Source organism: Xyrauchen texanus, chromosome 7, assembly GCF_025860055.1.
Source record: "Xyrauchen texanus isolate HMW12.3.18 chromosome 7, RBS_HiC_50CHRs, whole genome shotgun sequence".
In the NCBI taxonomy this organism is placed as follows: Eukaryota; Metazoa; Chordata; class Actinopteri; order Cypriniformes; family Catostomidae; genus Xyrauchen; species Xyrauchen texanus.
The window spans coordinates 36,298,039-36,586,396 of record NC_068282.1 but is presented as its reverse complement, the minus strand read 5'-3'; the positions used below and the strand labels follow the sequence as shown (position 1 = coordinate 36,586,396).

General features: G+C 39.4%; 5 protein-coding genes and 1 long non-coding RNA gene across 11 annotated transcripts; 4 read left to right on the top strand and 2 right to left on the bottom strand.

Moving 5' to 3' along the window:
* Positions 1-68,476: 68,476 nt before the first annotated feature.
* On the bottom strand, positions 68,477-69,683 carry LOC127646142 (uncharacterized). The gene is made up of 3 exons (XR_007970892.1): positions 69,217-69,683; positions 68,987-69,110; positions 68,477-68,902 (listed from the first exon to the last, which is right to left on the bottom strand). It is a non-coding gene; the product is annotated as an uncharacterized LOC127646142 (long non-coding RNA).
* A 21,559-nt stretch (positions 69,684-91,242) lies between these two features.
* LOC127646752 (POU domain, class 3, transcription factor 3-B) lies at positions 91,243-94,460 on the top strand. 2 transcript variants are annotated; one of them, XM_052130614.1, is made up of 2 exons: positions 91,243-93,137; positions 93,462-94,460. In XM_052130614.1, the coding sequence occupies exons 1-2, from the start codon at positions 91,929-91,931 to the stop codon at positions 93,573-93,575; spliced, it is 1,323 nt and encodes a 440-aa protein (XP_051986574.1). In that variant the 5' UTR covers positions 91,243-91,928; the 3' UTR covers positions 93,576-94,460. The 2 variants fall into 2 exon arrangements, with proteins under 2 accessions (XP_051986574.1, XP_051986573.1); XM_052130613.1 differs by having other exon boundaries at positions 91,243-93,146.
* A 16,271-nt stretch (positions 94,461-110,731) lies between these two features.
* On the top strand, positions 110,732-140,704 carry LOC127646083 (28S ribosomal protein S9, mitochondrial-like). Its single transcript, XM_052129535.1, has 11 exons — positions 110,732-110,846; positions 111,331-111,513; positions 127,410-127,472; positions 127,565-127,595; positions 128,080-128,159; positions 134,497-134,582; positions 134,701-134,776; positions 134,909-135,077; positions 136,569-136,677; positions 137,338-137,507; positions 137,855-140,704. The coding sequence occupies exons 1-11, from the start codon at positions 110,748-110,750 to the stop codon at positions 137,944-137,946; spliced, it is 1,158 nt and encodes a 385-aa protein (XP_051985495.1). The 5' UTR covers positions 110,732-110,747; the 3' UTR covers positions 137,947-140,704.
* A 499-nt stretch (positions 140,705-141,203) lies between these two features.
* On the bottom strand, positions 141,204-198,704 carry LOC127646943 (transforming growth factor-beta receptor-associated protein 1 homolog). 3 transcript variants are annotated; one of them, XM_052130930.1, is made up of 14 exons: positions 198,593-198,704; positions 191,833-192,059; positions 174,949-175,118; positions 163,009-163,710; positions 161,590-161,784; positions 150,971-151,125; positions 150,789-150,871; positions 149,805-150,146; positions 149,421-149,478; positions 147,019-147,162; positions 146,736-146,882; positions 146,284-146,443; positions 143,698-144,134; positions 141,204-143,606 (listed from the first exon to the last, which is right to left on the bottom strand). In XM_052130930.1, exons 3-14 carry the CDS (start codon positions 174,992-174,994, stop codon positions 143,412-143,414), a joined length of 2,664 nt encoding a protein of 887 aa, XP_051986890.1. In that variant the 5' UTR covers positions 174,995-175,118; positions 191,833-192,059; positions 198,593-198,704; the 3' UTR covers positions 141,204-143,411. The 3 variants fall into 3 exon arrangements, with proteins under 3 accessions (XP_051986890.1, XP_051986891.1, XP_051986892.1); XM_052130931.1 differs by having other exon boundaries at positions 198,579-198,668; XM_052130932.1 differs by lacking the exons at positions 174,949-175,118; positions 191,833-192,059; positions 198,593-198,704 and adding an exon at positions 164,514-164,627.
* A 1,111-nt stretch (positions 198,705-199,815) lies between these two features.
* On the top strand, positions 199,816-200,600 carry LOC127647064 (diphthamide biosynthesis protein 3-like). The gene is made up of 3 exons (XM_052131140.1): positions 199,816-199,923; positions 200,276-200,350; positions 200,526-200,600. The coding sequence occupies exons 1-3, from the start codon at positions 199,816-199,818 to the stop codon at positions 200,598-200,600; spliced, it is 258 nt and encodes an 85-aa protein (XP_051987100.1).
* Positions 200,601-210,987: 10,387 nt separating this feature from the next.
* Positions 210,988-274,524, top strand: LOC127646769 (cytoplasmic protein NCK2-like). Of its 3 annotated transcripts, none has more exons than XM_052130637.1 (4): positions 210,988-211,293; positions 254,734-254,972; positions 268,884-269,602; positions 273,345-274,524. In XM_052130637.1, exons 2-4 carry the CDS (start codon positions 254,747-254,749, stop codon positions 273,537-273,539), a joined length of 1,140 nt encoding a protein of 379 aa, XP_051986597.1. In that variant the 5' UTR covers positions 210,988-211,293; positions 254,734-254,746; the 3' UTR covers positions 273,540-274,524. The 3 variants fall into 3 exon arrangements, with proteins under 3 accessions (XP_051986597.1, XP_051986595.1, XP_051986596.1); XM_052130635.1 differs by having other exon boundaries at positions 254,731-254,972; XM_052130636.1 differs by lacking the exon at positions 210,988-211,293 and adding an exon at positions 248,005-248,139 and having other exon boundaries at positions 254,731-254,972.
* The last annotated feature ends 13,834 nt before the right edge of the window (positions 274,525-288,358 follow it).

Sequence of the window (288,358 nt, the reverse complement as noted above, 5' to 3'; positions counted from 1 at the left end):
TTGGAAGAAAAAAATCAATATTGCTCTACCGAGCATGTGTAATAACTCAAATGAAAGAATTCCTGAGTTTTCTTTCATAGATGGAGCACTGTCACTGCCCCAGGCTTATAGGGGGTTATCAACTGCAGATCTGTGCCCAGCCATCACTACCCTTCGTAGTTGCAGGTTAGTATTTGTTTAGCGATCATGAAGGGCAGAGAAGCTAAATATCAGATCCATGACCTCTGACATTTGCCTCTGAAATCATTCTTCTGACCTAAACCTCTAAAGCAAGAAAGAGATGTATGTTAGAACAAGATCAGAAGAGGACAATAAGCAGTCACCCATGTTATATCAATAGTGCTCTGGTGGCAGAGTTGTGTAAATTGATCTTTTATAGTTTGTGAAGGTGCCTGTAGGAAAGCAGATAAATCAGGTAACCTGGGGCTTAGAACATCGATTAGTAGGACCTGTGACAGAGTGAAGGAGAGAGAGAGACAAAGGCCTCCAGCTCAAGGTAAGGCCCTGTGGGAGGAGAAGGCTTGAACAGGAGTTGAGTTTACATGCTATATGTCTGAGAGGGAGAGATTAACTCAAAGCTAACTCAAGCATTAACTAGGAAGTCCAGGTTTTAACTTGCATATGTTTATTTATTTTGTTGCGTTTAAAAGGCATAGATATCATCCCAGCAGGCACCGGACGTCAATATGACGTTAGATTGACATTGGACCCAAACGTTGGATTGACGTTGCATTTTGATTGAAAATGAAAATCGGGTTGACGTCAGAACCCAACATCAGATTAACGTAAACTTCCAACGTCTGTCCAACGTTGGATATTGACGTCAGACTGACGTTGGTATATGACGTCAACCTGATTTTCATTTTCAACCATAATGCAACGTCTTTCCTACGTTGAATATTGACGTCAGACTGACGTTGGTATATGACGTCAACCTGATTTTCATTTTCAACCATAATGCAACGTCTTACCTACGTTGGATATTGACGTCAGACTGACGTTGGTATATGACGTCAACCTGATTTTCATTTTCAACCATAATGCAACGTCTTACCTACGTTGGATATTGACGTCAGACTGACGTTGGTATATGACGTCAACCTGATTTTCATTTTCAACCATAATGCAACGTCTTTCCTATGTTGGATGTTGACGTCAGACTGACGTTGTTTTATGTCAACCTGATTTTCATTTTCAACCAAAATGCATTGTCTATCCAACATTGCAGGTAAACGTCAGTTTGACCTTGGGTTATGACGTCAACCCGATGTTGGGTAAACCTCCTTAACGTCGGTTTGACGTCAGACCCCAAGCTTGACATCAAACTCGCATGTTGGACCAACCTCCAACAGTGGACCGACATTGAATTGTGGTTGTAAATCAGAGTTGACGTCTTTAAATCAGCTCCAATTTTGAATTGGTCAGAAATCAAAATCATATATCTGTCAAAACACAACATTAGCTGTCAAATTCCAACTTTAAATAAATATATGGTTATTGTTGTTGGCACGGCATCGAACTTTTAACAGAGCCAGGTTTTCGTTGTAAAATAAAAATCAACATACAAAGAAACTTCATGTAACAACAAGGTTGAACAGAGGTCAAGATCCAATGCGAGCAACTTTATTTATCTTAAGAAAAGAGCAAACAGAAAAGTAACTTAGTGAAAAATCTTAGTGTAACTGAAATCCACAAATGTTTTTTTATTAAATAAATGACAAAGAAATTAAACGGATTATAAAAATAACCTTTTATTTAATTTTTTTTACATTATTTTACCAGAAGGTTTTCAACTTTAATTACTATTATACTATTATAACTATAATTAACATTATCCTTGTTCTACAATCGTTCAATTATTTTTCCTGCCACCTCCGCCCACCCTGTCTGGGGCATATTTTAGACACAAGGCAATAGCCGCTCCAATGTTCGCCTCCGTCTCCTTTGATGTTCTCTGGACACTCTCTGTAAGAAATATTTGAAAATTAAAATTACGGGGAATATGGGATATAATTCACTACAGTAAGCATTAAAAAATTAAATTGAAAACAGTCTTAAGAAATAATGTTTGGCATCTATTCTTTCTTTCTCTGCACAATGAACACGCTGATGACGTGTTTGTCTTTGCAAACAAGTTCCGTAGAGGTATGCTACTATGTGGTTACTGTGGTTTTTCTGTTGTTTTTTTTTTACCTGTGACAACATTGTACAGATGTAGCTTGGTGAAGGCAAGCTTCCCCTTCCCACCCTTCATATTAAAACTGGCCATTACTTCATTTGTCATCAACCTGTGGATACAAAAGGAAGAGGATTTAAATGTCCAAATAATTAATTATATACAACACATTATGAAACGGTTGTTATAGTTTAGTAGGATTGTCATATCTAGATGTCACACTGGTTTAACTGTTGGCCTGGTTTTGATTCCAAAGGCCAGTAAGGATTTGAACATGTAGAAAAATCATTAAATATTTAATATCATATTAGGATATTGCATATTGAATAGTAAATTGAGTATTTCATTTAATCAAATGTACAGTGTTTCTATTTTTACTGCAGGGGTTTGTTAATTTAAGACTAGTCGGTTACTTGACTAATTTGACAGTCGTTTAAACAGAAGTTATCACACACATCCCTAATTAGTAGTGTTGTCAAAAGACCCGGTACTTCGGTACCAGGTCGGTACTCATTTTTTTTTACTGTTACGGTACCAGCTTTTCTTAAAGCAACACCAAGGAACTTTTCCTCTGCGGTCGCCCTACAGGTTGGAAGCGGAATTGTCCATTATCACTGTCGTAAATAACTTAGCATACCGCAGCTTACTGTCGCACGCACGCCGCTGTTTATCCAGCACCGGCTTTGGAATGAACGATGTCCACAGACAAGGTAGAGTATGTTACATGATTTTATGATAGGATGATGTATTGCGACATCAGAAACGAAAAAATAAATAAATAATGACTATTGTAACGCTTGACCTAAAGCAAGTCAAATTTGTAGTTTTCTTATGTCTCATTAGAACTACAAAAACGCGACCCGATTTGGCAAACTTGCATAGCGTGGTTATAGCAGATATAGGACCGCAAAGCGGAGGCATAAGTGCCTTTCACTTTGTAACGACTTGATGAACCACTGAAACGATTTTGGAAACATTATTTTAAGCTAAAAAATATTCCTTGGTGTTGCTTTAAGTACCGGTGGTACCGAAGTACCGGGTTAATCCGGTTCTTGATGCGCTGTCCCAAAGGTGCACAGTTACGTCCTCTTCATATAAACACTGAGACATGGCGACCTGCGGCGCCTCTAATGCAATGGCTCTGAATCCACTTGTTGACAAGAAAGGAAGAAAGAAAAAATGGAAATATTTTGGATTAGGCTAATGTCATGTTGTCATGTCATAAGGGGCCGTTCACAGCATGTATTATATCCGTGCAAATTTGTTATTTCAAATGCATGCGTGCTCATAATAGGAGCGATTTGGCACAACGCTTCGTTTTTCCAGGCGCCTCTGTTCCCTTGCATTAGCTTTACTACTAGATATATTTAAGTAGATGAGAAATAAAAAGCTGTCCTGTACAGCTATGTACTCGCTGATCTTCGCAGTAGTGAACGCGCCAGAGAGAAATGCACTTTTCATACGGATTACATAAGCAGAGAGTAGTCTGTTTTCTTTCGTTTTGAATTGTTCTGTTTTAAAGTAGACATTTCAATACAGATATATTTCTCAGGTCTGTGAGGCAAGTACCTTATACGCTGAGTTTCGGTTCATTTATGAGACGAGCTCCAGTTCACGTGGCAGGCCTCCGTGTAGTGATTAGCCTATCTATTGTCTGCAATATTTACTTCTTATTTATTAAATCCAGGTAATTGGTTGATGAAACATTAATTAAAATTAAGATACAATTACTACAAAACGAAATTCACTTTAAAGAAAGGCTTTGTGCTTTCTGTTTGAGGTCTGTGAAAGTTGTAGTGCCGCTTCCAGAGAACTGTCACGTCCTTAACATTGTTTTTTCCTCATAAATGCGAACACGGAAAATAAAATAAAATAAATATTTTATGTTCTGGGGAGAGCCAACCCTTCTTCATCCGGTGGGTATATTACGTTTGTGCAGTGTAATTCACAGAATTATATATTGCGCTTTGGCCGCTCTGACGTAGCAGCATTCTATGTTCGATCATGAGAGAAGAGAAGTGTCACAACATACAATGTAAACAGAAAAAACAAGCAATACATTTATAAAAGATTTCTAGTGTCATAGTAATTTAAAGATGTGGTAGCATTGGATCTGGACGGGAAGCATAACTCTGGGAGTTGGAAGGGGTGTGTCGTGATTCTGCCTTCTCACATCGCGAACCAGATCGTGGATCTGAGTATCGCGATTTCAGTTTTATATCGCGTATCGTTACAGCCCTAATCAACACATTAAGTGAACAATATATTTTTACAACATTATTAATGTTTGTGAATGTTATTTAATACAAACACTTGATTGTTCATGTTTGTTCACTTCATTCATAGTGCATTAAATAATGTAAACAGATAAAACTTGATTTTAAAGAATGTATAAGTAAATTTTTTAATTAACCACAAGGAGAATAATTGCTACAGTATATAACTATTGTTAGATAGTTATCTTTTGTCTAATGTTATCTAACAAACGGAATCTTATTGTAAAGTGTTTATGATACTACAGTTTCCATCTTTGTAACCGTGATATACACTTTAATATATGTAAATTGAATCAAAATTAAGCTTTGGTACCGCAATTGGTACTGAGAACCGTGGATTTTCACTGGTATTGGTACCGACTACCGAATACTGAAATTTTGGTACCGTGTCAACTAGGGGTGGGAGAAAAAATCGATCCATCGCGATTCTCTCTCCAACGATTCTGGATCGATTCTGAGCTTAGTTTTTAACCAGATGTGCGATAACGCTGAGTTTGCTTTAGAAACACCCGTATTCTGCTTGCTTCCAATTCCTCACACACATACACCACTCGAAACTTCCGTAAAATAATCTATCATAAAGTTTGGAAAGGTTGAAGCGAATTACAAGGACATTCACAGGCTTCATTGCACAGGATACTCTGTGAGAGACTCACGCTTTGTTTGATGTTACAGTGTGCTGTCTCTCCCGTCGGTATTTTCCTTACAAATGCTCTACTGAAGTCATCATTTATGTGGTTTGGAATGCAGTGGACTTATAATATGAAAATATGAACCTCACTAACAGAAGGCTGCTTTAAATTTCAAATGCTGACGCCGCTTTGTTTGTGTAGACTGCTCGTGCATGCGGCTGTGCGACTCCGTGGTTTAATGTACTTGTGCAAAATTGTCTTTTTAAATTAAAAGGGATTAAACGGACAGGACAAACCACATTACTACTTATATTTCAAAAGCGATGCGTGCGTGAATGCAGCTTAATAGATCTCCCGCAGTCTATGTTGTCATAGTAAAAAACTACAGTAAAGATGAAGAAAATTCACTCACAGTTCTTGAATGGAAAACGTTCAGATAATCTATAGGCTACTGAAAGCACTTTTTGTTTGTTGTTTGTTATATGTTTCTATGCTCCTCTTTATTATTTGCTACTTGCTCGCGCCTTGTAATTCAGTCGCAATTTTCACCCCATGAGAACAATTACAATGCTTTACGACCATAGAACAAAAAGAGTTAAATAAACTTATCGCTTCATCTAAAACAACAACATGCTTATTAGATCCCATACCAACTAAACTATTGAAAGAAGTGTTACCTATAGTGGAAGAACCTCTTCTCAATATTATTAACTCATCTTTATCTTTAGGTCATGTTCCAAGAACATTCAAGCTGGCAGTTATAAAACCTCTTATTAAGAAACCACAATTAGACCCAAATAACCTAGCAAACTACAGACCCATTTCAAATCTTACATTTATGTCTAAAATATTAGAAAAAGTTGTGTTCAGCTCAACTCGGCTCTTTCTTGCAAGAAAACGACATCTATGAAAAGTTTCAGTCTGGATTCAGGCCACATCATAGCACTGAAACTGCGCTTGTTAGAATCAAAAATGATTTACTTTTAGCTTCTGACCAAGGCTGTATCTCAGTACTAGTTTTACTCGATCTTAGCGCATGCGTTCGACACTATAGATCACACAATACTCTTAGATCGACTACAAAATTACACTGGTGTTCAAGGACAAGCATTAAGCTGGTTCAGATCATATCTATCTGAACGCTACCATTTCGTCTACTTAAATGGAGAAAAATCGATCGTAACCTCGGCAAACTATGGAGTGCCGCGAGGGATCTGTGTTAGGCCCTTTATTATTCTCAATATATATGCTGCCACTTGGTAATATTCTAAGGAAACATGGAATTAGTTTCCATTGTTATGCTGATGACACTCAAATATATATTTCATCACGGCCAGATGAATATGCTAAATTATCCAAATTGACAGAGTGTGTTAAAGATATAAAAGATTGGATGACGCGTAATTTTCTTTTATTAAATCCAGACAAGAGAGAGGTAATACTTATCGGTTCTAAAAACCGTCCACAAAACCTTTCACAGCACAACTTTAACATAGTAGGATGTCCTGTTACTTTATCCGCTACAGTAAAAGACCTGGGTGTTACATTAGACTGCAACCTGTCTTTTGAAAAGCATATTTCATATGTTACAAAAACAGCCTATTTCCACCTTAGAAACATTGCTAAGCTACGTAATATGCTATCAGTCTCTGATGCAGAAAAGTTAGTTCATGCATTCATGACCTCGAGACTAGATTACTGTAATGCTTTATTAGCTGGTTGTCCTGCATCTTCAATAAATAAGCTACAGTTAGTCCAAAATGCAGCCGCTAGAGTTCTTACTAGATCAAGAAAATATGATCATATAACACCGATTTTATCATCACTTCATTGGTTACCTATAAAGTTCCATATTAATTACAAGGTATTGCTTTTGACCTATAAAGCTCTAAATGGTTTAGCTCCAGTCTATTTAACGGATCTTCTATCGCCTCTATAATCCATCGCGCTCTTTGAGATCACTAAATTCGAGGCTTCTGGTCATTCCTAGGATATCCAGATCCACCAAAGGAGGGAGAGCATTTTCACATTTAGCTCCAAAACTCTGGAATAGCCTTCCTGATATTGTTCGTTGCTCAGACTCGCTCTCCCAGTTTAAAACTAGACTAAAGACGCATCTTTTTAGTCAGGCATTCATATAAAATTTTTATCTTACAGTTACTGTATATTCGGCCTCTACTTCATAAACGCGAGAGGAGAACTGGACCCCACTGAGCCTGGGTTCTCCCAAGGTTTTTTTTTCTCCTGTCGGGTCATCTGATGGAGTTTTAGGACACCATCAGGTCACTTGACGGAGTTTTTCGGTTCCTTGCCACTGTTGCCTTTGGCTTGCTCAGTTTGGGGATTTTCAAATTAAATGACCCATCATACCATTGATTAGCTCTACCAAACTTGGATGTCTTTTTTCCAGTAATAAACAAACACTCTTAGGTTGTTTTGATTGATACTGTGAAGCAGCTTTGATACAATCTGTATTGTGAAAAGCGCTATATAAATATATTTGACTTGACTTGCTTGAATGTTATTAGTTTAAAATTCTTAACATACAACTGTTTTAATTATTTTTTTAAATTTGTAATTATTTTTAAAAAGTACTTAATTATGTAAACTAATGAATTAATGGGGGGGAGTAGATAAAGAATCGTTCTGGAATCGGATCGTGACTCCCAGAATCAGAATCGGAATCGGATTGTGAGGTGACCAAAGATTCACACCCCTAGTGACAACACTACTAATTAGATAGACAGACAGACAGATGGATGGATAGATAGTCAACTTCATCAACTTGTCTGTGACAACATCAAGTGCCAGATGAAATGACACATGATTCTGCCAAGAACTGCTAATTTAAAAACTTACTTCTCCATGACCCTATTAACATTGTCCTTCAAATGTATCCCGCCAACATTGGACAAGCTATTAATCTGAAATTAGAGGAACAGTATTTTAGTTTAACCACAAAAATGTATCCCCATGACTGTTGCAAGTCACACAGGGATTGAAACACTGCACATTATAAAAATTGCATTATACTGGTATGACTACATGTACATCCTTACCAGTCTCTGCTTTTCCTCCAGGCAGTTGAGGGATTTATCAAGCACATTTATCTCCTCAACAGTTGTTGCCTGTGCCGGAAGCCTTGAATCCCCATGCATTTCTAGTCCTCCCTCTCCTTCTTCATTGTCCGAATGTCTTCTCGGATTTCGACCAGCATCTCCATAACTTTTCTTTGGAATTCTAATGTATTGAAACCAATGATAATCATAATAAGACATATTATCAAGGAACAAGTTTACCACTACAATAACAACCATCAACAAATTTACATCAGCTTTTTTGTTTTGTCTAAAATATTTACCCTCCCAAAGCCTTTATACAAATGAACAGATGTTTTTGTAGTCAAAGACATCTTTATAATTTTATATGAGTCTCAGCTATGAATACAAATATTGATAGTGAATGTTAAACGAGTGAGAAATAAAGCTTGTGTATATGCACACAAGCATTCGCTAACTGGAATTTTTAATGGTAATTTTGGAAGATGGTTGTCTCCCTGACCAACAAATGTATAAGCAAGTCATTAGCACCATAAATGAGGCTAGTTCATTATATTCCAGACTCTGTGAACAAGTCTAAGCTTTCAGCAGATTAGCCTGCTGGCAACAGATTTAGTGCCCCACACAGCCAGTATGTGTGATATACCCCAAAACCATGCTTCCTGCAATAGTCGGGTGTTACTGATGTCCAGCCGCAACACAGGTTATATCAATTGGCCACTGCGGCACTGCCCCACAACCTCATTTAGATTTTTTTTTAGTAGTAGTAAAAATAATCAAGTTCAGTTAGAGCAGGGGTTTTCAACCCATAATTTTTTTGTATTTTAAAATTGGCCTGTCGATCCTTGACCCTACAGGCACATTTTACACAATAAAGTGATCTAGAATCCACAACAAAGTACAAGTATGGCCATGTAAACTTTTTTTATTTTTTATTTTGCGTGTCAAGTGGAGGGCTCCGTAAAATTAATATTAATTTCACGTGCTATTCACGCTTCCCCACAACAGCGGCCTACCAGCTGAACCGGACAGCTGACTGGCGCACGTGCAGTTCAGTCAGAAAAATGTGCGCTGAGGCGACATTCCTATCACTATAGTTATTATATTTAAGTCACTTTTAACTACATTATAAAAATTACTTTGGTAGTTAAATAGTAACTTATGCTAAGTGCCGGATTTTGTGAACTGGCGCAATTTCCACCTACTCGGTGAAAAATTCGCGCCAGTTCACAAAAATCCATTGGTTTCAAACAGAATTTAAAAAATAATAATAATAATAAACACCAATATTTAGTTATATTTTGCTTACCTCTGTTCACTCACGACCTACAGCAGTCTAGATGTCGAAAGGTGTGCAGTCAATGCCCGCGCAGTACAACGGCTGGAGTGGAAACGTAGTTCTTTCCCACCAGAGGGTAGAGCAGAGGAAATTGATGCCTAACTGCGATTGGTTAGGAATTCATTTCAAATTTCTTGGGTTACCTGCAACATTCTACTATTTTTTTGCGCACTTCAATAGGCTAAATAGGGTATATTTGTATTGTTATTCATATTATCATCATTATTTGTATACTAATAATAATTACTGCGTTTGTCTGACAGCTGCACTGTATATAAAGCACAACTTGATAAAGAAATTCTGGGTGCAATTTATATCTGTGTCTCACTCTCATCAAATCCAAATTAATTAACCCACTAAACATTGGACGTCGGATAGACGTGAAGATCATGTCTATGGTCCATGAACAGTTATGGACATCTATTCCACGTCCAAACGGTCCACTATTTGGACGTCCAACCATGACCCAACTTGGATGTCACATTGACGTTCAACATTTGACCTTTGAACTGGGTAATTTTTTTTAACGTCATTTGGACGTCTATGGTGCAGGAATTTACATGATTAATATGTAATTTTTTTTTTTATTTACAAATATCAACATTGTTTTTATCAACTTGATTAATACATATGAATACAGATTATTTATAATTATTTAAGATCATTTTCCAAAACCTCCATTTGATCGTCTCAGAAGCAGGTGATAACTGAGACGCATGCAAAGGTGCAATGCATTTCCTGTTTAAACTATAGCTTCTGAGCCAAACAAAGCTACAGGAAATTAATACACCTTCTATATCTCAAACAGTAGGGTGCTTGCAATGTCAAGATCATGGGTTCGATTCCCAGGGAAAGCAAGAACTGATAGGAATGTAAATGTGTAATGCAATGTAATCACTTTGGATAAAAGGGTCTGCCAAATGCATAAATGTAAATACATGGTACAGAAAACATGTCCTCCACCCTTTTGAAACATATGGGACTATTATGTATAAAAACGATGTCTAAAATTTGTCTTTTACAGGCAACGTATGGTTGCTTACGCATTTAGACTAAGTTGCTCCACTTTTTTGCCTACCGTTTCAACGATCATCTTAGGTATAAGATTACAATTAAGTACTGAAGTTACAGTGATGAGTGATTGACATTTTAGCACTTCAGCGCGTTTGCACGTTCATGTCAAGTGCATTTTTGAGAAACGCGTGTAAAAAGGAACAAATGTTTGTAACCTCGCACACAGAAGTCCATCTTAGCTATGAGATCCATCAGGAAAAGGCACTTGCTTAATTACATTGCGTGTTCATGCAGGGCTTCAAGTAAATAGATGAATAATGTAGCAGCGGCCAAATCAGTCAGCAGGACACCGGGATTCTTCTTGACAGACTTTGCTGTGCACAGGTCAATGCCATTTATGTTTGGGTCCAGTCGGGTTAGAAAAGAAATGCTGTCGGGTTGGGTCGGACTCGGGTCTGTCTCGGGTTTGGTTTTTCTTTAAAAAATATTTATGCACGTCAGGTTCGGGTAAGAAGTGATTTGGGTCGGCTACAGATTTTAGGATCCAAGAAGACCTCTACACCATACCTCACACCTATTTCAGTGTTTGACGTAAATATGACGTTGTCTTGAGACGTTGGGCTGACGTTTTATTTTGGTTAGTAAATCCCCAACCTTAAACCAACTAAATATCACCGTTTAATGATGTTAGAATTTTACGTTGTGTGCGTTACCATTATGACGCTAAAGAGACATTGGTTTTGGTCACCATACCGCATGACTAAATGTCAGTGTTTGACGTAAATACGATGTTGTCTTGAGACGTTGGCTTGACGTTGTATGTTGGTTTGTTAACACCACAACCTAAAACCAACAAAATATCAACGTCTAATGATGTTAGAATATGATGTTGTGTGGACGTTAACATTATGACGTCAAGGTGATGTTGGGGTTTGGTCACCATACCTCACTGTCATGTTGACTAAATATGTCAGATGTTGTGATTGACGTAAATATGACGCGTTTGTCAGCAGACGTCTGAGCGTTTGAGCGCTTGTTATTTTGGTTAGTAAATACCACAACCTAAAACCAACAAAATATCAACGTCTAATGATGTTAGAATTTGACGTTGTGTGGACGTTAATATTATGACGTCACAGAGACGTTGGATTTTGGTAACTTTACAACACAACCTAAGAACAACAAAATATCAACGTCTAATGATGTTAGAATTTGACGTTGTGTGGACGTTAACATTATGACGTCAATGTGATGTTGGGGTTTGGTCACCATACCTCACGACTAAATGTCAGTGTTTGACGTAAATATGACGTTGTCAGGAGACGTTAGCTTGACGTTGTATTTTGGTTAGTAAATACCACAACCTAAAACCAACAAAATTTCAACGTCTAATGATGTTAGAATTTGACGTTGTGTGGACGTTAATATTATGACGTCACAAAGACGTTGGATTTTGGTAACTTTACAACACAACCTAAAAACAACAAAATATCAACGTCAGCTGACGTCGGTATTGGACGTCAATTTAACGTTTGCATTAGACGTTGAGGTGATGTTTGATTTTGGTCACCCGACGTCGCAACCAAAATTCAACCAAATATCAACGTCATATGACGTTGTGTGCCTGCTGGGATTTCTGCAATATAGTTGTACTGGTTTGGTAAAAAAAAAAAGAAAAATTCCAAATTTTATTGTGCATGATTTATTAATGTATGAAATCTTTTCACATTTCTGGGTTTGTAATGCAAATGTAAATGATTGCAGTGTAAACGTCTATAGCGGTGAATGGGAGACCACAGCACAAACTTTGCTTACCCGTTTACTCCAGCAGCAAAATAAAAAATCCACTTCTGTATTATGTTTTACAACTTTCCACATGAAAATCTGTTTTATGAGCAGTGCATTACAAAATTTTCTTTCCCTCCCTCAGCAGCTGTATTAGAAACACCATTGCAGCTGTGTAACAAGTATTTTTAAACTAATTTCAGAGAAGTACTGTTATTTAATTAATTATCTAAATTTCAGGGGTTCGCTGTCTTTTCTTTGTGGTCCGTTCAGCATAACGTGGCGGCTAATCGCAGCCCATTCGGCACATTTTGCAGCCGACCCACTGGCCTGCCCGGCTCTCCCAATGGCCAGTCCGCCCCTGATCGGCCCCAAAGTGCGTCGGCCCACCAGGAAAATGCCTGGTATGCCAGATTACCAGTCCAGCCCTGGCGATGTGTATGAATAATTACCAGAGCTCATGAAAATGTATTTAATTAAATAAATATTTAATTTATAAACTAGGGTGTTCTGGGTGGTTGCTGGGGCATGCTCTGCAGTTGTCAAGGTGTGGTTTAGCGCACTGCTACAGTTTATGGTTGCCAGAGCAAAAAACACCTCTGATATTTGAGAAAAGGACAATGAAAATTGGCGAGTGGAATTTGCATGCCACTTCCCCGGAAAGGAGCTGGCTTGCAACCACTCATTCAGATTTGTTCTTCAGAGCCGAGCAGTGTCTTTGTACTCCACAGCGTTTTCATTCACCTCAAAAGAGCATTTTAAGCTGTTGGATATACGCTGCATTGCAGCGGGTTCTCCCCCTATTGCACGAATAAGTGCAGATAACGCCCCTGGGTGCTTCAACAGACACACCAAGAGTATGCATCTAAAAGAGAAATATTCCTCTAACAGTGATCACTGACGTAAAGCATCTTTTTAAAGATGCCTTTCCATCTGTGTGTAGTTCCTGGATGAGGTCGATATCTGTTCTGATGGCCACGATTGCTGCCTCATGTGTATGGGCCGTAGCCACGCAGAGACAGCGTTTGTGGATGGTTCATGTTCTCACTGCGAGAACATGACCATGGAAACCAAAGCGCTGGGGGCGATTTGGGGACCCCAATGGGAGTGGTTTCACCAGGTGAACCCCCACCGACCTCCCATTCCCCAGTACACTCCTTTTCCCAAGTCGAGTTCTGGGATGAGACAGGTAGCTCGCTCCAGGGTGAGTTTAAAGTCTCTTTTGGGGCTCGAGAGCAGGATGAGCTCTCGATCGCAGCATCAGAGAGTGGGCTGGCATGGTCACAGCGCGGCAGAGTCGGCTGGGTTCCCACCTTCAGGTGTGGTCGCCCAGTCTGAGACCCAGTCTGCTTGCCTGGGCTACCACGAATATCTGGCTTGAGTGGAACCCTGCCCTGAGCCCTCATGGCTTGATGACTGGTTCCTGGGCTCAGAGCGCCACTCACAGCCGTGCCCTGCCCCGGTTCCATTCTTCCTCGAAGTGCATGAGGAGCTCACATAGTTATGGCAGGAACTTTATACTGCCCGGATACCGGCTTCTGAGCTTCTCCGCTCTCACTACCCTCGACGGTGGGACTGCCAGTGGGTACACGGAGATTCCTCATGTGGATAAGTTGGTTTCGGTGCACTTGCCGCCACCTGGTGGAATCGCTCGAGACTCCCGTCCAAGTCTACATCCTGCTTGATACTAAGGTTTACAGTTCCACTGGACAGGCCACCTCTGCCCTGCATCCCATGGCCCTCCTGCAAATCCACCAGGCCAAGGCATTGAGAGAGCTATACGAGGGTAGTCCTGACCCAAGGTAATGCAGGAGCTGCGCTCGGCAACCGACTTCGCCCTACGGGTGATGAAGGTCACAGCGCGGGCTCTCAGGCAGGTAATGTCCACCACGGTGCTCCCAGAGCGCCACCTTTGGCTTAACCTGGTCAAGATGAAGGACACCAACAAGGTTTGTTTCCTTGATGCCTCCATCTCCCAGGCTGGCCTGTTCGGCAACACCGTCAAGGACTTTGCTCAGCAGTTCTCAATGGTCTAGAAGCAGACGAAGGCTTTCCAGCATATTCTGCCCCAGCATGGTTCAAGGTCTCGCATCCCATCTGATTGTCGCCGAGGGTATCCTCCTGCAGCAGCAATACTGGCCAACAGCTCAGCCCCGGTGTAGAGCCCTCTGCAGGAAGTCGACGCCCATCCCACAATCCAGAGCCAAGATCCTCAGGAAGGCTTTGAAGCTTCGAAGGGCAACCCAGGGGTGAGGAGACCTGCTCTAAGTTTGGATGTGGTGCCCACACATTCAGAGCAGTTTCTTCACTCCCTGGGTCACACACTCAGTGTTTACAGCCATTATTCACATGACCGCTGTACATTGAACATTCGCGGTTGGGCCGCTATGAATGCAGTTTTCCCACCTTCGCACACACAGCTGCAGCATACACCCACACTCAGGCAGTTGTGATGAATCACGCGGACGCACAGCCTCCTCCCCTGTTGCTGACCGGTCCTATGTTTGATACGCGGAGCAAGGTTTGTGCTTTAGCAGTTCTTTCAGCACAGCCATGGGCTCGGGACGCCAGGCTCCTCAATGTGAAAGTTCCTGCCCCTGCCTCTGCCCCGCCGCAAGGCCCTGTGTGCAGGTACGTCAAATGCGATTGTCCCCTTTGTGCCCCTCACTTGGAGGTTGGAAGCGTGGCTAGCGCTCTCCAACCATCGCGTTGGCTGTCCAGGATGATCCGACTTCGCTATGTGATTCAGTTTGCCAGGTGCCCACCCAGGTTCACTTCCGTCCGTTTCACCTAGGTAAGAGGCGAGGATGCCACTGTCCTGCATGCAGAGATTGCAGTCCATCTACATAAGGAAGCAATAGAGCCTGTCCCTCCAACCGAGATGAGGAAGGGGTTCTACAGCCCCTACTTCATCGTACCAAATAAAGGTGGTGGGTTGCGGCCAAACTTGGACCAGTGAGTGCTGAATTGGGCACTGCACAAACTCCCTTTCAGGATGCTGATGCAGAGCGCATCCTGTCGTGCATCTGACATCAAGATTGGTTTGTGGCAGTAGACCTGAAGGATATGTCTCGATTTTGCCTCGGCACATACCGTTTCTTCAGTTCGCTTTTGAGGACTGGGCATATCAGAACAAGGTCCTCCTCTTCGCTCTGTCCCTGTAACCTTGCTTCTTAACGAAAGTCACAGGGGCAGCCATTGCCCCACTAAGGGAAGTGGGCATCCGCATCTCGATGACTGGCTGAATTTAGCTCGAGATCTATTGTGTGCACACAGGGACCTGGTACTCAGACACCTCAGCCGACTGGGGATTCAGGTAAACTGGGAAAAGAGCAAGCTCTCTCCGTCGCAGAGCATCTCTTTTCTTGGATGGAGTTGTACTCGGTCGCTATGGTAATGGAGTTGTACTTGGTCGCTATGGTAGCGCACCTCACAAACGAGTGGACGGACCTTGCATTTCTGTGGGCAGGTGTCCCCTTACAGCAAGTGTCTAGGCGCGTCGTCATCATGACAGATGCTTCAAAGTTAGACAGTGGCACCATTTGCAATGGGCATGCAGCCTCAGGTTCCTGGACAGAACCTCAACTACGTTGGCAAATCAACTGCCTCGAGTTGCTGGCAGTATTGCTGACCCTGCGGAGGCTTCAGCCATTGATCCAGGGCAAGCATGTGTTGGTCCGGATGGACAACACGGTGACAATAGCATACATAAACCGCCAAGGCTCATGTCGCAACTCGCGCACCGTCTCTTCCTTTGGAGTCAGCAGCGACTGAAGTCCTTGTAAGCCACTCACATCCTGGGTGATCTTAAATGCAGAGCAGATGCGCTGTCATGGCAAGTGATACTCCACCCCCAGGTGGTTCAGCTGATTTGGAGTCGATTCGGTGAAGCACAGGTAGACCTGTTCGCTTCCAGGGAATCCTCCCACTTCATGCTCTGATACTCTCTGACCAAGGCACAGATGCACTGACACAGAGCTGGCCCTGAAACCTGTGCAAATATGCATTTCCCCCAGTGAGCCTGCTTGCCTGCTTGCACAGACTTTTCACAGACAAAGTCAGGGAGGAGGTGTTGGTGGCACCATACTGGCCCACTCAGACTTGGTTCTCGGAGCTCACGCTCCTCGCAACAGCCCCTCCCTGGCGAGTTCCTCTGAGGAAGGACTTCCTTTCTCACTGATGGGGCACTATCTTTTATCCCCACCCAGACCTCTGGAATCTCCATGTCTGGCCCCTGGACAGGATGAGGAAAACCTAAATGGACTACCACCAGCTTTTTCCCCCATGTGAGTTCCCAGACCGGTGAACACTGAATGTCTTTCCTCCTCAGCCCTGCAGCAGGCGAAATTCGATGCCAGTCCCAGTACTTGTGCTGGTATGCTCTGTACTTGGGTAGGTGCTCCATGTGAGAGGTTGTCTGTTGTAACCCCATGTGATGTATTTTCCACGGTATGGTTTGACTGATGGCAAAATTACATCTTCCCTCATGCAGAGCCTCCTCTTTTCCCAGCCGCCACGTTTGTAGAGATCCTCCCCTCAAGGTAGGGCCTATTGTGGGACTTGCTTCCAGATGTGTACTACCAGTTGGTAAGTCCACGTGATGTACTTTCTGTCAGGACCCGGTCTCGAACCCAGGTCTCCGGTGTGAGAAACAGTCACTTAGCAAACTGAGCCACTAGTGATTGCAGAACCCAGAAGATGAGGCAGACACAGCAATACTGTAGACGTTGTTTTAATAATGTAAAAAGAAGAAAAAATCTTCAGGCAAAAAAATATAAATCCACAACGTCAAAAGTCATTCCAGGAAAAAAGGTAATACACCAAGTCAAAAGGTAAATCCACAAGGTAAGAAGGTACAGCAGAAAAAAGGCCTCAAAAGATAATCCAAAAAATAAATGAGTACAAAAACATTCAAACACAGAGCAAAGAACTAAAGAAAACTAAGGGTTTAAATATATACAAGGGAAATTAGGCACAGGTGCAAGTAATAACTGGATCAGACAAAAGGCATGATGGGGGCCTCTAGTGGCCAAAACCAGAAAAAACCCTGGCCAAATGCTGACATTTTCCACATGTTAACCTCCCCTTCAGGCAGGATGTGGTCTCCGTGGTATTGTTTCCTCTTGGGGAAAAAGAACACCTTCTCCAACACAAATACATCTGGCCGCAGCTGAATGATTTAAAAAAATAATAATTTAAAAGAGAGTGGGAGAAAAAGATAAGAAAAGGCAGAAGTGGCTGGTGCGGCCTTTTCCCATTGTAAGTACGTCCTGCCCCCCCATTTCTGGGAACGAGGGTCCTTGCAACATTTGTGGATTGCTACTAGGCATGCAGTGGCCTCCTTCACCTGCAGCCATTCCACATAACACAGCTGGTTGTGGCATTTTGTATAGGATCCCCTAGTGTCACTACATCGACACAACGTTGAGTGAGTGACAGATAGGGAACGTCTTGGTTACTGTTGTAACCTCTGTTCCCTGATGTAGGGAATGAGATTTTGTGTCCTTCCAGCCACAACACTGAACTACCCATAATGCCCATAATACCCATATGTCCAGAGGAGTGATATGCAAATTCCACTCACCAATTTTCATTGGCCTTTTCTCAAAAATCAGAGGTGTTTGGGGCTCCCAAGTGTGACCCCTAGTGTCACTACATTGACACAACGTCTTGTTCCCTCCATCAGGAAACAGAGGTTACAACAGTAACCAAGACGTTCTCAGTTTCAGATGCCATTGTAGACATTTTTTATTCACAGTTATGATTATTTTAATCAATGAGTGAAAGTGTCAAATAACAGGATGTTTACTGAGATTAAACGAGTAGTATTCGGCTGGTCATGTGATTCTTATATGGCAGCCCCCATGTGTCGACCTTCTCCATGTACAATAAACAAGCTTTTATAAGTTTAATGATATGACCGGAGTCTTCATTTAATTGTGAGTGGTCATGATTTCCGACATAAACTTAAAAACATAAGTTCATGTCTTTAAGGATTTAAACTTTTTTAATCAGGAAAAATTACTGAATGCTCCTTTAAATTGACATGCCCCCATCTCAGAATATTTGCACTTCAAAACAATCTCACTGGATTTATGACATTGTGGTGGTGTTCATGTACACTTACAGTATCTCATAAATATGATAATTCTGACGTAACTAGAACGATTCATTACAGGGATAGTTCACTCAAAAATGAAAATTCTCCCATAATTTTCGCATCCTCATCCCATCTCAGATATATGTATGACTTTCTTTTTTCAGCAGAACACCCAAAAATAATAATAATAATAATTCTTTAGAAGAATATCTGTTCTGTGGGTCCTTTCTATGTAATTGAATGGTGGCCAGAAATTTGAAGCTCCAAAAAGCAAATTAAGGGTGCATAAAAATAATATATAATACTCCAGTGGATCGTCTTCTGAAGCGATCCAGTTGCTTTTGGGTGATTCTCACCAGCTTGCCTTCATTCCTGTGCTAACCAACTGGCCCCCATCTTCACTCAGATCTTCAATAGATCACTGGAGCAGTGTGAAGTCCCATGCTGCTTCAAATGCTCAGTTATTATCCCCTGTCCCTAAAAAACCTAAAATAACAGGACTTAATGACTACAGACCTGTCGCCCTGACATCTGTGGTCATGAAGTCATTTGAGAGACTGGTGTTGGCCCACCTGAAGGACATCACTGGACCCTTTCTGGACCCCCTTCAATTTGCTTATCGAGCAAACAGGTCTGTGGATGATGCAGTCAACATGGGTTTGCATCATATCCTGCAAAATCTGGACAGACCGGGGACATACGTAAGGATCCTTTTTGTGGACTTCAACTCGGCTTTCAACACAATCATACCAGATATTCTCCGGACTAAGTTAAACCAACTCCCTGTTCCCACCTCTACCTGTCAGTGGATTACCAGCTTTCTGACGGACAGGCAGCAGCTTGTGAGGCAGGGAAAATTCACTTCCACCACCTGTACCATCAGCACGGATGCCCCCCAGGGATGTGTGCTCTCCCCACTACTCTTCTCCCTGTACACCAATGACTGCACCACCAAGGACCCCTCTGTCAGGCTCCTGAAGTTTGCAGAGGACACCACTGTCATCGGCCTCATCCGAGATGATGATGAGATGATGATGCATATAGAAAGGAGGTTGAAAGGCTGGCTTTCTGGTGCAGTCAAAACAACCTGGAGCTGAACACGCTCAAAACAGTGGAGATGATTGTGGACTTTAGGAGGAACACCCCAACATTGTCCCCCCTCACCATTCTTAACAGCACTGTGGCAGCAGTGGAGTCATTCAGGTTCCTGGGCACTACCATCTCACAGGACCTGAAGTGGGAGAAACACATTGACTCCATTGTGAAAAAGGCCCAGCAGAGGTTGTACTTCCTTCGCCAGCTGAGGAAGTTCAACCTGCCACCAGTTCTACTCAGCAGTCATTGAGTCTGTCCTCTGCACTTCAATAACTGTCTGGTTTGGTGCAGCTACGAAATCAGACATCAGAAGACTACAAAGGACAGTTCGGTCTGCTGAGAGGATTATTGGTTGCCCCCTGCCCCCTCTTCAAGAACTATACACTTCCAGAGTGAGGAAAAAGGCTGGTAAAATCACTCTGGACCCCACTCACCCTGCCCACTACCTTTTTGAACTGTTGCCTTCTGGCCGGCGCTTCAGAGCTCTGAACACCAGAACCGTCAGACACAGGAACAGTTTTTTCCCTCAGGCCATCCATCTAATGAACAATTAAATTGCCCCATTGAGCAATAATTATGTGCAATACACAGTTTAATTTTAATTTTAATTTATATTATCCAACATATCCACTTCTGCCATTGCTCTGTACATAATATACAGGTTTTTGTTCTTTATATAACAAGATTGTATTAGATTTGCACTACGTGTGTGTATGTGGGTATGTATGAAGGTGAGTGTATGTATGTATATGTATAATTATTTATTTTGTGTTCTTTTTTGTTTTTAATTACCTATGTCTTGCTGCTGTTTTTGGTATTGTTTGTATTGTTGTTGACTGGAAGCTCCTGTCACCTAGACAAATTCCTTGTATGTGTAAGCATACTTGGCAATAAAAAAGATTCTGATTCTGATTCTGATAACAGACCAAAATATAACTCCTTTTTCACTGTACATCTTGACAGCAATCAAGCTTGAAATCATGATTGTGCCTTAAGATTGCTATGACAACATGTACAGTGAAAAAGGAGTTATAATGGATTGCTTCAGAAGGCATAAATTAAACACTAGAGTCATATGGATTACTTTTATGCTGCCTTTATCTCCTTTTTTGGAGCTTCAAAGTTCTGGTTGCCATTCACTTGCATTTTATGAGCCTAGAGAGCTGAAATGTTCTTCTAAAACTAGGATGAGTAAATGAAGAGCACTGCCTATCAAATAAGCTGTTCCATAATTTATGCAATTTACTTGTACTTTTGATACTTAAGTACATTTTAAATCAGTTACTATAATACTTTTACCTAATTATTTTTCTCATGAGCAACTTTTACTTTTACTTCATTAAATTTTCATTAAGGTATCTTTACTTTTACTTAAGTATGATGAATTAATACAACACTGGCCAAAACAGTGCCGACCTGCCGAGGCATGGACTCCACAAGACCCATTGTGGTATCTGGCACCATATCATTAGCAGCAGATCCTTTAGTCCTGTGAGTTGCGAGGTAGAGCCGCTGTGGATTGGACTTGTTGGTCCAGTCCATCCCACAGAAGCTCAACGGGATTGAGATCTGGGGAATTTGGAGGCAAGGGCAATGCCTTGAACTCTTCATCATGTTCCTCAATCCAGTCCCAAACAATGTGTACAGTGTGGCAGGGTGCATTATCCTGCTGAAAGAGGGCACTGCCATCAGGGAATACCAATGCCAAGAAGGGGTGTACCTGGTCTGCAACGATTTTTAGGTAGGTGGCACATGTCAAATTGATTTCCACGTGAATGGCCAGACCCAGGGTTTCCCAGCAGAACATTGCCCAGAGCCTCAAACCACCTCCACTGGCTTGTATTCTTCCCACAGTGCATCCTGGTGCCATCACTTCCCCTGGTTAATGGCACACATATACATGTACATGGCCATCCACATGATGTAAAAGAAAACGGGACTTCAGTGGAAGAAGGACCAGAAGACCTTCTTCCACTGCTCCAAGGTCCAGTTCCGATGCTCACGTGCCCATTATAGGCGCTTTATGGGTTCTCTGCTTCTATGCAGCCCCATACGCTGTAAGGTGCGATCCACTGTGTGTTGTGACACATTCCACCCATAATTTGGCCCTTGTCAAAGTCGCTCAGGTCTATACTTATGCCCATTTTTCCTGCATTCAACACACTGACTACGAGAACTGATTGTTCGCTTACCATCTAATCTACGCAGAACTTGACATATGGCCTTGATAGTAGAAGATCAACGTTATTCGCTTCACCTGTGAGTGGTCATAATGTTTTGGCTCATCAGTGTACAAAGTAAAATGCATTATCACAGTCTGTGAAAATGGTCTATTAACTTGCTTCACTTCTGTGATTTCTGTCTTTTGCAGTTGACGTCAACAAGTCAACAAGTTTTAACTCTTCCCATTAAACCACCTGGATCCTTTTTTGTTATGGAATCCTCTTTTCTTTTTATCTTTTTTTCTTTGAATATCCTGTTTCACTTGGAAATATGTCACAAAATTAACCCTAAAATACATTTGTGACTTTACCCCCTAAATTGCTTATGTTGGTTGAAGACCAAGGTGAAATCTAGATGCTTATTATTAATAAAAACTACTTATTTGTATTATTAATTGTAATAATAATTGTATTAATATTTGTAATGATTAAATGGATTATATATCTTTTATTTAATTCTGAAGAGTTTCACTGTCATGTTTAAATGTGTTCTTGTTCATGTTTTCTGGTATTTTATTTTATAAATTTGTTCACTTACTTCCAGTACGACTAGTCATGTGATTATCCTGTTTCCCTCTTGTTCATGTGCCTTGTTCTCATTGATTTATAGTCTTGTTATCTTGTTATTGGTTTAGTCTTGTTATTGGTTCATGTTTCATTGTCTTGTTATTAGTTTTGTATTTTCATTGGATGTCTTGTTGACTTGTTTACCTAGTATTTGTATTTATAGCCCTCATGTTCTCTAGTCCTTTGTCAAGTATTGTTGGTGTAACATTGTGTCATTGTTCTTTTTATTAGTCAACTCTAGTTACAGTTTTTTTGGATTGCTTAAGCACGATTTTCAAAACAGAGCCTGTGTTTTCAAAACACTACACGCAATTAGCAAAACACTACAGATCCTTTGCATAATTAAAGAGCAACATGCAGGTTGAATTTATAACTGAATTAATACTTTATATTGTCTGCAGAGGTCTTTTAAAAACACATATGTAGAAATTACTAATGAAATCTCATTTGATGTAGAGATTTTGATGAAAATGTGCTAGGCTCTGGAATACGCCTCATATGACGTAGGGCGAGGCAAATAAAAGAGCTCGCTGTCAGCTCTCTCATTGTTGGGTGTTGATGTAGTTAGAGCAGTAGTGAGAGACAGAAAGTTTTAGATCGAGTTTTAGAAAAGCCATAATGGTAAATTATTGTGTTTGTGCTGGTTGCACGAATTCCAGCCTGTCAGAACATCGTGTCCATCATTTTCCTTCTAGGAAAAACAAGGCTTTTCGGTCTTGGGTGCGTTTTGTGCAGGTGAAGAGAGCAGACTTCACTGCCACGTCTGTTACCACACACTCGGTTGTTTGTGGCGCACATTTCACTCCGGAGAATTATCAACCTGGAGATTTGTTGGAGTCTCGGATGGGATTTCGGAGTAAGGACCATGCACGTGAGGCTGATTACTGATGCTGTTCCCTCGGTGCACTCGATGGAATCAAGTCCACCGTCAAAGTTTACACCGGATTTTGGCGCGGGCGGGACTGGAGGACCAAGTGCTAACGTTAGCAGACATTCTGTGCAACGAAAACGAGCACTTAGCAGAGTAAGTCTTACTTTTAATTATTTTAACTCTTAATTTGTGTAATTTCGTAATAATAATAGTATAATATTTTTATATAATAATATATTTTTTATAATATTAAATATTTATTTAGTATAATAATACAGAGAGAGGGAGAGAGACTGAGCTTTAGGACAGGTTGTCGTAACGTAATTGTCTGCCTTCTGAAATTAACTTAGTAGTTTGCACAATGCCATCATAGGCATGTTCGTCCACACCGGAGAACTCGGTTTCTTCATTCGCATCCATTGTAACCTGAGCTTGAGCTTGACCAGACTCCCTCGGCCATCGTCACTTCCGGTTAGTGCTTTATAGATGCGGAAGTTATTTTATCACAATTTATCTCAAAATATCGTTAATGGCTAAATATATATTACTCCAGTTCAGAAAATCTAGTTGTTTTATCATCAACATACACTATGCTATATAGGGGTGTCCAACCTGCATGTTGCTCTTTAAACACTCTTGTAAAAACTATACACTTCTGTTTAAAAACCACACTTTGTTACCATATGAAACACACACGTTTCACATTACTATACTCTGTTTGCACGATTTACACTCTGCTGTGATAAACCTAAAACACTTTTAGCACTTCTACTTCCCTATGATTAGAGTAGGCTACCATCAACAAAGTACAAATATAATGTAAATTCACCAAACACTACACAAGACCAATGTTGCAGACTGAAGAAACTCATTTATTTCTCAACACGCCCAAAATGTTGACATGGAGATTCCTAATACTGTAACAAAATGTCACTTTATGTATTGTACTGTAAGTTTACTGTAAAAAAAAAAAAAAAAAAACCTAGACGTTGTCTCTTCGCCTAGCTGGATCTGGCCAGAGAATTTCATCAACATCGCAGGCAATGTTGTCATTAGCAAGACACCTTGGAAAGAAACGTCTTGAATGACGAATCCATCCTTGCATTGCTGCTACCTCCATCTGGTCACAGGCCTCCTCCATGGCTTGGATGAGGGGTACCTCAGCCTGGAGACGGAGATCATATACCTTCCACCGCCATGCCGAGAAAAACTGTTCTATAGGGTTGAGGAATGGAGAGTATGGTGGAAGATATAGGACGGTGAAATGTGGATGTTGCTGAAACCAGTTCTGAACCAGAGCAGAGCGGTGGAAAGACACATTGTCCCAGACAACAATGTATTGCATATGATCGATTTGATTTGCTGCTGTTATGTTGTGCAATTGGTCCAAGAATGTAAGTATGAGTGCTGTGTTGTAAGGGCCCATATGGGCATGGCGGTGGAGGACCCCATTCTGTGTAATGGCTGCACAGAGTGTTATATTACCCCCACATTGCCCTGGGACATTGACTATAGCCCTGTGGCCAATGATGTTTCTTCCCCTCCTTCGTGTTCTCGTCAGGTTGAACCCAGCCTCATCTACGTAAATGAACTCTTGCTGGATCTCCTCTCCATCCATTCGTAAAACTCTCTGAAGAACAGTGTCAGGCAAAATTGTGTACTTCAGTGTAGATCTAGTATACACATTAAAGTACAGTAAAAGATTATGAGACAGTATGCAAGATCACACTGCTAAAGTGAATACATACCTCTGCATAATCATGCCGCAGTCGTTTTACCCTTTCGGAATTGCGCTCGAAAGGCACTCGATAAATTTGCTTCATTTGAATATGTTTTTTTTTTTTAGGATGCGTGCCAGTGTTGATGTTGAGACCTGATGGATATCGTTGAAACTGGCGTGGTTATTGACAATGTTAGCTTGGAGCTGATTGTGTTATAGCATTGTTTGCCAAAACCATGTTTACTATCTCCCTCTCTTGCTGTTCTGTGAACATAGGAGGCCTTCCCCCTTGTCGTTCCTGAACCTCAATCCTATGTAGAAAAAAAAACAGTATACAATAGTACAGTAATTTCACAGGAAAAGGTAACAGAAGTGCTGATAGTGCATCGAAAACAGTACTGTAAGCAGTTACTGAAACCGTGCAATTGTTTTTGATATGATGATATTTTTACAATACCTAATTTCCACTCGAAATGTTCTTATCACACTTGCCACTGTGTATCGGATTAGATTTGGCTGTACTCGCAGTCCAGCCTCCCTCAGCGTCAGGCCGTGGTTGACAACGTGGTCAACCAGTGTTGCGCGGATCTCATTTCTCAGATTCGGTCCTCTTTGAGCACCTTCTTGTCTTCCTCTACCTCTTCCTCTACCTCTTCCTCCACCTCTACCTCTACCTCCAGCATGGCCTCCATCTCTTCCTCTGTTGATTCCTCCTCTGTTGATTCCTCTTCCTCCCCTTCCTCGTTCTCCTCGTTTTCCTCCTCGTCTTACTCTTTCTCTGACTCTTTCCATTGTGCTTGAAGACCGATGAACTCACCTGCTGCTTTTTATAGTGCTTATACACCTGATTGGTGTGTCTACAATTAAGCAAACAAGTGTTTGCACACCTGATGACTGTGTTGAACCAATTGGTTGGACGGTGCAGTAATTTGACAGTCAGTGCTTTGGTATTGCAAGGAAGTGACTTCATGATAGAGTTTTTTGTGTAATGTATGTTGTGTGTTTAGTGTTTTGATAATCACTGTGTGTAGAGTTTTGCAACAAGTGTGAGGTTGACAATGTGCTTATAGTTGTGCAAATATGGGCTGATGTTATGCTTCTTGAGTGTAAGGTTTTGCTAATAGTGTACTACTTTTAATTTTAGTGAGTAAGCAATCCAAAAAAACTGTAAGTTAAGTCAAGTCATTGTTTATAGTCAAGTTTACTTTCTGTTTTATATTCTGTTTTGTTTTCATTTTGGATTCACATTTTTGGATTCAATAAAATAACTGCACTTGGGTTCCCACACATCATTGTCTTATCCTTGTTTGTTCCTGTCTGCCTGTCCTGCCTTGTCCAAACGTTACATTCACTCACAGTATTAAAAAAGTCTGTAAAACAGAAATATGGAACTTGTTTGGTTGTAACTTATAAAAAGGTCTCAACAAACCTACCTATATACATTTTTACACTTAAGTACAATGGTCTAGGATCAGATGACAACTTACTATATTTGCATACACATAAACATGAACATGGTATTTAACATTCAACATTTAATTGCATAAGATATTGGAAATTAAAACAATCAACAAATGTAATACCAGTGTTAAGTGCACTAAATACCACAGTAAAAACAAGAGTCATCTACGACCCACATATCCATGCTAGGGGTAGTGATGCAAACTTTCTTATAATATGAAAAATATTCTATTTTATAAAAATTTTAAATAGTCAGACACCTTAATTGATGAATACCTGGAGTGTCAGAAGAAAAGACCAAATAATAAAAATGTGGGTTAAAATGGGTTGGGAATGCTTTTCCATGTTGACATTAAAGCATTGAAGCTGTGTGTGTGTGTGTGTGTGTGTGTGTGTGTGTGTGTGTGTGTGTGTGTGTGTGTGTGTGTGTGTGTGTGTGTGTGTGTGTGTGTGTGTGAATATAATCAGATATGTTCATCAGCTTTGCAGGCATGGAGAACACACACACCTACAATCTGGAAACACTCAATGAACCTCTGCATATCAGAGCTTCAGGCATCAACACCTTAAACAAAAAAGATATTTTTAGCATAAAATTAAAATCAAATGATAATGGTTCAGATTTTTTTCACATGTGTATCTTCTCCTCTCTCTCCATTTCACTACTCTACTTTCCTCATAATCTCTCTCTTTTCACTACTATGAAGAGAAGACTCTCTCCTTGCCTTTGCTGTTCTGTTTGTGTGCCCTGAAGTTTGTGCGTGGGAGTATCTTGTATATTCAGTTTTACAGTTATTCGTCAGTGCAGAAAGAGAGTCCATGTGTGTGATAACAGCGTGGTTGTCTAAGGCTTTGTTTGCGACTGTTTGTTTGCCTGTCCGCACAAGTTTCATTGCAGCATTGAATCGTTCTTTTAAACCGATGTTTCGAGTCAACACAGATCCACAAGTTATTCAATCAATAAACCTTTCTCACATACATGCCTGACACTGAGACTCACAATTAGCAGAGAACTGGGAGTAATATGATCCTAGAACTAGTTATCTTTGTCTGCTTTTGCTAATGCTTCTTTGCAATTGTAACCGGTCTACTCCTAACCGCTGTTAACCGTTCTGCGTTGTGTATGAAAAAGAGGTCGGACAACTGCCGCTTCTGATTAACCAAAGGATGTTTATTGGTCTGTTTCACTCTTTCCTCAGCTTGCATGTGGTAACTGTTTAAAACATCAAAAGTTCAGTTCGTTTAAACCTCCTCTCCCCAGCATGCATAAAGTGAATTCGCGAGATAATACATATATAAATATTCACATATATATGTATCAAAAGTATCATCAACAATCAATATGAATGAATAACAAACATTTAAATAAAATGTATAACAATTAAGAAAATACACATTAACATTAATTAATAATTAATTGAATTATCACATGCTATCACACACTGTGATCTCTACAGACAGCATGAACACATTTCAATAAATCATCCATTGTGAAAATATATCAAAATACATTTACATGAATGGATAGGATTAAAGAGAAATACCTGTGTAAAACATCAAAAGTTCAGTACATCTTCAGGATGTAAACGCATCGTTTATACCTCCTGCATGATATAAAACTCATTAGCTGGTCTGCAATTATTCAAGGTGCACCAACTCGTGTTACATGGCCCACTGAACTCGATATAATTACACATTTATGCCATCCAAATATAAAACTAATATTCAAGCGTAATATAACCCTTTTACAACACTTGTTGTACAAACTTATTTTAATACTTCAATGAACTTTAACAACTATTTATATGAAGAGACGGGAAAACACTTACCTCTCCCCAGCATGCATAAATTGAACTGGCGAGAGAAGCGTGCAGATCCAAAAATGTCGTCTACCAGCACCAAGACAAAACAAAAGTCCCAAAAACAGTTCTTTGTCAAAATAACAAGATTGCATAAACAAAACAAGAAAATAATCTCCAAAATATCAGAGGGATTTTAGTGAATCAAATTATTCATATTATGAATATTACAATCCCGTTACACAATGAACTGCTTCGACCAGCTTGCAACCGTCAAGTCTACAGTAAGAAAGCCCTATCTTTCGGATATGTCTGAAATGCAAGATTCTTTAAGAACAAATAAAACAAACTGAATACATGCTTATGACATTTTGCATAAACATTTTGCATAAAAAAACATTTTGCATAAAAAAATGCAAAAACTTTTCAGTCGAGACATGTTGATGCAAATTATAATTATGTTCTGATATTTAAGTTGTTATGTGCTGGTTTTTTATTATAGTTTCCTGTGTATTACTGTCTGTATTGGGTGCTTTAGGTACAAAACTATAATGTAGGAATTTAGGAAACGTATCCAATACCTAATCAATATTTTGGTCACACTTCATATTAGGTGCCCTTAACTACTATGTACTAACATTAAATACATTCAAGACTATGTATTTACTGTGAAACTACATGTTGTTCTGCAAAATTCCGACATATATTGCTACTGAGGTTGAGGTATGGGTATGTTTGGGATTAGGGGTTAGAGTTTGGTTTTGGGATAGCGGTTGGGTTAGAGGTAAAGTTATCAGTGTAACTACAAACATAATTAAATGTAAGTACTTTAAATGTAATTACATGCAACAACATGAATGTACATATTAAGTACATTGTATCATATGGTTATGTACAAAGTAGTTAAAGCCACCTAATATAAAGTGGGTCCAATAATTCCAAGTGGTATTTAGGACTGAACGATTAATCGTAATAGAATCTAAATCACGATATGACATACAGTAGTGAGATTATCAAACTGCAAGGGCTGCGATTTAATTAATTAAATAAATTGTCTGCTAGAACTGCTCGATGCACTTACTGTATGTGTGCAGCTCTGTTCTCTGTAGTGTTATACATACTCGTTAAAGTGCTCTAGATTCAATAATTGCACTTTTGTGTAATTCCAAATTTTCGAAATCTAAAGTATCCTCATAACACCGCCGCATGCAGGTAAAGAAATGATTACATACCATAAATGTGGTACTGTTATATATTAATAATAATAATAATAATAGTTTGGTATATTGTACAAAAATATATTTCCATAATAAATTCTTAACTTAATAATAACTTATAACTGGGTTCCAAACAATAATGATGAAGTGTGGGCTGAGACAAAAACAGGTATACAGTGAACAGATACAATGTGAAGGTGATGTGAATCTGTTTCCCCCTCTCTATACATATTCTTTTTTGTATTCATTTTGTCTTTTTATTTATTTATTTATTTATTTACTATTAAGTGTGAACACACTTTCTTGAACAGTATTTCTATTGGCATGTTTGCACATGACTTCATTTTGTCAAAAGAAAAAACGTACTCGTTTTTTTATTATTTAATGTTATTAATCATGTCACAGTTCAAATCGCAATTGCAGTATTTTTAAAAAAGAACTGCAATAACATTTTTTTGTCCAGATCATTCAGCCATATCTTATTCAACCTGCAGAATCACTGAATGAAACAATGATGACGTAAACACCATAATTTATATAACTCAATAGAAAAAGAAAAGAAAATCTTTAGTATGTGTCTATGAATGTGTTTTAGTGTGTACACTCTAATGCCTGGAGGTTCAAATCACATTACAGCGATGTCATTATGATGTGATTGGTAAGGGGTTATGGTTAGGTTTGAGTTAGGGGTTATACTTATAAAAACTTAGCAAAACCCATATGTTTTTTTTTCTCCATGGTACACTACAGTGATTTTCCTATTACAATCATGGTTAGGTTCTGAGTTGGGGTAAAAAGTTGGACTTTATGGTTAGATTTAGGTTTGTTAAGGAGCTAAACCTAGGAAAACTCGTAAGAATGTTTGTTCAAACCCCAGATATTTCTCTTCCTTTCGTGGTACACAACAGTGATTTTCCTATTAAAATCATGTTTAGGTTAAGAATTTGGGTAAGGGTTTAAATTTAAGAAACAAATTAATAATGTTTGTGTATTTTTCTCTATAGGAGTAAAAGTTGTATGTTTTCGTATCAGCCAACTTCACGATCTCATACTAATTATCACAACTTGTCATGAGACCGGGATGGGATTGTTCATCTGCTACATGGTGACACACAGACTAGACAGCTCTCCCTCTCTCTCTTTTCCTGATGGAAATGACTAGGCTCTGTAAACATTACCTCATAGCTCCCTGGTGCTCCTGTGGGAACCAAGCCCTCTTCTAATAGAGAAATAAAGGGACATCCACCCTAGCCCTGCCCTCAGCAAACCGCCATACAATCCACAACAATGGGGTCGGGGGGTCCTAATTCCCTGGCAACGATATAAATTGTGCCACTTCTGGGAGCCGTGAAGGAAACAAATAGCGCCCCATCCCCCCACAAGAAAATAAATTCAAATAATTAAATAGGAGAAAGATGGCAAAAAAGTCATGAAAGGGCCGGCTGGGTGCTGAGTGTGGAGGGCCAGAGGTCTTTTGTTTGCCCAGGCAGAGGGAAAAGGGTGAGAGAACACAAAGGGCAGGTCAGACTCTGAGTTTGGGGTCAGCTTATCCCGAATAGGAGGCTGCACTTGTGCCGCACTCTTTCAGAAGGGAATCTCACTCAAGTCAGAACTGTCTGGCAGATGGTTGCTTTAACACTCACTCTGAGTTTACAAGTTTCAACCCTGAGTGCTCTTATGCAAAGGTGTGAACACAGGAAGGAATTGTTTAGATGTGGATGGAGATATCTGTCTGCTTTCATTAATACAAATTTGATTAGTTTAATTGTGGAACAGAAGCAAGCTTTTGCAGTCAAAGCATTGCAGATAATTTGATTAAGAGAAGCAGTAGCCCTCAATCGGTGAGCTTAAAGTGTGTGTGTGTGTGTGTGTGTGTGTGTGTGTGTGTGTGTGTGTGTGTGTGTGTGTGTGTGTGTGTGTGTGTGATGAGAGAGAGAGAGAGAGAGAGAGAGAGAGAGAGAGAGAAAGAAAGAAAGAAAGAAAGAAAGAAAGAAAGAAAGAAAGAAAGGGAGAGTGTGCAGATAATTGGACCGCTGTCTTATCTAGTGGCTCTGACACAGTGGAGAGAGGGTCAATAGCAGGGGACCGAGGAAGAGAATAGTTGCTCAACAGTTACCAATCATTTCAAAACCCACTAAAAGAGAGGCACAGAAGAAAAGCATTGTGGGCCGGCTTTCTCTGAGGGTTCAGCCCTGCTGAGGTTCAAAGGGCCGATGGCCCCACAGGCATGATCTTCTGCCATAGGATGGAATAATAGAGCTCAGAGGCCATGGCCCTGCAAAATTAGAGCTATTTCCACACACATATACACACATACTGCTAAATTTAAGAAATGGGATGGGAAAAAAATAACTTGACTGAACATGATCATCTAATAACGTTAAAACTTTACAGTCTATTTGCAAGATATAAGTGTAATTTCCTTAGCAGCAATAAGCATCTTCTTTGCAGTAAGTGTTAGATGTTATTTGCACAGCTGTGCAAATAGGGGCAGATACTATTTACACACCTAATTAAATATTAATGTACAGTATAGGGGCATAACTTCAGCGTGCTGATTGTGATTATTTAGTCCAACAGACAACCTACACCAACCCCTACACCTAACCCTAACCTTTCCTTACAAAAATAAACAATGGATTAACTACAGTGACCATAGTACCTCAATGGAATTGTGTAGTAAAATCATTAGAACCACAAAATTAAACATAGTTACTTTATTAACACCATATTACTGTAGTACCAACACCATGGTTAATTGCATTGAAAATATGGCTTCTGCCAAAAAACATGGTTACTACAATTTTGAAAAAATAAAGGGTAACTTTTGTCCAATACTGCCAAATAGTGGGCATTGTACCTTACATGTTATAAATGCTTAATTAATACACTTAATCATACCTATAGTCATCAAAAACATAAAATGTCTTTATTTTGCTAAATTGTGACATAAATCATACATTTACTATTAAAGAGGGACTATTAAAAGGAGGGATTATTTTATTATATTTAATATATATTGCTACAGTTCATTTGTGTTTATATTAATTCATGTTTTGACTCACTTGTGTTATCACTTTCCATGTGACGTTAATGTCAAAAGAACAGTTTTACCAAGTCATAGTTGCCTAATGTCCTCTGCAAAAAACGTGCAACGTCTTCATGCTCATTCACAGCATATATCATATAATAAAGCCTGATGACCATTAAACCATATTGAACTTACATATACAGGTTTCTGATGTTGGCAACTGCTTAATAAAGGCTTCACAGGTGTCCACTTTATATTAAGGTACATTCATATGTTACTATTGTTGAATAAGTGTTATTAAGCATTTATAACTAGTTAGGCAAATTGCTCACTGTTTGGCAGGTATTCCATGATGGTTACCCTTTTTATATATGTTGTTTTATCTGCATATATATGATTTATAATGCATTAATAAATTAATAATTTGTCATTAACAAACTCCTTTATAATCCCTTACTAAGAAATCATTAATGTGTAAGGTTACCATTATGTACTGATTCACATACACTTGGTCATGTCTTGATCAACATGAAATCCTTGCATAATATTAAGCGTGCTTTAAATTAAACATATCTTGACTCAAACCTTGCACTGTCATGCTGCCTTTTTTTCTCCTCCCTTGGTCAAAAGGATGTTTCCCTCTCAGCAGCAGTTGTGGTCACAGATTCTGTGGAATGCAATTAGGAAGCTTAAATGAACTGGTAATAGAGAACCTGGTCTCCAAATCATGGTTGCTGTGGCAACAGCTGCACACAACACCGCCTCCAGTAGTTTTGTCACTTTATCTGCTAAATGCACAATTGAGCCCTAAACCAGCACTCTGCTGGGAAGAAACAGCTGTGTCTCTCTCTTTTCTCTCTCTAAAACTTGCTCTCTCTTTTATTGAAGACAATCATCAAACACATTTACGCTTCCCCTCAGTAATGCCGGGGATGAGTGGGGGTCGTATGTGATGCCTATAAAAACCATAAGAGTGTGTGTGTGTGTGTGTGTGTGTGTGTGTGTGTGTGTGTGTGTGTGTGCGCTTTGGTCGGATTTGAACCTTCAGTCAGAGAGAGACAGGTTTATTGGAGATGGAAACCCCTGCACTTTCAGGAAACTGTTGGTGCTATTGTTACATTATGCCAGATCTGCTAAATATTGGGAACTGCATTTGCAAAGTGAAATGTTTACAACACTAATTCAAATTCAGACTAGAAGAAGAATTGTCTCCAAGATCCATAACTTTCCTACAGTATATATTTCCAGATCACAAAAGTAAACTGAATCAGTGAATATAACATTGAATTTTTCTTTTTCAGCAAACTCTTTGCATTTAAACAGCATCGGCTGGGCCATTGCTCCAAGCTGTTTATAATGTACAAACAATCTTCAACACACCACCTCCTTCGATAAACACACACACAATCACATGAGGTGTAAATGAACCGAATGGAGACAAATTGCTGTAGGCTGCAAGCAGGCAAGATTGGTTTGACCTGCTGACTTGCTGCATGCAGGTATTGGCGGCTCTGTGTGGGCCGAGCACTTATCCTCTCTTTCCAATGTCAGGAGGGCCACATGGGCCTCACCACTGACCTGCAGCTGCATGTGCGCTGTCTGTTTTATCCAGGTGCACTGTGTATGGCCACATATACAGTATACTCACATAAACAAACACACATGGAAACATGCACACCCACATAGTCACATGTGCACATACATGTACAAGCTATTGCAAAAGCACACAAATACACTAATGCAAGATGCAATCGTGAACGCAGGTGGCGAGAAAACCCACAACTGTACCACTACCAAGATATGATCAGGTATCCAGCACATTATGCGTATGGTCCACAAATGTTTGCTCAGATTCGTTGTTTAATAGAAGCCCTGCGTGACTCAGGGACTGAACAGCTTTCCTCCAAAATGCCCTTTGACTACAGGGAAAATACATAATAAAATGCACACGTGTGACTGAATGGACTTTTTTTCTTTTCTTTCATATGTTGCCCGAGAAAAGAGAAGGAGATGAGAAAGAAAACATGGCACGCAGGACTATATAAAACAACCTGATTTTATATATGGTATTCAGGGAGGCAAATGCAACTCTCGACTATCACCTGGTCCTCTTTAGGTGTAAGCTAACAGATTTCTGTCCATGCCTGTGATGTTTCAGGAAGGAGGAGAGGGATTGAGAATGTGCAACATGTCACGCTCTTAACTGCACTCTCACAGACAAATTGTTAAAGCAAAGAAAAAAACGTATGATAGGAAAACAACACCTGTTATTGGTGCGAGAGAGAGAGAGAGATAGAGAGAACCGCGGCAACCGCGTTCCAGAATACAAGCGGCATTGCCCGATCTCCGCAAAATCTTTACTTGTACCAGTCAGTTGTTATGGACTTACCCCCTAATGGTGTCCAACACAGGTCGTCTGCATGGGGGCTTGTTTAACAGGATGAGAGAGCAGTAAGCACACCCAGAGGAGGGATACGGCAGCCAGGCTGGTGCCTGAGACTTGGCCAGAGTTCCTGGCTCTTAGACTGGAGCTAGCTCCTGCAGCAGGTGGCTGCCTACCTGTCCGCAGAAAAAAAGAGACAGAAAACAGGTTCTCACGCCAGGCTCTGGTGGAGCCAGGATTGTCTGCCAAGGTCTTCTGTCAGACTGATCTGGTTTAGAGAGAGAGAGTGTGCATTGAACTGCTTCATTACCACGGCAACAGCCAGATTCAAAAGTAGTGCCTGCCAAGAGGCCCCATTCAGCCATCCCACAATAAACCACAATTCAGTGAGCACATTCCTCCAGAACAGGAAATGCAGATATGTTTTACTTTAGTGGTTTTTGATGCAGCTCAAACCAGTATTTTACAGAATCAGCACAAACAATCTAAACCTTTTTTTTAATCGAGGTACTTTTATTTGATTCTGAGTCCCACTGAGTTCCAGCAGTGTCTTATGGAGTTCATGGCCCAGGATTGGCAGCACTAACTGCAGCCTAGTGTTAGGGATGCTACTTTGAATCTGTAGCTTGCCAAGCTACAAACTTCTCATTATTTAAAGTAGTTAAGCTACGGACAACCTACCCTTTCGATAAAACAAAATCAGCTTATTACACTGAAGCTACAAACAGGTGCTCTATGTTATTACTATGTTAATATAATGTAAAAAACATCATCCTAAAGAAATGGTAAGGTGGCATTGATCTTGCACTATGATGAATGCATCAAACTAGAGAATATACTGTACATTTATAGAAAATGCTAATAAAACAGAAAAAAATTATACAACTGAAACAAAATGATTTTTTTTTTTTTTTTTTTTACTTTTTCACTACAAAAACAAACACATAAAATACTGTTTAGAGACCCCTGGAAACATTTTGAATCACCAACACCCTCATGACAACTTGTAATATGTAATAAGAGATGGTGGGTAACACTTTATTTTAATGTGACCTTGTTACACATATTACATGTATTTACTATTGTAATAACAGTGAATTAAGCTTAATTACAAGAAACTATCCCTAACCCAAACCCTTACCCTAAACTTACACCTATAGTAAGTACATGTTGTTAAATAGTAATAATCATTAATTACTTTTGTAATTACACTGTAACAAGGACACATTCAAATAAAATCTAACCAGATGCAGTAATCATAAGATATTGTATGACTTTTTTCCCAAGCAATCAACAAAAGAATTTCAAATCGATGCAATAGGCAAGGCTAGGCAAGGCAAGTTTATTTATATAGCACATTTCATACACAATGGTAATTCAAAGTGCTTTACATAGAAGAGATTAAAATAAGAATAACAAAAAAAATAAGAATAATTGAAACAGTTTAGAATATATAATAAAATAAAATACAGTACAAACAGTCGGACACACAGTGACACAGTGCTCATTCAGTAAATGCACAGCTAAACATATGTGTTTTGAGTCTGGATTTGAATGTGACTACTGTAGAAGCACATCTGATCTCTTCTGGAAGCTGGTTCCAGCTGCGGCTGGCATAATAGCTAAAAGCAGACTCTCCTTGCTTAGAGTGAACCCTTGGTATTTATAGCTGATGTGATCCTAATGATCTGAATGATCTGTTGGGTTTATATTCAGTGAGCATATCTGCAATATATTGAGGTCCTAGCCCATTGAGTGATTTATATACCAGTAATAATATTTTAAAATCAATCCTAAATGTAACTGGGAGCCAGTGTAAAGACCTGAGGACTGGTGTGATATGTTCATATTTTCTGGTTCTGCTCAGAATCCTGGCAGCAGCGTTCTGTATGAGCTGCAACTGCCTTATGGTCTTTTTGGGAAGGCCAGTGAGGAGTCCATTACAATAACCCACCCTGCTGGTGATGAAAGCATCCACAAGTTTCTCTAGGTCTTGACTGGAAACAAAGCATCTAAATCTTGCAATATTTTTCAGATGATAGTATGCTGATTTAGTTATTGCTTTGACATGACTACTGAAACTAAGATCTGACTCTAGAGACACACCAAGATTCCGGAATTGATTTTTAGTTGTTTGACCCCTAGCGTCAAGGTATGCATTCACCTAGAGAACTTCATCTTTGTTTCCAAATGCAATGACTTCAGTTTTGTCTTTGTTTAACTGAAGTTTTGGCACATCAAACTGTTTACTTCATCAATGCATTGGCACAGGGAGTCAATGGGGCTGTAATCGTTAGGTGATAGGGCTAAGTAGATCTGTGTGTCGTTTGCATAGCTGTGGTAAGCAATTTGGTTCTTTCTCATTATTTGGCTCATTGGGAGCATATACAGGTTGAACAGGAGTGGCGCAAGAATTGAGCCTTGAGGGACTCCGCATGTCATGGACGTCCACTCAGACTTATGGTCTCCTATACTCACATAATAACCTCTCCCTTCTAAGTATGACCTGAACCATTTTAGGACCATCCCAGAAAGCCCCACCCAGTTTTCCAGCCTGTCAATAAGTGTGTTGTGATAGACAATGTCAAATGCAGCACTGAGGTCGAGTAGTACCAGTACTGATAATTTGCCTGTATCAGTATTTAAGCGAATATCGTTTATTATCTTTATGAGCGCTGTCTCTGTGCTGTGATGCGATCGGAAACCAGATTGAAAATTGTCAAAGTATCCATTTGAGTTCAGGAATTTGTTCAGCTGATTGAAGACAACTTTTTCAATGATCTTGCCTATGAAAGGAAGATTTGAGATTCTATATTATATTAAGCGGTCTATAGTTGCTTAATATGGTCTTATCCAGATTGCTCTTTTTCAAGAGGGGCTTGACAACTGCAGTTTTCAGGGAGTTTGGAAAACTCCCAGAGAGAAGTGAGGAGTTTATCACTTCTAGGAGATCTGCTTCTAAACAGTTGAACACACTTTTGAAAAAAGATGTGGGTAGTGCATCAAGGGCGCAGGTTGATGTTTTTAGGTGCTGTACGGGTTCTTCCAAAATTTTGTAAATAATGATAAGTAAAATGCGTTGAGCACTTTTTAACACACTACCCAGATATTCGAAAGACGGGTAATTCCCAAATTATATTTGCTTACATTGTTAGACATCTTTAAAAAGAGCAGCTAAACCCCCACCTCTTCTACCTTCTCTGCAGACACTCAAAAAATGTAAAGTTAGGACGGGATGTTTCATTAAGACTGTTGCACTACAGCTGTCTTCTAGCCAAGTTTCAGCTTTTGAGCACTGTGCTGATTTGCTTAAGTTAAAATTAGTTGATAAAAGAAGATAAAATATAAAAATATAAAAGTGATAGAGCAAAGCACGGAGCAGTAAGCAAGAGCATCCGAACAGTAGCTGAGCAGGAAGTTATGGCACCAAATTTCTCTGATCGCTCCATATCTTTCTCCAATGCAGCTCTATGCATGTGCAAATTGTGGTACTACTTTTCCACCATAAAATGTGACAAAAAAAAGGAAAGCTAAAATACTACTTGTTAAAAAAAAATCTTCACAAAAATCTACACTATTTATAAAACAGATAAGGTACTGACATGTATAGTGAACTGAAAAATAAATGTTTAGTAACACTTCCCAGCATTAGCCTACAGAAGCCTGCTTTCAAGGTGTCAACCTGCAGGAATCAGCACAATAATAAAACAAGATGTAATGAGGTTCTTAATATGGGCGAGGAGGGCAGGAACCAGCTCAACATAAAACTTTAATCAAACAGAACGCAAACATAACATAAACTGCAAAACAAACAAAGACGCACGCACACAACTTTGTGTGTCTCTCTCTCTCTCTCTCTCTCTCTCTCTCTCCTAACTGGCATCTCCGGCTCAACCTTATCCCCTTCCCGGCTTATTATGCAGCACCGGCCGTGCATCCTAATGCCTGGCCATGCCCTTCTCCTCGTTACACTACTCCACCACCCAATTCATGCTGGGGAAAACTTTGGCTTGACATATTCCCCTCCCTTCCTGGTAGGGAGATGTTGCCCTTCCAGCTGTCCTACTGCCGGAAGTTCTTTCCCACCTCTTTGTGAGAGATGAGGCGAGGGAGTGGGAAAAAGCAAGGGGTGGAGACAGAGAGAGAGAATAGAGAGAGTGAGATAAATAGTGACTCGCCAGTCCCCGGACATGCTGTTGCCTGGTCCTTAGCCAGTCCTCCGCCCCTGGCGGACGACAGCCACACCTCCCCTGTTGGATGAAAGCCAGTCCTCCTTGTCTCCTGGCATATGGCCACAGCTCCTTCGCATCCTGCCGGACAGAAGCAGTTCCTCCGACTCCCAGCAGATGGCAGCGACTCCGCCGCTTCCCAGAAGACAGCACCAGTGTAACAAGGTTCTTAAGATGGGCATGGAGGAGGCGGGAACCAGCTGAACAGTCAACGTAAAACTTTAATCAAACAGAACGCAAACATAACATAAACTGCAAAACAAGCAAAGATGCACACACACAATGCTTTGTGTGTGTCTCTCTCTCTCTCTCTCTCTCTCTCTCCCTTACTGAGTCATACCAGTGTATTAGGACATTTCAGCGTCGGTCGTGTGTCCACATGGCCCGGCCATGCCTTCCTCCTCATCACACAAGAATGCAGATATTTTAATTGAACTGACAATTTCAACTGACAAAGAACATGTACCTAAATATACACTGAGAACCTTATTAGGAACAATTTACCACCTTAACCTCCTTAAATTATAGAGAGAGGTGGTCCCTGTGTCCATGGCGATGGTAGTTCTGGGGAGGGCAAGATGCTCAGGCTGAAGGTGAAGTTCAAAGCCGATCCATTCACCCCGGTCCTTTGTGGAGACCATCTCTCACTGTCCCAGCTCACAGGGGGTGGCTAAATTGCAAAAAGAATTTGCAGACATGTTCTCTCCTTTTCCCGGTCGTACTAACCTCATACAACACCATATCGAGACCCCACTGGAATGGTAGTGTGTAATCGGCCATTCAACTTGCCAGAACATAAAAAAAGTGATTTGGGATGAATCGGAGGCAATGCTTGAGATGGGGGTAATAGAAGAATTGCACATTGATTGGGCCAGCCCTGTTGTTCTTGTACCAAAGAGTGACGGGTCAGTCTGGTTCTGTGTAGATTACCGGAAAGTCAACACGGTATCTAAATTTGACATTTACCCAATGCCCCGAATTGACGAACTGCTCGATCGGTTGGGTGCGGCTCAATTTTATTCAACACTGGATTTAAAAAAGGGATGTAGGCAGATCCCTTTAACTCCATTATCCTGAGAGAAAACTGCATTTTCCACACCATTCGGATTACACCAATTCGTCACTCACAATTTGGTTTGTTCTTGGCTCCTGCTACGTTCCAGCACCTCATGGATAAGATTCTCCGACTGCACACTGCATTTGCTGCTGCCTATTTAGAAGACATCATCATATACAGTAACGACTGGCAGAGGCATATGCAGCATCCGAGAGCTGTCCTGAGGTCGCTGAGGCAGGCGGGGCTCGTGGCAAACCCAAAAAATTGTGCAATTGGATGGGTGGAAGTACGGTATCTGGGATTCCACTTGGGTCATGGGCAGGTACAGCCTCAAATTGATAAGACCGTGGCGATAGCAGCCTGCCCATGTACCAAGACCAAAAGGAGTTTATGGGGCTGGCTGGCTACTACTGAAAGTTTGTGCCTGGTCACAGCCCCTTGACTGATCTCACTAAAAAGGGGCACAAGATCCTGTCCAGTGGACGGAGGCAACAGGTTTTTAAGAGAGTGAAATCTGTGGTGGACTGCTTCTACATGCTCCTAACTTCTCTCGCCACTTCATTTTGCAGACGGATGCATCAGAAAGGGGGTTGGCCATGCTCTCGCAGGAGGTTGAGGGGTGGAGCGGCCCGTACTGTACATTAGTCGCAAGCTCTCTTTGAGGATGATCGAGAGTACAGCATGATCGAGAAAGAGTACCTTGCCCTGTGGGCAGTCCTAACCCTCTGCTATTACCTATAGGGGCGGGCCATCCTCTGCTCGGATCACGCCCTGCTTCAGTGGCTCCACCGCATGAAGGATACCAACGCGTGGATCACTCGTTGGTACCTGGCACTTCAGGCCTTCAAATTTAAGTTTGTCCAAAGGCCAGGGCCACATATGGTTGTGGCTGATTTCCTCTCCAGGAATGGGGAGGGGTTAGCAGGCTGGACAGGGCCTGAGTCGGACGGTGGGGGTATGTGGAGCGGGGCATGGTCATGTGTCTATCACTGGGGAGAGAGGAAGCGGTAAGGACCATCACCTGGTGATTTTTAACACTAAACGCGATCACTGAAATGAGACACAGGCGTTTAGTGTTAAAAATGGGCTTTAAATGGTCACCGACAGACAGACAGAGAGAGACAGACCAGAGATGATATGTGTGTTCTATAAATACTTTGTAGTGAAGCTGAAAAGCCAATACTTTTTTTGTGAAGCTGAAAAGCCAATACTTTGTTGTGAAGCTGAAGACAACTGCATTAAAAATGGACTTACATGGACTGTGAAACCGGCTCCCTTGTCCTTCCTATTCAACCCCCTCTACAATCACATTTAAGGAGACTTCATGCAGTAAATAGCAAAAGTAGCACTGCCACATACACAAAATGCCTTGGCCTTATCAAAATATGAAATCAGGGATTCACCACTCCTACAATATAGCACCAACCTAATGACAGCATAAACAGACAGCTGTCCACCACTGTCTCTCTCTCTTTCCCTTCCCCTTTCTCTATCCTTCTCTTTCCATATTCAGACTTCACACTTTTTTCCTCACACCAGGATGGGCTGTTAGAGACAGAACTATTGTACTTATGACTAAGATACAGTAAGTAAGTCCATAAATATTCCTCTCTGTGTGCTTCTGTGAGTCAATGAGAGTGATTAGAATGGTTTGGGGATGCTATAATTTCCTTGTACTCATAACTTTCACTATCAACAATATAGAGACTGGAAGAGGATAAGATGGGAGAGTGGAGGGTAAGAGTCACATGCAGATGTGACTCTTGAGATGAGAGATGAGAGTGAGAGATCAGGCACTCTCCACTGTGGCCAGGGGCTGGTAAATAATGAATGTGTGGCAGACACAGTGCCAGTTTGAAATGTAAATGTGACGCCTGTGTGTGTATGTATGTGTCACAGTTGAAACTAAAACGAAGATGGCCATAGAGTCAAAAAAGCATTTGCCGGAGACATGAAAACAGGCTAAAACCAGAGATTTATTCTCTGAGAGATTTCAACTTTGCTTTAACATAATGCATGTTTATAGGATATGTCACCAAAACTTCTATATTTCAGACAATACAACCCAAATAGTTCTTCTGTGCTTCTATGATATGCAGATTAATGATCCCCCAGCATAGACACTTCTGAAGGAAAGTATGTCTGAGGGGACGCACTGCAGTTTGTCTTTACCATGACCCATGATTTTACAGAAATAATTTTATTAATTAATCTCATGTGGCATACAATAAAAAAGTAGTAACCTGCAATTGTTATCTCTACAATCTATTTCTACTTGATCTAACCAGGGTCAAATATTCATGGGGGCTCTGGGCAAAAATGTCACTAAAAGTCAAAATGCAAGGGTTTTTATTTGTACCAATTTATTTTTTTTCTTAAAATTTGATTCTAGGCCTAGTTAATTATTAAATATAACTATTCAGATGGATTTGTTTCGAAGGCTAATAAAAGATTGCAGTGGGTTTATTTATCATGTTTATATATATATATATATATATATATATATATATATATATATATACACACACACACACACACACTGGGGAAATAGGTATTGAATGAATCAAAAAGAAATTCAGAAAATATATTTTTAAGAAGGCTATTCACATGAAATTTTCACCAGACATCAGTATTAACTCAAGAAATCTGCAAATGTAAAGAATTCACAACATTAAAGCTCATAAATAAAGTTATGTGTAATAAAGTGGAATAACACAGGAAAAAAGTATTGAAGATGCTAAGAAAAAGCCGTTCTCCAAGGCAAGGGAATGCAAGGAACCAGTTGAAATCTGTAAGCAGTTAGAAAGTAATTTTACCTCCTATCTGTGCAAATGATTATCAGCTGGGTTAGTAAATTGATGGTCTATAAAAAGGCTTTTCGTTACCAAGGTGTCACACAAAAAACATCTCATGATGGGTAAAAGCAAAGAGCTCTCCCAAGACCTTCGCAACCTTATTGTTGCAAAACATATAGATGGAATCGGATACAGACATATTTCAAAACTTCTGAATCTTCCAGTAAGCAACATGGGGGCCATTATCCGCAAGTGGAAGCAACATCACTCTTTCATCAACCGGGCACGCACAGGAGCTCCTCGCAAGATTTCTGACCAGTGAGTCAGAAGAGTATCCAAGAGCCAAGGACCACTCGGAAAGAGCTCCAGAAACACTTGGAGGCAGCAGGTACCATCGTCACAGAGAAAAATAGGCAATGCACTCCACTGCCATGGCCTCTATGCACGCTCACCCAGCAAGACTCCATTACTAAAGAAAAGGCATGTCAAAGCTTGTGTAAAGTTTGCTACAACTCATTTGGACAAGCCTATGAAATACTGGAAGAGCGTAGCCTGGTCAGACGAGAGCACAATTGAACTTTTTGGCTGTCATACAACACACCATGTTTGGAGAAGAAATGGCACTGCACATCACCCTAAAAACATTATACCAACAGTGAAGTTTGGAGGTGGAATCATCATGGTATGGGGCTGTTTTTTTGGGGGGATTTCTTGAGTTAATACCAAAGTCTTGTGAAAATTTCATGTGAATAGCCTCATTGGAAATATATTTTAATTAAATGTTGACGCTTTCAATACTTATTTCCCCAACTGTTTATATATATATATATATATATATATATATATATATATATATATATATATATACATATTTTGTTTTTGTGATAATTATTCTCCCATACACGTATGATCTCTCAATGCCTTGATAGCTATGTGTCTTAATCTTTCTAATCACCAGCTCAACACTTGTAAAAACAGTAAACAAATGGAACAAATCACGCAGTGCCAAATCACGTTACAACCTATGTTGTTCAGTCTTTCACTTGTTTTAAGATGCTCTAATAGCTTTTAATTTGTCGATATTTATCTGTTGCATTAACAACATGATACTGAAAGTTAATTGGCTTGAAATGTTTGACTGAATGTGTGTAGGTGAGAAACAGATCAATGTTTAAATCATTTTTTACTATAAATTTTCCTCCTTGTTTGACTGATTGTGTGTAGGTGTGTAGGTGGCTATATGCATGAAGAATGCAAATGGATAAAAACAAAAACAAAAAGAAGAAGAATTTGAAAGTGATTGAAAGTAATACTTAAATATTGATCTATTTTTCACCCACACCTATCATATTGATTCTGAAGATATGGTTTTAACCATTGGAGTCATTTGGATTATTTTTATCCTGCCTTTATAAGCTTTTGGAGCATAGAAATTTTGGTACCTATTCACTTGCATTGTGAGGACCTATGGAGTGGAAATATTCTTCTAAAAATCTTTACTTGTGTTCAGCAGAAGAAAGAAAATAATACACATCTGGGATGGCATGAGGGTGGGTAAACGATGAGAGAATTTTACATTTTTGGCCGGACTATTCCTTTAAGGACCAAGCATAAGCCTCTGCGGCCAACATTATGGGAAGTTAAAATCTCCCATCATACTATTTTGCTTTGGTTCAAGTGTGTTAACCTATTCCTGTGGTGCGAATGGAAGTATGTGTGGCATCAGCAGTATGGAAAACCCGAATTCCCATCCCACGTTGAAAATAGGAAGTAATCACATTCGCAAAATGAATGATGACTGTGATTCTAAGGATTTATTTTCCCTCTAAGATTGGATTTTTACTCCACTAACGAATAGGATTAGGGTTGGGGATTGAGTTAATAAAATATGTATTTCTTTTCAAAATATTACATCCTTAGATTACATTATCAATTTACCTACCTTACAGCCTAAAACAACTAGCTTTTGTCGCCCCTTTGTGGGTGTTATGATTTGTGGAAGTAGGAGAAGGCAGACGGGAGTGTGGATCCAAAAGCGGGCTTTATTGGGACAAAGAATAGAATAAACAAAACACAAGAACAAAAGAAAGTCCACGATGGGAAAAAGGCAAACTAATACAAGAGGAAACGGAGGGCGGGAAATGACAGGGTAACCTTGGACGGACAGCTAACGGGGTAACCATGAACGGGCTGACAGACAGGCAGGGAACACGAAGCGCGAGTCAGACAATACACAAGCGGAGACATGGAACATCAACGATCGACAGGGGAAGGAGAAAACAGCAGGGTTTAAAAGGACAGACACGGTGATAACAAAATGAACAGGTGTGGACAATAAAGCTGTGACGGGGCCGGAAAAGACGGGAAGAAGGGAAGTGTAGTTTTTGACAGAGACAGTGAAACATGGGCGGACAACCAGGAAGACATGACAGGAAGCGTGAGCGGTGAGACAGAAAACACGGAGCGGACAAGGGATCATAACAGTGGGCATTTCACCTGAAAATTGGAGATCACATGTGCCCTTACATTCAAAAACACTTCCTGCTTCAGCTGCTGGGGCAGTGCTTCGAATGTCGGTAAGCACAGACAGAATTCAGCTTAAGAGAAGTCAGCCTAATGTTTCAGAATTCACAGTGAGATCAGTCTGCTGCGGTCCTGAACAAACAAAGAAGTGGTAATCTTTCTGTGGCTAGCGCATACTTACCAACGTCTGTCTTTGAGCAATTCTGTTAAGACTTCTGGGATTACCACATGTCACATAATTAGTATACATGAGGAATGGTGATTAGGTTTAATTTGTGCCAAACACACACATTCCCTGAAAACCTTGATTTCATAGAAATAAATATGTCCAGAGAATGTCCAGAATTAGCTGTAGCAAGTTAACGACAATGATAATTGCAATGTAGCAATTTATACATTTTCACATGAGCAGGGGCGGATCTAGAAATGTTTTATGGAGTGGCTAGGTGGTGGCATGCAAACTATGAGGGGTGGCAACACCAAAGCAAGTGGCCATGCATAGTTCTACTAACAAAATGTATATCAACAGAGCACCAAGATAATGTCTATTAAACAAATCTACAAATTCTAAATGTTCCTAAGCTTCACAAATAGGATTATTAATGCTAATAATGTCCTCTAGGACTATTACCTTTGTAACAGCTGGAATAAGTAATTTGAAAGTGAAGATTAACACAAAGTTAGGTCTAAATAAAAATTAACTATACAGAAAATTGTACTGGGAGGGCAGTGTTGTAAAACACATAAATATTAATTATGCTGTGCACAGTAAAAATTATTTTAAATTACCTGTTTTGATCAATAATCATTCTTAATGACCGATTCAAGCACCTTAATATTTCACATTATATGGTGATTTTATCTCTATATCTGCCACTATAAGTCTTGGGATTTTGTTAGTCAGTAGATGAATACATAGATCAGCACTCAGATTAAGACCATGACTGATTGATCTGGTCGTAACTTTTTGCCTTTAGTTTTTAGAGGTTTTGTATTTGAATTTGCCAAAATACAATTTGAAATTTTAATAAAACAAGAATGCATCTGTACGTCAGTGGATGGGTGTTAAATGTAATTACAGATGCAGGGAGACAAGAGTAGCGGAAACACAGACACATTTATTGATATTTCTGTATATGAAAAAAACAGCTAACTCTGAGATGCAGATAGCGAAAACCACAAACTCTCAGCACCAGCAGTGGGAACCCAGAAAAAATGTCAATATGCGCCTGAGCACCGGTGAACGAGATGAAACAGCTCAACATCAGATGACACTATCGCAAAACCCAGCAATAAAACACACAGTTTATATAGGGAGGAAACACACTGCGCACCGGAGCGCCCCATCAGCTATCAGCTCACCTGGATACCGCACACCTGAGTGTGATTAATAGCGAGGGAGAGAAAGAGAAAAGACAACACACAAACACTCTCTACATACTGTGACGATTTCGGGATGAACCTGCACTTTAATTATTGTATCAATGAATGAGACTAACCAATCAGGAGACAGACAGAGGATGAAGCAACGAGTATAAAAAGGAAGTGGAAAGGAAATGAAGGGAGTTCGGTAAACGAGAAGGCAGAAGTGGAACAGTCAGCAGTCATAGCTCAAGTTATCTTTGTTCACGCTTGAATCTTCCTCTTGCTACTAAGAGTTATGTGTGGAAGGAACTTTACGGGTGAAGCTGGTTGACTCGGATCACCTGTGTGGAGCGTCTGCAGCGCACGCTGTTTCCAAGTTGGTCAACAGCGAGAGAACGAGCCAAAGAGGGTTTTCCTGCCGCGTATCTTTGGAACCTTTCTGATATCAACTGCCACGCGTTGATCATCCCTAAAGCCTTGCCGTCTCAGGTACTCACACCAAACTCAAGCCCTGAAATCCTCGACTGTGGGGTTTATTATGCCCCGGCTCTAGGGGAATACAAATCACCAAAGAGGCGCAACAAATAACCATTGGGTTGTGGAAATGGAATCCCAGAACGCAACACTCCGGTCGACAACCAAAAAAACTCACGCACAAAATTGAAGCAAAAAGTAAGAAATTTATTAAAGAATAACAAGTGAAATAAAGAGCAAATCTTCAGGGTGTCCAAAAGGCCAAAATAACAAACAAAACGAATATAGAAAGTAAAAGGGGAAAATTAATAACCTACTCAAATATCAAAAGAAAATACATTTATCTTACCTAACTCCCTGCCCAAAAAACAGAGATCAAACAATTACAAAATAAACAAGGCAGGACACCCCTACGCTCCACATTGTTAAGATGGTTTAGACCTTAGGAGAACGGTTCAAAGGTTATCACAAGATGCACGTTCACTTGAACTAAATAAAGATTCTAATACACAATTTGATCATCGGCCGGAGGAGGGATTCCGGAGCTCTCAACCCACGTACGACCGAACCAAGAATGAGCTCCAGACAAGTGCCAGCAGCGTCCTTATAAAGACCACGCCCTGACCGGACAACCAATGGCGTTCCTACACCCCGATCATTGAGCAACCTATTAGAAATCAGAAAAACAAAAAAAAAGCAAGAGAGAAAAAAGAAAAAGACAGAGCAATAGAGAAAACAATTAGCTACATAAACACAGGTCGTAACAGGTGTGCATTCACGACAGTGACTGATGAACATAACATTATACACGCCCACAACATACACCTCCACAAGACTGCACACACACACACACACACACACACACACACATACAAGCTCACTCAATCCACGCACAGTGCGTGCGCTTTTGTTTTTGTTGTTGTTTGGTTACATGATTATGTTTTTGAGAATGACGATCTGCATTTGAATGTAAATGTGCGTGCTCTTGCGGTACTAACACACACACACCCATACGAGCTCACTCAATCCAGGCACAGTGCGTGCGCTTTTGTTTTTGTTGTTGTTTGGTTACATGATTATGTTTTTGAGAATGGCGATCTGCATTTGAATGTAAATGTGCGTGCTCTTGCGTACTAATTTGCATTTGTGGACTCTTTTCGAAATCTTGGACTAATCATTAATGTGAACCTACACCACACAACCTTCATTCATTGTGAACTGTTAATATACCAAACTTCATGTGTGAAATGTTTCTACTTCTGTTTGTTTTGAAAAGACGAAGAATATAAATATTTACTTCGAACCCCTTTGGTAATGTTTTTGTATGGGTTATTATATCTTTTGTTTTGTGTGTAACTGGTGGCCTTTGAGCTATCCGGCCTAACCATTGAATGTGGTAGACTAAATCTACCTGGCACCCGAACTAATTAATTTCAAATTTAAAGAATCTTTTTACAAGGGTGTGCCACCGTTACATAAGTGGCACCCGAACAGGGACCTGAACTTTTCTTTTGTAGATGACTCAGACTCAGATATTTTTTTATACTTGTGTGGTTATATTGTTTGACTTTTGAATGTGAATTCAAATATTTTTTTTGTGAAAATGTGTGACTATTATTCTGTGAAAAAAGGTGTTCAAAGGAACTGATTTATTTTGCTTTTGGTTATTTGTTTTTTTTTCTTTTTTCCCTCATGCTAGGAAATGTGAAGGCTAGGCCTATGTTAAATCGCTGTGGGGGATATTGAACATTGTGAGGTTTTTTTTTGATAATTGTGTATTTTGTGTGACTTACATACACACCAAACCCATTGAAAGATAGTACTTTTATTCAACAGTCTATACATTGACTGATATATATATATATATATATATATATATATATATATATATATATATATATATATATATATATACATACTATACCTATGGCCACAAAACCACCCTCTCCATCCACATTGGTGGATATGGATTCTCCTCTGGACATCCCTACTCCAAGTGGACTAACAGGGCGACAGCAAAATGTGCAACAATTCAGTCAACCGCCAAGCACTTCCATGTTCTACTCTTCACCCATACTGCCCCCCAAAGCTCCACAGGAATGGAATGTCCGTTTTGCTTCTACACCACCTACTGATAACCTTCGGGTCCAAGGTCAATCCTGGGGGCTGGAACTAGATCCTATGCATCTGTGCACCTCATCTGAAACCTCTTCTCCAGAAATACAACATGGCTTACCTGGTTCCCTACCTGGTTTCTTTCCCACGCCTGGAGATTTCGTTCCTTGGGCATGTTGTGAGTACGCAAGGTATTATGGCGGACCCAAGCAAAGTTGAGGCCATACGGTCTTATCCAGTACCTACCAACCTCAAAGAGGTACAGCGGTTTCTTGGACTAGCTGGATGGTACCATCGATTTGTGTTTGTCCTCCCCCCCATCCTTAGTCATCCAAATCTGCAGTATCCTTTCACAGTATACACAGACGCTAGTGACACAGGCTTAGGAGCTGTGTTAACTCAAAGAAAGGAACAAGGAATGGAATAAGTCATAGCTTACGCAAGCAGAAGTTTAAACCCAGCAGAAACGAACTACTCAGTCACAGAAAAAGAGTGTCTGGCAGTCATCTGGGCGTTAGAGAAGTGGCAACAATACCTTGAGTACAGGATGTTCACAGTAGTGACTGATCACTCTGCCCTTCAGTGGGTAATGTCCTCGACGAAAACCACAGGTCGTCTCATCCGATGGGCCCTGCGGTTACAAAAGTTTGACTTTGTCATAGAATATAGAAAAGGAAAATTAAATGCAGCACCTGATGCCCTGTCCAGAATCACCAACTTGCCTGCATGCAATGTGTTCACCAGCCTGAAGAAGGAAGTTGACTTTCCACTTACTGCAATGGACCTATGGGTAGAACAACATAAGGATCCTGAAATCCAAAAGATTTTCAAAAGAATCGCAGAGAACAAGCACGATACACCTGAACAATTTGAGATTGTGGAAGACAAGTTGTATCTCAAGACCCAACTGGGCAAAGAACAAGTTCAGTACCGAATGTACTTGCCTAAAAGCCTTATTCCTGAAATTCTCCAGCATTACCATTCAGATCCTTTGAGTGGACATGGGGGTATCTTTAAAACTTACAAACGTCTACAGGATGTTGTCTTCTGGCCTAAAATGTGGACAAATGTCAAGAATTATGTTAAACGTTGTAAGAAGTGTCAAACCTACAAATATGATAATCGAAAACCTGCAGGCAAGTTACAACCTATCACTGTCACACGACCCATGGAAATGTTGGGAGTGGATATTATGGGACCATTGCCCAGCAGCAGCCCACACCGTCACGAATATCTTCTAGTCTGTGTAGACTATTTCTCTCGGTGGGTGGAAATGTTCCCAATGCATAAAGCAAATGCACAAACCATTGCTCTGATTCTCCGGAAAGAAATTCTTACCCGTTGGGGTGTGCCAGACTTTATCTTATCCGATCGAGGAACCCAATTCGTCTCATCACTTTTCAAGGAATTGTGTTTAAAGTGGAAATTGACGACAGCGTACCATCCACAGACAAACATGACGGTGTTAGGGGTATAACAGTTATGACCCAGACCAGATATGGAGAAAGAAAACCAGGAGTCAAGAAGTTCAATTAAAGAATCCAAAATTTACTGAAGAATAGTTTGCAGTGAAATTGGTAGAGCCAGCGGCAAAGTCTCACGAGGAGATCGAAAGCTAACTCATACCTTACACAAAATTTTACATAAATTATACCATTTGCAAGGAGTACATTCTATTATTTCACTCCTGATTGGCTACAATAACAGAGTCACAACATATAGATTGCTATGCCCTATCAACATTAATCAGCGCAATTGTCGTCCTGGGGCCCGAGATTTACGTCTGAAGTGACCTCGCAGATGATCGCGGGCGTCTTCGAGTCGGCCTGGTGTGCCTCCCTGGGTGCAAAACCTTGGTAGAAGGTCAAACGCACACACAAAACACTGACGAATAACAGTTTTTCTCTGGGCACAGGAGAGCCAGAGCACACATTATCAGGTCATTTAAGCCAAAACAAGAGAGATAAAATTTTCACTCCTCAGGCAGAGGAGAGGGGTAGAAATAACATACCTTTCTTCCCTAAAGAAATAATAAGAGAAAATCACACTTCTACTATTCAGGTAGTATTGCATAGGACTTTAAACCATATACTTAATCATAGAAAAGTAACGATCAAACACAGAACATATGTTTAACATTCTCCCTGCCCCCTCTCATCACAGCTAAGCTTATCCCCAAAGGACCTTCAGACTACGGGCAGGACAGAGAGAGAGACTCTGGAATGTTCCTTAAAAGACACTAGTTAACATTCCAACACACATATGATTCAAAGTATATTTCAGTTATGCATAAGAAAATAGAATTGATTATGTGATCATGCATATAGTTAATTCATCACTTTATTAAAGAAGTTAAGCAACAGAATATAGATAGATATTGATATAAAAGGATATATATATGTATTGATATATCTGAAGAGCCAAGGGATTTTGACCCTCACCCTTCAACGGAGAGAGTAAACCGCACATTAAAATGTATGATTGCCTCTTACCTGGAGGAAAACCACAAGAAATGGGACCAATACATACCCGAGCTTCGTTTCGCTGTCAACTCTGCCGTCCAAGAGAGTATTGGAATGTCACCGGCAGAATTACAAATGGGCCGAAAGCTCCAAGGTCTGATGGATAAACTGCTTCAGCCTCAAGGAAACAACCTCTCACCATCTGACCCATCTTACGATGTCGTAACCCACATAGCTCAGCTGAAGGAAAGAGCTAAACACTTGTATACGAATTGTATACGAGCGAAGAAACGGCAACTACGAAACTACAATAAAAACAGACGAGAAGTTCTGTTCAAGGAACAGGATCGCGTTTGACTGAGGAACTTTCCCCAATCCAGCGCTCAACACAGTTTCAGTGCTAAATTGGCACCCAAGTGGAAAGGACCATATCGTGTACTCCAGCAGATGGGTCCCATTAACTATCAAATAGTTCTGGAATCTACAGGCGAAGATGTTCGAGTTACTCATGTCTGTAATTTGAAACCATGCTATCCCACCGCTGCTGATTTAGAGTTCTATGGTAAACAAAGACTCCAGGAACTTTTTCAAGAATCCTCAGATGAAGATACAGAATTCCGGGGATTTTAAAGCATATAACTCCCACAAACCTTGAGGTCGTTTTTCCCAGCGGGGGGGAATGTGACGATTTCGGGATGAACCTGCACTTGAATTATTGTATGAATGAATGAGACTAACCAATCAGGAGACAGAAAAAGGAAGCGGAAAGGAAATGAAGGGAGTTCGGTAAACGAGAAGGCAGAAGTTTAACAGTCAGCAGTCATAGCTCAAGTTATCCTTGTTCACGCTTGAATCTTCCTCTTGCTACTAAGAGTTATGTGTGGAAGGAACTTTACGGGTGAAGCTGGTTGACTCGGATCACCTGTGTGGAGCGTCTGCAGAGCACGCTGTTTCCAAGTTGGTCAACGGCGAGAGAACGAGCCAAAGAGGGTTTTCCTGCCGCGTATCTTTGGAACCTTTCTGATATCAACTGCCACGCGTTGATCGTCCCTAAAGCCTTGCCGTCTCAGGTACTCACACCAAACTCAAGCCCTGAAATCCTTGACTGTGGGGGTGTGCATTCACGACAGTGACTGATGAACATAACATTATACACGCCCACACCATACACCTCCACACGACTGCACACACACACACACACACACATACGAGCTCACTCAATCCACGCACAGTGCGTGCACTTTTGTTTTTGTTGTTGTTTGGTTACATTATTATGTTTTTGAGAATGGCGATCTGCATTTTAATGTAAATGTGCGTGCTCTTGCGGTACTAATTTGCATTTGTGGACTCTTTTCGAAATCTTGGACTAATCATTAATGTGAACCTACACCACACAACCTTCATTCATTGTGAACTGTTAATATACCAAACTTCATGTGTGAAATGTTACTACTTCTGTTTGTTTTGAAAAGACGAAGAATATAAATATTTACTTCAAACCCCTTTGGTAATGTTTTTGTATGGGTTATTATATCTTTTGTTTTGTGTGTAACTGGTGGCCTTTGAGCTATCCGGCCTAACCATTGAATGTGGTAGACTAAATCTACCTGGCACCCGAACTAATTATTTTCAAATTTAAAGAATCTTTTTACAAGGGTGTGCCATCGTTACAATACGGCCAAGATGGTCATCACAGCGGGGGACATGAAAAAGAGCATGAGCTGCAGAAATACTGCAGACACTAAATGACACTGAAAAAGCTGCAACGAACACTTTTCATAACATTCAAAATAACAAATTCCAGCACCAGATCACCAGTCAAAACACACACAGATGAAATAGAAACTCCTAGTCAAAAACTGGAGATGTTTCTTCTGGATTATACACATACCTGGTGAAAGCTACGATATTTCAAAAAGTGGTGAGGACATGTCCCATCCATCTCAACCCATAGCTTACAGTGATCATTCAGGAAACAACTGAGAAATTCAAAATGTACCTCTTTTTTCCATGTATTTGTCAATGTGGTTATTGATGTTGAGAAAATAAGCTCATCAACCCATGAGAGCCCAAACACTGTACACATGCTGCAATAGTGGGTAGGAGATTGGTCAATGTTGTGATTGGCCACTGCTGTAAACAATCACGGGATTGGTCTCTGCTGTAATCAATCACGCTATGGGTCTGTAGTCATTTGTCCGTTTGCTGAGAGTTTAGGCAGTATGACATGAATAAATACCTATATAATGTCAACATCATTATACTTACATTTATATTTAATACATTTGGATACTTATGTTGGGGTGGCAATGCTTTTTCTTTTAGGTAGATCCGCCTCTGCATTTGAGACACTTTGTGCTGAGTTTCAGTTAGCCTATTTATACAGAGAGAAAGATACACAGTGAAACATACCATCTCTCCTTGCCTGTCCTACTTAAGTGTGTGTGCTTGTGTGTGAGTGTGCCTGTCTTAAAGCCAGTTCCTTAACATGGAAAAGGGGTGGGGGGTTAACAGGTGACAGTGGGGGGCAGGTGGCAGGCCAGGAGAGAGCATACTGGCTGCACTGTTTGAGCTCCAGAGAAATTTTGTCACTCTTGTCACTCTCTCCCAAAATCCACGAATCAAGCCCACCCCCCTCCTTGCGTCCATCTGGACCCCTGCAGGAGACCAACCATGCCATAAAGCCTGCCTGCATCCCTTCACACACACACAGAAACAAACATAGTCACTGACCACACCCACACACCAGTCATATATGCAGCTATCTTACCCTTCCTCCTGGCAGGTTACCCCCCCCAGCATAGTGTCAGTCCACTGTGTTCTCTTCCCTAGCCAGCTGGTAGCTCATCAGGAGCAGGGCGGCTCTCCGCTCCCTGCTCTCATCATTTGGTAGTTGGGAAAACAGGCTGACTGGCTGGCATATGCTGTACTACAGTGCTCTCCATCACTCAACACAGCTCACTGTCCATCAGTCATTAAACAGATCACACCATTTACCTCCACTGTGAGTGGGGAAAAAGGAGCAGTTGTCAATCAAAATAACCTTTTTAAAAGTTGAAAAGGGAGCGTAATAGGGAGTTGTTTCTGATCTCACAATGCTTTTGTCTGCTTTTAGATATGGAAGTTGCATATTAGCACTGACAGGCAGCCAGATGTCCTGTACAAAACAGAACATCCTGTACAGCCATTTCCTGTACTAGATCAGAGTCAGCTGAAGTGAAAATAATTGATTCACCCTCCCAGTTACAAAACAAAATTGTAAGACTTTACTTTAATGCTCCATTTGTTAAGTGTTACGTCCCAGGGCGTATTTCTTTATTATTTATTTCTTAATTGGCATCTGTGGATGTAGTGGTTGATGTATATTGATTATACATGTTTGTATATTTTCTGTCTTCCTTGTTTTTCCTTGTGTTCTCTCTCTGTCATTTTCCCAACCAGATTAATTGACATCAGCTGCCAATGATTAAGGTCAAGTGCTGAGCTTCTCTGATTGGTGGACAACATGAGAACATGTGGATAAAGCTGAGGTGGAAAGTCATGTAAGAGAGACTCTTTCCTCCTACCCCAGCATGTGTAGCTCTGGTGTTTAGTTGCTGATGTTAATAAGAACTTGAAGTTGCATTCAATGGTAAACAGTTACTTTTCTTTAAACAATGTGAGTATACAGTCCTTTTTTGGGTGTGTGCTTATTTCTACCCATTAACATTTATGGAAGCAGTAGAGAGATGGACACTATTTATGTTGTTAACCCTGTTTTCTCCTGTTTATGGCTAGATAGGGAGTGAGACTAGATTTATGTTGTTCATTTTCTATTTCTTTATTTGTAAGGGTAAGTAGTTTGCGCCTCCCAACAGCTAGAATCCTTTAGTTTATTATTTTGGCATGGTCCTCTCTTGAGGTCTTAATGATTCATTTTGTATTTATAAATAAACTTGTAACTATTATTGTAACCTGTTGTGGTTGTTATTGGCTGGGACAGGAGTGAAGACCTCCATATACGTTTCATTTAATTAGTTTTTTTCTTTATCATTTGTTAGTGTTCTTCCCCACCCCTAGACAGGGAGGAAACATAACATAAGGGTTTATAAAGGGGTTAATTAATGACTAATAAGTCATTTACAAATGCATTATAAATAATTAATATGCAGTTAGAACAACATTTTCATGCAATACTTGCCAAATAGTGAGCATTTTAACTTGCATGTTATAAATGTTAACACTTTTATTCAAAGCATCTTACAGTGCTTTACAGCCAAGGTATACATATTATCAGTTTGTGTGTTCCCTTTAAATGCTTAAAACACACACACACATATATATATATAATGTACCTTAATGTAGTAATAAGTATAAACACAAAGTGGACTGTAGCAAAAAGAAACAATCCCTTCTTTTTATCTCACTATAATATATATATATATATATATATATATATATATATATATATATATATATATATATATGTATGTGTGTATATATATATATATATATATGTATGTGTGTATATATATATATAAATCAAAAACACAATTAAAGACTATTATAGTGAGATTAAAAGAAGGGATTGTTTCTTTTGCTACAGTCCACTTTGTGTTTATACTTATTACTACATTAAGGTACATTTTCATAGGTTAGTAATGTTGAATAAGTGTTACTCAGCATTTATAACATGTGAGGTAACATAGCTCACTATTTGACAGGTATTGCATAAAAGACACCTTTTTTCATGTTGTTATAAATGCATATCAATGATTTAAAATGCATTTGTAAATTGATAATTGGTCATTAATTAACCCTTTTATAAACACTTAACAAAGGGAACATTCATGTAAATCTTACCAAGAATTGTGAGTATATATTAAAATGCCATGGTAGTAGCAGAGGTAGTATATCATTCCAGGTGGTGATATCAGAGCAGATTATCACACCATGCCTCGCACTGTTTGTACAGTAAGCCAGTTTTACGTGGTCGTCGAATACCTTTTATCTGCATGACTGTCATCCCGTATTCCACCACAGTTGGGCCTGAGTGAGAAATCCAGTTGTAGTCGGGGGAGCCTTTCCCTAAATGAAGCCTCCAGTGGGGAGATCCCTCGCAGCAAACAGTTCCCTCTGTTTGGTGGAAGGCCTGGCTGGCGGTGTCGTATGCCCCAAGGACTGTCAGGCTATTTACATTCTTGAACTTGTCCATTCAGATGGGACTTCCAGGCAAGAACTTTCTACCTGCAGCCTGATGCTATGCACTGCAGTCTGACTGATGTAATTTTCCCAGAGCTAGGCAATAAAGGAACAAATAAACAGTCTCTGCTGCAAGACTATTACAGTATGTAAGTACCACACTACAGAGTGAAAAATTCAACATGATCTTATGATTTGGAAAGGCCTTTATAATCTATTTTAAATTAAGGAATTATATTGTTTGTGTGTGTGTCTTTTTGTTTACCCAATAAATACATTTCTTCATCATTTGCTGTCAATGGATGGCAAGCTCCAAAAAGGGCAAAAGCATAGAAGTATCATGTAAGTAGTCACTGATGACAAACACCATTGGATCTCATTTGCAGTGTTGGGGAAGCTACTTTGAAACTAGTTTTCCAAGCTAAAAGCTACTCATAACTGAAAGTAGTTAAACTACAGTCAAGCTAAAAAAAGTAGTTAGCTACTGTTACGATTGTAGGAGGAGGCAGACGAGGAGTGAGGATCTACACGTGGGTTTTTATTAAACAAAGTGGGAACAAAACAGGAACAAAGGAAATATCCATGATGGGAAAACAGAAACCAAAAACACGAAAAAATCAAGGGTACACGAACGGGGTAAACTGGGCTGAACATCGACATCCAACATCTACAAACAACGATTGACCAGGGAATGGAAAACAAACAGGGTTTAAATACACAAGTTAATGAGACTAAATGACAAACAGGTGAAAACAATGAGAGAGTGATGAGGGCCGGGAATCATGGGAATTGTAGTGCATGACAAGTAAGTAAGTAAAGTTTATTTATAAAGCGCTTTTCACAGATAAAATCACAAAGTGCTGTACAGGAGGATAAGTAAAAACAAACAGTATAAAATGTATATACATATGTAAGATTAAAGTGACAATAGTGAAAACCCATCAACCAAAAGCCTTCTTAAATAAACATGTTTTCAGAGCCTTTTTAAAAGAGGCAACAGTGTCTGCCAGACGCATGGACAGGGGAAGGGCGTTCCACAGTCTGGGAGCTACAGACTGAAATGACATGTCCCCTCGGGTCTTATAACAAGTCTTAGGGACTGCAAGCAAGTTCTGGCCAGAGGACCGGAGAGTGCGGTCAGAGGAATACAGCTTCAAAAGGTCCAGGATGTAATGTGGGGCCTGACCATTTAAGGCTCTGAAAGTCAGGACTGAAATCTTCGGGCACCTCGAAGGTCTCACAATTAACAAGTGAAACACGGGGCAGACAACAGGGGATTGTGACATAACCCCCCCTCAAAGGAGTGGCTTCCAGATGCTCCTAAGAAAACAAAAAAAGAATACCCAAAAAAACAAAAATCGTCCAAGGAGTGAGGGGGGGAGCCATGGAAGACTCAGGTGGCAGGGCCATGGGTGGCTCAGGAGGCGGAACTGTAGAAGGCCCTGGAGACGGAGCCGTGGGAGGCTCGGGAAGCGGAGCCATGGAAGGCTCAGGAGGCGGAACTGTGGGAGGCTCAGGAGGCGGAGTCATGGAAGGCTCTGGAGTCAGAGCCGAGTGAGGCTCAGGAGGCAGAGCCATGGAAGGCTCTGGAGGCAGAGCCGAGGGAGGCTCCGGAGGTGGAGCCGTGGAATACTCAGGAGGCAGAGCTGAGGGAGGCTCAGGAGGCAGAACCGTGGAAGGCAGAACCCTGGAAGGCTCAGGAGGCAGAGCCGAGGGAGGCTCCGGAGGCGGAGCCGTGGAAGGCAGAACCCTGGAAGGCTCAGGAGGCGGAGCCGAGGGAGGCTCAGGAGGCGGAGCTGAGGGAGGCTCTGGAGGCGGAGCCGAGGGAGGTGGAGCCGTAGGATGCTCTAGAGGCGGAGCCGTAGGAGGCTCGGGAGGCGGAGCCCTGGAAGGCTCAGGAGGTGGAGCTGAGGGAGGCTCAGGAGGCAGAACCGTGGAAGGCAGAACCCTGGAAGGCTCAGGAGGCAGAGCCGAGGGAGGCTCCGGAGGCAGAGCCGTGGAAGGCAGAACCCTGGAAGGCTCAGGAGGCGGAGCCGAGGGAGGCTCTGGAGGCGGAGCCGAGGGAGGTGGCGCCGTAGGATGCTCTAGAGGCTGAGCCGTAGGAGGCTCGGGAGGCGGAGCCCTGGAAGACTCAGGAGGCGGAGCTGAGGGAGGCTCAGGAGGCAGAACCGTGGAAGGCAGAACCCTGGAAGGCTCAGGAGGCAGAGCCGAGGGAGGCTCCGGAGGCGGAGCCGTGGAAGGCAGAACCCTGGAAGGCTCAGGAGGCGGAGCTGAGGGAGGCTCTGGAGGCGGAGCCGAGGGAGGTGGCGCCGTAGGATGCTCTAGAGGCGGAGACGTAGGAGGCTCTGGAGGCGGAGCCCTGGAAGGCTCGGGAGGCGGAGCCGTGGAAGACTCAGGAGGCGGAGCTAAGGGAGGCTCAGGAGGCGGAACCGTGGAAGGCAGAACCCTGGAAGGCTCAGGAGGCAGAGCCGAGGGAGGATCTGGAGGCGGAGCCGAGGGAGGTGGCACCGTAGGATGCTCTAGAGGTGGAGCCGTAGGAGGCTCTGGAGGCGGAGCCCTGGAAGGCTCGGGAGGTGGAGCCGAGGGAGGTGGCACTGTGGAAGGCTCTAGAGGCAGAGCCCTGGGAGGCTCTGGAGGGGGAGCCGTAGGAGGCTCTGGAGGTGGAGCCGAGGGAGGTGGCGCCGTAGGAGGCTCTAGAGGCGGAGCCGAGGGAGGTGGCGCCGTAGGAGGCTCTAGAGGTGGAGACTTGGAAGGCTCTGGAGACGGAGCCGAGGGAGGTTCAGGAGGCGGAGCCGTGGAAAGCTCTGGGATTGCAGCCGTGGAAGGCTCGAGGGGCAGAGCCGAGGAAGGCTGGAGAGGCGGAGCCCTGGGAGGCTCGAGAGGCGAAGCCCTGGGAGGCTCGAGAGGCAGAGCCCAGGATGGCTCTGGGATTGAAGCAGAGGAAGGCTCGAGGGGTGGAGCCGAGGAAGGCTCGAGGGGCGGAGCCGAGGCAGGCTCGGGAGGCGGAGCCCTGGGAGGCTCGAGAGGCGGAGCCCTGGGAAGCGGAGCCTTGGAAGGCTCGAGAGGCGGAGCCCTGGGAGGCTCGAGAGGCGGAGCCCTGGGAGGCTCGAGATGCGCTGGCTCTTGGACGGTCTTGGCTACTGGCGCTGGCTCTGGAATGGTCGAGGCTACTGGCGCTGGCTCTGGGACGGTCGAGGCTACTGGCGCTGGCTCACTGACGTTTGAGGCTACAGGCACTGGCTCACTGACGTTCGAGGCTACAGGCACTGGCTCACTGACCGTGGCAGGCGTTGGCTCTGGCTCACAGACCGTGGCAGGCATTGGCTCTGGCTCACAGACCGTGGCAGGCGTGAGCTGGGGAGCGGAAGCCTTTCTTCTCCTCCTCCGGGCGGACGAAGTTGGCAGCGCTGGCTCGTTGACCAAGGCAGGCGTGGGGATTGGCTCGCTGACAGGTGGGGCAGGCGTGAAAGGACGAGCCATGGACGACTGGAGGGTCACCACTGTGGGAGGAGAGACAGGGTCCTCCTCAACAACGCCCACAGTGAACGGCAAGCCGCAGGCCAGCAGAGTCTCCTCCATGAATTCGCGGAGAGTCCAGCCACGCGTCGCCGGTGGCAACCGCTCCTTGAGCGAACTATTCAGGTTGCCCCGGAAAAAGACCACCAGGGAGGAGTCCGGGATGTCCGCGACACTCTCCAGCTCGAGGAAATCGCAGATGTGATCCTCCACAGGACGGTCCTCTTGTTTGGCTGGGAATCATGGGAATTGTAGTGCATGACAATTAACAAGTGAAACATGGGGCAGACAACAGGGGATCGTGACAGCTACACTACAAGCTACTAAGAAAAAGCAGTTAATTGCATTGAAGCTATTTCATGAAGAAAATTAATTAAATAGAACAATATTACTGTAGTAAAACAATGTTTACTATATGGATACTACAATATTACTTTAGTAAAACCATGATTTCCTACCTCAGAAAAACAACTAACATGGTTACTACAGTCATTGTTACTAGAATATTAATACAGTAAAATCATGGATATTTCAGAAAGGTTTAATCAGATAGGGTGACTACATTAAATTTAACATAAATGTATGTACAGCACTAAGAATCTAGAAAACACTCAATTTTAAATAACTAAATTAAAATATAGAGGTAAACAGCAGCAAATAACTAAATGCTTTGTTTAAAATAGAGAGAGGAAAAAGCCCCTTGAAGACTGTGCAGAGCTCAAGTGAAACCTTGATGTGAACAAATTAATTTACATGAACTGTCCGAAAGAACCGACTCACTAAAATGAATTGGTTCTCAACCCTAAATATGAGAGAATCATTTAGAATATACAAGTTTTAAAATACACTATCACAAATTAGATGTTAGAGTAATTTTAACTACTTGTATTATATTTTTTGAATTGTTGTCCTTTTTGGAGCTTAATGTCCTATTTAGTTCAGTTAGAAAACTCAATGGCACAGCATGATAGGTTCAGTCTCAACACACCTCAGCATAAATAATCAGGCAATTACATATTTCAGATAAAACATACAAACAAAACCAGTATTCACCGATACAGCTTCGACTCAAGTCCAGCAGTGCAGTTGCATTGCATTCACCCTTCTCCTCCCCAACTCCACTGTGGCAGGGCGGAGGGCGGGGCTGGGTCGTGATCATACACACCCTATCCCTTATCAGGCTAATTAAGTCTCAGAGAGGGATAAGTACGGTGGCCGAGAGAGCTCAACGCGCTGCAAATGAAGAAAACACATGCAAATAGAAAAAAACACCAGCGAATTAAGAAAACATCTTCATCAATTTTACAAAACACGTGTGCTCCAAAGACTCAAACACAACCAAATACGGAACACGCTGCAAATACGGAAACGCGCTGCAATTACAGAAACGCGCTGCAAATACGGAAATGCGCTGCAATTACAGAAAGTGCTGCAAATACGGAAACGCGCTGCAACTACGGAAACGCGCTGCAACTACAGAAACGCGCTGCAAAAGTTCACAATACAACGGAAATGATTCCAGGGGACCCCAACAAGTGACGAACCCGGCTGGCTGGGACATGCTTAGACCTTAATAAGACCTCATCAGTGGTGTTGTCGTCTGTCCATGACCTGAAAAGTGAGTTTGTTTTACTTTATTTTAAAATCCTGATCGTATAATTCATTGGCCCTTTGGATATTATTAGCCTAAATAATCTGAAATACACAATTAACTGTGAAATGTTATGTTCATGTTACTGGATTACTCTAAATTAACAGGGAACAAGCCAGTAAAACTACCTATAGGTTTTATTGACACTACTAATATGAAATTAAATTAAATTATTTTTTTTTCTTATCAGTTAACAATTATTAACCTTAACTTAACTAAACTCTGATCAGAGGATACTAATACCAGTTATATAACTTTATGAAGCTAACAAAGAACGTTGAGCATACAATTTTGAGAAAATAGCCCATTTCTTATGAGTGTTGACAAGCTATATTTTCATTTCAGTGAGAATACGTGTGAATACCTTTTGTGTATGTTGAGTTTCTCAAATATCTGTGTTTTCCTTTCCAAGTCAAAATGACTGCTGTAAAAATGTCTAGGCTATATCAGTGGCATTAATTTGCTTAGTTACATGTTAATATTGTTTAGCACTAAGCAGTCACATTGTTTCTCTTCCAGGTTATGTATTGTCCATATTGTGGACTTGAATTGGTTGGATATATTGGATGCTTTTGTGGTTCCTGTGGTAGCAACATTAGATTTCTGGCACCTTTTCTACAGAATGGTAAGCTCTGCTAATACACTCAATCACTTGTTTATTTAATTATCAAGTTGAACCAAGTGATTGTATGATACACAGAACTAAACACAAATTCATTGAATCAACATAGACCTCCTAATACGGCCTGAAACTGTTAAAAGTGGTAAGCTTAAATGCCAGCCCAAGTTGTACTTTTGTTCTTTGTGCATTTTAGTACCTGGATTTGTGCAGAAATGAGCAGATTACATACGTACATTTTTCAAACTGCATCAAATAGTTTACCTGTTTATTTCTTTGTTAATGCTGAAACTATAGGGACACAGATGTTTTTTAAAAGTCTGGTTTTGACGTGTGCTTCTGCCTTGAGTAAAATAAACACATTGTCCATACCTTCTGGTTAAAGTCGGATATGCCAAACTTAACTTCTACTTTCTGCTAACAAACAAATTCAAGATAAACTGCTACGGGCACTAGCACAGTCTTGCATGATATGCTGCACAGCATGCTCGACACGGCATGGTCAAAAGGTTTGTTTGACCTTCCATTGTGCTACCTGTAACTGTATAAAAACAAAAACTCAATATAATGGCTCTAACAGAAACATTTTTATGTTTAAGATTATATTTGTGGATTCTTGCATTCCTAATGACGCTGTTCTCTTTTTCCTTCAGGCCCAGAAACAGTGTCAGCTGAACTCACAGAGGCAGACCTTATCCATAAATATTTCTCAGAGGGCCACACATATGAAGTGATCCTTGATTTTCTTGGAACAAAGCATAATATTTTCCTGAGTCTGAGCACCTTAAAGAGAAGGCTAAGGAATGCAGGCCTAACAAGGAGGACAGAGTATACTCCCATTGACACTGTGAATGCCGCTATTACACATGAACTGACAGGCTCAAGTCAGCTTTTGGGTTACAGAGCTCTGTGGCAGACATTGCGACAGAAGTATTTCCTGACAGTTAAAACGGATGATGTAATGCATACAATTCGCAGACTGGATCCATCTGGAGTTCAACTTCGCCATAGGCACAGATTTTTTCGAAAAGGATACATTACAGCAGGACCAAATCAAGTGTGGTATGTTGATGGGTATGATATGCTCAAACCATTTGGTGTTGCCATCAGTGGCTGTAGGGTTGTGGGTTTTCTAGGAAAGTGATGTGGCTCAGCAGTGGCAGCTCTAATAACGACCCAGGGATAATTGCTTACTATTACATGCAGTGTGTATCAGACTTTGGACTTCCAGCACGCCTTCGCACAGACTGTGGGACAGAAAATGGCACTATGGTAGCCATTCACTGTGCATTAAGAGCACAGCATACAGATGATTTTGCAGGAGCCCTCAGTCACATGTATGGCACCTCAACTGCAAATCAATGAATTGAAAGTTGGTGGTCCTTTTTCAGGAAGCAAAGGTACAGGCCTTTTAAGATAAATCGCAAAAACAAAAATGTAATGCTACTAATTAGTTAGGTTTTTTTGTGTGTTGTCACATGATCGAGGGTTTAAGCTGTGCCACAACATATATTATAACACTAGAATAAAATGTAATGCAAATCTTTTTCCTGATGCTATAAGGTTTTATTTACATGGATGTAAAAAAAAAAAAAAAAAAATAGGAATACAGTTTAAATAATACCATTTGTTTGAAACATTTGTTTTAGAAATCATTTCCATATAACATTTATTCAGCACTGAAGTAAAACATTGTGTATACTGTCATTTCATCATTAGGACCCAGTTCTGGATTGAGCTCTTCAGTGACCTGAGAGAGAGGCACCTTTTCAATGGCAGCCATGAGCATAAGTGCCTTCTACGGTATGTCTTCTTGAGCATCTTGCAGAAGGACTTTGATGAGGACAGAGAACTTTGGAATAACCACACCATCCGACCTGTTCGTCAGTCTCGATGTCATTCTGGTAAACAATGTATCACCTGCCTCACAGATTTGTATTTAATCCATGCAATGTGTGACCATTTTCAGTAAAAATCAGATTGCGTTTTCACATGATTAAATTGAATCATTAATTATTTCAGAAATTAAATAATTAACTATTAAATCATACTATATGATTGCCTATAGCTGACGCAGAAGTGTATAGTGGAATGTCTCTGAAATTTCTACTGGGACCCTTTCCACAAGTCCCTCACTTGACGATTATCCTATTATTTTAAATCAGAAAACAAGATTGATATTTAAAAAATAATTCTAATACTCTTAGACAAAAAAAAAACACCATTCCACAACAAAACCGAAATGTACAATGCACAAAGCAAAAAAGGTGGATTTTTCAGATAGTAGAAGCAAATATAATGACCATATTTGACCTCAGTCAACCTTTGGCTGATTTGACGTCAAATTCAAAATAAAAAATTGGGTTATAATTTATTACAGCTGGGGAACTGACTTGCATGAGCTTTTTTTCCCACCTCAGCCTTTGTAGTTTTTAATATTAAAATTTGTAATGAGTTGACTCATAGTGTTTTGATTTCTGACTGGCCTTAGGTTTGATGCAAGGGATTGTGGATTCCCAGTGTCACAGGAAGTCATTCAAGAGTTTGAGGACATTCTACCACCACCGCAGCGCAGTCGTTGTGGTGACTGTAATCTCCAAATTCGCTTTGCAGACTTAGAGAGACAGAGTGGGCTGTCTCCACCAGTCAACTGGATAAATGCTGTTGAGAATTACATAACACTCAAAAATATGTCTGGACTATAAAATCATTAGTTTCTGATTCTGTGATATGATTATTTGTGTTACACATGCACATGTTACTGATGCCATTACAGAGTTAAGTCTTCTCATAATCTACTGGGTAGCTTGATCTGCTATTTGCAAAGAACATTTATGCTTCCAGGAGGGTATTGATTCTGGAGATCCTGTGAACAGCCTTCACATACTTTAAAGCACAGTATTTGTTATATAATCCCTATTTTACTCATCTAGACAGTATAGTGTAACTAATTAACTGTTGACTGGGTAGATACTCGTGCAGAAGTCAGAAGATTTTTAAATTTTTTAAAATTTTTATTTTATAACTTTGTCATTTCTAAATGAAGTACATCCAACAGCTTTATACATTTTAAACAACTTTATTTGTTCGCTGCATGTTTACACCAGTGATTTTCTGAACATCAGTGATTGAAGCTCTGTGTATAACACAAAATCTTACGTTTTGTGCCAAGAACATGCCATGCATTTATGTACAAAAAAAAGTTTTGGTCCTTGATGAAAAATGTCACTTGTGAAAATATTAAAACTGTTATATTATTCCTCAAAACTCAGCAGTGCATCAATACAATCAAAACTATTAACCTGAGCTTTCCTTCCTTTGAGTGGCTTGAAATGTTTAACTAGTGCAGGTTAAAATGTACAAGTTATACAAACACACCTGCATTTCAAAATAGTAAAGAAAAAGATGAATAAATATTTGCAAAATAAGAAAGGCTGAAGAACAAGGTGCAGAAGTACTTCTTATGTGATAGTACCTGTCTTTCTCTGGCAGTTTCTCTACTTCCTCAAGATCTGAGGAACTGCTGTCAATGGTGATAGGTGCATATATATTGGTATATGTACTGTGGAAGAGAGGTACAAGAACAACAATAACAGAGTTAATACAGAAAGTATTCTGACACAGACATGTTTTGTTGTTTTGGCTGTAGTCCAGTACTTTAGTCTAATAGCTTTATTTCAAATCTAGTGTTCTAAAGTACAGAGCCAAAACAATTAAAAACTATGTCCTAATACTAAAGATGTGATATAAAGTTATGTCTTATAACCGACCTGTAGAAGTCACTTGACTTAAAGGGGTCATGACATGGTTTTTTTTATTGTATTATTATGTTCCCTTAGGTGCAATTATAGTATTAATATATTTTTTTTTAAGAAAAACTTTTAAAATCTAGTGATTTATGACCTTTTCCCACCCTGTTTCTCATCCTCTGATTCAAACAGTCTGTTTTGGGGGCGTTTTCCATTTAAGACTTCAGTGTTAACGCCCACTGTTATGATTGGCTAACGTCAGTGCCTATGTATCAATTATTGACGCCCCCAGCCAGAACAATATGCAAGTAAACTAAGTAAAAACACTGTGATTATTCATAATGAATGAAATTGCGCTTTAAAAAGTAGTTTAAAGTTTAAAATAGATTACTTACAGTTTGCGTCGTCGTTGTTCCCAGAATAGTCGGCACGGACTTATCTTTGAGCAACAGTTTTCTGGCAAAGCCAGCATCATATTGAGATTTGTTCTCAAAACAGTCATCCTTAAAATGTACAGAACAAACGCTTAAGTTAACACTGCCGTGACTGGAACGTCCGCAAAAAATAAACTGCATCCATTTTTCCCTGACGTCTGGATCTTTCGGCAGCTTATTCAGAGGTTTTGTTTGACCACAGCCAGGAACAGCACATCTGTGTGGCATCGTAAGTTTCCTGTGCACAAGTAGTCTCTGTCAGAGCTCGCTGTCCATCGACTGAACACTTGTGAGGCGACGGCGATACTGAAATGAGCGTAGTTGTCTTGCGCTTAAATCGTAGTTATCTTGTGCTGGAGGCGGTCATATGCAAACGCTGTTACGTCACTTCTAACCGACACGTCACTTCTAACCATGAATCCAGAACGAGCTGTATTTTGAGCTTGATTAAATAAATGATTCGTTTAGAATGGGGAGGACGTCTTAAAATATTAAACTTGCAGGACGTTTTAATGATACAAAGACCTCTTATATACCAAAAGATCAAGGCAAATTTGGTTTCTCGTGTCATGACCCCTTTAAGTTCACCCACTGAGGAGGTCGTCTGTTTGCATCTTGTTGCACTGTTGGCCTGCAGCACCAACATCACAGCACAATAAGAACTTACAGAAATACCTTGATTATTAACAAATTCCAGTGTATTATATTACAGAATATGACATACTTGCTGGGATCTCTCATATGTTGTGGCTGACCTAAAACATACAAACAATTTAGTAGAAATTTTCACTGTGTTATAGAGAACATAAAATGCTTTCTTTATAGCAATTATTTTAATAAATGCACTAAAACATACTGACATTCATATAGGTGGCACAGGGACCAAAAAATGTGTCAGCAGAAATTTAACTTACTAAGGTCTATGCTCTGGTGTACTGCTTTCGGGACCACACCAAAGCTGAGAGGTGTAAACATAAAACCCTAAAGTTATTCATAGCCTTAACACTGTCTGTATATGCTTTTCTATTTCTAATGGTTGACCATTCCAGGAGATTTTATTGCATTATAGCTGCACTGCAAAGACATCTTGAACACCTAAATCCCTGTGATGTACCTACCACTGTGTCAGAAAGAGGTGACATATTGGGTTGCACCCTAACAACTTCATCCTCATCCTCATCTTCTGAAACGGAGTCATCTTCATGACCTCACAAAAGATTTTGTGATCAATCTTTATTTCATATTACATGTCCAGTATTGTTAAATGTGTAGGCTGTAACTGTAGTTGGAATCCCACTGTCATCATTTACTCAGCCTCAAGTTGTTCCAAAACTGTATACATTTCTTTGTTCTGCTGTACACAAAGGAAGATATTTGGAATAATGTTTGTAACCAAGAAGCTCTCACCCCCCATTGACTACCATGGTAGGACAAAAAATACTATGTAGTAAATGGGGGGTGAGAGCTGCTTGGTAACAAACATTATTCCAAATATCTTCCTTTGTGTACAGCAGAACAAAGAAATGTATACAGGTTTGGAACAACTTGAGGCTGAGTAAATGACAGAATTTTAATTGGCTGAACTATCCCTTTAAAGCACTTATCACATAAAGTATTTTGTTTGTAGTTTAAATGTGCATAAAATATATATAAAACATACCACTTCAATACTTACTCTTTGACAACAAATCCTCAAGGGTACAGATCTACAATGTGATCCTTTGAAACGCCTTTCCAATGGCCTCTTTGTATTGTCCAATGGTAAAAGGAGTGTCAGTCCCAGAGATATTTTTTATCTGAGAGCTATCTGGATAAAGCAAGACATATTCTCCATCTTCCATGTCTTGATTGAAATCTTTTTGTTTTTTCACTGCAGCTGCCAAGAGTTGCTCAGATGCCCACTGGGGGTCAACATGTAGAGGTAGGTTTTTCCCTCTCATGGGCTTAAAGCCATTCCTGGTCTTGCTCCTGATCCCAACAGAAATCTAGATGATCAGTGAGAAAAGATGGAATAATGATAATTATCAACGTCAACAACGTCATTAACTTAAAAATAAATATGTGCTTACCTATACTGTTTTATTTGATTTCTTTTTACTTTTAGAATATGTCTTCCTTTCAGTTTTTATACTTCTCTGTATTTCATAAACTGGAGAACAGTTGGCTTTGATGGAATGGCACATGCATCAGTCACTGAAACACAATCAGAAAGAGAGAGAGAGAAAAAGATTGAGTCAATGTAGTTGCTATAATTTGATGGACGGAACAATAGATTGAAATCTCTGTAAGAGAACATTACCTGCTCTGGGCACAGTCATACGTGACACATGGTCATCACCTGCAGTTCTAGAGGCGTTCTCTACAAAGCTTACATCTCGCCCACAGGAACTACAAAATCTGGGCAAAGTCGCCCATTGAATGCCACAGAAAGGACAAAACATTTTTATCTGAAAAAGATGAGTGGACTGAAGTTAGCACAATGTATTCTTTTGTCCATTCTTTCAATAGTAAAAGGGTCTGAATACATTTTTAAATATTATTATTACCATCAATCTGCAATTTACTTTGACCCGGTTTTAACCATTACAGTAAGTTTTTCAATTGCTAACAAGCATTGGTCAGTACTGAAGCCACATTTTCAAAACTCTTCATATAGTCTGCATTACCAAGATCAGTCTTGCCCCAAAACTCACTCAGACCAACAAAACACTTCATATTTGTCTCAAAATAAGCTCATTCCACCAATCACTGGCAACAATTCTCATTCAGAAAACATACATGTCATTCATAACACAGTGATTGAGCCTCAATCTTGTCAGGATGGATTAAAGAAAAGACTTTGACATTTTTTTTTATTATTATTATGCTTTCCACAGTTCTTTTCCTGCTAGCTCTTGCTTTTATCTTTTCTTTGTCTCAGGGCATTCATTAATACACCCCAAAATTAACTAACCTGTTATACATCTGTGAACACCTCCAATGAATCATTAGGGAGGCCTCAGAATGACAGATGACATCTGTCCGTCTCTGAACAGGGAAGCCCAGCCTGACAGGCCAGAAAAGAAGATGTCACTCATCTAATGGAATTCCCTTAGCCAAACCCACTTGTGAGAGACCACAGTAGTCTAAACACAGTACTAAACAGCATGAAAAGAAACAATGTGCATCTCTCTTCTTTCCGGTGAAATTGAAACCTGAGCATCTCACTCACACACACTCCAAGAGCACCGCCGTGGGTAATTAGGTTCTCTATTGTGAAAGCAGGGTTTGATAACGTGCTTCTCTTTGTTCAGCAATATTTATGTCTCATCTCTGCTTAGTGCATGGTGTATTGTACACTTGAAAGGAGCCATGAAGAGCTTCAATCACACATACACACACACACACACACACACACCTTCAAAAAAATACAATCACACTCATCTCGTGAAGAGGACATTATTTGAAACTCCCTGCTGAAAAAATTATTTCAGGCCTGCAGAATAAATGAGGATGGTTGGCGAAAGGCTGCTGGTAAACTGCATGGCTTATTTTAACCTGTCTCGTTACCATAACATGTAGTCCTCATTTCCAGGTAGTAAAAAAATATTTTACTGAGTGGTACCTGCCAAAAACAAACAAACATAAAATTCATAGGTTCTCACATCTCTCTCTCTCTCTCTCTCTCTCTCTCTCTCTCTCTCTCTCTCTGATTGATGTTGTGAGGAGGCATTAACACGTCTTTCTCTGCCTGTACTGAAGTTAATGCATGGGAAAGATGGATTACACTACGTAATGGCGATGGCTTCCAGAAAGATGGCTCAGGAATCAATAATGAGTTTGTCCTCCCCTTTTTCTTCTCTGTGCTCATTGTGTGCTTTGCTGCAATTAAATAAAACCACATTTGCATATGGAAAAATAATTAAAACAAACAAACCACTAGGACTGCACCCTCTCCCATAGGAGAGGCAGCCAGAGGACCCAAAAATGAAAAATGCCCCACACTGAGGGTTGTAATTGCACCACTCAGCTCCTCGTCCATTAATCCTGTCAATTCAGCTCTTCCAAAGTTCTTCTTGTTCTCCTTTACAGCTATAGCATATTCATGAGGTATGAATGCAGATATGATGTGGGTTTTGATGAGCAAGTTTTACTTGTTAACCTACAGACCAACTTTACTCATTAAGACAAATATGAGTGATCCAATTAAGATGCGATTAAGACAAACACAAAACTTGTTTTTAAATGGTTAATATATATTTTTATACAATTCCGAGGAGTTTCATACTCACTGAAAATGTAGTAGGGTTTTTGGAGGACAATATAAAAGTATAGAGCTCTTTATGTTGCAGTCCAAAAACTACACACACACATAATGTTAGTCCACAAAATAAATTACTCAGTTGTTCTATGTTGTAGAACAAAACATTAAAGTATCTTAAAGTAATGTTTACCACAGACCTTATTTTATTCATAAATCCATAATTTTCATTTTCAAATCCCTCAGAGAATTCCACAGGGGGGTTAGAGTTTACATTGATAATGGTATAAATATCTCCCTCCCATCCACCCTGGAATCTACGCCCCTGGTTATGCCCCAGCTCTATTTGGCAACATTTAAAACATCTCATCAACTCTACCAACATAAACACATACAACTACAATGGACTAGAATAATTGTTATCTATATTGCTATATTACTCTATGTCACTATTTGTTGTTCGCGATTGTAATGTGTACTGAGAAAAGAAAAGTTCATTCAGAATTCCACAAAAAAAAAATGGTCCAGGAGCTATTACCATTGGCCTCTTGCCAGCCATCTAACCTCAGGTTGATCCATGGGGACTGTCCCTGTAATAGGTACAATATCATGCACTTTGGATAAAAGCATTGGCTGAATAACAGTTTGCTATACTTGCTATACTTATATAAATATGAACATGAACATGGTATTTCAAATATACTGTATTGAAATACATAACAGATAGAGCATAAAACATATGAGTCATATAGGACCCACATATGCATTTTAAGTGTAGTGATGCAACTTTTATAATTAATTTGAATATTCAACTAAATAGTACAATGGTCAGTTCACATGATCAAAGACACCTTAATTGAGAAATACCTGGGGTGTATTTGTATATAAACAAATCATGTCTTAAAGATGAGACGGCTGAGTCTTTTTGACCCACATATGCATTTTATGGTTAAAAGAATGGAATAGCTTTTTCTTTTCCCAAATTTGCATAAAAGCTGTTCATATGTTCGTCTGTAGACTCCTCTGTGACTATGTATCTGTGTGTATATAAAAGCAAAAAAGAAAGTGTGTGTGTGTGTGTGTGTGTGTGTGTGTGTGTGTGTGTGTGTGTGTGTGTGTGTGTGTGTGTGTGTGTGTGTGTGTGTGTGTGTGTGAGCGTGTATTTATCACTTTGTGGGGACCAAATGTCCCCATAAGGATAGTAATACCCGAAATTTTTGACCTTGTGGGGACATTTTGTCGGTCCCCATGAGGAAAACAGCTTATAAATCACACTAAATTATGTTTTTTGAAAATGTAAAAATGCAGAAAGTTTTCTGTGAGGGTTAGGTTTAGGGGTAGGGTTAGGTTTAGGGGATAGAATATAAAGTTTGTACAGTATAAAAACCATTATGTCTATGGAAAGTCCCCATAAAACATGGAAACACAACATGTGTGTGTGTGTGTGTGTGTGTGTGTGTGTGTGTGTGTGTGTGTGTGTGTGTGTGTGTGTGTGTGTGTGTGTGTGTGTGTGAGCGTGTGTGAGCGTGTATTTATCACTTTGTGGGGACCAAATGTCCCCATAAGGATAGTAAAACCCGAAATGTTTGACCTTGTGGGGACATTTTGTCGGTCCCCATGAGGAAAACAGCTTATAAATCATACTAAATTATGTTTTTTGAAAATTTCAAAATACAGAAAGTTTTCTGTGAGGGTTAGGTTTAGGCAACACATTCTCACCCCGACTCGTCACATACGGACGCTTCGGGCGGTTTCGTCACATATTGACGCCGCGCAGGGTGGTGCGATAGACTTCTATGTATCGCCGCGAACCGGAGCGTTGCAGCGCTGAAATGTCACGTCTCGGGTAAGCTCACGCCGCGAACGGGTGGAGAGTCGAGACCGCGATAAATAACAATCAAAAGGAATAGGCTACAATGGCCCTCCAACTGTTTTTTGATGTTTAAAACCCCGGACACGTCGTGAAATGACGCCGTTCTACGTATCTCCGAACCGGAGCGTGTAGCGTTGAAATGTCACGTCTCGGGTAAGCTCACGCCGCGAACGGGTCGAGAGTCGAGACCGCAATCAATAAAAATAAAAAGGAATAGGCTACAATGGCCCTCCAACTGGTTTGTTAGGTTTCAAAACCGGACGCGTCGTAAAACGGCGCCAAAGGTACACCCGGCGCGTCAATAAGCGACGCCAAGGGGTCCTGCCCGAGCGTCCGTATGTGACGAGTTGGGGTGTGAGAATGTGTTGGTTTAGGGGTTGGGTTAGGTTTAGGGGATAGAATATAAAGTTTGTACAGTATAAAAACCATTATGTCTATGGAAAGTCCCCATAAAACATGGAAACACAACAAATGTGTGTGTGTGTGTGTGTGTGTGTGTGTGTGTGTGTGTGTGTGTGTGTGTGTGTGTGTGTGTGTGTGTGTGTGTGTGTGTGTCCATTTGCATACAGTTCATGCGTTCTTGCATTTGCAATGTTGAAGTCTTTGAGAAGACTCCCTGCTGATGCTGCAGGCAAAGAGCCATTGCTCAAGATTCACAGAAGCAAGAGAGAAAACGGCTAAAAACTCAATTTCAGCTTCATTTGAAGCCTGTGGATGAAAGATAGACACTCTTCCCACATTCCTGCAGCCTCATTGAGACCCTATCAGTGCACAGAAGCATGAGCCCTGGCACAATTTGCACAATAGTGGGCAGGGTACCAGCCACAGAAACACATGTTTGTCCAGAGAGTATACCACCTCCTGGAGAAGTCATGAGAGAGCTGGCCAGGTTGGCAGCTCATCGGGCAAGGCACTCAGTCCAAAGGGGGCAACATTAGTGTAATCCTCCATGGTCATGGTATGGCGAGCCATGCCGGGTACTTCAAGAGCTGACTGTGCAGATGCCGGTGGTGGTGTAGAAACTTCTGGTTGGGAAAATATCAGATATAAGTGCATAGAAACATGAATATATTTATGTGAATCAGTTTTAATTTAAAAGGTGAGGGAATACCAAACCTTCCAGGTTATTTTGAAAGATCTTCAATTATATTTACCCACAGTTTTCTTACAGTCACTGAGGAAAACCAAGTGTAAAAGTAATACCTCACACATGGGCTTGTGTATTATTTAGGGGTTACCACACCAGACACACAGTCCTAAAGGGCGTTTCCAAGCCCCTTCAAGAACCCTGTGAGATACACAAAGTGCATTTGCATTCATCAAGGCCTGCCATGTTTTCTCTTTCTCTCCTGAAAGAGCTCAACATGATCCAGTGGGCTGTAGCCCAAGGCTAGAACAACACTGCTTAAAACGGCTGCTTCCTAAAGAGGAAATACTTCCAGGATTGCATGCTTGCTCTGATCTGTCCATCAGTCTATAGCACTGTCTATAGATGCTGCATCGTCTCCTCCTTTTAAAGATTCCCTCAGCTATCCAAGAAGAAGATTGCAAGGTGAGGTGAGCAGGATCACAGTATACCAATTCAGATCTTAACTATCTGACTCTCAATGCTTATACAAACTTTTACATTCTTGTAACAACCAAAGCTGACTGTAAATCCATACTGACAAAGCTGCCACTGTTATTGAAAGACAAATGTTTGGAATTGTTTTTTGCATGTGATTAATGCCACAACATACCGAAACATTGTTTAATGTAAGTAAAAATAGAAGAATTGAAAACTGTAAATAAAAAATCTAATTAGGAAATTAAACCGATCCCATGAGAGCTGCTCAATGCCTCGGAATTATTGCTGTCAGCTTTACATTAATGTTCCCTTTGTTAAGGGTTTATAAACAGGTTTATTAAGCCATTTACAAATGCATTATAAATCATTGATATGTAGTTATAACAAAATGCATACATAGGGAAACTGTCATACCTGCCAAAGGGGGAGCCATTTTATCTCACGTGTTATAAATGCTTAATAACATGTATTCAGCATTAACAACCTATGAAAATTTACATGAATGTAAAGTGGAAACAAATTAAGAATTTATTAAGGATTTTTTTAATGTACATTAAATTCTGTATGGTTTAATATTTTTATAATATGATACAGCATGAACGCATGAGACCTGGAATTTTTTTTTAAAGAGGACTTTAGGTAACTAGTACTATGTAATTTGAGACACAATTCAAAATAACACTATTCTTTTGACATCAAACATGACAAGGCATGTGACAACACAAGTGAGTCAAGACATCACAGTAATGTAGTAGTTTAAACACAAAGCAGACTGCAGCAAAATGATATAATCCCTCTTTTTAATCTCACTATTTTAATCTGTTTTTGCTGCCTTTTGAAATCAATCATGAATTAGGGCATTTTTTTGTTTTTGAATCAAATAAGTATGAATAAGTGTATTTATTAAGTATTCATAACATGTAAGTTTAAATGCTCACTGTTTGGATCACATGAAAGTCCCCGCTTTAATTATGTTATTATAACTGTATATCAATGATTTATAATGTATTTGTAAATTATTTATTAGTTATTAAGGAACCATTTATAAACCCTTAACAACAAAGCATTAATGTAGTGTTATCAAAGTTGGTTTTGTGCTTGCTGTATGTATCGCTAGCATCTGCAGTTGTATTAACTGAAGCTCAGCACTAGATTGTAATATGACTGTTTATAGTTGACGCCCATGAGCTTCATCTCCAATATGAGAAGCTAAACCTCTGACAATTTATGGCTGTATAGCAGACAGAAGAAAAAGAAAAAAATTATCTTGTTACATAATGGGGGATGCGGTCTCATCTCTGAAAGCAGATGGGGTATGTGAGGTACAGCGGCTCCCCTGCTGTAAATAACTTGTTGACTGCTTTGACCTCTCTTTGTGATGTTCTGGATGAGTGGACCTGCGGTAAGCATGTGCTTGGGAGAGTAAAGGAACAGTGAAGGAGGAGGTGGAGGGGTTGTTGGGAGGGCATATGGCAGCAGCTTCTTCTTTAGAACTCAGCATAGTCTACTCCGACATCCCCATCCCCCCAACACCCCTCTAACCAAGGCAGTGTTCTGTCCCGAGCTGCAGATTGTTTATGACAGCCACACTATTTCAAGTGTAGATTTGAGCTAAATTGAAATGAGCAGTAACACCTGTGCCGGTGGGGGCCTGCACTCTAGACTCCTGCAGTGGTGCAGGGAAAAAACAGCTACCTACAACCTTCAAAGCCACCGCCTTCTCCTACAATCTGCTTCCGCTCTTTCCTCCCGTTCCTTCAGCTGCCCCACAAGGCTCCTTTCCCTGGAGCTCAACTCCCTGCATTCTCTACTGAGCAGTTACAAGCTCTCAGCTTTCAGATATTTTTCACTCTGCTCATGTGGTATTAGTTACAAATGTAACAGACCCATTTCTTTAACAGGCTTGCTCTTTAAATAAAGGATGTAATTTAATAGAAAGAAAAAAAGTGATAGAGTATTAAACAACAGTTAATTCTGTTCCACAAATCTGATTAGCCATTTCCTAGAGTGCTGATGTTCAGATATTCAGTGATGGTTCACTGTTTGCATTAATCTGTTTGTCTGTGTTCACAGTGTTCCAAATAGTGGGATTTTAATTAACACAGTGACTCAAGCCTTTTGACTTTGTTGACCAAAGAGATTCGTTTTATAACATGATCATACAGGAAGTCTGCATGATGCTATGTTCCAGTACCCTGACATCGGCCCCATTCTGCAAAGTACTGACAAGCAGCATCTCCCATCATACATTTTTTCATCAGTTCAATTGGCACGCCCAATAGCGTGTTGTGTCAGCAATATGGAAGACCCATGTTTTCATTGCACAATCTGTGACGAGCATGATGCAGAGGTTTCATTTTCACTCTAAGAATAGATTTTTACTCCAGTGACGGTGGGATTTACAATCTCAAAAAAGAGATCATATTTTATTTTTATATCTAAAATATGCATTTTTCTTAACTGCACTATATCATTTACAACTAAAAACAATCCGCTGTACATCTCGCTTTTGGCGCCCCCAGAAACTGGAGATTACACATGTCCATACATTCAAAAACACTTCCCACTTTGACCATTGGGGCCAGTTCTTCGAAGCACAAACCGAGTTTAGCTCAAGAAATGTAAAGCTACTGTTTCCCGAATTTACAGGGAGATCAGACTGCGTTCTCTAAACATTGCTGCAGATTACAACATTACACCATTAAGTGGTGACGAATTAATGTCTTTTGTGTTATGAGTATATTGTTTACTTAAAAGGTCCATTCTAAAAGCACAGGTTTGTTCACAATTAAAACATTACTTCTTTGAAACCAGAGTATGAGAGCAGTGCAAAGAGCAAGCAAGCAACTGTGCTTCATGCCTTGGCTTCTTTTGGAATTATTTTCGTTTTATTCGCGTTATAAGTTAGTCAATATTATTTTCTTGTTGGTTGAACTGTTGTATGAAAGCCATATTACACTCTCAATCATGCTATTGACCTAAATGTTAACATTTCTGATATTAACTGTGGCACTCTGCATACAGCCTTGTGGGTAACACTTTACAATAAGTTTCCATTCGTTAACATTAGTTGATTCATTAGGTATCATGTAATTCAACTAAAAATGAACAGTAGATTTTTTTAGAGCATTTATTAAACTTTGTTAATGTTATTTAATAAAAAAAAAAAAAAAAAAAACATTGTTCATTGTTAGTTAATGTTAGTTCATTGAGCATTATCTAATGTTAACAAATTGTAAAGTGTTACTGACTTGTGCATACGGTCAAATCACAGCTGTTCTAATATTCAAAACAACCACACTTTCTCGTGTGATATTGCTTAAATATGACACTACAAACAAATAATATGATTCTCTTCGGTGGTTTATAGTCAGACATACTGGTGTTGAATTAAGAAAGCAGCCTTAAAGACTAAACTAGCAGTGTTTGTCAGGTAAGGTAATAACAGACAGGAAGTGACTCAATGCAGACAGTATATAGTCAGTGTCAGTCAGCCATGAGAGTGGTGAGGGTAGCATGGGGACAGACACGGGGTCAAACACTCACCACCTAATCAAGTTAATTTCCACACTGTCCTCTGTAGGGTGCTTCTCCTCAGCAAGACTGAACATAGAAACGCTTCATTAACTCACTGATCAGTGGCCTTTTCCCCTCCTCCCCCCTTGCCTGCCTCTCCCTCCTTTCTCGTTGTCTTTTTCTCTTTTTTACAAATACACACACACACATACTAGGGTGGTGTGAGGCTCTGAACTGGAAGCCATGCTTTCTAATAGCGCAACAGGAGGTGAGCAGTGTCACTCGCAGACTTTCAGCAGTGGGTTTTGGGCTAGTATCATCAGTAGGATTGTATTGGCAGACACACCTGCCAACTGTTCTGCATACAGACATCTGCTAAAACATCAGATATGAAATACATTTCCTCATAAAAATCCATGTCAGACCCTCTAAAAAGCAACCGTAGCCACTTCACACATTCCCGGCAGATTTGTGGCATCCAATGAAACGTTCCACAGCTGGGTGTAGTTATCTAAATGCCGCTGGCCTGCAGTGACTATTATGGGTCAATGAGTAGGTCTGGTCACTCGATGGCCATTGGTTAAGAGAGGTCAGATGTTTTACTTTAATGTTAACAGTGTCTGCAGCTATGTTGTCACTCAGCTGGTCACTCCTAATGATCAGGCAATCAATAGAGCCTGCAGTTCTCTGTGACCAAGCTGCCAAAAGAACAAACCCACACACACACACTTAGGGTGGAGCAGTCGGGACTCAGTAGTGTGATCGAGAAGCACAGTGCTGTCAGATGATTATCCGCAAGAGACTAGAATCAGTGGGAATTTCTCCTACTGTTGAAAGAGACATTGGAAATCTTGCCTGGATCGTTCGGCAACAATTATACATAAGTGGCTAACAAAATACCTTACTGTAAATATTAAACTGTAGTGAGGTCTATTTGCTTAGATGTTTAGCTCCCCTATGTGAGAAATGAAAGGAATTAAGAAATTTTAGCTTGTAATTTTGATTAAAATATGTCTTCAAAAACATGTCTACACTGGCACAGTAACTGTCTTTGATCATAATGCTTAAATAATGTTGATTTTGATCATTCTTCAGGAATTTATTTTTAGCTTGTTTATCAAGATTGTGGATCTTCTATCCAAAGAATAATTTAAATAATTGAACAACCAGACTGTGTGTTTGTCGGCTGATGTAGCCAAAATCTGATTTTCCAAAAGTGTTTCATGGTTTTATAGATGCAGTTAGAGAATGGCAATGTGCTGTACCTGTATGGCACCTTTCTCTGTTTGTGTGTCTGTACTGTCTCATGGTTAAGTGCACAGGAAGGCTCATTGTAGTCCACTGGACTGGCAGATAAAAGCGGATTCATTCTCTGTGTCTGGCGACACAAGAAGCTCCTCGGAGTGGCTGGCTGGCCCGCCCAATCTGCTGTCCACACTGAAAGGCCCGTTTGTTGGCTGCTCTTCAGAGACTGGGCCACTCAGAACCTGAGGATCTGGAAGTGATCCAGGGTAGACTGTACCAAGCGGTTTGTCTGAAAGAGGTGCTGAGTGGCACCATAAACAGGAGGCAGAGAGGGGACTGCTGTCACACACACACTTTATTGTTTCACATCAATCCCGGTACAGTACCCTAGAACAGTACAGACACTGACAAAAGCAAAACCTATAAACGTAAATAAACAAATACTCATTCAACATTATAAAGCACAGTAGAGTGTGGAGAACAGGTTAAATGATTTGTTCAACATACAATGTGAATTTTATGTCTTTCTGATGACAAAATGCATGTTTCAAATCCTATTATGTAACTAATATAACTAGGATATCTATCCCTTTAAACCACTATTATTGCTGTAGTTTTGCTCGTATTGTGTTTTTGTTATAGCGTTAGCAAAATACTGAGCTAAATGTAATGGCCGTCTGTCTGCAGAGCTAATGGAGCCAATGAAGGACATTTGTTACTATGCTGCCTAGCAGTTATGCACAACAGAGCACATAATTATATAAGTAAAAGAGTTTGTTGACTTTATCAAAGCACTTTCTGCTAGCTCTCCTTCTTTCCCTCTTTTTCTCCTGTTTTTTATGATTTCGTTGTAAAGGATTTAAAGGGTAACTAAACCCTAAACCAACTTTTTTTAGTTAATGATCTGTAAGAATGGGGCTTTATTAGTACTGGTCATTGATTCAAGTAATTTTTTTGACATTTGTGTATAAAGTGTTTTAATTCTACAATATATGGTGTAAAAACGTCTGAGTGCTGCCCTCTTCAGGTTGAACGGTGGCTACTGCAGTTGAATTTTCCTATTGGCTGTTTGCGGTAGTTCGTGATGTAAGCGGTGAGAGCTGACGTAAGCAGGTTCCAGCTCACCACGCCCTTGGTACAAGCTACCATGCCCATGGCAGTATAAAAACCATCTTGTTTCGTCAAAACCACTGTAGCGAGTCATGAGTTGGAATTGCGAGTATTGAAAACGATCAGGATAGAGTATTTTAGCATCTATTTAGCATAGCATTTATATAGTTATTTAGATTATTTCATGTAGCCTAGGTAGTTAATTAGCATATTTGTTAGTGTAGTATTGTTAGAAGCATAGTTAGTTAGTAGCATAGTATTGCATCAGTTAGGATAGCTTCAAGTTAGCGTAGATTATCTGTATTTAGTACAGTGGTCAGGATGGTACGTAGGTGTAGTGTTGCTGGTTGCAACAGCACTGCTGGACTGTATAGCTTTCCAGCAGACTTGGAAATTAGGCGCCAGTGGTTGCATGTCCTTGGCCTGAAAGACCGCGAGTTCCCGCCTAGAGCTGGAGGAGTGTGCAAACTGCATTTTACACGGGATTGCTTCTCCAACGCAATGGAGGTGGAAATGGACTTCTCTAAACAGCTTGCGCTGAAAAGCGATGCAGTGCCAAACGCTGCTCCTCCTACATGGACTCCACCACTGCAGCGGCGTCTTGAGGTGAGTGATCATATATATTTGAATCACAATTTATGGTTAGGCTAAAGTTAATCCTCTGGGGTCGACAAACGCACCGGCGCATTTTGCTGGATTTTTTCACATAGCGGCAAAATATGAATATGCCTACAGAGCGCGCACTATTGACATCAACTCGATAAAACTCATCAGATTCATGTACATGTCGTTTTGCGACCATGTGAGGAATAATAATAACATAATAGTAATACAATTCACCCTCCTCCACTTCAGGTGAAGGTGGGGGAGAAAAGTCCTCGACTTCAAAAGACCGCTCCGTGGCAAAGCTACTTGCGTCACTCCAGTCACTCTCCATTTTAGAGTCTGACAGCAGCTGTCAATTAATCCGTCACTACAGGTCTCAGGTGCACCCCCGCTCAGCCCCGCCCTCGGTTCGTCCCCTCTATCCCCGCTGGGGTCTGCCCACTTTTCCAGCATTTTTCAAATATTGCTAGTGGGTGGAGTCAGACTCTGAGCAGGGGTTTAGTTACCCTTTAAGAATCATGAGTTCATTTAATTTAATAACTTAGATATGTATATATATTATAATACATCTGGATATATAAAATATAATGAGATTTTATAGCAGTCCACATTTTGTGAACTTACAAGCTGCTGTGCATAAGTTTTTAAATCACAATTTTTCCCATCATCTCCCCAACACTCATAATTAATATCTACCTGTAAAAGTTTTTTTAATCTCTTTGGTTATATTGGTGCTGTTCAGTCTGAAAACTCTAATCCCATATTTACTTTCCAGCCATTTTCTGTCCTCTGATAATCTGTTTATGTGTGAGTGTGGCGTTGCGTTATGCCGGGTGCTTGAGGGGTGTGAGCTGTATTGTACAGTGGGCTCTGTGCGATTACAGGGGCTCAGTCTTGGCGGGCACTCAGAGTTGTCAAAGCCTTTGATCTGAACTGTCTTCATAATCACTTCAAAAAGTGTTCTCAGCACCGTGAGGGGTTTACAGATTTGCCCTGTACTTTTCCTGCACTCTTAAAGAGGTTGACGCTTTGTGTTTAAAGTCTGTCTGCCATGATGAGAGGTAGAGAAAAAATTAAGGGGATTGTTTTAAAAAAAAAAAGAGTCTCCCTGCATACAACTGGCACGAGTAAAATAGGATACTTTTTTTAATTATTTTTATTCTGCCCTTTCTACCATGGTCATTTGAAGCATGCATATGATCTGTCTGTCACTGTAGCACCCATTTAATTCTTCCTGATTTTACTGTCTTTCTTTCTATAAACAAAGTGAGGGACAAAAGTCAATTCCTTCCGTCTTTTGGTGTACAGAGCCCAGGCAGAGAAAAAAATTCCTCTTTTCTCTTTAACAACAGCATTTGCATATTTTTGTAGTCTCTTAAAGAAAAATAGCCAGCAGGCTAAGAGCTCCAGCAGCAGTGCAAGCTAAAAACGGAAGCTGTGTGTGTGTGTGTGTGTGTGTGTGTGTGTGTGTGTGTGTGTGTGTGTGTGTGTGTGTGTGTGTGTGTGTGTGTGTGTGTGTGTGTGTGTGTGTGTGCACGCTCACAGCGTGGCCACTTTGTCCCTCTGCAACATAGTGATTTGAGGTCCAACGTGGAGGCCCCTCTCTCTAGAGTAGGAAGGGAAGGTAAGAGGGTTGAAGCTTCTTTTCTGCAAGAAAACGAAGATAAAATCTTGTTAGAATCAGCTTGAGCGGCATCACAAATAGTCTTTCTACAAAATGCACATTATGTCTCCTGGCATCTTTTTTCTCCAGGTGTCCAGATGTTCAGCATATTTGCTAATAAACTTCACATTAAGAATTTTCTAATCAAGTTCATATTAGTATCTAATCTCATCCCTTTTGTCCATTTTTAATGAGCGACTGACCCTTGAAATGAAGCAAAATGTACTATACTGTTTAGGCAAGTAAACTGAGTTCTAGACTTTTTTTTTACATTATCATTACCTATGTGTAAAAACATAAAAAAAAAAAAAAATAAACATATTTGCAGTGATATCTGTGTACACATTCTGAAGGATGTATCCATATGATATGGCGTCCTAAATTTTGTGCACTTTCGGGTAAAAACAAATTTGTAAATTTACATTTCTTTAAATCTCCAGTTGGGATTCTGATATATAAAATGGGTAACACTTTACAATAAGGTTCTATTCGTTAACATTAGTTAATGCATTAGGTATCATGAACAAAAGATTTACTATATGTTTGTTACATAATTTATTAATCTTTGTTAATGTTAGTTAATACAAATACTATTGTTCATCGTTATTTCATGTTAGTTCATAGTGCATTAACTAATGTTAACAAATACAACTTTTGATTTAAAAATGTATTACTATATGTTGAAATTAACATTAACTAAGATTAATAAATGCTTAATTGTTCGTTTTTAGTTCATGTTAACTAATGTTTTTAACTAATGTTAACAAATGGAACTTTATTGTAAAGAATTACCATAATGTGATATGTTGAGATGTTACTATTAAGTATATTTTCATATGATTTGCTAACATTTTAAGACATGACTTTCAGATTTTGGCTATCGCTTTGCCACAATTGTCACACCACATGCTACTAAAATAAAGCTATACAGTCTCTTTGGTGATGTTTTGACAACTTATGACTCACCTACATGTATGCAAACACAACAATAACAAAGTAAATGTTATCACACATGTAGGTTTTAATCACCTCTATCCTCTCGCATCGGTTTCTGCCACGACTGTCATTATTAATGAGATTACTTTACTGATTTATACAGCATATGCTTAAGGATTCTTGTCTGCATGTATAACATGAGGTTTAGATGGGAATATGTCCAGCTCTATCACCCACTGCCAGCACATTGTATAGCCATTATCGTGCATAGCAGAATTTAGACTCATTGACCTTTCAGCCTTGCACATGAGACACATATGTTTCCTTAGTTTGGTCATTATACTGTATATAAGCACTGAAATGTGTGCATAATATGCATATTTAAATAAATGTAAGTGAGAGTGAACTGGAGGAGTTTAGATTGATATACTGCATGTTGCCTGAGTTAAGGGCAGCATTGTGCTGTCGGCATTTACAAATGCATTTTAAATAATTGATATGCAGTTATAACAGCATGCCTAAAATGTGTGACTTTCATGCAATCCCATAAAGTGTGTCATGATACCTAACAAGTTATAAATGCTTTATAACACTTATTCAGCATTGGTAACCTATGAAAATGTACCTTGAATGTACCTAGTCGAGTTTTTCTGCATTCTGACATAAATCATGAATTGGGGCATTTTATGTTTTTGATTAATATAAGTATGAATATGTTTATGCTTTATTGCTTTATTGCTTTAATGCTTTATTAAGCATTTATAACATATAAGTAAAACTGTTGTTATAACTGCATATCAATGATTTATAATGCATTTGTAATGACTTATTGGTCATTAATGAACCCCTGTAAAAAGTCTTTACAAATGGAAAATTCATTTAAATTGTTACCCATATAGAATGGAAAAAATAAAAATATAGATGTATGTAAATGTATTTCTAAATAAGTGCATTTAGTACAGCTCTTTCAGATGACATATGCAAATTATTTTCTGACAATCATGCATGCCGCAAACAAAAACAAATTATATATAGTTGCTAACACATTTGCAAAGAGACATTTGCGAGAAAGTCATACACCTTTTATCAAAGGACTTCTTACTCTCTATATATCTCAAGAAGCAGGTTACACAAAGGGTCTTTATATACCAGCTCTTTGTCTTTTAATTCTGTGACCTGTACATTATGTACCTCTGAGAACTTCAAGCAATGCCATGCAGTGAGAATAATCTTGTTCCATTTGTTATGATGAACCTTCATGTTTTATCACAACATAACTTCAAAAGTATGTTAAAATGTGACTGAGAGGCAAAACTTACAACAAAACTTTTTCCATCACTGTCCAGCAACCCACTCCAGGACCATGTCCATCATTTATGCCTGATTGGGCTGAAGGCAGCAGAGCTGAATTTGTGTTTCAACATGCTGCACTGCCATACAAATACCCACATTTCACCATGAGTCTCAAATGGCACATGCCAGCTACATTAAAACGACACATGAGGAACATTACTGCTCTTTTATTTTATTAGCAATACCTGAAAAGGCCTCGAATTGCAAGCAATATTTATTGAGCCTATTCACGCAGCTTTGCCGTGGATTTATTGTGTTGACTGTTTTGCACTCACTCACTCACAAGTCAATTGCTCTTATTTTGTGTAACTTCAGAATTCTGAAAACTTCAGTTATCAGCCAGTTTCTTATTTTAAAGTACATAGTATTTTAGATTAATCAAAAGTTTAAGGCAGGTACTAACAGACTTCACATTCTGTAAACTAATGTAAATCCTTGACCAGACAGCACTTAAGTCCATAAATATGGTTTGGTGAAACAAAACATCTATCTGTTTATACAAAAAATGCACAATGTCTGACATAAGATCTACATATGCCATCTTTATCACAGTCAGCGCCTTCAGCTACAACTCATTACATCTTCTGTATCACAGACAGACACTTTTCCTTTTCTGAGTGAAGCTGAAATGGCAGAAGACCAGTTTTTCTTACAAAATAAGCAACACAAAAAGTGGAAAGGTCACTTCCAAAGCATGGTTCCTCTGTTATTCAATTTGATTAGGATTTAAGGTGATTTGTGCTGTGTATCTCTGGGGAAATAAATGCTTTGATTAATGTAATCCTGAGCAGGGAGGTACAACAAACCGCACTCCTCAGGGAATGGTGCTGTTTGACAAACAAAAACACGCAGGGCACCACTTCAGTCCGCACACAATGGATACATTTTAAATGGTGGAGGGCAGGTTGCAGTGTTCAGTGCAACATTTCCATCAGATTAATATGTTGATGCATAATTAAAATGAAATATCAGATAATCCTAACATGTATGTATATAATGTATATAATGAAGTGTTGTGAAGTGTAGGAGTTAGATTATTGCTGTGGCCTGCAGCAATGATCAGTGCTATGTAGGATCATGTCTAAGAGTTGTATTTTTTGTACACATTGAACACACACACATACACACATATAGAGAGAGAGAGAGAGAGAGAGAGAGAGAGAGACAAGAATCCATATTAATTAACAGAACGCTGTCAAATCACATATGCTGAGATAGATACATTTGAGGATTTGTTCCTAAAGTAATAAAACCAGAAATATAATATCTTATGTGATTATATATATTTTTGTATGATTATTTTATGGTGTGTTTTACTGATTTTAGTCTATTTACATATTAAATATATATTTCTACTATATGTGTATAAACAGTAGCCCTAAATGATGCATTTACATGTCATTTAAAGCACATTATGACATTTCCATTGATTACCAATGGAAGAGAGAACAATCAATAAGGGGCTGGACGGAATGTTTACGAATAATGAAACTCGTAAAGTCTTCTCGCAAGACATAGAGCTCTGAAACATTTCTTGCCATTTCGGTCATGATCTGATTCTGCGCGCCTCCTGGGAAGGTGCTACGGGAAATTATGCACAGGGGAGCAGTGGAATAAATAAGGCGGAACGACGTGACGCACTCAATGGGCTTCCATGTATAGAGAAAGGATGTAAATAGGCTAATGCCATTGGCGATCAGAAATTATGAAATCGTGTAGTCGGTTACTCTTACTCTCTGCCAGCTATCATTAACGATTTTACATTTAGCATAACGTGTTGCTCTTTTCAAATAATATCCTAGATAGTTTACAAATGATCTTGCCAGAGTTGATCGTTTTAGCTTAATAATCAAAATTCTACAACTGAAAGCCTACTGCTGAAAGATTGACTATGTTGAGGGATTACAGTGACATTTGTTTAAGAATCACTTTTTGTTGAAATAATAATAATAATAACAATAATAATAATAATTCGTCCTTTTTTATATTAACAACTTACACATGTACCCCTCCATTTAAATATTTAATCTTCCGGAATTAAAGGAAAACATGGAACGTCTCATCCCCTCTTTGTGGGGACTCCAAAGCTCTGGCCTACAATTTAACGGTGTCAGACATGAGTTGAGGGCTTTAAAGGTTTGTTTCTTGAATGAATGACAATTCAGCCTTGTTTTAATTTTATATAAAAGGTTTTTCTTCGAAAAGATCAGTCTGCATTAAATGATCGGCTACGTTTAACAAAAGCAAAATAATAATTGTTTTAATAACCTATTTTTAAATATCCCAAACCAGTTTAAATAGGTCTATTTAATTACAATTATTTTCAGTGGGATTCCGTGATTTAAAAGTCCCTGGATAGTTGAAAACTTTAACTGGGTGATCAAATAATCACGCATTTCTCATCATAATTTATTATTTATTTTTTATTTTTTTTTCAGTTTTAATTTTGTTGTATATATATATATATATATATATATATATATATATATATATATATATATATATATATATATATATATATATGTATGTATGTATGTTTTGCATTGGTTAATGATAATGTGTCACTTCCGTGTCATTCACAAAAGTCACAAAATACTGTAATTATTTTAGCTTTTTTTTTAAATAATAAAATAAACGTTCACCTAAATGTCTGCTTATTCCAAATATAGCGTAAGTTATCTATCTTAGCATATTTATTATTTAGTCTATTTAAAAACAAAATGCAACTCCAATTTAATATAATCAGTTAAAGTCAGATTTACAGGGTTTACCTAGTATGCCTAAATTAATTTCAGTTTGAAATCTGCATTGACTATTTTTTATTTTTTTTTTATATTTCGCATTATCAGCTTGTCTGCATTGTTTCTTCGAGAAATAATTATATACATCTCATATAAATAACTGAATTGTTGGCCTACTGAGGCGATTTTTCACTTCATTTCATCAGGTATCCGTTTTCGATATCAGCACCCTATGCTTCTCTTCAAAATTAAGAATAAATCAATAATCAAGGACAATAGCCCGATTACTCACCATTAACTCTTCTAACATCGTGACTAAGCGCGACACCTGCTGGTGACAAAATAGCTTACTCTCCTTTACGTCACTGTCAAGCGTGTAAGTGTGGGATCTAACAATTATGGTCGTGCCAGTTATTTTATGTAGCCTATATACCTTTGTCAGACGATTGTATTTCTATATACATTTGAGAGTTGGTTGGTAGATGGTCTTGTCTTGACTGTGGTTCTTTCATCTCGACTCCAGTGCACAAACATAGCTAGCTTAATGCGACCAGTGTGCCCTTTTTTATTCCACTCACCATAGCAACCGAGAGAAAGGATTCAGAAATGCTTTGCCCATGAATGAAACAAACGGTCTTAGTGGGGCTGCGAGAGAGATGGCATCTTCGTCCGGGAGGGCACACAAAGTTAAACCATGAGAAATAGCGAGGGGAGAGATAGGTTTTCGTTATGTGTGAATAGTCTCTCTCTCTCTCTCTCTCTCTCTCTCTCTCTCTCTCTCTCTCTCTCTCTCTCTCTCTCTCTCTCTCTATATATATATATATATATATATATATATATATATATATATACTTTATAATGTATGAATGAACAGAGGTGCTCTCTATTTCTAAATCTTAATATATTTTGCCATTGTCTATATTTTGTTACCTTCGTGTAGTATATTTGCATTATTGCCTGGTTGTATTTAATCATATTTAATCAGACACGTGCATATTTTCATTGCTATTGGTCATGGTCAGCTAGATTAGTTTCTGCTGAGTTGCCCCGCGTGTGCAGAGCTGTCTCTCACTGGAGTCAATTGTTCAGTAACGACTAATCTCTGCCGTCATTCACACACCAATTATATACATCGCGCGCTCCGACAGAAGCCTACATAGCAAAGTTTCATCAAAGTTTGCTATCGAAGTAAAAAGATCGATTTATGTAAACGACATAATATCCACTTGTACGCGACTCCACTGAGAATTCCACCGAGGGTCTCCTGTTTGAATTTGATTGATTGCACATTTTCCACTGGACATACACTACAAAACAGCAGCTTAACCGTCTGCTTGCTATTTATAAAGCTAAACAGTCTCATTGATTTTTACGCGAAAAAAAGAAGAAAAAAAAGATTTTATATATATATATATATACAGTATAGAGTTGTAAAAATATGAGAAAATAGACATGTATGTTTAATATGTTAATACTATAATATAAAACAGTAGACATGTTATTAGAGGTTTATAAACCAGCCACAGTCGAAATACCGATTTAATTCGTTCACTTACCGTGAGATTCCATGATAACTGGAAAAATGTCTTAAATACTACATTGTTTTTCCATCAGTGACCGACTTTTCTCCCTCCGTTTGGTCCTTCCTATGATTTTCATCCCTCTGACTCAACTGAGCAGAGCTCTCCTCTCCACCGCTATTATTTTCACTAAAATATATGAAAATTTATGCAAATGGAAATCAGCACTAACTGTTCGTCTCTTGTTATACTTGGGGATTTTTCCCTCTCTACTTGCACAGAAAACAAACGATCTCCTCAGCAGGGAACACGGGGACCTTGTTATATAAACAAATAAATAATAAACACCCTACATTTCAGATAAAAAAAAACATTTAACTAAAAAGTTGGAGGCTTGAACGTTTTAAAATTGCTCTGACTTATCAGAGTGATTTAATCTCTTTCTGGCTATATCGTTTCTTATGGCCGCACGAGACGCTTTGAAAGCGAGATGTATGAAATGTATAGCAGTAATTTAGACCAAAATCGGCTGGAAATTAATGAATAGACAACCCCGTGGCGGTGGCCCTACTTTGGCATTCACTGTAAACAAATCCACGAGGTTCCCTCGGTTTTTTGAGTCTGATCCAAATGAAATCTTTAGGGATGGGGACCTATAGTCCTCTCTTGGGCTTTCTACAAAACCTGATTTAGTGTTGTTATTATTATACCCAATACACTCTTACTTGATGAAATGTCCGTAACAGTACATTTAGGATTAATTGGTGTGAAACGGTGCTTTGGATTACACTATAGCCTATATTTTGCGTATTTTCTTTGATGGACGTAACGAGTACTGTTTCTTGCAATACTCTCTGAATAGGAGAATTATCTATTGACACCAAGTATGACACCTCTCTTGTTTGTTGGAGCTAGAGAACCTTGCAGATGTACGTATGTCAGCCACTTTTTTTACTTTTATTTATAGGCTATATCTGGGTGAATCCATATGCTGGGGGTCTGAAATGGATAAACAATTCAACGCGAAATGTATTATATTTGGCCTATCGTTAAGTAATATTGGAAGTTAAATTGACAGGTCTTTCTTGCAAATCCCCAAAGGACTGCTTAGTTGTAATTGAGTTCCTTTCACTCTCTGTTTCCGCTTGGGAGCATCTAGTAGTCATTTCGTTAACTCTTGAGAGGCCAAGGTTTGGAAGTGACCAACGTCATGCACTTACGATGGTTATAACGTCGATGTACAGTGTGTAGACCGGCCTTAGCAAAATGTTTAGTTAAAAATTCTAACACACAAGCTGTAAGAGAATTACTATTTTGAACCTTTTGTCAGTCCCACTGAAATCACTGTAAACACAGTGATCCCTGCCCAAGTGCTTGTGCTTTTCAAAATAACTATTTCGACATTTTAATTATAACCAGAGCAGTTGTATTTGTTCGAGGTCACTGTTCATCCGTGTTATCTAAATTCAATGCTTGGTAATGGAACTATGCAGTTATTTTATTCTGACCCTGAGAAAAAGCCCACTATAGCCTTACAGATAACAAACAAACTGTCTTCAATAATTCACCACAATATTTCACCAAAACTATGGGAAATTGTAACCATACGTACTTATTTCGAGATGTATTATTATAGCTGATCCAAATTTATGTATTTATTTTATATTGTTTTTTGTAGAGTTTTCAGTCATTTATCTTGATTTCTTCGTTTAAATTCAAAAGCAACCAATTGGGATAGCCGGAAGGGGGGTCTAAGTGCCTGAAGCGAGTTCTCTAGACTTGTCAATCATACCACTTCTATCCAATCAACGAGAGTCATACACCCGACTTCCTCGCATTTAGGGGAAAGACGTGAACGATGTACGCAGCACAGGGTAAACACTCTTGTGTCCTCGAGCTCTGAGGGAGGGACGAAGCTAAGCTAACTGTCAGAGAGAGAGAGAGAGAGGGGAGAACAAGCGAATGAGAAAGAAGGCATGCAACTCTGCTTTGCGCTGTAATACTGGATTGTACTTCAACTGGAGCGGTTTGGCAGGTTTAAACACATCAAAACAGAACAAAGAGATAGACTTTACAGCACTATAAAAGGTTCTGGAAAATAAAATAAATAAGTGGACGGAGGAAGTGAAAATCGCTGCGGCAAAATAACAAAATAATTGAGGAAGAACCACGGTTAATATTTTTCCACTCGCTAACGGAACATATGATTGGACTTAATATTTTAAGGACAAATTACAACTTCTTCAAGCACCAGAACTTTCTTGCGGAGGCAAAGTTTTTTAAAAGATTTTGAATCCTTTATTTTTCCCTTTTCTTTATTTTTTTGCTGTTTTTAAAAAAGACATTTGTTTGAAGGACTGTTTGACTTCCGAGGGCTTTTCAACGCTGACATAAAACTGGAATTTACTGCTTTTAATCATTCATATGTTCAAAATATATGAATACACAAATTATTCAAGAGACGGATTTTGTCCTCTGGCCTACAGTATTTTTTCTCCTGGCTTTTTGTTGATGCTGTTTGACAAAACACAACCCAGACTTTTAAAGTTTGAATAATTCATGAGATATAATTTGCCTACATTAAAAAAGTTTCTGCGAAAGGGAGGGGGTGAACAGTAAACATTTTCCTAAGGTTAGCGGAATGGCCACAGCGGCTTCCAACCCTTATCTACCCAGCAATAGTATATTGTCGTCCGGCTCGATCGTGCACTCGGACTCCGGAGGTAGGATGCAGCAGGGCAGTGCTGCAGTAACCTCGGTGTCCGGTGGGTACAGAGGAGATCCAACGATTAAAATGGTACAAAGTGATTTCATGCAGGGCGCAATGGCAGCGAGCAACGGGGGACATATGCTGAGCCACGCTCACCAGTGGGTGACGTCTTTGCCTCATGCTGCAGCGGCGGCTGCTGCTGCCGCAGTGGCCGCAGCTGAAGCCGGATCGCATTGGTCCTCTAGTCCTGTTGGAATGACAGGCAGCCCACAACATCAGCAGGACGTAAAAAATAATTCGGGGAGAGACGATTTGCACTCTGGGACTGCGCTGCATCACAGGCCCCCTCATTTAGGTCCCCACCAGACTCATGCGGGAGCCTGGGGTACCACAACTGCTGCCCATATCAACTCCATAACCGGGAGCCAACAGCAGCAGCAGTCCCTCATATACTCGCAGCCTGGAGGCTTCACGGTCAACGGCATGCTCAGTCCACCAGGCGGTCAAAGCCTGGTACACCCTAGTCTAGTGCGTGGCGACACCCCGGAGCTCGATCACAGCGGCCACCACCACCACCAGCAGCAGCATCAACATCACCAGCAAGCACACCATGGAGTGAACAGCCACGACCCGCTCTCAGACGAGGACACGCCGACCTCGGACGACTTAGAGCATTTCGCCAAACAGTTCAAACAACGCCGGATCAAACTGGGCTTCACTCAAGCAGACGTGGGCTTGGCTTTAGGCACTCTATATGGGAACGTCTTCTCACAGACCACAATCTGTCGATTTGAAGCTCTCCAACTCAGCTTTAAGAACATGTGCAAACTGAAGCCGCTGCTGAACAAATGGCTGGAGGAGGCAGACTCTTCCACGGGTAGTCCTACCAGCATCGACAAGATAGCGGCTCAAGGCAGGAAACGCAAGAAGCGCACCTCCATTGAAGTGAGCGTCAAAGGTGCGTTGGAGAGTCACTTTTTGAAATGTCCAAAGCCTTCGGCCCAAGAGATAACCAGTCTAGCGGACATCCTGCAGCTGGAGAAAGAAGTGGTCAGAGTTTGGTTTTGCAATCGAAGACAGAAAGAGAAAAGGATGACGCCTCCAGGAGTGCCGCAGACGCCGGAGGATGTATATTCTCAGGTCGGCAATGTGAGTGCAGATACACCGCCCCCTTCTATGGACTGCAAACGAATGTTCAGTGAGACATAGAAACAGCATACAAGACTAAAAAATATTTTATGTATAAGACTAATCTGATAAAACACAGACTATCATCAAGATAGCAAAACATTTTGATACTGTGATTGTGAGGGAATAGGATTGAGACTGCAGATGTGTTATATATTTTCTTTACAAGAAAAAAAAAATCACCCCTCTTCCTTCCCAACCCTAAATCGCCCGATAATCTTCTTCCAGGCCCTCAAATGTGTTTACCTAAAAGGTTGTCTCTGCTTTTTCTTTCAGGGACATTTTTTAGTAGATTACTTAAAAGATGCAAGTTTAACTGGGCCGAGTGAACCGGGCGACCAGAGGGTGACAACTACAAGTTCGTTCCATCAGGTAATTTTGGCGCATTAACTTCAACTGGAAAATAAAAGAAATTAGAAATGAACAGCAAAATATTTCCCCCCTATCCTGCAACCCCAATGCCTTTTTTGAGAGAGGCACAAGACGCAGGCAATTGTGTATGTTGTTACGGGACATTAAACCCCAAACAAAGGGATGAAATTCAACTGAAACAATGCGAAGAACAGTGGCATCCACGAAGCTTCCATCCAACTTGGCAGAGAAGACTGCATGGTTTCATATTATCCAACAAATATGGAATGGATTTTTTTTTTCTGGCCTTCCAATCCCTTACAAAAACAACAAAAGACTGCCTTTGATTTCGGATCTCCAAGATCACATCTTTTACATTTTTGTTTTTGTTTTTTGTATGCAAAGAACTCAACCTTACGTGGATTTTGAGGAAACAATTCAATCAAAGATGACTTTTGAAAAGAATATTCCGCCTCTACAGCTCTTTGAAATTCTTCTGTGCGAGCATCCGTTGCCAAGTGGGCCAGAGCTGGTGCTGTGGATGTTTTCATGTGCTGCCATTTCCAAGCAGTATTCTTTGGTAGGTTTTAATAAACAAGTTTATGTAAAGCCGGCAATATAGATTCATTAGATCAGATGCTGATCGGAATTATTTACTTAATATTTTCCATTAAAATGCTTTGTTTTAATATTTTATTCAGGATACATATGAACTATTCCAAACTGTTATTTATTTCCCCCAGACTTGTGTAAAATGTTTTCGTTGTTGTCCTTATTTGTTTTGTTTAATTTTGTATTCTCATTTTTAAAAGAGCACAATTCTACACGAGCTGACTTTGACAGTAGAAAATAAGGGTATATTTTGATGTGATGATTTGATTGTCATTTAATTTCAGTAGTGATTCCGTAAGAGATGATCGAGAACAATAAATTTGTTAGAATGAAACAAAATTGTGTGTTGTGCCTAAACACGTAGCTCTTTCTAATTTACTCAAAAACAAACGGGTTTCAAAATGCACATATATACAGATAAAATACATCAGTCCTATAAATGTATTTGACACAAAAAAAAATAAGGAGAGAGAGAGAGAGAGAAATATGTGTTTATGGCAACGTTTAGGCCTTGTTTAAATGCCTTAACCACAAGGGTTTCAAGTTTTTGTGTTTTTATTAAACACGTGTTTATGGTCCTTTTGCATGTCAATGTCTTTTTAAGAAGTTTGGTCAGTTATCTGGTTTGCATGTTCAAATAAGTTCAAAAACGGATTGCCTTTGCCCCACACTCTAACAAGTTTAGTTAAGGCCTATAATTTATGACATAAGCGTTAGTAGGTGTAGGCTTGTCATCATCTGGATTTTATGTTATACTAATCATATAAGTGAAATAATAGGAATTATAGTTACCTGGGCTGGGTTTCCCAAAGGCATCAAGTGACTATTGGCGCCAATGGTTTCTACGATCTACTTAGGCTTACGGTGATTTTGGGAAACGCAGGGCTTCCTTCATAAAACGACTGATTTGTATTTTTTATTTACTTATTTATTTCTTTCTTTTGTAAGTTAGCGAAAACGCAGAGCTTTTTCTTCAACTTTTTCTTGGGATGACTATTCAGCAAAACGCACAATCCCTCTCTCTAATATTTAAATTTCGCGGATGATTTCCCATACACTAGTTGCTTAGCAACTAAATTCAGTCAGTGTTATAGAAGTATGCATCCCCTCTCTTTGTCCCCAAAAATAAAGAATGGCAGCCTGACATTCAGACTGATTTTGTAAAACCCAAGTGAAAGAACCTCAGTCATTGAGAAGTTAGCTAAATAGTATTCATAATTAAAATGTACAGAAAATTGTGAGCCACTTTTCGAACTCGTTTCAGCTCATGTTCGTGATTGCTGTGTGAATATTTAATATTTAAATCTCACATTGTAGTAGTAATTTCCAGTTGTAGCCTAATAATTGAACAGATTGTAGATTTTTTGTTTTATGTCTGATATTCTTTTTCTGCGTTAGCATGGCACATAAAGCGAGTATCGTATTTACATTTACAAAAATGTATGCAATTGTGCATGGTCAAACTATTAAACGAGACTGCGAGTTTTCTTTAAGGAGGCCGCGAATGTAGTAGGCCTAGTTCAGCAAGCAGGCAAATTAGCCTACATTAACTGCACTAAACTGAAAAGTCTGCTGTCACATGACTTTTGGCCCACGTGCTCAGATGTTTCCACTGCTGATGAAATACACACACACACACACACACACACACACACAAAACTTCGATGAACTTACTGTGAAAAATATCCAACAAATATCCAATGTCTTTCTTTGTAGTCTGATCAATGACATGAGATCGTTCTAAAAAAAAAAAAGAAGAAGGGAAATATTAAGTAGGCCTATGCCAACATTAATTACGCCTTACATTAATTTTAGAGATAATTATTTTCAAATTATTAAGCTAGTTGTAGTATTGCAAGATTTTCAATATTAAGAGGATTAATTTATTAATAATCAATCTGTGCGCATACATGTGCGATTTAGCCCAAATTACATTTATTTTTGCCAAAAGTGCATTACTATAGAGGATATGCATTGTGTGCCTGACAAACAGCCTTCCCAAGCAGACAATAGTAAAATGAATGTATTCTGTCGAAACCTGAATTTCCAGTTACGCTAAAATATTTTCAAACATAATTCATTCTTCTTCTTTTTTTTTAATGATGTAAAAAACTACCAATTCACATTGCACTACTGGAGGGACGTACCATGCTTCAATTTGATTAATGACTTAAAACAGGGCAAGTCCCTACAAATTCAGCATAGCGGCCTACCTCGACTAAACTTAAAGTGCTGCAGTAGGTCGCACGCCATGAATTTATTATTATAATTTTTTTCAGAGACTTGTTTTTTTTTTCTTTCAGTGAAGTATATTGTATATGGCCCACCACTCATCGATGGCACTAATGGTGAAATAAACACAAAGTTAACCAAATAATTATCATGGTAATTAGCGTAGGCCTATGTCGCTATTTAGCATCGAATCCTGCAATGTTTCCAGCCTACTCTCATAAAATGAAATTTTAACTTCAGCTTTCTTAAAGGCTATTCATATTTTTGGGACATTGAAATGTGTCTATAGAGTTTGAACGCTAAGTATAATTTTGAGCAGGATATCCAATCGGTAGGCACTCATAAAGTTATACGCTAAAAAGTTTACAGTGTGGTAACAAAAAGTTCTTAAAGTCTTACAAATCAGAAATCAAGACGATATTTACTGTAGGCTAATACAGAAAGAACAAGGTGTCTCCGCAAACGAACACAACGAAAAATAACATGTGTTTTGATCAAACAAGATGTCAAAAATGTAGGCTAATACTCATTTGATTACCAATGTTTTCAGCATTTGATGTGTTGCATTTTATATAGGCCTATATATATATATATATATATATATATATATATATATATATATATATATATATATATATGATAACACCTAGGCCCCAATTCGCGTTTTAACTTATTTCACCTGTTTCTTTTTGTTTCTTAAACCCTCGTGCTGTGCACATGCATTATGCTCTTAAATGGGGCATTTCTCAGCGGGGAGACGTCCTCCAGACCCTTTTTGTTAATCCATGTTCTATTGTCATTATTTTGGTGATAAGCAGCGGGTAAATTATTGTAATTTGCAACCGTGTATTGGTCTTATCCAAAATTACAGAATTCGATTAGTATGCATTTAGTATGGTTGTTTAAAAAACAAATTATTTATACATTTCTGTTTTATTTTATAATAAAATTAGCCTATACCTTTCTGAAGTTAAAAGTTTTTTATGTATTTGTTTCAATATAGCCTACAATAGTTGACCACTTCACTTCTAAAAAAAAGTTGGTGATATGCGCCATTGCTTATAGAGATCGGTCCCACGAAAGCTTAGATCCCAAGACATTTAGCTTAGTAATGTATTTGTAATTATATTGTAATTTACATATATGCCTATGTGTGCTACTAACATGGATAGCATAAAAACAGCAACATTATATTAGTAACAGCAACATTTATAGTAATAACACCATATTTTCTGTACTGTATTTGCTTAAACTATATTCATGTTTAAACGTATAAACACATACAAAAAATTCCAGAGCACATGTAATCAAACTCTGTTTCTGTACATGCAAGTACATAGACTAAGTCTTCGGCGCAGCGTGCCATAAAGTCTTCCAACTCCTTCGAAGTCCCCAGTTGTGCTGTCTGGAGGACCCGCCACTCCCATTCACGCAGGTGCTACTCCCTTCTGCAAACCAGAGATTCCATTTCCATCACATGTCTCTTAAAGTCATGTGAAACAGTAACCACCCACATGTACGCAATGCTCAGTCACACTTGGCCTTTCCTGTATAGTGTCTTTATTGTTGCTAAGTTTCAACATTTAGACCAGACATTTAGATTTCACCATAGCAGCCTATTTTATTTTTGTGTCAGTATTTTTCTGTAATAAATCAGTAGGCTACAGCATTTTAAAGAAACAATGCTGGTGTTTTCTGGCTGTTAGTAAGAATTTGTGTCTTACCCAGTCTGTTTAGACAGAGAATTGTGCAGACTTAGCTGCTGCCACTTTGGTCCCTGGTGGTGTCTAATGAGTTCTGAGAGAGACTGTCATACAGCGCTCAAAGTAATTTATGGTTTAGTTTCCCCAATACAAATAGGCTACGATGAAAGTAGCTATATTTATAACTAGCACGGATGGCAAAATGAAAAAAATAAAAATAAAAATTTTATAAAATGGTGAAAACGATCTCTCTGGATCGTATGCCCATGCGGAACGCAGCGCGCTCTCAAGAGTGAGAATAGAGCTTAATTAAATATGTATGTAGTGACGTGACGCGGGAGGTTTCCTTTCTATACAATGAGAATATCAAGGTATTGAGCTTTTTTTGAGACGGGCAGTTTAGGGAAAGGGCTATTGAACACGGGTTGAATATATTTAATTGCTTAATAGTCTTACATTCATACACCCATAACAGGATGACCCTGAATGTTACATTTGATATATGTTACATGTGTGTTGCTTTATTGAATTAAAGATTTATTTTTAGACTATTTATTTATTTAATTTCAACATTTTCAACTTTTTTTTTGAACATGACTGACTTTAACAGACATTTTTAATCTATTAATTATGAAACATTTTAATCTGATTTCACATCCTAAACACGAGTTTGTTGTTTTAACCTCAAACACACTCTCACTACTTTCCATTGGCAAAGAAGGAGCAGTTCTTCTGAAAGTTTGGTTTGTAGGCCTGCTCGATTATTCTAACTCCCTGCTTCAAAACTAAAAAGTGTGGTGTCAGAATTAATCAAGTTAAGATTACACTTGGTGACTTCTAATAATCATACACTCAAATGGTTGGTTACACTTTATTTTACAGTGTCCTTGTCACAGTGTAGTTACACATGTAAGTACTGAGTAATATTAATGAGCAAAATGTAGCCTATTTACTGTGGTTTAGGGTTGCTTGCAGGCTAATTATGCATAATTTACTGTTATAAGTCATTACATCTAATAAGCATGTATAAAAAGGACACTGTAAAAATAGTGTTACCTAATAAAACAATTATAATAGTAATAAATATACAAATTACATAATAAAATGTAGTCAAATAACATAGTCCAACATATTTCTTCACAGTATGACCGATTACACCTGAGGAGTTTTTGCTATTTCCGTAGGGCCTATACTGTGATTTACTTGTATAATATTAGGCTACAATTGAGCCAGTGTGGTCAAATGAAGAATTAATGCACGCAAATGTCCACGATTTTGGGAATATATTTTTGTGGTTTGACTGCAAAAAAACACGAAAGCATTCCCCTCTTGTGTCCTCTCTTTTTAAAGTCGTACACTCTTTAAAACATCGGGGCCGAATATTTCCATGGCCCAATAGCGCCATCTGCCGTGTTGTGTGGAGCCGTTATTTAACACACATGGTTCGAATAAATTGTTGTTTCACATAGGCTATACAAATTAAATCTTAATCGTATCTAAACTCTGTTCGTTGGTAAAATGGGGCTTAAAATTGATACGGTTAGTATAGGCTATATAACCTTCATATCTTGTTTTACTGTAGCCCAACCATTTATGACATCGCATCATGTTTCCTCCACAACTTGTTTTAAAAGATTGTCAGTCCCTAAGAAATTCTTGAGGGCGCTTTACATAAAGTAGCCAGGCTAGACCATTTGTATCTGCATTCTACAAGGAACTAAGTCACGTAAGTTTGAAACTACCTTTCTATGATTTACGTGAACAACTGTTTCCTGATAATGTTACAAAACTTATCTAACATTATCATTACATTATAAAATTGGGCAACGCTTGCTGGTGTGGGAAACAAGCGTTGCCCAATTTTATAGATTCTATAGACAATCTATACAATCTATAGATTGTTCGTGCATCTTTAAGGGAGCTGTCATGCTGCTGAACTAAGGCCAACAACTTTGTCTCCAGTTTGACCACCAAACACGACCATAATAGACCTATGAAATTAGCCTACTGTCAAACATGAAAATAGCGTGCTATCCAGGCGTTAAAAAGTAAATAAACAGTTCGAAATATAGTAATAAGAATAATTTCTCTCAGAAATGTTGATCAATTAATGATGCATGCATGATCAATGAATGTGGGCCCTAGATATGTTTTGACTTGTAGTTGCAGGCCAGCTTGTTTGGTTGAACATGCACTTAATCTGAAGTTAAGGTTAAGATGTTAACATCTGTGTTAACATTCTATCTTGTTTTTTATCTAGCTATTTTTTTTATTTAAGTGTAAAAATGTTGCAGAGACATATTTCTCGTAAAATTAATAGTATTATGAAGATAAGCCGGGGCTATATCATCCCTCTATTGCAATTAGTTAGTTATGCTTATCAAGGTCTACTGTCATGTAGGCCTACACTCAGGCTACTCAGGTTACTGTAATCTAATTACATTTTAGTCAAATAGTGTAACACATTACATTTTAAATAATTGAAATCAGAGCACAGTTACTTTAAATTAAATTACATTACTTGCGCTAAAGTAAAATGTATAATACATTTTAAATATGAATTCATACGTATGTCTGTTAGTGTTTTTGTGACAGCTTAAGTGTGTGCGACAATAAATGAGGAGGATATATAGACATTTTGAATTTAATTGGACAACCAAAAGCATTTCTAGGAAATAACTTAAAAGTAAAATAATTAGTAATGGCTCTCGTATATGTATGAATGTTTTTATGAAGTACTTAGATAACGATGCGTTTTCAGTAGAGATTAATTAAGTGTTCTTCAGGAAACCCAGTCCATTTCGGTTTCACCTGTTAATGCAGAACATGACCATGTATTCTAAGCTATTTACCGATTTATTAGGCTATACATTTTATAAAGCCCATAAAACATCTCTGAGACATACACATAAAATGTAAATGTTTCTAAATAAAATTTTAGTGAACTTTGTTTATTAGAATTTCTGGGGTTTTTATTTGTTTATTTATTATTTTCTACTGATATGATCTACGTTAAATTAATTTAATGATGAATCGAATATAATTAGATACTAGATTCTCCTGGAAATCCCTACAATAGGGTGAATTCAGATTAAATTGGCCATTTTTTGGTAAATCTTCTAGAACAGCATTATGTCTAAGTACAAACTGTATTTTTATGTGCAATTGTAATTTCTATTAATTTATTTATTTATTACTAATTGCAGTTGTAAGAAAATGTGCATGAGTGTACATGTGAGTGTGTTTGCTGGTTGTGTTTGTACATATTTATGGACATTGCATTTAAACAATACAAATGTGACATCATCAGTAAAGTATTACCGTGGCAACTGTTTAAGATAGTTTGCAGTGTTTGTATATTGAATCTAAATGACACTCCAAATCTATCTGGCCCATTTTCTCTGACATCACCTTATTCCTACAAGCAAATTTTAATAATCATTTTGCAACATCATTTCATATGAACAAAGTGATTGATTACTTAGAGAATGTCGTAACAGAATGTTGTCAGTATAATTTTAGCATGTTCTTAGTCTATACTATCTGCTAGCACCAATTATATTAATTAATTAATTGATGGCATAAAATGTTAAATCTGTTTGCTCTTTCACAAGTTTTATAAACAACCTTTATCCAAGAGCAATGGACTAGACCACGGGCCAATACGGCATTTCACCAAATTGTCCTCTGGGGTCTGGTGACATCTCCAGCCACACGCCTGCCTCTGTGTCATGGCGGTCCGCCATCAGAGGTCAACTATCCCAGCCGGCTATTCTCTTAAGCAGCAGTTACCAAAAGTGACAGCAGGTCAGAGCTTTGGCTCCTTGGAGCAGGCTTGTAGGGAGCTGATGCATCACCTCCCTGATGGATTTGTCAATAGTGCTTTGACCAGAAGGGGCAGCGGCCAGTACAAAACAAAAATATACGCACACATGTAAGCGCCATCCCATCTAGAGATTATCCCTTGGTTTGGAAAGACTACAGCAATTGATTACACCAAGTATTTGCAGAGCTTGGACAAGAAGAAAGATTAAATTACAGTATCCTCAGAGGCCTTATCAGGGGGGCAGAGTTGCTGGTGAAGGGGCTGTTGGGTTCAATGTCTCATTAACCAGGTAAGGATTTAGAGCATAGAGCATCTGGGCTGTCTTTAGCTTGGAGGATTGCAGTGTAACATTTTGTAGGTTTCAGGGTTTAATAGATTACTAATAATTAGACCCATATATCCTGGGTTAGGTATTAGTCCCTGAAGCCGATAAATAGATCACTGTCAATAGATGCCACAGCTCTTTTACTTAAACTGAGTCCAATCATTTTGCACTGGAAAATCTTAGTTGATACTGTAAATAGGCAAGGATTGTAAATGTGAGATCCATATAGCACATAACTAATAAAACAAAAAACACAGCAATTAACTTCAATCAGTGGCTACTGTCTGTGTCATTTTTTTTTTTTTGTCTCAAGACAAGTCAGTCTTGTTGTGAGAGAAAGGCCGTATTTTAAATGGCTACTTTGAGAAGTGGAGATGGGGATAAAAGGCTCAAAGGTGCTCTACAGCAGCCCTCGTTAAGACAACTCCAGGTGTGGGAGAGTTAACACCTGGTCACTCATTCACCACCAGACTGCAGAGATTCAACTAATCCACTCACTGTTGGGCAGACAACCAGTGTACACTCACTCACCAAGCTTTAAATACGAGAGTGATTAACCTTAAACATCAAAAGAGACCAGCCAGAAACGCATCTTTTAGAAAGAAGAAAATAAGAAATGGAGAAATCTTGGTTAGACATCCGTAGTGCACTCAGAACCAATGTATGTGTAGATTCTCAAGTCATTAAAGGCTTTAATCCCAGAAATAATAGTAATTAAATGGTGTAATACACAAAGGACACAATTATCTTTTTTTTTCTGTATTGGCACATATTTAATTAACAGTAATTGTTCCCCAAGCCTTGTTCAAAAGGGGTTTAGACTAGAAAATCATAATGCATCTTATTCTAATCCTATATTTGGTTTTCAAAGAGGATATCACTACAGCAACTACTTTACAATGCTACATTTTATTCTATAATAAAATATCCCGCACTCAGTTTCAGGTCAGGTTTACATCATCAGTAGATTTTCTTTTTGTGTACAGCATTGTATATGTTAATAACTGCCAGATTTATCCCTTCCTCTCACAGACCAAAGAACAAAAGTACTGATTAACATGAATTCTTGTGAAGAGTGGCGCTATCTGAGAGTGTTAGGAGCTAAATTTCCCCCCTGTGCAGAGGGCTGAGAGCAGCCGTGCGGCTCCTTGAACACAAGATGGAGTTTAATAAGTAAACAGAACAGTGAGAGGACAGAGACTCTGATCATGGGCCCATTCGCCCAACCCGGCCCCCTGCAAGCCAGACGAGCTGATTAGCTCTGCCGATTGTACCTAGTAATTGCAATGCCATGACCCCCTCCAGGCAAATATTAGATTTTAGTGGTTTAACCTTTGCAGTCTACAGTGGGTTTAAATTGCCTTTGCAGATGTTGGGGAACCCAGCGGTAGCCAGAGAGCTTGTGTCCTCTCATCAGCAGAGGGAGACGTCTCAAGACTCTGGTCCTTATTATCCCTCTCTCATGTAGAGCCACTATTTATGTCTGATTGGTACTGTCATTTCACAGAGGTTTTTCAGTGATAACATTGCTGAAATCAACTTTTTTGTTTTAAATTATTAGTGTTTATAATTATGTGCAGCACTTGCTAATGGCTCTGTGCAACTTAAAGGTTTATTAAAAAGCACTTCAAACATTCTTCATGGTGTTAACCCTCTTCTAACAGTGAAAAACAAATCTTTATCTTGTATTTGGCCAAAATGCATTTGGATTCTGCACAACAATGAATAAGTGAATAAGTAAAAAATATGTATTACAGTGCAATGACAGGGTGTTTTGTGTGGATACTAGGGTGTCACTAGGTGGTTGCTAGGGCATTATTCATGATTTCAAAATGGTTTCTTACTAGCCTACATCTGTGGGGACCTTTTCAATGGAAGTTTGGGATTTTTCAACCACCTGGCCGATATTCTGAAAATGTTGTTTTACAATTTGTATGTATTCTAATTCTCTAATTGTTTTTTTTGTTTTTTTTACTCAAAATGAAAGGGTTAAGACTCAGATTTCTTCTTTGTTTTTTTCTCAGAGCTAAAAAGAAGGTTGAAAAATCTAAGCAATGGTATAATGTTTGTGAACATTTGAACATTTAGCGGAGCATTTAAATATGAGAATTACACTGTCCTGACAACAGACCACATTTCAAATCAATGTGACATTAAAATGTGTTTTCAATGACACATGCCTCATTCATTCAATTAATAGAATCCACATGAGATCAGTAAAAGAAGATGTTTTTACCATTTGATGATGATTTAAAGTAATATATACAGTAGATACTGTGTAATTTGTCATCTTTATCAAATCTGCAACCATAGTGTTAATGCTAATGCTAACACATGGTCATAATATGCACCGGTGACCCTCTGTTTTTGTATATTATGATTAGGGCTGTCGATTTAACACGTTAATTCAGTGCGATTAATTTGACAAGAAATAACGCGTTAAAATAATTAACGCAATTAATCGCACTGTCCCCGGACCATAATAGGGAAGATTCCTGAGAAATGCAAACTTGTAGTACCACCTGTTTACAGAGGGCATTAAGTGAAATTTCAGCTGTATGAGCAACGCGCAGTTTATACAGTGAAGAAAACAACATTCAGCAGACACACAACACAAACATGCGTTACGTTCTTGCATTCAAAACACTTGAAGGAGTGAAAATGCGAACTAAGGGATCTCAAGATGTGTTTAAAGATTGAGTATTAAACTATATTTAACTTGACACAGTGACCTAAACATTTATGTTTATGACGCAACGCAAACGAGACGCTACACAAGCATGTCTGACACAGGTGTAAATTGACGGGCTCTTAAACAAGCCCTTATAATAAATCTCCAACTGATTGACAGATTCACTTGTGAAATGGATTGCTGTGAACTGAATGCCAATGATTGACTTATGATCAATAATATGGTAGTAAACAATACATTGTATTCTTAAGCCGCTTTTTGTATTGCCTTATCAATGATTAACTCTTCTGCCACAAGAATGTAATGCATTTTAATTATCTGAATATTTTTATTATATATATATATATATATATATATATATATATATATATATATATATATATAATTTTTAAATATTTAAAGATAACTATGTATAATTATATATTGATATTAATATGTATAATCTTTATATATTGAATTATTGTTATATGAGGGGCTTTCTCAGCAAATATTTGTATATGTGATTAATCGCGATTAATTAATCGGGACACCATGTAATTAATTCGATTAAATTTTTTAATTATGATACATTTTGTCAAAAGTTTTTTTATATAATTTTTTAAAGAAAGACATTGACACTATTGCAAAGATGAGTGTATAAAGGGTGGCAACACCTTATTTTTGGCCAGATTTTTTTCAAACATGGAATAGTACCACCACTGATATACAGGTTGCATACTATTTCAGATGAAATGTTATTTTAAAAAGATTGTGTTTAGTGTGTAAGACAAGCCTATAGCAATGTTCATTTGTAGAATCAAAAGGGAGGTGCTGAATATCTACGGTACTCTACCAGGTCTATTTTGAATTTTAAAATTAAATGGTTCTTTGGAATTTTCTCCAAAACAAAAAGGTCAACAAAATTTCTCTTTTGCAGTACTTTTAACCTCAAAATTGCTATGTTGGTTCAAATAAGGGGTCTAATGCTGGGCATGTATGCAATTCTGGGCCCAAACAGAGTTAAAGAGCACAAGGGGTAGCCCCTTCAGGTCAAGTCCATTAGCAGGAAATGTTTATGAGATGAGGCGGTAAGAAGTTTTTTTTTTTAAGTCATTCTCAGCTACTCCAGAGGGTCGTATTTCTCCCGTCCTGTCTGGGGTCTTGAACCTCTTCCTCCCAAGTGGCAGGCAGCTGCATCCCACGGCCCCTTTCTCCGCACTGTGTAGTAATGGCTTCCTTCCTGCGGTGAAGCCACCGGGACGCCACCTCAGACATTTACCTGGGAAAAAAAAGACACTGGTCTTTTCATCCATGGGAAGCAGGGAAGGAACCCTTCAACATGTCTCATGCTTGAAACCCAATACAGCCGCTCCACTGGTGTGTGTGTGTGTGTGTGTGTGTGTGTGTGAGGGGGGTTGAATGGGTCTACAAAGTGGTTCCATCTGAGATTGAGAGAGAAAAATAGAGAGTCTTAAGAAGTGGAGCAAGCACACACATCACACAAACCTGACAGATCTGTGTTCTGTCATTACTACCTATGTAACAAATATTGTGTCAAAGATCTGAGGAGTACAAAATGATATAGATGAGATCAGATCAAGAATATGTCAGATAAGGAATTGTGCAGAGAAACAGAGGAAGTTCTGGCTGTAGCCCCATGACCACATAAGCCTGCAAAGGAGGCATTAGAAGAGCTGGCAGAGGCAAAGCACTTGAACCTGATCTAAATAGTTCCATTCTTCCTTATCAGCAGTGTGTGGGGAGCAATATTCAGGTAGCCCCCCACAGGTGCATCGCTAAAAGCCCTAATATCTGTGGACGTCCGTGGCCATGGCCCAATCTGCAGCAGCAGTCGATTTGTTTCACGCACTGCCAGAAGTGCTTTGTAATTAGGCTGTTATTGATGAGGCCTGATTCCAGCAGGTAATCACTGGCAGTTCAGCTTCTCTATGCTCCTCAGCAAAACGTCTCTATTTATTACAGAGCTTTTGCTATCAATTAAAGTCCACTCCAAGCGCAGCTCTTTGATAATCAGCCGGATGATTTCTGTGGCTGTCGGATGGCAGATATTAAATCTGTATAAGCATTCTCCACGGATGCTTCAGAAGCATTGTTACAACAATAATGGATTCAGCATTTGAAAGGCATACAGAAAGGCCTCAGTTGAAGGACTGTTTTCATTAAAAGTAAATTTCCAAAATACAGAAGGCCTGATAGTGAAAACAATAAAAATACAATAGGGATTTCCTAAGAACAGGCTCTGTCTGTCTGGGACATGTCATCTGTGTGTTTCTCCTGCACACTCATTACTTGGCTTGTTGATGGTGTGTTTTTTTTGTGTTGCTCTGTCTGCATCTCTGGGCCATACATGTTCTGTGTGGATTACAGCTCTCTTGATTTTTGCCTGCATCTCCGAGGAGAGGACATAATTTGGGCCCCACTCATATCCTCCGGCTTCTTTTCCAATCACATGCCTTTCTACCTCTTCTTTCTCCCCATAGATAAGCAGCCAATCACTGCAGGTGCTAGTTCATGCAGAGTAGGGGCATGGGGTGGGTTCCATTGCTTAAGGGCATGAAAGGAGCACTGGCACCCATGACAAAGGCACACACACACATGTAGATACTCACAAATTTGTACCAATTCACAAGTGTGGGTTCTGGGGGAAAAGAGAAATCTGTTGTTTGCATTTTTTCCTTTCACCACCTTCACTCCGCTCTAGCTGCTGTGTCTTAGAATCGATAAATGGTTCTGCCAGCATGACAACTACATTCTTATTTGGTTCATTATTGCTATGCTGTCCTGTGTTGCTCCTTTTAAATTGTGGCTTACATTCGTGGACGTTATAAGCAAATGTGTGCATAAAAATGCAACTTATATATCTCTTGAGACAAAATCTCTTTGTGTTAATATTCTGGATTTTTAAATAATAAATGTTGGGGCACTCAAAATGTAATCCACTACTAAATACTGGTTACTTCTCTAAAATAGTAATAAGATTACTCTACTGATTGCTTTGTAGAAAAGTAATCTCATTACAATTACTTTAAGTATTTTGTCTAGATTTCCTTGTTCATTGTCACAAACCCTTCAGCTGTCAAGACGTAATGCAAATAGATGTACATATAAACATATGAATTCAAATTTTAAATGTATTATATGTAGATCATATTATTTTTATAATATACAGTATGTAACCCAAGTAATGTACTGGTAATTACCTTAATTGAAGGTCAGTAACTGTTATCTGATTCCAAGAATTTTAAATGTTATGTCTTACTCTGCCCTTTGACTTAAAGGTAATTCGATTATTGTAACTAATTACTTTGTAATTAGATGACACCCAACACTGCAAATAATGGCATTGTTAAATGGATTGATCATGTGATTTCCTTCATAAGCTAATTTGATTTTGTAAAATCATATGAACATATTTGTAGTGTAGTTACAGTGCTTGAAGCATTCTTTCCTATTTTGAAATAAAACCTATTTCAGAAAAAGCTGGACAGTTGCCATTTACTTTGGCACTCGCCCCAAGTAAACAAATTCATTAGACCAAGACTTAGCAGAACACATGTGCTGTTTTTTATCCACTGAGATGTTTTCACATAAATCCCTCATGAATAGAATGAGAGATACAGTGTGCAAAATACCAGCGGAAAAGCAGTTTAAAGCAGACTGCCCCTATGACTGATAGTGTCAGCCACACTAGCAGTAAGCAGTGTGAAAGCTTTAAGGTGAAAACGACACATGCTGTGAGAAGTGCTTATCCCATCACAAGCCAGTAAGGATATTATGAAATTATGACTGAAATAAGCCTGCATCCTGCCACTAAAGCTTTAAGAATCCAGGCTCATCTCTCTCTCCTATCTTTCCCCTTATTCTCTTTTTTCTTGACCTCCAATGCCCTGCCACTTTTAACCCATTTGTTTTCCAGCATGGTCAATCAATATTTCTCGAAAAGGCACAATTACCACATTTCAGCCTGTGGAAAATTCCACTTCTGTCTTGGTCTCTATAACAACACAGCTATTTTGCTTATCAAGGAACTTTCATTCTGTACTGAAGCCACTTTCCAAAATTCCAGGAATGAAGAAGGCATTGATTAAACTTTTGAGAAGACAACAAAATCATCCTCACAAGAGTCTGATGAAATAATGACATTATCCTGCACTGCGCAGTTAAAGGAATAGTTCACCCAAAAAATAAAATTTTCTCATCATTTACTCACTCTCACACCATCCCAGATGTCTATGACTTTCTTTCTTCTGCTGACCACAAACAAAGATTTTTACACAAATTTCTCTGTTTTGTAGCTGCAATCAATGCAAGTGAATGGTGGCCAGAACTTTGAAGGCCCAAAAGGCATTTAAAGGCAGCATCAAAATAATCCATAAGTATCCAATGTTTTAATAATTGTCTTCAGAAGCGAAATGATAGGTGTGGGTGAGTAAAAGATTCAAAAGTCCTTTTGTACAATAAATCTCCACTTTTACTTTCACATTCTTCTTCTTTTGTTTTTGGCTATTCACATTATTTGTGCATATCGCCACCTTCTGGGCAGGGAGGAGAATTTATGGTAAAAAGACTTGACATATTCACTTGTTTTGCACCCACACCTATCATATTTTGAAGATATGAATTTAACCACTGGAGTCGTATAGATTACTTTAGAGCTTCAAAGTTCTGGTCACCATTAATTTGCATTGAATGGACCAACAGAGCTGAGATATTCTTCTAAAAATCATTGTTTGTGTTCAGCAGAAGAAAGAAAGTCATACACATCTGAGATGGTATGAGGGTAAGCAAACGATGAGAGAATTTTCATTTTTGGGTGTACTATTCCTTTAAGGTCAATAAAGCAGTCAGACTTGGTCTTGCAATAACAATTTTATTTTATTTCATTTCTTAATACTCAGAGAGCACTTACATCTTTTTAAAATATATATATATAATTCTATCTTTAAAGTGTTCATCTATAGTCTAATTCTGCACACCTGCACACACATATTGACATCTTTTACATTGGGTTGGGGGTTGTTCACAGAAACACTTCCAGTAGGTATTTTAGTCCAGAGTTAGTCTTGAGTTAGCATGTGATTGATGTGAAGCTCACTAACCCCCATGGTGAATTGAAGACATGGGGTCGAGTCTATTTTTCTTTTTGAACGCTTGTGGCTAAACCTGAGCGCAAAAGTAGTTCATCATTTCGCCACATTAGTTCGCCAGAGCGTCGACTGGCACAAACAAGGAGCGTGAGCCCCTTCACTTTGATTAATGTTCCCAAACACGCACTCCAACTCTATCACGAGTGAAGACGCAGCATCTAATAGAAGCAGTGCACATATACACCCTCTGGAATTAATGTTGGCCTGTGGCTCTGCCCCACGTCTGATTTGTTCATAGACTACTGAACATAATGTTTCAGGAATGGATTTTATAAATCATTAATAATGTTTTTTTTTTTTTTTTTTTTTAAGACTGCAGGTTGTGCTTTTTTATGAAAAAATAAATAAATATATCCTTAAACTTAACTGCAATTTTAAGTTATTTTCTCTCAAGTATTTTTTATCTTAATTTACAAAGAGATACATTAATTCATCAGTTATTAGTAAGGTAGGTATGTTTCTTTCAAATATAATAAGAGTGTTTGATCATCCATTTAGTAACACATTTAAATGTGCAGAAACATTTTATGCCCAAAATCTACCATTGCAATGTGTCAAAGGTATTTTTTTTTTATTATTTTTGGAAACAAACTAACAGTGATGAACGACCCAACCAGATAATCGCGGATGTGACGCTGTCATCACTTCCTGTTTTAGCTAGTCGGGTGGCAAACATGGCTGCATCCAGTATGAAAGGTGTGAGATCGCTGTTATTGAAGTATGGGAGCTGCAAGAAGGCTTTGTTTGTGTCCTTATCAAAGGCGGATTTGCAGGTGAACATGCTTTCTTATCTTTTCTTCTTGCCACAGCTGTTTAGTGACTAGTTGGTCGTTATTGGCAGTTTTGCTCCAGAGTGTTTTGTCCTTGTGGCTGAATAAAGTCCTTGTAATCGTGTAGATTGACAGGATGGAGTGGACTGTCTTCCCGTTATGCATAAATGACGCGGTAATTATTCGTTTTAGTACTATATGATATTATGTCCTCTGGTTATGCCAGATAAAAAATAAAATAAAACAAAACGGAAGCCTTTTTCAGAAATGCGATCTATGACTATTAATATATTATTTATATGAATTAATATTTTAATTTGAATATTACTTGGAATATATTACGGTTCTTCTATGATTATTTTTAATGTTGCTGTTTCATGAACTTGGTCACCAAACCTACTTCATATACTGTTCTTAGCAACAACAGTGGACAGAAATTCATGCTGGTCTCCTGGTAAAAATATAATTCTCTCTTTATTCTTACCAGCTGCCTGTCAGACAGGTTTGTGTGTCATCCTCTTTGTGGAGGAAGAACCTGGCAGCAGCAGGTCCTCAGAAGTACACAGAGGAGTTCATCAAGAAACAGGTGGAGGGGTTTGAGATTGGCAAACGTCATCTGGCCAACATGATGGGTGAGGACCCAGAAACATTTACACAGGAGGATATTGATGTAAGTTACCTCAATGCCTTATTCTACTATATTCTATTCTGATTTATATATATATATATATATATATATATATATATATATATATATATATATATATTTGTGGTGTAAGTGGGATAGTTGATTGAAAATGGGATATTTACATTTACATTTATGCATTTGGCAGAGAGCGACTTACAGTGCAATTATTACAGGGACAATCCCCCCAGAGCAACCTGGAGTTAAGTGCCTTGCTCAAGGACACAATGGTGGTGGCTGTGGGGTTAGAACCAGCGACCATCTGATTAACAGCCCAGTGCTTTAGCCACTACGCCACCACCACTCCCATATTCTATGTAAAATCAACTACATTTCAGAATCTACCTTTTTCTGAAGGAAGATGCACAACAATAAATGATTATCATAGCCAACATATGAAATGCCATGGATCAATATATACTGAGCAATGCATTAGTTTGAATAGGGAGGTGAAATGCCAATGTTCGCCTGTGGTTTGGGGCACAATTATAGGTCAAGAAGAATGAGCCTTATAAGGGTAACATCCATCTTCAACCGCCTATCCGAAGTCGGGTCGCGGGGGCAGCAGCTCCAGCAGGGAGCCCCAAACTTCCCTATCCCGAGCCACCTTAACCAGCTCTGACTGGGGGACCCCGAGGCATTCCCAGTGTGGAGATGTAATCTCTCCACCTAGTCCTGGGTCTTCCCCGAGGCCACCTCCCAGCTGGATGTGCCTGAAACACCTCCCTAGGGAGACGCCTAGGGGACATACTTACCAGATGCCCAAACCACCTCAACCACCTCCTTCCCTATCCGGAGTACGCTCTTCATCGGTTTCCTGGTGAGAACCATGGCCTCAGATTTAGAGGTGCTAATCCTCATCCCAGCCACTTCACACTCGACTCGCTGTTATAAGGGTAACAGCGTCATTATTTTTATTTTTATACAGAGTTAAGGAATTAAGTATGTTACTAAAATCAGTTGAATTCAGCACCCCTTGTTACTTTATATGCCATTGGTCTAAAATGCCTCCATCTGACCATTTTTGAAGATGGCATAGGCATATCTTTCTCTGATATTTCAGTGAAACCTATGTGTGTGGTTCAACGGTTCATGCAGAATACTAAAATGGCATAGAATGTTTGAAATCAGAAAATTAATTTATAAATGTTCAGTTATAAACTAAGATTTCATTTCAAGCAAGAAGAAACGTTGTAGTCATTAATTGTTTGGTTATGTCCCAAGTGCACTTGGATCATTAGATATGAGGTTATGGTGCCTTGGAGGCCAGTCTGAAACCAGTTTCCCCATGAGCTACCTTCATACAAGAATGCTACCTGACGAATCTATGACTGACTGAGCAGCAGCTTAGCGTTAGGTTTAGGACACAGCCTGTGCGTGTGTACAACCAACGTCAGATGTAGGGAGTGTTTGGAAAACAGGGCTCCAGACTGTGGCTAAAATGGTCACAAATGCGACCAAAACTATTTGAGTACATTTTAGAGCGCACATAAGTGTGTCTCGAGCTGCTTTTCACCCGTTCCACGGAACAAAAAACACAGCATGAGAGAGTCGTGTCCAAATTACTCTTTTGAACTGGGTCTTTTTCGTGAATAAAATATTACCGTTTTGATTTTATTTTGGATTTTTAGTCACAACATAATTCCCATAGTTCCATTTATGTTATTCCATAGTTTTGATGACATTACTATTATTCTGAAATGTGAAAAACAAATTATTATAAAGAGTGTTTCAAAACTTTTGACCGTGTGTGTGCGAGTGTGTATATATTATATTATATTAGAGGTGTAACGGTTCGAATTTCTCACAGTCCAGTTTGTATCACAGTTTTACATTGTTACTGTCATGGTTACAATATGTATAATAAAATCATGGTTACTATATAGAAACAACAGTATTACTACTGTAAAACCATGATTAATTGTACCAAAACCATGGTTTCTGCTCAGAAAACCATGGTGACAGCAGTCATGGTTATTACAATATTACTACAGTAAAGCCAAAATATTTTTCTCTAATTACTAATTCAACATTTTAACTTAATACCTGCACTATTACACTACATGCATCAACATAAAGTGCACTTCATATTAATCTCAACATGTATTCGGAAGCTGTACATCAATATAAAAGGAATAACCTTGCTAATAAAATTCATACGAGAAGGGATGTTGTGATGATGTTGCTCGAGTATTTTAATAATACGTGGAATTCCCACATGAACACCCCAAGCGCTTTAGTTATCGTTTCATTTCTGTTTGAATTTTGATTGTCTGCTTAAAAAAAAAAAAAATGGAATGTGTGCAATTTTGGCTCACCTGCTGCTCTTTCCCTGGGTGACGTCGGTGTAAAAGATTAATCGCATATCAAAGTGCATTATTGACACTCGCGATAGATTACAGCCGCTCGAGGAAACAGCAAGAACTTGCATGCGCGTTTTAAATAAACCCTCACACGCATTATTGATATATATGACCAGTATACGTTGGACTGGGCGATACAGCTAAAACATGTATCACGGTATAATGTTTCATATCATTCGGTATCGATAATTATTGATACATTTTAATTACCTTTTTTAAACCAACACCAGTAGAAAAAAGGTTTGAATTTAACCACTGTATTTGTAATTTACCCACTCTATTAATGCAAACAAAACATTATTTTAGTTTTAATAGTCAAAAACAAAATACAATTTAAACACATCTTCTTTCTTATATAAGTGTTAAAGAAACTATTGAACTTAATAAATAAATGTTAAAAAAATCGTTTGGAGGACCTCTCCATCGTGGACTGCTTGTGGGTTGTTTGTTGAGGTGAGGTAGATGTATGTTGTGGCAGATGACATGCTGCATATTCCAAAGGGTGGAAGCGGTTAAAGTGATTAAATAATTAGTTGCATGTGTTTCCGTACTTGGCCGGGACATTTTTTTTTTCAAAGCGTACACACAACAGTGTTCTGATGTTGGTCAGACGTAAAGAAACCAAAAAACTGACACTGTCGAGCTGATATGTCCTTTTTTTTTTTTTCATAATCTCCTCATCGCCGGCAGGCACGGCAGTCAATTTCGCATGTGTTCGTGTGTTCTGATTTCACATGGCGATGGCGCAACCGAACCCCACAGCAACGCAACTTGATATTGGCTGTTTTGTTGTCACTTGAAGCGTGCTCCTTTATCAACCCCAGGTACGGTGTGCGCTTGAGGGTTGTCCATGCAACCAAACTTCATGTCTATTTACATGTGAATGCATTTAAATGAAACTATCGAGTGTTATATTGAAAAAAAAATTATATTGTTATCGATAAAGGTGTACTGTCGATAAATACCAATACTGTTTTATCGCCCAGCCCTAAGTATACGCCACTCGTGTCGAGCAATGTCTGCAAACAGTGTCTGTTTTGTAAATGTCTTTTGACCATCACCAATCGTTGTAATTGACTGCATAAAAAAATATTCCCAGCAAGGAGAAAGGCATTGGGCTTTTCTATCAGTGTCTCGTTTTCTCCTCTTGCCATTTTCAACTACACACAACGCTTGCAGAGCAGTGATGTTATCAAGTTGACTCGCATGAAACGCAGGCGGAGCATATCCATTCAGGTGCATTAGTGGAGGTTGTAACCGTGCCTGTGTGTTTGACGCTTTGTTTTCTTGACCAAAACTTGTGCTCCAGATGCGTCATTTAAACTTGAGGTGAACCAACCACGGTGCCAATGGTTCCTGAACCCTGAGTAGTGAACCTTACGGTTCGTTTTATTTCAGAGATCCGTTACACTTCTAAAATATATATATATATATATACAGTGAGGAAAATAAGTATTTGAACACCCTGCTATTTTGCAAGTTCTCCCACTTAGAAATCATGGAGGGGTCTAAAATTGTCATCGTAGGTGCATGTCCACTGTGAGAGACATAATCTAAAAAAAAAAATCCAGAAATCACAATGTATGATTTTTTAACTATTTATTTGTATGATACAGCTGCAAATAAGTATTTGAACACCTGTCTATCAGCTAGAATTCTGACCCTCAAAGACCTGTTAGTCTGCCTTTAAAATGTCCACCTCCACTCCATTTATTATCCTAAATTAGATGCACCTATTTGAGGTCATTAGGTGCATAAAGACACCTGTCCACCCCATACAATCAGTAAGAATCCAACTACTAACATGACCAAGACCAAAGAGCTGTCCAAAGACACTAGAGACAAAATTGTACACCTCCACAAGGCTGGAAAGGGCTATGGGGAAATTGCCAAGCAGCTTGGTGAAAAAAGGTCCACTGTTGGAGCAATCATTAGAAAATGGAAGAAGCTAAACATGACTGTCAATCTCCCTCGGACTGGGGCTCCATGCAAGATCTCACCTCGTGTGGTCTCAATGATCCTAAGAAAGGTGAGAAATCAGCCCAGAACTACACGGGAGGAGCTGGTTAATGACCTGAAAAGAGCTGGGACCACCGTTTCCAAGGTTACTGTTGGTAATACACTAAGACGCCATGGTTTGAAATCATGCATGGCACGGAAGGTTCCCCTGCTTAAACCAGCACATGTCAAGGCCCGTCTTAAGTTTGCCAATGACCATTTGGATGATCCAGAGGAGTCATGGGAGAAAGTCATGTGGTCAGATGAGACCAAAATAGAACTTTTTGGTCATAATTCCACTAACCGTGTTTGGAGGAAGAAGAATGATGAGTACCATCCCAAGAACACCATCCCTACTGTGAAGCATGGGGGTGGTAGCATCATGCTTTGGGGGTGTTTTTCTGCACATGGGACAGGGCTGACTGCACTGTATTAAGGAGAGGATGACCGGGGCCATGTATTGCGAGATTTTGGGGAACAACCTCCTTCCCTCAGTTAGAGCATTGAAGATGGGTCGAGGCTGGGTCTTCCAACATGACAATGACCCGAAGCACACAGCCAGGATAACCAAGGAGTGGCTCTGTAAGAAGCATATCAAGGTTCTGGCGTGGCCTAGCCAGTCTCCAGACCTATACCCAATAGAGAATCTTTGGAGGGAGCTCAAACTCCGTGTTTCTCAGCGACAGCCCAGAAACCTGACTGATCTAGAGAAGATCTGTGTGGAGGAGTGGGCCAAAATCCCTCCTGCAGTGTGTGCAAACCTGGTGAAAAACTACAGGAAACGTTTGACCTCTGTAATTGCAAACAAAGGCTACTGTACCAAATATTAACATTGATTTTCTCAGGTGTTCAAATACTTATTTGCAGCTGTATCATACAAATAAATAGTTAAAAAATCATACATTGTGATTTCTGGATTTTTTTTTTTTAGATTATGTCTCTCACAGTGGACATGCACCTACGATGACAATTTCAGACCCCTCCATGATTTCTAAGTGGGAGAACTTGCAAAATAGCAGGGTGTTCAAATACTTATTTTCCTCACTGTATATATTACACACCGATCAGCCACTACAATTTAAACTATCTGCCTAATATTGTGGAGGTCCCTCTCATTCTGAGATGCTAGTCTTCTTACCACAATTGTACTTTTGTGGTAAGGTTATCAGAGTTACCGTAGACTTTGTCATTTCAAACCAGTAATTTTCTGTTGACCTCTATCATCAAAAAGGTGTTTGCAGTTGCAGAACTGCCACTCAGTGGATGTTTTTTGTTTTTGGCACCATTTGGAGTAAATTCTGCATGAAAATTCCAGGAGAAATACTCAAACCAGCCCATCTGGCACCACCAATCATGCCACGGTCCAAATAACTGAGATCACATTTTTCCCCTTTCTGATGGTTGTTTTGAACATTAACTGAAGCTCCTGACCCATATATGCATGATTTAATGATTAGATAATTGCATGGGTGATTGTTGGTGCTTGACGGGCTGGTTTAAGTATTTCTGTAACTGCTGATCTCCTGGGATTTTCACACACCTCTGTCTCTAGAATTTACTCCGAATGGTGCCAAAAACATCCAGTGAACGGCAGTTCTGCAGATGGAAACACCTTGTTGATGTGAGAGGTTTACGGAGAATGGCCAGACTGGTTTGAAGTCTATAGTAACTCAGGTAACCACTCTGTACGATTGTGCTAAGAAGAATCGCATCTATGAATGCTATTCTGAGATGCGGGTTGGCACTGTTTTAATGTTTTTAAGGTTTTAATGTTGTGGCTGATCGGATAGATATATGAGATCCAGCTTTTGACATGTAGGACAATTGAGGGACTCCTACACAACTATTACTCAAGGTGCAAACATTAATCGATGCTCAAGAAGGCAACACACTACTATATGCATACTATGCTTTATGTAAATATCTGCTTATGTAGATTCTGAAAGGCTAAATAAAATGATATAATATATACAATTTTATTTGTATAAATTATGAAAGAGGTGTGAACATTGAGACAAAAGGGGAATGCAAACTTGAGTATCTTCTCAACTACTATATTTACTAGAGATGGGCATTCATCAATAATCTGGTATTTTAATATTTAAGCTCATAAAAAACGAATGTGTGATATTCTATTTAAATGAAGGAATATGTAGGTAAATGAGAGATACATTGTAAAATATTTATTTTTAGTCATTTTGCTTCACCATTAAAAAAACAAGCTTCTAATTATATTCAAAACAAGCTTGTATCATGTCCTTTTTTTTTTTTTTTTTTTTAATATATATATTTAAACAAGCTATTTGTGAAAACAAAAAAAAGAATAGAATGAAAGCATTTAAGCTCACTCAAAGCAAAGAAAAAGAAAACGCTAATGAAGTAGACTGACGCAGTTAACGTACAGGACGACTATAAACACTTGTCATATAATAGTTATCGTGTTTATATTGTATCACTTGTCATGTTTTTGTTGAGAAAAATTAGCATATCCAAGTGCTCTGTAAACTATACTCACCAGGTTTAATGATGGAATGTCCCTTACCTCCCCTAGCATAGTCTTTCTCGGATGCCATGTTTATTGTTAACAAAAGCATCACGGGGATTACGTTGCAACAGAGAAGGGCTGGGCGATATGGCCAAAATTGTTATCACGATAATCTTTTTCATATTGTTCAATATCGATATTTATCACTATATTTACACATTGCACTTTCTTTTTTTTTTATTTCAAAGTTGATGGAAGAAAAGAAGAAAAATAAATTCTAAACAGTCAAAATAGTCTGTGGGATCTTTTACCAATTTTACCATCTTTTACCGTTTATCAATTGAAATGTTAAAAGATCATTTGTTTGTTCTGAAGCATAGTGACAGCAGTCCAGTATTTGTTGGAATATTTTTACATTAAAATTAAGTATTTTTTAAATTTCTTTAGATTCAGATACCTAAGTATGGGGCGTAGAAGCCCTTGGGACTGTGGAATGATGCTGAATGGGGATTAGGGGGTGTCCCGAGAGAGAATTTTATTTTATTTAAAAAACATATTTGTATATTTTCATTAAAGTGAGAGACTGGTCTACCAACTTTTAATTTTAGTCTTACCTTATCCATTCCAGACATCTAATTAATTTTCACTAAATTAGAACAGAAATCGATTTGTTTATTCGATTTGTTTATAATTAAAGGCTCGTAACATGCTGATTAATAAAGATACATTTAAAAGGTGCTTTGAAAAAACGTTAACTCATGCGGCGCTTCATGTCTACACACATGCAGGGAAAAGAGGTAAGGCGTGCGGAGCGGTACAGGGCAGAAATGATGCATGTTTGTTGCCAGAGCACAATATTCAAGATTACAGCGCAGAAAGTTCAGAGCTGTTGTCCACATCACTGTTGTTCTGTCGCGCTCTTCACTAGAGACGATGAGAGGTCGCAACCGTTGTCATGATATCTTGCGGTGCGGATGGAATCAATCCAATGTCCGACATAGCCTAATTGTTAGCAAGGCAGCTAGCATTAGCAAGTTCATCCAGTCTGACACTACGTTACCACTGGTGCGTAGTGAGCGAAGCTGAGAGCGTTTTCAATTCATTCCTATGAAAGCCGAGCGTCATGCTCGCAAGGTGGATTGTAGGATTGGCAGCGGTGCGGAGCGCTTTGAGCGGATTTCGTCCGCCACAGTGGAAACGCAGCCTGAGAAAGCTGAACTGCTTGTGTTTTAGCGACACGCAGTAAATATCGAAAATTCCTCAAAAGCTTATCGTGGATTTTCTTTATCGCGATATATATCTAACGTGTTATAGCCCAGCCCTACAACAGAGATGCTGCTTTGTGATGAGCTGCGTATATACGAGAGTAAAGTGTACACAGCTTATCTAGTACATTTAAACAGGAACCCAGCTTTCTCACAGGAAGCCACATTCTCGCAATAACCCGCTTTTTAGGTGGCCATCTGAACATACTGACAGACCCCTTTGCTCAACAAATGTGATCAACTTGTGTCCACACTCATCAGCGCCACCAGTGCTTTCTTTTATAACTGCCCGTTTTAGTTTGTGTGTTCAGGATTTAACATGCATATCATTGTATATATGGCCAGCAAAACTTTGCGAAATTCAAATAGTATTTTTACTATTCTAATAATTATCGCAGAACGAATATTCGATTACTCGTGCACCTCCCAAATGTATACTGTTTAGTGACAAAAAAAAAAAAAAAGCCATTTAGCTCCTTAATGTTTCGGTTAAGAAGCCACTGGCTCCTAAGTAATTTCAGGCTGGAGCCCTGGAAAACCTGTTTGAAAACCTTTTTATTATGGTCATTATTTTGCCATTTGGTGCAGCTAGAGGTGCAAAAACTACATGTTTCACATTTACATTAAGATTTCCAACTGGTCAGTGCTTCTGCTCCGAAGGAGTTATGATGGTGTATTTGGCCAAGTGTAAAGTCAACTGTAATAATTTGATTCTTATTAAATTCTACTCTATTGATATTCAATGCTTTTGGAGTCATGCAAACCAATAAACGAGGATCTGCTTTTATGGTGGAAAGAAACTGTGAAGCAGTACGAGAAACTTGGAATCTTATCAGACTAGTATGTGTGTCTGTGTGTTAAATCTCTGAACACAAGCAGAGCGCATTTCTATAAAAATCCAACTTTTACCACTTGTTTTTCTGAATAATAACATATGAAATAATAATATTTGATAGCCTTTATGTAGACTCAGGGTTTAAAGATGTGCATTACCCTGTGTCGTCAGTATTGATTTCTATTAAAATAATAATAATTCATAAAAATATCACTAATTATAACAAAACTCATAATGTGTATCTTTAACTACACAAAATTTAAGAGATACAATTTTTAAGTCTCACAAGTTGGACATGTTGAAATAAATGAATTTATTGTGAGTACATTTTTAATTCACTAAAATGAACCACGTTGTAAAAGTCATTCATTTGGAGGGTAGCGTTGTATGCTTTGTGGTGTAGATTCTAAAGAGCCGGCACATAAGAGTCGTTGTTTGGGAAATGGGCAATACTGGTTGTAATTCAGAGGTATTGTGAATAGTATTGTGGTGCTTCTGAATAGCAGTGCTGGAAAGACTGAGTATTTTTGTATGGTGTTCCATTCGCATAGGCAGAAGATTGCATGCTTGACAACCATTAAATAAATGAAAGTCATAAAAAACATTCTGTTACAGTACTAAAAAACTTTTTGAGAGATGTGAAGGCTGTTACACTCATTGTTACAACTTTTGGATTCTCTTGAACTAAAAATAAAGTGATCTTCTCCTTCTCATTGGTGTTCCAGCAGGGCTTAATAGACTTTTCCTGTCATACAAAAATGTCTGTAATTGTTTTATCCCTTTAATTTGGTCAATTTCTCGATACTTAGTGTTATTCCCCTTTCTCTGTCACTGTTAATGAATTGAGTCCTCAGAGTTAGTGTGGCTAAAAGAAGCTGACACATTCCATCCCTCTGCCAGCTGATCGGTGGGTAAGGGGTGGAAAATGGCTGCGACTGAAGGCCATAGAACAAGTACAGGATGGGGCATCTGTGCATGAGCTGGCACTGGCATGTCTGCCAAGCGCTTCAGCCGACATGACGTTCCTGTGAATGCGCTGAAGGTGTGAAACAGCTGCACAGCAAGCTCTGCCAGGAGGAAGTAATTAATAAAGACTGCAGGCCTCACCTGCCTTCTCTCGCTGTCGTTCGTCTACTTGCGCACACGCGCTCACACACACATACTCTCTCTGTGTGTGTTTGCACCCATCAGGTGGGTTCTGAATTTCACAAAGCCCATGCTTTGGAGAAATTTGCTGAGTTTTTGATAACTGTAACTGTTAAAGGAAACGTATCATTGACCAAGTAATAATTATTGTAACAAAATGTTAGTTCATCACCTAAAATGAAATCTGTTATCACTCATCCTCATGTTGTTGCATATACAAGCTTGGTATTTTAAGATGGTTTTTGACATCACTGACATAAAACCTTGTTGTGGTGTGTCTTGAAGCACCAAGAGTGAATATTTGAAAGCTATGGTGGAGGGGGTAGGCTCTCAGTGAATAATGACTTATGTCTGATCTGTTCCTCACACAAAACTATAACATGGTTTTGGAATATGGTAACATTTTGACTATATGGTAAGTCATATGGACTATATTTATGGTGCTTTCTTGTCCATTTTGGAGCTTGGTTGTGTGAACTGCCATCCAGAAAAAGCAGGTTGGACGTTCTGCAAAACATTATTTTCTTTGTTCCATGGAAGAAAGAAAATAATACGTGGCATTTAGCCAAGCATAACAGAGGTCATTTATGCATTAGTGCCACACATTTATTTTTTTAAATAATCGTGATTACTAATTTGGCTGCCGCAGTTAATTGTGAAAAGTGTCAAATACAGAAAAGTGTTAATTCCCTTTAGGTATACGCCAGTCATGTCTAAATATTCTATTTCTTTTCAACATTAAGCATTGTAACCAATTAGAGACATGTCCGTTGTCCGCATTTTTTGTGTTGATTTTGTTGGAAAATCTACTAAATTGAGAGTACTAAAGCCCTAATGGCTGCTGAGGGTATTATCAAACTAGCCAAAGTACTTAATAAATGCAAAAGGGGCAGAGAATGTGTGGAAATTTGCTAATTATGCATATCCCATTCTACAGAAATCTGCAGAGTTATATGTGGAATTCTGTGTGCACAGATTCAGTAACAGTCATAAAGAGTGAGTTTAGCATGGTTTATGTCACGCATAAACCCAGTTCTTGGCTTGTTTTGGATATCTTGCCTAAATAAAGAATATAGCATGCAGTTGTCCTAAACAGTTTTTTTTTATTTAAATTCTATTAATCAACATTAATATTCATATTTACAATATCAAGGGAAATAATAGACAATTATGATTTTGTCACTAACATAGATGGAGATCAGTATAAAAAAATGGAACATGTCCCCTTGATTCAACGGGATTGGATGACATGTTTGGTAAAAACTGCACAGGTTTTACCAAACCTTTATCAGCCAGCCAGATTGCTTTTAATACCAGGTATGGCCTTGTCACGTGGGAAGGTCAGATGCATTGTTTTTGATGGTGTAGTTTCAAGCGCACATAGCAAGTGGTCAAATGGCTCAAAATTTAGTGAAGCCGAGGGAGTGAGAGTGGAAAGTTTTGTTACCACAGATTGGGCCTGTGTGAAGTTTAGGCAGCAGAGGTTTCTAGAACACTGTGACGAGGCTAAACCTCCCTGAGGGAGTTGGGCCATATTGCTTTTCAAGCTATGAACAGGTGCTGCCTTCATCTGTCACTGCATCCTGCAATGTTCTGTCTGCTCTTCTCTTTGTCTGTCTTTATCTCACCCTTGCCTCACCCTCTGGTTTTGATAGCCCAATACATGGATGTCTGTTCTCTTGGAGTGCATCTGCCATCAAGTTTTTTTTTTTTGTCTCTCTATCCTGAAAAACGGAGTCAAAGATCCAAAGGCAATGAAGGTTGTCTTAAACACTGGGTTATTTTATACGAATGCAGATTGAGTGCCTTCTCCCAAAATGTCCAAGCTACACTCAAAAAAAGGATTTTTGTTAGCAGCACAATTCTAGAACATTTTGCTTGATTTCATTCCATTCTATCCATTTCAATGTATAAATTAATCCTTGGGACTTCATGAATACTATTTTGCTGTTAATGTTGCATTGATGAAACTATGCAGCATTTCTCAGCATGCTTTGCATGGGAGTCTGTAGGGGAGAGTAAATGTTAAAATTGAGTGTTATTTCGTATGTTTTTGTTCAAGATGAATATAAAGAGGGATACTTGTTTCAATGTTTTGTTATGTTGAGATTTAGAAGAGATTCTGTTATGTTGGAGTTTTGGGGCTTACCATTATGGTGAAGCTTGAGCTAACGATGAGGACAGATGTCACACATGAAATTGATTGCTCTCTTTATTGAGCAAATGCTGTGCTAATCATAGCATAGCATAGTTACTAAACTACACTCTGTGCTTCCAACCAGCATGTATTTAGCATGCTAACCAGGCACGTACACACACGGACATCAAAGGGGGCTTGAGCACCTTCCCTTTTTCTTCCTTGATAGAAAGTGCCCTTTTTTAGGGTGCTTTTTTTATTTTAATAAATGAATATATATAATTAGGGCTGCACGATTGGGGAAAATGTCATATTGCGATTATTGAGGCTAATACTGCGATTTCGATATAATAAACAAATGGCAACATGAGTCAACTTACTTGGTTATCAAGGAAAATGCACAAATAGATTACTGATAATGCTGAAATGTGTATTTCTCAACTCAAACATACAAACTAGCAACAACAACAACTATAAATGCAGTGTTTTCAAATTCAAATATTTTTACAAAATTAAATAACATCTTTGCATTACTTTTCTCAATATTACACCTAAATAAAATGGAACAATAAATAAGAACATACACATTTTCATGAAAATAAGATTGTCCAAACAAACAGGGACATTTAATCAGGATGTAATGTGAACTTTCTATAAACCGTTTTGAAAAAGAAACTGGATATAAAAGTGTGGTTTACTCAAACCACTAAAACTTTAGTTGTTGCTGTTGTTTTTATTTTATTTTTTTTAAATGACCAACTGGTATTTCCAAATCCTCTTTCTAAAAAGTTCTACTTATCGCTGGTACCTCTTGTCCAGTGTGTGTGGATCATTTTCTGAAATCCCACTTTGTTAACGGTGCTTCATGTCTCTTTATATCTCTGTGAAGACTTGTCATATGGCGTGACACTCGCAAACACATCTGTAATTGTGCCAGTTTGGCTTACTGGGCATTTTAATGTAGTTTTAGTCAATGATTTTAGTAACATTTAGTCATATTGATATTTTAGCCACTGAACATTTTAGCCATAAGAGTATTATTGATAAGCATTTGCCAATCTTGTCTATCCAAAACCTATATATATATATATATATATATACACACACACACACATTTTATTGTTGTTGTCATTTTAGTGTTATTTTTCACATAAGATTGATCTTATCATGATGATCTCATCAATGATGTTACACGTTGCAAGCTGCAGACAGCGGGGGTGAGAGACGAGCGTCTCCGTGTTAGTGCGCATCACCAGGCAGAACTTTAAATCTCTCCCGGTCTCAACTTCTGCTCAGATTGTGTCTTCTGTGACTGGTTGAAGCGGCTCTGACCACACCGAGAATGACAGTTTTGGAGATTGTGTTTATTTACACGGTACACTCCCGTATTATATGAACTTTAATTAAGGATAAAATAAAGCTATATCGCCAAGCTATGATCTGTGTTATTTTTTTCTGGCCACCAGTTCAGTGTCGGTGTGCTCGGCGTCCATTTTCACCTGATTTCCACGCTGCACACCGGAAACTCACACGTCATGACCACACGTGCCACTCCCTAAACTGAGACTGACTGGTCATCTTTATTAGCAGTGTTGAAAATGGGCATACAGCTCTCAGAGAGAATGGGCTGTCATGTCCACACATGCACTTATTTATTTAATATAATCACACCATTTTGCCATCATATAATCGCACAGGCTGATATCGCGATTGCGATATGATTTATCGTGCAGCACTAATATATGTGTGTGTGTGTGTGTGTGTGTGTGTGTGTGTGTGTGTGTGTGTGTGTGTGTGTGTGTATATATATATATATTAGAGCCGGGACTTTATCGCGTTAATTTAGATTAATTAATTACAGACTTTAACGCGTTAATTAAGATTAATTAATTACACAAAAAATAACACGTTTTACGCATTTTAATTTTTGCACCGTGGAACGTTTCTCACTGGATGAGTTTCGGCGGACCGATTATACTGGAGCACCAACTAGCGTTCATGACTTCAGACAACAACAAATCACAGTGAACATGAACGAAGAAGCTGACGAGACCGCTTTGGTTGGCCCCGTGGATGGGAAATTTTGTTATAAAAAACGAACGGATGGAAGCGTCGATAAGAGCATGGTTGTGTGCAAGCTATTCAACAAGGAATTCGCCGCAGCACATCGAGCCTCAAATATCACCTCAACGCAAAACATAATACAAAAATAAACAATATTTTGTTGCTTAAGCTTATGTATTCAGTCATTGTTCAATGGTATACTAAAAATCCATGTGAAAAAAATTACTTCTCACTGTTCTCAGGTCAAATATTTATGCAATTAAAATGCGATTAATTTCGATTAATTAATTACAAAGCCTCTAATTAATTAGATAAATTTTTTTAATCGAGTCCCGGCCCTAATATATATATATATATATATATATATATATATATATATATATATATATATATATATATATTCCTGTTTGCGCACATCTTCCCTGTCAAATAAATATATTTATTGAATAAAAAATCAAAATATCAGGTCAGATGAGACTTTGTCGAGTTCCGATGCCCTCCCTCCCTTCGCGTCTTAGCACAGCAGTGCAGTGCAGCGCAGCGCACATCAGACACACAGACAGGCAGGCAGCAGCCCCTCCCAGCTCCTATCCCAATTGTGTTTTTCTTGACTTGTGTGGAGGTGAGTGGTGATGAACAATAGACTAAGCTTCCAGTGCCTCAGCTTTACAGCTAATTAGCCAAAAATAGTTAACTTGTGTCTTGCTAACATGCATGACTCATGAGCTACTAGCTAATGTAATAAGTTATCTAAAGTTTAGCTAAGGCAATATATCATACAGGCTAATGTACTTAACTTAATGGAGACACTATAGGTGAATACAGTAAAATTTGTGTCTAATAACATTATCACAATTTCCACATTGATACGCAAATTAGGGATTACCGAATTAAATGCACTAATTTGCATACATTGAAGTGTTATATATTCCAATAACACCAAAAATTCAAGCGATTTATTGCCTTGTGCAAAATATATTTTTTTTTGTGAAACTATGTCCCTCTCCTTGGTGCAGTCATTATTCTAAATATATACTTGAAACTAGAAGCATAGAAAACATGCACATTGTGGCATAGTTTCCTTTTGCCTGCTCTTGTGATAAACCTAGTGAATACTAACGACCATGGTCTTTGTGTGAGCTGATTATTTTGTAGAAATCTGATTATGAAACAATTGCATGAGTGTGAGGGAATTAAAATAAATGGGTAAGGAAGTCAGAGTTGTGTTAATACATTTTACATTTTGTTTAAAAATATTGGAAAAAAATGGATTGGAGTGCTTCCAAAATTATGGTAAAACGCACAGTATTCCTCTGGGGGTGTGCCATATAAATCAGTATCTAGAGGGCAGGTGTCAAATGCAGGTAGGCTACATTTTGCAAAATATCAACAGATTATCTGACCTGGCAGATTGTTCTATCAATATTTATTTTATTTTTTTTTACAATGTATTTATTGCAAGTGATGGGAGTACTTGAAAATTGGCAAAGACAAAAATATGGTGCACTGTCGGCAAAATTAGCGTGTGCGCGCGTGTGTGTGTATATATATATATCTCAGAAAAGTAATGTGATTTTTTTTCCTTTAGAGGAGCATTGCATATCTGTTCCCCTCTGGACTCTTTGAGAAGCGAGCAAGACCTACCATGAAGGTGAGATTTGGTCCAACTCTTTTGGTTTCTCTTTCTTCCTGCCTCTTTGAAATTAATATAAATGCAATACTTGTGTTCCTTTCTTTTTGTAGCATCCAGAACAAATATTCCCTAAACAGACAGGTATGGAGCACCTGCTTTCTTGTTCTATCCAACCCCCTTTCCATTCATGCCAGAGCTGGTGGAGGAACCAATGAAAAGGCTGAAAATATTGGCTCTGCATCAGTTCGCTGGTATTAAACAAAGAACCACTACAGTTAGTGGCCAGTGGTTGGGATAATGTCCTCACCATGTAAAGTTTTCAAAACAACAACAGCTAAGTTTGGCGAGACTGACGTGACAAACAAGATTGCTCCCATTATTATGTAAATCAATGAACAGTTGATTTAAATGGGCTTTGTAACATAGTCCGTTACATTGTCTTTTGGCTCTGAAGTCAGTGGAAACATGCTGGTTCTGAGAGAGTTTTGCTGTTCCACTGGCTGAGTAGTACCAGCCCTGGCATTGACACTGTTTTGGTGGAAAAGAGGTATCTGTGCTCTTTTGCTACAAATATAAGTATGCGTTAGCTGGTGATTAATTACTGTTGCCCTTTTCTCTTATTTAGCTGTGCAGTGGGATGCAGATGGACGTCCTTTCAACTTTCTGTTCTACACAGGGAAACAGTCTTACTACTCTCTCATGCATGTGAGTTTACTTTCCTCTTAATATCTGTGCATTAAATCAGGGGTTTTCAAACTAGAGTCCAGGGACTCCCAGAGAGCCACAGGGGTATAGTAGGGGTCAGAGAAAAAAATTATATATATAATTTTTTTTAAAAATAAAATAAGGGGAGGGGGATGATACACTGTCAGCTTAACAGAAAGTAAATATTTTCAAGGTACATTTTTGTAATTTATTTTGACAATGAAAATGTAATTTAATTTATTATATTATTATATTTATTGTGATTTTAATTCTACCAAAAATATTGTTTTAAAAACATTAATGCAAATAATTATGCACCTAGACTGTAATATGTACCAGCAAAAGATGCTCCAAAAGCATCCATCTGACACATGCATATTGATGAATTCAATTGCAAAATGGATTGCTGTGGACTGTAGGCCAATGATAGGCTTTTGTTCAATGATAATTGAAATAAGCAATGTATGGCCTGCTAATGGCACTTTTTGTGTTGTCTAATCAATGCTTTACTCGTCTGTCACAATGACAGGATGGATTTTAATTAACTGATTTATATTTATTGTATTTTGAATTATTTAATATTATTATTTTTAATAATTTTATTTTGGGGACTTTGTCTGCAAATATTGATATATGCGATTAATCTGCATATCATAATGTGATTAAAAAAATAAATTAAATAAAAAAGATTTAAAACTTATAAAATCGATTGACAGCCCTAGTTTTTAGGCATGAAAATATTTTGCTACCCATATATTTAGGGAGTCCTTAGCATCAAAATGTTTGACAACCCCTACATTAAATGATTATATACACACATGGACAGGAATTGAATATAATGTTTAATGGTGGGTTATGATTTTTATTTTAACATTCATAGTACCCTTCAGACTTGGTCTCAGCTATAGAAGGCATGCCCACAGTCTACTAACTCTATGACGCTTATAGCACACAAAATTGGAAAAGCGTTCTCAGTCCAGTCAGACTATATCTGATTGGCAGACTTCTATGGGATTTCTGAGATCTTAGTTTGTGCTGGTCTGGGTGGAAGCATGAGTCGAGTTTACAAGGTTCCATGTTGAAACAATGAGTGCTTTCGAAGACTAAATCACAGAATTGGCCCAAGTTTGCCCGGTTAGTCTGTCACATCAACTCTTTTAAAGATATTCAGTGTTTGGTTTGAGGCACGTAGCAGAAATTAAAGTGGATATCCATGAGCAGAGCTGTATATTCAGCTTTGTTTACTTTCTAATGTCTGTGAAATAGTCAGTAATGAAGTTCTGTGCTGTATTTACACTCACTACACATTTTCCAATATATTCCCAATCCCGTGTGTTTTCTGTGCAGTCGCTCGTGGAGACTCGCGTGCCATTACATAAATTAATTATATTCCCATGCCGGTCTTTTATTATACTGTGAGCCGTCTACAATAACCCCACCCCTGAACATCACATAATGGCAAACCAAGTTGTGACTGGTCACTTTACATGTCAGTTAGATGGCTTTTCCTGCCTAAGTGGGCTGTTCTTTACCAATGTTAGCTGCGATAGGCTCCAGACCTTTGCTGTTTAAGTCAAATGTCTGGCTACGCGAGATTAACATGGTCTTGAGCTGGGTTCGGGAGAGGATTTGCTTTGTCTGGTATATGGCTGAAGGGAGGGGCACAGACAAAGATTTGATAAGGTGTGGGGGGAGTGGGTGACACCACGGAGAGGTGATAAGTGGGAGGGGCGCAGACAGAGGTTTGGTAGGTGGGATGGGGCATATGCATGACTGGGGTCTCTGATCCCCTGGGGTAAGGGTTGACAAGCAGCAGCCCCTCTGTTCAGAGCAAGGCTTTGTTTGATAATTTCAAGTGTGAAAAAAAAGTGTGGTGAATACAAATAAATGAAGTAGTTAATATTATAGCATTCCTGTAAAAATCACAGATTGAAATGATTAAGGAGGGAAAATGCAGATGTTTAATCTGTAAGGCAAGAGTGCAGAAAGGAATGAGAGTTAGGTAGTTGTGTGTTGAAGGGCAAAGTTGTCTTGAACACTGATAGAGCACTTTCTCCTTCTTAAACCCTGTTTACAACAGAGAGCTTCACTCACTCCACCAGGCACGGCAGGGCTTTGTGCTTTTGGGTGTGTGTTAGTGATTGTGTGCAGACTTGTGTTTTAGTGGGTATGCGTGTACATATGCGCAGCACTTTGTGCGTGCTTGCGTGCGTGCGCACATCAGCCTCAAGGGTTTTACTGTGATGAGAAGAACTCCAGAGAGCCCCTTGCATTAACCATGCCTTTGCCTTTTTAAAGTTTGTTTGTTTTTAGCTTATTTGTCCCATTTACTACCATTCATCTGTGGACTCGACCTTAGGGTAAGATGTATCTCAGTAGCAGTAAGGAGTTTGTGTGTGTGGCAAGTTCACTAATGTGCCATTGTCCTCAGTGTGCCCAAGCCCTTCATCCTCCCCTTTGCCCTTCAGTGGCTGGGACCCCTGTTGATAATTTAAATAGGTGTGTCAAATCTGCCGGCGTGAACAGGCTCTCTCATCCAGTCTCGAATCGCACGGAGGTGCTTCGCTCTCAAAAATCCTGCTGTGTGCAGAAAATAATGTACAACTCTTTCCTGCAGAGAGGAATATTTTTCTACTATGAGAAAAACAAAATGCACACGCACTCTTGCACAGACACACAAAGGACATCAAGGGGTCTTCTTATCTGTACGGGTCTGTACTTAATATATCAGGATGCATTTTAAAGCTTTCAAAGTAACTCTCAGACTATGGGACATGTCCACACTAAAACTTTTCTTCTTTTCCTCTGCATTTTGGTCTTCGGTCCACACAGACTGCATTTTGACCAGAGAAAACAGAACTTTTCAAAATGCGCTCTCAAGTGGATACATTTAAAAAAATGGCCATCTTCGCATTTTAGTGTGGATGGGGAAAACAGAGACAATGTCTGAAAATGATGACACATTTGTTGTCATGTGACCAAGTCATGTCATCCATTCAACCCAAAACAATCAAGTTGATGACCCATTTTGTAGCGGTGTTGTGCTGTTGGTTTAAGCGTTTTCATATGGGTGGATGGGGAAACATTTGGAAAACTCTTGAAAATGTCAAGAGTTTCGGCGGAGAATGTTTCAAAAACAAAAACAGTTTTCAGATGTATCAGATGATTAATGTGGACAAAGCCTCAGGGCTCCAGACTGCGACTAAAATGGTAGAAAATGTGACCAAAAACAATTCAAAATCGTGTGTGTTCATATGCGGTTTCATCAGATATCACCTTGTGAGTAATTGAATACATCTTTAGAGCGCACATCAGTGTGTCTCACGCCACTTTACAACCATTCTGTTGTGAGGAGCTTGCTGCATGCAACAACTAACCCAGAGGGAGAGCGTTGTGAACAAATGACTCTTTTGAACCGGGTCTTGTTTATAAATCACCCAAAAAGAACTGAGGGTTTGAACACTATAGCTCAGGTTAGCAGTTTGAATCAGTCACTTTCTCACCGAATCAGCCATAGTGTCAGTGAGTTCACAGCTAGGAGCGCAGACATTTAAAATAAATATAATTGTTAGGGATGCACCGAAATTTCGGCCACCGAAAGTTTTCGGCCGAAAATGACATTTTTTGTTTTGGCCGAAAGAGGAAAAAAAGGCTGAAAATATGAGCCGAAAATATATGCCTCCCCGTCCTCTGTGCTCAGGTTTCACTCTCGATCGATCTATCCATTATCACGGCGCTACCAAGCAAAGACCGATGTCAGCGGTGTGGAAATACTTCAGAGTAGTACCGCCGCTCCCTATACGCATACTACGCAGTCTCCGTAGGGCACCAATGCACCAATATGTTATTCAAGGACCCGAAAGCAGTTGTGGAACACAGATAATCGCTTCACCCTCATATCACGCGAACGCGACAATCCTCTTGACTACTGCTACATGAACAAAGATCGCTTTCCATTGCTTGAGCGGACTGCACTCCGGTATTTATCTCCGCCAAACAGAGAGAGAGAGGACTATTCAGTGCATCATCTCATGTTCTTGATGAGCAGAGGAACCGTCTCTCCTGCCAGAAAGCTGAGCAACTTTTGTTCTTGAAGAGAAACCTGACACTTTTACTTAAATAGAAAGCGGTCCAATTTGCTATGTGTATAGCAATTACATTAAAATAGGTTTAGCCCTGCAAAACTTTGTTCTTCACTTGAGGCTACATCTGTTGTTTACAGTTGAGGTTGGTTGTATTACTGCTGTTTTGCACAACAATTTTATATTAGAGTGGAAATACGTTTACATAAACCGAATAGAGGCCCTCTGCCTTTCTGTGTTCTGTCTGTTGTTATCATTAAAATCACTGTGCAGCATATTTAAACTTTTTGAATTTGCAAGATGCTATACTAGAGCTGCTAAGTTCATTACTTGACTACTGTTTTGCATATCATTATAGTTATCTAGAATGTTACATTATTTGGATAATTGGTAAAAAAAAATTCTGTTAAATTTTAATGTTAAAGAACTGAATAAAGAATAATATATTTAATAATGTTTTAATGTTTTCTGTCCAATTTTGGTGCGTTACTTTCAATAAAAGTGTGATCATTTTATTGGTTTATAGTTTTTCAATTCAGATGAATTCAATTAATGAAATTAATTAAAAAGTATAATATTGCCAAATGCATCCTGAATTTTCGGTTTCGGCCCAGAATTTTCATTTCTGTGCATCGTGTGTGTGTGTGTGTGTGTGTACACCGATCAGTCACAACATTAAAACCACCTGCCCAATATTGTGTAGGTCCCCCTCTTGCTGCCAACAAGGCGCTAACCCGCATCCATACGTGGTTCATTTTAATGTGCAATAAATCTCTTAAACTTTGCTTCAGCAAAGTTATTGTTTTGCTTTTAGCGCTGGCATTGTCCACATAATGATAATTCATCTACATTTTTAAAGCACAACGCAAAGCCGGGGAAATGCTGATGCTTCACTCTAGCGGGTCGTGTGAATGTGGCTTATCACAAGTACCATCTGGGTTTGTTTTGTACAAAAAAATTACAGTAAAGAGGTCCTTTCTCCATCACTTGATCGTTGACTTGGAATCCCTGGTGTGTGTGTGTGCGCGTGCGTGCGCGCAATTGACTCTGCCCTGTTCTAAAATAAAAATCACTCCGTTAGTTGTACTTCTGGTTACTTTAAACTGTAGGTCGTTCAACTCTGAATGTAATTTGTATATTCATTATATTGTATTTTAACCTTGTAAAGAAATCCCATGTGGACTTTAATTCGATGGAGCCTGCACGATTTAACGATGATTTGTTGAATACAAGGAACTCTGGTCAACCAAAAGGCTACATTGAAAGTTCATATTAAACCTTTTCTCCAACCCTCAGATTGCGGAGCCTCTCTCCCCCTCCTTAAGGCATTTGAATTTCTCTGGAATCGTTATGGCGCTGTGATCACGAACGTGTAACGTGCATTCCCCCATTTTACCCCCCCCCCCTTCTTTTCTATTACTCCTTTTTTGTGCTGAAAATTGGTTTTTGCCCAATGTTTGCTTTTTTGGCGAGTAGCGGTGGATTATATGCACTCTATCAGGACCGAATTAAACAAACAGCTGTGGGATAATTGAGGGGGAAATGAATTCTTGCACAGGAGTGAGGAAGGTGCCGACGTGAGCTGCATGCCAGCATTGGGCCACGCATCAGACCCCTGCTCCAAACCGCTCCAGTACCTACACGCCTGACGGGCACTCCAGGCTCACGGGCGCGATGCCAATTTAGACAAGTGTGCCCGAGGATGCCATCCTGCTCCGCATGGCAGATTCTCCTGTCAGGAGGATGTGCGTGTGTGTGTGTGTGTATATAAGAAAGGAACATGGAGTTAAAGGTTTGTGTGTGTGTATAAAAGAGAAAATGTGGGGGGTTATGGCCCAAGTGCTCCCCAATTCAATTTTCCCTCCACACACACAATTAAATTCAGCCAGAGCTGGAGTGAAAAATGGGAGATCTGCATTCTTAATGGAGACTGTTCTATATGTGTGTGTGTGTGTGTGTGTGTGTGTGTGTGTGGATATGTATTTGTTTGAGCGTGTGTATCGGGGGATTTTCAAATCCCTGCGTTTGCTTCACTGCATCTTTTCTTTTGAGGGATTCCTGAATATCTATGAAGAATTCCTTTTCCTTTATCCTGTGTATTCTTAGACATATTAGTCAAAAGGCACCATGTTCATGAAGGTTTCTTTCTGTGTTATAATTATTTCACTCCTTTTCTTTTATAGAAATGGCACCAGAACAGACATCTACAGAGCTTATATTAAACCATTGTTTTCCCTCCTTTTCTGCTGTTCTAGGATGTGTATGAAAAGGTTCTGGCAATACAGAGGCATCAGGACAAGATGAGAAATAAAGGCCTTTTTGCCTTAGATACCAAACAAGTGTGAGCACTTTAAATCTTCCTGTAAGAAAATATCAACTTTTACTCATTATCAGTGATCATTTTTAACGGTTGAACTCTGCATCTGTGTTTGTTTCTATGTCCATTTGTGTCTTCTCAGTTCGCTAACTGGGAGCAGATGGCTGTTAAAAGAGGAGCTGGAGGAGTTTCTGGTGGAGAATATTTCAGATCAAGATGTAAGGACTAGCACCATAACGTCAAACCAACCTCTCCTAAATGTGCTGCAAAGAGAAACTTGAAATAGGCGTCAATCAAAATGACAACACTAGAGGGTGCTGTTGACAAGTGAATTCTCTTATTTTGTGTAGTACATGAGGTTCATCCAGCTGATGGAGAGGCTGTTGTCCTTGCCCTACTGCTCTCTGGAAGAGGAGTGCGCACGGAAGTTCCGCAGGCAGCTGGAGGTTCAGTCCAGCAAACAGGAGATTGCTCAGCTACAGCATGACCCACAGGGAGTCGCTTTCAGTGTTGCAGAGGGTACCAGAGATATTCTAGACATCACAAACAGGCTATGAATAAATGTTACAAAAGTTAAAATATTTGGATTTCTGATAAATATTTTTGAGTTTATATCAGTGTTTTCATGTACATTTAGTCCTTAAACAGTTTATTCTTCCTAAAATTAGAATTCTGTCATTTACACACCCTCATGTTGTTCCAAACCGTTCGATTCTTTCATCTGTGAAACACAAAAGTTTAGCAAAATGCCACAGATGTTATTTTACATACAATTTAGCAAAATGCCACAGATGTTATTTTACATACGATTATAGTGAATGGAGATTGACTCTGTCAACCATCCAAGGAGGAGGGCTGCCTTTTTATTTATAGGTAGTAGAGTGTAGACAGGAAGTAGAGGCCGTGGGATCAGTACATGACACAGTTCAAACTCAAAGCTGAATCCCTGTGAGCCAACAGCTCTTATATGTTTTGAGCACAGCTCTGAGATGTTCCTGTTATTCTGAAACAATACAGTAGCTTTGTGTGAGGGGAAAAAAATCTAATTTTTGCTAAAAAAAAATCTTCCACTCTCAAATCTCATTCACGTTCATGAGATGTAACGTGTCGATTTAATGCTAATTTTGTATTTATTTATTTTCCACATCTGAGTAAGGGGGCATTCAGCACAGCCACAGCTTGAGGCTGTACAGGCAACACGCATCATCAAATAGATGACACACTTATGTGCTCTAACAGTTGGACCGAGCATGCAGATGTCTCGAGATGCATTTTTTTAAAGTTTGAAACTACGTTGAACTTCACGGCGTTAATGACTAGAGATGCAACACCAAAGTGAGAGCATTCATCTGATGCATTTGTACATAGATCAACAACTAAAACTAGCCCAGATGAAAGTATGCCAATAATAGGGTTATGCTCAATGAGATTGCAATAAAACAAGCAATATTTTGATTCTAAATGTCTAAATGCTTCACTTGTCTGCTGCCACAATATGTGTTGGCTATATGATGTATTTGAATTTTTTTTATTTTTTTATTATTATTTTACTAAACTATAATTATTGAAAGAAAAAAAAAAAGGTTTTACTTAATTCTAATCATATTTTTTACATTATTTTTGCAAAATTTATAGTAATTATATATATTTATTTGGTGTCTTTCTCAATAAATATGTATACATGCGATTAATTGTAATTTAGTTAGATTAATTAATGGCGCATAATTCATAAAAAAAAAAAAAAAACGATTGACAGCCCTAATTAAAATATAGTGTGTTGTGTCTGGTTTGACATCAGTGATGCCAAACACCATTGGTTGCAAGACACAACCAATCATGAGCATCAGCATCAGTTTAAAAATGCTGAAATAAAAATGTGCTTGAGAGCCACAGTAGATCAAACGATTTTCAAATTTTTGGTCTAATCCTCTAAAATGATCTTCCCCCTCTGATATTTTATACAAATACACATAACTTTTGTCTTTTTCCCTCTCTCTTTCCTTACCACAGGCAGAAGGAAGTCTGCCAAAGCCAGTATCACTGTCAGAGATAGCAGCACTGGGAACATCACAATCAATGGCAAGAACTACCTCCAGTACTTTCCTGTACTACAGGACAGGTCTGTATGTGGTTACCATATGCATTGTATATTTGTGGAAAGACTGAAAAGAGCTTTGTATAACTAGTATTCATCTTTTTTTTTTTTATGGTTAGGATGCCATAAATGAAACCCACACTTTCCAAACCAAATATTTTCAAATCCAGCATTTGTGATCTGGATGTGTGGCACATGTGTTTTTTTTTTTTTTTTTTTTTTAATGTGGTTGAAAAGTTAATTACACAGATGAGTGAGTCAGAGACTTGGCGCTGTCAGTGTGCGGCCCGCTGCCCACCCTTATCACTCTGTCCGCTTCACACAAGTCTAATTGGAGCAGAAAGAGAGTGTTGGTCTGTGTCAGCACTGTGGGCCATCCCTGCAAGCGCACACATAAATTAATGCACACTTACATTGCATCCTCTCAGTAGTTCTTATGGTGGCAGGATTATCATTTTGTTTAAATATGATGCTACAGTCCTCAAATGGGGATTTGCAGGAGTGTCATTCCTACAGATGTTAAGAGCTTTAATAGTCCAGTGGAGAGAAACATGTTCTTAATTCTCTCTTGCCTCTTTCTTTCACTTTCTCTCTGTTGTTGCTTACATTTGTTTTCTTCACATTTTCTTTTACTCTTTTTTTCTCTCTATCTTTTGCTCCACATTCCCTCTCCATCTCTCTCAGGGAGCAGCTGATGTTTCCTCTGCACTTTGTGGGCATGCTGGGCAGGTTTGACATTGAAGGCAGCGTGGAGGGGAGTGGTCACTCTGCTCAGGCTGGGGCTCTAAGATTGGCCATCTCGCGGGCACTGCTTAGCTTTGTCTCTGAGGGAGAAGTGGAAAAGATGAGGCAAGGTGGGTGATGGAAGCACAGCAATATACTGTCAAATATGCACATACTCATATTTTAACCTCTTTCATCTGCACTTTGGCTATATACTTTAGAATTATAACAGACTACAGACTGCCATTCTTTTATAGAGTGGTTAAAGGAATATTCTGGGTTATTTACAACTTTGTTATGTGACAGCATTTGTGGCATGCTTTCGATTTGTCCCATAGTTTATAAAAACTAACAGAAAACAATTTTTCGTAAAAAGACTTACAATAGAGGCCAAGCAACATAAATAAACGTATACAATATGCATTACACTATCACATGGTTTTGAGTTTTCACACTCTTGCTCTGATTGCCAAAACAGCTGGTCTACTGACTGCTGACCCCAGGATCAAGGAGAGGAAAAAACCAGGCCAGGAGGGAGCTCGAAAGAAGTTCACTTGGAAAAAACGATGAACACGAATGGGACAATATATCACGGGGACCTCACTGTGTGAAAGAAAACAACTTCCCTGGATTGTTGGATTATTCTATGGCACTCGGAATAGATATGAAGAGGTCCTGCCCTCTCTCCCTGTCACACATAGATTGTGACAACCATACTCTGTGGATCACAGTCATAAACCAGCCCTAATGCATTCAAACATGATGTTATGGATATTATGTTTTCTCCATTGGATAATCTCAAAGGGAAACTTTCTCTTTTTGATTTTGTAACTTTTGTTCTCTGTGCACACTGTTTATTAATACTACAAAAACATAATTTGTCATATTTCTAGTTTGTTTTTCCTTCAAATGAACCCATTTGCTAGTTCTGTGTTGTTTTAATATCTTCGAACTACCACTAGAGGGCGACAAATATCAACTTGTGCTTAAAATGTAATTACACATTTATCTCAAATAGGATCAAGTTGTTTGAAGATATGGTTTGTTTGTTTGTAACAGACATTAAAAAAACATTAACACTGTCTATTCTATGATATAGCTGCCAATTTTTTGGGCCATAAGAAATTCTACCAAAAATGGTTTGTTCCTCATTAATTTTTGTGACTGACATCAGATTAAATATGCTTTTACATTTCAATAATATGTACATTTATTTTATAGAAATAATAACATTCTTGCAAAGCCATATTCTGAAAAATGTTATACCAAATTGAAGTTTATTTTCTAAGTTCATAGTTTCTAGTTTCACAGGACTGTTTTAGCTGAATACACACAAGGCCATATTCAGTACCAAATGTAAATGAGTACACCCCAAAAGATTTCTCAGTCTCTTTTTAGAATGAATAACCAAATAATATATATTTTTTTAAACCAAATGATTTAAGATCATGTTTCAAAAATGAGTACCCGTACACCCCAATGAAGGCTTTAGGAATAATACTTGATAAAATGCTAATTAATGGTAATTCAACAACAGATAAGTCTAATCTATCCTCACACAGGTGGCTGCAAGATAATTGACAATTAAGGGTTGTATTTAACCTGTTAAAACCTCTCCCATTCAATACTAACAATAATGGAAGACAAATGTCACAAGACTTGAGAAAGTAATTTCTTTACACTAAAAATGTCAGGGCTACAAGAATATTAGTGAAGCATTGCTAATCAGTCAGAATACAAATGTCACAAGACTTGAGAAAGTAATTTCTTTACACTAAAAATGTCAGGGCTACAAGAATATTAGTGAAGCATTGCTAATCAGTCAGAATACAGTAGTGACAGTGATCCAAAAATATGGACTTGTGGCAAGTTCTCTGAGATGTCCAGGCCATCCAAGGAAGCTAACACCTCAAGATGTGTGTTTTGTGCTGAGAAGAGTTGACGAAAATCACCATGCAAGGTCATCACATTTAGCTAATGCTGTAGAATGTAATTACTGGGGTGACTGTTTCACATGAAACAATGCTGCAGAGAAGTGGCATGCAAGAGTGTCATCCATGAAGGAAGCCACTACAAAAGCCAATGCACAAAAAACATCCAAACTGGCGTTGCAAGGGTGAAGAGTACAATGAAAAAAATGCATGCTACCCACAGTAAAACATGGAGGTGGCAGTGCTCTGTGGGGTTGTATGAGTGCTGCAGGTGTTGGGGAATTGCACTTCATTGATGACATCATGAATTTAGAGATGTACTGCCAAATACCAAAAGAGAAGATGCTTCCATCTCTCTGCGCCCTGGGTGGCCGAGCACTCTTTCAACATGATAATGACACAAAGCATACATCCAAGGCCACTGCTGCATTTCTGAGGAACAAGAGGGTAGAAGTGATTCAGTGGCCAAGCATGTCACCCAACCTCAACCCAATAGAACACATATGGGGAGTTCTGAAAAGACAGGTTGAGCATCATTCTTCATTCAGCATCCAGGTGCTGAAAGAGCTCCTCCAAAAATGGAGAAAAATAGACATGGCAGTATGTCAACAACTTGTTCACTCTGTGCCTAGAAGAGTTGGTGTTATTCTGAAAAATCTATTCATTAGATTTGGTGGAATTTGTTGTAGGGTGTATTCATTTTTGCAACAGCTAATTTGAATAAAATGTAGTAATTTCTTATCCTAAAGGTGCTGGTGACCAACCTTTTATGTTCATAATAAATGTTTAATAAAACTCAGTTTTGTCAAAATTCCAAAATGTTCTGGTGTTCACTGAGAATTAGTTAAAAATGTTACATTTTCAAAAGGGGTGTACTCATTAATGCTGAGTACTGTATATGGCCCATCTCATCTGAAAGAAATGATAAAGACCTAATGAAAAGAGCACTTTTGGAAATTGGGCATTATTTGCACAGGCTACTGTATATCTGGATGATTTGTCAAAAAAGTCTGCTTAAGTGGGAAATGCTGAGAAAACATTACCCAAATTATTTTTGTATTTAACAAAGATGAGAAACACTGATGAGTCAAAACATTACAACTACATACCTAATATGCTGTTGGTCCTCCGCATGCCACCAAAACAGTGCCGACCACTTAGGCGTGGACTCTACAAGACCCTTGAAGTTGTCCTGCGGTATCTAGTACCAAGACATTAGCAGCAGATCCTTCAAGTCCTGTAAGTTGCAAGGTGGAGCCGCCATGGATTTGCAGATCCTGCAGATCCCACAGATTCTCAGTCAGATAGAGGTGTAATTCCTACACCGTTCACCTGATTTGGATGTAAATACCCTCAAATTAAAGCTGAAAGTCTGCAGTTAAAGCACATCTTGTTCGTTTCATTTCAAGTCCATTGTGGTGGTGTATAGAGTCAAAAAGATTAGAATTGTGTCGATGTCCCAATATTTATGGACCTGACTGTACATGCTCTAAATGACAATATTTTTATTTGCAATTTGGGATAAATGTTGTAAGTACTTTATAAAACACATACCTATAAAGAGTAAATCCAGAGAAACTGATAATTTTGCAGTGGTCTCTTAATTTTTCCCAGATCTGTACATATACAGTGCATCCGGAAAGTATTCACAGTGCTTCACTTTTTCCACATTTTGTTATGTTACAGCCTTATACCAAAACAGTAGAAATGTGCTGATGTATCAGCCAAACATGGATATTGGCCTATAAAAGTAATTATCTGACTACTTACCTTTAAGCTTGACACAGCAATCAGAATTCAGTTAATGGGAGTAAATTTTTTTTTTTTTTAGATATTACCTGTATAATGTGAGCTTCACAGAGGCTATTCAGAAATAATTTCATGCACATTAAAAACATAAGATGTAATACATTTTCCGTAATTTTACAAAAGGTAGCAGAAACATAAAACTATCAGTATTGGCAGATGTTGTTCTAAATTCCAGTAATAAGTGTTAGCACACACATTTTTATAGGTGCATCCCTAATAAATTGTACTTTTATTTAAGCATAGTCTTGTTTATTAAAATGGACGTCTTTACATTCTGTACATTCCACCCACAATGGCATTGATTTACAAAGCAACAAAGTTATTAATACAGTATGTACACACCAATATCTGTGTATATATGTATAAAATACTTCAGTGGATATAAAGAGATGTAGCAATGAAGAGGATTTGGCTTTACAATTGCTCAAGCTGAAAAATGAAGAGTCTCTCTTTAGACAATTAAGGGGGAGGACAGATTTGTTTGCATGTACAGAATGATGAAACTTATGGAAGAAACAGTTTGCCTAACATAAGCAAAAATCAAAGCAAAGACCTCATAGAGCAAGTACAATTTACTATACCGACATTTCAAGATTAAGTTGCCATATTAACATGTGCATGCTGCACACTTTTAAAGAACCTATACACCAGAGTATTATGCACAATACCCAAAGTGTTATACTTATTTGTGTTTTTAACTGTGAAATAATTTCATCATCCTTGTGACTAATGACCATTAGTTAGGCCATCATTGGAAAACTTGTCTCTGTCTAGTTGTAGGCTGTTCTTATCCTATGGCTCCCTGGCCAGACGTTGCCGAGGTCACTTTAGGATTGATTTTGTAGGCAGTGCTTATTGTGCTTTTTTTTTTCAGCCTTTCAAAAATCTAACTCTTCCAATTTTATAGACATAAGACACCTGTTGAAATTCTAAAATACTTAATTCAAGTACGAGTTTACAGATTATTCTCAGGAAAGATCTTCTGTAATTGCTGCCTTGCTTTCCTAACATCATACAATGTAACATCTGTTAAAAAACTTTAATTAATACAATTCACAGATTAGGCATTCTTAAGACACAAGGATCCATGCCCACATCACCACATGCATATGAGAAACAAAATGGTTTTGATTTAATAAGCAATTTTAGCTTTTTTGTTATAACATGTGTACAAACAGCACAGCCTGAGTCTATTGATTGGTTTGAAATGATTAATGACATGGTTAATATATTCTTTAAAATACAAAGAATATTACTTAAAGGAATATTCCAAGTTCAATACAAGTTAAGCTAAATCGAAAGCATTTGTGGCATAAAGTTGATTACCAATGGAATATTCTGGGATCAATACAAGTTAAGCTAAATTGACAGCATTTGTTGCATTATGTTGATTACTACTAAATTGATTTCAACTTGTCTCTTTTCTTTAAAAACACAAATCTGTGGAAATGAGTGTAAAGTGTGATAAAATGGCTTACATTTTCTGTCTAATGTTTACAATGGAAGTTCTCCAAATGTCTGCAACTAAATGGTTTAACCCAGCTATGATGAAGACAATCGTATTCATAATTAAATTAGCATTTCTTCCATAAATGGACCATGACAGAGGATGCAAGTAATTATGTAAGGCTTTAACTTGTCACTCTCTGACCACAGAGAATTTAACTTTGGTGTTTGTTTGATGAAAACCATTGACACATATTATACACACATTTTTGACAATTCTGCTTTTTGGGAAGAGATGGTTAAGAGACTGAAATAGAAGTAAGTAATTTTACCTCAAACATGCTAACCTTTTGTAAACAACAGTTAAATTGTTACCATGGATAACACTTCAGCTGCTAAAGGCTGCAATAAGTGTTTACTGATTTTGAGTTATAAAACATTTACAATACATTTATTTGCATTTAAAAAAAAACTAACAAAACAAAAAACAGCAGAGCCACTGAACCAGTCATCATAAGGCAATGCTAAAAAGATCAACCAGGAGACAATGTCAAATTTTGGGATGTTTAACTTTTTGTTTGATGTTCATTAAAATGTTCAAACACTTATATTCACTGTCAGTGTTGCGTGTACACACAGAAGGACAATAGAATAAATAGGTTTCTCAAACACTTGCACACTCATTCACTGACTGACTCTCACACAGAGAAATAGATTTGTATAGCAGGGTTCTGGTCACTCCGAATGCTCTTGCATGGGTTCTGAACAGGTGTACTCAGCCCTCTCCATGCGTGCGCAGTACAGGTGCAAAACCAGCATCTGTTGACTGTCCCACAGTACTGATCAGCTTCATATGTGGTTGCTATGGTTGGCGTTTTCCTGTTGCCACTCTACTGGCAAGTCCAGGGCTTTCTTTGCGATACAGTGAATATGGACCGGTGTTCCGCCGGGCAGGCAGGCACAGTCTGGCTCGCTAAAGGTATTGTGGCACAGCTTGCATCCCTTCTTTTCAGATACTAATATTGGGCCACCTCGATACTTCAGCTGCATGACACCGAAAACAATGATTAGTACTGATGCTCTTTTAGCGAATTCATCAAGAAATGTATGAAGTTAAAGCTTAGCTTCAACTCACCCTATCATGCTGAAGCTGGAGGTTTTCTGCTCGGGCCAGCCCCACTGCAACCTGTGAAGTGCAACGTGCATGCACACTGGCCCTTACTGCCCCACATAGGAAAGGACGGAGTAGCGGCAAGGACCACTCCTCTGGGAGGAGCTTTAACACCTGCACTGCATCAAAAATGTCAGCATGTCGGTTAAGCAAGTCAACAGCGGCTATGGTTTGTGCCCCTCCAGGTACATCTGGGTCCAGATAAACACTCAAGAGTTGTTGGAAAAGGTTCTGACGGTAGATCTGGTCCTGACATGCAGAGGCCCAGGAGCAGTATTCCTCAGCCGCCGTAGAGTCTTTGAGCTGGTGCACTAGAATGTGCAAGGCCTTGTCATGTTCCTCTACCTTCCCATGTAGTATAGCTTGCTCAAGTAGCAGCAGCTCGGAGTCCTGAAGTTTACCTGCAAGCACACAAGCAACAAGCACTAGAACCACATTAGAGTATAAAACTAATTACAAACATTAACATGCATGCATGAACACTCAATAATTACAACGAGCCATATCTGCAAACCCAACAAAGATCAATATATTTTGCATAGATCAATACAACTACCTGCTCCGCACTAGCCTCTGCTGTTGGTACCTACTTCCCAAGGGGTAAATCAATAACTGAAATTGGTCACTCAGTAACTTTTGTCTTTGTATCATCTTGGAATGACACCTAGAGGCTTGGATGCAGCATCATTTAAATCAGAAAAAGCTTTATTGTTCAATAGTTTTTAGTTTCAAATGCCATTGTAGAAATTTAGTGTTCACAGTCAGCCATGATTAATTTAATCAATGAGTGAAAATGTCAAATAACGGGACGGTTACTGAGATTAAGCGAGTAGTATTCAGCTGGTCATGTGATTCTAAAATGGCAGCCCCCAATGTGCGAACCCTCTCCATGTAGAATAAAACGGCTTTTATAAGGTTACTGATATGACTGAAGTCTTCATTTTAATGTGAGTGGTCATGATTTCCTACATATATTGCAAAATTAGTATTAATGTATCTAGGAGTTTAACACTCTGGGGTCGACAGACGCGTGTCCTGCTGGATTTTTTCATCATTACAGCGGAAACAACATAAAGTACTCTGTCATTTTTGGGTATACAGATAAGTGTAAGACATCATTAGAGACTATAAAGGGTCTACTTTTATTTGTGTACACTCACAACAACAACAAAACCTTGTGCTTTTGTAAAATAAAGAAAATAAAAAGGGTGAGCTTACAGCAGTCACTATGTTCATGAGCATATATCTGAAACACGTCACACAAATGAACAAACTTATCAAACAGTGAATACTTATCACACAAACATGAAACGTGTCTAAAGAAAGCTTAAAATGTCTACTTTTCAATAAAACAATTCTAATTTAAAACAAATATTCTCCTGCTATGTAATCTGTATGAAACAAAGCGATGTACAGTTTCTCTAAAATTATCTAAAATTAAGTAAAGTCTTTATGTAAAGAAAAAGTATAGTCCGATTTACTTTTAACTTAAAACTTGATTTTGATCATTAAGTCTCCTCACGTTCATTCTCTTTCGGTCACATTCCTCAGTGATAGTCCCAGGGGAGGGGTCATTGTTCAACAATCAATATTCATGATAGTTCACGCCTCCTTGCATATGACCTTTTTAACACTAAAAGTGTCTTACAAGTTAAATTACTATATTGTTTTGTATGAATGAGTGATCAGGATTGATTTCACATCATTTTTTAGTAAAAACTCTAGGCTACAAGATCCAGTTCTCCAAGGTATTGTGGACAAATGTTTAGTATGTGTTATATGGCCTCATTTCAATTACCGTAATTTCCGGACTATTGAGCGCACCTGAATATAAGCCGCACCCACTGATTTTTAAATAAAATATTATTTTAAACATAAATAAGCCGCACCTGTCTATAAGCCGCAGGTGCCTACCGGTACATTGAAACAAATGAACTTTACTCAGGCTTTAACGAAACACGGCTTGTAACAAAAAAAATAGACTTTAACGGAACACGGTGTGGCAGCGGGGGCGTGGTCAAGCGCCCGTCCGGGAGAGAAAATCGGTAAGGGCGCTTACACCTGAGCTAAATTATGTCTAACACTGGTGTCTATGTTTTTTTTTCTTATATATAAAATTTGAAAGCGGGAAAAATCCATATATTAGCCGCGTCATTGTATAAGCCGCGAGGTTCAAAGCGTGGGAAAAAAGTTGCGGCTTATAGTCCGGAAATTACGGTACTTAAAATTTAGTTTTTTCCAAAACTACGCATAAATGTTATTTTCTCAAAAATACAAACATGTACACACATGTTGCTCACATTGTAGCCCAGTTTGTGCTGAATACAGTGTTATAAGACTTAAGCTATTAATATGTTTTTAAGCAACTGAAAAAAAGCACAAATGTCAAAGCATGTCAAAATTTCTCCAGGGCCCAAAACACCCTCAGACCCCAGAGGGTTAATGAGTCAACCTATAAATAAAGACTATTTGAAAGGAAAACAGAGCAAAAAGGAAGTGAGAACAAAATGGGCTGTCCAAGACATTTGTTCGCTGGTATTTGGTACCCACCTAGTAGTAATTGGACTCTGTACAGACTGGACTCTTTCAGTAACTGTTGTAGTTTCTGGCGAGCAGCAGACAGTTGCTCCTCAGTGGATGATGATTGTGAGATCAGGCCCAGCACTCTGTCTGCATACAGCACAGCCAAATGTGTGTGATAATTCTCTTTCTGTAATAGCAAAGACACAACACACAAAGGACAGAGGAAACCTTCAGAATAGGTACCGGAAGACATCTAAAAATTAGAACCTTGTCATTTAGTAGATTATTTTATCCAAACTGCCAGGGAGAACAGGTTCAGGGTTATTGCAAAGAGCATGCAGGGATTAAATGCCTTGTTTCAGGATACTTTGGTGAAATCTGTTCATTGATTTGTGGATTGCCTACCAGGGCTAGAAACTAAACTAGTTGTAGAGCACTGAAATAAACCATGGAATTCTTAGGCACAGTGGTGTTCTTACCTGCAATCTTTTCTCTAATACCAGGTGTTCCAGGTAGAGCAAAATGGCTTGATTGTGCTTCTTTAAATATGTAATCACGTCATCTGGGTTTAACTGTCCCTTCTTGTCCACAGAGATGGGCCTTTTGGTGAAGATCTGTACACCAATCTTTAGGTGATACAAGAGAAGGCATACTACCAGTCAATAATATCCTCTGAAATATTCTGTAGGTGAACAAAAGGCCCATATAGTATTGATGCCTCTCATTCCAAAGGGTGCATTATGATGAGGATAAAGCACACACCTTTTGATCTTTCTGTATTGCCCAGTCCGCATACTGCCACACAAGCTCAAGATTGGAACAGAAACTAAGAAAGTCCACAACATATTCAAACAGATCTGGTCTTGTTGAGTCCTGGAGTTCCCCGTTGATAATCTTAACCCACATCTACAACAAGACGATACCAAAGAAAATTGTACTTAGTCATACATTACTTGAGTCTTTGTATTTTTTCCCCAATTGTAATGTTATTCAATAGAATAACTTCCTGCTTAAAAGAAAATTTCAGGTTAAAACTTGTCATTAAGTGTATAATATTTTCGATGTTAAAACGCTTTCTCTTATCCCATCTTACAGTATTAAACTTTCATGTTCCTACCTGGTATCCTCGCAGATACTTAGCAAAACCTAAAAAGGACTTAACCAGTTTACTACTATTACTACTAGTAGTGGAACTCGTAGTAAATGGTAGGAAAGAACAAAAAATTTGGCCACCGAAAAGATTTGGCCAAAAATGCCATAAAATACCATTACTTGCCGTTAAAATGACGTTCACATTTTCTTCTCTTTTTCGATTGAAAATTTTAACAGAAACTGTTATTTTAAAATCCAATTACAGAAACAATATACATGTTTCCATCCAAGTTTTGAATTTAGTTGTTGCGATAAAACAGAATATCACAAAAACAATTTGCGAATAAAGAACGTTTTCATCCCATAAGTTTGAGAAAACAAAATTGGAACTTCCGGGTCAATTGGCACAAAATGGAAGTTGTATCCACTAGGGAAATCACTGTGGCTCTTTTGTTCAATGTAATAAATCACTTGCTGTTAAGAGTGCCCAGACAAAACACTCTCATACACCCCTCATGTTTACTTGTGATCACAGGCAAATGTCTTATATTTGGGAACGAAAGCGTGTCAGGCAATTTTGGGAGGTAAATGTAGTCAGTAATTTTGATGACAGGTTTTTTATTCGGTGTAGTGCCGAATTTTGACTCCCTAGTATCCTTATGTTTAGGGGTAGGTGTAGGGATGGGATTTAGGTGTAGGGACCAATGAGGTTAGAGTTAGGGGTGGATGTAGGTTTGGGATTAGGGATAAGGGACAATCAGGTAGCGGTAAATAAGTAAGATTTCGGCAGAAGACCGGCATTGCATAATGACCAGAGCAACATTTGAGATGCCATGCGATGATATTGGTTTGATGGTTAGTCCAGTTATGAATCAATATTCAGTCACACATCTTGAGACAAAGTCATGTGACTTTCTTGATGTGCATGTGTTTCAATCATAGTTTATGCACATGTCTTATCAAATAAAAAAAATGTCCACCTCAATCAAACGCATACATTTATTAATGCACATTTTGGAGATTTTATTCATATCTTGGTGTTTCCATAAACATTTTGGTTTGTGATATCCCAAATCGCATAAAAATAGGTGGATAGACACAAAGCTAATGACATGGAGAAAAGCAGCATTCATTAGAAATTATCATGGTTTAATTCCATTTAAATGGCGTCTGATGATTGATATAATGACAGTAATAAATTGAGCACATAAATGCGCACATTGACTGTCAACAAGTCGAGAAACATACTTGCATGTGAAAATCCATACAAGCTTCTGTTACTGAAGAACATGCCATCTTTTCTTTATTAATTTGTATTTTATTGTTTATTCTTAAGGACTTAATAGTATAACGATGTGCTTATATTACACAAAAGTCAGTTTTCTATAGAGTTGTGTAATTAAAATAAATATATATTATCCAACATTTTTGAAGTTGTTGGAGCCTTGATGTTTAGGTAGTAATGCAACCTGATGGAAAAACAAGTTTAATCGCTTAGAAAATATATTATATTTACAATGTGTTAAGTTGTTTAAAACAAAAAAAAAAATGTTTTAGTGTGTCCAGAAATTTCGGTTTTGGCCAAGAAATTTCACTTAGCTGCATCACTAATAACTGGTTTACTTATTTTAGCTGGTATTGATCAGGGGTGGACTGGGAAGAGAAATCCGGGATTTTACATGGGGAGGGTTGGGGTTGGTGGTGTTGCTGTCCTTTTCTGCATAACGCGGCGGCTCATTTCAGTCCCGGTTCTCCCGATGGCCAGTCCGCCCCGATCACCCCCGAAGTGTGACGGCCCACCGGGAAAATAATCGGTATGCCAGATTACCAATCCAGCCCAGGCATTGATCAGAGTTGAAAGATTTTAACTGTTTTCCCTTACTTTAGCTGTTCACAACACACGGTTTTGTATTTACAAACTGTGGTAACGGACTACATGCCACAGAAAATGTTGATACAGTTTAATTTGTATTCAATTCTGAATATTCCTTTAACATTTGCAGCAAACTTTACTAGCTTGTAACCGCAACCTAAAAGTTCAAGTAGATCACAGAACAAGAATCAGATCCTACCTGTATAGCAGCAGAATCTTGACTATTATAGTGATATAGAAGGCCAAGGGCAAAATACCTGAAGAAAGAAATATCATTAACAGTCAATCACACACACCATTTAAGCATTGTAGCAAAGTTATTCGACCACTGTCAAACACTGACATTTATCAATGCTTTTAATCATATGCTGCCATGGCAACTGCAAATTCTGCAAATGCAGTGAATAAAAAGCCAGAGGGCATGGATGACTAATGCATCATAATGACAACCAAAACATTTTATATTCAGCAAAAGAGTTGCAAGCATCAACTATGGGACTTTATGCTTTCTTTAAAAAAAAAAAAACTAGACAGAATCTTTTGTTCAATGTCTACTCAAAGAACAATAAAAGCGAGTACCCACTTGTGGTTCTTCTCCAGCCAGGGGGCGCTGTCTGCTAGGAGGCAGGCGTTATCGGAGACCAGCAAGTCCAAAAGACTTTCGTGGCCGGTCTCAGCGTAGAGCTTTAGCAATGCTGTGTCCACATCTTGGCAGAAACCATTAGCGCTGTCGCTGCTGCGCACCTCATGTAGGTAGCTAATGAGGAAACGTTTGAAGCACTGTACTTTCTCCTGGTCCCCCTGCGTCAGATGATTCAGGTCAGCAAATTCGTGAAGTGGTGGATGGCATCGTGTGAAGGAGGAAGAGGCGGGTAGGAGCAGTGGATAAAGGGATATCAGCTCCCGTACATCAAGCTGTCCCTTCCTGAGATGAGCACCACATAAACATTTATAAAATTAGACATTTAGTTTCCTATTTAAATGATGTATTCAAAGACAGCTTTAATGTTTGGATGCCAATGGATGAACACATTTAAATGTTTGAGATATTTATAAATAAACGTTCTTAGTTTTTGTCTTTATTATTAAAAATAATTTTCAGGCTATATTTAATCATTTTAAAATACACATTATGGTGGAAACTGACATTTATGTGCATAATTCTATGGTCAGCTCTTACGATGGAGGGATGTTTTTACATAGTAAAACAATCCAGTTATATCTCCTCAGCATGTCTACAAATGTAGAATGTCTTGAATATTAATGTATTAATGGCAATCTGTGGTTTAATGAATTAATAATTCTTGCCATATGACAGATTTGGTAGCTTAAAACATACCAAATTCAACATGGTAGACCCAGAGATGATTCTGTGAGAAATTTATTCAGCTATTAGACAAGTTTCTGTTCTCTATCTAGCAGCATATAGCAATTAGGGTCATGTGTGCAGAGGGAGAAGAAGCTATTAGTGAAGAAGTTAATTAACTTCATTCAGTCATCCTCGGAAACATCTGGGCCCGAGTGGCAGTTCACAGTATTAATTACAGGACAAAATGATGCACTTCACCTAAAATGTTCTTTTGCTTCTAAAAACTGAAGCTGGCCAAACTGGATGAATCCTGCTTGTTGGAGAATTCGTTTGTGCAATTTCTAAAAGAAAAGAGACAAGGGAACAACATCAAGTAAAATCTAAATTTCTCCATCTACCAAAAGCACTCTTGTGTCTCGCCATTTGTCAGAACAGCGTACCAGATACTTTTCTTTGGGAATGTTTCTCTGTGCAGCTTCTGTGAGGGTCAGTGCCTCTTCGACTCGATGGCTTACCAAGAGGTCTTGGATCTGACGCTCCAGAGGGAGAGGCACCAACATATAAACCGCCTTTGTAGAGGCCAACACCACCTTACCTGAGGGAAGGGACAAGACAAAGAGAAAAACACCATTATACCTAAGAGAGAAAATGAGTGAAAGATGCAATTCACAGGCTTCTGAGGGGAAAAAGACATTAGGCGCTTTAAGTCTCTTACAACTTTCAGCTAGTTTTCCCCACAGACCTGTGATGACATGACAATGATGAGCCGCATGTCTTTTGCAACATGGGAGATTAGTTGATGTGATTGGCCAAATTATGAGACCACCAATCGAGTCATGGGAAGCAAATATTGGCCGATACTGATCGGTGGTCGTTCAATCAGAGTATAGCTATTTAATATGATAGTGAAAAACATGTAGGGTACATCAAATTGATAAAACAAAATCTGTATATTATATATATTTTTTTAAATCAATAAAAAAAAAAAAAAGTTAATAAAAATATTTTTATATTTTTAAAATATAAATGTAATTTGTTCACGTATAAAGTGTTAAAACATTAATAAAAAGGGAGGAGGACAACAGTGCACACTAGTAACCATGGACGGTATGTGCACAATAGCAATTGCACTTTATCAGAAAAAGACTGAATCAAACAAACTGTACATACATTGCACAGTGAACATGACATAAATAGCGGCCAATTTCAGGGTTGTCAACATTGGATACCTGGTTGGAGTGAGATTTTGATGACAGGAAGTCACATACAAATTTGTAACACCAAACACAACCTAATGTAACCCTACACTGTAAATAGTTATGCATTTTTGTGATCAATTATGAAATACATAATTTAAAAACACATACGCTTTGGCACAACCAAGGTTTTTCTGTGGTCAAAAATAGTCTTTGGTGGCAGTTAAACTTCATGGTCATTTCATGTTTACATTGTATACATTTAATATACAATCTATTTGTTATTTTTATCTAAGCATCTGGAATATTCAAATTTAACAGAGTTTTTTTTTTAGTTCGTGGTGCTATGGGAAATCAACATATAATTTCAATTAAATAACACCTTTTTACCACAATATTCCTTTTTTCCTGGTGCTTTGTGGATGATGTGTTGAACTTCTGGTTAAGCATAAACAATTGTTATGTTATGTACTAATGCAGCATTAAAAATTACTTGAGAACAAATGATCACAGAATTATAGCGAAGTGATATTGTTCTTCCCCACCTATCTGTTACTGATTATGGGTTTGAGGAGGATGGCCAAATATCGCAAATAGAAGTATTTTAGTTATCCATCGATGGAAGAACCTGAGAAGACTAACCTGAAAGCTATGTAGCCTATTACCGCCTTCACAGCTGTAAAGTTTAACATATTTTGAGAACTGTAGATATTTTGGTTTATTTTAAAGCATATATTGAGTCTAGCCAGAACCTAAAGAGTTTGTTGTACCGAGATTATTTACTGTACTTATTGCAGATACAGGGGAGGTCCAGACAGAAGGATGCTTGTGTATTGCAGGACTTTCGGATATAATACAATTATGTTGTGGGAGAAACTGTAGTAAGCTCAATCTAGATTTATAATTGTTAGTTTACATACATAATATCTGTATCTAAATGCTATAACCTACTGTACATGAAATGTTTCAGTGTTGACTAACAACTGATCATGTTGATAGATTTAATTTATTAGGAAATAAGGATTTATTAGCAGCCACACAATACATTGTACACAAAAGTACAATGTTCTTTGTAAAGCAACTATAAAACAGTATGTATTATTAAAAGCACTAGCTGTACAAATACATTTAATTGATACTGAATGTCCACACTGTTTTCCAAATAACCTTTTCACCTTAAGGGAAGGAAGACAAGCACATTCTGCAAAGACACTTAAAAGAAAGTGAAATACTGGCAGGAAAAATGCAGGAAAGAGGAAAATCAGAATACAGTTAATTTCAAAGGGATTTATTTACTTATTTTTATTGCCATATCAGCATACTGGCTAAATTCATGGCAAGATCAAGGTAGTTTTAAAAAGGTAATTACACAATATAGTATATAAAACAGTAATGTACACAATGAAAATAATATAAGACCTTTCATTTTAATATTTGATAAAAACTTTAAAATTATCCCTGGTGAGACATTTTTGAAAACATTCACTAAAACCATCGCATAGCGGCATTAAAAGTAGGATACTCCAGTAGAATAACCAACACCGCATCTTGAGTAAACAGTCTGGTCAAATGACCTACACTCAAAAAGGAAAACTTATGAAAGATCTTTCATTTATAATTGGTTTGACATACAACTTATTATGGATGCAATAGTTCCGTTCCATTCCATTTGCCACATATATATATATATATATATATATATATATATATATATATATATATATATATATATTCAGTATGGGTTTGAGATCTGATGGTGGGACTTGAGAATCAGTAATTCTCAGAATGAGAGATTTCTTTGCAGCAGTTTCTGCCGGTTCATTACCAAACAGTCCATTTCAAATGTGATAAAACATCTCACTACTGTACATGTCTCATCTAATAATTATGGTCTTCCACTGTAGAAATTATCCAATTAGCATCACAGCATGAAAACAGTTGAAAACATCGTCACTACTTACAGACAGTTCAGGTAAAACACGGTTCCTTTTTATCCTCAGTATTAATGCCATTTCAAAACATGTGAAGCATTCACAAAACAAATATGCAAAATAGAAATGAACAAACTCTCATAATTTCAAATGAACTTTCAGCACATGTACACACACCTGTTAGCACAGTAATTCTATTGTTTATAAATAATTCATTACACTCCATTTCTGGACGTCTATCACAGTCGGACAATAACGGTGGATAATATAAGTAATCCCTGCTGTTGACTTCTTGCCAATAAAGAGAAGAGCACACAAAAATGTAGTCCAAAGCATTTTCAAAACAGATGTTCCGAAGCCAATCCTTCTGTAGTAAGCCGATGGAAGCAGCAGCAACTTGGACTGGAGCATTTTGCGAAAATCTTAGTTTCGCTTGATTATTAGTATAACCATTCAGGATAACCAACTGCACACATTGTCCAGGAAATTAAGACATCTTACAACATTTAAAAAAGCAAGAATCTAACCACATGACACGCAAGCAAGCAGTGACCGGCTAAACACAAAATGCCAACCAATCTCACTTCTGCCAGCCAAATAGATTGTTTGTTTTATGCCATGCCAGCTTCTATGGCTAGATTCATGGCAGGAGCCAGGTTTAGTTATTTAAAAATAGAGTTAAATAAGGTGTTAAAGATACATTTTTCATAAAAACCTTAACACTAAATTTGGATTCACTTGATTAAAAACCTTTTTTAAAGTATCAATTGAATAATACAGGTTCCTCAGATGTGTAGGGGTATGACAGTCCAGTAAAATATGTTTAATGTACAGTGGGTTCTGACAAGATGAATAATTTGGTGAATTTTCTCCTGATAGTAAAAATTGGTGTGCGAGTCTTGTACATCCTATCCAGCGTTGTATGTAAATGACTTGATCCCAGCGATTATTAAAAGCAAACACATATCGTTCCAACAAAAAGATTTATTTCCTGTAATTTGTCGTTTAAACATTGATCCCACTCCAACTGCCATTTGTTTTTGATACATACATTCAGAGTTGGTTTCAGATCTGTGGAAGGTATAGGGCATTTTACTGGTTCAGTAGATAGTGCTTCTGACAGCTCTGTCTGCTTGTTCATTACCAGAGATTCCTGAGTGTCTAGGTACCCAGCAGAAAATAATATTAAAACTATTCGCTTCAAGAGATGACAGTTTGATTAAAATCTTAACGATTGTTGGGTGATCTGTTTTAGTAACTTCAAGACATGATTTGAATCAGTTATTATAAAAAAAATATTTTTGTTTAGCAGTCTCAATAAACTTCAGTGCCAGTATTAGAGCATTTGCCTCTGCAGTGAAAACTGAACTTTGTTCAGGGATGCGGGTGGATACTCTGACATGATTGGTTTGTTGCAAAAACTGCTGCCTTTCGACCCTTCTTGAAACCACATTGGGCATTACTTATGTTGTGTTTAGATTCCAATATCCAAGACCAGGCAATCAATGAACATCCTCTCCATTGTTTTGCATAAACAACTGGTTAAAGCTAAAGGGTTGTAGTTTATGGGGTCGTTATGGTCTTTTCCTGGCTTTAGAATAGGAATCATTTCTGCTTCATGCCAGGCGGATGGGATTTTTCCCAATATCCAGATGGAGTAAAAATTCTAAGGAGCATTTTCAGTTAAAGGTGAGGTAGATTCTTTAAAAATTGATAGTGGATTTTATCCAGTCCAACAGCTGTGTCATGGGATTTTTTTAATGGCTTGCTGTAGTTCTTCCACAGAAAAAGGTTGGTTGTATTGTGTTACTGGAGCAGGCAGTTCTCAACAGATGAATTGTTTTTGAAAGTTTTTGCTAGAATGTTTGCAATTTCTTGTTTTGAAGTTAAGAGTGTGCCATGTTGTTCTTTGCATATCTATGATGTGTTGTATTTGAGGACCGTTGTTTTTTCCTTTCATTTTCCGTATCAGGTTCCATATTTTGTATGATGGAGTACTTGTTGTCATGCTGGAAATTAATCTTCTCCAGCTTTCCTTTTTTACTTCATTTATAATTCTTCTTGCTCGTGCTTCACTCATCTTGATATTGAGATTGGGCTTGAGCGCAGACACACACACACACACACACACACACACACACACACCGTCTCTATGTGAGTGAGAGCAGGTCAGAGCCAAGCTAATGTCGCTCTGTGTGGATTATTTCAACATCTCTGGACCTTGTAACGTTGTTTTGGGGCCGGTATTAATTCGGGATCATCTGCTGTATTTAACAACAATCCATTTCCCATATTCTGTTTATGTTTAATGAGGCAATAAACAAACATGACAAAAACATATTTGAAGCCAGAAGTTTACATACCGGTACACCTTAGCTAAATATATTTAAACTAACTTTTTCACAATTCCTGTCATTTAATCGTAAATATTCCCTGTCTTGAATCAGTCAGGATCACTACTTTATTTTAAGAATCTGAAATGTCAGAATAATGGTAGAGAGAATGATTTATTTCAGCTTTTATTTCTTTCATCACATTCCCAGTGGGTCAGAAGTTTGCATACACTTTGTTAATCTTTGGCAGCATTGCCTTTAAATTGTTTAACTTGGGTCAAACGTTTTGGGTAGCCTTCCACAAGCAATAAGTAAGTTCTTACAATAAGTTGCTGCAATTTTGGCTCATTGCTCCAGACAGAACTGGAGTCAGGTTTGTAAGGTAATTTGGAGGTATGCTTGGGGTCATCGTGTATTTGGAAGACCGAGCTTTAACTTCCTGGCTGATGTCTTGAGATGTTGTTTTAATATATCCACATAATTTTCCTTCCTCATTTTGCCATCTATTTTATGAAAGCACCAGTCCCTCCTGCAGCAAAGTATTCTCACAACATGATGCTGCCATTCCCATGCTTCACGGTTGGGATGGTGATCTTCAGCTTGCAAGCTTCACCCTTTTTCCTCCAAATATAACGATGGTCATTAAGCCAAACAGTTCAATTTTTTTTTTCATCTGACCAGAGGATATTTTTCCAAAATGTAAGATCTTTGTCCCCATGTGCACCTGCAAACTGTAGTATGGCTTTTTTATGGTGGTTTTGGAGCAGTGTCTTATTCCTTGCTGAGAAGCCTTTCAGGTTATTTCGATATAGGACTCGTTTTACTGTCAATATACTTGTCTACCCATTTCCTCTAGCATCTTGACATGGTCCTTTGCTGTTGTTCTGGGATTGATTTGCACTATTCACACCAAACTACGTTCATATCTAGGAGACAGAATGTGTCTCCTTCCTGAGCAGTATGATGGCTACGTGGTCCCATGGTGTTTATACTTCAATACTATTGTTTGTACAGATGAACTTGGTACCTTCAGACCTTTGGAAATTGCCCCCAAGGATGAAATAGACTTAGAGGTCCACAATTTCTTTACTGAGGTCTTTCTTTACTGAGGTCCTACTGAGGAATTTTCAGAATGACTCGAGATGCAGCGTTTTCCCTATATGCATTTTATGAATTAAGAGCGCCACTATTAGGATTTCACATTGTTTATTTAATATTCTTGATTCAACATAACGCTTGCTAGCCCCCAGTCAGCAAAATGTTAGATTTTTTTTATCTCTAATATCATGTTTTATGTGTATAAATTATATGTGATTATTCCCAACAGACTCTGTATGGTATATGGGATTATCATATTTCTGAAAAATGGGTAAAAAAAAAAAAAAAGACATGTCTTATGGGGAAATTAAATAACATGTATATTGAGTGTCTTTTCCATCATATTTATTTTCATTTTAAAGAATTTCCAAATTTAAATTATATCCACTATCAGCAACAGTGCATAACAGCAGGTGGCGGTAATCACCGGTAAATTGGGATCCACCAATAAAACAGAAGCAGCAACAACATATGTATGTGAATCCCGTGATATCTTCCTTATATCTCAAAGGTGTCTGATCCACTATGAGAAGTGAGTACTTTCAAACTTGACAGCTTATTTTCACTCCTCTGACTACAAAGAGGCTTTTAGCATCTCGAACAAGCCTGTATATTGTATGTGGTACAGAATTGTCTCTCGCAAAAGTCATATCTCAGTAATAAAACTAGTTTAAAACAACCAGCCCCCAAAACAGGTGAAAACTTAAAGTGGACCGATTATGCAACATTCACTTTTACATGGTGTTTGAACATAAATGTGTGTTGGCAGTGTGTTCACAATCACCCTATAATGATAAAAATCCACCCAGTCCTATTTTTTTTTAAATCCCCATTAATCAGAAGCACCGTCTCAGAACAAGCCATTCACAGATTCCGTACAATGTGAAGTCACTTTGTACAGGCCCTGCCCACAACTGTTGACGGACACCGCCGACGTACATGTTTGTTTTGTGTGTTGTTTTGTTATAGCGCATAGCGAATGTGGTAACAGTATTTGTGTATTGCTCATCCATCATTGCAAAACTGCTGAAAAAACAACTACAACAAATAAATACATTTATCAAACCAGGAAACTTCCTGGTTCATTCTCAAAGTTGTCACTTCTGATGGAGTCTCTCCCTCATCAGTGTCTGACTCCGGTTTAAACATATAGGGCTGAACACCACTATTTTCGCTGTCAGTCATATTGCTTATGATGTCTAGTTTTCCGAAGCAGAGATGTCAAAACTCAGCCCTATTCTGGATACGGGACGGGGAGCACCAGCTCATTTGTATTTAAAGACACACAAAAACTGCTTGGTTTTATTCCCACCCAAAAATTTGCATTTTCAACTTTCAAACTTCACAGACACATTCTGGGGACACCAAAGATTTAAATTACATCTTGTGAAAAGGGGCATAATAGGTGCCCTGTAAATTAAAAGGCTTTTCAATTCTCAAATCACAACCCTTACAAAAATGTACAATGGATTTACTGTTGTAACACTAAATGTACTGTACTAACTATGGTAGTTGTGGCAGAAAAAGGTTTCTAAATGTATTTAGACTGCTGTTCATAAAACAAAAAATTCCATAGCTCTTTATATAGAAACCATCATTACCAATCATGGTAGTGAGTAGCCATGCATGGTTTTACCTATGGTTATCATGGTATTATTAAAAATATAATTGATAAAACTGGATATTATTGAAGCACTATGGTAAATGTTCATAATTATTATGGAGCAAGCAATCAGTTTTTCAACTGTATAAAATGTGTTCTGTTGTAATGCTCTCTAATGGAAGGAAAATGTAAGCTGTTTTGTTTGAATTCAGAAATTCCAAGAGATGACTGTAGTTTAATCAGTAGGAGCCTGATAAAAGGAATCTGTAATTAAGACCCAATTTAGTCACACTGTCAGAATATTTCAATTTAGCCATATAAAAATAAGGTGTTTATATTTTCCTCTGCATCTTTATTTGCATAATTTTTATCTGCATCCCAACCTCAAAATCAATGCTGTATTGTCAAATGTGCATTTCAATGCACATAACATGTAATATTATTTGCATGGGTGCTACCAAAGCAGGTTCCACATTTTCAACAGGCCCTTTGAGGACACAAATAAACCCTAATGTGGCCCAGGATGAAATTGAGTCTGACACCCCTGTTTTAAGCGATTCCTCAACCAATACGTGTTAATATGTGTCCGGCGTTGCAACCAAACTCTTTTTGGTCAGCTTTAGTTTTGGTAAACTTTAGATTTACACTGTTGTTTTTGAAACTTGTTAAAAATAATTATATATTAATTAAAAAATATACATAATATATTTTTATTGTATTTATATTATATTATATTATGCAATAGTAATATATTTCTGTCCCAATTTCTTCAAACTGATACATTATTTGAATGCTCTTTGTTTAAACCCACGAGTCCTTATTTCTCATGAAGCAAAACCTTTGAGATTTCACTTCATTTTATCACTCCACAGAAATAGTGCGCGTCTCATCCTGTGTCATTAACACAGCATACATGAGCCCATTGTGACCAGGAACATTTGCATTACACGATCACTTAAAGTGAAACCATAGCTATTTATTTCAAAATTTGAAATCAAATCAAAGTTGATGTGTTTATATTTTCGCAGTTTAAGATTTTAAAAGCTTCACGCACTCTTCCGGACAGGAGCTGCTTTTGTTGACATCCGTGGTGCAGCTCAGTGACCCTCTGAGTTCAACTTAACGACACACAAACATGTCTTTGATGGCATTTATATTTTTCACTTAAAATTCCCTTAGTTGTTCATTAAAATGTGACTGGAATTTGAAGTGCACAATAATCGCACTTATCTCAAATAATCCTGGAGCAGATAACCACGATCAGATGGTTATTTAATAATTACATCAAGCCTAGCTGTTAATGTCAAAGGAGTTTAGCCATTAGAGAGGTTTGACTTCCTCCAAAGTGTTATAGTCACGCAACCGATCTGTGCAATCCCATCTCTGAAGCACGCTGTGGTGGTTCGCCCGAAACACAAAACAAGGATTCAATCAAAACCACGCAGACATGCATTTCAGTTGCAATGCATATTTAGCACTTATAAAGGGCCAACCCCAAGATTAATTTGATTAAATTTGCTTCGGTGTCCTGAGAATTTAAAGCTCAAAAGTATATTTAGTTTTTGACGTGCATGCTTGGCATCCATGTACGGTCGAACGCAATCCTTTCAAAGTATACTTCATTCAACTTGAGCTCATACAAAAGCAGCTGGAGAATGCGCGCTACGACTGTTATAAGAGAATGGGCTATTTATCATCAAGAGTGTAGACCCATAAATGTCTTTATATTCCTTCAGAGGAGTTGCACAAATGCAGGTATCTCCTGACCTCCTTAAATACATGCTCTTGACATGCTCATCCACTGTTATTTAAATGACACATTTACATGTGATTACATCTTCTAGTGCTTCTTCATGACAGAAATGGCTCAACTGTGAGTGTTGACCCCTTTTGGACCCACTAATTAGTGCAAATAATTTGCCGTGCATGCACATACTGCGCGTTCAGAATAGTCCCAGTTAGAAAAACCAGGCCACACAATTCAGTGTTTGAGCACTCTGCTGATCACAAAATTTGCATACGCAGACACCTAGCATTCGCATCTGACTAAAGTACAGTGTACATTGGGCTTAAGTCCCATGCTGATGGAAAACAATTTCATTAGCAGATCTGTAGCTATGTTTTACTTATTTTACATAGAATTACGTGGTCTAGTTTTTTGGTGTGAGATTTACTTGGGTGGCATGAGAGCATGTGACTGGGCCTGAAAGCATGTATCACGCAAAATGTGTGAGAGTTGGCAACCCTACAATTATATACAGTGCAGATGCAGATAATCTAAAAAATACCAAATATTGGATGATTTATCTGCCTTTATCAACTACTAACAGTAATGCTGTAGGAGGGCCTGGGTAGCTCAGCGAGTAAAGACGCTGACTACCACCCCTGAAGTCAGAAGTTTGAATCCAGGGCGTGACCGCAGCCAGGTCTCCTAAGCAACCAAATTTGCAACCAGTTGCAAGACAGGACAAAGTCACATGGCGTAACCTCCTTGTGGTCACTATAATGTGATTCTCGCTCTAGGTGGGGCGCATGGGGATTTGTGCTTGGATGCTGTAGAGAATAGCATGAAGCCTCCTCACGCACTATGGCTCTGCGATATCGCGCTCAACAAGCCACACAATAAGATGCACGAATTGATGGTCTCAGATGCGGAGGCAACTGTGATTCCTCTGCCACTCGGATTGAGGCGAGTCACTACGACACCATGAGGATTTAGAGTACATTGGGAATTGGGCATTCCAAATTGGGGGAAAAAAAAAAAACAGCAATGCGGTCAGGCATAACAGGAGCCTGTTGTTACAGTTACACTGTAGTGCCACTTATGTGCTTCAATTACAATCTGAAACAGACCTAAGAGTGAAAAGACAAAGAAAATGTATGGGAGAAGACTCGTACCTTCAAAATCCTGCAGGAGTTGTCCATCTCTGAAAGACATTGTCTGTTTCAGCTGCTGGTCCAACATGCTGTGAACGGTCACAAAGCCTTCATCCAACGCAACCACATAAGGGAAACACACAGCCGCCGCAATCACGCTCTCTGACCAGCTCACCGGGGCACGCTGAGATATCCCCTCCGCGTTAGCAAACATCCCTGAGAGAGAAAGATACAGAGGAGAAGCATGACTTATCATGAATGATCACCATGGCGACAGCTGGAAAAAGCGATTCATATCTAAGGTGTGGTGTGACTAAGTTATTTTGAAACCATAAACATACAAACAATAAATGCATTTCAATCCATTCATCAGGGACATATAAGAGGCACTTCCTTTTGAAATGCACTAGTGAGAATAAAGGAATTCTCAATAAAACAACAGTCAAACAATCTTCAACAGTTCAAAAGACCTTCAGAAACTCACTGAACACAGCTGTACATCAGAGAATGAGGTTAGGGGAGTGCAATCATTGATTTATAAGTGGATTTAAGTTTTTAATGTTATGGTTGAAAACCTCTTCAAAGCAAAAGTAAAAACTTTTAGGAAGGCAAAGTTTTGGGTGGGTTATGTCCACACAGGCAGTGCAAGAATCATCTGAGCATGAGCAGTTTGCATCAAAGATCACACAGAAGCAGGCCTTATTAACACTTTCTGTCCAATCCAAATCACTAAAGATCCATCAGCCTATTGCAAGCCCTTTGGAAATGGATTTCAGATATCGATAATTTGAAGAGTAATTAAAGATTATATTAAAAAGGCTTCCTTACAAATGTACAATATCATTATATATTTCTGAAATTGACATTGCCAAAGTGAAAACCAAGATTGGGATTTCAAAAACCTAGTATTTTTACCAGTTGTAATTCAGTTGTTGATTTTAGGACTGGACATTTTAACTTTTGCAGATATCTGAAGGATATATGAGGATTGTATGGATTAATTGACAGATTGCGAAAATCTACTAGTGAAAATGCAGTTACTGGCATCTAAAATGTACTAGTTGAAATTCCATTTTTGATATCAAGAATGGGTATTTTCCACAAGAAATTATGCTATTTTTTAAATCAAGAATTAAAATGTTACTAGAGAAAACCTTATTACTGATATCAAAAATGGCATAAACACACAATGCTTGGAATGTTCCATCACCTTTAACATGACAGTTATGATGGCATATAAGGAAAATCAGTAAAACAATCCCATCCAAATGTTCATGTTTGACAAGGTTTTGTAGATTTGAATTGATCATCTGAATGTCTGTGTTGACCAAAGCGATTTCACAAAGCATAGGTAAATATCATGTGGATGCTCATCTGTACTAAAAAAAAAAATGAAATAAATAACATCTAATCAGTGCTGTTTTAGATTGTTTAACTCACCAAGACCACCTGGGGCAGCAAGGAGAAACTCTTCCCGGCCGATCCTCTTGACGATTGGTTTCCTCTCTTCACAATCATAAGGAAAAAGTTCCTGGGAGGCTCCTGTGCTGTAGTTCAGGATCATGTACTGTGTGGGCAGGGCCAGGCAGATAAAGTACCCATCAAGGCTTAGGGCACAGGGCTGCTCTGGTGTGGTCACTTCCTTTAACATCTGCACCCGGTCCTGGTGGACTGTACAGATCTGGACCGCCCGTCTGCGTGCCGACACCACAGCCATTTCCACACAGAACGGGTCCCCAGTCACTGGGTTCTCGTTCATACAAAATGCAGTCACACCTTTGAGCTTAGTGCCCCCGGTGGGCACAGGCTCCAGGGTAACCATGTCCACAACAGTGATGGTTGTATCACAGAGGACAATGAGACGTTCCAAAGCAGAGGCAGCCTTGAGCTCCACCACTGGCTTCTTCAGGCCCAGGTATTTGTGCAGGAGCTTCTGGGCATTGTAGGCCAGCTTCCCCTTGACTGTTGTGTGCTCCTCTAGTAGGAAGTGATGGATGAAGCAGTCATTGGTTCCCAGGTACAGGTGTTTGCCACAGCACTCTATGCATTCGATGTTAACTCGCACCTTTTCGCCAATCACCAGCTCCCGCTCCACGGCGGAAACCAGCTCAAAAGCTTTCACACTCATGGTGTCACCCACATCTATGGCAAGCGAGAAAAGGCAAACAGAAACAAACAGTAAGATATGGTTCACCCTGACAATGGGTATAAAACATGCTTAACTATAAGGAAGATGCTGATGTGTGTAAATGTTTAAGGTTTATGAACAGCAAAGTACAATCGATTTTAAAGTTAATTTACATCAATGCCTCTCGATGTAATGTGAGAAACAGAAACACAACAAATGGCTTACCAACACCAACAACTCCAAGACACAGCACTATTGACAGTAAAGCAGTTGCCTATTCACCTGTGGTTTGTATACACTCTGGTGCGATAACCCTAATGGCACTCTATCATCAGCAAAGCCCACTATCCCCCCTTAGACCCGCATTGCTTGTCAGTAAGTGACAGTTATTTGAAAAAATTATGTTTTGTTCAAACAATCAAAGGCCAGTTTAGCTAAACTAAAATAGATATATGCATCAACACACTGGAAAGCTCAAAGTCACTCGGTGTTTGCTCTCACATCCATACAACAGCCCAAAATATATATGAACGACAGGAATAAGACCGAGTCTGAGCAATTGCTATGATTGCGGATGATTATGGGAATCTATGGCTATATTTCAAAATATAGTGAGTAGCCAACAACATTTTTGGTCATCATATGCTTTCTGAAGGAACGCGTAAAAAGTATGATGCCCAAAAATGTGTCTGGGGCAGCTCAATAGGTTTGGAGACAGCTTATGTATCCGATGGTGAGAGTGTGTATGTGTTGCGGCATGCTAAGAGCGCAAATGAGGCAACAAGTAATGTGACAGAGATCCAAGCGCATGTCATACCCCAGCCGTTGCCAGTGTGGTCCTGATCAGAGTGATGGCAGCGTTTTCAAGGCCTGCCCGTTTCATTCAAGTGCCCAACTCCACCTCCCTCTTGCTAGCCTTGCTTTTGCGCTTCCTGTTTCTCCACCGAATACTTCCGGTCATGTGATAAGGGTGGCCCCTGTTTTTTTTTGTTGTTGTTTTTTTTTTGGACTAGAGCTTTTATAGAAACCAAAATCGAATGTATAAACGATGTAATCAGAATAATCTGAGGTCTGAATAATTCGGTAATCTGTAACTCATTTGCCATTTCATTAGTTATGCTTTGTTAAACTTTAATCAGAGATGTATTTATATGCGAGTTAAGAGCAAATAACCTATTTTAAAGTTGCTAATTAAACAGTTGTAGCTACTCCTCAAGATATTACTTGTAATTTTGAAACATATGTATACAATTATGACTACTCAATTGAGATGAAGAATCCAGTCATATTAGTGACTTTATAAAAGCTTTTTAACCCTTAATGCATACCTCAAGTCTTCCATCCCCTGTACCTCATAATTTTTATTTTTTTAGTTATGCCCACATCTCTTTAGTATTCCTCAACCTCTCTCTTATGAATAGCGTAATGATAATAATAATAATAACAAGTTAAAACAGCTTTATTTTCATAAGTGTGTGGGGTCATTAAAAGACCCTAGATATGTAATGGTGTCAGTAATTTTAATGACTATTTTTTTTAATGATTTAATATCTATATAACATTTAATATCTATATATTTACTATAACAGGATGTATATTTATTTATTACAAGGCAATTGAGTACTGTATTCATCCAAATGACTTCTATTTCACATTGATTTTCTGTGCGACAATGTGTATGTAAACATATGTATGTAAACCTACGTGTTATACATGCTATTTCTTAAGGTGGCACTGATGTGTCTGTGATTGACCTGATTTTAATTTGACATTGCTATTTGATAAAGAAGCAACGTGTAAGTAAACTAGCAGGTGTAACACCTGGACAGTATGATTTGGCTGTCATTTGAGTGCACTACTGAAATTATACAAGTTGCGCATCTATTTAAAAACTTTAAACTTTTGTGTAAGGGTTAAACTATGGAGTCAATTCCACGCCACATATATTTGCAAAAATATAAAGTATTGCAAAATAATATACATTTTTGCAAAAGAAAAAAAGTATTGAGCAAAAAAAAAAAAAAAAATTTTTAAACAAAAATTAACTATTACATAGGCTAATAAAACATGATCTGATCAACTTACAGGTGAAACTCGAAAAATTAGAATATCGTGCAAAAGTTCATTAATTTCAGTAATTCAACTTAAAGGTGAAACTATTATATTATATAGACTCATTACAAGCAAAGTAAGATATTTCAAGCCTTTATTTGATATATTTTTTATGATTATGGCTTACAGCTTATGAAAACCCCAAATTCAGAATCTCAGAAAATTAGAATATTACATGAAATCAATAAAAAAAAAAAAAAGGATTTTAAATACAGAAATGTCGGCCCTCTGAAAAGTATAATCATGCATATGTACTCAGTACTTGGTTTGGGCCCCTTTTGCATTAATTACTGCCTCAACGCGGCATGGCATGGATGCTATCAGCCTGTGGCACTGCTGAGGTGTTATGGAAAACCAAGATTCTTCAATAGCGGCCTTCAGCTCTTCTGCATTGTTTGGTCTCATGTCTCATCTTTCTCTTGGCAATGCCCCATAGATTCTCTATGGGGTTCAGGTCAGGCGAGTTTGCTGGCCAATCAAGCACAGTAATAACCTGGTTCAATGACCATGGTTTGGTACTTTTGGCAGTGTGGGCAGGTGCCAAGTCCTGCTGGAAAATGAAGTCAGCATCTCCATAAAGCTTGTCTGCTGAAGGAAGCATGAAGTGCTCTAAAATGTCCCGTAGACGGCTGCGTTGACTCTGGACTTAATAAAGCTCAGTGGACCAACACCAGCCGATGACATGGCTCCCCAAACCAACACAGACTGTGGAAACTTCACACTGGACTTCAACATCTTGGATTGTGTGCCTCTCCATTCTTCCTCCAGACTCTGGGACCTTGGTTTCCAAATGAGATGCAAAATTTGCTCTCATCAGAAAAGAGGACTTTGGACCACTGAGCAACAGACCAGTTCTTTTTTTCTTTAGCCCAGGTAAGACGCTTCTGACGTTGTTTGTTGTTCAGGAGCGGCTTGACAAGAGGAATACGACATTTGAAGCCTCAGTCCACTCCTTGTGAAGCTCCCCACACATTTGAATGGCCTTTTCCTGACAATCCTCTCCAGGCTACGGTCATCCCTGCTGCTTGTGCACCTTTTTCTTCCACACTTTTCCCTTTCACTTAACTTTCTATTAATGTGCTTTGATACAGCACTTTGAGAACATCCAACTTCTTTTGCAATTACCTTTTGAGGCTTTCCCTCCTTGTGGAGGGTGTCAATGATGGTTTTCTGCACAACTGTCAGGTCAGCAGTCTTCCCCATGATTGTGAATTCAACTGAACCAGACTGAGAGACCATTTAAAGGCTCAGGAACCCTTTGCAGGTGTTTTGGATTAATTAGCTGATTAGAGTGTGACACTTTGAGCCTACAATACTGAACCTTTTCACAATATTCTAATTTTCTGAGATTCTGAATTTGGGGTTTTCATAAGCTGTAAGCCATAATCATAAAAAATATATCAAATAAAGGCTTGAAATATCTGACTTTGCTTGTAATGAGTCTATATAATATATTAGTTTCACCTTTTAAGTTGAATTACTGAAATTAATGAACTTTTGCACGATATTCAAATTTTTCGAGTTTCACCTGTACAGAAGACTCGTCTGTTGCCGCGGTCAGTTTGTTCGTTGCTGTTGCGTGTTCTCAACCTGGCAACCAGCATGAGCTTCGAGTCTGGGGAGGAGGGGGCGGGGGACACAACTCTCTCCAGTATTTTGAATTTTGACTGCAGTACCCATTTTAAACACTTGATGTCAATGCTACATATTGCTCCTTATGCATGTCCTCTTAAACTTACACTATTCAAATAACCTATTTTAAAGGTGCTCATTAAACAGTTGTAGCTACTCCTCAAGATATTACTTGTAATTTTGAAACATATGAATAAAATTATGGCTACTCAATTGAGATGAAGAATCCAGTCATATCAGTGACATTATAAAAGATGTTTGAGTCAATTCCATGCCACATATGTTTGCAAAAATATAAAGTTTTGCAAAAGAAAAAAGTAGAGCAAAAAAATTTAAAAAAAAATGTAAACAAAAATTAAGTATCACAAAAGTAAAATAAAGTATCGAGAGAAATAAAGAAAGTTTTGCAAACAAAAATAAAGAATTGCAAAATATAAATAAAATACAGCAAAAACCAAGATATAATTAATTGCAAAAAATCAATGACTGTTGTAAAAGAAACTAAACAACTTTTATCCTTTTTTATCTCTTAGCAATGATTTTGCCACACATCTTTTTCTTTGCAATGCCTACTAATTATTTTGCAATGCTCCTTTTAATCTGCATTTCCATCACGTGTGAGCTCATGATACCGTTTTGCCTTTGCGCTTCACTTTTCTGTGCGTTTCACTTTATGGCACTGTTTTGACGTGGGGGTGGAGTCAGGGGATTGGGGCGTGTACAACGTGATGCCTCCCTGGAAGTTACGTCATTAGCTTGAGACACGAATCAAAAATCATGGCCGAGTAGAGGCATGCAGGTGGATGTCAGGTATGTAAAGTTGATTGTTTCCTTTTATTTAATTAGCATTAAATGTGTTTTAACAGCGTTTGCTTCAGATAAAGAAGTTAGAGATCAGTTAAAGCGGTGGATTTATTAGCCATACTCGCTAACGCGTCTGAAATAGACGCAGTTTTTTTTTTTTAAAAGACAGAACACATGCACGTTTGTTACGATCGTTTAACTTTTTATTTGTAATTATTTATTGTCTCCTTTAACAGTGATAATGTAATATCTATCTATTTATTTATTTATATATTTTTAAATATGGAGTTTAAATTTTTTTTAGAAGACAACATACTATGGTATAGACAATATATATTTCTATAAAGTAAACATAAGAACCAATCAATTGAGAGAGAAAAAACTGCTATTTCAGACGCGTTAGCGAGTATGGCTAATAAATCCACCGCTTTAACTGATCTCTAACTTCTTTATCTGAAGCAAACGCTGTTAAAACACATTTAATGCTAATTAAATAAAAGGAAACAATCAACTTTACCTGAGATCCACCTGCATGCCTCTACTCGGCCATGATTTTTGATTTGTGTCTCAAGCTAATGTACTTCCAGGGAGGCATCACGTTGTACACGCCCCTGACTCCACCCCCACGTGCCATAAAGTGAAACGCATGCATAAGGTGGCTCAGTGGTTGAGGCTGAGGGTTACTGACCAGAAGGTTGGGGGTTCAAGCCCCAGCACCACCAAGATGTCACTGTTGGGCCCTTGAGCAAGGCCCTTAACCCTATCTGCTCCAGGGGCGCCGTATCATGGCTGACCCTGCACTCTGACCTCAGCTTAGCTGGGATATGTGAAAACTAATCAATTTCACTGTATATATGCAAAAAACTGTGTGTATAATGTGTGACCAAAATAAAGGATTCTATTCTATAAGGAGCAATATGTAGCATTGACATCAAGTGTTTAAAATGGGTACTGCAGTCAAAATTCTAAATATTGGAGAGAGTTGTCTCCCCCGCCCCCGCCTCCCCAGACTCGAAGCTCATGCTGGTTGCCAGGTTGAGAACACGCAACAGCAACGAACAAACTGACCGTGGCAACCGACGAGCCTTCTGTAAGTTGATCAGATAATGTATACGTTTGCAATGTTTTATTGTTTGCAAATTATAAACAAGCTCATGTGGATTTTTTATTGCACCTTTAAACCCCTTACAAACCCTTATAAAAATTACAACTGTTATTTCACATTTTACCACAAGACATAGCAAGAGAACGGTTTCGGTCGTGTCTAGAAGGGATCCCTCTGTCGTCAAGTTCTCGTGCGTGCGCGTTCTTCTGTTATGATTATTTACGCTCGGATATAAACGTATTAAGATGTGGAGCATTACAAATAATAATCAATAATAATATATCAATAATATAAAAAAATTACTATCACGGAGTGACTATTTGCACTAGATGTAAATATCTGCCACATATTTGCACTGCAATAGGTTGGAAACAAAGAAATTAAAGACAAACTTCAGCGTTACTCCAATGGTTTCGTATAATAAAATGGCGTGGATGTGATTTTTCCATGTGGATGATCTTGGTTTAAATCCACCTTTGGACCCAATTTTCCCCATCCTGTTTGCTGTTTCCACCTTTAATATTTTACTTTAATACACCTTAGTAAATAAAATGAATATAAATGTTGATTTCCTCTCAGTGATTTGGTCACGATGAAGGTCAGTGTGTTGAGAGAAAGGTTTGATACGGGTAAAATTAATCATGGTTTTACTAAAGTAATATTGTAGTAACCATGTTTTTTTATTTGTATTTTAATTTAAATTTTTTTTTTTTTTTTTGTTGTTGTTGCCAGAAGCCATAGTTTTAATGCAATTAACCTTGTTACTTTAACAGTAATATGGTGTTAACATAGTACACCATGTTTTAGTGGTTACTATAAAATACCATGGTGATAGGCTATGGTTACTGTATTAAAATCATGGTTAATTTTTGTAAGAGGTTAGGATTAGGTTGTAGGGTGTCTAGGGACTCAAAATAAACACACTGTTTGTATTTTATTAGGTTTCAAATATCTCTGTCTAACACTATTTGCACTTAGTGCAAAACAATTTATACTTGCTGTGACAGTTACTTTCCACAACAAATCCTGTAATCTTCTTGAAATATCATATAGCATCCCATGTTTTTAGGATACAGTTGACTGAACTTCAAGTTATTAAGGCACATATTACTTCAAATCTTAGATTCTGTTATTATGACTTAATTAGTTGACATTAACAGTAATTTATGAACTAAAAGGTCCTTGTGTTGAAGAAAACCAAATGTATCCCCTCTTATAGTTCACTGAGGTGGGGATGCAATCTTTATTTATTAAAATATAAAGTTGCATTCGAGCAGATTAGAACCCAAAGCCTTTAAAATAAAGGCTAAATGAGTTACCACTAGACCTCCCAATCAAACTTTTTTAGCTGCGCTGATTGATGTACTTCTCCATTGACCAACAATATCTCATGACTGAAAGTGGCAGACATAGAGATAAGTTGTCAAAATTATTATGTGAAATATTTATTTTAGAACTTGATTTGATCATCAAAACTAACCGTTCATCAAAACAGGCAATTTAAAATAATACTTTACAAATGCTCCTCATTGCTGTGCGAGTTCTAATTAATGCTGTGTAAGAATCTCGCAAGGTTGACGAGAGAGGGATCCCTTCTTGGCACGACCGCCTGGTTCTTTTCTCGTTTCAAGTTCTAACAAGTCCGGAGATCATTCAGTCTGCTTCAGCGTCTGACGACATTCATTACATAATGCTAACATTGTTTACTATTAAATGTTAATCACAAAATCAGTTCACTAAATAAAAAAAAAAATTACTTTGCGTCTCAGATTTCTCTGATATTCTGCCACTGAAAAGGGACATTTTCCTAGAAAATGTCTTGGAATATCTTGTTGTGTTAGCTTACCAGAGTAATTTAACTCACCTGTCAGAGTAGGCATTAAAGGGGTCATGACATGAGGAATCACACTTTCCTTTACATTTTGACATATAAGTGGTCATTGTACTATAAAAACCAACCAGATCTCATGAAAATTCGTACATTGTTTAAGAGTTGGCTATTTTGTATGGTCTTGCAATGTTGTTTGCATAAACTCCAAGGCCTCCAACATAAATTTTATCTAAATGTCAAGAACCGGCCCAGACTGGATGGGCCAATTGAAAACATTTTGTAACGGGCCCAAGAATTCCTAACTGAAGCCCTGCTCAGTCAGTCACACAGGCAAAGAGCAGCGAGAAGTGTCTGTCATGGGAGATTCACCAAAGTGGACTTACACAGGACACCTTCATGTGCCTGTCTGGATTTAAATGTTTTTCTACATAAACGTGCACTAGATTGAACGACTTTGACTGTTATCATACATCTCGCGCCACTTTTAAAAGATGTGATGTCAAGTTATAACTGTAAAAATGATCCTCATTGTGTTTTATTCAGCTGCGCTGTCTTGCTGTTGTGCTGTTTGGAAGGCCTCCTGGACTGTTTTTGCACCCATCTGTGCTATTTTTAATTGTAAACATCTTTAATCGTTTTGATGCGTTTCCTGCGATGTGTAAAGAAACCGGGAAAATGTGAGATGTGAAGACCATTGTCTCTGCTTTGGCCTGTTGAAACCGTTTGAAGCACCAACATCACTGTGTATTGTATTGCATTTGAGTATTTAGAAGATTTCCATGTGTATTGCTTGTGAAACCGTCACAATATGATTCAAGCTTTGCAAAGGAACTGTTATTGAAAGATGGGGGAGTTAAAATTGGACTATTCGATGGAAAACTGTAAGTAACCAATTTCATTCACGAATATTTCACATGTCATGACTGTTTGATAGTTTATGCTGTGCTTAATTGAACAGTTTGATGCGTTTGATGAAATATGTTGTGTGTATGTCATGTGCTAACCCTGAAATTTTGTTTTTTTTATGTTGTGTGGAGTTGGTTCATGTTCTTCGGATTTCTTTTCATATATGCCTGTATTGGAAGGGCTGCAAGATGTTAGCCAATCACAACAGTGGGCATTTACATTGAAGTCTCAAGGGCCAGGCAGCAAACCAAGCATTTCAGACATAGGGCCAACATTTTTATAAATGACTAAATAAAGTGGACCATAATAAAATTATTTAAACAAAAAAGAATATGTCATGACCCCTTTAAGACTTGCAAGAATGTCTGTAAATTATATGATAAATATATAATAAAATATGTATACAAATATGAATAATAATTAATGTCAATTAATTAGTTATATTCTATCTGAAAATTTGTAAATATACACCATAGGACAATAAGCTACTCTCCTCCTCTGTGATCAGAATGTGCTAATACTGTGCTTCATTATTATTTGTATGACTGCATGCTTGATGAATGTTTTGTGCACATGTTCTGTATATAGCCAGACTTGTGATCTATGAAACTTTTTTCCATAGAGCACCTTCAGTTAGATTATTGGGTGAAGACTGCGTAGACAATAGACTCATATTACATAATAAATGGGAGAAACTGTTTAACAATTAATTATACCTTTGGATTTTGCTTTGGGTTTCATTGAGAGATAAGAGAGCACAACAGCTGAGGCACATTTAAACGCACTTGGTGTCATTTGGATTATAGTGATTTTAAGTGAGCAATACCGAGGCTTGCATGAATGCCTTTTAATTAGTTTGTTATCAGCTGCAGCAAATGCATTCTTTAAGCAGTCTAAAAATGTCAAATATTGATAAGTCAAAAGCAATGTTGAAAAAAAAAATATTATTGAAAAAAAAAAAACTTTAAAAAGGAAATAACATAATCTTTCAAATGTAAAAAAAAAAAAAAAAAAAAATATGTACAACTATTTCACACTGCATATGTTGCTTTATTTGTACTCGATTTTAAAACCTGACATGCACAGGTTCCTTTAAGGAATAGTTCACCCAAAAATGTACTCATCTCATGCCATCCCAGATGTGACCTTCTGTCTTCTGCAGAACACAAACTAATATTTTTGGAAGAATATCTCATATCTGTAGGTCCATACAATGCAAGTGAAATGTGACCAAAACTTTGAAGCTCCAAAAAGCACATGAAGGCAGGATAAAAGTACACATCCACAAGATTTTGGGTGAACAGACCACAATATAACTCCTTTTTCACTGTACATAATGCCATTACAGTCTCTAGGCATGACCATGATTGCAAGCTCGATTACACTTCCTAGTAGAGGTGCAAAAGCCATATATGCAATGTATGCAACGCATAGGGGCACCAATGGGAAATAGAAATGGGTAGTTGTGCCCCCTGCATCCTAGTGCTTGAAATATGTGCAAAGCACTAGAAGTGTAACCAAGCTTGAAATCATGATAGCCAAGGAGACTGCTGATGTCAAGATTTATTCTGAAAAAGTATATATATTTTGGCCTGTTCTCACCCAAATTGGATTGAATCGCTTCAGAAGACATGGATTAAAACACTGGAGTCTTATTAATTACTTTTATGCTGCCATTGTTCTTTTAGGGGCTTCAAAGTTTTGGGCACCATTCACTTTCATTATATGGACTTACCGAGTGGCTATATTATTCTAAAAATCTTTGTTTGTGTTCTGCCGAAAAAGAAAGTCATACACATTTTGGATGGCATGGGATAAGTAAATGATGAGAGAATTTTAAATTTTTGGGTAAACAATTCTTTTAAAAGCGAATTATCTGGAAATAAAATACCTGTAACTTTGATAAAAGCGTCAAATAATAATCAAAGCAGTGCAAGGCTATCTGATCAGATGTCTTTGCCACAGTCAGGACACAGGATGTCATCTCTCTCGGTCAGGAATCCATGGCCCACTAGTGACACAGATCACTTCTTGCAGTTGAAGCAGTCATTGTGCCACTGTCTTTCTTCAAAGGAGATATATTTATATCCCCCCGGAGCAACCTGGAGTTAATTGCCTTGCTCAAGGACACAATGGAGGTGGCCTTGGGGATCGAACCAGCGACCTTCTGATTAACAGTTATGTGCTTTTTGGTCTTATGGAACGAAATTGGTACTTTTCTTAACTAAAGTAGCATTCAACTGATCACAATGTCTAGTCACTTACCATAAATGTGGCTGTCTTGTTGGGCACTTCTGATGCACCTTACAGTCTAGCTGATCCCACAAAAGCTCAACAGGGTTAAGATCCATAACACTATTTTCCAATTATCTGTGTTTCTTTGCCCACTCAAACCTTTCTTTTCGTTTTTCTTTGCAATTCTTCCCATAAGGCCTGCACCCTTGAGTCTTTTCTTTACTGTTGTACATTAAGCTTCATTTAACGAACCAAATAGCTTTCAACTGTGTTTAATATGATGCCAAGTGATTTTCTAGGATCAAATTAACAATTTAACATGATTACTCAAGGATGAGGTGTTGGAGTAATAGCTTTTGGAAATGGGGCCTGTCTAGATTTGATCAAAACTGACTTTTTTCAAATAGTGAGCTACTGTTTTTTTTTACACCATTAATGTCTATACTGTCTATACTATACTTTGTGATCAGTTGAATGCCACTTTGGTGAATTAAAGTACCAATTTCCTTCCGAAACAGCGAAATATGAACATTATTCCAAACTTTTGGCTGCCAGTGTGTAACTTTTATTGAACCTGGATCATTATGCTCCCCATTACCTGGAGCATTATTTTTCTGCTATTTTTACCTTCTTGCATTTCACACACTGGAGTGCAAATTGCTTCTCGTAGCATGGCACACAGTAGTTACTGTTGTCATTTGAAATAAAGCTCTTTGTGCCAATGGGTTGCTGGCATCACTGGCAGGTAAAGCAGGTCTTGTGCTAGCTGTTTCCCTCATGCTCCATCTTCCTGGAGCCTGAGAAAAAAAGATAATATGAAAAAGACAAAATAGAGGAAGGCAAACAAAGAAGTTTCATTTTTTATAAAGGAACAGAAAAAGCGCATGAGTTGATTATTGTCTCTTGACTTGGCTGGTAGTGAGGATGACTGGAATAGATTAATTCTTAATACATTGGAATGTATTAAGTTTATTCAATCTGAGTTTCTCAGATGTCTCACATTCAAGTTGATTATGGGTGTTTATTTCATCAGTTCTTTCCCACACTACTTCTTTCCTTTATCAGTGGCAACCAGTGCTATTTAGCTTACTTCTGATCTGTAATCAGGTATTGACTAAAACTGCAATCAGTAATGTAATCACTTGGAATATATTTTTGGGTAATCTAATTTGATTACTTATGGATTACCTCTGATTTTATATGCATTTAAGAAAAATAATTAATCAGAATATGAGAATTGTTATGATTTGTTTGTGTTTTACTTGCTATTTGTCTGTTACTGAGTGAGATAAAAAAAGGCACTTACAGGGTCATGAAACACAAAAAAATTTTTTTAACTGACATGTATGTTTTGTTAAAGCAAAGCAGAAAAAGATGCATGGATCATAAATGTATTTTACATAGATTAAAAGGGAGTTGCGTGTTTTCCTCCATGATGCTTACAGAGTTCTACAATAATTTACAAACTCTACGGTTTATTGCAACTATCTGAGAATAAGGAATAATTAGATTCAAATGTTTACATGAAATGGGCAGTTTGAGTCTTTTTTAAACAATTTATTAAAAGAACCACTTCATAAAGTCATTTTTGACTTCACTGAATGTGCTGTCTCATTTGATTAACTAAAAAGAATCGGTTCATAAGAGTAATTTGTTTATCATATTACACTGGTTGCTCTGTCTGTGTTGATTCACTAAAGAGAATCGGTTCATATGAGTCACTTGTTTGTGAATCGGAATACACGAGCTGGATGTTGCTGTGTTCCGCCCGTGAGGACAAACTCATTTCACAAACTTTTTTAGGGAATATGGTCTTTTTTATCTCACCAACATACAATTAAGTCTACAAACGGACATTCACAACTTATTAAAGTGTTTACATGCCAGTATAAAGTGATTAAAATAGGAGTACTCCACATAACTTCCTGCGATTATTAATACTCTTATTATTAGCATAATCACAATATCATAATCGCAATAATCTGTTTACATGAGCAACAGTTTATTCACAGTGTAATCGCATTATGAGGGTGCATGTAAATGTAGTCAATGCAGACTTAAATATGTTTGAGTTTAACAGGTATTTATTGGGGGAGAGTTTCTGGAATTATGGACAGGTGCCCTGGCAGAAAGATCTCACAGTGAAATCAGAAACAGTAGGTTTATATTTCTTTAGCTAAAATTGGTCTGTGCTTATCTAAATTCTAAACACTGCCCCCAGTGGTCATCACAATAAGTGTTGTTGGGCATGTTTGAGCTCCATATTCCGGGTGAAATGTCCATGGGGCGCCAAAAGTTTTAGCAGCTGTAATACAGTGAAGAGGAATGCATATTTTATAACCTGTTCCCCCCAACCCAAACCCAAAACCTATACCTAACCATCAGTGGAGTAAAAATATAATGTTCAGCCCGTTCACACCGCCAGTGTCTTCATGTGATATAGCGACACGATCCCATTCATTTTCAGTGAGGGCACAGTGACTTCCGGAGACATGAGCTGCCACGACCGTTAGTGACAGAGATCATCGTGGCGAGCGATAAGACAAGTTGATAAAATTTCAACTTTATTCAAATGACGAGCGACATTCGTGAAGACATTGGAGATCACGTCACCTGCCTGCTGTGAGTAAAGATACTGGAGGCAAATGCAGGCAAGACGGAGGAGAAGTTAAAAGTTTCTGTGAACGATTTCATTGTTCTGTATCCTTTGTCTGTAACCACATACATGGATACGGGTGTGGCATGGGGGGGGCGTGGTCGTGTGTCGGTCTGCGGGAGAGAGAGAAAGCGGTAAGGCATGTCACCTGGTTTGTAATGATCTCTAACACCTGTGTCTTGTTGTAGTGATACGGAGAGAGACATTTAAAGGGATGCCAAGTGTCGAGAGGGAGAGAGAGAGTGGATCCAGAAAGCTCAAAAGACTGAGTGTGCTATTGTTTGGTTTTGTTTATGTTCAATGTATATACGAGAGAGAAAGTAAAAGTCCTTATCTCAAACCTGCTTCACTGTCTCCTGCGATGATCCGGAGGCACTCATCGACCTATTCGAGAACGGCGGAGGTATGGAGGTGGCGTCCCGATCAGTGGGCGGCGCACCTATTGCCCCTGCTTTCCGGGGAGGCGCTGCTGGTGGCACATCAACTTCCTGCTGCCAGCCTCCTGGACTATAGCCACCTTAAGAAGGCCATCCAGCAACGGGTTGGTCAGACCCCGGAGCAGAGTCGGCAGCTATTTCGCTCATTGAGCTTCGGGAAGGACGGACGCCCGTTTGCGTTTGCGCAGCAGCTCCGTGATGCCTGCCGGAAGTGGCTGTTGGTGGGGGGAACCCGCGTCGTGGAAGTGGTCGTCATGGTGGTACTGGAGCAGTTCATCTCTCAACTTCCCTGAGGCATGTCGAGTGGGTCCAGTGCAACCGCCCGGCGTCGTTGGATGGAGCCGTCCAGCTGGCAGAGGACTACATGGCGGTGTTCCCAGGAGGCGGCGAGGCAGTATCTTCTCTCTCTCTCTCTCTCTCCACCTCCACCCCCTGTGTCTGCTGTTCCCTCCCCTTCTCCCCGTTCCCCTTACTCCCACCCAATTCCGGCTCCTCGTAGGTGGGGAGGCCCGCCCAGACCCCGACCCCGGTCCAGAGGACCCTTCCCCTTCTCTGCCCCTTCAAACCCCCGTCTCTCTCCGTTATTCTACACAGCTTGGCAAGCCCACCCCCACGAGTGTGGAAGGAAGACCTAGGCCGGTCTGCTGGAGCTGCGGGGAAGCCGGACATAGCCAGGAGCGGTGTCCAGTGATGGAGGTGGGGACACTGATTCAGATCCCCGATGCTCCACAGGCCGCCCCCGATCGGGCAGAAATGTATCGCATACCGGTAAGGGTGAAGGGGGATACACAACAAGCTTTGGTGGATACAGGTTGTTCTCAAACCTCGATCCACCAACGCTTGGTGCAAGGCGGGTCATTGGATAATAATAAACTGGTGAGGGTGAGGTGTGTGCATGGGGACATTCACAAGTATCCAGTGGTTACCGTAGAGATACGATTCAGGGGGAAAAGTCATAGAGTCGAGGCTGCGGTTAATTCCCGCCTCACCCATCCACTGATCCTGGGCACCAATTGGCCCGGCTTTAAAAAAAATTCCCGTCGGGAAACACTCTTCCAGGCGGCTCACTATAATCCAATGGCTGGCCACTTAGGTCACGAAAAGTCTTTGAAACGTATAATGGCCTGTTTTTTTTGGCCGGGCATTCACGGAGATGTTCGCAAGTGGTGTGCAGTGTGCCGGGAATGTCAGTTGGTGAACCCACCGGCCACCCCAAAAGCGCCATTACGCCTGCTGCCATTGATCGAGATCCCCTTCGATAGAATTGGAATGGATCTCGTCGGACCATTACAAAAGACTGCACACGGACATCGCTTTGTGTTAGTTCTGGTGGACTATGCAACGGGATATCTGGAAGCAGTGCCTCTGCGCAATATCTCAGCACGCAGTGTTGCGGAGGCACTCTTCAAAATGATCTCCCGAGTGGGGATTCCAAAGGAAATCCTCACAGATCAAGGCACAACGTTCATGTCACGTACACTTCGCGAACTATATGAATTATTAGGCATTAAGTCGATTCGTACCAGTGTCTACCACCCGCAGACCGATGGACTGGTGGAACGATTTAATAAGACCTTGAAAAACATGATTCGTAAGTTCGTACACGAAGATGCTAAAAACTGGGATAAGTGGCTCGAACCCCTGCTGTTTGCTGTACGAGAGGTCCCGCAAGCCTCCACCGGCTTTTCCCCGTTTGAACTACTGCTTGGGCGCCGGCCACGGGCGTGATTGACGTCATACGGGAAGCTTGGGAGGAAGGACCTTCGGAGAGTAAAAATCTAATTCAATATGTACTTGACCTTTGAGCAAAACTTCGGGCACTCGGCTAAGGGAATTTTCACAGGGAGATAAAGTACTTGTGTACAGTACCTGTAGCCTTGGCGACGGCGGTTCCGGAGAAGGCGGAGCTCGCACCGCAGGTATCGCTCAAAGCAAATCCATTTACCCCGGTCCCTTGCGGATGTTGCAAGGCTACAAGTGGAGTTCACAGGTGTATTTTCTCTCCTGCCCGGTCACACTATCCTCATAGAACACCATATCGAGACCACCCCGGGTGTGGTGGTTTGTAGCCGGCCCTATCGTCTCCCTGAGCACAAGAAAAAGGTTGTTAGGGAGGAATTGGAGGCAATTCTCGAAATGGCCGTAATACAGGAGTCGCACAGTGATTGGGCCAGCCCGGTAGTTCTGATACTGAAGAGCGACGGCTCTGTCTATTTCTGTGTTGACTATCAGAAAGTGAACGCGGTATCCAGTGCCGCGAATTGACGAGTTACTCAATCGGTTGGGCGCGGCTCAATTTTACTCAACGCTGGACTTAACAAAGGGGTATTGGCAGATCCCTTTAACTCCAATGTCCCGAGAAAAATGCTTTTTCCACACCGTTCGGATTACACCAATTTGTAACACTTCCGTTTGGTTTGTTTGGAGCCCCGGCCACGTTTCAGCGCCTTATGGATAAGATCCTCAGACCGCACATGGCGTATGCCGCCGCATATCTGGATGACATTATAATTTACATTAATGACTGGCGGCGGCATATGCAACATCTGAGGGCTGTCCTGAGAGCGCTGAGGCAGGCCGGATTCACGGCAAGCCCGAAGAAGTGTGCAATTGGACGGGTGGAAGTTAGGTATCTGGGGTTCCACTTGGGTCACGGGCAGGTGCGTCCACAGGTTGACGAAACCGCAACGATCGCAGCCTGCCCGGCACCCAAGACCAAAAAGGGTGTAAGGCAGTTTTTGGGGCTGGCTGACTACTACCGAAGGTTTGTGCCTAGTTATTCTGATGTCACCAGCCCATTGACTGACCTTACTAAAAAGGGGGCTCCCGATCCGGTCCAGTGGACAGAGTCGTGCCAACAGGCCTTCCTTAAGGTAAAATCTGCACTGTGTGGGGGGCCACTTTTACATGCACCTGATTTCTCTCTCCCCTTTATTTTGCATCTGACAGGGGGCTAGGGGCAGTGCTCTCGCTGGTGGTCGGAGGGGAGGAACGGCCAGTGCTTTTTATTAGTCGCAAGCTCTCCTTCAGGGAGACAAAATATAGCACCATCGAGAAGGAGTGTCTTGCAATTAAGTGGCGGTTCTGACGCTCCGCTACTACCTGCTGGGGCGGGCCTTCACCCTCTGTTCCGATCACGCCCCTCTGCAGTGGCTCCACCGCATGAAGGATACTAACGCGCGGATCGCCCGTTGGTATCTGGCTCTCCAGCCCTTTAAATTCAAGGTGGTCCACAGGCCGGGGGCGCAGATGGTTGTGGCTGACTTTCTCTCCAGAAATGGGGGGAATAGGCAGGCCAGATGTTGCCCCGTCCTGAATCAGCGGTGGGGGCATGTGGCATGGGGAGGCGTGGTCGTGTGTCGGTCTGCGGGAGAGAGAGAGCGGTAAGGCTTGTCACCTGGTTTGTAATGATCTCTAACACCTGTGTCTTGTTGTAGTGATACGGAGAGAGACATTTAAAGGGACGCCAAGTGTCGAGAGGGAGAGAGAGAGTGGATCCAGAAAGATCAAAAGACTGAGTGTGCTATTGTTTGGTTTTGTTTATGTTCAATGTATATACGAGAGAGAAAGTAAAAGTCCTTATCTCAAACATGCTTCACTGTCTCCCGCAGACCGGCACACGATCACGCCCCCCCATGCCACAATGGGCTAATAAAATGATGCGTGAAAAACGTGTCGGCCTTCAGAATGAGTTTGATTCATATACTGTTATACCGTTCATCTTGTTTAATCATATGGTGCATTAAGCACTGCTTCAGATTACATAAAACGCTCTCCCCCGGAGAATGTTCATTTTAGCGGCAAGAAAACTGATTTTTCAGATTAGAATGATATCTTAGTTTTATCAGCAGTATCATCTGCAATCAGCATTTCAAAAGCTACTATGTCCAGTTGTGCAGTCCACCAATAACGTTTGAGTGGCAGCAGCAGTAGAAACGCCCACTAGTGACATAGATTGTAGAGTCTTGCGACACCAAACAACAATGCCACCGGAAGTGTGAACAGGGCTCCTAAATCACGCTTATCACTGATTATGCAAACACAGTTACTTCCCAGTTTCAATGCGGGATGCAAACCCATGTCTCCCACACTACTGACACAACATGCTTTCAGTGATGCCACAAGGGAAGGTAAACATACTTGAGCTGATGCAAAATGTCTGATGGGAGGTGCTGCTTGTCTGCTTATAATGAAAAAATTGAAAGATAAAAAAAATGTATGGGAAAAATGTACTGCTGTTTCCCAATGAATATGTAATCATGTAAACTGTAAACTGTAATCTGATTATGAGTATTTAAAAAACAATTATTCTCATTACAAATACTTGATTTTTGGAATCATGTAATCTGGATTACATTTTTATGGAATAATTCTGTTCATACCCAGCACTGATAACAACACATACAATACATTTTTGTCCCTCTTTACGCATTTCATTAGCATGCGATTTGTATCCGAACAGTGTCAGGATATTCTTTAGCTGGATTGCATTTACATCTTTACATCACTTACACATAGTGTTTTATATATGTAGTTGTACATGGATAATTAAAACACCTTGTTTGAATGTGGTCTGTCTCTGACCACCTACAGTATAAATGTTGATTCAGTGATTCTATCACAATCCAGTCTTGCATGCTATCCAACTGTGATCCGATCACCGATCTGAGGTGTAAAGGGGTCCATTGCAATAAATCTTCATGTAACATTCAGTAATTCTGTCTTGAAGGTTTTTGAAGTAATTTTCTATCAACCGTGCAAGCAAATGTTTCAATGTTTACTCACCTAGCAAAATTGTCTTCTTGCACTCATAGCATTTAGAGGAATACTCATTAGAGTAACACTCAGTACAAAGTAGTTGCTCATTAGTGGAGAATGGCTTGTCTGCCAGAGAACAGTGACATTTCAAGCAGTGAAAGCAGTATTCATGCCAGTAATGGTCCTTGTAAGACAGATCCTGAGAACAAACACTAGAGGTAAAGATAATTTGATTTGAACCTATATTGTAAGAAATAACCTATATTGTAGGAAGAAACTGTGGTTGCCCTCACTGGTCTTTTTGAGATTTTTTCAGCTTTTAAACATAACTTATTAGGGAGAGTGGTAGGATAAAGGGTTCCTCAAAGTCAACTTCACAGCAAGTTACTCTCCAATGAGAGCCACAGGGGCACCGCTGGTGTCTGCAACCAATCACAGCATGATCTGCCAATCGGAGTGCATTAGTTAGAGTCTGTCCTGTGCTGTGAGCACACTTCGCCTCTGGATGACTGTATGACACCAGTGCTTTAATTATCCACCAATTTAGAAGGAGAGAAAGAGAGAGTGCTTGTTATATTGCTGGCCCTAGGTGCTATGTAGTCATGCTGATTGGTGGCTACTAGAGGGGGGGGGGGCGGATCTAACTGGGCCAAGGACGTGCCACACAGATATGGCCCCACCCCAGGCCTCTTTACCAGGACTAATGACCATGTAATGTGACACTAATGACAGAAGCCAGTAGAGAGCACACATCTACTCCAATGCAAGGGCTCTGAATGTACTTCTAAACTACCATTGTCACTTATGGACCATTTATTTTCCAATAAAATGTACTCTATAGATAATACACTGCATTGTGTATTCCTTACAACATATAATAAGTTGCTTGGGAGTTCTGGGTGGTTGCTAGGTGGTTGATTGCTAGGTGGCCCAATTCAAGAATCATGATAATCTAGTCCCTGGCTCTGAGTAATACTTTATTGTTAGTCTATGGGATTTCTTTATCTGTTTCATCAACCGCTAGGTGACAATGTTGGGCTAATAGCTTTGAAAAGTATGGTAAATGCATGCCTGTTCTCAACAGGTCACACTATATAAGATGTTATTCCTGTTCTTAGTACAAAAGTGCAGGCTGAGTTCAACCCAAGTTTAATATCTTTGGGTTAGAGGTTTGTTCAAATCTCTAACCCTGAGTATAAGCAATAGTAAAAAACAAAAAATAAAATTAAATAAATAATAATAGTATAATTAATGTATAAATAATTATTTATGTATAAATACAAATTGTAAATGAAAAGCCAAAACATTTTATTTGCAATATATTTAGATTGTAATATGTAAAAGTTTCATAAGGTTTGCTATGTTCTTGAAATGGCATTGAAGATCGGTGTGTCCATCACCAGGGTGATGGAGGGATGTTAATTCCACAAAAGCTCATCTAGTATCTTTGGTTGGTTCAGGGCTCACTTTCCAACACAGCTGGGCTCATACCAGAGTGCATGAGATGGCATTCATACTCCCCTATTCCCCTCCACTTACCCTGTGATCTCTTAGCTCTCAGGAAGGGACACACAGAGCCCCAGATTATTCTACACTGTTTCTAAATAAAAATTTCAGAATGCAAATAGCCAGTTTAAGGATAATCTTAATCTGGATGCTCAGCTCTGAGCATAGTGCCAAATCAACTAGAACAGTTATTCTAAGGAAAAGTGTACATTTCCTGCTGTCAGTTAGGGCATATTTACACATAGCCACTTATATGAGTCTCTGCAAAACAGATATACAGTAAATTTGATCTACTATTCCTACTTTATATACTAATACAGTATAACAGCATTCACTTCCATAATGCTAATGCCAGGCAGCAAAATTTTGCTGCACTTGATGTGGCTCATAAAAATGGGAGGCAGCAAAAATTGCTTTAATTGTTTCGAGGATTGTGGTACAAAAGGCAACAGCTGTTATGTACTGCATTTTCTTTGTCATATTTGGGGTCTTAAACTTCCATATGATTATGTGCTGTAGTTTTTAGAGAATTTACATTTGGTCTTTTCATGATGGGATAGCTATCTGATCAGTACAAACCCATGAAAGGACCAAGTTTAGTTGTGTTGGACAATACCATTGCTGTTAAAGGACCAGTTAAATGTATTGCACCGGCTCCTTCAAACAATGACAACTTTTCAAGAGCTATTTCTGAACTAATTCCAGCAGAACTGGAGTAGTTGCAGCATTTTTAGAATGTTGCTTTGGCAGACGCTTTGGATAAAAGCGTCAGCCAAATGAATAAATGTAAATGTAAATAATTTAATCAAATTTTAAGTGCAAAGTGCAAAGATGTGCATGATCTGCTGTTGCAGCCAATTGGGTTTTTGCATTCCTCACAGATGTAGAGGCTCTCATAGCACTTCATTCCGTAAGGATTTTCAATACGCAGAACATACTATTTCCCAAACAGAGAATCTTTGCAGTAGTGGCAGTCATAGCGCTCTGCCATATTTGGTCTAAACAATGCCTACAAGAAAGAAATGGTGAGCACTTAGCTAGTAGTATAATACCATTATTTAACATCTGCAAGATAAAGACTAACTACATGAAGTAAACTTTCTAAAGCAAGAGAGGAAGGCATGCCAATATATTAGTACCAGCTGTTGTGTCTCCCTCAGTAAAGCCTTGCTAATATTCCTGCATAATCCCTCAGAACAGTGTCCAGACTAGCATCTGAGAACATAATGTTTGCATGCTCTGATCTCCATACCAAGCCATGTGTGTCTTAAGAGTCATGGAGGCCATTTCCCAGTCACTTCCAGCACCCTAGGCAACGAAGGCCATTTCCCAGTCACTTCCAGCACCCTAGGCAACCAAGGCCATTTCACAGTCACTGCCAGTGCTCGACCATGGAGGTGACTGCACAGTCTATCCAGCTTCCTGTAGTCATCGAGTCTATTCAGTTCCCTGAGGCTGTTGATGAGCCTATCCAGTTCCCTAAGGATGTCGACGAACCTGTCCTGCTCCCTGTGGCTGTCGACGAGCCTATCCAGTTCCACGAGGCTGTCGACAAACCTGTCCTATTCCCTGTGGCCGTCAACAAGTCTGTCCATTTCCCCGTTGTTGCTGAAAAGTCCGTCCAGTTTCCTGGGGTTGTCAACAAGCCTGTCTTGTTCTCTGTGACTGTCGACGAGCCTGTCCTGTTCCCTGTGGCTGTAAAGGAGCCTGTCCTGTTCCCTGTGCCCATCACCGAGCCTTTCCAGTTCCCTGTGGCCAGTCCTGACCTCTACCCAGTGGCCATTTCCCTAACTGCCCTGCCTATTGTATCTGTCCAGTCAACCCTTTTGAAGCCTCCTTCCTGGCCACCAGACTTAGACCCTCTCTTAAAACTTCCATCTTGTCCACCTGGCTTTGACCCACTCCTAAAGCTTCTTCCCTGGGCACTTCATCTGGACCTGGCCTTAAAACATCCACCATGGCCACCTGACTCTGTCCCTGGTCCGGAGCCTCCGTCCTGATTTCCCCCTCCCTCCCTGAGTCTGTGCTGTACTGTCAGGGTTCAGCCACTTCTGTTGATTGTTTTTATTATCTTTGTGTCTGAACTCTGACACTCATGTTTAGTGTTTTGCCTAGTCTTTTTGAGAATGCATGGCTTGCCCTTTTGGTGTTGTCATATGTTCTCTTGTCTTGTATATTGGCATGAGTGAATTACTCTTATGTCATCCTTGTGGCATGCACTCATGTACATTTTTTGTGTCTGTCTCTCCTGAACTCGGACGCTATTTGCGTTGCGCTCGCTTTGCACTGCGCTCGCTTTGCACTGCACGTCTGTGTCACAATCCGTTGTCATGTTGTCCTGGGGTTTGGCCACTCTGTCTTGCCTGTTTATTTGTGGCTGAACCCTCACACAAATGTCATCTGTCGTTTGGCATGGCCACATGTTACTTTGTAGTCTCTGCCAATATGCCTTTGTGTCATTCTTGTGTTTGTGTCTGTGAGAGCGCGTGGCTTTGTTTTGTTTACGTATTGCCATGTATCTCTCGGTCTTGGTCATACTCTATCTCCTTATCTGTTCATTATTAGTTCATTTGTTTCACCTGCCCCTTGTTAACCTTTCTGATTTATCAGCCTATATTAGCTCCTTGTGTATACTGTCCTGTGCTGGATTGTTTCGTTCTTTCCAGTTGTCAATGCTCGTGTCTTCTGTCTACCTCCCCTATCAGTTTAAGTTTTTAGTTTGGTTTTGTTTTTCCTTTTTCTCCATTGGGGCAGTTTTTGGTTATGTTTGTTTTCTTTTTTATTTAAATTAAAGCTTATTATTGCTATTCTGCATTTGGGTCCTTCCCTCAAACACCCTGACATGAGACATTCCTGGAGGAGACTTTGGTGAACAATCCAATGAAGGGTCCTGCCAGCCTGTTACAGGCCTCAAGTAAATGTATTACTTTTATAGGGAAATAATAGACAGGAAGATGATCTGTTGTCTTCATATTTTGAGAGTCAAAATGATGAAACTCTTGGACCAGAAGTTACTAGGATTTTACCACCAAACTTTACATTTACATTTTGAAAAAACTGTGAGTGGTGCTTGCACTTGCAAATATGTCACCACAATGTTAGAGTGCTCTGAGGTTGCTAGATGTCATGGCGTTCTGGGCCTTATCATTGGGGTGTGTGGAGAGTGTGTTGTCACATTTGTTTTTAATTAATCTAACAGAAATGGACTTAAAAGACCATTTTGTCTGCTTTTTATAAAAGAATTTTAAGAACATGGATTTTTCACAAACTTTCATGTGAATAGAGACCTGTTTTACTCTGAAACCTGGAAAAACAATTAAACTCTTTTTAATAATCTTTTACTTCAAGCAAAGTTGCTTAATACAAAAAGCCTTCAGAAAACAATGGCAAGATTTGGATGCACATGGATAATGGACTTAAAAAATTATGATGAGTGAAAAAGCCCTCAGAAAATGTGCATTCTGACAGGAATTAAGTCCTAAATTAAGATTTATGAAACATGTAATGGATGAGATTTTCTCTTTTTTTCCCTTCTATCTATCAACAAAAGTCAGGAGAAGAGGACTTGAATAAAGAAGAGAATGATATACAGGAGGAGAATTTTTCTGAACTCAATGTTTCAGCTTAGGTGCAAGAGGAGCCACAAGAGGATTCAATACTTTCTTTCTGGACTCCAGAGTTACATGGCTTCAAAGAGGCTTCAAAGAAAGTGTTGTATTTGACATGTGTAAAAGTTGCTCATCAATCAGTTTTGAAGGACTGTAAAGAAACAAAGTAGTCACTTCTCCTAAAAGGCGCTGGAGGTTATTGTATAAATGTCCCATTGAAAAACAAACTGCAGATCTACAGTGGAGAATATTAAATTTTTGGACCAAACTATAAGGCTTCAGACAGGTGAAGAATTGGTTTAATTAAATATCTAATAGGTGAAACCAAATTGGCAATATGGGTAACAAGGAAAAGAAAGTTAAAAGAAGATGTTTTAGTAGATCCAGAGTTAATTTTAAGAGCTTTTGTGGCTTCAGAGCAGAGAGTTTGTCTATTTTAAACTGACTACAAATCTGATTTGTTTTATGGAAACATGGGGTTTTAGTGAGGTTTATGAGGAAAACCTTATTTTTTTAAATATATTTTTAATTGCTTTGTGGTTGGTGTATTTTTAACTGTTGTGTTGTATTCAGTTATTATTTAATTTTTAAATTTGTATTATTTTTTTGTATATTGATATAGTTTTGTATGTGATGATGTTGTTAATTGCAAAATAATATTTTAGAAGGAAAACAAATTGTATAAATAAAGAGATATAAATGTCAATGTCTCACTCTCTCTCTCTCGTGCACATGTGCGGAGTGACTGTGGGGAGCGTGTGAATGGAGTGAGCGTGTAGCTGCTGTGTGAGGTACGAGTGGTTTATACTTTATTTCGTTGTTTTGTTTTTGTAAAAAAGGAAAAGCGAGTGTTGTGTTTAGCCGGGGTGATGGCTCCCGCTTGTTGGAAGTATGGCTACCCCAGGCAGCGGGAGTTTAAACTCTCTGACAAGGCATCATGGCGTGAAGATAGATTCAGCTGCTGAAATCTTCCCTTTTTCTTTTCTTATTTCTTTTCTCTTTTTTATACATACATTAAATGTGCTAGGGCCCCTCATGCACTAAATGTGTATTTTGTCCGTTTTGACCATAGATTTAATATTTAAAAAACAAATAATGTATTTACTGTTTCAGTCACACCCCTCCCCCTCACAATGGTTCATTCCACCTGCGCTGTCCGAGCTACGATCGCTAGTGTAGCGTCTCTTGCTTATTGCACTTGCTATGATGCAGTGCAGACAGGCATGTCACATCAAAAGTCAGGGCATCAAAAACGGAAAGAAAAGAAGGAAAGAGAAGACAGAGAACACCGAAGTCGACAGTATGTCACACAGTTTTTCAAAAAGAAAGGTAGCTTCCCCTATTCCTGTATTCCAAAACTTAAAGAGTTACTTATTTTTGTTGCTACATGACCTGCTTTTATCTAGCTAGCTTAGTAAAATAATTACTGAATTATGATTTACATCCAACAATAATAACATCTCTGCTGTCTCCGGGGTTATCATGTCTCGTAGACACAGATTCAGCGGCTGCTGCACACCCACTTCCTCCTTCCCCCACGTCCCCCGTCCCCCGTCCCCGTCTCAGCCGAACAAGGTGATATGGGAAACCAAACAAACCAAAAGTGGGACGAGACAGCGGGGGTTTGCAGACTGACATGTCATCTGCGCGGTTCAATGGTCTGCGCGAACTTGTAAGGAAGGAGGGGTTTCTTTATTGTACATTTATTTGCATGTATGGTTTGCGCTGCGCTGTTTAAATTGGTCAGCGCAGCGCTGGTGAGGATTGTTCGCGCCGCGCTGCCCATTGGGTGTCACTAGGAAACACGTCCGCGCTGCGCTGACGAATCGGCAGCGCGGCTCGGACCATTGAACCGCGCAGGTCAGCGCGGCGCGAGCTCTGTAAACCTCCGCTGTCTCGTCCCACTTTTGGTTTGTTTGGCTTCCCATAAGGTAAGCCTGAGCGCGAAACTTCACGAAGATTGAAGCCTCTAAACACGTCTTATCTACTGTGTTCGCCACATGATGATAACTTAACAAAAAGTAATCTACACGCTTCAAAAATTACAAAATCAGTTTGCCGTGTGTGTGTGTCGTGTGTTCTGTGAAGTGACAATGCTGTCAAACGTGACGTTCTTAATGTGAATAAAATGCCCCAGACAAAATAATATAAAATTGAATAAAACGTGTCTGTAGTAATCATTGGCTATAAGGAGTTTACAAAATAGATATTTTAATATTTTATATTAAGAAAACTAAATAATATGGTTAATATTACGTGTGTGTGTGTGTGTGTGTGTGTGTGTGTGTGTGTGTGTGTGTGACTTATACAGATGCAGAGTCAGCTTTATTGTCTGCACCTCGTTCTCCTATTGATTTCAAAATACAACACTGATCTGACTTGTGAATTTGAAGATGAAGTCAGACACCTCAACTCTGTATATAGGGCCACTTTCCCAGGGTGTCTGTCACCAATTGATCTGCTCAACAGCATTTACAAGATGCAGCTGCAGAGTATTTTGGGCAGGTCTGCATAGTTTTGCAAATATTTTGCACACTGCCAGTGACCGTTGCTGGTGGCGAGAGAGCATTCAGTAAGCTGAAACTGATAAAAAAATTATCTGAGGTCTGCTATGTTGCAGGATAGACTTTGTCACCTTGCCATCCATTGAAAGCAAACTGGCAAGAAAGCTGAATTTTGATGATTTGATACATGATTTTGCCAGCAGACAAATTTGGACTGATTTAATTATGGGTTAGTTCTAGCTGATGTTTCCTGATTGAGTAGTTTGACCCAGCTAAAGCTTGTTCATGTAAAGTACATGTCAATATGTGTACATTATGTTCTGTTGTGCTTGCAATTGCAATTGAGATAATAAATGTTCTCCCTTTTATGTAAACATGTACATATTTCTATATTTTTTACTTGTTTTTGTAGGCTTTGTACTCATCTTTAGACATTTTAATTATGCAATGCGCTAAGTATCTTTTTTTAAAGTATACTGGGCATGTTTATTGGGTTAAATTTTATCTGTAAAAAATGTAGGGGGCCCAGAAACTTTGGTTTCCATAGGGCCCAGAATTTCTGGCGGCACCCCTGGTGAGATTATCTGCCCTTTCATTCACAAATCTAAAGGTGACCTTCTGGTCATCCAGAAAAAAGTTGAAATATTAATATTTAAATAAAAATAGTTAAATAATACAAAAGTAACATCTCATAATAACAGTAAGCATGTGTTATTATGAGGTTTCTTTGTAAATCGAGGGGGTATTAAATAAATAAAGCGTAGGTGTCTTTAACAGCGATCGGATTGGGGGTGGATTCTAATCGCAAATTATCTGCCCTATGCCCTACTCACCCCAAAGTGCAGAGCCCTTGAATTGGGTACTCTGAAGGTAAAATATGGTGCTTCTTGTTAGGAATATAATAGAATAGGCTATTATTTGTCAAAAAGGAATTAATGGAAAGCAATATGTTTTTAATACAAGAAAAGTGTGTTTTAGACCTTCTTGGCCAACTAGTTTTTCCGTTTTTGTTGTTTTTTTTTTCATTTTTGCTAAACTTTATTGTATCATGAGGCCTTTGAAAGAAGCACATTTAGGCCTATGCATATTTTCCCATGTTCAGTGCAGCTGTATGCACAGGGTTGAGAGGGGTATGTATTCCACTACAGATTACAGAATATATGCTGTAAAATGTAATTTATAATGTATTCGGTTAAATTACTCAAGGTCAGTAACGTATTCTAAATACTTTGGATTACTTCTTCAGCACTGGTAGATTTTTTTAATTTGTTTTGACTATAAAAACTCTGCCAGTACAGTAAGCCAAAATACACATGTTAAAAATGCATTAAAATGCATAGATATTTTTACAGGAAAACAATAAAAAAATTATCATCAAGAATAATAATTTTGCCCTAATATCAAAGGTCTTACTAGGAACAAATTTATTATGATCCAACATGTATTTTCTTGATAAAAACATATGATTGTGCCTGATAACATGTGCATGTAAATGGCTAGAAATAGCATTTTAGCTTAGTGTAAAACTGACAATTTACACAAGGTTTATTTCTGTTTCTTCTGCTCCAAATTACTTCAAACTTACTTCTCTGTCTGCTCGTTTGAATGTAACACAACACACACGGTGTACAAATACACTTTGGATTGCATCATTTATAAGTATAAATGTTTTCCATCTGAAAGGACTAAATATTAAATGAAACAAATGACAATAAAATGCAAAGTAATCTCTTCAGTAATCAAAATACTTTTTTCAATGTAACTATTCTAAATCATTTAAATTCCAATGATTTAAATTGTAACTGTGGAATACAGTTACTTATATTTTGTATTTTAAATACGTAATCCCATTACTCACCAATCCTGTGGATGCAGTATTGGTTTGAAATTGTCAGTTTATTATTAATATTTACCATGAAACTTCATAATTGTGATTTTTTTTTATAAAATATTTGGTAGTTTCTGTAGAAACAAATACATTATTATAACCCCATGGACCACTGGCTAAAATAACAGATTAAAAAGGTCAACAGGACTCTTACTGTATTTTTTCCCATGCAAGATGTTTGCTTGTTAGGTCAGGTGATGGCACTGGACCCCCTTAGCTGTTCCTTCCAGTTGCCGGTTGACACGGGGAGCCAGCACCACTAGATCAAACACTCCCTCAGCATCGCAACCCCCAGTCAGTGGCGAAGACTCCTTGAATGGTTCCCCGGCCTCAGTCGGGCGGTGGGGGTATGTGGAGGTGAGGTCATGGTCAAGCGCCCATCTGGGGAGAGAGAAAGCGGTAAGGACATCCACCTGAGATGAATTGTGACATATTACCATCTCTATGTTCACGGTGAGAGTCAGGGTAGATCAAAAGATGGCCAGTTCACAGAGAGTGGAGAGAGACAGGCAGACCAGGGTCTTCATGTCTGTTCCCTGAGGGAGAGTCTTGTGTTGTGTGAAGCTGAAAAGGGTACTGTTTATTTGAGTGATGCTGAAAAGCCGTCTTATGTTTGAGTGAAGCTGTACAGTGATTGCTGGTTATTTGTGAATAAAACAGACTCATGTGAACTGTGGAAACTGGTTCCCGCTCCATTATCTGCCCAACCTGAACCTTTGTTACACATATTAAAGTGTATAAGAATAGTCCTGTGGCGGACGCCAGATGGAAATTAATGTATTCTTGGATCTATATGAACCATATAGATATACACAGTATGGTTTACTAACCCTCTCACAACATGATTGGAAAGTAGTTTTAATTTCTTATGGGAGTGCTTTTGACTCTTAAAGGGGCAGTTCAACAGCATATAATTAGGTGGCTTTGTTGATTATAGTTGGTAGCCCACATGAATAAGGACTTGAATGTAAGAAGCGCTCTAACATAGAGGACTTGTGAGGAGATGAACATGTCCAGGTTATAATATCTCACGGATGTGTTTTTTGTGGACAATCATGCTGCCAAAGATATGTTCTGTAAGGACACACAATTTGTCCACGCCCATGAAGAGGTCATGCCTCTGGTTGAATGCGCTTTGACACCAACTGGGCATTTCGTGCCCTGTGATTCATAAGCGAGGGTTATAGCATGAACTATCCAGTGAGAGAGCCCTTGTTATATTAAAAAATATAACAAGGGCTTCCCTGCTTTATAATCAGAATGAATGGTACCTTAGATTTTTAAGCCAAAAAAAAGGACATCAAAAAAGTTATCCGTACGCCACCAGGGGGTTAATAAAGGCCTTCTGAAGCGAAGCTATGTGTTTTTGTAATAAAAATATCCATATTTATAACTTTATAAACTATAACCACTGGCTTCCAGTAACGGCCATCCACGCGTTCACTGGCTTCCTCTATCCTCTGTGCTTCTGTGTTTGTCACTTCTCACTGGAGCTTGCACTACACCTACATCATAGGCCGGAACTCAAGACTCTTTGGAAGTGCAGACGGCCGCTACTGGAAGCCAGTGATTATAGTTTGTGGATTATAGAGTGAGGTATGCTGAGATAGTTGTTACATAAACCTTGAGCATTGACAGGGTAAGACCAGCGTCCAGCCGTTGTTGAAGGACTGTCAAATCTTAGCTATGGGGCAATTCACCGGGTCTTTACCATGTGAAATTGAGTCATGCTCATTAATTGTGGTGATCGGAGTCTGCCCTGGTGATTAATGTACGCCACTACTGTTATGTTGTCCAAACGAATCAGAACGTGGTGATTCACAATGTCAGAATGAAAAGCGAGGTGGCTGGCATACAAACTGAATCATATAACTATGCTTGATTGTTTTTAACACTCAGTTTGACAAGCTCATGAGGGCTAGCCAAGCATTCGCACAGCGAGATAGCAGGCTTATTGATTCGTTAGCTATATGAGATAGAGCACCACTCACCATAGGAAAGTGATTGAGAACAATGTGTGGGGTGTATGATATGTGAAGAGGAAATGGCCCCTTTATCTGAGAATGTGTGAGTGTCTCGATTTTGTACAATGGGTGCTTTTTTCTCTTTTGTGAGAACAATTTATATTTGATTAATACACACAGAAGCTACATTTTGAACAATGTCCCGTTCCCAATGAACAGTACTGGGGAAGAAGGGAGAAATCCTGTGTGCCTCGAACTGAGCATTCTTCGGCTCTGGGTAAATAACTGTGAGCTCTGGCCTCCTCTTCGTGGGGCTGGTCATGTCAGGAACGTTTCTGCTGCCTGGCCGGGTTTTCCGGTCAACGCATAGTTCACGCTGAGAAGCCGGGTACTTACGCTTGGGTCACAGTTTGCGTGGCTTCACAGACGATAGATATATAAAGGATATAGTAACTAAAGCCGGAGCGCTGGGAGAAGCAGGTAGGAGTTTCACTGAGGAGGCATGTTAATCAATGACGAGCGTCTGAAGTGAAGAACCCGTTAACCAAGAGAGCCATCAAAGGAGATGTGGAGAAGTCTTCACTGGAACAAATAGGGGATTGGAAAGCCTCTAAGTGCAGAATCTGAGCACAGGTGACAAGTCGTCTTGCTGAGAAGTTCTGTCCACTGTAAATGTATATCAATGGTGAAGCAGAAAGGGTTCCAAGATGAAGACGAAGTCTGCAGTCTTGAAGGAAGAAAATTCTGAAGAAATGGTGACTGAACACCCACTTATAGGCAGACGGCACGCCTACAGGGGCGGGGCTCAGACACCATTGCCAATCAGAGGATTGGTGTGATTGTATAAGGGTTACAACAACAGGACACACCCCATAGTGGTTACAGCAATGTTGAGTGAACTGATTCGAAAGAGAACTTGCATGCTGTGTGCAGTATACACTATATAGTGTAGATCTAGATTAGTTGTCACACATTTTATTCCAAAAAATATTTCTCAGGGTAGATTTATTTTATAACATTCCCCTTAAGCATGTTGTCACACTACGTGGTGTAAGTTGTCACAGATAGTGAGGTGGTGAAAGGGCAACCTGCCTTGATAAAAACTAAATTCTAATAAATTGCCTTTAAAATATAGTTGACCCTTGCCAAGGAATAGTTCACCCAAAAAGGAAAATTCTCTCATTAATTAGTATAATTACTTACCCTCACGCCATCCCAGATTTGTATGACTTTCCTCTACAGAACAAAAACTGATATTTGTAGAACAATATCTCAGCTCTGTAGGGCCACACAATGCAAGTGAATTGGTACTTTGAAGCTCCAAAAATCACATAAAGGCAGCATAAAAAGAATCTTGATCATGCCAAGACACTGCAATGTCAAGATGTACAGTGAAAAAGGAGTTATATTTTGGTATGTTATAACACAGCTCTAATTGGATTGAAGTAGAAGACATGTATTAAAACACTGTAGTCTTATGGATTACCTTTTCTCTGCCTAATTTTTTTTTGGAGCTTCAGAGTTTTGGTCACCATTCACATGCATTGTATGGACCTACAGAGCTGAGATATTCTTCTAAGAATCTTTGCTGGTGTTCTGGAGAAGAAATAATGTCATACACATCTGGGATGGCATGAGGGTGAGTAAATGTTGAGAGAATTTCATTTTGGGTGAATTATTCGTTTAATATATGCATGATTTGATTATATTCGCTTGTTTACCAAAAAGCTAAAACAAAAAATATTATAACATGGAAAATTTACTTTGGTTAATTTTGGTAAATTTACTAAAATATGTCCTCATTTAAGAGGGATTTGAACTTGGTGTTTGAAACCAACATTGTAAAACCTCATTTGTGGACATTTGACTCCCAATTCATATCATTGATATAGCCCCTGTGACAACATACCCCATGTGACAACTAGTCCCAATGTCCCCTACGGCACAAAATGTGGAATGACCGTTCTATTCTGAATATAGCCTTATTCTGTTAATAAGCTGTCTCATCTACCTACCATGCATCAAGTGTGCCATTTGGGATAGGGCCACTGTCAAACTGTACAACGCTTGTCCTATGTTGTACTGGAACCTATCCCAGCTGTATCGAGCCAAAGGCAGTAAAACACACTGGACAAATCCATCACAGGGCAACACATTCACACTCTCACATACAGGCAATTTAGTCTCCAATTAACTTAACCTGCATGTCTTTTGGACTGTGGGGGAAACCGGAGCACCTGGAGGAAACCCATATGAACACGGGGAGAACATGCAAACTCCAATTCTTCATGAGTATTCTCCATGTCACCATGTCATCAACATCACCATGGTATTTTATAGTAACCACTAAATAAAACATGGTTACTATGATAACACCGTATTACTGTGGTAACAAATATAATTGCACTAAAACGATGGCTTCTGCCAAAAATTACTACAACATTACTTTATTTTACTCGGATCAAACCTCTGTCTCAACTCTCTGACCTTCATTTTGTCATTTGCACCTAGTGCAAATAGTCACTCCGTGATAATAAAAATGTTATATTATTGAATTTCTGTGGCCAATTGAGCCAGAACTCGAACACATCACTTTCTTTGCTCTGAGGCGACAGTGCTACCCACTGAGCCACCGTGTCGCCTTCACAGCACCAGGTAGATAGAAATTTGTCTCCCTCTGGTGGATAAATTCTGAACAGCCCTCTGCATTGGAGGACCTTGCCTGATGAGGTAGGTTTGACGGTTTAGGTGTCTCCTAATATCCGTAACCACGCCCCTCCAACTGACAGTAGACAGGCTGCCAGTGTGTTTGCGAGCATTGACAGCGTGTGAAAGGAGAGATGGCGAGGAGGTGCATTTTTGGTTGTGACACTCACGGAACACTTTTTACCATTCGAACCCTCCGCATGTAACGGCTCAAACATGTAAGGTCTGATTCCCCCCATGACGAAATGATCCTCCGTGTGTTCCTGTTCTTCTTCATCTTCCTCCTCCTCCTGCTGCAGGAAGGGGACTGCTGGCGGTGTTTCAGGCGGCGAGTAATCCTCAACAACCGATTGTAAACTTGCGTTAAGATCTGCCTCCATTTCTGAATGAAACACCTACTTTTTTAGATCCAATCAGGTGCTAGTTGGAAAAAAGCCACGCCCACTATTTTGCCTCATTTAGTATTCCGTTTCTCTCGTAAATACGTCACAACACTGGAGAAAAGTCGTTTGCAACTTCCGGTTCAAGGGGACTTTAACTAAAGACGTTTGCAGACGCTTAAAGTAGGCTAAATGTATTAAAGTAGTAATTAAAATAAAAAAGTAAAGGAAAACTTGCTAAGAAAATTCAATAATTTAATTATTTTTGTTTTGTAAGCTCTGTATATAATTCGGGGAGTAACGCTTTCATATTGCTCAAGTGTTACACTTTTCTCCAAATATTTTCTGCCTACTTATTTACCAAAACATTTTATATAAAATTAATAGAAGAAAAAACAGTGAAAGAGCTTTAGTCGAGTGGTAACTGGGCAAAAATGTTGCAATGGTGCAGACGCGGAGCAGGTTTTTTCCAAGGAGCATACTCATACTCTATTTCACCTGGCTCTTGTAATAGCAGTTACACTATACGAATGCAATGCTAAATTTGTTACTCTGAAACTTTACTCAGAACTTCGTTCGAGGCTAAAGATCATTGCAAAGACTATTAATCGGCCGTCGGTAAGCATGTCACACTAAACGTTGTAAGATTCCAAATTTTCAACTACAATGACAGAAATCCTTTAGGATTCAGGAGATTTGTCTCAGAGGGCAGAATCATGGCCAAAATGTATAATCTCACGAAATTCTTAAGGTGGGTGCACACTGAACGATTTTGGTTTACGATTCTGCCGCCTGAGACCAATTTTGGAAATCCTTAAGTATTTCACTCATCGCAGGGCAAAATCGGCAATCTTACAACGTTCAGTGTGACATGTTCACAGATGGCCGAATAATAGCCTTTGTGATGATCTTCAGCCTCCGACGAAATTTGGGCAGTGTCTGAAATTTAGCATTGTAGCAGTAGTGTGACTGCTATTATGACGGTGTTAGCACCACCATGGCAACACTTGTGCCCAGTTATTACTGTACTCGAGCACTTTCAATGTTTTTTCTTCTTTTCATTTTATATAAAAAGTTTTAATAAATAAGCAGAAGATACTTGGAGAAAAGTATAACACTTCAGCAACATGAAAGCATTATTCTCTGAATTAAATAAATACAGAGCTTACAAAACGAAAATAAATACATTTTCTCATTTTTTTCTTTACATTTATCATGCATTTTCTTTACAACGTTGTTTTAATTACTATTTTACTTTTAATAAATTTACTTTAAACGTCTGTACACTTCTTTAGTTAAGATTCATGCCACTTCAATTTTATTTATTATATATATATATATATATATATATATATATATATATATATATATATATATATATATATATATATTATCATCCTTTATGAATTTTCGAAATTTTGCATGGCCGATAGGTTCCTAATCTAAATGAGGTAAAAGACGTAGCCTACTATAACCCACCTTTTTTGTTTTCTCCAGTGTGAATGGTGAAGTTTGTAATTTTGGGCCACAAATCTTTTCCAACTTTTCCACAATGAATATTTGCTTGTGGTCGCTCATTATTACTGTACGCTACCTCCCACACACACACGTTCATTCTCAACATCTGAAATTGACTGCGGTCAAGCCAGCCGCCACTTCGAAATGAGCGGTCAAACTAGCCGCACCTATATTTCGTGGTGCGCGTATACACTGGTTATTGCGGTATGACCGTCAGAACTAAAACAAGTTAATTCCTGCTAAGGCAATTTCACATGCATTCATTTATTCTGTCTGTCTGTCTGTCAGAAAGAAAGGAAGACAGAACGAAAGAAAGAAAGATTTTAGCACACCTCACTCATATTACCTTTTTTGTCCATACAGTCAGAAAATCATAAAAATAAAGGTCCTAGCTTCCACAGACCAATTTCACCTCAGATGGGGAGGACACCTTCTCAAGGTGTGAACTACAATGTTTCAGGACATTCTGATGTTGAATTCCAAAATAAGAGCCCCCCAAAACTTACATATTAGATGTTTTGTGTAAACATTCAGAAAATCATAAAAATAAAAGTCCTAGCTTCCACAGACCAATTTTACCTCAGGTGGGGAGGACACCTTCTCAAGGTGTGAACTACAATGTAACAGGACATTCTGATGTTGTCTTCCAAAATAACCCCCCCCCCCCCCCCCCAAAACTCATATATTACCTTTTTTGTCCATACATTCAGAAAATCATAAAAATAAAAGTCCTAGTTTCCACAGACCAATTTCACCTCAGATGGGGAGGACACCTTCTCAAGGAGTGAACTAAAATGTTTAGTTCAACGTGCCAAAAATTACTATAATATAACTTTAGTAAAATGTGGTTAATTTTACCCAGATCAAACCTCTCTCTCAACACTCTGACCTTTATCGTGACCAAATCATTTTGAGGAAATCAATCTTTTATATTAATTTTATTTATTATAAGTAGTACTGGCGACCTGTCCAGGGTGTCCCCCGCCTTTCGCCCAATGTTAGCTGGGATAGGCTCCAGCCCCCCCGCGACCCTGTACACAGGATAAGCGGTTGACGATGGATGGATGGATGGATGGATGGATGGATGGATTATAAGTAGTAAAGAAAAAATATTAATAGTTGAGACAGAAAACAGGATGGGAAGAACTGGGTCAAAAGGTGAATATGTATCTAGATGACCCGCATGACAATAAAATCACATCCATACCGTTTTATAAACCATTGGAGTAACACTCAGGGAACAGTTTGTCTTTAATGTCTTTGTTTCCACCAGACTACTTCAGTGCAAATAGCCGCACTGTGTGGCAGGTATTTACACCTAGTGCAAGTAGTCACTCCGTGATAATAAAAACGTTATATGATTTATATTATTGAAGTTTGTAACGCTCTCCAACATTAATGCGTTAATATGCGAGTGTAAAAACCACAGGCGAAATCATCTTAACAGAATGCGCACGCGCGAGATCTTGAAGAAATAGGGATCCCTTCTAGACACGACCCACAGCGGGCGCATGTTGAACCAGCACCGGTGATGCCGTTTAACTAAAAGCATCAGCCAAACTGTTTAATATGTCTGTATTTCACGACGAGGTTGAAATAGAAGATTTTGAATATGACGAAGAAACAGAAACGTATTATTTTCCCTGTCCTTGTGGGGACAGATTCGCAATAACGAAGGCAAGTTTGTTCTACTTGAAGAACAAAATCAAACAGTCATAACTTCTCAAATCACTTAAATACAGATACATCTTAGATAATCATTGTAGATTTTTATTTGAAGCGGGGTATTTATTATTGTTGCCTTTAACAGCGAGTTGATACGTAAACCTGACGAACAAATATATTGATCGAGACATTTTGTACATCTACTGTACATTTTTTCATTTCCCTTAGAATACTGTAGTCTATTTTTACTGACTTGAAATTCAAGAGTATAATAAAGTGACTAATGTTTATTTCGTTAGACATACTTAATACTTGAAAGGTACTTATTAGTGTGTTTGATAAGTAAAGCTCATATGTTGTGCAGGAGGATCTTGAGAATGGTGAAGAAGTGGCCACCTGTCCCAGCTGCTCACTAATAGTGAAAGTAATCTATGATAAGGTGAGATGTTAAGTATGATTTTGATATATATGTAGGGACCTTGCTTGGTTTTTGATTTGTTGTGCTGGACTGCAGAAAAAAAAAAAAAACCTAAACAGCTTGTTAAAGTTACATTTAGAGAAATCAGGTTGCTCATATGTAGGCTACACTTAAATATGCAATATCTTTGTTTTAGGAGCAATTCATGTGCGGAGAAGTAATTGAAGTACCAAAATCGTCAGAAAACAAAGTGGAGCTGGCCCAGAGCTGAGACAATCACATAACTCTTAGATCTGATAATGGACTTAATGTGCACATCTCTGATTTCACACTTCACAGAGATACTGTTATGTTTGCAGATCTTTTGTGAGGACAACTTACTGGACCTCTAGACTCAAGACACTTTTAGTGCCAATATTTTGCACATTAATTATTCAGTTAAATCTATTTATTTATTTTTTTTTAAAAAAGAAGCTATTTTTAACTATGCTCTCAGTTCTTATTTGAAAATAAATGTTCAGGAATTTTGATCACCTGGAACTTGACTACATATCATTTAATATTTATAAAGTCAAATCATTGGAGGATACACAGCCAGTCATAAGTCTGGACACACACCTACCTAACCAACCTAACTTTATTATTACTATATTCCACAATGAAAGTAACTAACCACTCAAGGGACTAACAATTAAAAATAATACACAAGTACCATTTAATTACTTGCCATGTAATGTTAAACTGAAAATCAACAACATGTCATGCTTAGACTCCCCGTTTGCCAGTGCTGTACGACTTCATGAGACCAAAATCTGGTGTGCTACTTATTGCTTTTGAACACCAGGGGGTGCTATATGTTTAACAACACTGATACAGAAGAATTCCCTATTTATCCGTAGGGAACATATTAAAGCTCCTTGGTAGGGAATGTATGACATCAGAGTGCACTCTATATCCATATACTGATATAACTTAACATACTGTATGTTATATATTGAAGTCTATTAAATAGCCTAATAGTAGCACAGTAGTAATGTTTGAGAATACAGTGTATTGGTCTGATTAGACCTAGACAATTTTTTATAATAAATTAAATACGAAAAGAATGTGGTTTAAATCACACTGTACGCATCATATCTGGAAGCATGGTTGTGGAAACTGTGCAATGGAGCAGCTTTTTATCAGCATTGATTAAAGCATCTTATAAAAATGGAAGGGAGAGTAAACAATGAACAAGTTTTAAGTCATTAACAAAACTGATGCGATGGAGAACATTCATCTTTTAGCACAACGATGACCACTGATATAAGGCCAAATTAAGATTGAAGTGTCTCAAGAACAAAAAACTTTCAAATTAAAATTTGTAACATTAATAAAAAATTCTGGTGATCAAGTATCATCCAAACATCCTGGACAAATCAGCCTGCCTGGGAGAAAGGGCTGTTGTCATGCCTGGACATTATACAAAGCTTGAACATTAAAAGCTCAAATACTTAATGTTGTAATTTCCGCAAAAGGTGGCTGTACAAAATGTAGAGATTGTGTACTTACACAAACAGCGTATTTCCTTTTTTGCTGTTGTTAAGTGTAGTTTCTCAAAATAATGTCTGAGTGCTTTGAAATAGACTAAAATATATGTTTTCAATATTTGTCATTCATTAAAACAAGAGAATTATATATGCATGATGCTTATAGACAATTAATTACTGGTATATTTAAAATAAATATATTTGATTTAAGGTTTGCAATTGTATTAAAATTTAGCATGCATAATCACAAAAAAATCTAAACTATATATTTTGGCATAAATTAAGAGAATATTTGTTTGATCATTTTTCTTTCAATACAGTAACTTGATTGAGTGGTTGAGCTTTATGCAATCAACACTTTAACATAAAAAGTTAAACTATTAATATATTAGTTGGGGCAAAATCATGTGATGTTGTGTTTTCAGGGTGGGATATTACCTAGACCAATATTTCCCAATCTATTTTGCCGTAAATACCCACACAGCACCATAAGGCTCAAGTACCCCTTCATCGACACTAAACCAAAAATGTGCTTATTGTACCAAAGGCTAAAAATAATTTATATTTCAATATCATTTATGGTGTTTATTCATCAACAACAACACAAAACAAAACCCAGTCAAATGAGCTGTGAAAAGCACAATTTGAACAGACTATACAAGGTAGGGGATCTTTTAACTTGGTAAATTAGAAAATATACATTTTACAAAAAAAATTAAATGGTACACTTTTGAAAACAATATTAAAACATATCAAAAGTAATTTACTGAGAAAGTCAAGTCCAGCCCTGGACCAGTGCCATGAGTTTATTCTTTTTGTGTTTACATCGGTTGTAACGATCCCCGTGTTCTCTGTTTTCCGCTTCTGTCACTTATTGCACTCCATAGGTTCACTTTTGTCCCTTGTTTAGCTCCACTGTCTCTCTGTCGGCTTTCCCGCTCACTGTTCATGATTATCACCTGTCTTCGTTAATCTGTCATTGGTCCTGTTTGCTCATTGGTTCCTTTGTTCTCTGTCTGTGTATTTAAGTCCTGTCTGTTTGTTCTGTGATTGTCGTTCGTTAATGGTAGTACAGCGTTTCCGTGTTCCAGTTCAGTTGTCTGTTTAACGCTCTCTGTCCGTGTTTCCCTTCCAGTCTGTCTTCTCGTTCGTGGTTACCCTGTTGTCCGTCAGCCCATCCAAGGTTCCCCTGCTGTTCCCGTGTTCCTGCCGATTTTCCCATTGTGGACTTTGCTTTGTTCTTATGTTTGTTTATTTTGTCCTTAACCTTAATAAAGCCCGCGTTTGGATCCGCACCTTGGTCTCTCTTCCCTTTTCATCACAGAACGAAAGACCCATCACATGGATCCAGCGGCTTTACGTTCAAGCTGCAAGCTGCTAAGCCTCAAGCAGGGAGACCGTTCGGTGGAGGACTACACCCACGATTTCCTCTTGATTGCGGGTGCCACTGACTTCCCTGACTCCGACCTGGTGGCGTTTTTCCGGGCCAACCTGAGTTGTGCGCTTCGGGAACGGTTGCCACCGACGACGTACGGTTGGAAGCTCCAAGACTTCATTGAGGAGACTCTGCTGGTCTGCGATTCACCATACACTGTGGATGTCATCGAGGAGAGCCCTGCCACTCCTCCCACAGTGTTGGTACTCCATTCGCCCGTGGTTCGTCCCTTCATGCCTGCCACGGCCAGCGAGCCAGTACGGTCCACTTCGTCTGCCCGGAGGAGGAGGAGAAGACAGGCTTTTGCCTCCCGGCTCACGCCGATCACGGTGAGCGAACCAGTACCCACGCATATCACTGTGAGCGAGCCAGAGCCCACGCCAGCTACGGTCAGCGAGCCAGAGCCCTCGCCTGCCCCGGTCAGCGAGCCAGAGCCCTCGCCTGCCCCGGTCAGCGAGCCAGAGCCCTCGCCTGCCCCGGTCAGCGAGCCAGAGCCCTCGTCAGCTACGGTCAGCGAGCCAGAGCCCTCGCCTGCCCCGATCTGCGAGCCAGAGCCCTTGTCAGCTACGGTCAGCGAGCCAGAGCCCTCGCCTACCCCGGTCTGCGAGCCAGAGCCCTCGTCAGCTACGGTCAGCGAGCCAGAGCCCTCGTCTGCCCCGGTCTGTGAGCTAAAGCCCTCGTCAGCTACGGTCAGCGAACCAGAGCCCTTGTCAGCCACGGTCAGCGAACCCAAGCCAGCGCATACCACGGTCATCCAGCCAGAGCCTGTCGCCTCAGAGGTCAGTGAGCCAGTACCTGTCGCCTTGGTCGTCCCTGAGCCAGCGCCTGTAGCCTTCGGCGTCAGCGAGCCAGTGCCTGTAGCCTCCGACGTCAGTGAGCCAGTGCCAGTAGCCATAACCGTCCAAGAGCCAGTGCCAGTGGCCATGACCGTCCAAGAGCCAGTACTTCCCCGAGCTTTCCAGGGCTCCGCCTTCCGAGCTTTCCAGGGCTCCGCCTCCTGAGCTTTCCAGGGCTCCGCCCCAGATCTTTCCAGAGCTCCGCCCCCAGATCTTTCCAGAGCTCTGCCCCAGATCTTTCCAGAGCTCTGCCCCCCCGAGCTTTCCAGAGCTCCGCCTCCTGGGCTTTCCGGAGCTCCGCCTCTCGGGCTTCCTAGGGCTCCGCCTCTCAAGCCTCTCGAGCCTCCCAGGGCTCCGCCTCTCAAGCCTCTCGAGCCTTCCAGGGCTCCACCTCTCAAGCCTCCCGAGCCTTCTACGGCTCCGCCCCTCCAGCCTTCCAGGGCTCCGCCTCTCAAGCCTCTCGAGCCTTCCAGGACTCCGCCTCTCAAGCCTTCCAGGGCTCCGCCCCTCGAGCCTTCCAGGGCTCCACTCCTCAAGTCATTCGAGCCTTCCAGTTCCAGTTCAGTTGTCTGTTTAACGCTCTCTGTCCGTGTTTCCCTTCCAGTCTGTCTTCTCGTTCGTGGTTACCCTGTTGTCCGTCAGCCCGTCCAAGGTTCCCCTGCTGTTCCTGTGTTCCTGCCGGTTTTCCCATTGTGGACTTTGCTTTGTTCTTATGTTTGTTTATTTTGTCCTTAACCTTAATAAAGCCCGTGTTTGGATCCGCACCTTATATTCACAAATCACAATTTGTCTTTTATTGATGTCCTGTCATCTAAATTTTGTTATTTGGTTGTCAGGTGTGTGTGTGTGTGTGTGTGTGTGTGTGTGTGAGTGAGTGAGAGAGAGAGAGAGAGTGAGAGAGAGTGTGTGTGTGAGTGAGAGAGAGAGAGTGTGTGTGTGAGAGAGAGTGTGAGAGAGGAGAGAGCGCCGTTTGTTGTCCTTTAGATGACATTGAAAGGCCCATCTCTCTGACCACTGTGGCATCATGAGCCAACAGCAGGAATAATGCACTCAGTCAATAGCATTTTAAACTCAGTCTCTCACTGAACCAATCAGGAATATGGGCTGCTAGACAAAAACACACACAGACACATACGCTCATGGGTGTTGAGGTTACAAATGTAATGGTCATTTTTCATCAAGGTGTTGAATGCAATAACATTTGGAATAAAGGTTTCTAAATGTGTTTTACAAATTTAAGACCTAAAATGTAATAACGTTTGGTTTTAAAATATACACTGTTCTTTTGACGTCTACACCGTACATTCAACTAACATATCATTATATAAATGACAAGAAATGTCCACACATTTTCTTTGCTACATTTGTGCTGTGCCCATTAAAGAAATCACCTAATAGCCTGAAATATTCAATATGGTAAGAACTGAGAAATGTATTCAAATAGATAATACAATTAGACAGTTTATTATTGCAGTTATTTATATTTTACAGCCTAGATCAGTGGTTGCCAACCTTTTCTATCTCTGTAACCCTTTTCAGATTTACCCACTCTCTCTACCCCAGGAAGATCTTTTGTCTTATTAAGAACAGATACAATGAATTATATAGAAAGAAATAAGAATGAGATAATAAATCATAATTATGACATGCAAAGTCATTATTTTGAGATACTTATTCATAACTATATGCTAAGTCATAATTATGGGTTAATTAATTATAATTATGAGTTACTAAATCATATTTATGAAATACTAAATTATTTTTAGATTATTTTTTATAAAAACAAATTGACTTCTTATCTTATAATTCTGACTTTGTATCTTATCATTTACATTTTTTTATCTCATAATTATGACTTTTTATCTCAGAATACTGACTTTAAATCTAATTTTTTTAATTTCAACATAATTACTTTTATTTCATAATTATGACTTTATATCACAAAATTTTGATTTTCTTTTGCTATGTGGCAGAAATGGTCTTCCATTCTGACCTGAAAAGGACATAAATGAAAAAAAAAAAATAATAATAATACTACAAACATGGCTGCAATTTATGAACCCTGGTCTCTTTTGAAAGAAGACACTTAGGAGATTGTTGTGTAAACTTTATATTTATTTAAAGTCATAAAGAAAATAGTTAGAAAAACTCAAATTTATTGTAAATGATTTTCTAATATTATTTTCATTAAAAATATATGACACTGTCATTGCTTCAAGCTAAAAACATAATGGAGTCAAAGCCAAAGGTCTTACCGTGTTCTAGTTCAAATATAAGGGTGACAATTCTCCTACTAATCATTTTCTAAGACAATGTCAAGAACATTTTCTAAATGAGAGTGTAGCTTTGGTCAGGCAGTGGGGCCTTCTGAACATAAGGTAACATTCTCACCGGCCACCTCCATTTCTGATCACAGGTTTTTCTGACATATGCCATCCACCAGTGTTGGGTAGATTACTTCTGAAATGAAATCCTCTTAAAATCAATTAAAAAAAAAATGTATCTTTAAATTATTATTTATTTTTTATCCGGCTTTAAAATGTATGATTGAATGTCTCTAGATGTTGTAGAGATGCAAGATTTTTTTGTAGAGATGTACGATTTGTCTCGTTTTAGGTGTGGCCTATGCTTTTTCTGTCATCTTGAAGCATAGGCTGGATTTGCATAGAGCAAAAGAACAAAGTTGCCTGTGACCAACACCTCTGAAATGCTTTTTTTGCAACATGCATTTTAACAGAAGAGTGTCTAGAATCGTGGACAGGTGGATGAGGACTTGTTTGATACACTGACACTTGTACTTTCAATACAAAATCTAACTATTACAAATGTAAAAGTGCATTCAAGTATTATTTTTGATGCAGTGTGTATTCTGTGCAAATACAAACACTTTCAGAAACTCAGTTTAAAACAGAAGCCAAATGCCCTGTGTGTATTTGTGGGTTGTATTGTGAGCTTTCAATGCAGTGCATTGATTTCGGAACATGCATTAACAGCTATATGATTTTGTATTTTTTATGATGCATTGATTGTAATTGTATAATCCATACAACATGTAAAACATCCAGGTGCTTCTAAAGATTATTTCCCCCCTGTGTCTCTTTGAATTTCAAGTTATTTTTTCATGTGGTCAGGGTTGCAAAAAACATATACGCCTATGCAAGGCATGGGAACTATACAATGGGTCTTTTCTTATTTGTGCTTACATAATGAACATTTTTGTTGATTGAGTCCAGGTTGTAATGACATTGTGATGATAACTGAATGTTAATGTTTTCTACACAAGCATAATGCTAAACTTTAAGTTCACTTTTTAATTCACTGGTATTAAACATGCAAATTCTGCATTATGCCCAGAGTCAGAGCCAGGATAATTTACCTGAGGGGGCATTCAAATTTTTGAAGGGGGCACAGATTTGCCACTTTACCATAAGATTTAGCTTTGCTGAAAATTACATTTAATTATTATTCTTTTTTTTTTATTTAATTTTTTTCTTAAAAGGGACAATACATATTAATGAACATTTTCACAAATGTAAATATGTCAGATTATATAGCCTTAAGCTAATTTCCATCTGCAGACCCTCTGGCAGGTTGATGTTACACACAGAAATTAATAAATACATACCAATACACTATACACAGACTATATACAGAAAAACAAGGACAAGAGCAGTGATCACAACATGTTAGAACAGACAGTAACAACAAGAGTGGACAACAAAAGAAAAAGCATCGACTATATTGTACAAACCACAATTTTGCACATATCCTGACTAACCTGATATTGCACTGACCCATATTACACCATATTGTAACACCATTTAAGCTATTTTTCTATGTAAACAAGCAGCATGCGGTCAAGATTAAAGAACATATTTCAAATCAGCAGTAAAATGTGACTAGGCCGTGTCCTAGTCATAAATTGTGCTTTTTTACTTCAGATTATGCGAAAAAAATGAAATTTTCCCATCATTTATAGCTAATGCAAGTTCTCGAGTTGATTGACAGGCAACATCTATCGAAAAGTTGATTGGCTCTTTTACCAAAAGGCAGGACTTCCTTTCTACATCTGTTGGCCGTTGGTGACCATTGGGCATTACAATTTCTCCAATTCATTTTAATAGTGACCCGTCTCTGCTAAAGTGTCTCTGGGCTTGCAAACCACACACGTCTCCATTACTTAAATAACCTCGGTTCCCTGAGACAAAGGGAACGAGACAATGCATTTATTAACGCATATGGGGAGTGCCTTCTTACATGACCTAGTTGAAACCTCTCTACAATAATGCCAATATTCTGGCTATGGTATTTGAGCCTTTTTTGGCACAAAACTGTCCTCTATAAAAACACGTGCACAAACAATATTTCTACAGAATTTCTGACTGAGAACAAGGAGAGCATCGCTCGTGCCTCAAGAACTCTGAATCTTGTAGTGTGGCTAGCATTCACATTTATTAACGCATATGGGGAACAGAATCCTATCACGCCACACTAAATGACATAACCTCCCAGAAAGGCAGCATAATGCTGCAGTCTTGTGGGATGGCGACCGACATGAGTTTGCTATAGTGAGTGACCCTCATGTTGGGCCAGGAAGGGAGCACTCAGAATGAATATATTAACAATAGTCATATAGTATGTATTAACTCCTTCACAAACCCAGACAGGAAGGGAGTTTATTTATAATTGAATGCAGGCAGTTGTGTAAAAAGACGGGGAGCTCCTCCTTAAAAGGAGCAGCATAAATATATATTTTATATATATTTGGCCAATAAATAGCAAGCGCTCTAAACAGAGAGGACTTGTGAAGAGAGAGACATTATGTCTAGGTTGTAAAACCTTGCGAATGTGTTTTGAGAAGACCATCCTGCTGCAAAACACATGTCTTGTAAGGACACACCATTCGACCATGTCCATGAGGAGGCCATGCATCTAGTTGAGTGTTGACACCAATTGGGAAAGTCTTACCCTGCAACTCATAAGCCAGGGCAATTGTATCAGAAAACATGCGCTTCATAAGATTGAGGGGCTAGCGGGGCGTGTGCCACAAGGACCACCTCAAAGTCATCCTGCTCAACCTCGCGGCCATTGCCGTGCACGTGAATCCTTGGGTAAGAGGCGGTGTGAGGGTGCGTGAGGCTGAATAAGAAACATCTTTCAGAACGAGGACGATTTGCGAGCGAAGGGTCTTGAGACTTATGCCCACACAGTGAGTACAGTCTTTCTCCATGAGAGCTGACTCTGCATGGGCGCGGCCTAGACAGTAAACGCAGCTCTCGTGATGATCTAATGGCGGGTCTCGCACAAGGAAAACTTACGGAACGACATTTTTATAAAAGACACGGACACGTAAGTGACTCTTTCAGATATATAAATAAATATATATAATTTTTCACAATACACAATTGCTTTGTAAGAATACATAAAACCTGCAAAAGCACTGCTGGGAATCAGGATACTGAGACCAATTCACCAGCAAAGTGTCAAGTGACGAGGCGATGTTCGCCGGAGCACTGCAGGGGAGCGAAAAGTCTTCCCATAAAGATTCCGCCCGCTGACATGTGCATATCGATGGCGAAGCAGTAGAGGGCATCTAGACGAGAGTGATCACTGTCTTGAAGGAAGAAATTCTGAGTAAATGGTGTTTGTTCACCTGTTTTTATAGTGGACAGTTTCGCGCCAAAACAGGAGGGGCTCAAACACCATTGCCAATATTAGAATATTGGCATCATTGTAAAGAGGTTTCAACCAGGTCGTGTAAGAAGGCACTCCCTTGCGTTAATACATTCTATGTCAAGTGTACTGAGTTGTAAGGGACCCTAAACACCTCCAAAAGCAGAGTGCATGACATATGTTCACTTTCTGGTTGTGAAGCAGAGGCTGCAACCAGAAGATGCTTCTTTATACCTTGCCTGTACATGAAATTGTGTCATCTCAGCACTTTAAAATATGCCAAAAATATAAAAAAAATAACAAAAAGCTAAATAATAAAAAATGTGTTTAATAAATGACTAATCAAATGATCCTCTGGCAAGCACACTGCAAAAACTTGCCTATATGTCAGATTTACACCTTTCAATTTTATTAAAAAATTCCATGAAATTTAAATGACTAATCTTAAATAAAATAAAATGAATTAAAACCTCAACATATTTTAATTGTATTAATTTAATTTTTATAAAACTTTTCAATTTGATGAAATTTTGTTATGTATTTTGTTTGTTTGAGTGAATTAAATTCTATCCATTTATCAACCTAAATAATGTTTAATACAACTTCACTTATATACATTAACAAAACACAGCAAAAGGTAGTAAACCACTGTACTCATAATAAGAAAGTGTTGGTGTTAAAATTCTTGTCTTGAGGACCATATCTCTCCACTTATGCTAGCACTTTTTAGTTACATCGTTCATTCATCCATATCCTAGGAAAAAATAATTTTCTTAAATCCATTTCCTTCTTTTAGCCTTTGAGCCTCTGGGCTCTGACTGAATTACATGGCAGAAAACATTTTTCTAATTTAGAGAGCAGTCAGTTTGCCAGACCGCGTAACTGCTGTCCCCAGCTTCCACCTGAAATGTTCAGTTACTCACTACAAATTTTATATGTAAAGGATTAATTTGCTTTATTCGTTAAATGTATTTTACAATTTATTTGAATATTTAGGCTTGCAAAAAAGTAAAACACATGTAAAAGATAATAACTAAATTATAACGATGGGTTAAAATACAACATTTTAACACAGGAGGCACGGGTGCACACGCTGTGAGGGGGCGAGTTGTTGTCGTTTACTCCTGACACTATTCCTTCAGTACACAGAAGCATATTGCAAATTACTAAGTTAGTCATGGCAGTACAGTATCGAATCTTGCATATTGTCGCTCGCGTTTGAATCGTGAACAGAGCTTGCCTGTTCGGGCAGTCCTGCTCTGGCAGCGGTGACGTCATCGAGCGCTGGGTTGAGCAGGAGCGAGAGAGCGCTGCGGCGGAGTTCCTAGGGCCTGCGAACGAAGAACCGGGAGGACATCGAAAAGAAGCACGCTAAACGGGATTTCCATCGCTCTCTTTTGCATGCATCCACTCCGAAGCTGATCGGGATAAAGCCCGTCTCTGTCTGCATCCACTCTTTTCACCCGAACTGTCCAGTGTCAACCTGTAAAGGTAAGTAAGACGAGCACATAAAGTTGTTGCGTGAGTGTGTGTGGCAGCTTCACGGGAGGTGTATTCGGTGTTTCGCGGTTCACTGGTGTAGAGGTTGCGAGAGAAATAAATCTAGCCGAATAGCGAAAGGCTTATCGAAATAGTTTTTAAGCCCCCAAGAGTATCTTAAACTCACATACGCTGACATTATCTTCTCATATTGCCGCTGCTAAATACTGAATGAAGCTTTTGTGTACCGACGCCAGTACAATAGCAGCGAAGTCAATAAGAATAGAATCTTCGAGTGTTTTCTCGGAGGATCAGAGTATCAGAACTCATCGCTGTTGTTATGGTACCGCAACCAGTTGACATTTTGCTATATGAGGTATACGGTGTGTTTTCCTGACACTGACACTGTCTGTGTCCACATAAGTTGTTATCTAGTTATGTTTATTTGTAGATTTTCCCTTTTCTTGTTATCTTTTTCGTTTTTAAGATTTTGTGTAAATGGCAAAGAAACAGTTTTTCAAAGAAAGAATCAAGAGAAGGGCAGCAGCGATATTTTTGGGGGCACTAGGCCAACTAAAGGGCAAGAACCACGCCAAGTCCTATGATTGTAAACAATGAAAACAATATTTCTTCAGCAGTGTATTTATTATAATTTTTAAATTTTTGGTCGTTTTATTATAATAATATATATATATATATATATATATATATTTTTTTTACATTATTACCCCTGTTTAGATTCTATTAGACTGCCTCTACCCAGGGCCGGTTCTAGACATTTGGAGGCCCTAGGCAAAATGTATGTTGGATATAAATGTATATATACCTCTTATCTCGTTGATTATCTGAATGTGCTCCTCCCGAACTTTGTTAATAAAACATAATTTAATAAAAAAGACTTGAAAACAAATATGATTCCTAACCATTTTATTTATACAAAACCTGTTATCAGTATTTTTATATTTTTACTTAAATGTGCATATTAATGTAACTTTAATTAAGGTAAACAAAAAAAAATCATCTGAAAAGTCATCTTTTTTTTTAGCAGTCAGGAAGTTTTTTGCAGTAATTTGTTCAGTAATTTATTTATGGTAACACACTAACCCACTATTTGGGATAATGAACAGTTTTGTTTTTGATAGACTAAATATAGTCATATTAGGTATGTATTGTAGAGAAATACCTTATGATACACAAATCAGCTGCTAGTGGAAGTGAAAAGACAAGTTAATTTCAGTCAACTGTAATTGTGTGCTTATTCATATGCTTAAGATTGCATACTTATTTTCAATAAATATTGCAACAGTATTTATGATTGGAAAACGAAAAAAATGAAGTCTATTATGGTCTATAGTCTATTATGATAGACTAGAGCAGTTAATGTAGGCTAAACATTTGTGTTTTAGAAGATATACAGACTGTTTTAAAACTTAATAAACAATGCTTTAGTATAGTGCGTTTGCTCTTTGACTGACAAACTTTACTTTTTCTGTAGTATTTTATGAGTCAGCTCCTGACTAGGGCTGGAAATCGATTGTAGCTACATACGCTCGGATTCAAAGTGTCAGAAGCTGAATTCAGTCCATCAACGGTGCTCGCGCTCTTTTGAACTGGAAATAACCGTCAAATGATCTATCTCAAAAGGACGCTGATCGTTAGAATCAGTTTATTTTTTACAATACATTACAATCACTCAAAAATAGATGATACCTGAATCACGAGCTGCACTTTCTTTGCGTGCCTGCTTAGCCTTACGCTTAACAGCCCCTGAAGGATGAGTTCGCCTCGCGCCATCAGATAAATTTGCAGAAAAGTTGGATTTTATTCATCTACAATCTCTTCATTCATAAATTCAGAGGTTGGGAGTGACTCGCATGTAAACGGTGATATTAATTGGTTTAACTACAGGTGAATTACAATTGTTATATCCAATGGACAAACAGCATAGTATTTTGCTGCTCTTGATTGGTGGATAAGCATGTGTATGTTTTGGAGGCCCTGCCTCCAAGGCCGAGGCCCTAGGCAACAGCCTAGTTCGCCTATAGGTAGCGCCGGCCCTGCCTCTACCCTCATGTGGTTTTTCTGTGTATGGAGCATCCCTGGGCTCTGTCTACAGCTTTCTCATTCTAGGCAGTGTGCATACCAGAGATAAGAGAATTGGACTGTTGCTCTGAACCCTGTAATTCTCTCATTTGCTAAGAGAAGGACAAAAGAAGTGAACTGGTCCTGTTTCCCTCTGTATTTTCAGTTGTGGGCTGAAATCAATAATGGAAATGCAGTTGGTCATACACAGATCAGTCACAAAATTGCCGCTCACTATTTAGTTTTTTAGCACCTTTTGGAGCAAATTCTAGAGACTTTTGAGTGAGAAAATCCCAGGAGATCAGCAGTTACAGAAAAACTCAAACCAACCCTTCTGGCACCAACATTCAAAGATAATTATTTCCCCCCATTCTGATGGATGATATGAACATTAACTGACGTTCCTGACCTGTATCTGCATGATTTTTATGCACTGCACTGCTGCTACACGATTGACTGATCGCATTTTCATGCACAACAGTCTCTAGAATTTACTCAGAATGGTGCCAAAAACAAAAAACATCCAGTGAGCAGCAGTTCTGTGGATGGAAATGCCTTATTGATGAAAGAGGCTGACTTAGAATGGCCAGACTGATTTTAACTGACAAAGTCTACGGTAACTCAGTTAACTGCTCTGTACAACTGTGGTGAGAAGAATAGCATCTCTGAATGCTATTCTGAGAAACGGATTGGTTCTATTTTTTCGGCACGAGGGAGACCTACACAAAATTAGGCATGTGGTTTTAATGTTGTGGCAGATCGGTGTATTTGCATCAAGTAAAAATGTGTTAGAATTCCCCCATCACATGGTATTAGAGTCAAATCAGTTTAGGATACTGTCAACCCTGTTAGACAAAATTTGATTGGAAGTTTTTAAAAAATTGCATGGTTTAGCTTAATGTGCTTCTTTTTTGTGTGCTTTAAAATCTGTTACTTCTTCACATACTGAATGACTGTTTGTTTGGCCAGAATGGAGACACACATTATTGTTGGTGTCCCCTTTCTTGGAGTGTGACTGTGAACATAATTATGCTCTCATTCTCTCTTGATGAGTTTATTGCACTTTCTTGTCTCTGCTGGGGTCAGCTGTGCGAAAAATAACATCATCTCCCGAGGTTTGAACTCCAGATTCTCTCCCATGTTCGTGAAATAGCATTTCAATGGCTTTCTTGGTGATCTCAGGTGACACTAATGAATCTGTCCACAGCAGATTTGCTGCTCATAACCCCAAGTTTTTTATATTATTACTCAGAATAAAATTACACATGATATCTGCACACATTGCTACATTGTGAAGCTTATTGACTAATTCCTTGAGAATTATTTCCACATTATTTCCAGAGTTTTCTCTGCTGTGTTGAGCTATTCTGTGCCCTACTCGGTTATTAGAAAATTGGATTCCATATTCTGTAGGTTATATCCTCATTAAGAAAAGCCTGTGTCTTTATAGTCTGATATTGTCACCCATGCAGTGCAGGAAAAGAACAGATAGCCATTCTGCGTGGATGATGCATATTTTATTAACAGTCTGGGAAAATGTAGCATCTCAATATTTCATCCGTGCACAACTTGTCATCAGCACCAGGAAAAAGGATGAATCTCTCTAAAAATAGGAGCTGTTAAAAGTTAGGCTACAATAAGGAGGACAAATTACACAAGTTGTGGCTCCTTGTCTCTTTGACAAGGCATTATTAAAACTCTGGAGTTACAGAATAAGCTCCTGCTGAGCAGTGATCTTAGAAAAGTCCTTGAGAAGGGCAAATTCTAAAACTTTGTTTTGTATTGATCAAAATAATTGAAATCGTAAGGGGCAAAAATTGAGCCAAAAATTGTTGTTGATACACTTTTATCTGAGTTTGAGATCCCAGATCATGCTCATGTAAAATACATGATGGTATGGCAGATTACACCATGGCCTATGTGTTCTGGTTTTGTGATAAAGGCATTTTTAGAAACATGAGAAGAATTCTAATAGTGTTGTTTTCATGCCCTCCTTCATTCCAGTGTGACTGACACTGATGCATGTTACAACTAACCTAGTCTCACAGAATCACATTACTATATCTACGTTTTTGCAATATGAGTTTTACGTGGCTCATTGGACATATTGTGGCAGTTCCATAGAGAAATATTCGCTAGAAGTGCTACAACAATGACTATATACAAATCATGAGTAAAATGGATGATTGTCAGTTTAGAGACTCATACCTTTCGCTCTGTTCCTCACACAATGCATCTTAACACTTTTACTAGCCTATATCGCATGACTTGAACAGTGATAGATTTTAACATCTGTGTTGCATAACAGACTACATTTGAAGATAATTCCAGAGCATGGTAGCTCAACTGATACGGCACGGTCATATTTAACTTAGCACGGCAAAGTTCTCCGGGTGAATAAGTTGTGGGTGGATGTGGAGCATGCGTGAAATCAGCAAAAAGCTAATTGCCAAGCAGCCTCTTTTAATGCTGCACTTTATACTCTGGGAAAGTGAAGGTAAAGAGGAACCTGCTGCTAAAATGATATTCTTGTCCATTGTGAATATTAAATGTAGGTGTGTATGAAGCGCCGCCCACACAGAGGTCACTGCCAAACCAAGCAACATCCAGTTGGTCAATGTGGTGAATTTGCCTGTCCATCACCATTCCCATTGAGGTTACTGTATTACACCCTGGGAATATAGCTGTGCAAAGGTAAATGTGACCGCGCCTTTTGAACGATGTTTGCAATGCGAAGGTCTGGGGTATGAGTTTGGCAAAGCACTCGATTCGGAACGTGAGTCAAAACTGTCATAGAAGCATCATAAAATGACATGGTTTCTTCACGAATTGCATTTTTCACCTTGCATTTGCTTTTATAATTTCGGTTTAGGATTAGGTTTAATTTTGCAAAAATGTTTGCATAACATGATCGCAAGGGAAGTCGGCCACAATGTGCTGACTCGCTGACAAGCGCATTTCCATTCATTCATTTTTGCACTGACTCAAGTGTGTTTACCTTCTTTAGTGATGAGACCGGAAGTGCAGTGTTTGAGCAGCATGGGAGACCCCACTCCACATCCCACATAAAAACCAGGAAGTAATTGCGTTTGCATAATGACTGACTAGCATAATTAGATGGGTTGCATCCACAAACCCACACACTTTTTTTTATTCCACTTATGGTTAGGTTTGGGTTGACGGGTACAGTATATAAAATATGCTTTTCTCATCATTGTATTACATTTTGTTAGCCTGAAAAAAAAAATCACTTTACAATTCTCTTTAGGGACTCCTCAGTGTACATTTCACCCAGAACATACCCTGAGTTTACGCATGCCCATATGCCCTACAACACTTACCGCTTTGGCCACTGGGGGCAGGGTTATGAAATTTGGTTAGCATAGATCAGTTTTAGCTGAAGTTAAGTCAACCTACTGTTTCCGATTTCACTGTGAGATCAATCTGGTCACGACATGGGCAACTTAATGAAAGAGCATGTTTAAAGGTGAAGTGTATTTTTTTAAATTCTAAAATACATCCTCCTGTACCAGTTCATTGTGCAGAGACAAATAGAAGTAGAAAGCAATTTGTAGGGTGACTTCCTAGAGAGTTTTAACACTGTTAACACTTTCAAAACATTATTTGTTTGAGTGGTTCAACAAATCTGTTTGGGGGCAATCTGTTTGACTGGGCAATTTCAGATGGCAGAAGGGACGGTAGAAGTGTTTGGAAAAGTCATTATTTTTGAAATTCCATTTGATGCCACTCATGGTGCAGAAAAAACATGCATCATTTGATAGACATCAGTGGTGCAAGGGTACCTAAAGCTTAAACTTAAAAATAAGTTTCGTAATGCTGAATGTCAGAACACTGAATGTCAGAACCACCAAGTAATTTTTCTTTGATGTGAGGAATTGCCAATCTTCTCTACCAGGATTTATTTGACATTTTTTAAGCTGGGCTTGTGCCAGAGTTGTTGTTTTTAACCATTTGTGTCTTGCTAAAACAATTATATCTATGGCAGTGATTATAGCCCTGTATGATGGAAAATGGCTACGGTCATATGAGAGATTATCCCAATTGCATGTGTGGAGTGGTGGTGTAGTGGGCACATAACTGTTAATCAGAGGGTCACTGGTTCGATCCCCACAGCCACCACCATTGTGTCCTTGAGCAAGGCACTTAACTCCAGGTTGCTCCGTGGGGGATTGTCCCTGTAAAAAAAGTGCACTGTAAGTCGCTTTGGATAAAAGCGTCTGCCAAATGCATAAATGTAAATGTAAATGTAACCCATGCACAGATCACAGTCCCAGTAAAACAATGTTCTTCTTGGTTCATGAGCAAGTTTGGATGGAGTAATTTCCCATGTTTGGAGCCTGTGTCAAGCTTGTTTGACATGGAATTCTCTTTCCGAAAGCCGAGCAGGCTTGGTTAAAGCTTCCTTCAACAGGCCTAGATTAAGCTCTAATCTGTGTCTGGTCAAATAATGCAATGTAATCAAAACTTTACAATCAAAATTTTTGCCTTTGGTTTGTGCCCGACCAATATATTGGTATATATATTAGTATTTATTGGTATTTATTAGGTATTTATTAGCTGTCAATCGATTAACATTTTTAATCAAATTAATTACATGGTGTCCCGATTAATTAATCGTGATTAATCGCATATACAAATATTTGCTGAGAAAGCCCCTCATATAACAATAATTAAATATATAATGATGAAATAATAATACATAATTATCTTTAAATATTAAAAAATTATATATTTTTATTATATTATTTTATATATAAAATAAAAAAATATTCAGATAATTAAAATGCATTACATTCTTGTGGCAGAAGAGGTAATCATTGATAAGACCATTCAAAAAGCGGCTTTAGAATACGATGTATTGTTTACTACCATATTATTGATCAAAAGACAATCATTGGCATACAGTTCACAGCAATCCATTTCACAAGTGAATTCGTCAATCAGTTGGAGATTTATTATGAGGGCTTGTTTTAGGACCCATCAATGTACACCTGCATCAGACATTTTTTTCTTTTTAGAAACAAGCCAGTGGTATACATAGTACACAATACTAAAGATATATTTTACAATAATGCCAAGACATTATATTCATTACATAGTGCAATGGTTTTCAATGCTTTGGAGTTGTTGGAGGTACAAAGAGTATTTAAATAATATTTTAAGTCTTTACAAAAAAGTGCAAATAGGGGCTTTATAGAAAAAACTTGGCAAGAAAAATAAACAGAAAAACAAATCAGAAAATATTAACTTAAGTTATCAAAACTGTGAAAACCAAATAAAACGTCTTTATAAAGCAAAGAAAAACTAGCTAAAATAGAGGTACATACAAACAAACAACATTTTCTCCAAAATACTACAGCGTGGACACATTCCCAATAAAGGTGAGGGGCAGATTCATCTACAGCATTACAGAAAGAGCAAAGTGGATCTATTTCAGGGAGCATGTTTCTTAAATAAAGATTGACTGGGTAAAAATGGTGTAACAGTTTAAAGGACACCTCCTTAACCTTGTGAGGTAAAGACCATAAGACCTGCGTCAGAAATGCTTGTGTCCCGTCATAAAAGTAAAATGTTTAGGTCACTGTGTCAAGTTAAATATAGTTTAATACTCAATCTTTAAACACATCTTGAGATCCCTTGGTTCACATTTGCGCTCCTTCAAGTGTTTTGAACACAAGAACGTAACGCACGTTTGTGATGTGTGTCCGCTGGCGGGTTGTTAATGTTTTGTTCACTGTAATAAACTGTGTTTTGCCCACACAGCTGAAATTTCACTTACTGCCCTCTGGAGTAAACAGGTGGTACTACAAGCTTGCATTTCTCAGGAATTTCTCAGGAAAGCATTGCGATTAAATGCGTAAATTTCTTTAACGTGTTATTTTTTGTAAAATTAATTGCACGTTATTAACGCGTTAAATCGACAGCCCTAGTATTCATATTAGACTTTCACTGATATATTGGTATAGTTGTATGTTTACAATATGCACAGATAGTAAAACTTTTTTCAGAACATATAATGCAGAAAACTATGCTTTAGAATTGTGTCAATGTAGTTTGTCCTGTAGAGCGCACTCCTACTCCATTGTTTACAGAGCTGAGCTGACCGTGGCTCTGCAGACAGGGTGGAGTTAAGTGGTGCAGTGTTAAACGGTGCGGAGTTAAGCGCATACTTTTGTCAGCTGAGTGGAAGCTAATGTGTAAACATGTATTCACCAAACTGATTTGTTCAGGATTCACAGTTTGGTATGCCCTTCAACTGAACAATTCCAGTCTGCCTTTATAAAATGTAATATTTAAAAGTCTGATTTTCCACCGTGGAAAGTTTCCCCTGAACTTTGTATAGAAGAATACAGTGTAACACAGCTGCCGCTGTTTTTCTCTTGACTGGACAGGTATAAATGCTTCTTGTTCCCCTTCTGTCACTTACTGGACTTTGTGTCAATGTGGTGACACTAGGGGTCTCTCTTAAGAGCCTCGGTTACCTCTTTGAGAAAAGGCCAATGAGATTTGGCGAACATAATTTGCTCGCCCCTCTACAGGACATACGGGTATAAAAGGAGAGAATCGTGTCTGTTCAGACAGATTTTTTCTTCGGAGCAGAGCAGTTGTGTTTCAGCGAGCTGAGTAAAATCCACTGCTGTTCCACTCACCTCTAAAATAGCATATGCTGTTGGAGATATGGCGCAGTTCATTGGCTTTTCTCTTCTTCTGCATGCCAGTGCAGACTACACCCCTGGGTGCTTCGACAGCCCTCTAAAAAAAAGAGTATATTTTTCTGAAAGAGTAAGACACATTGACATTGAACATCTTTTTAAAGCCGCGTCTTTTTCAAGATGCCCCTCCGTCTTTTTGTCATTCCTGTATGCGGTCGTTACCTCTCTACTTCTGACGGCCACGGGCACTGCCTCACGTGTCTGGGCAGAGATCCCACTGAGGCAACATTTGGGGATGGTTCATGTTCTCACTGCGAGAACATGACCATGGCAATGTTGTGGTCGCGGATTTCCTTCTTCCCCCAGCTTCGCGCCATCTACCCACGGGTATAGGGCCAGCACGGGTGGTGCTGGAGGCGATTTTGGGAATTTAACAGGCACAGTTTTGCAAGGTAAATCCCCGCGGACCACACATTCTGTTTGAACTGAAATTGGCCGCATCCTCAAAGGTGTCCTGCGCCAATCAGAAGTGACTTTTCAGAGACACGTGGTCAACTGGGCTGCCTTTTTCGACTTTTGTCCTTTGTTTCCGATTCTTACAAATCTCCCACTCAAAAATAGTGCATATTTAATCATGAAATCTTGAGAATGGTACAAGACACATGATATTCGTTGTCATTAGCTTTCTCTGCATACGCCAGCAAACGCTTACATACTAAACGTGACATTTTTTTCATGGATATTTTACGTGTATGTAACAAAACATGAAATTCCCTAGTTACAAAATCAAACTGGTTAATGCATTGGTTATACAACATGGATTAAACATTACACACATTTTAAAGAGTTATATCAGGCTATAATCTTTAATTTGTCAGTTATACAAGTTACCACAGTTCAAAGAAATTCATAATTACCTAGCAAGACTAGGCATTGTGTGTGGGTCCATGCGGTCTTGTATATTTTATAGGATTGATTCAGCAAAGTACTCTGACTTTGTGTGAGATGTTTCTGGATTAAGTTGAAATTTCTTGGTATTCGAGTCGTGCAAATCTGATGGTTTTTTGGAAACCTTTCAAGAAACTCTGTTTTAATTCAATTCAATTAAATTCAATGGGGCTTTATTGGCATGAATGTAAACAATACAATATTGCCAAAGCAGAACTACATCTTAATCTATAATTACATTTAGTTTAACAAATATAAAATATAAATACAAAACTGCTGAAGACCACAGTGTTTAAATACCTTTACTCTGTGTGTAAGGTCAGGAGATCGTGCAGAGGGACCTTTCTGACCCATGACACTTTTGCTTTAAATTAGGTTGTTTAGAGTGTCTTGACCATTTTATTGTCCAAAGACAGGCCTTCAGTAGGAAGTTGAGGCTTGGTCCGTTGCTGCGGAATTCCAGGATTAAAAGGGTAAATCCTAGATTGAAACCATGTAGTTTCAATTCTTCTGCATGTATTATCCAACACAACCCCAGCTCTCTACTCCCCCAGTCAAGTCCAAAAGTCATGGACCCTGGATGTCCTTCCTCCCTAGCCCTCTGGCTCCGAATTCAGCAGAGGAAGTTCACAGCCAGACCCGCCGCAGGCACTGACTTGCCTGTACTGGGACAAGTGCTCCACAGGTTCTGATTATTCCAATAATCTCCTGTGATGTATTTTCCATGGTACGGTCTCCCTGTTGCCGGACCCACATCTTCCTTGGGCAGAGTTCTCTCTGCCCCCTGGTCGCTGTGTGGCAGGACCTACCACCTCGCCACTTCCATATGTGGGTGTTAAGCCCATGTGATGTACTTTGCCACATGTTAACCTCCCATGCTGGGCAGGATGTGGTCTCCACGGGTCTTTTCCCCTGAAAGAATATGATAGGAAAAAAACACCTCCAAAGTGGTAAATATAACATTATGCCACATTTCAGTTTAAAATGTTGTTGACCAATATTATTATTGTTTGTATAAACTGTGCTCAAAAATCTTCTCAAAGAAAATAAAACTTAAGTAACAAAAAAAGAAAAAAAAGAAAAGACAAAATTAATGTGGTGTTCATCTTTTGGCTTTCATAATATTATTTTACGTGCTTCGTTTTGAGGTGGTAAAACAGATTGCTTCTATTACGAGTGAATATTGTCTTGCAAACCACAGATGTCGCACCTGTTTTAATAACAAGCACCTCTTCATTTTCTTGACCTGAGTCATCCCGATCTGTGGACATTTCTTTCACCATTTGGGGTTTTCCTTGGTCAAAAAATACTGAGACAGCGCGCACAGCAGTCAACATTCGCGTGTCAGATGAGAAGAATATTTAGCACATATAAGAACCAAATGCACAATGAAGGTCATTACATTTGCTTGGGTGACTACAGAAGCCCTGCCCACTGACAGATAAACCTAAGCTGCGCACATGATATTTACATATCATGATATACATGATATAGCAAAATCTCTATCAATTGATACTTTATATCATCACCATGATATATTGTCATATCGCCAAGCCCTACGGTTTCGGTTTGAAATTTTTTGACATTAAAAATAGAAAACAAACCCCCATTTCCGAGAGGAAATTTGTCACGTTATTGTGTCCACATTACCTAAACAGCAGTTTTTTTAACTATACAGAAATGTAAAAAAAATTGTTTACTGGGGCTATGGTCTATCCAGAATGGTGAGTGAAATCTCAAAATTTACCACCCAGTGGCTAATCACAGTCATCTTTAGACAAGATTTGGTCGCATATGCAAGTGATTTACTGGCATTGTTGCCGCATAGAATATGTCCATACTTGGGGCCCTCTTTCAGATATGAGGAGGGTGGAATAAAAACACAAGAGGAGAGAGATGGTACAAGAGGTCTTGTCAGACTGTAAAACTGCCTGTCAAACAAAATTACATCTTGTCTCGTTGGCTGGCTGTCTCCTTATCTGCTCCCTCTTGGGTGTGAAGTGCTGGCTGGCTGCTGACTCTTTAAATGACTTAAGTCAGATGACCTTAGCTGCTTCCTGTGAAATCTGGCATGGCCATTCTGTTCTGCTTCAAAAGCATCTCATCTTCATCTCTCATGATGATGTTTGACAGTTTATGTATAAGTCTGATGCTAGAGGGTCTCATTCGTCAAAATGATGCTATCATGCTAATGCTGGAGCCCCAATAATACTTGGAAACAGCAAAGATTCAACAGAACACAAGTATTTGGAAGTGTTCATCGTGTCTGAAAATGTAATGTCATGCTTTTTGCTCTGTCAGATTCAGTGTTGGCAAGTAACTTAAAGTAATTCTACTAAATTGGAATTTGATTTTAGTAGTGCGGCAGAAGCAGTCGCTTATATGTAACGTTGTGAAACTTCAAAAATACAATTCGCCCAATTCAAGTTCCTGACTGTTCTGACTAAAAATCAATTTGATATATTTTTTTAATTATGAAATATTAATGTTAAATGAAGCTGATCATTACTATGTTCTCAACTCATTTGTATAAATAGGGTGTATAAATTTGTTTTAGTTCTATTTAGTCAACATCATCAGACAGGAAGTCGGCATGTTGTTTCCGAGAGTTCCAGTACCTTAGCTAGGATCGGCGACATTCTCTGTTCTTTATCACTCTACATATTAAAGTACAACCTCAATTCCGAAAAAGTTGGGACAGTATGAAAAATGCTAAAAGGTCTAATCTTAGATGGAAAGTAGAATAGTGGAAGCATGTTTTTTGGTCCCATGAGTCCACATTTCAAATAGTTTTTTAAAAACACAACCGTCATGCTCTCCGGGCCAAAGAGGAAAAGGACCATCCACGCTGTTACCAGCATCAGGTTTAAAAATCTGTATGGGTCAGGGGTGTTTCAGTGCCCATGGCATGGGTAACTCATGGGTAATTAATGCAGACAGATATGTTTACATTTTGGAGCAGCATACTGCCATCCAGCACCATCTTTTCCAGGGACGTCACAGAATTTTCAGCAGGACAACTTCAAAACATATACTGCCCGAATAAGCAGAGAGTGCGGGTGCTAGATTGGCCTGCCTACAGTCCTGACCATTTCTAATTGAGAATGTGTGGTGCATTATGAAGCACACAATATGGCAACGAAGACCCCATAAAATTGTGCAGCTGAAGACCTGCGTAATGTATGAATGGGGGAAAAGTCCGCTTTTTAAACTTAACAGATTTGTGTCTTCAGTGTCTAAATGCTTAAGTGCTATTAGAAGAAATAGTGATGTTTTACAGTAGTAAACACTCGACTGTCCCAATGTTTTTGGAGTGTGTTGCAATCATAATATTTGAAAGTACTTTACATAAAAAAAAAAAATAAAAACATTGAAAATCACAAGGTAAAACATCATATAATGTTTAGTTGTAGTGCTCTCAATATAGCAAATGGTGAATATAATTGGCAAATCACTCACACTTTTCATACTGTCCCAACTTTTTCCGAATTCGGGTTGTAATAGAATGTGTAGTTTTTGTGTCAAACACAGAAATTATTTAGCTGGAGGGTTAATTTTAAACATTTCGGTATAAATATGTTTGACTGTCAATAAACCTTTGAAGGCACTTTGAAATATTTTTTGTGTCAGAGTCTCTTCCCTTGCAAGCATATTCCTGAGCGAGAGGACAACGGAGAGTGCTGGGGGTGAATTTGTCTACTACCTACATATATTATAGTATAAATAATCTTACATACATTGAGGAATGAAGTTTATGAACAATGAATATGTGGAATAGTTGGCGTTGATAGTTGGGTGGTGTTCTGATCACTGTGACTAAGAAGAGTTTCAGCATTTCAGTGGAAGCTTCTAGACTGCTCTTCTGCTGAATTTTGACCAGCTTCATCATTTTGATTATTCTATTCCCCCCTCAGGCATGCTGTTGCTCTATTTTTACCCACTTTACATGTGTAGACCAGACTAGAGTGGAGAAGAATCCTTACCCAGTCTTGAATCACCCTGGTGTTCTTCTTTTCAAACTTATTTCAGGCAGATGTCTTCATTAGTTCACATTAAGAATTCACAAGATTTTGTGCTGTTCTGTTCTTGGATCACCCTCAAACTTGCATGAATTATGCTGTATGATTTCCAAAACTTTTATACACTCTATATGCTAGTACTTTTAAGTCTGTTCTCTGTAAATTTCAAGTGATCATAGGCCATTTTATATTTGTTTATTTTTTTACCCCATTTTAAAATGGCTTGTTTTCCATTGGCTGTATCCCATCGCTGTTTGGAACATGATGTAAAGACTTGTATGTGCCAGTGCTAGTAAATCTCAGAATTGCAGCATGACTTTTTCTTGTCAGTTGTTCTTTATTATCTTACTAAATAATGAAACCGCATCTCTTTTCTGATCACACAGGAAGCAGAGGAGTAGGAGGAAGCCTGCAAACCACGTTTTGTCATCAGTGTGTGCACATCTAAAATCATATGCATGGGAAACATAAGGGTAGACAATATGGAGTCTAATACACTTTTAATGGTATTTGGTACAGTGTGTGTTCACACCTATATTCAATCATACAGTCTCTGGCTCTGTCTGGTGTGTTATGTGATCTTTTTATGGCAGAGTGGTGAAAATATCATATGCTATGGCTAGAGCTCTCTGTCACACTTCCCCCTGTGTGCTGTGTGCGAGGATGGTCAAAAATGGTGGTCTTGGTGAGATATTAAGTACTGTGCTGTCTTGACCTATCCAAAAAGTATTATACAGATGTACCTGAAGAATATACCAGCATTAAGACATGACCCAGGACATAAGTAGTTTTTGTAATTATTCTTATTAATTCTTTTATTAAGACGGCATGCCATGAACATCCAAATCTTGGGCGTATCCAGATATAATTTTTTCCTCATAAGCACCTATTGTTTTTAACAGCCTGCTAACTTATAAACTAACAATAAAAATATAAATACGGGGGAACATTTATATATTATTGTCAAATTTACTCAATGTTATTTAACTACAGAAAGCCGAAAGGGACTAAAGTAGTGTTTTTTTAAATCACGTTTTAAAGTGCATAGTGATAAAAAAAAAAAAAACATTTTATTATAAATGGCCATAATAAAAGAGGTTATTATCTGGAGCCAGGTGTACATTTATGTAACAGAGTGAACTTAATGAGAATTCATCACTAGTTAATTTGTACAAAAACATACGGCTTGTACATAAACCAATCACATACGCTTCCCAAACTCGTGTTTGGAACCTGGAAGTGTCGCTTTCGTCTGTATTACAGATCAGGCTTTTTAACACAAATATCATGGTTATCATGTAGGTTAACTTTACAGTACAGGTTTAGGGGTGGGTTTTGGGCTAGAGATTAAAGTTACAAAAACACAGTTTTGGATTAACATGGAAAAAACACCACAACGTGAACTATTCTATTTCATATGAATGAACTCGTACAAATTGGTATGAATTTGCCTCCTTGAAAAATATTTATTGCCAGCTGTTGCTGTCAAGACCTGAAGTTATAGGACAGTAAGACTGTATTTTGTATATCAGAAATGCTTACTGAGCTTACAATGGATGGAATATAATAGTGCAATTGAAGAAATAGTTCACACATTGAAAGGAAAGGTTTCCATTCACTCGCTGCGTTAACATTTTACATTTAATACATCGTAATTTCTTTTTTCCATTAAAGTTATAGTATAGGGACATCAGTGCTGTGCGGTCAGATGCTTTAAACCCTTCAGAGAAGGGGTGACAAATATCAGGAAGGCAAAAAGATTAACGATTCAAAACTTATTCTAACTTTCTGTCAGCCTTTCAATAAAAACCTTATGCACTTAATAAATTAATAAAATATAAAACCGCAATATACAACTGCAAATAAAGGTTTATTACCTCAAATTAACTCTGATTGTGTATCCTGTCTGACAGAGAGTGTGAGAGGCATTGGTCTGCAATAGCCAATCAGAACAGCTCATTATGAACAATGTAGTATTGCTTGCACCTTTACAAAATATTTGAAAGGGTCCAGTAATTCTTTCATATTAGCGAAGTGATAGAAAATCCTATTTTCTAATTTGCACTGTGGGGGTTAGCCTTCAGTGTTTCATACTTTCACAGCTGAGCAAAGAAGTCCCAATAAATCCCCATAAACCGTTAAAGCATTGCAGAGTCTGAAGTAGACATACAGGCATGTCTAATAAAAAAGCGTTTTTCAAGGCTTGATTTCGATGAGAAACTCAAAGTAGTATCGGCCAACACCATCTCTGAACTTGACTCAGAAAGGTAAAAGCTGTGTACGTAGTTTCAATAACTATAAATGTCACACCTGGCTTAGGGGTAGTCGGCTTCATCAGAGGCTGTACTGTTGGGATTGCTTGCTATTTTGAATAGATGTGTGTAGTATGTTGAATCGCAGAGGATTTTGCAATTTAAGTTGTTTAATGAAAACTTCCTAATTGCACCAGGAATCGGCCTCTCACCTGCATTATGTTGTAAAATATAATATGTTCGGTAGTATAATGATTGATCATTCCCTGGATCAGCAAAGATGAATGAACGTTGAAGCTCATAATGAGCTATTGTTCAGGAGGCACAACGAAAGTTGTTACGAAAGTTATTACACAGATCTACTCTAACTTCTCAGAGAACACGATAGTGACCTAAGCCAAAACCTAGCCTAATCAACTGTTTTTGTTGGGAACTCCAACTGCATTCAGACTGATCTGATCACAGCTGTTGCTGATATGATCCCTGTTACAATGAAAGAGGAGGTTAAAGAAGGACCATGTACTCCATTATGCTTGATGAAACATCAGACATTAGTAACGCATCACAGTTATCTTACGTACTGTGCTATGTCACCCACAGATTTAAGGAGTGATTAATTCACTTTGATAATGTGACAAAGGACAAAAGTGCTGCTGCAATTGCAGACGTGATTCTAACTTTCCTAGACAAATTGGACTGTAAAGCGAAATTAGTGGAGCATTGTTTTGATGGAGCTTCAGTCATGTCTTTGGGCCTCAATGATGTAGAAGAACAAGTAAAAAAGGCTGCTCAGCATATCTTTTAGTTATAAATGCCCATACATTTAATTTGGTTATGTCTCAGTGTGTGGCTTAAACAAACAAAATACATTTTGATTTTATATATTTTTGTGGCAGGGCGGAGGGCTGGGCCGGGTCGTGATCATACACACCGGTCCCTTATCAGGCTAATTAAGCCTCCGAGAGGGATAAAGGCCTACTGCGGAGGATAGTGGGAGAGAGAGATAGTGTACAGACATGTCCGTCAAGTGTGCGGCTAAAGTGAGTTGTATTTTTAGTTGTAAATTATGTAGAACAGTCAATAGGAATGTATATTTTATTAACTCCATGCAACTCAAGATTCTTTTCTCTCAGCTCGCCTTCTTTCTGAAGTTTGGTCCTCTCCCTGCACGAGGGGAGGCGCAAGGCCCTTATGTAGAGCCTGGAAATTCCGAGGATGATTTTTTTGTAGTCTCAGGCCTCAATGCCTCATGCATTCTCAAGTCCATATCGAGAAGCTTCATGTGTTAAAACCCCTGTGGATACAGACGAGCCCCTGTGTCTAGTTACACTGACATGTGGCACAGTCTTTAGGGCATTTCCATCTGGGTACTGAGCCAGTTAAACATCGCTACGTGCTTCAGTTAACGAGGCGGCCACCTCGCTTTATTGGCATTCTGTCCACAGTGACTATTGGGCTAAAAGTGTGTTGGTTACCATCGTCCATCGTGATGGCTGACCAACATCACGATGTAGAGCCACCATCGTGATGCCACGCCCCCTTTTGCGAGTCTTGCTAGTGTGACTCACTAATCCTAGTCTCTTCTATAGTTAACCTAAAAACTTTGCAGGGATTGCTCTGTAAATTAAATTGAGAATATAACTAATGCATATATGCTATTTTAAATACTGTAGTATATGCCAGAGATGTGACGTGTTAGTCTGTGAAAATACCGTGTCAGGCAGGCTACACAAATATTGATCTTGACATTGTTAGCTTCTTGTCTTTTTTTTACGTCTTACACTGTACATTTAGATTAAAATATTTTATTTTAAGCCTTTATTAATTAATTATTAGTAGTTGTAGTGTCTCAGAACATCTTGCTCATTGTCACATAGCTCTTGTATACACTGAAGCGGCAGTTTAAGATAAACCCAGACCAGCGAACGTCAAATAACTTTTGTCTGGTTAATACTTTTAAAGAAAAATTTCCATGGCCATAAATCCATAATGTCAAATCAAATGAAAGAAACAAGGTGAATATGAATAACACACATTTATTAAAACATAGAAGAACAACAAATAAAGAACAAGAAAACGGGAACAACACTCAGACCGAAACTCGGCATTAACATTTCACTTATAATTAGCAGCACAATTATCTTCAGCACAGGCTACAAAATAAATTATGTTATTGAAATATTGTAAAGTGGTCATATGAACTACACAAATGAACGTTTAAAAAATAATATGCAAAATCGAATAGCTCCATAACGGATGGCTGAAAAATGCGTAAAGAAGTCTAATATCTTTCACCATAGACCATGTTTAAATTTCGATGTTTCTGGCCAGAAATACCAACATATTCACTTTATCTGGTTTTAATAAGCTGCGGATTGGAGTAACTACACTACCCGCTGTGCTGAAGACCCGCTCTGATGGAGTACTGGTAGCACATATGCACAGATATTTCCGTGCTAATCTTGCAATGAATGGAAACATTTTGTCGTCCTCTTCCCCATCAATGGCCATTTCCTGCAGGTACATGGTCATTTCTGCCTCGACCTTTTGCTCATCAGTGAGCGTGGCTGTGGCCGCTCTCTTCGCAAGAAGGCTGCCCAAAGATGGCTTTTTTTTTCTTAGGCGCAATATATTAAAAAGCCCGGATGAGTAGGCTACTAATTAGTTGGGCTAGTAAAATAACGAAATTATAGTTTTTCAGTAGAAAAAAAATATCTATGTAAAGAGATATATTAAAATAAAAAGTGCTTAAAAGTGCACAACTCTTCTTAAGTGGAAGAAATATTTTTCCCCCTTACGTGCAACCTGTTGGAAAGCGCGGATGAGTCCGTTGGGATAGTAAAATAACGAAATTATAGTTTTTAAGTGGAAAATAGTATTTATGTAAAGAGATATATTAAAATAAAAAGTGCACAACTCTTCGTAAGTGAAAGCTAAAAAAAAATGCTTCACGTGTCGTGCAACCTACTGATGAAGCGCCGACGAGTCATTAGTTGGGTTAGTAAAATAACGAAATTATAATTTGTCATATCATTTTTGAAATTTATATGAAATGATATACCCCTATATAATTTATGAAATTATATAGGGGTATATAGCCGAGCGGTTGTATTGACAGCAAGCTGAATACCACTGCAGTTCCATTCACCTCTCTGCAAAGCGCATTCCAGCGGTTCTCTCTCCACTCTGCACTCCGCTGCTGACTACACCCCTGGGTGCTTCGCCAGTGCTAAAAAAATATTTTTCCTCTAAAGGAGTGTGTTTCCTCTATTAGAGCAGGCATAGTGATGTTGAATGTCTTTTTAAATACGTGTCTTTTTAAAGATGCCTTTCCATCTCTGTGCCGTTCCTGGATGCGGTCTTTACCTCTCCGCCTCTGATGTCACGATCACTGCCTCACATGGCTGGGTCATAAGCACATTGAGGAAGTGATCATGGATGGTTTATATTCTCACTACGAGAACATGACCATGGCAATGTTGCGGATGCGGCTTTCCTTCTTCCTTCTTCACGCTGAAGGTGATTCTGGGGTTTCAGAGGGTTACGGTTACACCCGGTAAATCCCCATGGACCGCCCTTTCCCCGGTATGCTCATTCGCTTCCGTCCAGCACTGGGATGACGTAGGCTTGCCTCACCACCACCCTTGCTCTTCCAGGAACTCGTTAGCCAGATGAGATGTCGATCGCTGTATGGGAGAGGTCCTTGGTGATGCAGAGGACTCGACCGGGCTGCCGCCTTCGGTTGTGGCCAAGGCTGTTTACACTCCCGTCTCATGTCGCAACTCGCCCGTTGTCACCTCCTCTAGAGTCAGCCGTGACTCAGGTCTTTGCGCACCGCTCACATCCTGGGCCACCTCAACGTCACAGCAGATGCTCTGTCATTCGCTGGTAACGCTCAGGGGAGAGTGGAGACTCCACTCTGATTCAGAGTTTATTCGGCCAGGTACAAGTAGACCTTTTTGCCTCCCTGGAATCCTCCCAGTGAGCCTACTTGCACAGTTTATGTGCAAAATCAGGGAGGACGAGGAGCAGGTCACCCTCGTGGCTCCGTACTGGCCCACTCAGACCTGGTTCTCGGACCTCACACTCCTCGCCACAGCTCCTTCCTGGCAAATTCCCCTGAGGAAGGACCTTCTTTCTCAGGGACGGGGCACCTCTGCACCCATGCCCAGACCTCTGGAATATCCATCGTGGTGAACACGATTACTCAGGCTAGAGCTACAAGGCACCGCTACTCTCTGAAGTGACGTTTCTTAACTAGGTGGTGTTTTTCCCATGGCGAAGACACCCAGAGCTGCGCAGTCAGGTCAGTGCTTTCATTCCTGCAAGAGAGACTGGACTCTCCCCCTCCACTCTCAAGGTTTATGTAGGTGCCTTTGCAGCGTATCATGACGACATCCAAGGTAAGTCTCTCGGTAAGCACAACCTGATTATCAGGTTCCTGAGAGGTGCCAGGAGGTTGAACCCCCCTAGACCGCACCTCTTTCCCTCCTGGTACATCTCTGTGGTCCTCTCGGGCCTACGGAGAGCTCCCTTCGAGCCCCTTGAGTCAGTCGAGCTGATTGCCGTCTCTCTGTAGACCACCCTGCTGACCGTGCTCACTTCCATCAAGAGGGTCGGGGACTTGCAAGCATTGTCTGTCAGCAAAGAGTGCCTAGAATTTGGGTAACTCTCAAATAATTCTGAGATCCTGACCGGGCTATGTGCCCAAGATTCCCACGGTTAGGGATCAGGTGGTGAACCTGCAAGCGCTGCCCCCGGAGGAGGCAGACCCAGCCTTATCGTTGCTGTGTCTGGTGCATGCTTTGCGCATCTACTTGGACCGCAAGCTTGTCTGCTTTGGCAGACAGCGGAAAGGGAATGCTGTCTCCAAACAGAAGCTTGCCCACTGGATCGTGGACACCATAGCGTTAGCATACCAGGTCCAGTCCGTGCCCGCCTCCTTGCGGGTTAGAGCACACTCTATGAGAAGTCTGGCATTCTCTTTGGCACTGGCCAATGGCACTTCTCTAACAGACATCTGTAGGGCAGCTGGCTGGGCAACACCCAAAACCTTGTGAGATTCTACAATCTCTGGGTTGAGCCGGTCTCGTCCTGTGTTTTTTCAGGTACGAGCAGGTAAGTTTCATTACACGGACAGCTGGTCGGGTGTATCGCTTGTGCATAGCGCCTTTCCCCTCCAAGGTAGGTGAAGCCATGCGCTCATTCACCCATGCTTGTTCACAACTTGTGAATCCTGGATGCTCTTCCTCCTAACCCTCTGACTCACAGATTCAGTGGAGGAATCCGTAGTCCGACCCAATACGTGTGCTAATAGGCCCTGTACTGGGGTATGTGCTCCACAGGTCTCGGCTACCCTAGTGACCTCCTGTGTGTATTTTCCGCGATACGGTCTCCCTTCTCTGTTTCGGTAGACCCGCGTCTCTCTTGGCAGTGTCTCCTCTGCCCGGCTGCTGTGCTTTTAGATAACTCCTCCCCCACGAAGGGTCGGACCTACCGCCGCACCACTTCCATGTCCCGTGGGCCCATATGATGTATCCACCACTTTCATACCCTCCCCCCCAAGAAGGGCAGGGTGTGGCCTCTGGCGGGGTTTTCCCCCTTAAAGAATAGGAACGGAAAAGAACGCCTTCCCCAGCGCATCTTATGAGCATTTAGGGCCCCAGCCGATTCTAAATGTCTAAATGGAGAGAAAGACTTAGAGAGAAAAGGCTACGGCTGGCGCGGCCTGCACCCATACTGGACACGTCTCTTTCCCCCACCTCAGGGCTATGGGGAAGCACCCGACGTTTTGGGGCGTCTGGGGAGGCTCCGTGCATCTGTTCCTACACTCGTTGTAGCTTGCCTACACCTGCATCGGCAGTTCACGTGACCAGTTCAGGCTTTTTGGCATTTCATATTGGGACCCCTAGTGTCACTACATCGACACAACATCCAGTGAGTGACAGAAGCGGAACGTTTATTCACTTGCATTTTTAGAGGAGGCCTGAAATGAAATCCTAAAAGTCTTAAATTCTGTTTTGATGAAGAAAGAAACTCAGAAGACTCTTGGATGTCCTGAGGGTGAGTAAATTATCAGCAAAGTTTCATTTTTGAGTGAACTATTCCTTTAAAGGACATCTGTCTGGCTGCAGGCTGGGCTTCCCCTAACATCTTTGGCAGGATTTATTACTTGAACATTTCCTCCCTCTCTTCCCAGGTTCTGGCTGTGAAGGAGGGTTGATGTACAGTATATCAATGTTTCACTAACCTGTTGGCTAGTGTCATTGTATTATGTTGCTGTTTTATCTCTTTCCTTCCCACTCTGTGAAGTAGAGTTTATGCAATGTTTCACTAACCAGTATGGCTAGTGCTATTTTTATATTGTAATCATATATGGTTATTTTTTTCTTCCTTCACATTTTTCAATATGAAGATAAGGTCATTTCAGTGCTTCTTACGGCTCTAATGGCTAGTAGGCATTGCTTTGTGCATGTAAATCAGTAGCACAGCATTATGGTATAGGATTCTCATAGAGTCAGCTACTGACACAGCTCCATGGTTCCCAGAAAAGGGAACAAGACATTGCGTAGCTTTGCCGCACTACTGATTTCTCTATGTTAAGAGATAGACAGGTGTGCTCTACTTGCTTCAGTCCAAAAAAAAATCCTGATGAAATGGCCTGTGCTCTGGTTTAAATGCTATGCCCGCTATGTCATGCGCATTGGGGGCAGAGCGACAAGCAAATATGGTCATTGAGATTTTCCAGATTCTAAAAAAGGTTCAGTGATCTTCACTCCTACAAGGAGCTTCTATAGCATCAGTTACTGATGCTGTCTCTCATTGCCTCCTTTCAGGGAACCAAGGTTATATTCTTAACAGAGTCATTTTTCAGTACGGTCAAATATATGTTAAATGTTTTATTTTATTAGTTTGGCTTTTATGTTAATGTCAGGAAATTGCACATTGGTCCTCTACTGAATTTACTCTATAAGCTGTTGCTGTTGGCAGTCAGTTCTAGGGTTGCACGATATACCAGTTCTATGGTAGTATCGCAATACTAAAGCTTCAAAATGCTAGTGGTGCCACTGTATTTTTTTAAACGGTAGGACCGTCAATACGGTAGTCCATAAGTTTTGTTGTATTTGCTGTAGAAAATATTACTTTTGCTAAAACGTTCACTTGAATCAGACCTATGTCTGCAGTAACATAAAAAATTTAGTCTTTTCAAGTGGCGTCCCCTTCACTCAGTGCCCTTTAAGAGCGCAAAATTCTTTTTAGGATTTGCCCCTTATATGGGATTGTTTATTTTTCAAAATGTTTTATGTTTCAAACACACAGAATCCCTGTGTGTTAATTTGACGGTTGCGTCTTCTAATGGATTATATGAAATTAAATATAACTATAATGGACAGTGAAAATCTTTTTAAAGCACAATTCAAGTAACAAGATTTAGAATTATTTTGAGTTTTGCCTGATGAGACTGGGAAAACCCATCTGCTGTGAATGTCTACAGAGATTTCAAGTCAAAGGGGGATACACCAGAAACCTTATTAAACACCTTCATACACATTCCACTGCTTCTGCAGAATAAACACGGATTAGTGCCACTACATTGAACCTAAATGCTTTATCTTAACATTTAGAAATGTACAGATTCTCTGAAAAATCTAACGTTGCACTTGCTGAATTTTTTCCAATTACAAATGCATGGTGGCATGGTGGTAACTTTGCATTTATGATTAGATCGATTTAATCACATCCCAGAGCCATGTGTTCAAACCGGTGTGTGTGTGCAATCTGCATTTGTGTTGCTGTTTACCAGGAGAAATGGGGAAGCTGTTATAATGAAATAGCAGCTCAAAAAATTATTTTAAACATTACAATATCTTTATTTATGTTACCAACACTCAAATAATCACAGAAATAATGGAACAAAAGTTTAAAGCTGTTGCCGTTTTAACTGGCTGTTTTGATGTGGCAAAGTTTTTTTTTTTTTTTACATCAAACGAAGAATGTGTATTAGGTAACGAGTCTTCTCTCTTTTAATCCATCAGTTATTGTCATAATTTCCAGAGCAGCAAGTGGAATGGCTAGTTTCTAAGAACCACCAACTATTAACATTGTGTTGTATCGTGATAGAACTTGGTTTTGTGATACTTTAGCTGGTATAGTATCGTAAGATGTGATTATTGTGACAAACCTTGTCAGTTAAAATGTGAATGAACTGACAGAAACATATAACAAAGTTATAAAACAAAGTTTTTTATTTTTTATTCTGAAAACCACTTTTTTGAACGTATTTGTAATTTTTTAACATCAGGTCAGTGTTGTGACTCTTTTAATTACCTGCTTAGACTATACATGAATAAAGATTGGAGATTTGATCTAAGGGACTTATGAGTTAATACGATTCCCATTCATTATTGTGCCCTTATTTAACCCCATCATTGCTTCATTGGAGAATACCTGCAGTTCCCCGTCTGTCGCTCTCTCGACGTTGTGTCGGAGAAGTGACACTAGGGGTCTCTCTTGAGCACCGAATATGCCTCTGATCTATGAAAAAAGGCCAATGAGAAGTTGACAGACAGTATTTGCATATCCCGCCCCCGGACATACGGGTATAAAGGTGAGGAAATATGTCGAGTTCATTCAGAAATTTTCTTCGGAGCCGATGCTCGTGTATGCAGTCAGCTGCAAGTTACACACCCGTTACTGTTCCTCTGACGCTGCCTGCTGTTGGATCTACGGCGCATTACAGCGGCTTTCTCCTTCTCTGCATGGCAGTGCAGTTTGCCCCTGGGCGCTTCGACAGCGCAGTTAAAAGAGTTATTTTCTCTAAAAGAGCAAACACACAGCTGGCGTTGAACGTCCTTTTCAGGACACGTCTTTTTAAAGACGTGTTTCCTCCTCTGTGTAGTTTCTGGATGCGGTTGATTTCTCCCCACCTCTGATGTTCATAAAAGCTGCCTTGCGTGCCTGGGCTGCGATTACACGCAGGCAGCGTTTTATGAATGGTCTATGTTCTCAGTGCGAGAACATAGTCATGACAGCATTGCTGTCGCAGCGTTCTTTTGTCATGAGAGAAAGCCACTTCAGCTGCCCCCCGCGCCTCACCTCGCCTCATTTCTACGGGATTGGGGCAGGCGCCGCGGGCGACGAAGGCGATTTGGGGATAATGACGGGCTCTGTTCGCCGGGTAAATCCCCTCGAACCACCTGCCTCCCCGGCACGGTTGCTGGCTTCCGTCCGAGCTCGGGATGAGTGTGGCCTGCCGGTCCCTTGAGCTCCCGTAATTGGATGAGGACATCGCCGCTGCATCGTGGAGCGTTACAGCGGCGTCTGATGCTGATGACTCATCTGGGCTGCCACCTTCGGGTCTGCGCACCCAGTCTGAGCCTGACGCACAGAGGTCCGCTATGCTTTCCCGGGTACTGCGAGCGCGAGGCTGGACGGGAAAATCCCGTTCCCCCCTCACGGCTACTTGATTGGTTCTGCGGCATGTGCGCCGCTCACAGCGGACGTGCATGACGAGTTGAGTAAGCCATAAAAGGGCACCTTTTACTGCCCGGAACCGGCTTCCTCGCTCCTTCACTCTCACTACTCTCGATGGTGGAGCGGTCCCAGACCACTTCCGCCCTGCATGCCACGGCCCCTCCTGCAACCAACACGAGGCTAATGCACTTCAAACTTGCACTTGGGTAGTCCTGTTCTTGATGTGCTGCAGGAACTGCGCTCAATGACCGATCGCGCCCCCCGGGCCACTCGAACGGGCGATGGCCACCCCTGTGGTCCAGAAACGCAATCTATGGACTGGACCTGGTCGAAATACGGGAGGTAGACAAAGCACAGTTTCTCGAACGCCCCCGACTCCCAGCTCCGTCCATTCGGCGGCACCGTTGACGACTCCACCCAGCAGTCCTCAGCGGTGAAGAAGCAGACGGCACACATCCATTTCACACATCCTGCCCCGGCGCAAACATGCCGCCATGGGCCATGTCCCTTTCTGGTCGCCAAGGGCATCCTCCTGCGGCTTAAAAAAAAAAAAAAACCTTCTGGCCCACTCCTGAGAGTTACTATGCACTCACAGAGACCAGGTACTCAGGAACCTCAGCCATTTGGGGCTTCAGGTCAACTGGGAAAAGAGCAAGCTCACCCCGGTTCAGAGCATCTCTTTTCTCGGCATGGAGTTAGACTCAGTCTCAATGTCAGCCCGCCTCGCCAACGAGCGTGCGCAGTCAGTGCTAAAATGCCTTGCCGCCTTCAGGCCAGGCACGGCTGTCCCTTTAAAACCTTTCCAGAAGCTCCTGGGGCATATGACATCCTCTGCGGCGGTCACGCCGCTGGGGTTGATACATATGAGACCGCTTCACATATCAGACTCCAGTCACGAGACAAGCATGGCGCCGCGGCATGCACCGTGTGATCATCACCTCCGCCTGCCGCCAAACTTCAAAACCCTGGACAGACCTCTGCTTTCTGCGGACAGGAGTCCCCTTGCAGCAAGTGTCCCGACGCGTCCTGGTCACGACTGACACCTCCAAATTGGGTCCGGGCTCCTTGTGCAACGGGCATGCAGCCGCGAGCCGTTGGAAAGGGGCCCCGCTGCGCTGGAACATCTATTGCCTAGAGTTTTTGACTGTTTTCTTTGCCCTGCGGAAGTTTCTCCCATTAGTTCGAGACAAACATGTGCTAATCAGGTCAGACAGCACCACTGCGGTAGCGTAGATAAATCGTCAAGGGGGATTACGCTCCCGCCACATGTCACAAATCGCCCGTCGTCTCCTCCTTTGGAGCCAGCAGCGACTCAGGTTGCTGCGTGCCACTCAAATCCCTGGCAACCTCAATGTGACCATTTCCGGCTCCTCAGAAAAATCCTGAATGAACTCGACATATTTCCATGCCTTTATACCCGTATGTCCGGGGGTATGCAAATACTGTCTGCCAACTTCTCATTGGCCTTTTTTCATAGATCAGAGGCATATTTGGCGCTCAAGAGAGACGGGGAACTGCAGGTATTCTCCAATGAAGCAATGATGGGGTTAAATAAGGGCACAATAATGAATGGGAATCTTATAAACTCATAAGTTCCTTAGATCAAATCTCCAATCTTTATTCATGTATAGTCTAAGCAGGTAATTAGGGAACGGAGGTTAAATCCATAACCTAGACGTTATTTGTTTTAAATCAGTGCAACAGCAATTTTGCAAAGTAACCATGTGTTCAAACTCCATTTGGTGGGACTTTTCTACTGTAATGATCAACATGTGACTTATGAGTCATAGAAAGAGAGAAGGAATGGTAAACATGTTGGTTGGTCTAAGGTGTTGAACATATAGGGAGTGTCTATGTTTACAAGTAAGGCTAATATGGAAACAATTTACTGAAATATTAAGCAAGGAAGACCAGGAACTGATGCCAAGAGAAGTCAGCATCTCCACTGCCCTTTCACTTGTATTGGGTGTCACATATTTGCTATTGAAAAAGGAATTTGGAGCAGGATGCCTACAGGTTATGGAGCAGGAAACAAAATGTATCTAGCACAGTCCCAAAAAAAATGTCAACTCATGGGAACAGTCAGAATATGGAATAAAGTGGCAAAAAAGTATGTGAACCCTTTGGAATTACCTGCATTGATGTATAAATTTGTCATAAAATCTGGTTCAATCATCATCTAAGTTACAATAATGAACAAACATATTCTGTTTTAACTAATGTCACACAAATTATTGTATTGTTACTGTACATATTGAATACAATGTTCAAACATTCATATTGTAGGTTGGAAAATGTATGTGAAACCCTAGGCTAATCACGCCAACAAAAGCTAATTAGAGTCAGTAGTTGGCAAACCTGGCATCCAATTCATGAAATGAGATGAGAGGTGTAGGTTAGATCTGCTTTGACTTATAAAAGCACTCAAATATTTTGAGTTATATTCACGAGAAGCATCTGCTGACGTGGACCATGCCTCACAAAAAAAGAGGTCTCAGAAGACTTACAGTAAATAATTGTTGCTTTGCATAAAGCTGGAAAGGGTTACAGAGTTATTTCAAAGAGATATTCTTCTGTCCACAGATGTCTATAAATGGAGATTATTTAGTACTGTGGCTACTCTCACTAGAAGTGGCCTACCAGCCAAGATGACTCAAAGGGCACACCGCATAATACTCAGTGAGGTAAAAAAAGAACCCTATTGAAATCCAAAGGCTTGAATGAGTCATTGGAACTGGTTAACATCACTGTTCATGAGTCTACTATATGGAAAACATTAAACAGGCATATTGTCTTATGGTGATGGGGGCGTGGTCGTGTGTCTGTCTGCGGGAGAGAGAGAGAGGGTTGTAAGGCTCGTCATCTGGATTGTCATTATCTCTAACATAATTTTCTTGTTTTAGTGATGGTGGAGGGAGACATAAAAAGGCACATGAGTGATAGAGAGAGACCAGAGAGAGAGACTGTACCTGCTTGTTCCTGCTCGATAGAAGCCTTTACTCGCTTGTGTGTTTGACTACTTGGCCACTGAGTGCATTTTTGTTTATGTTTAATGAACGACGCTGAAGAGTAATAAACATACTCACGTTGACAGTTCGCTGCCTCCTGACTCCTTCATTAACCAGACAAACCTTCTATATGTCCTTATTAGCAAATAAATAATACAACTTAAGCAATTTTTTAAAAAATAGACAGGTGTTTGTAGCATGGTAAATTATTCTCTATGTTAATCGCACACCTGCAGAACAAATTCTAGCATTGCATAGCATCATGTACCCTCTATTGGGCTGATAGGAGACTTCTTAGTATATAATCAAAGAGTAACATTATCATTTAGTTTTTTTATACATAATTCTTCAAGCTTTGAGCAATGGAATGCCTTTATGGTTAGCAATTGGAGAATATCCCACATACCACTATGTCTAGTACACAGCATTAGAGGCAGAAAACATATAGAAAATTGACTCGTGTGTGACCTGAATGCCAACTACAGAGTGGTCTTACATCTGAGTTTTGATTTTTTACTTTCTTTTGGTTCAGTTGATGAGATTGTGACATATTTAGTAATATGCTCCTTCTACCTCTTTAGTTTTCTGGATGGTACTTTGGTGTCAATCAAATTTGTCAGCTTTCCATTACAGCTTTTAGTTTCATGTTAACCCAAGTGTGCCATGTTGTAGATCAGGATGGGAAAAGAAAGCATTTGGCTTATGGAGCTCATGGAGCCAAGACACAGCATCTGAACCTTATGGGATCTGTGGGTTGAACCAGCAGCTCAGGATGCAGTCAAGTATATAACTGGGAAACAGATTTTATGTATCTTGTGCATTAAAAACATGGGATTTTATAGAGAGGAACAGTGGCAGAGGGACAAGATGCAGGGAGAAAGAGATGAAAAAGCAAAAGACCAGTGTTTTGGGCTCTGTAAAATCAAGAGTTCAGCACTAATAGTATCTCTGGTTAGTTTAGTGCTTTTTTTAGACAACTTGAACATTAAGTTTTGTTTTATGTTTATATAAATGGCTTTTTGGTTGAATTAAACTCATGAATTTAAATTACTTCTGTGTAATATCTGAGCAAATAAATAATTATCTATATATATATATATATATATATATATATATATATATATATATATATATATATATATATATATATATTAGTGCTGTCAAAATGAACGTGTTAATTTTTGCAATTAATTTGAAATATTTAACGTGTTAAAAAAGATTAACGCAATTAACACGGTTGTATTTTTTCAACTTCCTGTGGCGGCTGACGTGTGTGCGACGTGCGCCATTCTAGTCCCAAGTTCGGCCGAACCGATTCATCCTGGCAAAAGATGGATAAGAAAAAGGAAGTATTTTAGGCAGAATGTTTCATTATAAAACACAGCCCGATGGTCTTTGGATAAAACAAAAGTAATCTGTGCATTTTGCAAAGCCGAATTTAATTACCACAGAATTAAATAATCTTTGACATATCACTTAAAAGCAAAACATCCTTCCGAAATTATCTGTACGGGGCCTCGCCAATTGAAATTACATGAGTGTGTTATTCGTGGGCAAATAACAAGATCTGTAAGTGATAAGATAACAAATGCTTTTTCCGCCCAGTTAATATGTAGATAACGATGGACTGAGAGAAATAATTCGAAATGCAACTGGAGACACCTCATATAATCTGCCCTCGAGAGGAACCAACGTGTCAAAAATACACACTTTGTATGAAGGCGAGAGGGCACGGAGGATAAACACGCTAGAGCAAGCAACGCACATCTCGCTCACAGGGGACCATTGGACTTCTGTTAACAATGACAACTACTAGGCGTCACAGCACACTTCATTGATAAAGAATGGAAATTGCAATCATTTGCACTAACTGTGAGTAAAACAGAAGAACGACACTACGCTGAGGCATGTGCTAATCATTTTTTCGATGTCGCAAAAGAATGGAAAATAGAGGGAAAGTTAACCGTACTTGGCACTGACAGTGTTCGCAACATGGAAGACTACTTCCAATTGAACACCTGCCATGCACAGCCCACATTCTGCAAAGAACTGTCACTGTTTCTATTCACGGCAGTGGATTTGAAAGTGTTCTAGTCAAATGTTGCAAGATTGTCGGGCACTTTACGCATAGTCCATCAAACGCTCAGGAAGTGAACAGCAAGTTGCATGTGGACAGAAGCAAGAATCACTCGTTCAGGACGTTACAACAAGATGGAATTCGACCCTAGAAATGGTCAAGCGAATCCAGCGAAACAAATCTCCACTGACCACTACCCTGGCTCAGCAAAACAGCAATGTTGGCATGTTAACTGTGCAGGAGCTTGCCAAACTGCAAAAGCTGGAGGAAATCCTTGAACCTTGCAGGTAAGTTAATATTGATTTCTTCTCTCTGTCTCTTGTTCTGTGCTCTCTCTCTCTCTCTCTCTCTCTCTCTCTCTCTCTCTCTCTCTCTCTCTCTCTCTCTCTCTCTCTCTATATATATATGTGTTTTGTGTGTGTGTGTGGGCATGTTTATGTGGTTTACGAGGACAATTTTTTAGGTTACAAACTGGTAATTACAAGAGTATTATGCTATAAATGTGGTTTATGAGGACATTTCTAGTGTCCCCATAATTTAAATAGCTTAAAAAACATATTAAACAATGTTTTATTGAAATGTAAAAATGCAGAATGTTTTCTATGAGGGTGAGGGTTAGGGGATATAATATATAGTGTACAGTATAAAAGTCATTATGTCTATGGAAAGTCCTCATAATGATAGGTAGACCAACGTGTGTGTGTGTGTGTGTGTGCATGTAGCATAGAGGCAGGAATGTAGTGAGTTTCTGTGCAATTAATACCAATTTACTGGCATGTTTACAACATCTTGTGTTTTCCATTGCAGATATGTCACTGAACTGCTTAGGGGCGAGCAGTATGTCTCCTGTTCAGTGGTGTTGCCAGCCTTGTGCCACTTGTTCAAAATTATGGAGTCCACAGATGATGATCCAGTCTATGTAGTGAAATTAAAAAAATACTTTACCACAGACCTAGCTAAACGGAAGGACAGCACCAACCTCACATGGCTGAAGATCGCTACTGCTCTTGACCCAAGGTTTAAAGACCTGAAGTGTCTTCCCAAAGATGAAAGGAATGAGGTGTGGACTTCAGTAAGCAACCAGTTAATGACAGAAAGTCCTGAAAAACAACCATCTGAAGAGACAACAGAAATACAGCTGCCAAAGAAGAGAAGGATGTCTGTCTTGGTGGTTTCTTCTGATACAGATGTATGAACCGCTACAAAGTAGAGCCCAAAATGGACATGGAGGAGTGTCCACTACAGTGGTGGACGAAGAGAAAAGAAACACCTGCCAGGCTGGTACCCATTGCACGCAAGTATCTGTCAACCCCTGCAACCACAGTGTTTTGTGAGAGGTTGTTCTCGCTCTCAGGTCACATCATTCAAAAGAAGAGACCTTCATTGTCCCTTGATAATGTAAACAGACTGGTCTGTCTCAGTAACTGGCTGAATGTAAAAGAGGACTAAGCTGAATTGTTTCTAGTTAATATTCTGAACTCTCAGCAATATTATTATATATTGAGCAAAATTGTTTGTGTTCTTTCCCTGTTATTGTTTTCATATTTGCAAGGCCTATTGTGGATCTTTTTGCGATTCACTTGAACAATGAAAATATATATTTTTTTTTATTGGCCTTGATAGTTTTGAAATTCAAATGGCACTTTAACATAAAGGCCTGTGTTTTTTTTATTTCTGTAAGAAACATGCCTTTCAAGCCAACAGTCAATTTTGAGGGCTTGATGGTTTATTGGAAATATGTTGTTCTCAGGAGAGAATCTGTGTTCTAATTAATAATAAAAAAAGCTAATAAACAATAGTATTTGAATGTAAATATAGTTTCTTTGTGTTGATTTTTACATTAATTACCTTTTTACATTTAAATATCCATTATTACAAGCTTCAGTCTTGAGAAGAAAAAAACGATTAATTGCGATTAATTGCAAAAACAAAAGTGTGATTAATTAGTACAAAAAATTGTAATCGATTGACAGCCCAAATATATATATACATATATATGTTTAGCTTTTCTAAAACAAAGATTTCATCAAATCTTTTGAATGAAACTTTGAATTTGAAAGAATCTGAAGTATACTGCTAAACTAGTAAACTATTTCAGAAGGTTTGTATATATCTTTTTGTTGTGTAGCATCAATTGTTTTTTCTGTAAATAAGCATGCACACACACACAGAGCACCAGTGGAGCAGTTTTCGGATGCAGATGGCTATTCATGGCTTTGATGCACAATTAAATATAGTTTGAAAGTCAGTGAGTTGGTAAACCTGAAGCTCACAATTGAGAGAAACATTATGTTCATGTATGTTACCTTGTTACTCTACTAGCAGGCGTCCATGGCATCATCATGTAATCTAGTGTCTCATTAAACCAAATTGTGCAAATGAATGGACTGAGGAGATGTTTGTGGTTTGAACTGTAGCTCACACTCGGAATCCTCTGTGGGTGAGGTTGTTGTAATATTAGGCTTGATATTTGCTAACATGTTGCTCTTATTAGGAGAAGCTGTATTCAAAAGAAGCAGTGACATCTCTTTATTTCCCACAACGTGTGAAATTATCTGACTCTTTCACCTCAAAATATGCGGTTTCATTTTTGAAGGTCAATTACAAGTCTCATCTTTCCCATACTCTGTCGTGATTATGTCTTGGTGCAAACTTGAATGCTCCAGCTTGTGTTTGTCAAAGATATTAATCTTGCAGCAGTAATTTCTTGTCTTGTTTGTTGTATTAGTGTGGACAGGCTGTTCTTTGTAGTTGAAGTGATACTGTTGACAGCAGAGGTAGGAGGGCAGGGAAAAGCTTTTTGCTGTCATTCTTTTCTACTCAACATGATTTGGAGTCACATTTTCCCGTCTGTTAACAAGAAAACTCTAGCACTGAACCAAACACTCGGCATCACGTTTAAAAAGAACATTTGAGAAGGAGAAACTACTTATGTCAGAGCTTCTCATTCTTGGGGTCTTGAGGCTCTATGTATATACAGTATATATATATATATAAAATATGCAGCTTCTCTTGTACTTAAAATACTGTAAAACAGGTTACAATGTGATCTGGACACAAAGTAAACTTTGCCACAAAAGGTGTATATGCACAGTAGGTGTGTGTAAACAGTGTGAAAAAATTGCAATTTCACTAAATTATATTATATATATATATATATTATACATTATTTTTATATTTATTATATTGTCAAGTTTATTAATATAATATGATACTGAATTATTGTTATTATTATTTTAAGGATTTGTTTATACAATAGTGATATATTTCTGTCATATGTACTTCACCTTTACCTGGAGCTTTACTTTAGCAGAACACTAAAATTGCACAGCTGTGTCAGTGTGTATTAGACAGTTTACCATGTTTCTCAATATAACATTTGTTGAAATGCTGTCACCTCTGTTTATGTGATACTGTATCGTTTTTTTAGATTATTTATTGTAATAATTTATTATATTTAATAACTTTAAGCGGCTTCAAATGTTTGGAATTTCACAAATGGGTGAACCTGCAGCACTTTCCCTTCACACTGCACATGAACCATTTAGAGAACGCCAAAAAAAGCGTATCATGATCTCATGCACACAGAACAAGGCATCACCAGTCAACCCTTGAATGATTTGCCATCATACCACATGCCCTCCAAATGACAGGGGCCCCATGCAATTGTGTGGTGGTTAACACCACTGCTGAATATGCAGTGTTACTAAGCGCCCTAAAACTGCTGGTATCGTTTGTCAGCACTTATTTGTGCATTTATTATATTGTGTGAGGCAAAATTTAGTTTATTTGTTTGTGTCAGGAGAAGGAAACACTAATCCAAGTTTGATATAATGGTGGATACCAAAAAAGGTTGACAACCTCTGGCTTTTGTCAAAGCTGTCGTTCACATTCTCTTCCTGTTGCTCTCTCCTTTTCTCCTCTTTTTTTCTCTCTGACTTTCCAAGTTATTAAGGCCACATCTCTGACTTCCTGTGTGTCACACAGCTGGCCCATGTGTGGCCTCACTCTCTTACCCCCCTTTTTTTTTTTTCTTCTCACTTGATCCCTTTTTCCTGTCAGGGTCAAGGCTTTCCCAGCAACTGGGTTAGAAGAGTGCACAGTCACATGGCTCAGCTTTACCAATGAGCTCTGGAAGAAACGAGAGTATACAGAGATGAGGCAACACACTCCTTAACTCACTTAAATACACACATGAATACAGGGTCAAACATCTCTCTTTTCTGTTCTGTTGCCAGTATCAGAAAAAAACATTTTTAATAAAAAGCGATATTTGCCCCCTAGAATTGATTTTCATGTGCATTTTGTACTTAATTGACAGCATTATTATTTTTGAACCATATAAAACATAGACATTGTGTCATCCAGTTATGTCAATGGAATAATTCTTCAGTCTGACATTTGTGTTTTCTACACATTAAATGTTTTTAAAGGTAATTTTTCATCAAATCCACTCATATTACAAACACATTCAATAACACTCACCTCCGAGTGAATACAGATATTTGACAGCTCTGGGCCAGAGTGTCTGCAAAGGACCAAACCCATACCTAGATAGGCTTTGACTAAAATATTATTCAAATATTAGAAAACAATTATAAACAGAGCAATTTAAATACAGATAACAATTAAAGGTCTAAGGCTGGGCCTGTTGTGATTATTAAATAATTGTAAATAATCACAATTATTTGATCTAACTGTGATTTTATTTTGCACTTCAAATTCCAATAAAATTGTACTATCCTAATAAGGCAATTTTAAGTGAATATAGAAATCATGGTTTGAAATAAGCACACACGGGTGTCCTGTAAGATGTCTCGAGGTGACATATGACAAATAAATGCCTCTAGACAGTTTCACACTTGAAACACATCTGATTTAATTTTGAAGAACAGACGAAAGAAAATGAGCTGATTCGTCTGATTCACTGCTTGTTCAGAGGTTCAGTGGCATGCACAATGTGAGCGCTTCCCACGTAAAAACTACATGTAAATAGTTTTCACTCTTCTCTCAGTCATTTGGAAACAGTTTGCAAGAATAGTGTCGTATATGTGAGTGCTGCAAATGATCTCCGACCATCTCAGTTGCAATTTTATTTAATGATCGTACAATGGCAAATCTTCTTGGTCATTGCGAGTTCATACAAATGTTAAGTGCAAAGTATACTTCGGTTGTCCGTTTTGCTGTTTAGAACATGCAAAGTATGCGTGGCGTAAATTTCGACATTGGCGAAGACTGTCCATGAGCGGCCCAGATATTCTCAATGCACGGACTTTCTTTGTCTTCATCCATGGTTAGTGTATGCACCTGCCGTTGACTGTATAAAAAAACTGTCACAAAGAAGTCATACTGCACATGCGTCAAACACATTTATATTTGCTCGCGATCAAAAGAGTATACTTTGAAAGGCAACGTGGTTGACCCGGTGTGATCTGGCATGTGGAAAAATCAAGTAGTCACAGGTCTTTAAAAACATGCATTGACACAAAGAAGGAGAAGACCGCTTACTCTATTTATGTGACGATGAAAGGACAAAGAAACATGGAATCTCAAAGGTCTTCCTTCATGCAAAATAACAGCTCATTGGTTTTAACCTGAGAGCTTTAAAATAACATATGAAAGTGAATAATGAATGAAATTCTCTCATCATTTACTCACCCTCATTTCAACCCAGACGTTTATGACTTTCTTTATTCAGCAGAACACAAAATAAGATTTTTAGAAGAATATTTTAGCTCTGTAGGCTATACAATGCAAGTGGATGGTGATTATCACTTTAAAGCTCCAAAATGTACAGACAACCATAGTAAAAGCAATCCATATGACTCCAGTGGTTAATGTCTTCTAAAGCAATATGATCGCTTTGGGTGAGAAACAGATAAATATTTAATTTCTTTTTAGTATAACTGTTTACTTGCGGTTGCTATCCAATGCCTTTCCACAACGGGACTCAGTTCCCTCTGCCTCTCGCATGATGTAAGCATGCTGGCATGTTTAAATGAAAGCTAAACCAATTAAACTTGTAAACAGCATTCTCTTGTAAACAAATCGAGCTGCAGTCCGGTTGTATCACTTCAGTTCACACGAGAGGCGGAGGGAACCGAGTACTGTTTTGGACAGGCATCAGAGAATATTTAATATGTTGATCTGTTCCTCACCCAAAGCGATCATATCGCTTTGGACATTAGTCACTGGAGTCTTATGGATTGCTTTTACTATGATTGTCTGTGTGCCTTTTGGAACTTTAAAGTGCTAATCACTACGGCTGGGAATTGCCACAGATCTCCCGATTTGATATTACAAAGATATTTCCTTGCCGATTCTGTAAGTACTGCAATTGATGTTTTGATATAAAAACTTCTTAAAAGGATTTTAAAAAAATAATAATCTTTGTTTGCTCCTTTTTCTCAGAAAAAAATATCTATTGAAGCACAGTTATGTCTGAAATGACAATTGTTTCACTCTGTAATATATAATTTGTAGGTAAATGGTCGGAACGTGCAAAACTACTAATCGACCAGTCAATGACTTGTCTATTGAAATCATGTAATTCTGCATTATTTGTATTCAACAAATAAATATATTTTTTTAACTTCTAAAACAAATTTTGTTAATTTAGAATATAACATATATTACCATAGGCTATTACTATGATCATAATGATAATTTTAAAACATACAAATGGAGGCTAAAGAGTAAACTTTCTGGGGCTGTACAGAATTATGACACACAACAATTCACCTGTAGTCCAAGTGTCATTTTATGTTATTTGCATATGCAATCTAGTCTGAGATCCTACGCAGCATTCTCATAGACTCACTATGAGAACTCACTATAGAACAATATTCTTACAAACTGCTCCCAGATGACTGACAGAGAAAAAAAATTGAGAATTCACCATTTGTGGGTGTTCCGTGAGACACGGTCACGCCAAAGCGCAAATGAACTTCTGAAAAAAAAAGCAAATCAGACTCGTTCATCACTGACGCTGGCATTTCTTTTGTCTGTTCTTCAAAATATAATCTCATGTATTTCCTAAAGCATACGTCTTTGTGTCTACCCGCATTTCTTGTCATCAGTGGCGGGTAAATGTGTAAAATTATGAATACCCTGGCTGTTAGATTATAAATATTGTGGGGGTGCAACATGTAGTTTACACCATCCAACAGTTTGATAAGCCTTATTTTTTACAGCTAAACTATTTATTAAAGCAGTGTCAGACAGAAACTGTTGAAGGACTTCTGACAAATTATATCCTCAACACCTCTCAAATAAACTGTTGTATTATGCATAATAACAGGAACATTGATCCCAACAGAGGATTGGAAGTCTGACAGTGAACAAGCGGCCTTGACAGATGTAAAAGTTGTGCATTAAAGGACAAAACGTAAATAATTAAAGAGACAAAACTTCTCAGAGAGAAAACCTGTTAGTGTGGATCTCTGCACAAATATAGCTTCCTATGTTCATCTATTAACCATTGTAGCATTAGCATTAAGAAAAACAAGTATTTTTTTATTAAATAATAAAAATAAAAAAATAATTAATCAGGAAGACGATTTTAAAATAATTTCACACAAGAATCGCAATTTGTAAGGGAATAATTGTTTTTCCCCATCCCTACTAATCACCATCCACTTGCATTGTATGGACCTACAGAGCTGAAATATTCTTCTAAAAATCTTAACTTGTATTCACCAGAAGAAAGAAAGTCAAACACATCTGGGATTGCATGAGGGTGAGGAAATGATGAGAGAATTATAATTTTGGGGTGAACTAACTCTTTAAGAAGAATGACAATTAATCAACATATTTGTGAATGCCCTAAAATCGACAATTAAACAACATAATCACAACGATTTAATTAATTACAATTAATCTTCGGCCAAATTTCATAATCACAATAGCCCTACATTTTAGGTTGTGGCTGGGCGGAGGGCGGGGCCGGGTTGTGATTATACACACCTGTCCCTTATCAGGCTAATTAAGCCTCCGAGAGGGATAAAGGCCGATGGCGGACGGGATGGCAGGGCTCTGCTCCTCCATCGCTCCAGGGGGTTGGGGAGTCCAGTCCCCACTCGCCTCACGGACGGCGGCCGTTCACCTCGTCCGGGTGGTCAGTCTACTCCCTCCCCCGGTGGATGGCAGCGGTGCTCCCCTGGGTGGACGGCAGTGTCGAGGACTCCGCAACGGGCATCCCTCCTCCTTCCCGGATTTCGGCACCAGTGTAAAGCAGTTCAATGGAAAGGAGGATGCGAGAACCGGCTTGACAATATAAACAATATTTTAATGAATAACTTAAAAGACAAAACACACACTATGGACATGTCCGTAAACTATCTCTTTCTCGTCACACCACTGTCTGCCATCGGCCTTTATCCCTCTCAGAGGCTTAATTAGCCTGATAAGGGACTGGGTGTGTATAATCACAACCCGGCCCCACCCTCCGCCCTGCCACATAGGTATTTTGGTCACTTTTGGTGGCATTTTTGCCCCATGCCCAAGGTAATTTTCTGACCTTGTTCTCTATCTTTCTTCATGCAGAGATAAAGTTATTGAGAACATTATATCTCACAATAATACCATAAAGATGGTGTCTTTAAGAGCTGGATTAGTGTGTCTGAGTATTATTAGGATTGTGTGTGGTCTGTACTTGTGTAATAGTAAAACAGATCTCAAACAGATGTACAAGGATCTGAGAGCATTGTCATCTGAAAAGAAACTTTTTGTGCCAGTATCTGACAGATGCTAGATTATGTCTCTTGTCTAAGAGAGATTTGGATGCTATTCAGCACACATTCCTCAGCCCACATGGAATTTCTCTAAATAAAGGGATAAGGACACCAAAACACTCTCCTTAGCCTCATCTAATGCTTCCTATTTCTATTTTTGATCTGTGGTTTTAAATATTTTAGTGTGATTTCACATTATTTATTTCACAGGTGTCACAGTAAAGTGCTTCATTGTGCATGCACTACAGTTATATTCTAAAAGGGCATTCACATGAGAGCAGGTGTTTGGAGGAGAATGAAATGCCAGAGGTTATTTGTCCGAGAGCTTCTTTGCTTCCCGATGCGTGAGGCTGGGAAATACTTGTTGGGGAAGCTCAAGTGGTATTTTGAGTTGTCGAGTTGATTGCATCTTCCAACTGTCATTACAGCGGGCATCTGCTGAAAACATTAGCAAAACCAGAGCTCCCATAGCACTTCTTTGGTTCTACTCCTGGATACATTAGGTGTGATACTATAGGAGGAGGGATATCTTTAGATATATTTGTCACACTGTTAGTTATTTAAAGGTATAGTTTATTGGAAATTCTGTCATAAATTACTCACCCAAACCTGTATGACTTTTTTTCTTATGCTGAACACAAAAGGGGATGTTCAAATAGCTCTCCATATTTTCAATACAAAGGCAGGTGAGAGTGCCTCACTATAAATGTTAAAGCTTTTTTTTAGCGCTAAAAGTTCTCTCATGAACGCTACTGTGAACAAGATTTTCTTATTGCACTCATGGACGAGCAACAGACATCACGATTTTCATTGAAATATTACTTACATTCCGGGTTGCTTCTCACAAAAAACTCAAAAAAACTCCAGCACGATCTCATGAAATTAACGTGAATGTGGCAACATTTTTGAAAAATTAAATTAGGTGTTCTTTATGCATATTGCGGAGGTTCCAATGTAAAATGTCCACTGTAAAGCAAGGCCCTAAAAGAAAGTTAAATGTTCTCCCAAATAGATGAGGTTTGTAATACTCTATCAAGTTTTAAATCAACCAAACCTCCCTCCCTACCCTAAACCTAAACAGACAAAAAGTAAATATTTAGGGAATGATTATCTGCCATTTTTACTTATGATATTAAAGTGAATAAAAGTAATTGTTGTAGAGCCTCTCACCAGGATACATACAATGAGCCATGTACAATCATTTAGCAAAAATTTAGAAATAGTAATGTGATTCTATCATATGCCTTCAGAAGCATTAAAATGACACAAGACACATGGACTACTTTTATAATAAAGCTAGAACTCCCTGAGGGGGGCAAAGAGGAGGAATAGGATCAGAGTTCATTGCAGGCTGAATTTGAACCCACATCTCCCACATGAGCACCATGGCTCAATGTTTCTGGAGCAGTGCACTAACCACTTAGGACTGAAATATTTTACTATTGCATAATCCCTTCTCATTTTGCCACATTCTCAAGTAGATGTGGTACCCAAAAGTTTAACAAAAGAGCAGTTTCCTTATTCCCTGGGTCACATAACAGGTGTGTATGGCCATCATTACGACCACTGTCCACCATTCCTGGCAGGTTCGCCTGCCCCTGCGCACCCAGCTGTGGCACAAACACGCCCACACCCGGACAGTTTCGACGGACCGTGGGGACAAGGTACCTCCTCCCCCCTCCTCGACTGATCCGCTGGTGGGTGTCAGGAGGCAGGTAAGTGCTTTGATGTCTCTCGAGATGTTGTGTCCCTCCTGCCATAATGCTGAACTACCTGCTCAAATGGCCGGGACCTTACTCTCGGCTCCTCAGCACAAAACTTGAATGAGCGGTATGCACACCAGCTCCTTTGTTCCCGTATGTTCGGGGGAGTGGCGTGCAAATACCACTCGCCAATTCCCATTGGTCTTTTATCAAAGATCAGAAGGTGTCTCGTGGTCCCAAGATTGACCCCTAGTTTCACTTCATCGACACAACGTCGAATGAGTGACAGATAGGGAATCCAAGTTTTCTACCTTTTAGTAATCTGAGGTGATGTACTGTTTTATATTATAACACTGGCCTCCATAGTCAGTCATTAGTTCTGTGTTTAGAGGTAATCATAATTGATCTAACAATACCACCTCAACGGGAATGCGTTAAAGAGTGGATTTTTGATCTGTAATCATGTTGCATAACAGGATTATATTTAGAGAATGTGACTGTTTGAGCTTATCACTATAGATGAATAACGCTGCATTGCAAGCACCTAGTGACCTCTGTTAAGCCACTCCCCATATGTTAGGAAGGATTTTATTATACACGTTTATTATACTTAAGTTAGACAGGCGAGTGTCAGCCTGAAGAATATATGTTTTCCTCTCTGCACTCACAGTAGGCTACTCTTTCAACACCACACAAGGAATGGAATGATCTCAGGGGAAGCATGTTTATTGAAGAGATTTTATCCATTGTTCTTTCAAATGCTGCTCGTTGTTTCAAATGATGCACGTAATCGCAGCCCCATGTTGTTGACAGATATGACAGCTTTATCTGCAATGGAAAGAGTGAAACGTGGAGATCTGGCAGCAGACTTGGATAGTGACTGCTGTGTTTGTTTGCTCTTAAACCTCTAAAGTAGCTGTTTATACCCAAGGCTCACTGCCTTTTCTAAGCTGTCATTTTGTATCTGCCCCTCAGTGTAGTTAACAAAACCTGTGATGTGTGGCGATACGGCCAATCCACCACTTCAACACACTGGCATGTTATTCTTTTGTGCAAACATTATGGATGAGGGAGTATGCTTTCATCTATATGGGGGCAGGAGGGTGAAGTGGACGGTGTTTGTGTATGGTATCATGAAGTATCTGCTGTTCCCTGCAGACTAGCGTGGCAGCTGTCAGAGTGATTGGACAGCAACATGCTGAGTGTGCCTGTGCCCAGAGCAGGAAGCAGCCCTGTCACAGCAGCATCATATACCAATAAAGCCTCTTTCACTGACACACTCCCTTTCTGTCTCTCTCTCTCACACACACACACACACACATTCTCAGGTAATGACACATATAAATGCTTGGTTTAAAAGACACTCTTTCATTGTCTGTTGTTTTCACTTCTTTTGCTGCTTGTTGTTGGTTGCTCTTTATGTTCACTTGGATTAATTTAATTAATTCTTTATAGTAAGGGAGACCGGGGAGTGTTGTAACACATTTTGTTTGTCTGTAACACAGTGATGTTTTGTGCTATACTTGTCAAACTTTATTGTATGATTCCTATATTTATCTGCTATAAACTAAAGTAGTTGGAGAACCGGCACTGGTAAAGTTGTAAAATGTATAACTTATCCCTTAATTGAGAAAATTAGTGTCAGGTACACAAACAATGATGTTATTACAGTTTATCCCATTAGCAGGGTGGGTTGTAACACTAATAGTAAACATCATTTAGAATTTTGTGCATTTATTTATTGTGGTAATCAAATTTACATGATCAAAATAATTTGGAGGTTGTTACGAAAACATGTCAAGAAAATGTCCTGGTCATATTTAACCCCAAACCAATAATTTTCAAAGAAAATTTAGCCTCTATTTAGGACCATTTATTTATTTATTTATTTATTTATTTATTTATTTATTTATCTATCTATCTATCTATCTATCTATCTATCTATCTATCTATCTATCTATCTAATTTTCTAAATATATTTATACATTTAATTATTTATTTTTATTTTGCATTGTGGCATTTATTTCGGGAAATGTAAAGACATATTTAATTCTCTAATTCTCATTAGCCTAACGCATCCGGATGTTTTACTTGTACTATTCCAATTATTTTCAATGATTATTCTCTTTACAGTATTAAAGTAAAAAATATGCAGTTGTAGAAGAATTTGAATTATAATCAGCAAAAATTAATGGCAGTACCAAAAAAAGAAACGTCTCTAGATAATTTTGTTAAAATCCAAATATCCATATCCTCTTGATCCTTCCTGTCACTCAGCCCTGTGGCCACAGCTCAGTATATGGGGATTGCCAGGCAACATCTGTCTGAAGAAGAGCTGCAAGCTGCACACTAGCTAGTATGCAGGAGTAAGGCAATCTACGCAGATATACAGGAATCAGGCTCTCTTTAGTCAAATAGCATTTTTATGACTTTATCTTTTGGAATTGGCAGGGATTCTGATCTTTTTATTTTTATTTCAGAAGGACTCCATGAAAGATGTCAGAGGAGGCAATTGTTGTTGCCAAGTGGGACTATATGGCACAGCAAGACCAGGAACTTGACATTAGGAAAAATGAGCGATTGTGGCTCCTGGATGACTCGAAAACATGGTGGCGAGTACGAAATGCTTCCAACAGAACGGGCTATGTTCCCTCCAACTATGTCGAACGCAAGAACAGTCTGAAGAAAGGCTCTCTGGTGAAAAATCTCAAAGATACTCTTGGTAAGTGACTTATCTATTTTGACTATTTTCTGTTTTGGTAAAGCAAGAATTACCTGATGTTCAGGATTAAGGTTGTCACAATATGACAATTTCAGCAGTCGATAGCAGTACCAGTTCATGATTCTCAATACAAATTTATATACAACAGCAAAAACTTATCAGCGTTTGAACACTTTAATATTGATACACATATTATCAAAATTAAATAAAAAAATGGCATGTAGTAATAAACAAAGTAAATGGTAATGGGTCAATAAAGTGACGCCCATATTTGTATTTGTCCAGAACTATTACGTTATTCAAAAATACATAACAAATGCAATTTACACAAAACATTTACTGGAATACACATCTACTATGATTAACTTATTTTAAAATTCTGAGTTTAAATTCATCTTGGAATATTAGATCCTCTGAATTTTGTCTGTTAAGTCTCGTTTAAAATCTTGTGTGTGTTAACTTAACCTATGTTTTACAGAATGTGTTTTGATTTTATGTTTTGTGAAGCACTTTGTGCTATATTGCTAAAAGATACTAGATAAATAAAGTTATTATTATTATAAGTTTGATATTAATACTCGGGCTTAAAGTAAAAAAAGTGGTGTAACTGTCCAGAGACAGGAAAATACATAAATAAACAAATAAGTCTCATTAAGTGCTGAAAAGCTTTAAAAAATAATATGTTGGCATAAGTACAGAAAACCCTAAAAACAAACATAAAAAAACCCCATTAATATTCATGACTCACAAATTAAATATTTGTGAATAAATATTTTTGCCTTGGAAAAATATGTTTGAAAACTTGTAAAGTTCTTGTTCATGTAAAGTATTTAATACCTTTTACTTGATGTTTGCAACACTTGACATTTTTGTAGTCATTAAATCAGTTATTTTATAGAAAATGTTATAAATGTTTTTTGAAAGTTTATGAAACCAATATGGACACAAATACAATATTTCTATGAACTTGACACATTTTAAATAAATAAAAAAAAAAAACATTTTTAATTTGTATCACCTTGGACAACCTTATTTGTCAATGATCATAATACAAAACAAAAATATTATCGTGGTTTCCAGTAAGTGGTTTAAAATGTTTTAAAGTTGTATTAGCAACATAAAAGACAGTAGCAGGTGTACTAGACTGCATTTACACCGCAAGTGCACAAATCTGGATTTCTGTCCCGTTCATAGTCATTTAAGACAAACCAACTATGTTTACCATAATTCCTTGCCATGACAGACATTATTTGCCTGGTTATTATTATATTATATATACTGCCAATCAGGAAAAAAAACTGGTATTGTTACTTTTTTTTAATTTTTGTATTGACTTTTAAATGAAATCTCTGTATGTTTATTCCTGGCCAAGGATGCAGTATGCGTGCAAAAACATTTGATTTTGTAATATCGATGTAGTCAGAATGAACCTTTTTAATGTGCTTTCAAAACTTTCAGAGATCCAAAAATAAAACTCTTCAACATAAAGGGTTTTTTAAGCAGGAAGCTGTCATTTAAAAGCTTTTTTTGTAAAAACTAAATAGTTTCCCAACCCGCTAATAGCACAGGATGGAGAGGTGAATGGATCGATGAGCCATAGCTTGAGGCATATGTGTTAGTTCAGAGGAGTCAGCCTTAAATATCCAGACAGTAAAGTGGGGACAAATGTGTCCCTGGATTCTTAGAGTTGATTGAACAGATATGAATTAACAATTTTGGCCTCTTTTATGCTGTTATTTGCTAAATCATGTGTCGATATCAGATTGAATTTGCTGAGGACCATTATTCAGCCCCCTCAAACCTCAATTGTGATTTTTTGTTTTGTTTTTGTAGATGTATGTTATAATGTTATTGTGGTAGAGAATGGAATTCTGTGATGCTTATGGTTTAACCACCTGGGACAAACAAGCTAAATGCAGTTGATATGCAGATAGCAGGAAATGAGGCATGCTATTTGCAGTGCCATATTTTCCTTAACATCCTGTTTAATCTTCCTATCAAGCACATTGTGGTGTAAGGAAACATATTTCATGGGTAAACTGAATTGAAATGGTGATACTGTTGATTTGATTGGTGTTGGAGGCTCACTTCTTACGTGTATGTAGGTACAGTAGAATTCTAAGAGGCAGGTGGATTTGGAAGCCACCAAGACATGTACATACACATACAGACAGAAAGAAAGAGGTGTTTGTGAGTGCAAAATCATCACTTTCAGACACAGGCAGAGCAATTAGAAGCATCCTCCACTCTATTTTGTTTCTCAGCTGACAGCTGTTTATGGAAAAAAAAACACACACACACACACACACACACACACACACACACACACACACACACACACACACACACACACTGTACCTTGTCAGGCTAAGTGGGCCCCATCTCTTAGCCCCTTTGGCCTTGAACCCTCTATAACATCCTTCCCTTATGAAGCATTTTAGAAGCTACACTTAATTACTGACACATGAATCTCTGCATGGGCTCAGCCCATGTCCAGAAAAGACAGGAAATAGGAGGATGGCTGGTGAGAACCTCAGCGCCTTAACCACGTGAGACACTGCAGACTCTGTCATTGTCTCTAGTGCATTTAAGACCAATAGCTGTTTTGATGTCTTATTGTCGGCTTTTAGGTCATTTGGATCATTGGCTGACCAAGAACATGTGCTGTTTAAAATGTTTTGAAGAAGGAGCTGAACATCGAAACATCCCGTCGTTTTCAGGTATCATGTCCCATATTCAAGCCACAAATTGTTCAGAACCCCTTGCCCACTCTGCACCTCTTATGCCTTGCACTGAAAGAGAGTCAACAACTGTGTTATGACCATAGTGGCAGCCTTAATACGTGGCCTAGGTTGTTGTGTTTTAAAAGCACATCCTCTTCCCTGGTTTATTGGCCTATCAATCCTCACTAGACAGAGCTGTAAGTCTGGGTCATGCTCTTTGTTCTTCCAAGAGTGCTTTGATAAATACTCTCATCAGCTGTCCTTGCAGTGAGGTGAGACTCAGGTGTGTTTATTGGCTTCATTGATGAGTACAAAGATGAGGTACATAGATTAGTACAAATACACATACACACACACACACACACACACACACACACAGATTTGCTGGTGGGGTGTATTAGTACTTTTTACCTGCTGGCCTCATCATCCATCTCATCTCGGCTCATGTCTAAGGTCATTCAGTCAGTGTTCATGCAAGCACACAGTTTAAGTCTCTGCTCCTCATTGGCTGTTGTCAGGGTTACCTTTATTCTTCTCATACATTGTGACAAGGTTACACTTTCTTCAGCAGCTTTAATCTCTATCCATCTTCCCCCCTCTTTTTCCTTAGGGTTTTTTACTCTCGCTATTTTTTTGCTGAGAATAATTTATTTCACTGTATGAGAAAAGTTTATGAGCTCTCCATACATTGACCATACACTCAGATTAATGAAAAAAAATCTTGTTGCACTCTAATCTTTGTCTTGGCTTGTACTTTTCCAATGAAATTGAAACGTTGTAATTGATGTTACTGTCTCTTTAAGATTCTAGTTTATGTTGTATCCTTCCTCATTTTGTAAGTCGCTTTGGTAAAAGTATCTGCTAAATGAAAAATGTAACTGTAAATGGAAGTATTAAAGGTGAGGTGTGTAATTTCTGTGCCACTAGTGTCACCAAAATAAATTGCAAAAATAATGACCTTAACACTTCCCCGGTCTCCCATTGTTTGGTCACACAAATAGTCCCACCCCAAACTCACGCCATTGGTTGTTGGCAAATGTTTCTATTTCAAGTTTGGTCAGGATGCTCAAACATAGAGCCACAGTGTTTAAACAAATTTGGGGATTCAACTTACGAATGGCTTATTTATAATTTACTCTGCACATTATACTGGGATAGGAGAATGTGTTTTAATATTGAAAATATTATCTACGTACCACCTTTAAAGAAACAGATCACACAAAAATAAACATCTTTGATATATTGTATAACTTTGTTCTGTCACACATAAGGAGGAATGTTTGCATAGCACTTTCCAAAGCAATAGAAGTGAATAGGGATGGAGTATGTCAGCATTGAAATATGCTATAAAGTAGTTCATATGACTCGTGTATTCCGAGTCTTCCTAAGTCAAACGATAAATTTAGTCTATGTGAAGAACAGACTGAAATTTGTCATCAATGACAAATGGTCATGGGTTTGCATGGCTCCACAATAGGCATTTTAAATTATATATAAAGATATTTTTTGCATTATTTTTAAGAGGTCTCTTTTCATGACTTGCACTTGGTGAAGCACTACACGCAATGACCATGCGCAGCATCTTTTTACAATTTCGTGAGAGCACTAATTCCATTCAGAATTTTCATGCCTGCACAAAACGCAAGTGGGTGTGGGTGGGAGTATTTGCGCTGTTTGTCAGTGTGTGTATGCAAACTGTGGTTTTATTTTAAGTTAATGAAATGGCACAAAGTGCAATTTGCTATTTTCCTGATAAATATAGTTCATTCAAATAGTATTCAAACCCCTTAATTTTTTTTCACATTTAGTTATGTTGCAGCCTTATACTAAATAGCTTTTTTTTCACATCAATCTACACTCCATACCCCAAAATGACAAAGCAAAAAACAGATTATTTTGGTGCAAATTTATTAAAAAGAAAACACTGAAATATCACATTGACATAAGTATTCAGACCCATTGCTATGACACTTTAAAATTAGCTACATCCCATTTCTCTGGATCATATTTTTGATGTTTCTACACTTTGATTGGAGTCCACCTGTGGCTAATTTAATTGCTTGGACATGATTTGGAAAGGCATGCACCTGTCTATATAAGGTCTCACAGCTGCAAATGCATATCAGAGCAAAAGCATCAGTAGCATCATGCTGTGGGGCTTATTTTCAGCAGCAGGGACTGGGGGACTGGTCAGGGTTGAAAGAAAGCTGAATGCAGCAAAATACAGATATCCTTAATGAAAACCTTGTCCAGAGTTCTCAGGACCTCAGACTGGGCCGAAGGTTCACATTCCAACAGGACAATGACCCTAAGCACACAGCCAAGACCATGCAAGAGTGGCTTAGGGACAACTTTGTGAATGTCCTTTGAGTGGCCCAGCCAGAGCCCGGAAATGAACCCAATCCAACATCTCTGAAGAGACCTGAAAATGGCTGCCACTGATGGTCCCCATCCAACCTGACAGAGCTTGAGAGGATCTGCAGAGAAGAATGGCAGGAAATCCTCAAATCCAGGTGTGCAAAGCATGTCATATCATACCTAAAAAACTTGAGGCTGCCTCAAGTCAATCACTGCCAAAGGTTCTTCAAATAAGTTAAGGGTGAGTACTGAGTTAAGGGTCTGAATACATATGTCAATGTGATATTTTAGTTTTTCTTTTTAATACATTTGCAAAGTTATTAAAATGGTTAACTTTCTCATTATAGGGTATGGAGTGTTGATTGATGTGAAAAAAAATTATCATTTAAAGCATTTCAGCATAAGGCTGCATCTAGGGGTGTGCAGCAAACCATTATCTGTATCTGTTACTATGACAAAATGATCTGTAACTGTATCTGTATTTGTATAGATTTGGATGTGGGCGTGGTTTAAACTGGAAGTGCATTTTTAAAATGTAACTCCCTTACATTTAGGCTATAGCTTCTGTATATAATGTATGCCTCAGATATGCCTAGTTAAATATTATTATTATTATTTAATTATAGTATTGATATTCTTTATTTTTTTCTCACCATTCTGTTTTCTTCGTAGCCGAGTGGTTGTGTGATCAGCGATCTGCAGTCACTTACTGTTCCACTCATCTATGTAGAGCGTATGCTGTTGGATCATGGCACACATCAGCGGCTTTCTCCTTCTCTGCACGGCAGAGCAGCTTTGCCCCTGGGTGCTTCAATAGTGCTTCTAAAAGAGAAATATTTTCTAAAAGAGTTTAATTTCTCTAAAAGAGCAATACACAGCGGTGTTGAACGTCCTTTTCAGGACATGTCTTTATAAATATGTCCTTCCGCCCCTGTGTAGTTCCTGTATGCGGTCCATTTCTCTCCGCTCCTGACGGTCACAGATGCTGCCTCGTGTTTCTGGGCAGCGATCACACTGAGGCAGCTTTTGTGGATGGTTCGTGTTCGCAATGCGAGAACCTCACCATGGCAATGTTGCGGTCGCGCCTTTCCTTTGTAAAGATGAACACCACTCCAGCCGCCCCCCACGTCGCTCCTTCTTCCCACAGGATTGAGGATGACCCGGCTGGCGATGGAGGCGATTTGGGGATGGCAGCGGGCTCGGTTTCACTGGGTAAATCACTGGGTAAATCGCCCCCCCAGCACACTCGTTGACTTCCGTCCAGGCTCAAGGTGAGAGTGGCTCGCCTCATGGCCAGTCTGCTTACTCCATCAAGCCCCCCGAGTTAGATGATGAGTTGGCCGCTGCATCGGAGAGCGTTCCTGCGTCTGACGCGGAAGACTCAACTGGACTGCCGCCATCGACATGCTTGCCCAGGCCGACGTCAGTGTGGGGTTGGATCTTCGGATCCAGGTGCTGCTCACAGCCATGCCCCCCCTTCCACCTCCCCCCCATGGTTCCTTTCTTCCTGGAGGTGAATGATGAGCTGACGGGGTCATGGAGGGCACCTTTTACTGCCCGCAACCAACCTCCTCGACCTACCCTCAACAGCAGGGAGGCTCTCGGGTACTCGGAGGTCACCCAGGTGGACAGAGCGGTTGCGATCCACCTGTGTCCCAAGAATGCCGCCACCTGGCGGGATCACCCGGTGCTCCCCTCCTAGGCCTGTAGGATGACGTCATCACTGACCTCAAAAGCCTACAGCCCTGCTGTACAGGCTGCCTCCGCCCTGCATGCCATGGCCCTCCTTCAAGTTCACCAGGTCAAGTCACTCAAAGATCTGCACTTGGGTAGTCCTGACACCGATGTGTTGCAGGAACTGCGCTCAGCAACCGCCCTCGCCCTCAGGGCCATGAAGGTCACAGTGCGGACACTCGGGCAGGCGATGGCCACCGTCATGCTCCAAGAGCATCATCTTTGGCTGAACTTGGTCGAGATGCGGGACGTGAAGAAAGCACACTTCCTCAATGCTCCAGTCTTCCAGTTCAGTCTATTCGGCGACACCATGGAGGACTTCACCCAACAGTTCTCAGCGGTGAAGAAACAGACGGAGGCCATTTTGCACATCATGGCCCGCCGCTGCACCAGCGTGGGCCGTACTCCGTCTGCTCGCCGAGGGCATCCTCCTGCGGCTTCCAGACAACAGGCAGCTGGATAACCCAGGGAACGAGATGTTTGCTCCAGAGCTGGTAGACAAACCACTCCGTCCCCTGGTGGAGGGCCAGAAGGAGAATCTTTAGTTCAATGTATTTTCTTCGCCGCACCCCCTTCAGGCTGCGGTAACCACATTTTCAATAATAGAGAAATTTCCTCTTTCCCTGGGTCACCTGGCCCGCAAATGCTGTTCTCACGGCAACCCGGACACCACTCCGTTCCCCGGTGGAGGGCCGGGAGGAAAACCCTAATTTTCCTTATTCTTTGTTGCCACACCCCCTTTGGGCTGCGGTACCTACATTGGTAATAAAAGAGCGATTTCCTCACTCCCTGGGTCATCTAGCTGGTGCGCGCCATTCTCACGGCACCCCGGCACTAAAGTCTTACAGTCCAAGCTCCCCGAACGCAGTCATCTCGCCTCCAGACCCGCGACTATCCAGCCCCTGCAGGCCAGCTCTGATGAGTTCTGAAGACATGACCTCCTCCTCAGTCTCTAACCTGCCCAGGGAACGAGATGTTTGCTCCAGAGCTGGTAGACAAACCACTCCATCCCCTGGTGGAGGGCCAGAAGGAGGGCCGGGTGCACGGAGGTAGGTAAGTGCTTTAAGTCTTTACATTTACATTTATGCATTTGGCAGACGCTTTTATCCAAAGCGACTTACAGTGCACTTATTACAGGGACAGTCGCCCTGGAGCAACCTGGAGTTAAGGGCCTTGCTCAAGGGCCCAACAGTGGCATCTTGGTGGTGCTGGGGCTTGAACCCCCGACCTTCTGGTCAGTAACCCTGAGCCTCAACCACTGAGCCACCACTGCCCCCCACTACCACTGCCACCACTGCATTATCTTTCCCTGCACCCAAGCCTCGGGATGCGCTTTTGCATCCCGACGCATTATTACCTGCTCCCCCCACTGAGAAGCTCCACTCGGTACGTCAAAAACAATCATCCCGTTAGTGCCGGAAATGCCAGCGCATTACGTACAGAAGTTACGACTCTGCTACTCAGAGATGTGATAGAGCCTGTCCCTCCAGCCGAGATGGAGAAGGGTCTCTACAGCCCTTACTTCATCAAACTCACGGTGGTTTGTGGCCAATCTTGGACCTGCGACTTTACACAAACTCCCGTTCAGAATGCTCACGCAGAAACAAATTATAACCTGCGTTTGCATTAGATTGGTTCGCAGCGGTAGACCTGAAGGAAGCGTACTTCACGTCTCCATTCTGCCTGAGCGTCGACCCTCCATACGGCTCGCGTCTGACGGTCAGGCGTATCAGTACAAGGTTCTTCGGGGAAAGCACGTCGTACCATGCAGGACCACCCCTGTTCAAAGTCTCTAAACAGAAGCCCAGGAATGTCAGACAACGATTTTATTCAGAGACATACTTAATGAACATATTTAGAAAGGTATCACCTGAACGTATTTTAGAATTATGATCTTATATTAATCTCAAATCTCTTATATAGCTTTGTAAATTGTTGATATTTATTTTTTACCCTGTGCTTGCCATGTGAATAGCCTTGTTGCTGACATGGCGTTAAATGTTAATAAACAAACAAACAAACAAACAAACAGCAAAAAAAGAATTAAAAAAATTTATTTTGAAGTACAAAATAACCTTTTTTCATATCAATCGTCATGCTATCATATTTAGTTATTTTTTTAATCTTTTTATGTTCTATTTATCTTTCATTGTGGCTTTCTTAAAAATGTTGGCCTGTCATGTGTTCAACCTATCCAATTAATGTTCAATGGAAATTATTTGTGTTTATTTGTAATTAAATATATTGCATATATTTGTTACACATTCGGCTTTCACTCTTTAAGTATTCTGCATACAAGCTAAACACCATTACTTTAAGTGTTTGAATACTGTTTTATGCACATTCCTTCTGATATACAGTGCACTTTGTCATGAATAACATTAACATTACAGTTAAAAGCTCTAGACGTACTTCGAAAACAGCCTGAGGTGAAGGTTAATTTGTCCATCCATTTTCTGTTCTGTTGAAATAACAGTTTGTCCTGTGTTTGTCTCCACTCCTGCTGGGACATACTCGATTGTCTGCTTGCCTTTCTCTACATGCACCCTTTAACCTCAGGTACATGACACACTCCCTCAAGAATCGCCTTTAGGTTCATAGCCAGTCATGTTCATTAAGTCCATCAATCATGGGAATCAAAACCATTGTGCCTCGTGTGATACAAATTTTTTCAAAAACAGATGCCAAGAGGAATTTTGAGTAAATCAGCTGATTGGAAAAGTCTGACAGATTACGTAAACAAGACTTGTTGTCCTTTAACTTTCAGTTTGAGTGGATGGTAGCCAATGAAATCTCCCAACCTACCCTAAACTGACTTGACAGATTAATGTTTGTTTGTGGGAGTGTTAGAAGACATGTGGCACTTGTTGTTACTAAAAAAACTGTATTCCAATTTTTTTCCATGCCTAAGTGTGTATTTGATACTGTAGTTTTGGTTTCACACAATTACAATCTGGTAAACCGCTGATGGCTTTTACATTGGCTTTGTGTGAATAAAAAGTAGAGCAGTTAGAAAGTGTCCTGCTGTCTTGTGAAACTGTTTCCATGGAAAACTTTGACCTTTAAGCCTGAGAGCTGCTGTCTTTAGTGGATTCCCACTCTTTTTTTGTTGTTTGAACATTTTATCTTGCCACAATATGCTTATAGAGAACATAGCTGCTTTAATAAAACATCATCACAGAAGCTGAGGGACAAAATGTTTGAGGTTTCTCGCAAGTGTAATGTGTTGTCATCCCCTGGGAAGTGAAGTCTGCTTCCCTCTCACTTTTTCTCTTTCTTCTGTTTTCTTTTCTGTTATCGGTGCTAAAATAGAAAAGCTCTCTCTTCACATTTTTGGAGAAATGTGAACTAGGAAGGGTCACCAGTGGGTAAACAAAACTATAATGGAGATTTGATATTGATCTGGTAGAATATATAATTTCCTTGTGTATTCCAAGGTTTTTGAACAAAATCAGTCCAGAATCTGTTATAAAGTTTTAATAAAACTTTTTACGTTTTTAGTTGTTTAATCTTTTGTTATATTCTAATCTGGTTTTAGTCATGAACATATTCATAGTGTGTCATTTCTGTGTCACTATGGAATGGGATTGTAAAAGGGTTATTCCAAATCAGCACATTTCAGAAACTTCCCTGGCTGAAATATTCTGAAAATAGATACACTTAAATGATGATCAAATCCAAAATGCCATGGATGATGGAATATTTACTGAGTGATCAGTTAGAGTGTGGTTAAAAATTTTTTTTTAATTTTTTTATGTTGTTGTCTATGATTTAGAGCCAAACTATTGGTCAACATTTTTTAAAAAAACCTTAGAAAGGTCGCAGTGACATTATTTTATTTTTAGACATGGATACTGTTGGTCAGTCTATTATTAAAATCGGTTGACTTCAACACACTTTGTTGCCAATGATGTGTCCAAATATTGAAAAAAATAAAAGAAAGAAAATTTTTACAAAGTTGTAGTGGCTATAACTCCAGAAGTATTAAATATATGTTAGTATCCTTTTAGATTCTACTTTAAAACTTTTAAAAAGGGGGCATTAATGTTAAAGTCTCCATATATATAAGTCAGGAATATGTGGTATCCTTTGAAATATTACAATCTGATGTGTTCACGAATAACAATCAATTCTGCATGTGTTACATAAAATAACAAAAAACTGCTGAAAACATCCGCATCGCAAATCAGCGCCGCCTAGAGGGAATGTGGTAGAAATATTAATACAAATATAAAAGTCTTTCAAATAGCATTTAAATAGAAAAATAATATATGAAATGAAAGTGCTCATTCTCAGGAATTTGACTGTTTATATTGTTGCCCTAAAACCACAGAATCACAGTGTAATATGATTTCTAAGACATCAAATATAAATGTATTTTATTCTCCGATCACTGCTGCTGTAAGCCCCAAATAGCTAAAAACATCTGCTTTTACCTTGACCAGTTTTCAACAAAATTAGCAATTTTTTACTTGTCTGTGAGCTTGCTTGTGTGCATAATCCATCTTAGATGTCCAGAACAAAATATGCAGTCTATCAGGATAAGCACACTAAACAAATCATCGGAAATATATGTTATTGACTATTGATGATAAAATACATCATATACATCATCGCAAAAGGGTGGAGCTCAGCTTTTTAATAACACTTAGATTCAGCTTGTAGTCCACTGAAAGGCTGAGATATTCGATGAAACAGTGGGGGTGGTGCATGAACTGAAAATTTGTCTGAATGTCTATGGATGAGCACATTTGTGAGGGCTAAAATGCATTAGAGTGCCACCTACATTTCAGATATGTTTTGATCAACTCTCTACAAAATACTGGATTACTTCATAAATATTGATACATACAATATAACATTTCATCATAATTATAATAAAAACAAAATTTTGACCGAGGATACTTTTGATTGAGTTGACACGGAATGACACAAAAACTGTTTTCAAACCAGTTTCCTGAACAGTCCCCATCTTCCATTGGTCAGAAAAACATAGTCCCACCCCAAACATGATTGGGCTGGTCAACATGCTCAAACAAAAAGAGCACTGTTTTGGTAGCGAGTTTTCCTATTGTTTACACTTTTTGAGGAAATTGACCTTTGAATGGCTTTCTTGTAATTGTTTCTGCATATTAAGATGAGACAGGAGAGAGCCTTTTCAAACAATGAAACAATTACACACTGCAGCTTCAAAATGCAGTTTTAAAACAAATCATCTAAGCATAGGTGACGTGATTTAGCACTGCTTAGGTAAGTCATTAGGAATGTAAAACAGACAAATTTCCTCCTCATTTGACAAGTTGAATGTTTGAATTTACACCCTCATACTTGGCCTTCCTGTTTTGCCACACAACACACACAGATGCTGTGTATCACACATAGTATATCATACTGATTTTTGCAACTAAAACTAGGTCAACTTCACTCTCTCCTGAATTAGGCTTACACCTGAACATCTGCTTTTTTCTCTTTCTATCCTCCTAGTCTTTCAGTATAAAGAGGATGTCATTGTCATTTAGTATGCGCTGCAGGTGTGTATTGAGATTGGGTAGATTGTGTGTATGTGTTTTGCTTACTGAGTGAGGCAAGCAGTGGTGAGATGAGTTTGTGTGTAACCGGGTGCATAAAGGTGCACATTAAAGCCATGGATCATCTGCCAGCGGAAGGAAACTGCTTACAGGTTACTTTCGTGTGTGTGTGTGTGTGTGTGTGTGTGTGTGTGTGTGTGTGTGTGGTTTACGAGGAATGTTTTTTATCTAAACTGGTAATTACAAGGGTATTATGCTATAAATGTGGTTTATGAGGACATTTCTAGTGTCCCCATAATTTAAATCGCTTAAAAATCATATTAACTATGTTTTTTTTTTAATGTAGAAATGCAGAACGTTTTTTGTAAGTGTTAGGGTTAGGGGATAGAATCTATAGATCGTGCAGTATAACAATCATTATGTCTCTGGAGAGTCCTCATATAGCCACACCAATATGTGTGTGTGTTTTATGTGTGTGTGTTTGTGTGTCAGTGTGTATATTCACTATACATGTTTAAGTCAAAAAGGTATTTGGATGTTTTATTTTGGAATGCTGTACAGGCCTCCAGTCTGTTGTTTTGCCACTATGATGGTGTCTATTTCAGATGATGAGTCTGTTTGCTTAACTGCACTGCTAATGCTTTGATTGTAGTGTTTATTTGTCATTTTTACTGAAAGTCATGATTCCCATTACAGTAAATTTCCATCCTAAAATGATGTATTATGTTTAATAGCATTCTGTGATTTAAATTTGTTTCGAATAAAATGACAAATGCAGATTTCATAGGTAGCAATTTATCAATTTAAAAAAAAAAATATTAAAAAAACAAAAAAAAACATAGCATTTTGACACAATAAATATTGAAATAGTTTATTTTCACCTTTTCATTATGTTTTAAATTTTTTTGATGATTTTTATTTTTGTAACACTTTAAAATAAGGTTCTGTTTTATGAGTAAATGCATGTATCATGAACTAATAATAAACAATATCTTTCTAAAGCATTTATTAATGTTGGTTAATATTAATTTATTTTATAAAAAAATACATGTGTTCATTGTTAGTTCATAATGTAGTAACATTTTAATCTATACAACTTTAAATTAAAATTATTACAATTTTATTAGTATATATTAAAACTATATGTATAATATTTGTTCATGTTAAATAATGTTAATGAATATGATCTTATTGTAAAGTTTTGCTTAAATTTGTACAATGGATTTATATATTTTGAGATTGAAAGTTTGGTTCTGGGACAAGGGTAAAACAATAAATTCTATACATAAAAGGGATTTGAAATATAGTAAAATAAATAAAGGTATGTTCTTTTTTTTTTTAAACTGAGAAAGACAGAGGAAATACACTTGTTCTAGTGGGTCTCTCTCTTTTCAGCAGGAAATTGTTAGTATTGATGAATTTACAGCACTTATCAATATCTCTGCTTTTTGTCTTCTATTTCAAATTAGCTAAGCTCTGAGGCTTGAGTTTTGGTTCCTATGTGATCACTGGAATGTTTGCCTAAAAACTGTGTTTGATGTCTAATGTCTTTTCTTTGTCTTTTTAAGGACTTGGAAAAAATAAACGCAAGACAAGTACACAGGAAGCCTCTCCCACACTAAGCACAGATGAGTACTCATCTAATGGAGGCGGGGCTGAACGAATTTATGAACTGAACTCCCCGGCAGTGGTGAAGTTTTCCTATAAAGCAGAACGGGAAGATGAACTCAGCCTGGTGAAGGGCACCCAGCTGATGGTGATGGAGAAATGCAGTGATGGCTGGTGGAGGGGCAGCTATAACGGTCTGGTTGGCTGGTTTCCTTCCAATTACATCCAGGAGGAGGAGGTCGAGGAAAACTTGTCCGACTTCCCTGTTCTTTCCTTGCGGCCAGGCCTCAGTAATGGCCAGGATCTCAGAGTCCTTCACACTGTTCAGACACTCTACCCCTTTAGTTCTGTCACAGATGAGGAGCTGAACTTCGAGAAGGGTGAGACAATGGAGGTGCTGGAGAAGCCAGAGAATGACCCAGAATGGTGGAGGTGTAAGAATTGCCATGGGCAGGTGGGTTTGGTCCCAAAGAACTATGTGGTTGTACTCCACGATGGTCCGTCATCGACTGGCTTAGGCTTCCACTCCCAGCAGAACAGCTACACAGGGCCCTCCCACACAGGGATGTTTGCTGGAAAGGACTGGTACTATGGCAGTGTGACACGGCACCAGGCTGAGTGCGCTCTGAATGAAAGAGGGGTGGAGGGAGACTTCCTTGTGCGAGACAGCGAGTCCTCTGTGAGTTGGGTGTTTGTCTGGATCTTATCAAAAGGCAGTGAACAGATAACTACTTTCAATAGCTGTAAATGGTCATTTGAGTGCTGTGCAATTATTTGTGTTCATAGTGTCATTTTGCATAATTGGGTGTAAAAACAGTGACCACGGTGTATTTTGAGTCTTGAGCAGTGGTTCTCAACTGGTTGGTGATCTCTAGTAATAGACCAACAGACCAATAGATATATTGGCCAGGCTGATTAATCAGCCAATATATGGCCATTTATTTTGCCATCTGCCGATAACCGTGTTCGCTTGGCTGATAAACAGAAGTGTTAACCTTGTGTCAGTTCCAAAATCTACCAATAGATTTGTCAATGGATAGTCAACACTTTTTCATGTTTTTTTTCTTTTCAAGGTTATGCAAATTTGAGTAAATATTGCAGAAAGTTTTTTGTTCAGTTCACTTTACAAATTTTGTGTACATCTTTTTTATAAAATGTTATTATGTTATCTGCATTTATATGGGACATTGGCCATTCTGCTCTCTAGATATCAGTATCTGCATTGGCAATTGAAAAACCCATATCTGTTGACCACTCATCATCACCCAAAAATGCATTCCATGTCTGTCTTTGTTGGGTCATTGACGACGGGGGAAAAACAATGCTAAAAGCAGATAATAAAATGTAACGAATCACAAAGTTAGTATAGCAAAATAAATAGGCTTATTAACTTTTAAATGGGAGAAGTGCAATCCATATTTTTTGTTGTTTTTTTGCCAAAGGCTGTGTATCCAAACTCTACAGTATTTTAGTTGGGCTGGGTAAAAATATAGATTTCCCCGTCTGTCTCTCTCTCTCGTGGTTGTGTCGGAGAAGCGACACTAGGGGTCTCTCTTGAGCGCCGAATATGCCTCTGATCTATGAAAAAGCTCTGACGCTCTGCATGCTGTTGGATTGACGGCGCATTACAGCGACTATTTCTCCTTCTTTGCGACTATTTCTCCTTCTTTGCAAGGCAGTGCAATTTGCCCTGGGTGCTTCGGCAGCTTAAAAGTGTGTTATTTAAAAGAGTGATTTCTCTAAAAGAGTAAATTTTCACTAAATGAGCAATACACAGCAGCGCTGAACGTCCTTTTCAGGACACGTCTTTTTAAAGATGCCTTTCTGCCCCTGTGTAGTTCCTGGATGCGGTAGAGTGCTCTCCGCTTCAGACGGCCACAGTGTCTTGTGTGTCTGGGCAGCGATCACACCGAGGCTGCGTTTGTGGATGGTTCAAGCTCTCACTGCGAGGGCATGACCATGGCAATGTTGCGGTCGCGGCTAGCTTTCAATAGAAAGCAAGCCACTCCAGCAGCCCCCCGCATTGCTCCTTCTTCCCACGGGATTGAGGACGATGCGGCCTGCAGCTGGAGGCGATCTGGGGATGGCAGCAGGTGCAGCTCCGCCGGGTACACCCCCTCGGACCACCCGCCCCCCGGCACGCTCCTTGACTCCCGTCCGTGCTCGAGGCAACAGCGGCTCGCCTTACAACCAGCCTGCCTATTCTCTGGAGCTCGAGGTGGATGAGCTCGCCGCTGCATCGGAGAGCGCAGTATCTGACGCGGATGACTCCCCTGGGCTGCCGCCTTCGGGCCAGCATGCCCAGGCTGAGGCTGACGCTTAGATGACCGACATGATTCCCGGGCTGCTGCCAGCGTGGGCTTAGACTGGAACCCTCCGTCCCCCCCACAGCCATCTCGGTTGGATGACTGGTTCCTGGGGTCTGGGCGCCGCTCACAGCCACGGTCCCGTTTTTCCCGGAGGTGCATGATGAGCTGACGTCATCGTGGAGAGCACCTCTCTCCACTCGTCACAAAGCCACTCGCTCCACTCTCGCTACCCTCTACGGCGGAGCGGCCCATGGGTACACAGCTGTTGCGCTCCACCTGTGTCCTGGAAACCCTACCACCTGACGTTCGACCCCCGACCCAGAGTCGGTGCTGAGATGCCTCGCCGATTTCAGGCCAGGCACAGCGGTCCCTTTAAAACTCTTCCAGAGGCTCCTGGGGCATATAGCATCCTCCGCGGCGATCGCTATGTATGAGACCGCTTCATCACTGGCTTCAGACTCGAGTCCCGAGACGAGCATGGCGCCGCGGCACGCATCGGGTAACGATCAATCCCGCCTGCCGCCAGACATTCAAACCCTGGACAGAATTCTGCTTTCTACGGGCAGGAGTACCCTTGCAGCAGGTGTCCCGACGCGTCCTGGTCACAACTGTCGCCTCCAGATTGGTTGGGCCTTTACTGGCCCACCCGGGCCTGGTTCTCAGACCTCGTACTCCTCACGACAGCCCCTCCCTGGTGAATTCCCCTGAAGAAGGACCTTCTTTCTCCGGGATGGGGCATGCTCTGGCATCCGCACCCAGACCTCTGGAACCTCCCCGTCTGGCCCCTGGATGGGATGCGGAAGATCTAGCTGGTCTACCACCTATCGTCGTAGACACGATAAACCAAGCCAGGGCCCCTTCTACCAGGCAACTTTACGCCCTAAAGTGGCGCCTGTTCGCAAATTGGTGTTATTCCCAGGCTGAAGACCCACAGAGGTGCGCAGTTAGGTCAGTGCTCTTATTCCTACAGGAGAAGTTGGAAGGGAGGCTGTCACCTTCCACCTTGAAGGTGTATGTTGCCGCTATCACAGCTCACTACGACCCTGTAGATGGCAAATCTCTGGGTACGCATGAATTAGTAATCAGGTTCCTAAGAGGTGCCCGGAGGTTAAATCCCTCCCGACCAAGCGTGTTCCCCTCCTGGGATCTCTCGGTGGTCCTCGCTGGTCTTCAGAGATCCCCCTTCGAGCCGCTAGAATCAGCCGGACTCAGGGCCATCTCCCTAAAGACGGCCCTGCTGATCACGCTCGCCTCCATAAAGAGGGTTGGGGACCTGCAAGCGTTCTCTGTCAGCGACACTTGCCTGGAGTTCGGTCCGGCAGATACATATGTGATCCTAAGACCGCGACCGGGCTATGTTCCCAAGGTTCCTACCACACCCTTTAGAGACCAGGTAGTGAACCTGCAAGCTCTGCCCCGGGAGGAGGAGGCCGAGAAACATTTACATTTATGCATTTGGCAGACGCTTTTATCCAAAGCGACTTACAGTGCAGTTATTACAGGGACAATCCCCCCGGAGCAACCTGGAGTTAAGTGCCTTGCTCAAGGGCCCAACAGTGGCATCTTGGTGGTGCTGGGGCTTGAACCTCCGACCTTCTGATCAGTAACCCTGAGCCTCAACCACTGAGCCACCACTGCCCCCGAAACCCACCCCTGAACCATGTTGGTGGAAAAGGCCGATGTGTAATTAAAAGCAATAGCTGAGAGAGAATTTCTTTCATATCTAAGTAAAAGGGAAACTTGTGAACTGGAATCGAATCGGGAAATATGTATCAATACCAGCCCTCTATTTTAGTGTGAAAAAATTCAAAAAGAAATATGCAGCGTAAAAGAAAGTACTACCCAGAGCCTATGCACTTTATGGTAATATTAATAAATGTCAGTGTTTCGTTTTAAGGACATATTTGTTTACTTTGGTACAATACAATTTTGGCACATTTGAGTCACCATTCAATGTCCATAAAACAAATCCAGTTGAGAAGCACTGGTCTTGAGCAATGCAGGATTGTGAAAGTGATTGTTGATTCAGGGTTTATATCGCCCTCTGTAGGCTGCAAAGCACTAAAGGAAAATGTTCTCTTTTCTTCTTTTTCTGTTTATATCTTTCTCTAGCCGAGTGACTTCTCTGTGTCTCTGAAAGCTGTTGGGAAGAACAAGCACTTCAAAGTGCAGTTGTCAAATGAAGTTTACTGTATCGGTCAGCGCCGTTTCAATGCTATGGAAGATCTGTTAGAGCACTACAAGAAAGCTCCTATCTTCACTAGCGAACATGGAGAAAAGCTTTACCTTGTCAAACCCCTCCAGTGACCTTCACACAAATGAGCCTTAGGACCAGACCTGACTGGACCAGACCAGATCTGACCTCACAATGAGCCGAGTAATATTTACAACTACTTAACGGTCATTTCTTACCAGCAACCAGAGTTGTTGTTGTTTTTTTTTTAGAAGAGACTTAACGAGTACCAACCCAAACAGTGGGGTTCATTTCAGGATTTAACATTTCTGTGCTGATTAAAAGTGATGGTGCGATGTGTCCTTTTTCACAAAGTATCTTTTCTGTCCCTGCATCTCCATACTACTTATTCTTCAGTAAAAAGGTTTGCGAAAATGAATATGGCCTATTCCAAACGATAATTTTGGCACTTGCCCATTGCCTTGGTATACAGCTCATTTTCTGTTCACACTTAACCATAAAGATGCAAGGAAGCCAGCATAAATATTGGACAGAGACTTGCAGTCTCCATCTGCAAAAATTATTTCAGTAGCACAATCCTCAAATCATCCCGAAGCAAGTGCTGGTCCTTAAACAAGACTACAGACACAGAGGAATTACTGTATGTACATAGGAGTTGCCAAAGAAAAAGTTGGTGACAGACAGATTGGTACTAGTGGCCCCCTGGTGGATGAACTGGTAAATGCCAACAGGAGAGACTTGATGAGATAAATGTTTTGTATATGCTTAACCAAATGTGCCATCCTCACATTCAAGCACTGCTCATCTGATATATAAGAGAACTATAATTACCTCATTCAGATTCACTGTCTCTGTCAACATCAAATTGATGACATAGACCTCCATATTATAACAAACACTTTTCGATTTTCAGTTTCAAAATGGCACCTTTCTAAGACAATGGTTTTGTCAATTTGCAAGTAAGTCTATTCTATCCTTTATATCAAAGTTTGATATCTTTGAATGTTACTGAGCATTGTAATTTAAAAACATGTTTATTTAACAGAGAGTAAAGTGCAACAGTGATGGAAATTTTAGTGAGCTCCACATCCTTGATAGCTGTGCAAAAAAGTTGAAATACATTTAAATAAACATTTTGCAACAGTCATGTCAAAGTAGTGTCATTTTATTGTTTCTTGGTATCACATGTCCTGTTGTGAACAATTACAACAATAAGAACTACAATCCTAAATCTTTGGCTTTGTTTGGAATGGACTACTCGTGTACTGCATAGTAACTGCCTAGTTAAAAAAATAGCATGTGGCACAGTATGCAATATGGAATGATACAGTATAAGTTTGGTCGGCATCATCTCATGCATGTTTAGACAATTTATAATTTTGGAAATAAAAAGGGTAATTTTGCATTTTATTTTCCAAGATTTTTGACAGTCAATAACTTTTGACTGTCCAATCAAATAGAGTCACAGAGGAGACATTGTTTAAACCCTTTGCAATAAAGATCTGTAAAGTTATTTGGATTTTTACAAAATTATCTTTAAATACAGTGTCCTGAAAAAGGGAAATTTTTTTATTGCTGAGTTTAGATGCGTGACTTTCTGTAAAGCTGTTTTGAAACGATGTGTGTTGTGAAAAGCGCTACACAAATACAAATTGGATGGATGGATGGAGTGGCATCTTGTGTGTAAAATGTTTTAGTGCATAGCCTAAAAAGCCTACCCTAATATCAAAGCTTTGTACATAGTTAACAAAATGTTTTAATATAACATTTTATATAAAATAATATGAGCCCCAGTTAGTCATATTCTATCACTATTAAGACTATGAGCCAAATTACTAGAGAGGAGAGCAGCACCTTCCCTGGAGGGATGGAGTCCATCTCTCTTTAGCAGGTCAGGTCTACCCCAAAAACTCTTCCAATTGTCTATCAATCCAATGCTAGTCTCTGGACACCACTCAGACATCCAGATATCAGTGACACTAATCTACTAAAAACCTTGTAACCATGATGAGCAGGGAGGGGACCAGAGCATATTACAGTCATTGTCACAGTCTGTCTTCACCACGTTCAAGGACTCTTATTTTGAAGTTCTCTCCTGCACTAAGTTTCCCAGTATTCACTGCCATAATCACTTCCTCGTTATCCCCACCTGTATGCCATTCCCTCATTAAGTTCCCTGCGTGTGTATAGACCTGCTAGTTCTTTTCATTTGTTTGTCAGTTCTTGATTGAACGGTAATGTTTGAAATGTGAGGTTGGCATGTTGATTAGTTTATTGTTAGTTTCCTCTCCTGTGTATGTGATTAAAGGATTTGAAGTTCCTACTCCTGCGTCTCCTATCCTCCTCTTGACTCCAGGACACCAAACATTACAATCGTTAGTGCCGACATAAAAAATCAATCTTAGAGAATCTACATTTAGCATTAGCCAGTACTTCCATCCAATCTATTTTTATTTGTATAGCGCTTTTCACAACACACATCATTTCAAAGCAGCTTTACAAGAAAGTCATGCGTTTACAGAAAATGAAAGTGTAATATCTATAAAGTCTTAGTCATCATTGTGTGGTTTGATTAAATATGATTGTAAATTATGTATAAAAATAAATAATTAAATAATAATTGTATTTAGAAACCCAGTGAGCAAGCCCAAGGGGACTGTGGCAAGGAACACAAAACTCCATAAGATGTTGGTTAATGGAGAAAATTAAATTATGCTATTCTCCGGACACCACTCACATCCAGTTCAGTGGACTATTCAGTGACACTAATCTACTATAAACTTTGTCACCACATTGATATTACAGTGGCTCACTTCATTTTTGCCAGTTCATATGCCTCTCCGATCTCCGACTGGCAAAGCCGACAATCTTAGAAAATCTACATTTAGCATTAGCCAGCAATTGTAAATTTGATCTGAGGTCAGACACCTGAGCCCCCGAAATGGATTTAACAATAGTGGCTGGAGTCTTTATTTCCACGTTCCTTACAATAGAATCTCCTATAACAAGGGCACTTTCCACATGATTCTCAGTGGAAGACAAGCGGAAAAGGGTGCATACGGTAATATACACGCAGTTGAAACAGTAGAAAAGGGGGAAGAAAATAAATTAAGCATGTGGTAAAATGGCAATGGATAAAACTATGTGTGTAGAGGAATAAGCAATGCTAAGCAGGCTAGCAATCTACAAACAAACCTTACCTACACACTCAACAAAAAAAAAAAAAGATTTTTTGTTAATTAATTAACTAAACCAACACAATTCTAGAAAATGTGGTCACAAATTGATTTCGTTGTGTTCTATCTTATTAAATTGGTAAAATGGACGTGTATTTAATCCATTTGATTAGGGACTACATGAATAATGTTTGTGGTGTTAATTGATGAAACTGGGCAGGGGATTTCCTTTTCCCAGCATGTTTTGCATATTACTGGACAGTGAGAATAAATGTTGAAATTGTGTTATTGTATGCATTTTTGAGCAAGATTAGAATCCACCATTTTCCTGAACATGGAAGTGTTCCACGGTTCGCCTGTTTTCAGCGAACCCGTTTCACTGACCTGTTATGACCCTTTTCCACTTTCTTTATGTAAATGTAGCAAACTTTTTTATATTTCCAATTTTAAAATGTATATAAAAAAGTTTTTGTTAAATTTTTTATCATTTGTACTTTATATTATAGTACCCGGGAAAAAGTTAGAAAAGTTCTTTTGCAATGCTGTGAAAGCATTATAGTTGATTTTCCTTTTGCTGTTGGAATAAAAGTGTGAGCAAAAATGTTATTTGCTGTGGTACCCCATTCATCGCCATTCAAGTTTAGCCAACTATGACGACTTCTTCTTTCGTGACCACGGACGTGTGACAAGGGTCCATTTTTGGTCTCCAGTGTTTTCACTCGCATCGGCATATATTCTTAGCAGGTAAAGTATTACATTTGTAGAAATGTTCAAAAACCATGTGGCTATTCACAGAGTCGAGATGACTGTTATATATATATATATATATATATAAAATATGCTGCCAGGTCAGCATATTTTAGTAAACTCATAGAAAATAACCACAACAATCCTAGATATTTATTCAGTACTGTGGCTAAATTGGTTAGGAATAAAGCCTCAACCGAACCAGATATTACGTCACAGCTCAAGAGTAATGACTTCATGAATTTCTTTACAGATAAAATTGAAATAATCAGAAATAAAATTGGAATTATGCAATCATCTGTCATAGCACCTCAGAAAACAGTGTCGAATAATTTCCCTCATGTGCAACTTCAATCCTTCGCTATCATAGGTCATGAAGAGCTAACAAAACTTATCGAAACATCAAAAGCCTCAACTTGTTTGTTAGATCCTATACCAAATAAGCTCTTAAAAGAGGTATCTCCTGTAATATCAGAACCTCTTCTTAATATCATTAACTCATCGCTATGCTTAGGACATGTCACAAGAAACTTTAAAATGGCAATTATCAAACCGCTAATTAAGAAGCCACAACTTAATCCTGGAGAACTTGCTAATTATAGACCGATTTCAAATCTCCCGTTTATGTCAAAAATACTAGAAAAGGTAGTATCCTCCCAAATATGTTCATTTCTACAGAGAAATAGTATATATGAAGTATTTCAATCATGATTTAGGCCTCATCACAGTACAGAGACTACACTTATCAGAGTTACAAATGACTTGCTCTTATCATCTGATCGTGGCTGCATTTCTCTTCTAGTGCTTTTAGATCTTAGTGCTGCATTCGACACGATAGATCACGACATTCTCTTGAATAGGCTAGAGAATTATGTTGGAATTTGTGGAGTGGCATTAGCATGGTTTAGGTCATATTTAGCAGACCGCTACCACTTTGTCTATGTAAATGAGGAATTGTCAAACCAAACAAAAGTAAAATATGGAGTGCCACAGGGATCAGTTTTAGGGCCTCTGCTTTTCTCCATGTATATGCTTCCCCTGGGAGATATTATCAGGAATTGTGGAATAAGTTTCCACTGCTATGCTGACGATACACAACTTTATATTTCTTCAAAACCTGATGAGATTTCACAATTCTCAAAATTAGCAGAGTGTATTAATGAAATAAATGATTGGATGGCCAGAAATTTCCTTCTACTCAATTCTGACAAAACAGAGGTTCTAATTATTGGACCAAAAAACTTCAACAGCGAAGAACTTAGGTGTTATATTTGATACCAATCTGTCCTTTGAAAATCAAATTACAAATGTTTGTAGAACAGCATTCTTCCACCTAAGAAATATTGCTAAATTAAGGCATATGCTCTCGGTTGCTAATGCGAAAAACTAATTCATGCGTTCATGACCTCAAGACTAGATTATTGTAATGCATTACTGGGAGGATGTCCAGCAAGATCAATAAATAAACTTCAATTGGTTCAAAATGCAGCAGCCAGAGTGCTGACGAGAACCAAGAAATATGATCATATTAGCCCCATTTTATCATCGTTACATTGGCTACCTGTTAAATGCCGTATTGATTTTAAAATTCTGTTAACTACGTACAAAGCTTTGAATGGTCTAGCTCCGCAGTACTTAAGTGATCTTCTACCACGCTATATTCCAACACGTTCATTAAGATCGCAAAATTCTGGCCTATTAATAGTTCCTTGACTATCAAAATCCACAAAAGGAGGAAGATCCTTTTCATATTTGGCTCCTAAACTATGGAATAGTCTCCCAAACACTGTTCGAGATGCAGACACACTCTCAGTTTAAGTCTAGACTAAAGACTCATCTATTTAGCCAGGCATACACCTAATTTATCCTCCAACCCACAATTAGGCTGCTTTAGTTGGGTCGGCCGGAACCAGAAACCAGAAACATTGAGCATGATCTCTAACTCTGCAATAAATTAAATGGCATCTACGCTTACATCTTTTTATTTGTTTCCCTGTCTCAACCTCGGGACTCCTATCCTGAGGTCACCAGAACCGGCTGGATCCAGCACCATTCCTGCTTCATGTTGGACTCCACTGCTACATGTCGCAGAATGATGATGACTAAATGCAGCCGGTGCCAGCCAAACATCACTTCAATCTATTATGACGGACTTCAGAGGATGAAATGATGCCAACTCCAACCTGCATCACCTCGGTCTATTTATGGACTACGATCTTGAAATGAAATGCTTAGACTAACTATTGCCAACAAAAGCCTTCATCAGCCAATTAACAAGGACAATTGCATCTATGCGAACTTCTGCAATTAATCAAGATGGACTCAATGACTTTGGTCATTAATCTTACAGTTCAAACACAATCGATGTTTAATCACTGACCCTTAACACTTAGTTTAATAATTTTAAACCATGATTTTTACCTATACATAATTAATATTTACATTACATTCATAATGTTAGCCAGAGGGGAACTGGCCCCCACAGTGAGTCTGGTTTCTCCCAAGGTTATTTTTCTCCATTAATCTACATCTTTTGGAGTTTTGTGTTCCTTGCCACAGTCGTCTACAGCTTGCTCACTGGGGTTATTAATACAATTATCATTTAATTATTTTTATACACTATTAAAAATCGTATTTTATCTAAATTACACAATGATGATTAATCAACTTTATAGACATTACAGTTTTATCGTCTTTTAATGCTGATATTCTGTAAAGCTGCTTTGAAACGATGTGTGTTGTGAAAGGCGCTATACAAATAAAATTGACTTGACTTGACTTGACTATATATATATATATATATATATATATATATATATATATATATATATATATATATATATATATATATACTTAAAAAGTCTACAAACTCAGTTGTGGCACATATGTATATATACATAAGTTGTTACGACAGCCAGCAACAGCACAAGTTAAGCGTGAAATACATTTTTACCTCAAATAAAATGGTTGTTGTTCTCCACCTGGAGCGCCCGTTTCACTTAGATTTACATTGCGTATCTATCTAGACCAGAAACAGAAAACAAGCAAATCGAATCATCATGGCGCCGTCCAGTGGTTGCTCGGGAAAACTATGGATAGGAGGAGATTTGTTAAATTGGACCTTCACTTTCAAGCGATACTTGATATGAATGCTGCTTAAACTTTATAAGCCGTTATTAAATTGACAGTGCAACAGTATCGCTATCCTTACACCTGCTCACCCATACTAATGATTAATAAAATAAATTATGTTGGAACAACATTAGAAAAATTTTATAAATTAATAAAACTGGTTTGACGAACTTAACGAAGTTGAGTTAAAACTGCTATAGAGTATGGATTAGCACTAATTATACCTGTAAACACTTCTGTTTTTTCCGGGAGTCTCCCGTATTTCACACCCATCTCCCATTTTGTTATTTCTCCCAGGAATCTCCCGTAATTTGTATGGCCCAAACCTCGTTATATGAATAATCACATCAATATATTATTCTAAGGTTTCCAGTTGCCAGATCTTTTATGAAACGCATCCTACTCACACAATAGGCACATCATACAAATTTCAACCTATTTGTGACCTCAACCTGGCAACATACCCAGTTGGGCTGTTAATAGCCGGAAGTAGACGAGGGATGTTGTTTCATTCAGGATTTTTCTGAGGAGCCAACAATGAGGTTCGGCTGCAACAGTGGCTCGGTTCAGCGACGTGACCGGGAGGACACACTGTCTCGTTCCCTCCCTCAGGGAATGGAGGTTACATCCGTAACCTAGACGTTCCCTGTCTGTCGCTCACTTCGACGTTGTGTTGAAGAAGCGACACTAGGGGTCCAATTTAAATCCGTGTATGTGTACTGCTGACACAGGAGCGGGCAGGTATTTTACATGCCAAAGCGACCAGCTGTGCCAGGCTGCACGTACCCTTCCGCAATGCCCCATAAAATCGTCAAAGCCTTATGGATCTTTACCCCCGACAGTGAGGAACAAGGCGACATGCCAAGCATGGGAGCAGGCCACGCGGCTGGGGCCATCTTAATGCTATCATACGCACTCGGGAAGGCAATCTTTCCCAGTTTTCCTATTCTTTCAGGGGGGAAAGACCCTGTGGAGACCACACTGGGGGAGGTAAAGAGTGGTGAAATACATCACATGGGCTTTTAGGTCACATGTTGAGAATGGCACGGTGGTTGATCCTACCTCATTGGGAGGGAGGAATGGCTACAAACACGGTGACCGTGGGTCTGTGAGGACTACCCAAGGGAGACTCGGGTCCACTCGCAAGGGGACCGTACTGCGGAAAATACCCACAGGGGGAAAAGTCCACGTGGGAGCCTGTCCTGTGGAGCACCTATTCCAGTACAGGGTAAATTGAGTACCCGCATTGGTCTTGGTTTGCGATTCCTCCGCTGAAGGAATCGCTAGGGAGGAGTCATCCAGGGAGCTGAGTTCGTGGGATCTCCTGGGGTTAAGGCGCACTGTATAACCTCAGCGGAGGGAAAGGGTGCTATGTGCAAGCGGTCCACCCGGTCAGTTTGTCAGCATGTACCAAGTTCTACCGGCTCGAACATGAGAAAACATGGGATGAAACCAACTCAACCCTGAGATTGTAAAATCTCACAAAGGTATTGGGTGCTGCCCAACCTGCTGCTCTGCATATGTCTGCTAGGGAGGTGCCCCTGGCCAGTGCCCATGAGGATGCAACACTTCATGTTGAGTGTGCTCGGACCTGCAAGTGGGGGGGCACAGCTTGGGTGCGATAGGCCAACAGAATGGCGTCCACTACCCAGTGGGAAAGCCTCTGTTTGGAGACCGCGCTCCCTTTCCGCTGTCCACCAAAGCAGACAAAGATCTGCTCAGCACATCTACAGCTCTGCGTGTGCTCAAAGTAGATATGCAAAGCACGTACCGGACACAGCAACGAAGCGGCTGGGCCTGCCTTCTCCCAGGGCAGCGCTTGCAGGTTCACTACCTGGTCCCTGAAAGGAGTGGTGGGAACCTTGGGCACATAGCCCGGTCGCGGTCTTAGGATCACGTGAGTGTCTGCTGGACCGAACTCCAGGCAGGTGTCGCTGACAGAGAACGCTTGCAGGTCCCCGACCCATTTGATGGAAGCGAGCACGATCAGGAGGGCCGTCTTTAAGGAGAGGGCCCTGAGTCCGACTGATTCTAGCGGCTCGAAGGGGGGTCTCTGAAGGCCCGAGAGGACCACTGAGAAATCCCAGGAGGGTAACAGGCTCGGCCGGGAGGGTTTCAACCTCCGGGCGCCTCTTAGGAACCTGATAACTAAGGCGTGCTTACCCAAAGACTTGCCATCTACTGTGTCATTGTGGGCCACGATATTAGCTACATACACCTTCAAGGTGCCTCCCCTCCAACCTCTCCTGCAGGAACGAAAGCACTGACCTAACCGCGCACCTCTGTGGGTCTTCAGCCTGGGAAGAACACCAATTTTCCTCCACTCTCCACTGGGCAAGCATTGTCGTGATAGCGCATCCGTCACCACGTTGAAGATACCTGGGATGTGAGTGGCATGCAGCGACTTGAGTCTGTCCAGGGTTTGAACATTATATTCTCCCTCACTCCTAGCTCCCCTAGAAGCTTTCCTAAGTCTTATCTTGGTCCTTGCCTCCTCGTAGATTAATTAGAGAACTGATATATATATAGGCACTTGGACTGGACTGACACACACACATGTGTCCTGAGTTGCACTTTAATTATTGTCACTTTATACCTGGCTGCTACCTCAATAACTGCTATGTCCATAGATCACTATCTCATAGTATGTTATGTTTACATTTTGCATTTTTAGAAACTGTCATCTTTTTTTAATACTGCGTACTGGTCGGCGCTGCACTGTCTCTCACTGTGCCTATTGTCCTGTTCTTTTTTAGTAATTTATGGTACTGTCCTGTACTTTTTGCACACATTTGCACGTGCACTTTATGTAGGTATGTTATTTAGTCTGTGTTGTCTCATGTGGTTCTGTGTTTGTCCTATGTTGTTTTTATGTATATCCTGGAAGTTAAAGCGGCCAGAGCTCAGAGCCAGCCACAAGTCAGCAGCCTCTCCTATCATTCCTTGGTATGAGCAGCGAAAATACCAAAGCAATTACGATGAAAATTATGGAATTCATGGCCCTGGATGACCAGCTGTTCTCCATAGTTGAGGACAGAGGCTTCAGACATCTGATACATTTCCTCGATACAGAGTAGGAGGTACTTTCCGACTTGCCTGAGTTGTTTAGTCTCGTGTCATGTCACACACGCAGCCTGTTATCTGTCAACATTTGGGTACACAAATCCGGGAGAGGGGAAGGGGGGTGCTGGATGGCAGAGGCAGGCTAAATACTATAGAAATTGTGCCGTTGTGATTTAACGTAATTTTTCCCACCGTGTCCGATATTAAAATCAGTGCGACACACATTGCAAAAGGCGTGGGCATTGTCGATATGGCTTCGGGATATGAAATTCAATTCTTCCATCCCGCTGTTGTTAAATGTACATGTATATATTGTTTTTTTTCACCGGAGCACCAGCTGATTCTTCTCCTCCCATCTACCAGTGATGCTTGATTTAACATCCCGCGTCTACTGCCTGCGCAGATATCAACAGCACAAATGGGTTGTAGGTTGCCAGATTGAGGTCATAAATGATTTGTAATGTGAATGATGTGTCGATTATGTGAGTAGGATGCATTTCATTCAAGATCTGGCAACTGGACCACCTTGGAATAATATATTGATGTGATTATTCATATAACGTGGTTTGGGCCATACAAATTACGGGAGTTTTTTTGGGAGAAATAACAAAACGGGAGACTCCCGGGAAAAACGGGAGTGTTGACAGGTATGCAAACCGTTCCCGAAGCAGTGCTCAGTTTTACAACTGATATTTGTATATCTAATGTAGATATACAAATATCTTTGGAATTGTTTTGTTAGACGAGTAATAAAGTGAAAGAGGTCCATTTATAAAAATAGTGGACAATGACATCTGTAATATAAAGCAACTTATTTGCAGTTAATTGTTATTTCTACCTCTTTCTAGTCACAGAGCACTTTATTTTGAGAGTTGTTTAAGTGAGAGAAGATCCTGTAACTTAGTGCAGTTTGGGGGAAATTGTAATGTTTAATAATTTATTTTATTATTAAAATAAAATGTAGCATTGAAGAAAGGTAGAATTTGTTTGTATATGTGGTCAATAATAGTTCTTAGAAAGAAAATCGGAAAAAATCAGTATCGGCAGGTCACGCTTGCAAAAAATCAGAAATCGAAATCGGCCAAGAAAATTGCAATTGGTGCATCTCTAGTTTTGATTGATAAATTAACGTTGTACAAAGTGCAGTAAACATAAAAAAAGCCGAATCAATATTTTGTGTGACCACCCTTGTCATCAAAACAGCACCAATTCTACTGGGTACACCTGGACACAGTTTTTTAATGTTCTAGGCAGATAAGATGTTTCAAGCATCTTGGAATATTCACCACAGATCTTCTATGTGATTAGGCTCAAATGTTTCTGTCTCTTCATGTAATCCCAGACTGCCTTGATGTTCAGTGGGTGATTCTGTGGGGGCCCATGCCATTTGCTGCAGGGCTCCCTGTTCCTCTATTCCATTCTATTCGCAAAAGTTTCCCATATGTTTGAGAATCTAAAATCTATATTTTCTCAACACACTAAAGCAAAAGATAAAAATAACCATGTAAATGTAACGTGTGTATATATATTATTCTGAAAAGTTAATATTTTTTGGGATACTTTTATTTTGATGAGTGATCTGTTTTTGCGTGTTCCAGAAGTACAGTGGAAAGAGATGAAAAGAGACTAGGAAGGAGAGTGGTGTGTGTGTGTGTGTGTGTGTGTGTGTGAGTGTCGTACGCAGAAGTTAGTGTCGTGTTGTGTTTGAGTGGCTCGTTCGATAAGGTTACTTCAACGGAAGATTATTGAGTCTTAAGTCGAAATGAAAAGTTTTGTTCATTTTTGCCATGTTTTGTGCTTTATAAGTTTTGCAGTGCTTGACAATAAGGACTGGCCGATGACCCAGGGCCAGTGTGAGAGAGCTTCGGACCAGTTGCTAGAACTGTCACTTGCCCGATCGGGCCAGTGCTGCATTTATAACATTTGTGCAAGAAAAAAAAGAGAAAGCACAACAATTATATTGAGTGAATGAAGTATTCTAACCGGCGAGTGAGCATGGTTCTATTTAGCTCGCAAAGATGCGCAAGCGCATAATATACTGGACTCGTCAAGGCACAGTCGCATGGACGCACAAGATCATCTCTCCTAGCACTGTTCTCGCTGTTTTCCAAGTGTTTTAGCAGCAGCTATTACCAATGTGTAGAAAACAGAAGGAAAAAATGCCTCTCCATGCATATGTCTCATCATCATATCTCTCTGTGCAGCATAGACTGTTTAACATGCATGTGCTCTCGTAAAGGGACAGAGCACTAGTTTTATTCCCACTGTAAAAAAAAAGCATATTTTCTCTCATTAATATACTCTTTAGAGATGAAGCACTGTATGAAAAGTAATACAATTTGTTAAACCACAGTTATACATGTGCCTGGAAATCACGAGCTCCTCAGTATTCAAAATGTAAGTATACTTTTAATTATGTTAGTTTCAAAACGTAATCATTAATTCGACATGTTAATGCCATTTGATATGAAAAGTAGCAAGATCACTATGGCTATTAGACTTTTATCATCAGAGCTGTTTAGCTGCAGGTTGACAATTAATATTCAAAACAGTCATCCTCATGAAACACCAGTTCCCATTCTGTCACTCACTCGACGTTGTGTCGATATAGTGACACTAGGATTTGCTCTTGCATTCCACTCCCGCGGACATACAGGTATAAAAGGAGCTGGAATGCAACTCCATTCAGATTTTTTCTTCGGAGCTTAGCGGTTGTACTATCAGCGTGCTGAATACTATTGCTGTTCCTTTCACCTCTTCAGAAGCATATGCTGTTGGATATACGGTGCATTTCCAGCGGCTTTCTCTCCTTCTACACGACGAGTACAGATTTTGCACCTGGGCGCTTCGACAGTACTAAAAGAGTGTATACAGTATTCCTGCTAAAGAGTTTAATTTCTCTATTAGTGCACACACATTGACGTTGACTGTCTTTTTAAAGACTTTATAAAGATGCCTTTCCATCTTTGTGTGATTCCTGGATGTGGTCGTTATCTCTCCGCTTCCGACGGCCATGGGTACTGCCTCACGTGTATGGGCAGCAATCACACTGAGGCAGCGTTTGTGGATGGTTCATGTTCTCATTGCGAGAATATGACCATGGCAACACCTCTTTCAGGGCCTGCGAGTAGGATGAGTCTCCGATCGCTGCATCGGAGAGCGCACTGGCGATGACGTACACTGATGACTCGACTGGGTTGCCAACTTCGGGTCTGCCCGACCAATCTGAGGCTGACGCAGAGCTGACCACCATGCTTGCCCAGGCCACTGCGAGCATCAGGTTGGCCTTGAACCCTCCACCCTCCCCTGAGCACTCACGGCTTGATGATTGATTCCTGGGTTCGGGGCGCAGCCATCCGCACTGTCACACATACCATACCGTGTTACGTGATCTGCTGGTGCAGCAGGCTGTGGTGTGCCAAAGGTGCATGAGCATCAGACTGCACGTAACCCTTCCCAACGTTCCCGGCATCCGACCAAGGATTCCCTTGAGAGGTGGGAACAAGCAACGTGGCGAGCATGGGAGTAGGCCTTTTCTACTCTATGTTTCTCCTCACAGAGTGTTAGATGCGGCAGGGTCATGGCGAATTCATAAGCATGACGAGGAGGAGGGCGGGTCCGGGCTTTGAGTGCACATGTCAGCCTAATCAGCTGAGCAGAGGGATAAAGCCGATCCAGATGCTGCATTTCGAGAGAGAGAGAGAGTCATACGAGTTTTCATTAAAATATAACTTTTATGCTTCATCCGGTTCACGCCTCCTCCTTTCCAATTTCATCCCTGTTAGAGTATGATATCGTGTGACTGCACTCATTTAAATTCCTACAACTTTCACTACAGCCAATGATGTCGCTGGACATCATTGGCTGTAGGGTAAGGGGTTTGGGTAAGGGCCTAATATTAATAAGTAAAGTACTATGCAAATGTTTTAGGCACTTGTGAAAAATGTTGCATAGTGAGGATATCTTCAAAACTAATAAATATTTACACAGAAATAGTTTTCATTTATCACTTTATGTCATACAATGTCCAGTAAACATAAAAAAGCTAAATCAATATTCGGTGTGACCAGCTTTGCCTTTAAAACAGACCCAATTCTCCTAGGGACACCTGGACACAGTTTTTCTTGGTTGTTGGCAGATGGGATGTTCCAAGCTTCTTGGAAAATTCACCACAGTTCTTCTATCTATTTATGCTGTGTCGGCTGCTTCTGTCTCTTAATGTAATCTCAGACTTACACGATGTTCAGTGGGAGGCTTTGTGGGGACCATACATTTTTTTGCAGGGCTCCCTGTTGCAGGGTTATTCTAATCATTTCTATTTACAAAAGTAATGTTTGGGAGTCTAACATTTCCTATTGACACACTAAAGCTGAAGATATAAATAACCATCTTAAGACAATGCTTTTGTGAAACATCTTATGTGCCTAAGCCTATTGCACAGTTCTGTATGTCCTTAATGCCTTGTGCATGGAACTCATGCTTACTTCTGCATTAGACCTTTGGGAATTTACACGTAAGGAAGTCGTACGGGTTTATGCAAACAACATCGTGCAAGACCATACGAAATAAACTTGTAAATGATGTACGACATTTCATGAGATTTCATGAGCACCTCAGGGCTTCGTGAAGTGGGCAAGCCTGCAGCAGATGTTCTGTTGTCATGCTGCTAGTCAACGAGATCTACAACCTTTCAAGAAGCAAAGACCATCATTAAGATGAGGCAACACAAGAAGGGGCTGCAGCAGTACCCAAGATTTGAGCAGGTGACCATCTTCAGGCTGTGGACAGGCCACAACCACCTTAATCATCAGTTC

What these genes read in the sequence shown, in the direction of transcription:
- LOC127646752 (XM_052130613.1), top strand. Translation starts at nt 91,929, where the DNA reads ATGGCCACAGCGGCTTCCAACCCTTATCTACCCAGCAATAGTATATTG. An exon ending in TATATTCTCAGGTCGGCAAT is followed by an intron (nt 93,147 to 93,461) that starts GTGAGTGCAGAT and finishes TTTTTCTTTCAG; the next exon opens with GGACATTTTTTAGTAGATTA.
- LOC127646083 (XM_052129535.1), top strand. Translation starts at nt 110,748, where the DNA reads ATGGCTGCATCCAGTATGAAAGGTGTGAGATCGCTGTTATTGAAGTAT. An exon ending in CTTACTACTCTCTCATGCAT is followed by an intron (nt 128,160 to 134,496) that starts GTGAGTTTACTT and finishes CTGCTGTTCTAG; the next exon opens with GATGTGTATGAAAAGGTTCT. An exon ending in AGAATATTTCAGATCAAGAT is followed by an intron (nt 134,777 to 134,908) that starts GTAAGGACTAGC and finishes TATTTTGTGTAG; the next exon opens with TACATGAGGTTCATCCAGCT.
- LOC127646943 (XM_052130930.1), bottom strand. Translation starts at nt 174,994, where the DNA reads ATGCTACGAGAAGCAATTTGCACTCCAGTGTGTGAAATGCAAGAAG. An exon ending in CAATACAGAAAGATCAAAAG is followed by an intron (nt 146,883 to 147,018) that starts GTGTGTGCTTTA and finishes TATCACCTAAAG; the next exon opens with ATTGGTGTACAGATCTTCAC. An exon ending in CAGAGTCCAATTACTACTAG is followed by an intron (nt 144,135 to 146,283) that starts GTGGGTACCAAA and finishes GTGTGCTTGCAG; the next exon opens with GTAAACTTCAGGACTCCGAG.
- LOC127647064 (XM_052131140.1), top strand. Translation starts at nt 199,816, where the DNA reads ATGTCTGTATTTCACGACGAGGTTGAAATAGAAGATTTTGAATATGAC. An exon ending in ACAGATTCGCAATAACGAAG is followed by an intron (nt 199,924 to 200,275) that starts GCAAGTTTGTTC and finishes TATGTTGTGCAG; the next exon opens with GAGGATCTTGAGAATGGTGA. An exon ending in TGAAAGTAATCTATGATAAG is followed by an intron (nt 200,351 to 200,525) that starts GTGAGATGTTAA and finishes TCTTTGTTTTAG; the next exon opens with GAGCAATTCATGTGCGGAGA.
- LOC127646769 (XM_052130637.1), top strand. Translation starts at nt 254,747, where the DNA reads ATGTCAGAGGAGGCAATTGTTGTTGCCAAGTGGGACTATATGGCACAG. An exon ending in AAATCTCAAAGATACTCTTG is followed by an intron (nt 254,973 to 268,883) that starts GTAAGTGACTTA and finishes TGTCTTTTTAAG; the next exon opens with GACTTGGAAAAAATAAACGC. An exon ending in TGCGAGACAGCGAGTCCTCT is followed by an intron (nt 269,603 to 273,344) that starts GTGAGTTGGGTG and finishes ATCTTTCTCTAG; the next exon opens with CCGAGTGACTTCTCTGTGTC.